The 215806-nt window shown below is 45.4% G+C and overlaps 1 protein-coding gene across 4 annotated transcripts; it reads left to right on the top strand.

Annotated features, from left to right (window-relative positions):
- Window positions 1-38024: 38024 nt before the first annotated feature.
- Window positions 38025-195695, top strand: KIFAP3 (kinesin associated protein 3). Of its 4 annotated transcripts, XM_030572362.1 has the most exons (21): window positions 38050-38136; window positions 43219-43308; window positions 46330-46461; window positions 47897-48051; window positions 51159-51214; window positions 51702-51843; window positions 52605-52704; window positions 53673-53797; window positions 54272-54370; window positions 55975-56153; window positions 58918-59080; window positions 91492-91592; window positions 96774-96882; window positions 99593-99705; window positions 106841-107006; window positions 107252-107377; window positions 107816-107914; window positions 116768-116853; window positions 138517-138706; window positions 148639-148738; window positions 195229-195695. In XM_030572362.1, the coding sequence occupies exons 3-21, from the start codon at window positions 46418-46420 to the stop codon at window positions 195335-195337; spliced, it is 2262 nt and encodes a 753-aa protein (XP_030428222.1). In that variant the 5' UTR covers window positions 38050-38136; window positions 43219-43308; window positions 46330-46417; the 3' UTR covers window positions 195338-195695. The 4 variants fall into 4 exon arrangements, with proteins under 4 accessions (XP_030428219.1, XP_030428221.1, XP_030428220.1 ...); XM_030572359.1 differs by lacking the exon at window positions 43219-43308 and having other exon boundaries at window positions 38025-38136; XM_030572361.1 differs by lacking the exon at window positions 43219-43308 and having other exon boundaries at window positions 38025-38136; window positions 195012-195321.
- Window positions 195696-215806: the final 20111 nt, after the last annotated feature.

Here is a 215806-nt window from a genome sequence, read left to right on the forward strand (position 1 = left end):
AGGGATGGGTTATTTATCAGTTTCCTTTGAAAGTATTTCTTCTAGGAAAGATGAATTTAGTGAATTGCAGGCTACCCATCATGCTTTGCATCTCTTACCCCTAAACACAAAGGTGTTCACGGATAGAGATCAGTATAGGTAGAGAGGTGGTTTTGGCATAAAACTTGATTTCTTTTCTTCTATGGTCCCCAAGTTGGCAAGGCATTAAAGCCATGCCTAACTTTAAGTCCATCCCTATTCAGCAACACCCTTCAGCATCTGCTTAATTTTAATTTTAATTTTAAGCAGATGCTGAAATCCCGTTGAAGTCAGCAGGTATGATTTTCAAAAGCACATAATACTGCAGTGTAGTATGTAAGGGCAAGGGTAGATACCCTTTTACCATGGACATTTAAAACTAGATTGGAAAAACCAGTTGTGAGGAACAATCCCAATGAGTTAATCTAAGAGGTCTGCTCCTTCTTTAACATTTATGTTTGTATAAAACTGAGAAAAATCAGTCTTTGAAAAGTGGGGAGCCACTACAGACAGGCACCTGGGCAACAGGTCGGTGTCACCAAGCTGTGCCACCACTATCACAGTAGTAGTGTCCTTACTATAATACCCGCTATATATAGCAGATGAACTGGTACTGGAGATCCCTGGCTTGAACATTCTTCATGCCTACATCTTCTATGAGTTGGGTGGGATTTCATGACATCAGGAATTCTGCGGTTAAATCCTATGCACATCTTGGAACGTTCAGTCAGTGTCTGTAAAACTAAGTAGCAAGGGATAAGAAGACCAACCCATGGACAGCATAACACATGGGAACATGGATTCCAAGGAATCCAGATACCACCTCCTGTGAAATACAGCTCACATGTAGAGGAACGACTCACAAGCTGGAAGAACACCTTAGTTCAAAACTAAAAGTAGAATCTAAAAGAACAATATTGGAAATAATTTGCTTTGAGTAACTGCATTCCATCCCATTCCAGGACTAAGACTGTTAAAAAGTAGCATCTGCGCAGAGAGTCCTCCAAAACTGTAAAATAATCAAGACATGAAAAGTTTGAGATGGCTAAAGGCTTCCTCCAGAGGCTGGGGATTAGAAATCTGGGCAAGTAGCAAATAAAAAAGAAAAAGAAACTCTTAAGTGACCTGACAAGGGACATTTAAATCTTATTTTTAAAGGGTCAGGTCGTACTAAGCCTTGAAAAATTAAATCCCCAGCTGTCTCCAGAGAACTATATCTCACTAAAAAAGCTTCACGTAAGTTTATCATGTATCCAACACCTAGACATTGGGCCTTGGGGATTATTAGGATAATATTTCCTTTGGATTAGCAAGAAAGCTAGCAAGTGTCATTTGTATGAGGCAAACTTTAAATTTAGGGGTTTTTTTTCCTATTACAAAATGATAACATTAAAAATGTGCTTACTGGAAAGAAAAGCTGTTACGGTTCCTAATAAGACATCCTCCACTTTTTCATTTAAAAAACCTCTTAAATGTGTTTAATTTGGTAATGTCACTGATTCAGTTATTATGTTTTTGAGTCTGTTTTCTCCCTTTGACATTGACTAATCCCAATGTCTTTTTATAAGCAATGCTGTTAATTCCTTTTATGAGCAATGGTTTTGATTTCAGTGGCCTTTGAGATTGGCAGTGAGACAGCATAATATGCATGAGAAAAATTCAAGAAGAGATGCTGTAGTAAACATTTCTGGATTGGCTCTTCTAGAATGCACCTGACAACATTCCGCCCTGAAAAGCCAACAACTCAGTCCTTGAAAGGCAAATGATCTGTCCCTGAGAGCCTTGGGAAATTGCAATACTTAGGCTGAACTGTGTGAGGGAAGGACAGAGTTTGTATGTCGCTTCTAAAATTTGAGGTCCAAGGATGAGAAGTGCTATATAAATGAAAGCAGCAAAGAGTCCTGTGGCACCTTATAGACTAACAGACGTATTGGAGAATGAGCTTTCGTTGGTGAATACCCACTTTGTCAGTATGCATCTGTAACCCTTCTGCCCCTCTGAGTTGGCAGCAACAAGGGCTGGGTTCAGTATCCAGGGGTTCCGTTTCAGTAACACAATGCATAACCGGCTCGAGCCCCCACCCAGTGACCTGGGACACTCACATACCACACCCCCCTGGGCGCCTCTAGGAGGCAATACTTCCTCTCTCGCAAGCATGGAGTCTGAGTGTAGCAAAATCTTTTTAATAAAGGAAGGAATTAATGCGGCATCCCATTGGAGAAACACCACAAACAGGGTTATAACACAAACCATAAACAAAAACCCACCTCCAAGTACGTTTGGTGCTGTCCATTTTCCCCTTAGGGTTTTAAGTCCAATCACCCCAAAGTCCAACAACCCAAAAGTCTCTGGTCAATGCCACCCCAGAGTTTGAGAGTTTATCTGTAGAGGTCCCTCCCCCCAGCCTGGGTAGAAAGGGGCACCTTACGTGGTCCGGGGCCAACTGCCCTGCCTCTCTGTGGGTTCTGCTTCCACCTTCTCCACGAACTGCTCCGCTTTACCAGCTGCTCCACGCTGCTCCTCCAGCCGTCCTCAGAAACTGCTCCGCTCCACCAGCTGCTCTGCTCCATGAGCTGCTCCAGTTCTCTCTGCAAACTGCTCGGCTCCGCTCGCTCTGTGGGCCGCTCCACCCGTCCCACAGCTACTCCGCTCTATCAGCCGCTCTGCTGCCACTAGCTGTCCCGTGATCCGCTCCAGCCGTCCCCACAACTGCTCCACTCCGCCAGCCACTCTGTTCCACAGCATATCTTCAGGCTCCCCCACTAGTTAGCACAGTACTCAGTGCTCTCAGCTCAGTTATTTCAGCTCTTTAGTGATTTCAACTCTTAGTAGGGGAGCCCCAGTGCTAGTGCACCATTAGCCCAAAGTGAGTTGAGTTCAGCTCAGTAACCTATATTTAGATTCTTGAGGAAATTAAAAAAATCAACTCTGACATTCCACAGTGGAGAGAGTGGAACTGGTGCTTCTGGCTCCACAAGGAGACTGCACCACCAGGCACAGATACCTGTCCCCAGCCTCTCTCAATTCTCTGGGTTTTGGAACCCATGTCCCTTGTCTAGCAAGTACCACCCAACTGAGGGTGAGTCATTTGTCACCAAGCAGTCCCACCGCTCAGCAGTCTGGGATAGGGTAGGCGTGCCTATGCAAATACACTCTCTGAAATTCTTTCCACCAGATGTCAGTGTAGAGCTTATCCTGACACTGCTTACACATCCAATGAAGTGGGTATTCACCCATGAAACTTCATGCTCCAATACCTCTGTTAGTCTATAAGGTGCCACAGGACTCTTTGCTGCTTTTACAGATCCAGACTAACATGGCTACCCCTGATACTATATAAATGAAAAAGCCTTCGTCAAATCAAACTCCAACTTTAGTACGTGTGCGCTTTAGTGTGGAAATGTATGGAGTACATGTGTGCAGGTAGCTGTCTAATGTTCACTGGTGTGTGAAGACAGGCACACACAGTTTCGCATGTGGCTGGTATGCCCATTAGTGTGGAAAATGAGCTAGTGTGTGCACATGTATGTCTACACCTATACAAATATATGTCTAGGAGGCAGGGCCGGTGCAACCATTTAGGCGGACTAGGCGGTTGCCTAGGGCGCCAAGATTTGGGGACGCCAAAAAGCAGCACCCCCCAATTTTTTTTAAATGGTTGAGCAGCCGCTGTTGCTGGGACAGAGAGGGAGTCTGAGCTGCCGGTGGCAGCAGCCGCCGGCAGCCCAGGGTGTCCCCGGGGTCAGGGCGCCGCCGCGGCAGCCGGCAGCCCGGGGGCCCCCTGGGTCAGTGCGCCGCCGCGGCAGCCGGCAGCCCAGGGCCCCCCTGGGTCAGGGCGCCACCGCGGCAGCCAGCAGCCCAGGGTGTCCCCGGGGTCAGGGCACGCAGTGGCAGCCGGCAGCCCAGGGCGTCCCCTGGGTCAGCGCACCGCCGCGGCAGCCGGCAGCCCAGGGTGTCCCCGGGGTCAGGGTGCCGCCGCGGCAGCCGGCAGCCCGGGGTTCCCCCGTGTCAGCGCACCGCCGCAGCAGCCAGCAGCCCAGGGGTTCCCCTGGGTCAGGGCGCCTCCGCGGCAGCCAACAGCCCAGGATGTCCCCGGGGTCAGGGCGCTGCTGCGGCAGCTGGCAGCCCGTGGGTCCCCTGGGTCAGTGCGCCGCCGCGGCAGCCGGCAGCCCAGGGTGTCCCCCAGGTCAGCGTGCCGCCGCAGCAGCCAGCAGTCCAGGGTGTCCTCTGGGTCAGGGCACCGCCGCGGCAGCCCAGAGGTTCGGGCTGCCCGCGGCGCGCTGACCCAGGGGAATCCCTGGGCTGCAGGCAGAGGCTCAGAATCCCTCTCTCTCCCAGAGCAGGGGCTCCAGCCTGTGCCATTTTTCTCATTGCCGGCGGGGGCGCTGGCGGCTGGGCAGAGCTGTGCAGCTCTGCTTAGGGCACGTGGCAGGAGCCCTGCGAGGGCAGCGCGACACCATGGCTTCTGGAGGAAAGCGGAGGCTGCCCCCTGGCTCAGCCTCCACGTCAGCCCCAGCGAGGGGCATGGAGAAGAAAAGAGCCTCAGCCGTGGTCTGGTGGAGTGGGGGAAGAAAGAGGACCCCGATGCTCATGCGTTGGGCAAGGTAAGCAAGTGCTTCCCCACAGCTTGGCCTCAGGTGCCTGTGCTTCTGCCCCCTTGGTCCTTGGCTGGTCCCTGCTGCTGCTCCCCTTGTGCCTGGATGGCTGGAGAGAACAGCAGCCTGCAGAGCTGAGCTGCCCCAGTGCCCCCAGGCACCCCCCTGACCCCCATCCCCCCCACACAGCTCTGACCCCCAGCTCCGAGCCCAGTCCCTCTGAGCTGGAAACCCCCTTGACCTCATCCCCCCCACAGCCCTGACCCCCAGCTCCGAGCCCAGTCCCTCTGAGCTGGAAACCCCCTCGACCCCATCCCCCCCACAGCCCTGACCCCCAGCTATGAGCCCAGTCCCTCTGAGCTGGAAACCCCATTGACCTCATCCCCCCCACAGCCCTGACCCCCAGCTGACAGATAGTGTCCCTAACACAGTTATTGCTCTTCGCATCCTCTTGACTCTCCCAGTTTCTGTGGCCAATGGTGAGCGAAGCTTCTCGAAGCTCAAGTTGATAAAAACATACATGTGAACATCAATGTTGCAACAAAGACTTGTTGGGCTATCTACCTTGTCACTAGAACATGACATTGCTCACAGCATTGACTTGGAGGAACTTGTTTCTAAATTTGTTAAACTTAAAGCGCGGAAACATAAAATCTAAATTATAACATGTTACTCTGTGACCGTGTATTGTCTATAATGTATGTGATTTTTTTTGGGGGGGGGGGGAGCTGCAAGATGGAAGTTTCGCCTAAGGTGCAAAATATCCTTGCACCGGCCCTGCTAGGAGGAGAACATGTATCAAACAGGAGGCATATATAGCAGCTAAAATTAAACAGGAAAGACTAAAAGAGGGCAAGTACCCAAACAATTCACAGCTGGTAACTGAATTAGGATCACTTTTTCATCACACAATTCCATGGAGCGGTATAATTTTTGTTATTATAATATGGAAGCACATGAGGAATGGTCACGGCAAGAGCTGAACTTTCAGGTCCAAGCACTTACCTGAGGTGGTATGGGTAAGACCAGTGATTCCTCTGTCACTGACACTGGTAGATCTATCTTCATTGGCTTCACTTGGTGTAGGGAACAGGAGAATCTGGGCCTCAACCCCAGAAAAACACCCCAGGAATAGTGAAGAAATATACTGTGTGCAATTCCTTTTGTTTCATCCCCACCATTATCTTCACCACCACATTTCTTCAGCTGCATCCTCCTGCTCACTATCGCCTTCACCACCACTGTACTCAGCATCCTTGTCACTGCCTCATGGCCAATATCCTCATTCTTACCATCACCACATTCTGCTTCCTCCTAAGCACGTTTCTCGTCCTCATCAGCACCAATCTTGTTGTCAACAACCCCACCTTCATCCTCATCACCATCTCTGCTACACTTGTCCTTCCCACCATCATTGTGCCACCACACGTGCTTAACTTTTGCAGGTTCAGTGCAATGAAATGTCATGGTCTTTGTGGCTATGCATCTGTTTTCTGCATACTGCCTCTTTAGATATGAGGTGAAATATTGAGTCCATTGAAGAAAGTGGCCCATGAAGTCTACCTCCTTGTCTATTAAGTCCCAGGGCTGTGAGATGATGTTACAGAATAAGAGAGACTCTCTTAAAGACATTTCATTTTATATTTGATATTTCTATGTTTCCCTTAATCTAATAAAAAATTAATCTAGACATAAAGTTTATTTTTGCTCTTTGGGTAACAAATATATTGCATGGCACGTTGTTCTGAATGAGAAAACTAACACAAATGAGATGCATGCATTTTATTGCACTGTCCAGATAACATATTGAAAATAAACAACCCACTGCTTAAGAGAGGTTCTCATAAGGGAAAGGACTTTTATTTAAAAGATCTGGTTCTTCTCTCTTTCACACTGGCTTTATACCAGTGTACCATCATTGACTTCAGGGGAATTACTCTGGATAAGCGAGAGGAGACATGGGCCCAAAGTCTGCCTTGTCTGGAAGTTTCTCACAGTATAACAATTCCTTCTTAAGGTGTAGTTCTACCCTCAAAAGTGAATCTGTAAAAAGGGCTTTGTGTAGTTATCTGTTTTTTGTTTCTCAATGCTGCCTTTATCAACATTGAAGAGACAAGGTGGAGGAGATATCTTTTATTGCCCCAGTTTCTGTTGATGAGCGAGACAAGCTTTTAAGCAGACCCAGCGCTCTTCTTCCTATCAACATTGCTCAGTTTATAAGGACACAGATATTCTTCCTAACTGCCAATCCTGAAAACTCAGCCTGGGTTTTGAAAGTCAGCCTTGTCAGATTCTTTCACCCATATTGTTGCTAGCAATCAAGATCCCACAGAACAAACTCTGCCTTCCCTGACTCCTTATGGCAGTCTTATGGCCATCAATGGGTAATTTACAGCCATTCTGGGTTAGAATTTAATAAACAATTGTCCTGGTGAGGCACAAGGAGGAAGAGTCCAGCTCACACACCACTAGAATTCTTGGCTTGGCTAGACTAACAGGTCAGAACTGTTGTAATTAAAGTGAGCAGATCTGACTCCAAATACACAGGGGGAACAGATTTGCTGAAGAAAAAGATGCTCTTTTTTTTATAGTGGCAAAGAGTTCTGTGGCACCTTATAGTCATCTGACAAAGTGGGTATTCACCCATGAAAGCTCATGCTCCAATACATTTGTTAGTCTATAAGGTGCCTGTAGGGAGATGCCCTGGCTCCCAACCGCGCCTGAGAGGGACGAGCCAGCACAGCTGCCTCAGTGGGCGGAGCTACCGCAGCCTGTCTCCGCCCCCCCGGAAGTCAAGGGGTGGGACAGGAATTATAAAAGCCCGGCCTCAGTGCTCAGTTGGCTGCAGACGGCCCGAGCTCCCACTGGGCCCAGCCTGCCCCGTGCTCACTACCTGGTGGAACGCTGGCCTGAGCTTCCCTCCGCCCGGTATCCAGAGGAGCGGCCTGAGCTTCCCTCCGCCCGGTATCCGGAGGAGCGGCCTGAGCTTCCCTCCGCCCGGTATCCGGAGGAGCGGCCTGAACTTCCCTGTGCCAGGTATCCCGAGGAACCCATGGTCTGGGACCCACCGGACAACGCCGGCGAAGGACAGGTACCTAGAGAGGGGGAGGTCAGAAGTGGCCCGGGGGCAGCCGACCCTGGTTTGGCTTCCGAAGAGCCTGAACCCATGTCAGTGTGTTGCGGCCAGGATCCCCACTGACAGCAGCGCGTCTTGGCCGCTGCTAGGGCCCTGGGCTGGAACGCAGTGGTGTGGGAGGGCCTGCGTTTCCCCTGCCACCCTTCCAAGGGTGGCAGACTCCCCCTCTCCCTGCCCTGAGGAGACCTTCTTTATAGACTTACGGCTTAAACCGCTGCTCAGCCTCTGCCTGAGAGTCTGAGCTCTGTATCTGCTGGTTGCCCACCCTGAGCCAGGGCTTGGGCCTTATAGACTTACTGTTTGAACTGCTTATTGCCCCGCCCTGCCCAAGGGCCTGGGCCTAGATACTGTGTTTGCTCAGCCCCTTGCTGAAGGAGCTGAGCCTGAACTGCTTATTGCCCCGCCCTGCTCCAGGGCCGGGCCCAGAGATACTGTGTTTGCTCAGCCCTTGCTGAAGGAGCTGAGCTTGAACTGCTACTGCTCCACCCTGCTCTAGGACTGGGCCTAGAGACTCTGCGTTTGCTCAGCCCCTTGCTGAAGGAGCTGAGCCTGAACTGCTTATTGCCCTGCCCTGCCCAAGGGCCGGAGCCTAGATACTGTGTTTGCTCAGCCCCTTGCTGAAGGAGCTGAGCCTGAACTGCTTATTGCCCTGCCCTGCCCAAGGGCCGGAGCCTAGATACTGTGTTTGCTCAGCCCCTTGCTGAAGGAGCTGAGCCTGAACTGCTATGGCCCCGCCCTGCGTCAGGGCCGGGCTTATAGACTCCGTGCTTACCGGGCACCTGCTGACGGGCCGGGACTCTGCCTTGTTAAGAGACTATTTGTTTGCTCAGCTCCGCTGAGGGGTCTAGGCCCTGGGTGGATTGCTGCCTGTAGGGAAGTGCCCTGGCTCCCCGTCGCGCCTGAGAGGGACGAATCCCAGCTCCAGGCTCTTACAGTGCCACAGAACTCTTTTTGGTGCTTTTACAGATCTAGACTAACACAGCTACCCCTCTGATACTTGTCTTTAGTTATAGTCACTACTGAGAACAAAATCCTGCTTCAGGGTATGAGAACTCTGTTTCTTTTCACTTCTTTAACCTCTCTTTAAGTGTGAATTGATAAGCTACTGCTAAAATTCTGGTGTAAGTGGGTAGCAATTCAATGGATTTTAACGGGGGTATGCTTTCTCAGGCCAGTGACGAATTGGCCCCATAATGTAGTCCAAGTTCTGCTCCCATAGAAACTCCTTTATGGGTTTTATGGAGTGAAACTCCACTTCTGAGTATTGGTTCATAGACTCATAGACTTTAAGGTCAGAAGGGGCCATTATGAGCATCTAGTCTGACCTCCTGCACAATGCAGGCCACAGACTCTCATCCACCCACTCCTGTAACCAACCCCTAACCTATATCTGAGTTATGGAAGTCCTAAAATTATGGGCTAAAGACCTCAAGGTGCAGAGAATCCTCTAGCAAGTGACCTGTGCCCCATGCTGCAGAGGAAGGCAAAAATCCTCCAGGGCCTCTGCCAATCTGCCCTAGAGGAAAATTCCTTCCCAACTCCAAACATGGCCATCAGTTAAACCCTGAGCATGTGGGCAAGACTCACCAGCCAGCACCCAGAAAAGAATTCTCTGTAGTAACTCAGATCCCACCCCATCTAACATCCTATCACAGGCCATTGGGCATGTTTACCGCTGTCAAGGTTCCTTCCCCACTCTGAACTCTAGAGTACAGATGTGGGGACTGCATAAGGACCTGTAAGCTTAACTATCAGCTTAGATCTGGTTTTGCTGCCACCACCCAAATTATTTATGAGTCATTTGGGAAACTCTGTCTACCTCCCCCCCCAGAATATCTGCCTCCCAAGTACTATAACCCTTCCTTGGGTAGCCTTGAGAGACTTCTCCACCAGTTTCCTGGTGAACACCAATCCAAACCTTTGGATCTTAAAACAAGGACAAATTAACCATTCCCCCTCCTTTCCCCCCCACCAATTCCTGGTGAGTCCAGATTCAACTCCCTTGGATCTTAAAACAATGAAAAATCAATCAGGTTCTTAAAAAGAAGGCTTTTAATAAAGAAAGAAAGGTAAAAATCATCTCTGTAAAATCAGGATGGAAAATAACTTTAAGGGTAATCAGAGTCAAAGAGCCCATAGAAACCCCCACTAGCCTTAGGTTCAAAGTTACAGCAAACAGAGGTAAACCCTCTAGCAAAAGGAACATTTACAAGTTGAAAACAAAGATAAACCTAATATGCCTTGCCTGGCTGTTACTTACAAGTTTGAATTATGAAAGAATTGTTCAGAAAGATTTGGAGAGCATGGATTGATGTCCGGTCCCTCTTAGTCCCAAGAGCGAACAACCCCCCAAAACAAAGAGCACAAACAAAAGCCTTCCCTCCCCCGCCCAAGATTTGAAAGTAGCTTGTCTCCTTATTGGTCCTTTGGGTCAGGTGTCAGCTAGGTTACCTGAGCTTCTTAACCCTTTACAGGTAAAAGAACTTTGGTGTCTCTGGCCAGGAGGGATTTTATAGTATTGTACAGAGGAGGGCTGTTACCTTTCCCTTTATAGTTACAACAACCGCTAATAATCAGAGATCAATTAATTGCCAAAATTAGGCTATCCCATCATACCATCCCCTCCATAAACTTATCAAGCTTAGTCTTGAAGCTAGATATGTCTTTTGACCCCCCCCGCTCCCCTCGGAAGGCTGTTCCAGAACTTCACTCCTCTGATGGTTAGAAACCTTCATCTAATTTCAAGTCTAAACTTCCTAATGTCCAGTTTATATCCATTTGGTCTGGTGTCCACATTCAGGGCTGGCATTAAGCCAATTTGCCCGATTCCCCCTAATTGGGCCCCGTGCCAGCAGCGTCTCTCCCGGAAGCAAAGCTTTGCATCTCCAGGAAGCAGCAGCTGTTGTCGCTAGGCAATGAGAGACGCTGGCCGGCAGAGGGCTGAGGCAGAGGCAGCTGCGTGGGTGTTGCAGGTCAGGAGAGGGGAGGGGAGAGAAGGCACATGTGCTTTGCAGCCTTCATTCCCCTCCCCTCCCCCAGCACTTACCTGGAGGAGACAGGAATCTCTGCAGTGGACCTCAGTCACCTGAGCAGCTGCTGGGGCTTCCAATGGTGAGTGTTTGACCCTGTGATTCCCCCTAGGTTTGTAATATTGGGTTGGTTTTGTGGTTTTCGGTGGTGTTGCTGTTTGAGGGTGAGTTTGTGCCTGCCTGTGTCTGTTTCAAAACTAAAGTCGAGATCATGTAATGTAAACCAGGAAAAAAGCCCCGAGCCAGTACTTAGTGCTGTGAACTCCAGGTGAGAGAGAGAGGGAGGTTTGGAGGAGGAAATCAAATACATCAAGAGGGGAGAATGCGAAAGGTCTGCAACACGGCAGGCTGAGACCTTCCCCCCCCTGCAAGAGGGAAAACTGAGGCACGGAGTGATCTGATTCCTCTCTCCAAATTATTTTGCAAAGGAAGGGGATTGGGGCTCCTATCCAAACCAGTTCCCTTCCCATCAACTCTGCTTTCCCTGCTGCAAGACCGCTGTAGGGACTGAATATTTCCATTATACAATAGCTCCTTCGTTTGCCCTACAACAATAAATTAGACTGGCTTTGGAGGGGCTATTCCCCCCCCCAAGCTGTGTGGATATTAAGGTTTTTTTGAGGGGGGGCATGATAAATTCCAGATCAATCAAATGCCCAGCTCAGCTTTCTAGCCATCCAGCAGCTCTAGGGCAGGGAAGGAAGGTACTCTTGGTGCAGAGTGGTTGCAAAACAGGGTTGAATTTAGCGGGGGGGAGGTGGGGTCCGGTTGAAATCCCACCCGATGCAGCCATAGAGAATCACTGGCAGTGCTGGGAGAGACCAGGAGTGGAAACGGGTGGCCTGGGGATGTGAGGACATTTGCCCTCAGTCCTGGGCTCTGGGATGGACTAGGCTGGGTGATGGGTTCAGTCTAGTCTTCCAGCCTGTTGCTCTCACTGGAGTTTGTGGTTTTCATCTGGCTCCACCGAAAAGATCAAACAAGGCCAGTAGAAAAGTGGGGTGAGAGAGGCGGGAAAGGGTATGTAAGGGGTTAAAGTGACCCATCAACGAAAGAGTAAAACCACAGTTTGACTGGGTTTTCCCCCAGCCACCACTCCTGCAAACACTGGGCAAGGGGCAGCCCCATTCCCCACCGAGGCTATGGTGAGGGGCAGCAGAGGAAGAAGGAAGCCACATGTGATGGCAGTCCCCTCCCCTCCACCCCCCAAGCACCCACCACCCCCTCTCCGGCCCTCAAACTCTGTCCCAGAGCCTGCACCCACCCCTCCGCACTCCCTTCCAGAGCCTGCACACCTCCACCCTTCCTGCACCCCACCCCGTGCCCCAGCCCAGAGCCTGAACCCAGCATTCAAACTCCATCCCACTCAGCCTGGGCAAAGCTGTCCTTGGTCTGGCTCCCAGTCCCTCTCCAAGGGTTGCAGCTGTCTGGAGGTGCTGCCTTCCATACCTTTCTAATTCACACCTCATTCATTCAACCGGGCAATTGATTACAAAGTGGGAGGAAGATCTTATTCTACTCCTAGCAAAAAGGCATTTTTCTTTTACCTTAATTACACTACCTTTGGGCCCTGCTATAACATATTACCAAGGTTCAATACAAAGTCATATAAAAGTTATACAAAAATGCATAATGCAGAGATTTATCTACAACTGCATTGATTGACTGCTGTGTGCCATAATATAGTGACCCCTGGGTCTTTGAATGAGGCTTTATACTTGCAGAGGAGGGTGAGGGGGCAAGTGGCGGGTAGGCAAAGAGGCAAGCAGTGAGCCAGCAGGCGTTTTAGGAGCACGCATGGGGGTTTCTGGCAGGGGAAGGAGAAGGTGAAAGGAGGTGAGTGGGGGACTGACTAGGAGGGATGCAGCAAGCCAGCAGGGGACTGGGGGGTGAAGAGGGGTGTGATGGTGGGGCTGAGCAGGGAGGGGGCAGGTCCTATTTTACTGCTGTGATCTGGTCACCCCCTGTGTGCCGTTTCTTCTCGCCCCCCACCCCCAACCTTGTTTCGACTGGGTGGAGCTGGGGAAGGAGGGTTTGTTTCCATGGAGCCGGGTGGCACTGGGGGGGGGTGGGAAGGAAGGGGCAATTTTATATTAATAGTAAAATAAACATTAGTGAAGAAAATCAGTTGTACAACTATCAAAACAAATTATTTTCCTAATATGAAAGTGCAAATCAGCTAATTAATATATGATGCAATGTATGTAATATACAATTTTGTTATTATTTATATAGTCATGGAAAGTAAATAATACATGGAAGAAATGAAAGGGTTTTTTTGTTTGTCATCCCTGCCGGGGCCCCATCGAAACTGTTTGAATTGGGCCTCGCACTTCCTAAAGCCGTCCCTGATCCCAGTCCTTCTCAAAGAGGCACCAGGAGCTGCCATTGGCTACCACTGTGACCACATCATATTGAAAACACCCTTCTCCTGTTCAGATGTAGCAACCATTGCTGACCAAAAAAGCATTCAGCTACATTCCTGATTTGTCTACCAAGATGAACTTCATCAAGGCAAAACCTTGCCTTAGAGTATCAGATTTTGCTTCATCTTTTCTCACTTCTTCCTTCGTGTATCAATATTTAAGCTGAGCTTTTACTATCCAATCAGTAAAGATGAGACTGCACATGAGAACACCAAGAATTCTACCCCAGTGACTGGCCTGGTGTAATCCCTTATTATGGTTAGTCAGTCACCTTGTCAGGTGGCATTTTATTTTAGCTAATAAGGTTCCATGAGGATTTTTATACAGACAGTTGATTTAAAAGAGGGTCATAGAAAAGACAGGCAGCAACTTATTTCCTTGAGAGACAGACCCTGGATTTACCATGCAGAAATGGATACAGAGGGAGAGATCTTAGAAGTGGAGACTATAAGTCTCAGACTTTTTCCATCCTATATGATAAAAAATAATCTATTAAATTTATAATAATTTTATTTTCTGGAGAAAAGCAATGTTGATGGGTTGCTTTAGTTTATTTTTAATTACAATCCTGAAATAACTAAAATGGATTATGTCAGGCTCTGAAGCAAATCAGATCCTAAAATATCTTCAGCAGGCAATCACAGCCCTAGCACTTATTGCCATGTTTTTTCATACTTCAAGAGCCACTCACGTTCACAGAAAGATTCCTATTGATTTCAACGGGCTTTGGATCATGCCCAAAGGGCATCCATATCCTTTCAGTCAGGATGACTTTTGTTTTACACGAAACTAACAACAGAACAAGAAAGAACAAAAATAAAGTCTCCATGAGAGAGCACAGTGTGTGAGTCTCCCCTATAGCAGACTGTGTCTGAGCGAGAGTTGGCTGAGAAATTCTGTGTTTTAAATGAAAAAATTTCAAATGGGATGAACAAATTTTATTTTGTTTGAAAGTTTGGCAAAGCTTTTGGTCTTTTGATTACATGAAAGCCAAAAGAAATTTTTGGTTTTCAGTTTTGGAAAACCAAAAAAATAGGTTGGTTTATTTCCCTTCCAACTTGCTCTCCATTTTATCCTTCTTCTTGACTATTTCTTCCACTGGAAAAGTGGGGATGAAGGAAAGAAAAGAAATTAGGATGGGGACTTCTCTCTTTAAAGGAAGAGTATATAACAAATAGAAAACAGATCAATGCTACATACAGCACACTTTACCTATAATCTGTAACTGTAGTTAGTTTAGGGATTCCTGTCTAGCTCCTGTCTTAGTTCAAGATCACTCTTCAGTTCTTGCTTTTCTCCCAGTCTCTTTCGTCCCATTGCACATCTTTTTATTTCTCCATCTCCATACATCCCTCATAATATTTCCTTCCACTTTAAATTCTCTCCCTCCTTTCCTTCCTTGTTTCTTTCAGTAATGCTCACCCTCTTTCCCACTCTGCTCTGTTTTCTCCCATTCATAACTCTTCTCTTTTAGCTGCCTTCAAACACAGTTTTTATTTACAACCAGCTGGCCTGAAATCTTTACAAAAAAAACCAAAACAGGCTTTCAGAGAGCTTGTTGACTGCTGCCTCTGGTATCCAGCACCTCTGCTTTAGGCTCCATCTACACTGGCAAGTTTCTTCACAGTAAAGGAACTTTCTGTGCTGTAACTCCCAAGGTGTACACACTGCCAAGCTACTTAGCATGCAGAAACTGTGCAGTTGTAGCACTCTAAAAAAAGCCACCCCGATGAGAGGTGAAGAGCTTTCTGCGCCGGGGGTACAGTGCCATGGTGCCAGTGTAGATCCCATGGTGATTACAGTGCAGTGATTGGCCTCCGGGAGGTGTCCCAGAATGCATGTTCTCACCTCTGTGCTCTTCAGTTTGAACTCTACTGTCCTGCTCTCAGGTGACCAATGGTCATCCCCACCGCATACATTCCTTTGCAAATTTGAAAGTCCCCTTCCTGTTTGTTCAGTGATGCGTGTAGTGGTCTCAGTGCATCTTTCCAGGTGACCATGCCTGCTCCACCCACCAGGTGATTCCCCGCTTGGAGCAATGCCGAGCTGCTAGACCTCATCAGCATTTAGGAAGAGGTGGCAGTGCAGTCCCAGATGTACTCCAGCTGTAGGAATTATGATACCCATGGACAGATTTCATAATGCATGATAGAAAGGGGCCATGATTGGGACACATTGCAGTGTAGGGTAAAAGTGAAGGAGTGAGTAATGCCTACCACAAGGCATGGGAGGCAAACCACCTCTCCGGTGCTGTGCCCATGAGCTGGACATGATATTTGGTAGCAACCCCACCTCCACTGCAAAGGCCCCTGTGGATACTTCATTGGCTCACGTGCCAGTCAAGAGTGGACTGAGCCAGGAGGAGGAAATCTTGGTTGAAGAGAGGGAGGGAGACCCAGAGGCAGAGGATGGCTCGGAGGCCAGAGATACATGCACTCAGGAGCTCTTTTCTATCCTGGAGGAGCCTAGCCAATCACAGAAATCGGATCCTGGTGAAGCGCAAACAGGAGAGAAGGCCCCTGGTAAGTAGATCTGATTTTGGGAATTGCTGAAGCGATTTGTTGGGGTCAGGAGGATTGCAGAAATCAGGCTTGTCTCCCACTGCATGCCTATTCTGAGTGATGGAACATGCTGTTGATAGAATCTCTTACTTCATGGGTATCTCCCTCATAGATCTCCAGGAAACTCATGGAGATACTGGGCAATCGATTGCCACAGGTTCCTCAGCCGAGCTGCTTTGTTTCTTGCCCTGTTAACGGTAACTTTCCCATGCCACTGTGCTGTCATGGGGGCAGGGAGGGGAATCATTGATGCACACAAGCAAGCTGCATAGGGGCCAGGATGGAAGCCACAGGTTTGGAGAAGACCTTCCCTTGATTCTCTGCTCACCCTAAGTAGTGAGATATCTTCCATAATGATCACATTCTGTGGAAAGTGTAGGGACAGGAATGATTACCAAGCCCCCCCTACAGTGCTAGTTCTCCTCAAGAGTCATGTTCCCAGTGTACAGAAGGGTCCAGAAAGAGTGATTCACCCTGCTCCTACAGCTACTTACCATTTTGGGAGTCTTGTGGCTCATGTGTGTTTGCCTGGGGTCAGCCAGTTAGTGACAGGTGTGTGAGTACTGGCTGTGTTTCAAAGCACTGACTCAGTGTTGTCTGTGTTGCAAACCATACTGCTTCTATAAAATCTTGCATTTAAACTTCAGAGATGATCTCTGATAGCCCTGGTCTCTGGCTGTTCAAACTCAACCTCCAAGCGCTGAGCCCCTGCAGTCCAGCCCTGAGTGAAGCTTTCACCCTTCCCTTCACAAATATTATAGCATGTACAGAACGCGGCTATAAGCATAGGAATATTGTCATCGGCCATGTCCAGCTTCACATACAGGCATCGCCAGCGGACTTTTAAACAGCCAAATGCACACTCAGTCATTCTGCACTTGCTCAGCCTGTGGTTGAAGCGCTCCTTGCTGCTGTCAGGTTGCCCCATGTACGGCTTCATAAGCCACAGCATTAAGGGGTAGGCGGGGACTTCAAGGATCACAATAGTCATTTCAACTTCCTGTATAGTGATCTTCCGGTCCGTGAAGAAAGTCCCTGCTTGCAGTTTCTTGAACAGACCAGTGTTCCAAAAGATGCGTTTGACATGCACCTTTCCGGACCAGCCTGTGTTAATATCCATGAAACGTCCACGGTGATCACAAGTGCTTGGAGAACCACTGATTAATGTACAATTAATGTACTCAGTGGCTAGGTGGTCTGGTGCCAGAATTGGACTGTGCGTGCCATCTATCACCCCTCCGCAGTTAAGGAAGCCCATTTGTGCAAAGCCATCCACAATGTCATGCACATTGCCCAGAGTCACGGTCTTTCGGAGTAGGATGTGATTAATGGCCCTGCACACTTCCATCAACATGAGTCCACCGGTCAAATTTCCCACTCCAAACTGGTTAGCGACCAGTTGGTAGCAGTCTAGAGTAACCAGCTTCCACAGTGCAATCGCCGCGCACTTCTTCAATGACAGGGAAGCTCGCATTCTTATGTCTTTGCATCACAGGGCTGGGGCAAGCTCATCACACAGTCCCATGAATATGGCTTTCCTCATGTGAAAGTTCTGCAGCCATGGCTCGTCATCCTATATGTGCATCATGATGTGATCCCACCACTCACTGCTTGTTTCCCAAGCCCAAAAGCAGTGTTGCACTGTGGTCAGCACCTCCATGAAAGTCACAAGCAATCTCGTGTCATAGCTAGTATGCATGGTGAGATCAACGTCACACTCCTCGTGACTGTGTAGTTTAAGGAATAACTCCATTGCCACTTGAGACGTGTTAGTCAGAGTGATACAGATCAACAGTGCGGGATCCATTCCTGTAGCCTGAAAGAGGCAGGGCATGCAGTAGACAAACTGTTGAAAGGTGGCGCCAAATGCGGACAGAAGTCCAGGGTTTGCTGGGATGTGAAGCAATGCATCACAGAACATTGGGACTGGACCCAGGATGCCCTGTGACCCCCTCACTTTCCAACAAGTCTTAGCAGCAAAAAAGAAAGAGATGCTCTGTCGGATAGCTGCCCAGAGTGCACTGCTCCAAATAGCGCTGCAAGTGTGAACATGCTATTGTGCAGGCAGCTGTTAGCATGAACACACAACAGCGTTTTTTCTTCTTGCTCTCTGAGTTGCGCTGTAACTTCGCCGGGGTAGACATGCCATTAGATTTCACTCATCCAGCCTCACATGTCCTTATGCATGCTGTCGATATATACCATGAACTGAATAATATCACACCAGAATGAACAGAGCAGCCGGCACCATATAATGCAGCATGAACAATCAAGAGAATGCCTGTGCAACTAGCACTGGTGCAGCAGTTGCCTGGCAGCATCATTGTTAAAGAACTTGCTAAACATAAGAATGGCCATACTGGGTCAGACCAAAGGTCCATCCAGCCCAGTAGCCTGTTTACCAACAGTGACCAATGCCAGGTGTCCCAGAGGGAGTGAACCTAACAGGTAATGATCAAGTGATCTCTCTCCTGCCATCCATCTCTGCCCTCTGACAAACAGAGGCTAGAGACACCATTCCTTACAAGGTAAGGTTTCTGGTGTTTGTGCAGCATGGTCATCCAAACCCAGCATCATCTGATTCACTGGGAGAGGATTATCGGTTTCTAGTATCACCTGTGGCTCAACTACTACAAAGAGAGCAAAGATGAGGTCATTTTATTCTAGACTCTGTCAGGCTGAGATAGGGGCTGCAAGGGCAGTGAGCCTATCAAACAAGATGGCAAATATCCTGCTTTAGTCCCTTTTAATATAATTTTTTTAAAAAATTAATAATGGAGATATCCTATCTCCAAGAACTGGAAAAGTGGCCCTATTTTCAAAAACACTGAACACCCCACAGTTCCTACTGAAATCGATGGAAATTGGAGCACCCAGCACTTCTGAAAAGGAAGCTTATTTAAAGACTTATTTAGCTGCCGAGGAGCTTAATGTTAGGCTCCTGCTTTTGAAAAATCCTAGCCCTTGTTTGCAATCACTGAGACTGACTGAACAAACCTAGGTTTGAACACAAGGTCACACACAATTTACTTTGCCCCGCAACAGAAGGTAACTGAAAATCTTACTGTGCTAAAGAGAATGATAACAAAACATTTTGTTCTGACAAAGCTTTATAAACTGGGTGTTCAAAGGTAGTCCTTTATAACATATGGTGCATTTTCATTAATGGGACACATGCCCATGGGAGAGGATGGATGCTAATAGATATTTTTATAAATCTGAAGCAATAAATAATGAAAAGTGAAAAAGCTGTAACGTTCTACGATATTGTTAGATGTTCTGTTTTTACTCTTAATATCCTGCTACTAAAAGATCAAATGTCTATTTATTCCTGTTATCTATTTCTGTATTAACTACTTAACTCTTTGTGAATATTATTTCCAGTTATTTGCTTGTTCCAGGTCTATCAGTTGAGGCCCTGATACTGCAACCAGAACTGCACAGACACCACCCAGTTTGTTTTGCAGGATTGGGACTTTATACATTTGTTATTTTACTAATAGATACCAGAGCCCAACACCCTCTTCTGCCACCAAGCCCCAGTCAACTGAAATAACCCAAACAAACCCTGCCATGAATTGCCTCCAAAAATCCCAAATAAAAGTAAATTAGTAACATTATTAAGAACCAACCTGAAATAAAAATCCTACTCTGAGTGGGGTTTCTACCTTGGAAAGGCAGAAAGGCCAGAGACTCCATGCAGTCCACTAAAGACTTTGCTTTTGCTATGGATTTCACATGGAAGGTGCCCAGATACTAAGATGATGGGCAGCAATACAAAATCCATAGATGGTGGAATGTGCTGTGTTTGCAGAATACGCACTAAGAAGTTAGATAAAAATATCTAATGCTCTTTCTGGAGGGTTGCAATGTAATATTACTATATTTTTTAAAATTCAGAATAACACAGAACCCAAAAATGAGATAGAAAACAGGCTGCTCCCTACAACAGTGAGGTACACTTCACTCCACTTTGCTTCAAACTGGTTCTTTTTGGACTCACTCTGATCGCATGCTTTCCTACAGAGCCCCTGCACTAGCCAGGAAGCAGGACCAGGAAACCCCTTGTTTTTAAAATTGTAGCTTACAATTCCAACACATTCTCAATACTCCACAGCACGGGCCTACGCTACAAAGTTGAGATCTGGATTCCAGCTTTGGTACAGGCCCATCTCTGACAAGGATGAAATAACTCAAAGGGATCCTGTGGCTAGCCTGGCACCGCAGCGCCCCTTTGTGGCAAGGCTGGGATGGGGTGTCGGCACCTCACCATTCTCCAGTCCTTGTGTCCACCTCCCTGCAGGTAGTCAGTTACAGCCTCCCGGCCTTCTTCCCCCCCATCGGCTCTGTCTGGCAGGGTAGTGTGGCCTAGCGGCCCGAGTCCATATAACCCCCCTCTCAAGAGCAGGGTAGCACTGCCTAGTGGCCAGAGTCCAAACACTCCCTGCTTATGAGTGGGGTAGTGTAGGCTAGTGGCCGGAGTCTATGCAACCCCTCTTACGGGTGAGGTAGTATGGCCTAATGGCTGGAGTCTCTAGGATCCCTCACGGTTCGGGGGTGAGGTGGCACGGGGACTCGGGCCCGCCCTCTCCACTGAGCACCAACCCAGGGCACTGGTAGTGGCAAGCTCTCCTTGCCACTCGCTAGGCAGGGATCCGCCCACAACATGCCGAGCATCGATACAGCTCTAACGCTGTTTATCTCTGGAGTTCCCTGGGGTCACTTCCTATTGTGAGTACCAGTTCATCTGTGGCGGGGGGTCTTCTGGTCTGTTCCTCCCCTGTGATATCCTCCATCAGGGTCTCAGATAGTGCCTTGGCTTGGCTGACTCCTGGATCCTGGTGCACAGGCTCTCCCTCTTCAGGAGCTGGCAGCATGCATCCTTCTCCTCCAGTGGTCAACCTCGACTGAGCTGGTCTGCAGGCTTTTATACCTGTTCTCCGGTTGGAGCATGCCCAGCAGAGGTTCCAGGGCATGGCTTCCTCTGCTAGGAAGGGTTAACTCCTGCAGTACCAGTGCGGGACCACTCTGCCCTGTTACTTACCCTCCCCCTTAAGACAGCCATCGAGGCTGACTGACCCTTGGCCGTTTCCTTCCCCTCCTCTTCCCTGACTTGGGAAAAGAAGTCTGCATTCCCATGAGTCTTTACCGGCTGGTATAACATGTGGAAGGAGTAGGGTTGGAGGGACAAGTACCACCGCATGATCCGTGTGTTTGCATCCTTCATGCTGTTAATCCATCTGAGGGGTGCGTGGTCTGTTACCAATGCGAAGGAGTTCCCTAATAGGTAGTACCTCAGGGCCTCAACTGCCCATTTAACTGCCAGGGCCTCCCGCTCTATGGTGGAATACCGGGTTTCTCAGGGGAAGAGCTTGCGGCTTAGGTACAAGATGTGCTGTTCTTCTCCCTCCACCTCTTGCGACAGTACGGCCCCCAACCCTACCTCTGAGGCGTCCGTCTGGAGGATAAAGGGCCTTGCGAAGTCAGGCTGGATCAGTATTGGTTCCCGTGTCAATCGTTCCCACAGGGCGCAAAAGGCCTTCTCACAGTCTTCCAACCACTGGACCTTCCATGGTTGGGAGCTTCTCATCAAGTCTGTAGGGGGCAGTGCGCATTGCAAAGTTAGGCACGAACTGACGATTGTACCCGGCCAGCCCTAAGAATTGCCATACTTGCCTTTTAGTTGGGCGAGGGATCAGGTAGTTCTTCAAGGCTTATCTACAAAAGGGTGAAGTTTCCCTCGACTCACCGTATAGCCCAGTTAGGTCATTTCTCTTTGGCCCAAGTGACACTTGACTGGGTTTGCAGTGAGACCTGCTTTGCCCAGTGCTTGCAGCACCTCAGTGAGGTGCTGGAGATATTCCTCCCAGTTGGCATTGTAAATGACAATGTCGTCAATGTACGCTGCAGCGTACGCGCTGGGGGAGCTCAACACTTGATTCATTAGCTGCTGGAAGGTAGCCGCGACCCCATGTAACCCAAAAGGCATCATTGTAAACTGGTAGAGGCCAAATAGTGTTGGGAATGCTGTCTTTTCTCAGGAGGCTGGTGTCAAAAGGATCTGCCAATACCCTTTGGTCAGGTCTAGGGTGGAGATGAATTCTGCCTTACCTAGCCACTCCAGCAGTTCATCCACCTGTGCAATGGGGTAGACATCGAAACGAGATATTGTGTTCACCTTGCGAAGTCAATACAGAACCTGACTGTTCCATCTGGCTTGGGAACTAGTACTATGGGGCTCTGCCATTCACTTTGCAACTCTTTGACCACCCCAGGGTCAACATCGTGTTGAGCTCTCTCCTTACCATCTCCCACATCTTCCCGGGGAGTGGGCGGTGGTTCTCCCTCACTTTATGGCCGGGGATGGTGGCGATATGGTTGTTGGTCAGCATGGTCTTCCCGGGCTGTGTCGACAGGACTGTGGGGAAAGCTGAAATCAGCTGTTGTAGCTGCTTCTGCTGGACCGGGTCAAGCTCCAGGCTTATGGCTGCAGACCCTGACTCCTCTGGATCTCCCGCCAGTGGCCCCAACTCAGGTTCTGAAGGGTACAGGGCAATCATCAGGCCTTCCCGGTCTCTCCAAGCCTTGAGGAGGTTTACATGGTAGACCTGAGTGTCTTTCATTCGCCCCGACATCCGCACTTCGTAGTCAACGGGCCCTATTTGTCTAGTCACCTCAAAGGGGTCTTGCCACTTGACTAACAGCTTAGACTCAGAGGAAGGTAGCAACAAGAGGACAGTCTCCAGGCTCAAAACTTCTCATCTTGGCCTCTTTATTATATTGAGCCTCCTGGCTACGTTGGGCTTTCACCAGGTTCTCCCGTGCCAAGGATCCCAACTCTCAGAGCTGTTCCTGCAGATGGAGGATATACTGGATGGATCCTTGGACGTGGGTCTCCTGCTCTTCCCAGGTTTCTTTTAGGAGATCAAGAATTCCCCTGGGTTTCCTCCCATAGAGGAGTTCAAAGGGGAGAACCCTGTGGAAGCCTGTGGCACTTCTTGCACGGCAAAGAGGAGTGCTGGGAGCAATTTATCCCAGTACCGAGGATTGTCATCCACGAACTTCCTTAGCATGGCTTTCAAGGTGCCATTAAATCTCTCTACCAACCCATCCGTCTGAGGGTGGTAAACTGAAGTCTTAAGCACACAGATATTCAGCAGATGGCACAATTCTGCCATTAGTCTAGAAGTTACATTAGTCCCTTGGTCCATTAGTATCTCCTGTGGCAGGTTGACCCGAGGAAAGATCTGCAAGAGCTCGTTGGCGATGACCGGTACCATGGCGGTCTGTAATGGTACTGCCTCTGGATACCGCGTTGCATAGTCAACCACAACCAGGATGTACTTGTGGCCAGAGCTACTCCTCTTCAAAGGTCCCACCAAATCCAAGCCTATCCGCTCAAAGGGTGTCCCAATCACTGGCAAGGGCACAAGGGGGGCTTTTGGTATGCATTTTGGGCCAGTTTTCTGGCATTTGGGGCAGGAGGCACAGTAATCCTCCACCTTCCTCTGGATGCCCGGCCAGAAGAATCTCTGGGCCACACATTGCAGCATTTTCTCCCTCCCCAGGTGCCCAGCCCATGGTACTGAGTGAGCTGAAGTGGAGCAAGTTCTGCTGGAACCGCCACGGTACCAATAATTGGCGCAGGTCTTCTTTCATCTGTGGTTCCTGGACCATCCGATAGAGTTAGTTATGATGGATCTCAAATTGGGGCCCTTGCTGCCAGCGTTGGGGCAGGACTTCCTCCCTGGGGGGTCCCGTCGCCTGTTCTCAGGCCTGACTGAGGGTAGTGTCCCCATGTTGTTCTTCCAGGAAGTCAGCGTCTACATCCATGGTCCTCTCCCGTCAGGGGCTCGGTAGGGGTTTGGCTCCCTTCCTCCATCTCTGGACTCCCTGAGGGCCCCTCCAGGGGGTTGTCCACCGCTGGTTGGCCTAATAATCCAGGCCTTCTAGTTTGCCCCCCACTTTTCCTCCCAGGATGCGTATCCTACTCCTGCAAGAGGTCAGTGACACCCGTCCAGTCATGTCCCAGGATCACTGGGTAAGCCAACTTTGGGGCCACCCTGTTATAACCTTAGTCCCAGATTTGGACCTTAGCGTCCAAAATATGGGGGTTAGCATGAAAACCTCCAAGCTTAGCTACCAGCTTGGACCTGGTACTTGCTGCCACCACCCAAAAAATTAGAGTGTTTTGGGGCACTCTGGTCCCCCTGAAAAACCTTCCCTGGGGACCCCAAGACCCAAATCCCTGAGTCTCACAACAAAGGGAAATAATCCTTTTTCCCTTCTCCCCTCCAGGTGCTCCTGGAGAGATACACAGACACAAGCTCTGTGAATCCAAACAGAGTGACTCCCCCTCTCTGTTCCCAGTCCTGGAACAAAAGTACTTTCCTCTTCACCCAGAGGGAATGCAAAATCAGGCTAGCCAATTCAACACACACCAATCTCCCCTGATTTCTTCCTCCCACCAATTCCCTGGTGAGTACAGACTCAATTTCCCTGAAGTAAAGAAAAACTCCAACAGGTCTTAAAAGAAAGCTTTATATAAAAAAGAAAGAAAAAATACAAATGGTCTCTCTGTATTAAGATGATACAATACAGGGTCAATTGCTTAAAAGAAATATGAATAAACAGCCTTATTCAAAAAGAATACAAATCAAAGCACTCCAGCACTTATATCCATGCAAATACCAAAGAAAAGAAACCATATAACTTACTATCTGATCTCTTTGTCCTTACACTTAGAAACAGAAGATTAGAAAACAGAACTACTTCTCCAAAGCTCAGAGAAAGCAGGCAGCCAGAAAACAAAGACCTCAGACACACAATTCCCTCCACCCAAAGTTGAAAAAATCTGGTTTCCTGATTGGTCCTCTGGTCAGGTGCTCCAGGTGAAAGAGACATTAACCCTTAGCTATCTGTTTATGACACGCCCCCCAAATTGCAGACAGTGGGGAAGCTCACTGGCGGCGATTTCCTTCTAGAACTTGAAAATAAACAGATTAATACAACACATGCACCTTTACATATACTACTAAGTATATACTAACAGACTTTTACATTTTAAGAACACTTTTTAACTACTGGATTCTGGGAAACTCTCACGGGAGAGTGCATCAGCAACTTTGTTAGAAGCTCCTGTGATGTGTTGAATTTCAAAATCAAAATCTTGGAGAGCTAAACTCCAACGAAGAAGTTTCTTGTTGTTCCCCTTGGCAGTATGAAGCCACTTTAGTGCAGCATGGTCAGTTTGTAGTTTGAACCGCCGTCCCCAAACATATGGGCGTAGCTTTTCCAGGGCGTACACAATGGCATAGCATTCCTTTTCACTGACTGACCAGTGACTTTCCCTCTCAGACAGTTTCTTGCTGAGAAACACGACAGGATGGAAGTTGTGATCTGTTGCTTCCTGCATGAGCACTGCTCCTATACCACGCTCAGATGCATCTGTGGTTACTAGGAATGGCTTGTCAAAGTCCGGGGCCCTGAGCACAGGGTCAGACATGAGCGTTGCCTTAAGCTGGGTAAAGGCTTTTTGACACTTATCAGTCCACTTAACGGCATTTGGCTGGGTCTTTTTGGTTAGGTCGGTCAATGGGGCAGCGATTTGGCTGTAGTGTGGTACAAATCGCCTGTAGTATCCGGCCAAGCCTAAGAAGGATTGGACCTGTTTCTTTGACCTTGGGACAGGCCACTTTTGGATAGCATCCACCTTGGCCTGTAGGGGGTTTATGGTTCCTCGACCCACCTGGTGCCCCAGGTAAGTCACTCTGTTTTGGCCTATTTGACACTTTTTGGCCTTAACAGTTAGTCCTGCCTGCCTGATGCGCTCAAAGACCTTTTCCAGGTGTAGTAGGTGTTCGGGCCCAGAGTCTGAAAAAATGGCCACATCATCGAGGTAGGCAACTGCAAATTCTCCCAGTCCAGCTAGTAGACCATCTACCAGCCTCTGGAAGGTGGCGGGTGCATTTCGAAGGCCGAAAGGAAGGACATTGAATTCATACACCCCCACATGGGTGACAAATGCTGACCTCTCCTTGGCAGGTTCATCTAGCGGTACTTGCCAATACCCCTTGGTTAAGTCTATTGTAGAGATGAACTGGGCACGTCCCAACTTCTCCAATAGCTCATCGGTGCGTGGCATTGGATAGTTGTCCGGACGAGTTACCGCATTTAGCTTACGGTAGTCCACGCAAAAGCGTATTTCCCCATCTGGTTTGGGTACCAGAACCACTGGAGATGCCCATGCACTGGTAGATGAGCGGATTATACCCATCTGTAGCATGTTCTGGATCTCCCGTTCTATAGCAGCTTGGGCATGAGGAGACACCCGGTAGGGTGGGGTTCTGATTGGGTGAGCATTACCTGTATCAATGGAGTGGTATGCCCGTTCAGTCCGTCCTGGGGTGGCTGAGAACAATGGGGCGAAGCTAGTGCACAGCTCCTTGATTTGTCGCCGCTGCAGACGTTCCAGGGTGGTTGAGAGGTTCACCTCTTCCACGCCACCGTCTTTAATCCCGTCGTAGTAGACACCGTCAGGCCACTCAGCCTCATCTCCCTGGACTGTAAACTGACAAACCTGTAAGTCTCTGGAATAGAAAGGCTTGAGAGAATTAACATGGTACACTTTAGGCTTTAGTGAGGAATTGGGAAATGCTATGAGGTAGTTTACAGCTCCCAGGCGCTCTTGGACCGGGAATGGCCCTTCCCATGATGCTTCCATCTTATGGGCCTGTTGCGCCTTCAAGACCATAACCTGGTCTCCTACCTTGAAAGGACGTTCTCTGGCATGTCTGTTATACCAGGCCTTTTGCTCTTCCTGAGCATCCTTTAGGTTCTCTCTAGCAAGGGCTAAAGAGTGTCGGAGGGTGCTTTGTAGGTTGCTTACAAAGTCCAGAATGTTAGTTCTGGGAGAAGGCGTAAACCCCTCCCATTGCTGCTTCACCAACTGTAATGGCCCCTTAACCTCGTGACCATACACAAGTTCAAATGGTGAAAACCCTAAACTGGGATGTGGTACAGCCCTGTAGGCAAACAGCAACTGCTGCAACACTAGGTCCCAATTATTGGAGAATTCGTTGATGAATTTTCGTATCATGGCCCCCAAAGTTCCATTGAACCTCTCCACCAGGCCATTGGTTTGATGGTGGTACGGGGTGGCAACCAAGTGATTCACCCCATGAGTTTCCCACAGTTTTTCCATGGTCCCTGCCAGGAAATTAGACCCGGAATCTGTAAGGATGTCAGAGGGCCAACCTACCCTGGCAAAGATGTCTGTTAGGGCCAGGCACACAGTGTTAGCTCTGGTGTTGCCTAGAGCTACTGCTTCTGGCCATCGGGTAGCAAAGTCCACTAAAGTCAGTACGTACTGCTTTCCTCTGGGCGTCTTTTTTGGGAAAGGGCCCAGAATATCCACAGCTACTCACTGAAATGGGACCTCAATTATGGGGAGTGGCTGGAGAGGGGCCTTGACCTGGTCTTGAGGCTTTCCCACTCTTTGGCATACCTCACAAGACCGGACATACTTGGCAACATCCTTGCCCATCCCCTCCCAGTGGAAGGACTTCCCCAACCGGTCCTTGGTTCTGTTCACCCCAGCATGGCCACTGGGATGATCATGGGCTAAGCTTAAGAGCTTCCCCCGGTACTTAGTTGGAACCACCAACTGTTTTTGCGGCTGCCATTCTTCCCGGTGTCCACCAGAAAGAATTTCCTTGTATAAAAGTCCTTGGTCTATAACAAACCAGGATCGATTAGAAGAGCTGAGAGGCGGTGGGGTGCTCCGTGCCGCCACCCAAGCTTTCTGAAGGCTGTCATCTGCTTCCTGCTCAGTCTGGAACTGTTCCCTTGAGGCTGGGGTCACCAGTTCTTCCTCAGACTGTGGACTTGGGCTTGGTCCCTCTGGAAGCGATGTAGGTGATGGGGTTGTTTCCGTTGCTGGTGAACCGCTCCCCGCTGGTGCACCTGAGGGTATTTCAGGCTCTGGCTGAGCCTTTTGGGTATGGCTGTCTTTTGCTTCGGCCAGTTCTGGCTCGCTGGCGCCCTCTGGCGTTGAGTTTGAAGATGTGGTTGCACTTGCTGGTGCTGGTTGCTGTTCCAGTTCCGGGCCTGGGACTGGAGATGCTGTGGCTGTTTCAGTGGTAGGCATGGAATCCGGGTCCACTACCTCTGTCTGGGTCTCTGGTAACACAGACGGGGCCTCTGTGGACGGCTCAGGAACAGGAATGGGTCTGGAAGCTTGCCTGGTTTGGCTACGTGTAAACATTCCCACTCTCTTGGCCCGCCTCACCTGGTTGGCCAAGTCTTCCCCCAGTAGCATGGGGATAGGATAATTGTCATAGACTGCAAAAGTCCACATTCCTGACCAGCCTTTGTACTGGACAGGCAGTTGAGCTGTAGGCAAGTCTACAGCTTGTGACATGAAGGGGTAAATTGTAACTTTGGCCTTTGGGTTGATGAATTTGGGGTCAACGAAGGATTGGTGGATAGCTGACACTTGTGCCCCCGTGTCTCTCCACGCAGTAACCTTCTTTCCGCCCACTCTCAAATTTTCCCTTCGCTCCAAGGGTATTTGAGAGGCATCCGGGCCTGGGGATCTTTGGTGTGATGGTGGTGTAATGAATTGCACTCGCATGGTGTTCTTGGGACAGTTGGCCTTGATATGTCCCAGTTCATTACACTTAAAGCATCTTCCATCTGATGGGTCACTGGGCCGAGGTGAGTTACTGGAGACTGGTGAGGTGGAAGGGTAGGGTATCTGTGGCTTTACTTGGGTGGTATGTGGGGTCTTTGGCTGTCCTCGGTTGTAGGGTTTATGGTCCGTGTGCCCCCTGGGGTAATCGTTCCCCTTGACAGTAGCTTTCTTGCTTTCTGCCAGTTCCATCCATTTGGCTCCAATCTCCCCCGCCTCAGCGAGATCTTTGGGTTTTCCATCTTGTATGTACCGTGTGATGTCTTCAGGAACACCATCCAAGAACTGCTCCATTTGTATGAGGAGGTTCAGTTCTTCCAAGGTTTGAATGTTGTTTCCTGTTATCCAGGCCTCATAGTATTTTGCAATGTAGTAGGCGTGTTTGGGAAATGACACCTCTGGTTTCCACTTTTGGGTTCTGAAACGCCGACGGGCATGATCTGGGGTTATCCTCATCCTGTATCTGGCCTTGGTTTGAAAAAGTTTATAGTCATTCATTTGCTGCTTAGGCATTTCAGCTGCCACCTCTGCTAAAGGTCCACTGAGTTGTGGCCTTAATTCTACCATGTACTGGTCTTCGGGGATGCTGTACCCAAGACAGGCTCTTTCAAAATTTTCCAAGAAGGCCTCGGTGTCATCACCTGCCTTGTAGGTGGGAAATTTCCTGTGCTGTGGAGCAATAATTGGCGCCGGGTTGTTAGGGTTGGCTGGCACATGCAGCCCAGCTTTTGCCAACTCCAGTTCATGTTTTCTCTGTTTTTCCTTCTCTTTTTGTTGTTTTTTCATTTCTTTTTGTTGTTTTTCCATTTCTCGGCGGTGGGCCAACTCTTCTTCTGCTTGTTTCCTTCGGTAGGCCACCTCTTCTTCTTCTAGTTTTCTTTTGTGTGCTGCCTCTTGGGCTGCCTGTTCTCTTCGGAAGGCTGCCAGTTTGATGCTTTCTTCCTTTTCTTTCATCTCCATCTCTTTTTGTTTTATTTCCAGTTGTCGCCTGTGTTCAGCTTCTCTGAATTGGTCTTCGGCCTCAATTTTTGCCTTGGTAGACATGGTTCCTGTTTTCTTGTGTTGGGGTGCCCTCCGGTGTTTATCTTCCGAACTGCAGGTTCTCTGTTGCCTCCTGAAGTCTGCCTAGCAACAGTGCCTTTAGCTAATCTTCAATGTTAAGTAAACCTGAAAAACCACTTTATTTGCATTTATATAGTGCTGGTATGACTCTCAATGGGAGTGCTATTGTGTGACAAAAGACTGTTAATAGTCTGGTAATAGCTTCTTGCTTAACATGCAAGCCACAAACTGCCAGAGAGAGCAGAAAAAAAAATTCTCTCTGGTTCCCTTTTAAAACCAACTGTTTCTCTCTGCTAAAAAGCCCTTAGCAGAGAAGAGAAAAATATAATATTCCTACTGGCTTCTGGATTCTGTCTAGATCCCACCCACTGCCACCATGTTATAACCTTAGTCCCAGATTTGGACCTTAGCGTCCAAAATATGGGGGTTAGCATGAAAACCTCCAAGCTTAGCTACCAGCTTGGACCTGGTACTTGCTGCCACCGCCCAAAAAATTAGAGTGTTTTGGGGCACTCTGGTCCCCCTGAAAAACCTTCCCTGGGGACCCCAAGACCCAAATGCCTTGAGTCTCACAACAAAGGGAAATAATCCTTTTTCCCTTCCCCCCTCCAGGTGCTCCTGGAGAGATACACAGACACAAGCTCTGTGAATCCAAACAGAGTGACTCCCCCTCTCTGTTCCCAGTCCTGGAACAAAAGTACTTTCCTCTTCACCCAGAGGGAATGCAAAATCAGGCTAGCCAATTCAACACACACCGATCTCCCCTGATTTCTTCCTCCCACCAATTCCCTGGTGAGTACAGACTCAATTTCCCTGAAGTAAAGAAAAACTCCAACAGGTCTTAAAAGAAAGCTTTATATAAAAAAGAAAGAAAAAATACAAATGGTCTCTCTGTATTAAGATGATACAATACAGGGTCAATTGCTTAAAAGAAATATGAATAAACAGCCTTATTCAAAAAGAATACAAATCAAAGCACTCCAGCACTTATATCCATGCAAATACCAAAGAAAAGAAACCATATAACTTACTATCTGATCTCTTTGTCCTTACACTTAGAAACAGAAGATTAGAAAACAGAACTACTTCTCCAAAGCTCAGAGAAAGCAGGCAGCCAGAAAACAAAGACCTCAGACACACAATTCCCTCCACCCAAAGTTGAAAAAATCCGGTTTCCTGATTGGTCCTCTGGTCAGGTGCTCCAGGTGAAAGAGACATTAACCCTTAGCTATCTGTTTATGACACACCCCGACTAGACACCACCTTTGGTGCTGAGCAGCCTCCAGCTGCACCCAGATGGTGGGGTATGGCTTCACATCCCTGTGAATACACTGCAGGCTGATAGGAGCCCTGGTGGGGCCAGTGGGCTCTACCAGCCTGGCCCGGCTGACTGTCTGGCTACACCCTGAGTCCACCAAGGCCCAGGTAGATGTCCCATCTACTTTCACTGGTATGACTATCTTCCCTAGCTCCCATGTCCATGCATGGTGGCCCGCAGCCCAAACCTGCCCATAATTACAATCCATGTATGGGCACTCCCTCCAGAAGTGCCCTATCTGTCCACACTCATAACATTGGTCCCGCTTCCCTTCTTCAGCTGGCATATGGCAGGGGCCACTCTGCCTCCCCGACGCATCATGTTGGCTTTGTACAAAGTCCACCCCAGGTGGGTCCTTAGCACTGTGGGTCGTGGGTGTCCCTGCTGACTAGGCATACCAATAGGGGCCTCCCCCCTCCACCTTACGGGCCCCCGGGCTGGATTCAGATTCCGTTCTCCTAAGCCCCCCCTCCCTTGGCTGGCCTTCTGTTCTCCCTCTGCTGCCAGGTAATCCTCCATTAGGGAGGTCACCTCCACAAGGGTCTTTGGGTGGTGTCTTTGCACCCACTCTTTCCCCCCTGAGTGGGAAGGTTCTGCAGGAACTGCTCTAGGGCTACCGCCTTGACTACCTGAACACTCATCCATCATTCCGGTTCCAGCCATCTCCAACAGAGGTTGCAGATTCGCTGGGCCACAGCTTGTGGTCTGGCTCCCAGCATGCACCGTTCTCTGTGGAGTCGCTGGCGGTAAATTTTGGGGCTGACGCCTGTTTGGTCTAAGACAGCAGCAGTTGCAACCCGCTTAAAAGTCACCAGGAATGCCTCGGGGTCATCCGCCAGCCTCATCTTTGTTAGGCGCACTGGTAGTCCTCCAAGCCCCTCACTGGCCCTGGCCCCTGCCACACCTAGGGGAGGGCTTGGTGTCTGTCTTATCAGCGTTGCCATCTGTTGAAACAGTTGCTCCTGGTTAGCCTGTTGTTGGGCCATCAGCTCCCAAATCAGCTGTTGCTCTTGCTGCTGCGCTGCTTGCAACTGCTGTTGTGCAGCTCACTGCTATTGCACTGCCTGCTGCTATTGGCTCTCCAGCAGCCATTTCAAAAGCTTCTTAGGGGCCATTTTGGGCATCTGGGTCCTTGTTTCAGGCCCTGATTGCTGCCCACATTCTCCACCAGTTGCAGCGAGCCTGGCACCACAGCATCCCTTTGTGGCAGGAGTGGGATAGGGTGTCAGCACCTCACCACTCTCCAGTCCTTGCATCCACCTCCCTGCAGGCAGTCGGTTACAGCCTCCTTCCCTCCTATCGGCTCTGTCTGGCAGGGTAGCATGGCCTAGCAGCCAGAGTCTCTAGGATCCCTCACGGTTCAGGGGGTACAGGGACTCAGGCCCACCCTCTACACCAAACTCTGACCCAGGGCCCTGGTAGTGGCAAGCTCTCCTTGCCACTCACTTGGTGGGTATCCACCCGCAACACACCAAGCACCAACACAGCTCTAACACTGTTTCTCTGTAGAATTCGCTGGGTCACTTCCTACCGTGAGTACCAGTTCATCTGCAGCAGGGGGTCCTCTGATCTGTTCCTCCCCTGTGACGTGCTCCGTCCGGGTCTCAGGTAGTGCCTTGGCTTGGCTGACTCCTGGATTGTGGCATGCAAGCACTCTCTCTTCAGGAGCTGGCAGCATGCATCCTTTGCCTCCAGTGGTCAGCCTTGACTGAGCTGGTCTGCAGGCTTTTATACCTGTTCTCCAGTTGGAGCATGCCCAGCAGAGCCTCAGGGGCGTGGCTTCCTCTGCTAGGAAGGAAGGGTTAACTCCTGCGGTACCAGTGCGGGGCCACTCTGCCCCATCACAGATCCCCAGAACTGGATTGGAAACAATTCTGATAGGAACAAAGCTCAGGTAAAGGCAATTTCCATGAGGATATCCTCATTAAAAATATCTCCTGACATAGCAGAACAACGTAACCCAAATTTGAGTTCCAAAAATGATGCCGTATGCATGTTCTATAGATTGGCTGGGGAGGGGAAGATATGGAGAGAAAATGGAAAATTCATTACCTGCTTCCACAGTGCTGCTTTCCCCATCCTACCCACTACTCTTCTGAGATTTGCAGCCACTGCTGTAAGTCATAGTGATGTCACAGTTCAGCCAGTTGTGTGCTGGGTATGAGCAGTGGGTGCTGGTAATCAAGGATGAGGATTTCGCTTTAATATGCCTTTCTGACTCAGGCTGTCTTTGGGCTGGGATCAGCAATGAGAGCTAAAGCAAAAGGCGTGGTAGAAAGATGACAGCACAACTGGCCATAATGGGGGCGATACCAGGACAGGAAGAGACCCTGGATCCTCTTCCAAATATTGTAACCAGGTAACACTAGCCTGTCCTATGGGAAATGCTAAATAGATGGCCAGGGTGGAAACATACATAAAGCTGCCTCACTCCTGCTACGCTGAAGCATCAGGTGAAGAACATTGCTGAAGGCAGGATTCCACACTGGATGGACCAATAATCTGATCCTGCATGGCAATCCTATGCTCTTTGTGGTTTTATGGGATTTCTCCCCCACCAGCAGGGTTCCTTTTAGCCTCTCAGAGCTCCAGGGGTGCCTGTAATTTCTCTTCTTTGACTCATACTTCCCATCTTTAGCCCTCTACATTATGCAGATTTTGGATTACTTATTACTTATATTTATGTATGTTTTTAATCAATTTTGCAATTAAACCTATACAAGAAATCATATTTATTAGGCAATCTCCTGCCTGTGGAGAGCACCTCATAGTATACACAACTATACATGATTCTGCTCCATGTTTCTTAGAAGACCATCCCAGCTAACGAACCTGGTTGGTCCCTGAGACATGGTTTTACAGGGTATAGCAGCATAAATTTACATAGTGCTTTACCAACACAGACCAAGAGACGCCACAGACCTGTTATGTCTTTGCTGTTCTACACAACATTAAGAATACAAGGAAATGGTAGGGACACAGTTGGGTTTCAAATAGTCATAGTTTTCTAACTATATACAAACATACAAGGTCTAGTTACCTGCATACCCTGCTTCTCTGTTGGGTTCTGGTGGCTTCTGCAATAAAACACAGGAAGCCCTATTACAGAGCTCCCAAACTAGATAAAGGGATACCGACAGTTCTTTTACATTATAGTAACCTTTACAAGGCTTTACAATTTGAGATGCATAGGAGAAGATATTGGGCAACAGGACAGGTAGAGGAGGTTGTGGCAAGACTATTGGTGAGAAGAGGCTAGGATGGAAGTAGGACTAGGACACAGCTCACACCAGAGTCCAATAGCATTGCTGCTAGACCACTGCCACATACTGCAGCCAGTAGCAAGGGATGGAGACTGAATCAGAAACTTTTGATTTTATAGATATTTTTAAGAGGCATTTCTGTTTTGCTGGGTCATAATTACTGAAAGCCTAACCTTTCTCAGTGAAGTTTGGTGGAAGGAAAAGTGAAGGAGGAACAAGTGATAGCTTTAAACTGCCAAGCTGCACTTCCAGCAGCAATTATGGTCCTGTCAGTGTAAAAGCAAAATTGGGAGCAGCTCAATAGTCCAAATGCAGTTTTTGATAAAAGAAAGCGAATTAATACTAGCTGCTGACCCACAAATTGCTGCTGAAAAGGCAGACGGGTTTCTGGGGTTACACTAGCACCCTCCCAAACAAATGTATCTTCCATTATTAGCACTGTGAAATGAATATTGGCACCTTTCCCCGTGTGGTATGAGCAAAGCCAGAGCAGAATCTTAAAGGGTTGCCGTTAACAAAAAGATTGTATTTATCAAATTACCCATTTGGAAATTCTTCTACATTCTGCCCTTGTTTGTGTAAAGTTGCCCACATATTTTTGCAAGATATTTTGCAACACCATGCTCTGGGTGTTCACCAGAGGCTGGGAGTGGATAACTGGGAATGGATCACTCAGTGATTGCCTATTCTGTTCATTCTCTCTGAAGCACCTGGCATTGGCCACTGTCGGAAGACGGGATACTGAGCTATATGGTCCATTGGTCTGACCCAGTCTGTCCGTTCTTATGTAAGATTGGGGCTATGGTGCTTTCTTAGACTGTAAGCTCTTTAGGGCTTATAGTCCCCATCTTTTTGTGCTGTGTTTATACAGTGCCTAGCACAATGGGTTCCTGGTTTATGACAGGGTCTCTTAGGTGCTACCACAAAACAAATAATAGTGCATATAGATACTGTGGTTTGCCTTGTTTAAAATAGTCAGGTTGAGAAATGAGAAGATCATAAAGGTGAGGGAGGGGGAAGCAGAACAGTTGCATTTCTATATACTGAGAGCCAAAAAGGCCTAATGGACTGAGCATAGGGCTGGAAGCCAGTAAAATCAGAGTGCTAATCTAAGTTTTACCATATGTGATGGCCACAGCAAATTGCTTCACTATGTGTCAGTTTTCCATTTGTAAGAGAAAGATACGTACATATTTACTGCATATCAAAATTGCTCACATGCATATGTTTTGCAACATCAGACCTATGTTTGCACATATATATACTTGTGCTTCTGAGATTTTAAAATGAACCCATTTCAGTATTTCCAACCACAAAAGTTCAAAGATCATGAGCCAGGCACCCAAAAATCCTGAGTCTGGCTTACAAATCATGATATAAATGGATAGATATAGTTCTTTGTCTACAGGTTTGCGAGCCTTTAGGATGCCCTCAAATCACATTTTCTAGCTTTTCTCTGCAACCCTAAGGTATAGAAACTTTGTTTTTAAGTGAAAGCTGAAAGTCTCACCTAATCACATGCATCCAGGAACTGGGGCTTTAAGAAAAACACCAGATATTGTGAGACTTCTTATAAAATTGCAGGAGTTTAGTTATCTGAATGCAAATGAACAAAATATACCATGGAGCTTTCAATAATCCCCAAAGGAAACTTTAACAAACTGCTGCAACACACAAAACTCTCTTCCTTACTGTGCATAAATGTGGGAAATTTCAGCCCATATGTGATTTGTTTGTTGTTTGGGATTATTTTTTATTTACACCCAGAGCATTTTTTTAAAGAAGCCCTGCGCAGATCAGAGATGGTAACTTCGTGGCTGAAATATCAGGTTTTTTACTTATGCTTCGCTCAAACTATCCAAGGCAGATAAATTGAGTTCCTTCACTTTACTCTGCAGGTAGGAGACCTGGATCTAGAGAGGTGCAGGTCTGGCAGACACCATAATGCTTCAAGGAAGAGTAGGTGTTTGTCCTAGTATCTTTGCCCCTGTGGTCTGTCTACAATGGGGATGTTTTCTTAGCAGTTTTAAAAATGGCTCCCAGCATTGCTGACTCTCACAATTTTATCACAAGTCTGATAATATTTGGTGTTTTCCCTCAAGCTCTAGTTCCTGGAGACAAGCGATAGTATGAGAATCTCGGTTTTCACTAAAAGATACTTCCTAGCCCTCACGGTTTGGGAGAAAAGCTGGAAAATGTGACCCAAGCTTAACCCAGAGTCTCAAAACAAAAAGGCAAAGAAAAAGAGCCCCAATGTTATTATTTATGAAAAGTCTCATGATTTTTTTCTTGCATGGTGTCAAGAATCAGAGGGGTAGCCATGTTAGTCTGTATCCACAAAAACAGCGAGAAGTCCAGTGGCACCTTAAAGGCTAACAGATTTATTTGGGCATAAGCTTTTTTTTTTACCCACGAAAGCGTATGCCCAAATAAATCTGTTAGACTTTAGAGTGCCACTGGACTCCTTGTTGTTTTCATGATTTTTTTGGTGCCTGACTCACGAATGTTGGATGCTTGAGGTTAACCATACTGGGTGCAACTTACACTGATCACAGCAATAGACCTAGCGCTAAGCAATTTAAGGTGGCCTTGACTGTTTATTCTGAAACCAGTTCACTATAAAAGGTCAGGATACCTTCACAGAGTGTGAAAAATAGGGATGTTTTTTGAGGGGATGGGGGTGGGTATAGTTGCCCATGTAAGACAAAGCCCCTAATAATGGGGCATCTGGTCAGCCTACCTCAGGGGCCTCAAACATGCAGCCCGCGGGGCTCTTGTGTGTGGTCTGCCAAGCTCCCCGCCCCTCTGCCTACCCACGAGATTGCCCCATGGCGCTGCGAGCCCAGCACCGCTGTCTGAAGCAGCTGGCATCACACCCCTTTGGGCCGGGGGCGGGCGGGGGGGGGGGGGAGAGGGAACAGGGAAGGAGGGAGAGGGCTCCTGCATTGCCTTCTTCCAGGCACCGCCCCCGCGACTCCCATTGGCTGGGAACAGGGAACCGAGGCCAATTGTAGCTTTGCGGGAGGTACCTAGAGGAGCAGCAAAAACCCCTCCCCCTTCCCCAGGGGCTGCGGGGACAGGGTTCCAGCTGCTTCCTTGAATGGAGCAGCGCGGAGCCGGTGGCTAGGGCAGGCAGGCAAGGTGCCTGTCCGGGCCCCGGTGCATGCTACTGCCACCCCGGAGCGACTCTACGGAAGCAGTGCCGGGCTGGAGCCTGCACCCCAATCCCCTGCCACATCTCGCACTCCTCCTGCACTCCCTGCCCTGAGTCACCTGCGACACCCCTCACCCTTTTGCACCCACCCACCAACGCCCTGCCCTGAGCCCCCTGCCGCACTTGGCATGGGAACTTCGGGGAAGGGGTTGGATTGGGGCAGTGAAGGGGTAGAAAGAGGTGGGGCAGGGGCAGCGCCTAATGGAAGGGGTGGAGTGGGGGCAGGGCCAGAGGCAGCGAGGAGGGGTGGCAGTGACGCGGCCCTTGGTTCAAGGCACTAGTCCTCATGTGGCCCTTGTGGTCATTTGAGTTTGAGACCCCTGCCCTATCTCCACACCAGGTCAGTCCTATGACTGGGTCTGGAACTAAGGTAGCTGAACTGGTCTTTACACCAGTTCTGCCCCTAGATGCTGTGTCACGTGCTGGCTCCCTGCCTGACCCACAGGGGGAACTTGTGGCTGCTGCAGCCTCGGTCGGGGCCCCTGGGGCAGGGAAGCGGCTGCACAGACTCAGACAGGGAGCCTGCCCCGCCTTGCCAGGAATAGCCATGAGCTCAAGCAGTGTATCCTCCCTGCCTCCAGGGGGCGGTGTGCAGGTCTCACCCTCTGAGCCCAATCTTGTTCTGCACAGGCAGCACCAAATCAGTCCCGCGGCGGCGACGCGGCCTGTGGTCTCGCTGCGCCTGCGCGCTAGGGAGAGCTGCACGGGCCGGGCGCTGTGTGCGGGCGGGGCTGGCGCTGCTCTCACCCTGGTAACAGCGGCCGCTGCGGAGCCGCCCCCGGCCCGGCACCATGCAGGGGGAGGACGCCAGATACCTCAAGAGGTACTGCCTGCCCGCCCCGTGCCGGGGGACTGAGTCAGGCCGGGGCAGCACCGGAGTGGGGTTCGGGGGGATGGGGTCTAGATGGGGGATGGGTGGTGTTAGGGGAGGAGGTATGGGGGATGGGTGGGGTCGGGGGATTGGGTCTAGATGGAGTTGGTGGGGAGGGTCGGGGGGATGGGGTCTAGATGGGGGATGGGTAGGAAGGACGGGTGGGGTTATGGGGGGAGGTTAGGTAGGATCGGGGGTGGATAGGGTTGGATAGAAGGGTTGGCTGGGGTTATGGGGGGTGTTCGGTTGGGTTTGGAGTGTATAGCTGGGTGTGCACTGTACGGGTGAGGTGTAAGATAAGGGGGGATGGCTGGGGATCACTGAGCAGGTGGGATGGGAGATTAGCGAGGTAGATAAAGGGAAGGTTATGGAGGGGAAGGGTGGATCTGAGGGATTGGATGGTTGGGCATATTGGGAGGGATGGAGTGATGGGTGGATGATTGTCTGCTGACACGATTGTTTAATTATGAAGCTGCCCTAGTTAGAGATTAGGATCCATCTAGTCCAGTATCCTTTCCTGTTACCAGCTTCTTCAGAGGAAAATGCAAGCAGCCCCAAGAACAGTTATAGAATATTTTGCCCATTGAGAAAGTTTCTTCTTAACCCTTGTCAGTTAGTGGCGGTTTACCCGATAAGCATGAGCCTTTATAATTTTTTCCTACCCTATGTAATTTTGGATTTTCTCATTATCCATAATTTTTAACCCTTCTGAGCTCCTGGTGATCTCCTCCCACCCCTACCCCCGTCCAGCTTATCTTCTGCACTGTTCAACAGCCTTTGCAGAGGTTTGATTGGATATGTTGGGACACCCCAGTCACATGCAGAGTTCTGTCACCCCCTTGTTGCTTAGATTGTTTACTTGCATATGTCAAATGACTAAGATCCTTGATTTTAAAATGCACTGAAAACTACCAATGATTTCTGATGACCATTGATTCTGCTGTGAAGATATGCTCATAGCTGAAAATTGAGTGGTCATCTGGTGTTAAAGTTGCAATGGCCATCTCAAAGTCAGGGCTGTCCTTACCCATAGGCAAAGTACACAGCTGCATAGGGTGCCAGGAAATTTGGGGCACCTGCATGCAGGTGTGTGCTGCTCCAGCCGGTGCTCCGGCCCTTCCCCAGGGCCTCCGCCCCAGCCCTGCCCCCACTCCCCTGAGGACTCCAGAAGTGGTTGGGCCTGCACTCACCAGTTCCCCCCAAGCCTGAGAGCCAGGGGAGCAGAGCAGGCTGGGTCTGGATCACTCCACTTCCTGCAGGAAGTGGCCAGCCCCCCTCCTGCCCATCCCCCACAGAGGCCTGGGGCCAGCTCCCCCTCCTGTGGAGGCCTGGGGTGGGGCCCCCCTCAGCCCCCACCGCAGAGGCCTGGGGCCAGCCCCCCACCTCTCCTCCCCACGGAGGCCTGGGGTGGGGCCGCACACAGCCCCCACTGTGGAGGCCTGGGGCCACTCCCATCTTCCCCCCACCCCCCGGGCACCAAAATAGCTAGGGACCGCGCTGTTCAAAGTATTAGCTATTTTAATGTGTATATTCTATGAAGACCACTTCTGTGATCTCGGAGGAATTTTTTTCCAGCATTTTCAGCAGCAGACTTTAAATTTTTGTGTTCTAGAGAAACTGCTGAAACAAACCCAGTGCCCTATTGTTTGGCATGGCTCTGGGCAGATGTGAAGCATAGCTCTCTGTTTTTTCCCTTGTCAGCCTCCATGCAGACTCCCACCCCAACATTCTGTCTGAGTCACTGTTGTAAGTTGTTAGTGTATGGGGGATCACAAGAATTTTTTGCCTTGTATATGCACAAAAATTGCACCAGTTTAACAAAATTAGATTTAAAAAGAATGGATTTAAACTGGAGTGAACCTCGATGTGGATGCTCTTAATTCAGTTGACACTAGAGCTAAATCGATGCAAATTTTGTGTGTAGACAAGACTTCCTCTTTTAAACCTTAATAGAGATTCTTGTCAATTTCAAGAACCAAGCAGACAAGTGAAGTGAAGGGACAGTATGGCATGGCTGTATCATACCAGCAACCTGGTTCAATCTTTGTCCTTCAAGCCTTGACGATCATCCAACATTGGATTTTTTTTTCAAGCAGATGAATGGCTGCAGAACTTAAGAATAGAAATGTTTCATTTATTTAAAAAACAAAAACATTTCCTTTGTGGCACTGGAGACCCATATATACTACATTTGTTCTAGGGGATAGTAAATGATAAGTGCAAAGAAATGTTCAGACTTATTTAGTGCTTTTTGGCTGTTATCTCAAAGCACATCTCCAAGTTTAGGCTTTGAAATGGGGACACTGAGTTACAGGTGAAAGAGCAACTTCCCTCGCAAGGATTGGGCCTATCTGCATGCAGGAGGAAGAAAATGGCCCCCAGGCCACAGAGGAGAGGCTACTCTAGTCTGATAGTAGAGCATAGCCTGTGACCCATTATGTGGTCCCCTCCCCTGGCGCAAAGAAAGAAAAGAAGAGGATCTCCACAGCAATAGGTCCCGTGCTCACCCATGCCTCCACCCTACATAGGGGCAGGTTCCATGAGGAAAAAACTTGAAGGCAGTGCTAAAACTCATTGTGGGCCAACTAATTTGGGCAGGCTTGCTCTGCAGCCTATTCATAAATATTATCAAGTTTGACAAAACAGTTTTTGACTCTGCATAGAATATTTAATTAGTTTCTCTGCATGTAAAACTGGTGGAAATGAATTTGGAAGAGAATAAAAAAACTGGCCACCTTTGACAGTCATCCTACTACGAAGGCCTTTATCCTTAAATTTTGTGTGATTGTGTAATTAAAGATTATATAGACATGCATGCAGTTAAGGCTTCCTGAGTAACCTTAAGAAATCTACTAGGTGGGCCTTATTACAAATTCCCTCTACCCTCCAAAAAGTAGACCTTGAGTGAAGCAATCTCACAAATTACAGTTCCTCTCCCAAACTCCTTCACTCAAGCCCTAATACCTTAAGGTGTTGAGCACCCTCAATTCCCATTGTTTATAACAGGAGCTGAGGATGCTTAGTCTCTCAAAAGATCAAGCTCACAGAGCTTTCCTGAAATAGCCTGTTACCGAAAATCTATAGATATAATGAAACAGGTTTGGACTTGCTTGATTTATATCTCATGGTGGTGGTGAATTGTAAAAATCAGCCAAGCCAAGTAACAAGCCATCAAAATCATCCTGAGACACTGAAGTTTCAGGCTCTGGAAAAATAAGTACTGTAGAGACCTGTGCCCCAGCAGAAGGGATTTGTGAACATCTTGGAGTTCTTCATTTTTTATTTTTATTTTTTGGGTAGTGCTTCAGTTTACTGTTTTGTCAACAAAACGTGGTAATGTAGACAAGGCCTAAGACAGTGGTCCCCAACCTTTCAGTGTGACGGGCGCTGGATGACTAGCCACTGAGGAGCACAGCCGCTGGACAAGCAGCTGTTGAGAAGGAGTAACACCAAGAGGCATTGCTGCCAAAATGCCACCTAGAAGCAGCATCCTCAAGAGGTGTCGCCACCTAAATGCTGCCGAGAAGCAGCGGCTTTTCGGCAGTGACACTTCTTGACATTGCCACTTCTCGGCTGCATTTCGGCGGCTGCTTGTCTGGTGGCCATGCTCCGCAGCAGCGGGGTGCTCCCTTGTCAGTAGGCGGGTGCACATAGATGCCCCGGCGGGCGCCATGGTGGGGACCACTGGCTTAAGACATGTCTTATCCTATCAGCAGGATCTGTGAGAAAAGATTCCTTTAGAGAGAGATGAGTAATTGCTAATGGCATCAGTCTCTGGGGAAGCTGAGGATTAAGAATGCAGACTTTCAAAAAACGGGCATATTTAGAAAATTAAATGCCTTTTCGGATCCTCTGACTTCTATATGAGGCCTATCTTTCTGATTCGGTGATTGATCTGTCATGGGTTGGATCACAGAAACCCCGCTGGAAGCTGCCAACTGATGTGCCAAGACTACCTCTGCTCCTGTTTTCCCTGCCTTCTCAGGACTCCAGCACCCTGTCTTGCTGAGCCAGACACTCCAGTCTGCTCCAACAAAGACTCAGGGTCTGAATTACTTGCCTCAAAGCTGCAGGTTTACCTGAAAGCAGCTCACAGAAGTATGCTTGTCTTTAGCACTCAGATGCCCAACTCCCAATGGAGTTTAAACCCAAATAAATCCATGTTACCTTGTATAAAGCTTATGCAGGCTAAACTCATAAATTGTTCACCCTCTATAACACTGATAGAGAGAGATGCACAGTTGTTTGCTCCCCCAGGTATTAATACATACTCTGAGTTAATTAATAAGTAAAAAGTGAGGGTGGATTTGATTTAAATCAAATTGATTTAAATCACTAGTCAGGAAGACTCGATTTGATCATGGATTTCTACATAAAAGTGCATTCTTGTTGGTTATTATAACCTTAATACATATTCTTCACAACTCAGAGATAGGTGTAGGTTTCATTTTTAGAAAGGACACACTATACATTTTTAAAGTGATTTATTTTGAAAACTTTTCAGATGAATTTTTTACAGCTATATCAGAAAATGAATGATTGTTTGGTCATTTCATTTACCAAAGGTAATGGAAGGAGATAGTTCACCTCCCAGTGGCTTCATAAATATCTCCAATTCAACAGGTTAATCATTAATATTTGGAGGATTTTCTTGCCATGCTGTATTAGGAGGAGAACATCACCAGACAGGCATTTCAATTGTTTTATTTAACTAAAACAACAACATTATGTATTCTGGATTTTCTTTCTTCAACAGCAAACATATAATATTTTAACAAAACAAGCCTATGAATTTTTGAAGTTAGTTAAATATTCAAGTTTTTAAAGTCAGGATTGTTTTTGCTAAAATAGTTTTAAAATAAAATAGTTAAATGAAATTTAAAAAACAAAAAACAAAAATTAAATCAACTATGTCAGCCAGAAACATGAGAAACTTAAAATATTGGCTTCTGCAGCTAACTCAGTCGTCTGCACCTTCATTTTCCTCTTTGTTCATAATCTGGAAAAGAAAAACAAGCTTTCCTGTTTTTTCAGGTCTCAAACGATTTCTCAGTTTGGAATGAATTAGTCCAAAGGACGACAATATTCTTTCTACATCGGCAGAAGAAGAGACTGCTGTTAAAAGTGAGATTATCACTTCAACAGTGCCTGAATTCAAGTGCTTAAGTGACTCCTACTAGTTCACTGGTGTAACTTTCTTTAAAACATCATCAGCAAACATATATTTCTTGAATGGTTCACCCTTAGCTCTGAAGTTTATTATAGTTGGCATTATGGAGGGTTGATTGCTGGATGTCCATGTCATAGCCAACTGCTCTTCTTCAGCAGTTAAGATTTGGCCCTGGTACCGAGTATTGAGAATATTTGCAAGAAGATGAGCTGGAGAGAGTGCTTGTCCCATTCGTGTTTTTAATGCTTGTAATTTGACTCTGCCACTGCATATTTCTCTTTTTAAGATCTCACTCAGTTCCTTCCAAATTTCAACAGCGTCAGCAATAAAACCTATTTAAATAAAATAAAATAATACATAGCTTTTATTTTATTTAAATAGGTTATTTCCTACATTTTGTTCAAGGCTACAGAAGTAGGCTTCAGGGTAATCAGCATGTGTTCAACATTTCTCTTAAACCCAATGTTCAGAACTTTGGATGTGACAGTGCCATCTATTTGTTCACAGTTTTGTTCACAAACTGGCATCAGATTAGGCCAGTTCTTGATATAGTGCTCAAAACAGTCCACTAGTGAGTTCCATTGCATGTCTTGTAGGAAAGTTAGCTTGGTTCCTCCAACGTTTTTCAAAGCAGTTGCTGCAAAGTGGTTGTTATGGAAGTATTTCAACATTAGCCTTTATTTCTGGAACGCTGAAGTCTTTGGCTTGGAGGTGCATCAAATGAGCACTGCAACTGTATGTTATTAGCTTGGGACTCTCTTCATTCTCTTCTAAATAATTTCTTCTCATCTTGGATATATTTGTAGCATTGTCTGTGACCAAGCTGCATGCTGGACTTTTGAATTTTTTTTCACAGTTTGTTATAGCTTTTACTGCTACTTCTTGTAAGTATTGTGCTGTGTGTGCATTTCCTGCTATATCAATTGTTTCTGTAAGGAAGACATTCCCTTCTTCTGTTGTCACACAAGCACATACAACAGGATCATTGTGGACATTGCTCCACCCATCAAGACTCAGGTTAACAATTTTACCTTCTAGACCTTTTGCACACTGCTCAATTTCTCTTCATACACTTTATCCAGCAATTTGCCTGCGACATCTGCTCTGTTGGGTGGACTGTATGACTGAACCATGTTAATGAAGTATGGGTTCTCAATCATACAGTAAGGAGCATTTGTTGCATAAACAAACTAGGCAATTTTTTCCGTCAATTACCTCTTTTTGTAATCTGCTGGTTCTTATCACAAACTTATTTATGGTGGTTTCTGGATGATGGAGATTTTTTTTTTCTGTTCACTATAGCTGATATACTGTGGCTGTGTGATATACATGATGTGACTGAAACATTATTATTGGCAGATAACTCTGAAACTATAGAAAATGATGGTGATCTTGAAGGGGATAGTCTTAAGAATCCTGTATGTTGAGGTGGATGCTCCTCAACAAAATAAGTTAATCTAGTTATTTAATTATTATTACCACACTGCTCATTTGGTATTACTCATTGCATTCATTGATGCTCAGTACTACTTTAAAGGTGAAATTGTAAAAGGGAGATCTGCCTATTTCAACTATTTCATTTTAGATGCAGTTGTGATAAAAAAAAAAAGTAGTTCCATAGAGTAATAACTATATTTTTTGCTCAAACATGAGAATTCAAGAATAGTCCAGAACGAATACAGGCAGTCCTTAAGAAAGAAATATGAAATAAAAAACGTTACCAACCCGAAGATCCTGCATGTTCAGACATGTTCCTTTCATTGTCTTCAACAGTTTCCTCCTGAGAAGGAACATTTCTCATGATATTGTTTCATTTGGGCAACCAGACCTTGCATTTCTTTGTTGCACTGTTTGCATTTTGCACGCATGCCCGTCTTACCCACAGGTAGAGAAACTTCATTAAATATTCCCAAACTGGATCTCTTTTACGGCCTGCTGTCATTATAAGTTTTTTTTCTTCTAGTGAGAGAATGGTATGGTAGATCTCAAATCTATGAAGGCTACTCTCAGAAAGACCTCAAGACTTCTGGAATATGCTGCTCAAACAGTTTCACTTTTGTTTCTGTTGCCTCTCTCTCCCTTCTCACATTTATCTCCAGACTTCTTCTCATTGTCTAGATCTATTCCGCCCCCAACAATCTGCTATTCATTGAACTTTTTGAAATGTTGTACTTTTAGAGAGAGGTAAGGGATTGACTCTGTGTACACAAATTTGCAGAGGGATAATAGGGTTGAGGTCTATTATTTCTCACCTCTATATATTATGTATTTATTTAAAAACATTTTTGCTGTTAACAAGCATGTTATATTTGGAGTCACAAATCAACGGTTTGAGAACTGCAAAACTAAACATCTCTGATGGTATCTTCTCGATTGAGCACTGAGTCCCATTGGGTAGACAGAAAGATTAATCTAAATAATCTATTCAGAAGCCCCTGGAACCCCATAAAATTGTGTCCCTAATCCATGAACTATTGGAACTTATTTACAAAACTTTTTTTAAAGATTACATGAATATATTGTTTCTCACTATAGAATTAGAATTTATAATCTCTGTTCCATGATGAGATATCTTTGAGCTGTAATGTATCTTAATTAAAACGATCTTTAGATAGGATTTTTCCTCAAAAAGCATTTTATCAAAAAATCTGATTTAAATAAAAAAGAAATCAAATTATTTAGTTATTTATTTATTTTTAAAAAATCATTGATTTTTATCCACTCTGGCACATACTAGAACCGATAGACATAGAGGTGCCTCTTATGCTAAGATTCTTGTGTAAATTGAAGGAATGTGGGAGAGACCATGTGCTAATACAAAGAGGACCAAGGCTGGGTTTATGCTATATAGGTAAAATCTGTCTTGTAATACAAACTACTTGATCAGAGATGTCCAATTCGCATTGACCTGTTTTCCCAGTTATTTCTTGGGCTTCTCATTTAGTCGGTGGTGAATTTGTTTTTATGCCTTGTAGGAAGGTGAAAGGAGGTAACATAGATGTTCACCCTTCCGAAAAGGCCCTTATTGTTCATTATGAAGTGGAAGCAACCATTCTCGGAGAAATGGGGGACCCCATGTTGGGGGAGCGAAAGGAGTGTCAAAAAATGTAAGTTTTTTGGGGTTATTTCTTAAAGTTAAAATGTCCTGGAATTCTAGGCTATGGGTTCTTAAAATTAGTGTTCTATTGTATTACTTCCTTTGTTACTGAAACTTTTTCGAACTTCAGAACGTTTTATTAAATTAGTATTAAGTCTGGGAATAGCATATACGCATAGTTGTTTGCAGTGGTGTTGTAGCATATATTCATTGTAATATTACATTTTAGTTCTTATATAGTGTTTTCCATCTGCACTTATATAGAGTTTTCCATCTCAAGGTACTTCATAAAGGAAAATAATTATCATTCTCCCCATCTTACCTATGGGGAAGCTGAGGCATGGAGAAGTGAAGTTACTTTCTCATGGTCACATAGTGGTCAGTGGCATAGCTTGGGTTAAAATCCAGATCTTCTGAAGCCTACTCTGGTTCTCTATCCATTGGGATACACTGCCTGCCTTATTTGGAGTATGTGTATGTCCAGTTGATGTTAGCAATTTCATTATGTTATCTGCATTTTCTTTATACAGGGTACAGTTGTTGTGCCCTCTGTCGTTAAGGTTGCCTAAGCATTTCTGTTGTGAAAGGCCCTTTTCCAGTAACTTCCTCAGACTTTCACCTGGAAGGTGAAACTTTCCAGGTCTGGTTTTTGCTTGAGGGTGAATTTGTTGTTGTTGTTGTTGAAAGATCAAGCATATGTGTCTGAGTGCGAGGGCTCTTTTTTAAGAATAAGGAACAGGGAAAAAATAACCATTTCCATTGTATAAGAAAATATTACTGTTGTAGATTTTTTTGAACACACTAAAAATGTTTGGTTTGCAATGAATCCATAGTATTCCATCTAGGACTCAACAGAAATCCTTTTATTCCACCTCCTGGTCTGTGCTTACAGATACCTGCTCTTGCTTACTCTCTTGTCACTGGTATGATCTGTGATTTTTGAGTCCTTTATGGCAAAACAGACTTCTCTCTATGGCTGTCCTAATGCAGTGTGAGGAAGCTGCACAATCAATACTGACAGCAGATTTTATTTCTGAAAGGTATTTTTTCTCTGTTATACTCTGGGAGTTTCATATTAATAAAGGAAAGTTACCTTTAGATAACTTTTTTGGAAATAGACCAGTGACTCCTTATTTGCTGCTGTGTCTTGACTAGATAGGAGACATTTGCTAATACAGCCATCTCTAAAGCTGCTGTTTGACCAGCTGGTGAGAAATGGTCCTACCCTGTTAAGTCCATTTGACAGCCAATTGTTTGCTATTCTGAACTCCAGGGTGCCACTGCCTTCTGATCTCCGCTGTTCCAAACTGTAGCATGAGCATCAGATGTCTGTAGATCATCTCTGCCTTGACAAACTCATGACTATATATGTTTAAATTGAATCATTGAAGATGCAAAAATCTTATATCAACTGAGAAGAAAACGATCTGACCTGTGTCTTGCAGTATTCGGCTGAAGAGTCTTAATGCAAACACAGACGTTGCTTCCCTGGCTCGAAAGGTGGTGGAGGAATGCAAGCTCATTCACCCCTCCAAGCTAGCGGAAGTGGAGCAGCTGCTGTACTATCTGCAGAACCGCAGAGATTCCTCTTCCGGGAAAGGTAAGCAATAGAGAGAACGGGGAATAAGGAGCCGGAATGTAGCAGCTATAGCGATACTCTGTATTTTGGGGTTTCTAATTCAAATGCTACTTTCCCTGATACTCAGAAACCTGAGGAAAGAAGGAGAGTGTGTGTTTTATGCTGTACATGGAAGAATTGACAGAATCTTATGGGGGAAGAAGTTGTCATTTTGATGATCAAAGTACATTTTGAATTTTGATTAGTCAAACTTAATATTGATGTTTTCCTTTCAATTTTTGTGTCTCGATTTAAGTTTTCTGTTCTAAATGGTGATATGATTACTTCAGATAGTGTTTCAAAGATGACGATGGAATTATTTCCATGAAAATTACAACCTCTTCTCTTTTCTGTTACAACCAGTTAATAGGATAGATGCTTTCTAATGTCTTTTTCTGGAAGCTATGGTTCAGTGCCTGTTAAATTGCAGAGTCAAGAGGTTCTTTATAGTACCAGCAGTCCCCACTTTGTCTGCTGACAGGGCTGTACTATTACATCCTAGCTTTATTTAAGCCTCTGTTTAACACCTGGTTCAGCAGCCTTCAGTGCTGAGTCACTTCGAGATTTAATAATGTTAAAAGAATTCTAGCATTTTCAGCTTTGTCTCTTGGTAAGACACACAGAATGCAAAAATCCTGGAGAAATTTCCACGCAAGTCTTGGATTCAAAGCAGTTAATTGTTAGGGGTTTGCAGGCATATATCTACCAACCCATGTTCTGTAATAGAAGATATAAAAGTTTCCAATCCCCAACAATCTCCTGTGTGACTGCAAACCCAGATCTTTCATTATATAGGCACAAATATAGGTTAGGTTTTCTTAACTCTTTTCTGCTGTGTTCTTTTGTGGCCACTTCTTAGTAGAATGCATAGTTCTTAGTGCAAAAGCAAAAATACTGGGCTAGTGCTAGTTAGTTCATAGTTGTTTCTTTCTTGCTGTCTAAAGAAGACCTGAAATTACATTATTTTTAAATGGTACCTTTCTGCCTGTTGTATATATTAGAAATGTAGATCTTGTCTACTGGAAAATTCTGTAGGTGGGTGACCTGAGAATTGGTGCTTTATGACATCATGGATTCAAAGGAAGCAAAACCTGATTAATTGAGAGCAGAGCTGATTTTTTGTTCAGACGGTTTAAAACTCTTTTTTTCCTGTTGGTCCTATTACCAGGCATTTGAGTTAAATGCCTCGTAAACAATAGAAAGAGAGGTTTCAGAGTAGCAGGTATGTTAGTCTGTATCTGCAAAAAGAACAGGAGTACTTGTGGCACCTTAGAGACCAACAAATAGGAAGAAAAGTTTTTTTTGGATAAATATTCAATATCCCATCTCTTCAACTAAGGCTTGTGAGAATGCCTAGTCCTTTTCTCTGGCTCCTCCAATAGAGAATGGCAGCAAAAACCAGCCACTTGACATTAGATATGATATGCTATTATTAAGACCCTACCAAATTCCTGGCCACAAAAAATGCATCATGGGCCATGAAATCCAGTCTCTTGTGTGCTTTTACCCATACTATACACATTTCACAGGGGAGACCAGAGTTTCTCAAATTGGGGGTCTTGACCCAAAAGGGAGTTGCAGTATTGCCACCTTTACTTGTGCATTGCTGCCAGAGCTGGGGTGGACAGAGAGCAGCAACTGTTGGCCAGGTGCCCAGCTCTGAAGGCAGTGCCTTGCCAGCAGCAGCACAGAAGTAAGGGTGGCAATACCATACTATGCCATCCTTACTTCTGTACTGCTGCTGGTGGCAGCTCTGCCTTCAGTGGTGCAGAAGTAGGGGTAGCAGTACCACAACTCCCTTCCGTAATAACCTTTGACCCCATCCCCCTCCACAACTCCCTTTTGCGTCAGTATCTTTATAATTACAACACAGTGAAATTTCAGATTTAAATAGCTGAAACCATGAAATTGACCAAAATGACTCATGAATTTGATAGGGCCCTAGCTATGATTTAAAAAACAAACAAACAAGTAGCAAACTTTTCTTGAAACAAACCAACCTTCCCCTACCCCCCAAAACTCCCCCAAACCTTTCAGCCCTTTGTTATAAAGAAGCAGAACAGGCCCACATCCAATGTTTTACCATTTGTCAGTTACCTTTAATGTTTGGATGCTTTTCTTGTGTGTAGAATTATGGACTTGCCCACAGGGACTCCTGCCATACCACAGCATGAGCCAGAACACAAGATTTAAAAAGTACTCTTCTTGCTCCACAGAAATGTCTTTTTTTGACCAATATATTGCATGCTTGAGAGCTGATCACTCCATAAAAGGATGCAACATCCTTTATATGCAGGCCTTGATGAGAACGAAGCCATAGCCTCAAGGCCTTCCCCAGAGAAAGTCAGAAACTTACTATATCTGTATATCACAAACTTTTCCTGTCAGCAACAAAAATCCAGGAATGCTTTACTTTTAAATGTTTTGTCACTTCCACCCTTTACCATCATGCACACTTCACAGGAAATGCTGACTCAAGACTTACTTTACAAAGTCCTGATTAGACAAGTAGCCTACTGAAAGTAGTTGTTTTCTACCCTTGTGGCATATATACCAACAGAAAGTATGTACATCACTGTCAGTCTGATCTAAGCTTTCTAGTGGCCCTCGGCACAGAGGAAAATTGAATCCTGAAGGTCCAATCCTACATTATAGTGAGGGTATCCATGATTTTGTAATCATGGGATGATACTCTGTTCCAAGGCGCATAGATATATATATAAATAAAAGGGGGCTTAACTCTGAATTTTCCAGTTCTTATGCAGTTAAAAATGATAGGCTTCTAAAGATGGATTCATTACCAAAAAAACCCTCAAACTTTTTTTTTTTTTTTTTTTTTTAACTTGCAGTACATTATTCTGAGTGTCAAAAAGTCATGGCAAAATTATCTCCTTGGTTACTTCTTGCTCTGGTTACACTACAAAAACAACGTTTGAGCTTTGTTATATACTTACATTGTAAGCTCTTTGGGGTGGGGATCCTCTTTTTGTTCTATGTTTGGGGCTCCTAGATACTATGATAATACTGAATATGCTGTCGTCAGTGAATATGCACAACATTAATTAGAACCATGTCTTTTATCACTATAGAAAAGAAAGAGAAATCTAGTAAACCGAAAGATCCACCACCTTTTGAAGGAATGGAGGTAGGAATCTAAGCTAGAATTTAAAGAAAGCTAAATATGAATACCTTTAATCTTACAGAACTGTTTTATATTAAAAGGAAAAAATATAGATGCAAATCAGATGAGTAAAATATTGAAGAATTTTTTAATTGATTTAAAAAATATTAAATAATAAAATAAAAGTCCTCTCCATAAGTGGTAAAATTCTTGCACATTTGTCTTCGGGTTATTATACTTAGAGGGTCATATGAGTGAGATTCTGGAACATGGGGCTAGACACGACAAGGCTGCTACTTAGTCTCAGTTGTTTTTGTGATTAAATCTTGTGTGTTCTGCACAGTCAGTAGCAATGGTTCTGTACGTGGTGTTTGTTTTTTGTTGTTTACATCTTAAGACTTAGCTACGCACTCTTTTCTGCTTTGCTGCAAAGTAACATCATTTTTGTTGCATGTTGAGCGGGTTCCATTTTCTCTGTATCAAAGCCCAGCTATGTCTTTGATACTTTCAGATTGATGAAGTAGCCAATATCAATGACATGGATGAGTACATTGAGTTACTATATGAGGATATTCCTGATAAGGTGCGTGGCTCTGCCCTTATCTTACAACTCGCCAGGAACCCTGATAATTTGGAAGAATTGCTGCTCAATGGTAACTTGCAAATCCTCTCATAAAGTTATGCTGTTTTTTTACCATCTCTGTGGCACAATTTCTCTGCTCAGAGAGACTCTCACATCTTTCATTTGGGATGCGATGGGGTTTTAGTACTAAGACTATACTTTCAGGGATCATTTCTTTAGTTTGCTCTTAGAGCAAAATAGGGCCAGCACACAACATTTACTGTTTATATCTCAACAGTGCTGTAGCACCCAAAATGTGCTCGGTGCTGTGTATGTGGAGGGAGGAGGAGAACAGAGAGATAGTTATAGAGGAAGGCATTCCTTGCCCCAAATAGCATACCCTCTGTAAACACAGCCATTATATATGCAAGATCCGAGTTAAGGGTTCGTCGTGATGTTAGGTTGATGCTCTTTTTCACTTTCTTTTCCCTTGTTCCCTCTCCAGAAATGCCTTCTCTCCACTGGTGCATCAGCCAAACTGTTTCGCCATTGATGCCCCAGTGTGTCCTCTCCAACTGGCCCACCCCCATGTCATAAAATAGGATTAGTCTGAGAGACTGATGCAAAAAACATTAGGCAGTCAAATGGTGGCCATGTTAATAAAAGTATCTGAAGGCTGAGGTCACTCTGGTGGCAGGCGCCTCCATGGCCTCACCTGCTCCTTGTACTAATTGTCAGATCCTGCAGCCTGAAAGAAAGCAGTGAAAGGTGTGTGTAATCTGTTTAGTTCAAGCAAGTCAGAGGGAAAGAGGCACTACAGCCATTCATCTAAATCTTGTTTGTTTTTTTAAGAAACTGCCCTGGGTGCATTAGCCAGAGTGCTGAGAGAAGACTGGAAACAAAGTGTGGAACTTGCTACTAATATTATTTATATTTTTTTTTGCTTTTCAAGGTAAGTGCAAGAAGAGCTTGCTCTATCAGTTGCCCTGAGTTTTTAGTTATTTTCTGTGCTAGTATAGTTTGGAATTGCATCTTAAAGCACTTTTACTGAGAAATAGCACTACGTATGGGGAAACTGAGGCATAGAAAGTAAACTCACTGGGACATGAGCCTCAGCGGAGCCAGGATCACAGAACCCATGGTTTTTGAGTTCCAGCCCTGTCCCCTATCCCACTGGACTCTTTGGTGTCTTCCTTATCTCCCACATAACTCCCCCATCAATGAAAACAGTATTCAAAACTCAAGTATTCAATTGAAGTGTGAAATGTCCAGTTGTTAGTAATGTTACAGCTTCACTACATCTAGAATATTGGTGAAAAAGAAGTTATCGCATAGGTGGATTGTTACCTTCCCGCCCCTCTGCCTCTTTTTTTTTTGAGAGGGTGTCCTGGCTGAACCATTTTATAACATACAATCTAGAGCTGACTGGAAAATGGAATTTTCGTTCCAAGAGAAATTCTCACTTATCAGATTGTGTGTGTGTGTGTTCGTTCCAGATCTGAACAAAAAAATCAAAATTTCCTATGGATGAAAATTTCAAAAAGTTTTAGTTCACATCCATCAAATCATTTAGTTTAGATAGTATCATTTCGTTTTGACTTAGACATTTTGTTTTTTAGACATATTAAAATATGAACTATTAAAATTAAACAAAATAAATTGAAATGACAAAGTCAAAAAATGTTTTTTCTGTATCAAAATGAAATGAGTTGAATTGTTCCTATCAAAAGTTTCATCAAGATTGACATGTTCTCACAAAATGCTTCTAATTTGACAAAACGGCATTTTCCGATAAAAAACTGTTTCACTGAATTTTTTTTGGCTAGCTCTAATGAAAACCGGTCAGGTTGTGCAATTCTATGAAATCTTACTACCCTAGTTTTGAATTTCTCTCATACACTGCATATCTTTTTTTAACAGTTTTTCTCAGTTTCATGGACTAATCACACACTACAAAATTGGAGCTCTGTGTATGAACATCATAGATCATGAGCTGAAGAGACATGAGCTCTGGCAGGAGGAACTCACCAAGAAGAAGAAAGCTGATATCCTCTCTCTGTTCCTGGGCAACTTTTAGCTTTTCTAATTCCTAGTGATTGAAACGAACTATATGTGCAGTAACTCATGTCAATACAGAAGATGAGTAAGAGAGCACAAAATCTCGTTGCAGGACTAGAACAGATGAAAACCAAAAGTGATTGGGCTGGAGAAGGGATTGTTTTTTGTTTTTAAAAATGATTTTAACCTAAATGTTTTAATTTACCAGGAGTATGGCTTATATGGGACATTTTTACTACTAACAGAATCCTTAACACCATTAATTCCTAAGCCTGTTCATAGTGTGGACCACATTTTAATAGATACATTGTCCCATGGGCATCTTCTTATTCATTATTACACAGACCATGTAGTCCTGGCTGGTGATCAAATAATATCTGTGATTGATATTTGTCCCCACTCTGTAATTTCCCTGTGTCTTTTGCTCTATTACTATACAGTCCTTAACTCCAATTATTTACTTGATGAAGATCCTGAGAATCAAACCCTGAAAAAGGATTATGAGAAAACCTATAAAAAGTACCAGGGGCTGGTTGTCAAGCAGGAACAGCTGCTGCGAGGTATGAACTCCTAAAACATAAGCAACAGGCAAGGAGATCCTTGTCACAGCATGAAGGGTCAGGACTTGCTGAGAACTTTTAACTAGTGTGGAGGATGTTTACTAACAAGTTAGAAAAATAAAAATAGTCTTAATCTGCATACTTTGGCAGTGTTTTAAACATTATTTATGTAATTGGCCAATCTCAGAGAGAACTTTGGTATGTGTTTGCCAGAACACTGCATACTACTGGTGACGTTGCTGCTACCATTGAATAGTGCTGGAGTCTTGCAAGGAGCAGATCATCAGCTGGTGCAAACTATTATAGCTCCACTGACATCCACAAAGATGCCTGTTTATACAATCTGCAGATCTAGTACTTGAATATGTATATAAAGCAAATTGTATTTCTTTTCCATGCTACTTGTTCCTTTTGAGGTATCTCTTCAGAACACGCTAGATGGTTCCTAGCCCAGTTCAACCACTACAAGGAGTATCAATGGGCCCCTTTTTGGTATTGTCAGTACGGAAGCCCACCATCAAATGAGCCGAGGAGACTGACAAGCTTCTCACCTGTATGCATAATTCATTTATTAGGGATTGAGGATCACTGGCAGGGAGCATTGTGAAGGTGCCTGCATTGCTGCTGTACTATGTCTGTTCTGTGCATGGAATAGTGTTTTTTCCAAGATACTCAGTCTAGTGGTTTACACCTGCGCTAAGTTCACTTGTAAAAGGTGAAGTAATGATTTTTTAAAATGAGGTCTCTAATAATCTTACACTTTCATCATTTTAAAAATGAAGCTCTGTAGCGATCAGGGAAAATCTATGCTTACAGTACTCTAATCAGACAGTGTGAGTGCTGACGCAGTGTGTGTCCATGTAGCAGCCAGAAAACATGTCGAGGTCTGGCAGGCAGATGCAGATCTTCAAAAGAATTGGGAGAAAGATAAATGAAGAAAACACTGTCAAATTTTAAAAATTCGCATATTTCCAGAAACTTCTTAGCTTTTATTAGCAACATAGATAATTATTAAAACTTGAATAACTGCACCTTGTGTAGTTATTTACACCTGTCTAAAGTAATCAGAATGGTAACACTCTCTCCTACTGTGCTTATGTGTAAGGGTCCACACAAGGTTCAAAGCAGTGGAGAATTAGGCCCCTATTTTTATTTTCAGCATTAATGCTGTTCTTTGTTTTGTCTTATTTTTCTTATCTTGGACAATAAAAATAGCATAACCAACTAGTATTCAACAGTTTCTAGTTAATTTAACTTCAAATGCATTTCGCATTCTGCTGAAATTTTTGGACTGCAGTCACTGCAGGGGAATGTTTTATTTTTTTTAATAGTTTCCTTGGAATTAAAAAAAAAAAAAAGAAAAAGGTTGCTGATGGTCATAAGTTTTATAAAACTATATTTTCAAAACCTATATAAAATAATAAATGGATTCTAATTTTAATTTTCTTTTCTAAATGAGGATCAAAAGCATTCAACTTAGGCCTTGCTTAAAATTAGTGGGGTACATTTTGAAAATCCCACCCTAAACTTTGTAAACAATGTAGATGTAGATTGACATAGTCCCAGTATCTTTGACCTATTGGTATGATTGGTTTTGATGTTAGTTGCTCTTTATCTGCTGCTGAACCTCGCTGAGGACACACGCACAGAGCTGAAGATGAGGAACAAGAACATTGTCCACATGCTAGTGAAAGCACTGGATCGAGAGAACTTTGAGCTGCTTATTCTGGTGGTGTCTTTCCTGAAGAAACTTAGCATTTTTATGGAGAACAAAAATGACATGGTAGGTCTTGTTGCAATCTACAGAAATGCTATGGCAATTGTTCATTGGGTCAGAGAGGATTAGGGATTCCAATGAAAGTGAAATAAACCTCTTGCATCCCACCCCATTTTTAAATAATTGTAGCCCTGATTTTAGTACTATGAAGGGACTACAGTAAATGTAATGCAAGCCCCAGGAGAGACTGCTATAGAAAACTACATATAGAATCATGTAGGGAGCAAACCTCACCATAGCAAAATTACATGTAAATATGATTGCGAAGAGAGGAATTGCAAAGATTGATATAAGCATCCAAAAGTCTGGGTATTTATCCAAACATCTGGAGGTCCCCAAAACCAGCCTGCAACCAGACCCTCTTTTTAACATTCATCTCTAACTCTTGTTGTCTCAGGGAGGGAGATCTGGTTACACTTTAGCAAACTGCTAGACTGGGCTATTGCCTTCCCAAGCCAGTAGGATCTTCCATACTGTAGTAGAATGCAACCCAGAAGTGCTTCATGTTGCTACTGCTGACTCCTAATGCAGGGACTTTCTCCATAAGACTGGGTGAGTGGGTGGTAAGACATTTCATGTCCTTGGGAAAATGGGACACTAGGATTTTTCTGTTTTGGCTCTAAGAGAGACGATAAATGCAGCCACTCCCTCATTCGATGAATCCATTTGTGGCTTTTGCAAGTCTCTTTACCAGTTTACATCAGTTCACCAATCTGTTGAATGGGGATAATGATCCTTACCTACCTACCTACCAACCTCAAAGGGAAATCGTGACACTTAATGATTGCTTCTAATGCATTTTGGAATCTGAGTTGAAAAGGTGTATATATAAATGCAGTAAAAAAATGAGTTGAAAATTGTGGACAGTTGGATCTTAGTGACTGTCGTGCTCTTGTGTATTTACATACAAATAGGAACAGGGGGATTTCCCTTTTTCGTAAGACCCTGAAGAATGTATTTCTGGGGAATTTATTATGTTTCTTAGGTGAAGTCATATGCTCTTGAGATCAATCTATAATCATGCACTGCCCTGAAGCACCTTACTAGTCTAATAAGAATTAGCTATCCCACCAGTTGATTGGCTGGCATACTTTCCACATTCCATTTGATTGTGTGGAGACAAACAAAACAAAATTAATGTTTATTTTATTGTGAACTTTTTGGACAGCCTTGAACATTTTTCAGATAGACCATACAGCTCATCTTGGCCATCTTCACATGCATTTTTTTCATAATACAAATAATACTTTAGGGGAAAAAAATACTTTTCCCATACAGTGAGGAAGCTACTGATGAGGGAGATAGGATTCTGAAAGTTGTAGGTTTTCTCTCATTTTAGTTGTGTCTAAATAACCCTTAAAGACAAAATAAGCCAAGTTTAGCTGTTTCAGGTTTTATCCTGTTTTACTTAATTGGGCAAAACTATTAATATTGTGATCATTTAATCTGTCTAGGTGTTTGTATCATGTCTGTCATCTTGGCATCTGAGTGCCATCATTGCTGATTATGTTCAAAGCAATGAGGCGGAAATTGTTATTGGTCGATTTAGACTCAGAAATCTAGTGTAATGTAAATAATTTGGATAACATAGCACATTGATGAAGATCACCATCATGGTGCTAACAGTTTTCTTGCTGCTTTGAGTTCATTCTCTGCATATTTCTGACTGAAAGATGGGCTACAGACACAATCCTAATGCATATGGTAAGAGCGTAAAGGGTTCAAACTAACTTACGCTTATGGCCAGTAACAGCAGACAGATGTAGCTTGGAAGATGGTGAGAAAAACGTTCTGAAGACTTGTCAGTCAATGATCAGATGTCTTTTCTTGGGCTGCTAAGGAAAACATATCAGAAAATGATACTGCTGCTCAGTCCTTAGATTGTCAGGGGTCGGCAACCTTTCAGGAGTGGTGTGCCGAGTCTTCATTTATTCACTCTAATTTAAGGTTTCGCGTGCCAGTAATACATTTTAATGTTTTTAGAAGGTCTCTTTCTAGAAGTCTATAATATAGAACTAAACTATTGTTGTATGTAAAGTAAATAAAATTTCTAAAATGTTTAAGAAGCTTCATTTAAAATTAAATTAAAATGCAGAGCCCCCTGGACTGGTGGTCAGGACCCTGGCAGTGTGAGTGCCACTGAAAATCAGCTCACATGTCGCAAGTTGCCTACTCCTGGATTATGTCCTGTAATCTTAGTGATATACCTATCAAGATCACTTCAATGCTTCTGTTAAATTAAAATACAAGGCAACATGACATTACAAGAGTACATACCAAATCCTACCTAGGAACTCACTCAAACATGCAAGGAAAGGGCTCATACTCCTTGTGCAGCAATTTTCTCTCTCTCTCAGTTGGGTATCTATCTGACTTTCTAATGGAGATCACTCCAAGGTTATCTGTGTTTGATTTAGACCCCTGGTCCTGCAAGTCGCTCTGCAAGTGGATCCCTGCGTCAATCCCCACTGAAGTCTCTTCCTCTCCTCCCTCCCCTTCCTTCATTTGATACTCCAAAGATGGCTGAGTTCATTAGTTTATTCTTCCTTTTAAAAAAATAATTAGCCAGAGACCAGTCCTAGAAAATTTTTAGCCACAAAGCCAAACTTTTGGAAGGTGAAGCCACTTTAAATCAAGACTCTGTGGTAACTTTTAAGTATCGTCTTTGCTTTTGCTTTCATTTATCAGTATAATTTTAAAAATAGTTGCTAACAAAAGCAAAGATTTGGGTATGTTGTGGGCTTACTGACTTCTCATGCTTCTCATGCAGGTTGAAATGGATATTGTGGAAAAACTGGTGAAAATGGTACCATGTGAGCATGAAGACCTGCTGAATATCACCCTTCGACTTCTACTGAACCTCTCCTTTGACACGGGCCTGAGAAACAAGATGGTCCAAGTTGGGCTGCTTCCCAAACTTACTGCACTTCTAGGTATGTTTTTTTTTTTTTTTTGTCCCTGTGCAGCCCTTCCAGCAGTGTTAGCATCGTTGTTATTACTGAGCTCTTGTCAGCCCCTTCCTATGGAAGGACAAGGTATCAACTTCCCTTAGAAAAGCAATTGTTAATCTCTCGATCAAGAAATCATCTGTTGCCACTGGCAATCCAGTTATTGTTTTGTCTTAAATCTTCTTTTTGGATGAAGATTATCAAGAAGATTGTAGGAAGTTACACACACATGTGAGTCCTAGTGTCTTTTTGACCCTAGTTAATTTGGTTGTATGCCTGGGTGTGGTATGGAGACTGCACTGCTAGGGTGGGATTGCTGACCATCTGATGAGGAACAAAGATTCTGGTGTTCATACTAATCCTGTTAGAGCAGTGGTTCCCAAACTGTGATGTGGGCTGGAGAAACATTCAGGGAGTGCAGCGCGGCCCAGGCTAGCCCCCCTGGGGGGCAGGGAGAGAGCATCACTCAGCCCTGCTCTGCCCCCAGCTGCAGCCTTGGGCTCCAGCCATTGCCCGGCACCAGCTGCAGCCCCAAATTCCAGCCGCAGCCCTGCCCCACGCCCCGGCGCCTGATAGCGGTTCCCAGCGGGACTGCAGACAGGTTCCATTACAGGTAATGGGGGACATGCCAGAAAAAGTTTGGGGACCGCTGTGGTAGAGCTATCAGCCATTTTCTGGTACTGTTGACTTGAGCTAGTGCAGCTGACTTGCTTGTGGATCTTAGCAGAGTGGACTGAGTTCTTCTTGAGTGTTCCTTTCTTTTTTCTGAGTGATTCCACAAGATAGTACTGGCCACGTCTTCTCTATTCTGAGGGCTGTCTCACGCAGTGTTCCACAAGGTTCAATCCAGGGGGAGTTAAGAATGTCGGGGTTGTTGTGTCTGAGGACATCCAGCTCTGTGTGTCAGTTTCTTACGGTGGAGTAGTTTAGATAGCTTTCCTGGTGTCTTAACATAGCGATGTGATCAGAGCTAGCTGCCTGAGAATCAGCTGAGATAACACTGGCAATGCTGTATTAGGGAGGAAATGGCCAGTTATATCAGAGCCTTTGGTGGATGGCTATGCCCACCATTTGTTGCTAAGGCTTGTAACCTGGGAGTCTTGTTGGATTCCAGATAGCAGTGGTTGCCAAGAATGTGTTTTCTTGTCAGTAGCAAATAAGGTTATGCCCATTTCTTTTAGATGTGAATTTTCCTGCAGTTATGTCACTTGTAGGTTGGATTACCCCAGTACATACTATATGGAATTACACCTTAACACCACTTGGAAATTGCAACTAAGAACAGAACGTGTTTTCCCACTTACTAAATGATATTTGCCACAGGGAGCACTTTGATACCTGTTGATTTCCAAGTGATGTTTAAGGTAAAATTCCTGCTTGATGGAGTTTGGGTCCTGGCTGCTTGATAATGTTTCTCCATACAGATGGAAGATTCTCAGGGTATATAAGCCGAAGAGGAATTGAGGGGCGGGAATGTATGACAAACACTTTCTTCAGAGTGGAACAAATGGAAAAATAAAAGGGTACACGGAGTAGCAATTGAACCTCAGGCTGTGCTGAAGGGGATGACAGTGGTTTATAGAATTGTGTAAATGTAGGGCTGGAAGGCACCTCAAAGTTATCAAGTCCAGCCCCTGTGCTGAGGCAGAATCAAGCAAACCTAGACTATCCCTGACAGGTCTTTGTCCAAACTATTCTTGGAAACCTCTAGTGATGGGGATCTTACAGTCTCTCTCTTCTCTCTTGGAAGCCTGTTCCATTGCTTAACTATCCTTATAGTTAAAAGGTTTTTCCTCCTATCTAATGTAAACCTCCCTTGTTGCAGATTACACCCATTGCTGCTTGTCCATGGAGAACAGTTGATCAGTCCTCTTTATAGCAGCCCGTAGCATGTTCAAGGACTGTCATTAGGTTCCCCCTCCTCCCCCCTAACGTCTTTTGTCAAGAGTAAATATGCCCATTTTTTTAACCTTTTTCTCATAGGTCAGATTTTCTAAACCATGTAATATTTTTATTGCTCTCCTCTGGAGATTCTGTACCTATAATTGAACTTGGCCTTGTGAATTTCTGAGCACCCTGCTTTCAATGGGAGTTTTGCTCTTGCATTACTAGGTCCATACAGCATATAGTGCTTTGGGAAGAAAGGGGCTTCCCAATATGTTGTAACTGGAATGTACTGAATCCATACAGCTGCTTTATTGGGACATCTTCTAGGAAATGCACCTAGAACCGAGTGCATGAGTTTTCTGCACCTGTTTACACTAGCACAGGATCTAACACTGTGATCCTTAATCCTGGCTGTGAATAATGTCAATAATGATTTAAAATAATTTCTTCCAAACTTTTTTGCATGCAAACAGCGCTGGGGTGCTGCATTTCACACCATTCCTCTCTGGGCTGTAAAAAAATCTTTGGGTGGGAGAGGGGGAGTGCACAGCATTTGGGATCCCTTCACTTTATGCTGAGTTCCAAATAAAGGGTGGTGGTGTGGGGCGGTTAATGGCATTTAGCGATAACTGGGATGAGGGAGGCTCTGAACAGAAAAGTCATTTTCTTTAGATCCAATGAAGTGCTGCAGGTTCAACTATTGTTATGTCTAGACTGTAGTCCAGGATGTGAATACAGCTCAAGTAGACATACCCAAGCTAGCTTTAAATCAACCAACCCTGCAAGTAATTAGCCAGGGTTCTGAGTGGGCTTGTACAGCCTGTGCTGAAGCACACACTGCTTCTGAACCTGAGCTAGCTTTAATCTAGCTAGCTCGGGTATTTCTGCACAAACTACAATCACAGCCTGTGGTTTCGGTACAGATGAAACTTTAACCTGTAAGCTGGGCAGACTCTGTGTTCTGTGTTTGAACAGTGCCTAGATGCTACTGCAATACAAAAAATCTGTCATGATGCACAAGGCATTATTCTGAGATGTCACAACTCCTTAGGATAACCTGATGGAGCTCAAGCCTATGGCCATCATGTGTCTACACCTCTACCCTGATATAACACAACCTGATATAACACAGTAAAGCAATGCTCCCGGGGGGGCGGGGCTGCACACTCTGGTGGATCAAAGCAAGTTTGATATAATGCAGTAAGATTTTTTTTTGGCTCCCCAGGACAGTGTTATATTGAGGTAGAAGTGTACTTTTTAATGATTGTATCTGGTGCAGTTTCCGGGGTTCAAAATATTATTCTTTTATATTTGGAAACCATAACCAAAATACTGTAGCCTACTTTCCCTACACCCTATGCCAGTTCCAGGCTTCAACAAGATTTCCTAGGTGCAGTACCTGTAATAAATACATCAGTTTGTACATCACAGCTGAGTGAAACTGGCCAACTGGGCTTCAGTATTAAATAAATTATTTTTAAGTGTCAAATACCCGTCTTATCCTGGTTATTAGGGCATTGAATTCATATTACTCAAGTAAATTCACTTTGGTTTACATTTGCAGTTCATGTTCAAGTGCTAATGCACCTCAGCAGCTGTTGACAAGTTAACCATACAGTTCCAAACACCGCAGAGTCAAACTTGTCAGCTCATTAGGCTACTGCATTTTAACATTCATGCATATCATGCCTTTAGCAGTGGGTATGAAAGGAGAATATAAATTAAATACAGTAGGCATTTAAGGAGGAAATTGAGGTTGCAGATCCGTAATGGGCAGGGATTGTGGGTACATATGTGGGGATTGAGACTCATGAGGTGGAGAAGTAGCATTTAACATTGTAGCATGGGAAGTCTGTAGGGTCCTTGGCTTTTTCCAGAGCCATTAAGCAGCGTGGGAGCAGGAGTGGAGGGATCTGAGGTTAGGCATGTGCCAAGGCTGGAAGTTGGTGGGATGGACTCTGCTGTGAAAGGCAGACAGAAAAAGTGAAGGGATTCTACAACTCAGCTAATGGAGGGGACAGAGTGACAGACATTGAAGGAGAAGGATTATTCTTGGTGTTCTCTTCTCTCACCCCAGAGCCTCTTGGCTGATGCAAGGGAGATCAGGGACATGGGTGATGGGAGGTTCTTTGCTCTTCTTCGGCCTCCGTTTTTGAGTTATTCTCCCAGTTCAGAATAGCTCCTGGTGCCTGCTTCCCCACAGAGCTTTACCAGTCAGCAGCAATGTGAAACCAAACTTGTTGCTTTCAGTGCGGCCTGTGTATTCTCAAGAAGTGAAAACCGATTGCTCTTCCAGCTTACGGTGTGCCTCCTGAGTTAATTGGATACAGCAGAGTTTAGATATGCTCAGAATTTCAAAGAACTAGCTCCTTTCAGGAAAGTTCAGACTCAGACGAGGCCTATGCTGGCCGAGGGGGAATCGACCTAAAATAAGCAACTTCAGCTACTCGAATAGCGTAGCTGAAGTCGACGTATCTTAGGTCGATTTACCTGACTGTGAGGATGGCGGCGAGTCAACCACTGCTGCTCCCCCGTGCTGTGGTGGAGTTCCGGAGTCGAGGACAGAGTAATCGGGGATCGGTAGATGCGATAAATCGATCACTACCCACTGCGTAGTGGGGCCTGCACACTCAGGTCCATGTCTCTCACCTCCAGGCCCTGCAGATGCTCCTTTATAGTGCAGATAGTGCGGCGTGGACAGTACCGGTGCACGCCTTCCTGTGCTGCCTCCGAGGGCTCTGATACGACCAGCAGCTCCTTTATCTCCATCTGAAGGCTCTTCTGCAAGACCTCTCTGGATTGTTGGTCTTCTGCCAGGACCTTCTCCGGACCTGGAAGCTGTTCTCAGTGACGAGGTCTGTGGCAGCCACTGAAGGAGCAGATGTCCTCACGAAGCCCCAGCTACACAACCCTCAGCTCTGTATGTAGGTGGCAGAGTCCCCCTTGGTGCACCAGAGTTTGGTCCTGGCAAAAGTTACCAGGGTCAGAGACCTGGACTACGACCAGGGAGACTGGCTGGATCCCCTGATGCTTGCTCGGCGCATGGGGCTCTCCAGGCCTCGTACTCCTCAGCGTGTACTTCAGGAGGTGAGGGCTGCTTTGCTGCCCATTGCTTGGGCCTACCGCGACCAGGCCCTGCGAGAGGGCATGCTCCGTGCACCCACCACCCCAGGCCCTCCGGACCTTTTCATCGGGCCTCTGCTCTGTGGACCCAACCGGCCTCCCCGCCCCTTCTCTGTGAGCCAGCTGCACAATTTGCAGCTGGTCTGCTTCCACACCTTGCCAAGGAAACATCTATACATGCTTGTGCTCCACACTTCACTTCCTCACCCTTGCGTCCTGCCCCGACACAAAGTGGCGGGACCTCTTCCCACCTTTAGAGGGTGAGGCACCCCAGTGGGCCAGCCTATACTCTGCCTTGGTACCAAGGCCCGCCGAGGATGTCAGTTGGCAACTCCTTCATGGGGCCTTGAGCATGGATGTGTATTTGGTGCCGTTTACCCTGTCCCAGACACCTGCCCCATCTGCGGCATGAGGGAGACCCTCGTGCATGTTTACCAGGGGTGTTCCAGGTTGCAGCCCCTATTCCGGCTCCTCTTGGATATCATATTGCATTTTTGGTTGCACTTTTCCCCTCACCTTCTTGTCTACACACTCCCTATCCATAGCACCACGAAGTCACTGGACCTCCTAATTAGCCTCCTCCTGGCCCTGGCTAAAATGGCCATCTATAAAACCAGGGAGAAGAGGTTGGCCGATGGGGTCTCCTGTGACTGTATGGCCTATTTCCGATCCTCTGTCTGTTCACGCATTCGGGCAGAGTTCCTCTGGGCGGCGGCCGCATCCACTGGTTTCCTTGACGCCTTTGAGGAGCAGTGGGCGCTGTCTGGGGTTCTCTGCTCGGTATCCCCATCAGGTTCCCTTCGTTTGACCCTTTGTCCTCACTCCTGTCCGTTATCTCGTTAGTTTTCCCCCGGAATCATTTGATTCTTCTTCGAGTGTTTGCTCATATCCATTCCAGTTAGGGTGTGTGCGCGCTGCCTGCACGTTCGTCAGAGACTTTTTACCCTAGCAACACTCAGTGGGTTGGCAGGTCTCCCCTGGAGTGGCGCCGCTGTGGCGCCTGATATATACCCCTGCTGGCCCATCTGCACCTCAGTTCCTTCTTACCGCCTGTGTCGGTCGTTGGAACAGTGGAGCGTGGCTTAGCTGATCTCCACCTCCCTAGCGATTCGCTTGTTTGTATAGTATCGTGTATATAGTTCTTTTCTGTAGTTCTAGTTAGTATTAAGTTAATAATTGTTATAGTTGTGTATATAGTTAAAGAGGATCAGGGGCTCGCCCCTTCTCCTCCCCCGGTACCGGGGCCCATGCCCGGTTCACCGGACTTCAAGCCTTGCGCGGCCTGTCATCGGCTGATGCCCACAGGAGACCCGCATGACTCCTGTTTAAAGTGCCTAGGCAAATCTCACCTTGCGGACAAGTGCCGAATCTGCAAGACGTTCAAGCCCTGGACAAAGAGAGAGCGGGACATTCGCCTGAAACAACTTTTGATGGAGGCAGCTTTAACTTCTCCATCCTCGGCACCGACTCTGGCACCGGGAACAAGTGCCTCGGCACCGATAAAGGCTCCTCATCACCACCCTTCACTGGCCCAACCCTCCGGCCAGCACCGCTCCCTCTCTCCGAGGAGCAAGAAGCAGAAGGCTCCTGCGGCATCTACAGCTACACCGCAGTTGGAGCGTATCTCCAAGACGGACCGCCCGGCACCGTCAACTGCTGCGGCACTGCTTGTCTCAGCACCGCTGATTCCGGTTTCACAGGAGCCGTTGAGTCCGGTGCCTACCAGCTCCCCAGCGCGTGCTGTGGTTGAGCTTGTAGTGCCCTCCATGCCGGAGACCTTCTCCGCGGTGCGGGACCTAATCGCTCTAACAGAGCCCGAACTGCCCCAACCCCCGGCACTGCCGGTGCGGGTTATTCAGTCGATGGGCAAGCCCACCATGGTGCGACCACCTTCACCGGGCACCACTGAACACCGTCGGTCCCAATCTAGATCCCGCAATCACTCTCGGCCTCGACATCGTTCCCGATCCCGGCGCCGCTCGCAGTCCCGGTACTGTTCTCCACGGTACCGGTCGTACTCGCTTCACCGCTTGAGATCCCGGTCACCGTCGTGGTACTCTCGGCACCGGTCCAGATCCCGGCACCGACGTACTTCTCACAGCCGATCCCGGCATGAAGATATAAGGCACCGGTCGACCTACTGGCACCGCGCTGGTAGCAGGTCCCGCTCCCACTCCCGATACCGCCACGGTTCCTGGTACCGTTCGCCAGTACGGCGCAGAGACGAGCTCTATGGGTGCAGAGACCTGGCCCAATCAACTTCAGCTCCTCCGTGGCCGTCGCGTCACCCTCCACCTCCTCTCACGCGGACAGCACCTCCTACGGGGGTTCAGATGCGCAGGCCCACCCGGACCATGGACCACCTCAATGGTCTTTTTGGACACCTTGGGCCTATCACCAAACCCAAGGCAAACCAATGGGCCCAGCACGCTCCGGCCACTCGGAGCATCATGCACCAGAGGCCACAGTCAGCAGGTCTCCCCCCGCAGGTACGAAGGAAGACTCTACACATGCACCTGAGCAGCATGATGTTCCAGAGACGGAGGTCCACCAGGATGAGGCGGCAGTCCAGGACCCACTCATCCCAGGGTTTTCATCCTCCTCTTCCCCGGATGAAGCGGTAGCGGGCATATCATCATCGGGGCCCCCACCAGTTGATCTCTGAGCACACCAGGATCTTCTGCAGCGTGTTGCCCAGAATATCAATCTTCCCGTAGAGGAAGTTCCAGAGGTGGAGGATCCGGTGATTAGTATATTATCGGCGGAAGCACCAACCAGGGTGGCCCTCCCCTTCATCAGATTGATCCAAGCCAGAGTGGACACCATCTGGCAGTCCCCGGCTTCCATCCCACCCACAGCCAGGGGAGTAGAACGAAAATAGATGGTGCCTCCTAAGGGGTATGAGTACCTCTACGTGCACCCTGCCCCCTGCTTGTTGGTGGTACAATCAGTCAATGAACGGGAGCGCCACGGCCAACAAGCCCCCACGCCAAAATCTAGGGAGGCCAGGCGCATGGATTTGTTGGGCCTCTACTGGAGGCCTTCAGCTCCGTGTGACGAACCAACAGGCCCTCTTAAGCCACTACAGCTACAACACCTGGGAGGCTGTCAGCAAGTTTACCGAGTTGGTTCCCCAGGACTCCCGTCAGGAGTTTACAGCTCTCCTAGAGGAAGGAAAGAGGGTCGCGAGAACCTCACTACAAGCCGACTCTGCAGCCAGAACGGTCGCCTCTGGCATAGCTATGCGCCGCATATCTTGGTTGCAAGTGTCCGGCCTACCACCTGAGCTACAATACACCATACAAGACTTGCCATTTGATGGACAAGGTTTATTCTCGCAAAAGGCAGACCCCTGACTATAGAGTCTGAAGGACAACTGGGTTATTATGCGTTTGCTGGGAACGCATACCCCTCAGACGCAGAGATGGTCCTTCCGCTCCCAACCTCAGCGCCCTTACCCCCCACCTCGGCCAAGACAGGATCTTGCCCGGAGACGAGGTTGTACTACCCGCAGACGTCAGTCTGGACCTCAAGGGGGCAACAATTCCGGTCCCGCGAAACCACCACCGGGACCCAAAGCAAACTTTTGAGGGGTGCGCCCGAGAGCAGTGTTCCAATTCCCTCCCTGGATCCTCTTCACTTTTACAACCGCCTTTCCCCGTTCCTTCCGGCGTGGTCCCAGTTGACCTCAGATCTTTGGGTCCTACATACGGTGGAGCTTGGATACCGTCTTCAGTTTATTTCTCCCCCTCCCTCCCACTCCCCCTCCTCATCCCTCTTCAGGGACCCCTCTCACGAGCAACTCCTCATTCAGGAGGTTCGCAAGCTCCTCTCAATTGGAGCTATAGAGGAGGTACCGGAGGAGTTAAGGGGCAAGAGGTTTTATTCCCGGTATTTTTTAATCCCCAAGATAAAAGGGGGTCTCCGGCCCATCCTGGACCTGCGAGGACTGAACAAATTCATCAAAAAGTTCAAGTTCCACATGGTATCCCTAGGAACCATCATTCCTTCCCTGGATCTCGGAGATTGGTACGCCACTCTCGACATGAAGGACGCATATTTCCACATTGCAATTTATCCCCCGCACAGGAGGTATCTGTGCTTTTGTGGTAAATCAGGGTCACTGCCAGTTTACTGTCCTCCCCTTTGGTCTTTCCTCGCCCCCTCGGGTCTTCACAAAGTGTATGGCGGTCGTCGCTGCTTCCCTGCGCCGTCGTCGAATACACATCTTCCCTTACCTCGACAACTGGCTTATCTGAGGGGCTTCAGAGGCACAAGTCATCAGCCACGTCGCCATCATCAGGGAGCTGTTTATGCATCTAGGCTTGATCATCAATTCGGACAAGTCCACCCTGGTGCCTACGCAGAGGATAGAATTTATTGGGGCAATGCTGGACTCCAACCTTGCAATGGCCAGTTTGCCCCTACACCGGTTTCAGGCCATAGTCTCCCTTATCGAAAGTCTTCAGAGCTTTCTAACCACCTCTGCTCGTAGTTGCCTTGCTCTCCTGGGGCACATGGCTGCATGCACTTTCGTCACAAGGCATGCCAGGCTGCGAATGCGCCCTCTGCAAACCTGGCTCGCTTCGGTCTATCTGCCGGGCAGGGACACCGTAGACACTATTCTGACAGTTCCGCCGGATGTCCTAGGCTCCCTCGACTGGTGGAAGACGTCATCCCGAGTGTGTGCGGGCCTGCCGTTTCATCCTCCCCAGCCCTCCGTGTCTCTAACAACGGACGCATCCTCGCTGGGCTGGGGTGCCCACCTAGGGCTCCTGTGCCTTTGGTGACCCCGGGAGCTAACGCTCCACATCAGTGTACGAGAGCTGAGAGCGGTCCGGCTGGCATGCCAAGCGTTTCACCGCCATTTACACGGCCGTTGTGTTGCAATGTTCACAGACAACACAGCGGCCATGTATTACATCAACAAGCAGGGTGGGACACAGTCCTCCCCTTTGTGTCAGGAAGCGATACGGCTGTGAGACTTCTGCATAGCCCACTCCATACATCTAGTGGCCTCCTTTCTCCCGGGGGTACGGAACACTCTCGCAGATCACCTGAGCAGATCCTTCCTATCACACGAATGGTCTATCCGTCCGGATGTTCTCCATTCAATTTTCCGGAGGTGGGCTTTCCCCACATAGACCTGTTTGCATTCAGAATGAACAGGAAATGCCAGGTGTTCTGCTCCCTACAGGGTCGCTCCCCGGGCTCCCTGTCGGACGCGTTCCTGATTCCGTGGACGGGCCACCTCTGTTACGCCTTCCCACCGTTCCCTCTTGTCCACCGAGTCCTGCTCAAGCTCCGCAGGGACAGAGCCCGCCTTATCCTGATTGCTCCAGCTTGGCCCAGGCAGCACTGGTACACCATGCTGCTCGACCTGTCCCTGGCAGACCCAATTCTCCTGCCACTCTGGCCGAACCTGATCACACAAGACTTCGGCAGGGTGCACCATCCGGACCTGCAGTCCCTTCATCTGACTGCATGGCTCCTGTCTGGTTAAACCAGTCGGAGTTGCGCTGTTCCGCCGCAGTACAGCAGGTGTTGCTGGGAAGCAGGAAGCCCTCCACGCGCTCGACATACCTCACAAAATGGAAGTGCTTCTGCCACTGGTGGGACCAGCACGGCCATTCTCTGCATTCTGTATTAGTCCCCACTATCCTGGACTATGTGTGGTCTCTCAAAGAGCAGGGGATGGCTATCTCCTCTCTGCGAGTACATCTTGCGGCTATATCCACCTTCCATCCGGGGGAAACTGGCAGTTCCGTTTTTTCCCACCCTATAGTTTCCAGATTCCTCAAAGGATTGGAGCGGCTATACCCACAGGTCAAACACCCTACCCCTACCTGGGACATGAACCTCGTCTTAACCAGGCTTATGGGGCCCCCTTTTGAGCCTTTGGCCACATGCTCGCTGCTGTACCTGTCCTGGAAAACAGCTTTCCTAGTTGTTGTCACCTCGGCTAGATGAGTCTCAGAGCTTCGTGCATTGACTGCGGATCCTCCATATACTGTGTTCCATAAGGACAAGGTACAGCTGCGACCGCACCTGGCATTCCTCCCTAAGGTCGTCTCCGCCTTTCACTTTAACCAGGACATCTTTCTGCCAGTCTTTTGTCCAAAGCTGCATTCATCGCGATGAGAGCAACAGTTCCATACTTTGGATGTCCTGAGGGCTCTCGCCTTCTACATTGAGAGGACCAAGCTCTTCTGGCGCTCACCTCAAATATTCGTGGCGGTGGCGGAACGTATGAAGGGCATGGCAATCTCCTCCCAAAGTATTGCGTCTTGGGTTACATCGTGTATTCGGCCTTGCTATGACTTGGCTCATGCTCAGGCGGGCCATCTCACTGCCCACTCTACTTGGGCTCAGGCTTCATCTCCCGCGTTCTTGGCCCATGTTCCCATACAGGACATCTGCTGTGCGGCCACCTGGTCTTCCGTCCATACCTTTGCATCGCACTACGCATTGGTCCAACAGTCTAGAGACGATGCCACCTTCGGCTCAGCGGTCTTACATTCCGCAACGTCTCGCTCCGACCCCACCACCTAGGTAAGGCTTGGGAATCATCTAACTGGAATGGATATGAGCAAGCACTCGAAGAAGAAAAGACGGTTACTCACCTTTGTAACTGTTATTCTTTGAGATGTGTCGCTCATATCCATTCCACACCCGCCCTCCTTCCCCGCTGTTGGAGTAGCTGGCAAGAAGGAACTGAGCTGCGGATGGGCCGGCAGGGGTATATATCAGGCGCCATAGCGGCACCACTCCAGGGGGCGACCTGCTGACCCACCGAGTGTTGCTAGGGTAAAAAGTCTCCGACGAACGTGCACGCAGTGCGCACACACCCTAACTGGAATGGATATGAGCAACACATCTCGAAGAACAACAGTTACAAAGGTGAATAACCGTCTTTTTCCAGGCCCAGTAGATCCTCTCCTTAGGCTGGGGGGAGGTCCTTTAGCGGTGGGCTCAGCCCGCCCACCTCCTGGATCCCAATAGGAACACTCTCCTGTAGCCCTCTGGCTTGACCCTGTCACACATGTTATATGTAGTCGCAGGTTTCTGTCTGTCGTTAGCACTGCATGTGCTTTTAAAAGTGTTTAGCTGTCGTGAACTTGGAGACAAATACTGCCTCCTTCTCCATGAGAACAGTGGGCAGAAGCAGTGTTCTGTCATTTGTGTGTGGTGGGAGGCTGCTCGTGGGGTGCACTGGGAGCTCCCAGCACTCTGATGTGCTTGGATGCCAAGCCAGTAGTATACCTGGTGTATCCACTACCAGTATATGAATTGGCTATCATTTGTCCTCTGCAGAGAGGAGCCACAGGCATCATGGAAGCTACTGCAGTAGCAACTGTGCAGATGCTTGGAGGGTGGATCTCCTTCTGCGTGGAGAGCTGTAATAGAGTTACAGTGGCTGAGTGCAGAGAACAGGGTTTGATCCATAGCATGTAAGTAATATTCCTTTCCTTGGGCTATAGGATGAGGCCTAAATTTTTAAGTATAATGACTTTGATTGCCCCACTTTTATGGTGCTCAGCTTGACACCTGAAAGGGACTTGATTTTCAGAGGTCGTGTGGCCAGCACTTTTTGAGAATCGGGTCTCTTTAAATTGTCTCAATTTGGGTACCCCAAATCACTAGTCACTTTTAAAAACCTAGGTTTGACTGTACACAAGTGGCTGGAATAAGCTGAAAAATTGGTGAATTATTGACAGAGTGTTGGAGTCACTGAGTTGCTGTACTTCATAAGCTATCCCTAGCCTCATCTTAGCAACTGGAATCCTTAAGTATTGTGCTAGATGCAATTTAGGTAATACATTTCCTTCAAATTTTGGCTTTGCAAGAGAGAATATGGCACAGTCAGCAGTTATTTATAAGGTTTGTGTTGTAGAGTTGAAGTCTAAAGATCTCACCAGTGAGTGTACATCTTAAAAGAACTTAAGACCTTCAAGCATGCATCCATCTGATGGGTTGTTTGAGAGGATATTTGTTTGGTGGGTGTACAATTCCAACGTAATAGTTTCCATGTTTCATGGGTACAATGATCTGATCAAGGTAAATTGGCTATAGGGGTTTGTCTTGCAACTAGGTAACATAATCCTTTCTTGATCTAGGTTTCATAACATTATTCTAGATATGAAAGCATCCTCTGTGCCCTGGAGACCTTATGTCAACATGCTGTGAGGAACAGGATCATCTACCTTGTATTAGGAAGGCCTCTTCAGTTCTGTGATAGTTTGAGCTCTTTTGAATGAGGCAGTCTGGTTTTTCCTTAGTGTTAGAGATGGCCAGAGCTGTTCACATCAGGCTACAACTTTAACTGGCTTTGATCATTCAGAAGTCAAGTATTGCTTCCTTTGCCTGTCATTGCTGGTTTCCTTGACAGATGTTCAGGCAGTGTCTTGCTGTCAAAAGGCTTTTTTGAAATCTTTCACAGTGATTTGACATTTTCCCCCCTTTTTTTAATACATAGGTTTTCATGAGCAAAACAAAGAATAACTAAGGAGTCCAATTTTGTCTTTGATGACCAGTTCATTGTATGTTACACAATGGTGCTGAGTTGTATATGGACTGCTGATTAAAAACTCCAGAAATAGCCTGTTTTCTAATTAACAAAGGGTTGTAGGTTTTTTAACTATTCTACTGCTTTTATGAAGATTTCTTTTAAGAATGTTTAAATAAGATGTTTTCTTTTTACAAGCTGGCTTAGGCTTTTTGTAGTGAACTTATTATGGAGCTTCACACATCTGTTTGAGTAAGGAGCTTCTTATAGGCTACTGCAGTGTTTTTGCAATTTTAATGGGCCTCGTTTATCCTATAAAGAAGCATACATTTTCCTACCTGATCAAGTGAGCAAACAATAGGGGTCAGATGTGGCAAAGACCCTAACAAAAAGCACATGTCCAGCTGTCAGGGTGAGGTAAAGTCATATCAGGATTGCTTGAAGTTATTAATGGCAGTAACATTTATGCTTCCTCCTGTTTTCCCCATTAAATTGAGAAACCTTTTTTCCTAAGGTGACTCTGCAGCACCTGGTTCTAATACTCGGTGTGTGAACATTGCCTGGGGTATCTCCATTTCTTTATATTAGATGCTGGCTTAAGCACATTTAAGTTATAGTTCAGCTAAAAAGATCCATTTGTTGGAAAGCAGTAATTATTAAAGGGTTTATTTTGAGTATTTGGTTTTTCTTATCATTTGTGGTGAGTATGGCCAAGGTTTTCAAAAATAAGAGCTTTAAGTTAGGCTTCTAAATCCATATTTCGGTGTCTGAATAAATGGCCTGTTTTTTCAATAGTACTGAGAACTAGAGCTGGGTGACATTTTGTCAGCCAGTAGTAGTCATGCCAAAAAATGCATTTTTCAGGGCTCAAATCTGAATTTGATTGAATTCAATGAATAGTTTCATCCAGAAAAAGATTAAAAAAAGAAAAAAGTCAACACTTTGTTGACCATTTTGAAATGTCTCGTTTGACTTCTGTGTTTCAAATGGTGTTCTGTTTAGAAATTTGGCCAGTTGAAAAAAAATAAAAGGGTGAAAAACAACAATAACAAAAAAATCAAGTTTTTTTTGATTCAGTGACAAAAATTGAAAAGAAAAATTTGGTTTCATTTTGAACCAAACTTTGTTTACAGGGGGATTTTTTGGTTCGGCCTCTGAACTGAAAAATCAGTTACTTGCTCAGCTCTACTGAGAACCCACCTTTTTCTGCTGACTTCAGCAGGATATTGGGTTCACAGCACATTTTAAAAACCAGGCTATTTATTTAGACACCAAAATATAGATTAAGGATCCTAACTTTAGTAATGAATTTTTAAAAATCTTGCCTATGATTTTATTATATGTAAAGCTATCAAAGTGTAGAGGCTTTGGTATCAAAATCATGATTAACATTGCATTATGCGAGGTAATTGGGGCTAGGATCAACTCCTTTGACTTTATAATAAAATATTTGTTCATCAAACTCATACTGCTTGCTGATAGTGAACGGAAAGAATTGCCAAGAAAGTGTGAATGAAATTCATTGCACGTTGTGGGTTTTTGTTCTTCCTTCGTTAAAACTATTACTGTCTGATACTTTTTTATTCTTTTAATTTAACATGGTCAAAAGTTAGAAACCACAGCCATGTCTATACTACTGGCTTAATCAGCACTGCTGTGATCAGTGCAGAAGTGTCAATTTAGCAGGTTTGGTGAAGAGACACTAAGTCGATGGCAGAGTGCTCTCCCATTGATATCTGTACTTTACCTCTCCGAGAGACACAATGGGAGAGCATCTTCCGTCAACATAGCACAGTGTAGACCAGGCCTGCACAATTCGTAAAGCGGCAAGGGCCACATTACTCCAAAGAAAACAGCTGAGGGCCGAAATTCCCCAGCCCCGTGGAAACAGCCCCCCCCCCCCCGCCCTGCCCAGAAGAAACACTCCGCCCTAGCACCGCCCAGCCCTGCAGAAACAAACCCTACTTTCCCAGTGCCACCCCACCAAAACAACTGTGGGCCAAAAAGGAAGGTTGGGGGTGGGGAGGTGATACTTGATTTTAAATCAACCAGGGGCTCCTAGCTGAAGAGCTGGCTGGGAGCCCTCAGGGTCAAATTAAAGGGCCCGGGGCTCCAGTGGCTGCGGGAACCTGGAGTGCAGTGGGGCTGGGGCAGGGATTTAAAGGGCCCAGAGCTCCTGCTGCTGAGGGGAGCCTGAGCCCTTGAAATCCCAGCCCCAGCGCATCCGCTGGAGCCACCGCCGGGATTCAAAGGGCTCCGGGCTGCCTGTGGCGGCGGGGAGCCCTGAGCCCTTTAAATCTCAGCCGCGGCAGAGAATCTCTGCGGGCAGCTCAGAGCCCTTTGAATCCCGGCCACAGCTGAGATTTAAAGGGCTCTGGGCTGCCCACAGCCGTGGGCAGCCCACAGCCTTTGAATCCCGTCCGCAGCTGGCAGGGCATTTCTGGCGGGGCCCCAGCAGGGATGACTGAAAAAAAAAAACCACATGTAAAAAAAAAAAAGCCTTTCATTTCTTAGCATTCGGTTCCCTATAAAAAGTTCTGCCACAGTATGTATTTTTTGTACCAGTAGGGTTACCATACATCCATATTTTCCTCCTGGATGGCGAGTTAAGATCCAAAAAGCCTGACATGTCCGGGAAAGTACAGATGTATGTTAACCTTACCTAAAGTTCTTTTTAAAAAAGATGTGTCTGAACTAGAAATGAGCTCCGCCACTCCCTGAGGGTGTGCTAGGGTGCATGTGTGGGTCCCAGCTGCTCCCTGCCCACCTCATTGAAGCAGGTGTGCAGGGTTACTTCCCTGGGAACTACAGGGCACCAGTGCACGTGGGGCTGGCTGGAGGTGGGGGGGAGGTGGCTGGAGGTAGGGTCTTGCTGCAGGTTGGGCAAGGGGTGTGGGGCAGGCTGGAGACGGCGTTTGGGATGGATTGGCTGGCTTCAGGCAGGGCCACAGGGGGAGTGTGGCATGAGTTGTCAGGGCTGGAGACAAAGGAGTGCAGGACTGGCTGGCTTCAGGCAGGGGGGTGCGGCAGGGGTTGGCTGGGGACAGGGAAGGGGATGCAAGGCTGGCTGGAGACACGGGTTGGTGCAGGGCTGAAGGCAAGGCAGGGGGTGAGGGGCTGGCTGGAGACGGACTGGCTGTGGGCAGCGGGTGCAGGGCTGGCTGCAGACAAGAACTGGTGCAGGCAGGGCAGGAGGTGCGGCAGGGGTTGGCTGCGGGCAACTGGTGCAGGTACAGGGGGTACAGCCCATCCTGTATGGTGAGTGCCCCCTCCTCCTGCCTCCTCCACCAGGGTAGCAGTAGCAGCCTGTGGCTCAGGAGCTATTTAAAGGGCCTGGGGCTCCCCTGCTTCCATTCCCCCAGCCCTGTAAATAGCTGCAGGAGCCCTGGGGAAGTGGTGGGGCTCCGGGGGCTATTTAAAGGACCAGGGCAGCAAAGCCATCTGGAGACCCCCACCCCCACCCCAGGGCTCTGGGGGCTATTTAAAGAGCCCGCGGCTCCCCTGCTTCTACCTCCCCAGCCCTTTAAATAGCCGAGGGAGCCCTGGGGAAGCGGTGTGGCTTCAGCGGCTATTTAAGGACTGGGGCGGCAGAGGCAGCTGGAGCCCCAACCCTTTAAATAGCCCCCAGAGCCCCCCGCTACCCCAGGGCTCTGGGGGTATTTAAAGGGCCCAGGGCTCCCCTTCTTCTACTGCCCCAGCCCTTTAAATAGCCGCGGGAACCCTGGGGAAGTGGTGGGGCTCCGGTTGCTATTTAAAGTGCCGGGGCGGTAGAAGAGATGGGAACCCCGGACTTTTTAAATAGCCCCCAGAGCCCCACAGCCCTACCCCAGGGCTCCAGCAGTGGTGCTCTGGTGGCAATTTAAAGGGCCTGGGAGCCACAGGCCTTTCAAATTGCCCCCTGGGGAAGCTGGGCTACCCCGCTACAGCTCACTGGCTTTTGCCCGTACACTGTACTGGGGCTTGGGCATGTGGCCCTCTTAGGGGTGGGCTGATTCAGGGGAATTGGATGAATTGGCCTAAAGCTGGCCCTGGCTGCTGAGATTTAAAGGGCTCTGGGCTCTCTATGGCTGCGGGCAGCCCAGAGCCCTTTGAATCCCGGCTGCGGCTGGGATTTAAAGAACTCTGGGCTCCCCGCCGCTGCGGGCAGCCCAGAGCCTTTTGAATCCCTGCCGCGGCTGGGATTTAAAGAGCTCTGAGCTCCCCGCCGCTGCGGGCAGCTCAGAGCCTTTTGAATCCCTGCCGCGGGCCGGACAGTGAGCCTCTGCGGGCTACATGCGGCCCGTGGGCTGCATGCTGTGCAGGCCTGGTGTAGACACTGCTGTAAGTCGATCTAAGTTACATCATCTTAGTTATGTAAGTTATGCAACTGAACTAATGTAACTTAGATCGACTTACAGCGTTAGTGTAGACCAGTCCCAGGTATTTTTCAAATCTGTAGTTACCAGTCTCTAGTACTGAAGTTACAAAACTGTATCAATGCACAATTTCATTTAACTATTTCTATGTATGTCACAGAAGTGGACAAATTAAAAATTGTTCATCAATGGATGATGAATAAAGTTTGCTACATGAAATGCTTTTGATGACAAAACTTGGATGTCTAAAATGTCACAGGAGAGAAGCAATAAATCTCCTGGGGAGTTCAGGATCTTTGCAAGGGAGTAAAGTTTTTGCTGCTGCTCCTTCTAAGCTTTGAGAATATGTCTAAACTGCAATTTAAAAACCCGCAGCTGGGCCATGCCAGCTGGCTCGGGCCAAGGGACTGTTTAACTGCGGTGTGGGCTGGAGCTCAGGCTCTAGGGCCCTGAGAGGTGGGAACTTGTGTTGCCAGAGCATCTACACTATAATTAAACAGACACCTGCTGCTGGCCCATGCCAGACAACTTGGGCTTTTGGAGCTAATTACAGTATAGACATACCCTCAGAGGCTTTACAGGAGGCAGATCTGTACAGCCAAAAACTCTGTAAGCTTGGCATGAGAAGTGCAGTCTCCTAAGAGACAGAGTAGTGTTGCTGTTCTGAAGGTAAGGCTTTGGTACTCAGTACCTTAGGAGAGGTACTCTTCTCAAGCAGACCTTAAGAGGCTTCTGGATGCAGAGATGGCCTCCTGGGAACCTCAGAAAGGAGCATCTGGAAGAGTTCCCCAGGAGAGATTAGCCTGGGGATCCTGAGCTGGAAAAAAGCTGTGCAGGGTGGCTTTCAGCCGTAAGAACTTTAAAAGGCACTTTGGGGAAAGGAGAATTTGACAGCTATATCACCAAGCATCTGAACACTGCAGGAGGGGGAAGTCTGCTGCCTCTCCTCTAGAGCTCCCCATGCTCCCTGCTCCTGTGAAGAAGAGCAGTTGCAGTGTCCTCCTTCCTCACAGCAGCAAAGGTACACTTTATCTCTTTACACTTGGCTTAGCTTTTTATCAGTTTTTTAAAAGATTTGGGCCAATACAAAGAGAAATCATTCCAATATTTGAAATATTTTGGAGTAAAAGCTGATACAAGAATAGAAGTTGAATATTCATTGAATCTGTTAATTCCATAAAACAGAAGCTAAAGAATTGTAGTTTTACAGTAAAATAATTTCTATATTTCCCAGATCAGGCCCTGATCCTGCAAATATGCACATTCTTCTCTTTCTGCGTTTGTGTAGTCCCAGTGACTTCAATGGGACTGTTCACATGCAGGAGCATTTTGCAAGATCGGGGCCTTCGCTTTTTTTGTTTTCTAAAAAAGATCACCAGATCTGTAAGAAACTCTCTCCCTACCTCAGATAATCGATGACCTATTTTTATCAGGAAATCCCATGTTCTCCCTATCCTTGCAATGTTATCAGGTGGTTCTCCTCCTCCAGAGTATTGCCAGAGGGATCCTTGACATTCAGTAGCAGCTGATCAGTTTAGTGTTGTGGAATGCCTGTCTTTTTATCTGGGAAATCCAAAAGCGCAACCAATAGATCCAGTGGCAGTTTCATTTTGGGTCGATCCATTCAGGTCAACAATCTGAAACTCAAGCATGTCATACAAGAAGTGGAAACTACGCCAAATTACAAAGAATAAATATACATACCAAATCAAGCATGTTAAGGACAAAATTAGAAGGCACAGAATGAGATTCAACTAGCTAGGGACATAAAGGGAAACAAGAAAACATCTTACTAATATATTAGAAGCAAGAGGGAGGCCAAGGATAGGGTTCACCCATTACTCAGTGAGGAGGGAAAGACAGTAACAGAAAACACAGCAATGGCTGAAGTTTTAAAAGCCTTTTTTTATTTGCTTTTCAACAAAAAGGTTAGCTGTGATAGGACTAACCTAGCGAGCATCAGCATAAACGCGGTAGGCTCTGAGGATAAAATAGGGAAAGAACAAGTTACTTAGACAAGTTAGATGTCTTAAGGTTGGCAAGGCCTGATGAAATACATCCTAGAATATTTAAGGAACTGGCTGAAGAGATCTCTGAGCCATTAGCAATTATCTTTGAGAACTCATGGAGTATGGGAGAGCTCCCAGAGGACTGGAAACAGGCAAATATAGTACCTATCTATAAAAAGGTGAATAAGGACAACCCAGGGTATTACAGACCCAGTGAGCTCAGCTTTGGTAGCAGAAAAATAATGGAGCAAGTCAAACAATCATTTTATAAGCACCTAGAAGATAATAAGATAAGTAACAGTCAACATGGATTTGTCAAGAACAAATCATGTAAAACTAACCTAATATCCTTCTTTGACAGGGTAACAAGCCTTGTGGCTAGGAGGGGAAGTGGTAGATGTGATATACTGTGACATTAGTTAGTAAGGCTTTTGAGACAGTCTCATGTGACCTTCCCATAAATAAACTAGGGAAATATAGCATAGACTAACCTACTATAAGATGGGTGCATAGTTGGTTGGAAAACCATACTCTGAGAATAATCAATGGTTCATGGTCAAGCTGGAAGGGCAAATTGAATGGGGTTCCCATAGGGATCTATCCTGGGTTCGGTTCTGTTCAATATCTTCATAAATAATTTGGATAATGTCAGAGAAAGTACATTTACATTTGCGGATTATAGCAATCTGGGAGAGGTTGCAAGTGATTTGGAGACAGGATTAAAATTCAAAATAATCTTGACAAACTGGAGAAATGGTCAGAATTAAATAGGATGAAATTCAATAAGGACAAATGCAAAGTACTACACTTAAGAAGGAATAATCAATTGCGCAAATACAAAATGGGAAATGACTGCGTAGGAGGAGTACTGCAGAAAAGGATCTGGAAGGGTGTAGTGGATCGCATACTTAAATATGTGTCAATAATGTAATGCTGTAGCAAAAAACAAACAAACAAACACCCCCCCCCCCATTCTGGGGATGTATTAGCAGGGGTGTTGTAAGCATGACACAAGAAGTAATTTTTTCACTCTAATCAGCACTGATAAGGCACCAGCTGGAGTACTGGGTGCAGTTCTGGGCACCACACTTCAGGAAAGAGGTGAACAAATTGGACCAAGTCTGGAGAAGAGCAACAAAAATGATTAAAAGTCTAGAAAACATGACTTATGAGGATAGCATTACAAAAATTGAGTTTGTTTAGTCTGGAGAAGAGAAGACTGAGGAGGACATAAGTCTTCAGATACATAGAAGGTTGTACTAAAGAGGAGGGTGATAAATTGTTCTCCTCAACCACTGAAGACAGGAAAAAGAAGTAACGGGCTTAAATTGCAGCAGGGGAGATTTAGGTTAGACATTAGGAAGAACTTCGTTACTGTAAGCATAGTAAAGCACTGGAACAAATTACCTATGGATGTGGTGGAATCTCTGTCACTGGAGGGTCTTATGGACAGGTTAGACCAACACCTGTCAGGGATGGTCTAGATCAGGGATGGGCAAAGCTTTTTGGCCCGAGGGCCACATTTGGGTATGGAAATTGTATGGTGGGCCATGAATGCTCATGAAATTGGGGGTTGGAGTGCGCGACTGGGTGAGGGCTCCAGCTGGGGGTGCAGGCTCTGGAGTTGGGCCAGAAATGAGGAGTTCAAGGTGCGGTAGGTGGTGTCGGGGCAGGGGTTGGGGTTGGGGTGTCAGGGTGGGTGAGAGCTTCGGCTGGCGGTATGGGCTCTTGGGTAGGGCTGGGGTTAAGGTGTTGGGGGGGCAGGAGGGTGCTTCAGACTGGGACTGTGGGGTTCGAAGAGCAGGAGGGAGATCAGGGCTGAGGCAGGGGTTTAGGGTTCAGGAGGGGGTCAGGGGTGCAGGCTCCGGGTGGATGACCTCTGGGCCGTAGTTTGCCCACCCCTGGTCTAGATCAGTGATGGGCAACCTGCGGCCCGCCGGCCTCATGCAGCCCGTTAGGGTAAGCTGGTTGCGGGTTGAGAGACATTTTGCTGACGTCTGCCGTCCACAGGCGTGGCCCCCCACAGGTACCAGTGGCTGCATTTCACCATTCCCAGCCAATGGGAGCTGTGGGAAGCGGTGACTGGCTGCGATTCACTGTTCTCATCCAATGGGAGCTGTGGGAAGTGGTGGGCTACGGGCTGCCGCTTCCTTCAGCTGCCATTGGCTGGGAATGTCGAACTGCAGCCACTGGGATGTGCAGGGTACAGTGTCTGTGCATGGTCAATGTCAGCAAAATGTCTCATGGCCTACAATGAGCTTACCCTGATGGACCGCAAGTTGCCCACCATTGGTCTAGATAATGCTTAGTCCTGTCTCAGTGCAGGGGACTGGAGTAGGTCAGTGGTTCTCAACCAGGGTGTGCGTACTCCTAGGGCACGCAGAGGTCTTTCAGGGGATACTTCCACTCATCTAGGTATTTGCCTAGTTTTACAATAGGTTACATTTTTAGCACTAGTGAAGTCAGTGCAAACAAATATTTCATACAACTGCTGTATATGCTTTACACTGAAATGTAAGTACAATATTTATATTCCAATCGATTTATTTTATAATTATATGGTAAAAATGAGAGTAAGCAATTTTTGAGTAATAGTGTACTGTGGCACTTTTGTATGTTTTTGTCTGATTTTGTAAGTAGTAGTTTTTAAGTGAGATGAAACTTAGGGCTACGCAAGACAAATGAGACTCTAGAAAGGAGTACAGTAGTCTAGAAAGGTGGAGAACTACTGGGCTAGGTGACCTATCGAGGTCCCTTCCAGCCCTACATTTCTGTGATCTCTTTAAGCCCTCAAACTGCTATACTCAGGAGTTGGACAGGTGAGCAGGGGAGTTTTTGCTGCCTTGTTCATGTGGAACCTAGAAGTTCATTAACAGAATTTCCTCCTTTGTACCTTGAAAGCCAGGTGCCATAGAAGGCTTTGTGCCTGGTCCTGCTCCCATTGAAGCCCAGGGAAGATAGTTCCAAGGAGCATAAAGTTATGTCAGAGGCCTGTAAAATTTCTCATAATGGGATGAGCTGCTGGAGTAGAAGGATATTTTTAAGCATTTCAGAATTATATTTTGGTGTTGTGAAATGTGGTATTGATATGGTAGTAGGTTTATATAATGTACTTTTTAGAGTTTGTGTTTTAATTATATTGTGTAGTAACTAATCTATGTAACTCTTTTATAGTTAGTAATGTAGTATGTAAGTGATAGTACTTACAGGTAATAGATCCTAGGAACAGGAAATGAGATATTATAATCCCCTAGTAATTTGTTATTTTGACCTTTGTGTCTGGATAACAGGAGAGTAGATAAAATACTGCATTCTCACACTTTGTGCAAATCTAAGCGTGCCACAATGTGCCTCTACCCATGTCAGGGGTGGGGCTTTCTTTATCCTGGGCTAGGCTAAAAAGGCAAATTGTTTTTAACTTAATTTCTTGTAAGTAACAATAGTTAGTTTCACAGCTCCTGTTTGCTTCCTGGTCTCGATCTGGCCTGTTGGGTGATCTTGAGCAAGTCACTGCCCACTCCGTGCCTCAGTTTCTCCATCTGCAAATTTAGGATAATGATACTGACCTCCTTTTGCAGAGCACTTTCAGATATAAAGATAAGTACTACATCAGAGCTAGGGATTTATTATTAATGCTTAGTCATTCATTAAGTTGTTTATGTATTTATACAGTGGCCTTTACAAAAAGAACAGGTTTGCAAACCCTCTTGTGGATTCTTTTGATTAGTTAAGTTATGTCCTACAAGATTGATCTTGGCCATATGTAAATAAAGTGAATGGGATTTAAACCATACACTGAATAATCTGGTCCAATTGTCTCAGGTTTCGTACAATATTGTAACTTTCTTTTAGCTTTTTCACTACTTTTTCTAGCCCCTTTTACTAGAATAGTTTCTTAGGATCGCTGCTGATTATGGTGTGGGCTTCTTAATGGAAGAACAGTTGTAATCTAATAAAGTAGTTTCCTGATTCAGCACTGCAAGATATGTATATAAGAAGGCCATGGCCAACTTCTTGAAATTCTTACCCTGCTAGAATCCTTGTTCTAATTTACCTAATATTTTGCAGTAAATTTAATGTAAGTTTTGATAGTTTGTGCTTGATGCTGAAATGTAGAATTGCTGTGCTAGTTAATATGTATACAGAGGCTTTCTTTGAATTGCTCGTTTTTTAGTGAAGTGTATTTAATATTTTCCACATGGGTTATGTTGAATATATTTCACACTTAAAGTGGTGATGTTGGTGATTCCATTAGAGACTATGTTGAATTCCTGTTAATGCCATTCCATTTGGATAACGTAGTCCATAACTTGTATTCTTCCTGTGTGTTACTTCAGCATTGTTCAGGGCTGGTTCTGCTCTTGAAATTCAAATGTCCAGATCTGTCCTGAACTAGTGCTTTTTTTCTTGATTGCGGGACTAACAGGGAACGTTAGTGTTAGGGCTTGTCTACAAAGCGAGTTAATGCTTAGCAAGCCAGGGTGTGAATCTACAGCGCGCTAGAAGTTCTGTAGTCCCCTCGGACTGTTTCAAAAGTCACTTTCAAATGGGAGAACGTCAGAGTGGACTATGGTACTTGTGGCGCACTGCAGGTGGTCTGTATGACTAGCTAAAGTGCTGTAGATTCACACCCTTGCTTGCCATGCACTATCTCACCACATAGACAAGTCCTTAAAATCACAAACTTGTCCAAAATACAAAGTCAGATCCTGAAAATTATTGCATAGTTTTTCGTCGGTCCTTACATATGCATAATTGCCACTGAAGCCTAGGGGTATGTGGTCTTAGTAAGACCTGAGTAAAGAATTCAGGCTTTGGTCATAGTTACGAGCACATGCCTTGTTAACATTCAAAGACTGAAAATCTGAAACCATTTGGAACTCAGAATCCACCCCTCTAATTTGCAGAAAACTAGTTGTGAAAACAGCCCAAGGGACCTGATATTTTTCCATCCCAGCTGCTCCAGCTGAAGCACAGCTGCAAATTAAAAAAAAAAAAAGAAAAAAAAAAAGTAGTGTTCCTATAAACTGTTGAGTGTATTTTATAACAGCAGTAATTCCCACAAAATCAGTTATGGCAGTTAATGACCGGTTTGTTAAGGCATTAACTGCCCTCAGCTGGGAATGACCAATTTCTCTGGAATGGTTGTACAAGTACTAAGCATAATTCAATAATACTTTCAAATAATGATTTGGGTTAATTACTGTTAAATTCTTGTGGAAATCCTATCAAAGTACTTATGACCTCCACATTTAATATCCAATGAGTTCATCATGATTCATGTTTATTACCATAAATACCAAAGGAATCCATAATGACTAGGCCATTATTTTTCCATGGGTGCCTTGACTGCTTTAGGCAATTTGGCTAGTCCACTTTCAGTCATTAAGTGCCTGATTCTCAATACTGCCAGTCTTTGCAGGGCACAGCTTTGGCACATCCCCAAAACATTGGTGACTTTTTATATGCGAACAGTTGGCAGAGATTCTTCTTACTTTTCCTAGTTAGGGAAATAATTGATGCCTACTGAATAAGTCATAAGGAAGTCCTTTTGCAGTGCCTGCTTTTGCATATGTGGCCCTGGGTTGTGATCAAAAATAGCATCCTGTAACTCCATCCTGTTCCTTTAAGGCTTCTGCATCTAGGAAGAGAGCTGTTCTTTACCCTGGCTCAAAGTGAGAGGGTCGAGACTGGGTCGGTCTTCAACAGAATCTCCAGATAAATATGATCGACTCACTGCTTCATTCAGCAATGTTCAAACTAGAACAAAACACAATATGTGTATCTTCTGATTAATCTGTTAAACAATGGTCAGTCACTCATGCAAGAATGATTAAAGGATTGGAAAACAAGCCTTTTAGCGATAGATTCAAGGCACTCAGTCTGTTTAGCTTAACAAAAGGTTAAGGGGCACAGTCTATAAATACTTTCATGGGGAAAAATTTGATAATTGACTCTTCAATCTAGTGGACAAAAGAATAACAAGATCCGATGGCTGGAAGCTGAAGCTAGACAAATTTGATTTGTAAATAAGGTGTACATTTTTAACAGTGAGGGTAATCAAACAGAGAAATAATTTAACAATGGTTGTGGTGGATTCTCCATCACTCACTGGCAATTTTTAAATCAACGTTGTTGTTTTTTTCCTTTTTCTTTTTCTTTTCCTCAGAGACACTTCAAACAGGAATTAGTTGAGGGAAATTGTCTGGCCTGGGTCATACAGGAGGTCAGACTAGATGGCTTCTTCTGGTCTTGTAACTATGCATATCCATTTTAGGGTGTTAAAGTCCTTTTGAGCAATAAGGGCACCTGGCTTGTCACTTTATCAACACTTCCTTTGAAGAGTATTATGCCACCTACCTTAAACTCAGTAGTCTGGCTAAATACTCAAAAACTGAGTGTTGATGTTGTTGAACTTGCAAACTGTTGATGTGTTGAATCTCCTTTCCCTGAATGACACTGGAAAAGAAGATAGCTAAAGGTTGTCTCCAATATTTGCCAGTATGTTGATTGAGCCTGTCATCATGTTGCCTAGAACAGGGGTTCTCAGGACAAATTTTTTGGTGGCCTCAGTGCAGCCACCAACTCTTGCTGATGATCGTGCTCATATTTTTTCCTAAAATACTTGTGGGCTGGAACCTGAAGGCCTGTGTCCAGATTCCGAAGCCCCAGGGACAGGGGATGGGGCCTGGAGATGGAGCCAGAAGCTGTGCAACTGGAGCCTGGGGCCTGCTGCCCCACAGCCGGAGCCCAGGACTGAAGCCTGAAGTCCTCCCATGGCCAGAGCCTGCCTGCCTCTGCAGGGCTGAAGCCCAAAGCCTGAGCCTCACTGGCCCTGGGAAGGTGAGGAACTCACTGGCTGCCTGCTCTTCCAGCATTGTGTCACAGGTGTCTCTGGAGGGGGCCAGGGTCCAACCCCTACTGGAGCCCCAGCAACCAACACCAAGGTGGTACATCCAGGAGCAACAGGGAGAGGCCCCTACTTTACCACTCTCCCCCTCCCCCCACAATCACAGCCCAGGAGGTTGTGGCCGCAAGAAAAGCCCCTAGTGGCCACATGCTGCCATAGTGGCCACAATTGGATGGCCTCGAGTAGATCATAGCTGAGAATGCCAAACTTAGGACAGATGGACAGAAAATAGGGCAGATACACCCATGCTGGTAGTATATTCTACAATTAGATTTAATCAAACCAGCAACAAATGAGTATTCCTGTATTGCTACACCAGTTTAACATGGAGTCACAAAGTGTCTCCCATTTGGCAATCCATCCCTGGTTTTCCACCCAGAAAAACTGGACTTCTGTGATAAATGATCCAAAAATCCTGTTAGGTTCTTCCAACTCCAAGGACTTGGCCACGTAACTCAGATCAAAATATACTTCAGGATCTCACCTTATCTTTAGTAAATTAACTAAAGATTTATTAATAAAAAAAGAAAAGTGAATCAGATACATCAGTCAATTTCAGAGTCTGTAGATCAGGATGACAGCAGTGATGTTAACTTCGCTAGTCTGCAATAAATCTCTCTGGTACATCCAAAAGATTAGAGCCCAAATGGTGGCTTAGATGTAGAGTCTGTTAGATTATTTCCATGAATCTTTCGGGACATCCCAAGTAATTACTTGGGGATCTCCGTCCAGTGGCTCAAACTTTCCCTATTTAAAATGCAGCAGATCAGAGATGGCAGGATCGTGCCCAAGGTTTTTCTTTTATAGTTGAAACAGGCTGCCAAGTGTTTCAAGCACAGCACATGCCCAAAGATTCCTCTTTGTTAAGCCCATAATAACCCACCCTTAGAGTAATATTCTACTTCCTATGCATACACAGGTAATCCAGCTACACTGATTTACACAAGGCAATTCCCGGTTATTCATTATAACGGGGATAGATAAGTTGAAGCCAATATAGGTAATATTCATTTGATTCATGCAGTATATACACATCTTGTGAATATACAACCAAGTACTAAATACAGGCCTTTGACATAATAATTGAGTATAGATACATATTTAATGTAAAAGTAATTAGAATTACAAGATATAGATAAACATAAACATAGCATCTTCCTTGATTTCTTTTCAACACAAATGAATTGGCCTAGTCTATTAATCCCTTTTAACATCTCTTTGATACCCACACACAAGTGAATTGTCCTAATTACAATTGCAATGCCTCTTCTCAAGCCTTTAAGGTTCATACCCATGTTACTTGGCCTGCTGATCCTAACCTGAACTGGTTTGCCAGCGTCACAGAGCCCACCTAATAAATCATTGGATCAGAGTGTGGTATTGAGACTGTGCCAGCTGTGTTGATGGATGCCCTCCCCAGGCAAAACATTCTTCCTCAGCCTCTTTCCTGCAGCATTCAACCCTTTGATTCTTGACCTGCTGCTGTTTTGCCTGGGAACCAATAGTGGTCAGTGGTAAGGTGGTCAATTCATTCTGTTTCTTCCTACTGAGCTGCACTCAGAGTGTTTGTGATGGACCTCTGAGAAACTTTTGGCAAACCAGCAGAGCTTTGAAGCTGTGGAGACTGAAATTCTTTCCTTCATTTTTTTTCTGTTCCTTCTTTACAAATATAGGTAAATAAAAGAAAATTAAGAGACCCTGGTAAATTAAATGCAAAAAATTATGGTCACACAGAACTACAGTTGCACCATTAAGAACTCAAAAGCTAGAAGACAACAAAGCTAAAGTTCAACAGGAAACTGTAGTTCCAGCCCTTTGTGCATGTGTATTATAATAGGCTTTAATGACATGGTTACATACTGTACATAAGGATGTAGAAAAAAATCATATCCCATTATATTCCAGTATTTGAGAATTTGTACATAATCATCAAAGATTGTATTGAAATGGATGTGCATAAGAGGGACAGAGTGAAGGTTTAACCATGCAACAGTAATGATGTATGAGGGTTTTTGCATTAAGAAAATACAAAGGATTAAAGTATTAGAAAGACGGTAAGTCCTGCTCCCAAAAACCTTCCTTTCAAACCCCAAGATAATTCCTGATACTGGTGAGTGCAGAGTGCTAAAGTAGCCATAGAAAGTAAGATGGTCGTGGTTAGTTTTTGGTTTCTGCCTCCCTCCCCCAATGTCTAGATACTTAATAAGCCTGGAATTCTGGATTCCATAAACTTTGTTTTGTTGCATTGGTTCCTCCTTAATTCTCCTTTTTCTTCAGCCATTGTTAATTTCATGCTTCTTGCATTTGTGTAGTGCTGCCATCTCCATGCGTCTTTTGAACTTTTCTGTACCAGGTGTAATAGGCATTACTGTAGCACCTTAGACACTTTCTACTTAAGTTGAATAGCTGGATCCATTTTGAATTTTTGGACAGGTTGGAAATATCATTCAACATGTTGCTTGAGGTGTTCTATAGACATGGTATGAAACCCTCTCTGCACCACAGATGCTTGTTTGTGTAAATCTGGCTGTGTTGAGAGTCACAAGAAATCCTTTGCCTCCACATTCTACTGGCTCTTTAACAGCAGTTGGGAAAGGGAGTGAAAGAATACAAGACCTCTATATTCTGTTGTCTAGAACAGTGATTTTTTTCAACCTATTTTCATTTGTGGGCACCTAAAAAATTTCAAATGGAGGTACGGACCCCTTTGGAAATCTTAGACATAGTCTGTGGACCCTCTGATCTGCAGACCACAAGTTGAAAACCACTGTTCTGTGGTACTGACAACCTTTTGCGGACCCCTTAGACATAGTCTGCAGACCGCCAGTTGAAAACCACTGGTCTAGAATAAGCTGTAACTATCTTAATAGCGCTTGATATTCAAAGGAAAGATTTAACTGGCTGTTTATTCCAGCTAATAATTTTGATTACTAGATGTAAAGGTTTTTTACAAGAATCGAAAGCTTTGTTGTGTTTGTTAAACATAATTGTGCCAGATCCTCAGCTGGTGTAACCAGTACAGGTCCCATTGAGTGACTGACTTTGGAGCAATGTCTGTTTCCATCAGCTGAGAATCTGGTCCAATTTTAGTCTAGTTTGTTATTTTGTTACTGTTGTTTAGAGGATCCATCCTCCTCTGCTTCTCTTGGAGGTTCCTGTGTTGGCCAGCAAGACACAAGTCAAACATCTGACTCCTAAGCTGAGTCCTGATGGCATGACTCACTCTTTTTAAAGCCTGTAGCTGTATGGCTCTGCACCTTTCATATTGTAGTTGGCTTTATAATTTCACTCCATGGAAACGGGTTGGTGAGGTATGTATTGTCTCTACTAGAGAAAAATAAAAAATGGGCAAAAAGAAATTGCCATGTTTGCTTAAAAATGGCATAGGTTACATCTTCGCAACTGCAACATATTCATTGTGTTATCTTAGCATTAGTCAGAATTATTTCCAAAGCTAGGCATGATTCTTTCCCCAGTTACTATAGAAAAGTACTGTTTCTAAAGTGGACCAGAAGTTGCAAGGTAAGACAGGTGTTGCTAAATTATCTCCCAGTGGTATCTGAGGGATCGATTTCCCTTTGTGCTTAGCAGAGGAAAGAACACAGCGTCTCTTGGCAGATGGTGATTTTCTTAAAGCAACCACTGACAGGGTTTCATGTTTTTATAAATCAATCTTAAAAGTAATGGCAAATGTATGTGCTGCTTTAGGACAAATCATTAAGCAAAGGCACAAAATTCTGATGTTATAAAGGAGACCTAGGTCCCTCATAATGACACTGAGTGGGAGGAGTTTAACTATGATAGTTGTCTTAAAGTATCAACACGTTGCCAAGCTATCGCATAGGTACTATTTCTATTTCCTGTTCTAAATATAGGGGGAATTGTGGCATTTCAAATAACCTTGTGTGGTAATTGCAGGCAAATGTTGACTTCATAATGGTGGCTGCTATATATCATGATTCAATCCATAGGAGTTTTCAGATAAATTCACTAATCCACGTATCACCAATACTACACTTAATAAAGTATATATCCCATTGTGACAATCAGGGTCCAGACAGTCCAAGGGAAGAAAGGAGAGTCTGAACCCCAAAGAATAAGCAGCTGAATCAATGGGTTGTATACAATGTTGTTTGTGTATAAAGATATGTCAAGTAAAGTCTTTTAGGAAAGCTTGTAATGTTCTGAACCTGATGGTCACTAAGAGAGCTGCGTACAGGTTATGGTTATGAACGTATGCATGTATATGTGTGTACAACATTGTAATTGCAACGCGGGTGCACCAACTGCATCATCTCACAGCTGTGTGGGGAAGCAATCAGGCAGGGAGGGGCACCTCCCGGGATAGTTGTTTTATACAAAACTAGCTCCAAGCACCAAGCGACCTACAACCCAGGGAACTACAGTCATGGATTGCAACATGGAAAGTCGTTGAAACTGAAAATAAAATCCTTGTCTTGAGCTCCTAAGGAATTTCCCTTGCACTTTGTAACCATGAATTAATATAGTCTTGAAGAAAGGGAAAAAAACCCCTGCAAACCTTGTTAAAAGGCAAGGGGTTTGAAGTGAAGGCTATCACTGGTGTGCAAACCATCTAGAATGTGTCCCCCAAAGTGAACTGATGACCGGGAGCTGGTTTCACCTCTTCAGGGGTGATGAATCAGATGGGAACTGTCCAAGTGTCTGGTAGTTCAGAACTTGTGGAGACTCGGGAACTAAAGGGGAGGTTGAGGTGACCCTGCAAGGAGTAGCTAGGCTGGTGCAAGCCAGGGTGAAACCTTTATGCTTGTACGCTGGCTGGCTACTGGTGTCAGAGCTCTGAGCCATAGCAGCACAGCATTAAGGCAGTTAAAGCTACAAGGCGGGCGGTGACAGAACCCCTCATTGGTCTGGGTGATCTCCAAAAATGTCTCACCTGTCAATCCAAAAACACTCAATCTTCTTTTCTTTAAAATGTGTTCTATGCAGCTTTTGTGTTGTTTATCTAACCTGTGTTCAGTTGCCTTCCTGCACCTCACAAATGCTTAAATGACACTGGAACACCAGGGTATCTTACCTTTATATAACTAGTTTTACTGCAGTTGTTCATCTGTTACATTTCTTTTGTTTCCAGCGCTGATAGAAAACTCTCTTATAGTGTTATCTATGTGGAAAAATTTAGTTCTTAGAGCTTGCATCCACATCAACAGCCTAGTTGGCCTTAATTTGTTCCTTTGCTGATATTCTTGGCAGAGAGAAGGTTTGGATGGGCCATTGAGACTGAACTCCCCTTTCATAGAAGGTGGATCCCTGCATAGTAGGGATGAACGTACATTCCCCAATAACATTGTGCAGGAAGTTGCCACTGTGCTGTGTATGATCGGTGAATAAATAGACAACTCGTCCTCAGGGGCTGTCAGTCCAGCATCTTTCGCTAATACTAATGTGTGTCACACATTTTAATAAAAAATAATCTTGTTAAAGCAAGAGAGAATTTAAAAAGTGTTATCATAGTAATCTTAATTAAAGAATTAGACTCTAGTGGAGAAATAGGAATGCACAGTAACTACAGTGTTGGGGATTTTAGTTAACACATAAATTCATATTGTGTTTTTTATTCTCCCTAGCAAATGAAAGCTACAGACAGGTAGCAATGTGTGTTCTGTATCACATAAGCATGGACGACCGCTTTAAATCGATGTTTGCGTACACAGACTGTATACCACAGGTATGTGTTTTCCTTCTAAACACATTCTACCACTAACATGCTTTTTGTCGCCTTCCTGGTAGCAGAGGTCACAGTGACACCCTCAGGTGATAATGGGAACAACCATGTTTCTTCCCAGTCAAATAACTATGAGCCTCTATTAATAAGGCAGCTTAGCCATTCAGGCTACCTTTAAGTAGACCTTCTAAGAAGGAATAGGTGACAGACTTTGTCTGTCAGTGCTGCTGGCAAATAAGGCACATCAGCTTATTGCCAAGGGCATAAGCAACCAGAAAATACCTCTAGAAGATTAGCCATATTAAAGGGAGATGACAGTTGGTTCCCTATCTAATTACTGTATATGTCCTGGAGAGCTTTGCTTTTTGCAGTTTCAAAAGATACTCCTTTCCAATCCCTTTTAAGTACCAGAACGTCATTGTCTGCAATGTTACAGAGTATAAGCTGGAAACCAGCCAAGCAAATGTTACATCACTGTATGGACTATCTCTGCTCTGACTACAGTCCCACTAAATAAAGGACACACGAAAACTGTGTAGTTGGGAAGGAAATACCTTTTACCTACCTTCTAGATTAAGGATTGTTTGGTGCCTCTCACTGTCTGTAGGGACTAAATAAACAAAATTTCATTTGAAAAAAAAAGATCTGGTGCTTTAAAATAGCTTTATGAGTCAGTTTCTCAGGGTACTGATTTAAGGTTAGAATTGAGGATAGAGTCTCCATCTCATAAGTGTAAAAAGCTCTCTGGTTGCTTTTTTAAGAATTGCACCACTCTGTTCTCTTTCCTGCCAAACATCTTTTTAACATCAAGTGTATCCATTATGGGAGGTTGCCATGGAAAGTTTTCAGAACATTTCTTGTCATGGTAAAAGTTGTAATGTTCTTCCAAGTCATGGGGGAGGAAGGAGGATCTGATGGGAATAGCAAGTGTATGTTGCAAAATACTCTTGTAAACATCCTGTAGATTGTGTTTGCCACAGGATGAAGTTGTATTCTAGGAAGCCCAAATGATGCAGAGAACCCACTACTTTTGAATTGAGGCTTTGTTTTGCACTTTAGGGCTCAGTTATTGTGTGATTTTGGGAAATATGGGCATGATTTAAAAGCCCCTAGTGCCAAATATAAAGAACCATGGAAATTTCAATAACATTTAACTAACATGCTTGTTCTGATAGGCATTGGCTGCTCAAAGTTGTGCTTGTAACTCTTGTTTCAAAGCCCATTGTAGTAAATAGACTCCCTCTATATCTGGCTCATAAAGCCTAGCAAAACTTTAAGGCTATCTGTGACCATGATGAACAGTTACTGTGCTCATTAAATCCTATAATGAATTATATTAATTCTATAAATGAAGACCCTGTTCATCCAAAACCACACTGTGATTTGCCAGTTGGTCCTTTGTGCCAAACATCTGTACACCTGCAGCTGGTGTGAAGAGCTAATTGTAAGGGAGAGAGGTTGGGACAAGAGGGGAGAAATGAACATTTTAAAGTGACCCCCTCCCCTCTTTGCCCCTCAAAATGCGCCCCCCCCCGAGTGAATAGATAGAAAGTGTGAAAAATTGGGATGGGGTTGAGGGGTAATAGGTGCCTGTATATGAAAAAGCCCCACATATCAGGATTGTCCTGTAAAATCAGGACATCTGGTCACTCTACCACTCCTCCAGATTGTTTTTAACTCTGTTTTAATGTAAAATGAAGGAGCCAACCATACTCAATTAGCAATAGGCCACATCGAGATGTGTACGGGTGGGCTATTGGTGCACATCTCAGGTGGTGGAGTGCACTTCTCCTTCCCATGTAGTCAGTCCCCCATTCACTGAAAAATCCGCTCCCTTTCACCCCAGTCAAGCTCTAGATTGCAGCACAAGTTGGCTGATGAGTTAGTTGAATTCTCCTTCACAGAAGGTTTTCCTCTACTGACTCATTGGGACGGGATAGGAGAGGCTAGTGAATGTGACCAAAATAAGGCACAACAACCCTATCCTGCCCCATTGCATGGTGAGTGTCACCTCTGCAGAACTGCCAGTGCATCCTATCTGTACAAAGGGTTGGAAATTGGTTCTGTCATATTTGCAGTCTGCAGGTCCATTGGGTCTGTTTGCCTATGTCTTTCCTTTGAACATTTTAAATTATCTGAAAGGGGCTGAATTCTCCCAGGTAAGCAAGCATCCTTGTGGATTTCAGGAGTTAATGGGCATTATTCTAGTACCACTTAAAAGTGAGTATTAACCGTTCATTCTTGTTTAGACCTTAGCAATGAGTGTTTTGTTTAAATAGGTGCAAATGCCATCCAGATGCTTATAAAACCATATATTGGTAATAGCCTGGCCAATCAAAGAGCATGATTAGGCAGTGATGTTATGGTGATATTTAATATTTTACCACTGAGCGGTGTACAAGGATCTCCTCAGCTCCCCACATGTTTTCCACCACAGTTGTCCTGCTTTGCTCCTCTTTGATCTATAAGCTTCTTTTTAGTTTAATGCTGGTAAACGTCCTCTCTTGACAGCGCCCTTTGCTCCTGTCCACCATTATCTGCTGAAGTTCAGAAACCAGAGCATCACTTCAAACAGCAGAGTTAGGGAGTAACCAGTCAAAAGAGATTCCTGAGGCATGCAGTTCTGGCATAATCATTCAAAGATGTTTGAATTGGGGTTGAGGAGGGGGTTGTACAGAGGTATATGTGAACAGAGAGCTGTGGGGGTTGGCCTCTGGTCACTGGTAAATTAGTGAAGTCAGGTGCCAGAGAGTCTAGACACAGTGATTTCAGTCCTGGGTCTGTGGTATCTGATACTCAATATGGGACTTGTCTGATTGAACACTACTGCCTCTTCATTGCACATGCTGCAGCCTTTTTACTGCCTTCCTGTTAAATCAGTAAAAGATGACAATGGACATGGTAAAAGCAGAACAAATTTAATTTTAATATTTCCTATTTGGCAGCAATTATGCTCCCTTTTGAAGTGGCACGAGGAGCAATCAAATTAAATGAAGACATAATGGGAAACGTGGAGTTCATACAAAACTATTATTTTAAAATTTGAACTGGTTTGATTGAAATTGGAGTATATTTATTTATTTTTAGAGAGAAGTAGCTCAGTAATGACAATTTGACCCCACTACGTTCAACATTTATTTTCCATAGATTTTTGCATTCAGTAAGCATAGAATGTTTCAGTTTTAAAATATATATAAATAATTGGAAGGGATTTTAAAATGAGAGTTCTAGAGGATAATTTCTGAAAGGTTGCATCCCCTACTTGCTGAAATTTCTTTAGGACCTTGCTGGTTAATTCATGTTTGTAATATGTGAGTATCAGGGCTGATTAACCTTAACTTAGGAAAAGGAGGAAATCAGCAATGACTTTTACATCTCCTTGTGAAAGCCCTAAAAGATAAATATATATATTCTGTGTTATAATTGAAATCCATATATTAAAATGTAGAAAGACATCCACATAGATGATTTTCCTCTACTGATAAATTTCAGTTGGCTATTGTTTAACAGTGCAATTAATCACAATTAATTTTTTGTTAATTGCATGAGTTAACTGTAATTAATCGACAACTCTTACAATGAGCGCACAGTAATCACTATTGTGATCTAAATGTGTGTTTATTAATTTGGCAGTCTCTTTGGAATGACAACTTGATAGTGTATTTATCTATTGCCAGATAACTCCTTCCAACAGATTGTCTGTGGAGGATTTACCTGCAGTACTGATATTTCCTAATTTGTCCTTTCTCTGAATATATATTTTGGATAGATACCCACTCTGATAGCTCAGCGGTTTGAGCATTGGCTTGCTAAACCCAGGGTTGTGAGTTCAATCCTTGAGGGGGCCATTTAGGGAACTGGGGTAAAAATTTGTTTGGGGATGGGTCCTGCTTTGAGCAGGGGGGTTGGACTAGATGATCTCCTGAGGTCCCTCCCAACCCTGATATTCTGAGTCTATCTTGTACTTAATCATTCCAAAGTGTTACCACTAGGGGGCAAGAGTGCAACTACTTTGACTGTTACTTGACTGTTAACAGTTCAGTTCTTTCTCCATGTCCCTACGCCTGCTGAAAACTGATATCTACTCATTATCTCTACTGCCCCTGTATCTGTCCTCTTTTCAAGTGCATTTGTTTTACCCAGTCTTGTACCCATGCTACCTTACATTGTGATTCTGATAGGTTTTGCAAGCTAAGTAGTCTGGCTTTGTGAGTGCTTACATGGGAGACTGATGCACTACAGAATTGGGGTTGGTGCTGCAGTAGAGATGGTCTACCTTGTGAGTCAGTAACTGAACCAAATCTACAGCATGGTGTGAAAAGTGAAGACTGAGAAATAGACTGATGTTTGCACGCTGTTTATATATTGGATTTGGTGTTTGTAAAAAATTTAGGCAGACTTAAAATGGACAAAATTAGGATTGTAAGATGTGACAGACCAGTGAATATATAGGAACAAATTATATGGAATGGCAGCTAGCTGTAGGTTCTTTGTAGCGTCATCAGCGAAGTCCCTAACATGCACCACAGCAGTTAGAGCAAACTGTGGGAAATGTGTATTTTACTCCAGGTGTCCTTTTTCCTCTACTGAAGGAGTGGGGCAGTAGTAAAGTAGACACTGGCTCAGTACTGCAGTATATGGCAGTTGCAATGAGTACAGTGGATAGAAGGTTTGCTTAGACAGATGATGGGAAGAACACATTATGGTAGATAGATCAGAGTAAGTTTAGATATAGGCAGCGGAGTAGGCTTAGCCAGCTCAAAATAGCAAGAGTAGAATTATTATACAGTAAAACAACCATTCGTAGTGCTTTATTCCATTAAGCAAACAGAAATATTCTGGTTTTCATGGGATGAATAATTTAGTACTCAAGATTTTAAACTGTTCACAGGAATTTAACCATTCACAATCAATACATTATCTCTCTATCACTGGATTTTATTTATCGAACTCAGTTTATTTTAGAAAAGGTGGCAAGTGATTGCAATTCTTAACTGTTAGTAACTCTGGCTGTCCACAAATAATCAAACCTTAGTCCTTCCAAATTAATCACCATTACAAGTTGGCAGCAAATGTAGAGATCCTGAATATGAAAAGTATTCAGTTTAGCATAGTTGACTTGAGAATATTGCTCTGGTTTTTTCTCATGCTTTGGAAAGTTTAATGACTCATGTGTGTTGGTAGTTAATGAAGATGCTCTTTGAGTGCCCTGATGAACGCATTGACCTGGAGCTCATTTCCTTCTGCATTAACCTTGCCGCTAACAAGAGAAATGTGCAGCTTATCTGTGAAGGTAAGTGTGCTGAAGCTTCATAACATATCTTTGGGTCAGTGCCTAGCACCCTGTTGGCAAATGTAATAGTAATACAACTAATGACTGCAGAAAAACATTCAGACCACATATGTAATATACATTTGTGTATGTGCACAGTTGGGTCAACTCCTAATGTCACTCATCCCCCTGTTGAGTCATAGTATCTCCAATTCTGTGTTGAACAGTTCCATGAAATCAATGATGACTAGCATATTGAAAACTTTATGCTTATCCTGACCCTTACTATGTGGGATGAATGTAACCCTTTATGGAGTTCAACCCAAAATCTTCCTAGAGGCAACTGGGGTTCTGTTTCCTGACATAAATAAGTAACACAGAACCTCTTTTTTATGTCTTTTAATGGAAAGATACAGTTTGTTCTTTTTTACGATTATGTCCCTCAAAGCTGATTTTTACAAGCTGCGTAGTATGAACAGGCTTTCACACGATTGCTCCTAAACTGCTCTCTCTTTTCCTGAACTCCCTGTGCTGATTCACAACTTTAAAGTGCAGTTCTTCTCTGAAATGACACAGTAAAACTGGAACATTTTCAATCAACCATTTTGCTCCATGTATGTATTCTGAATCCTAGCTACTAACTTCAGTGGCAACTGCTTCATTGATTTTAAGGTCAGAAGGAATAATTATTTATTCTGGTCCCCTGCATAGCACGAGCCATAGAATTTACCCAGTGATTTCTGCATCAAGCATAATTTTTACTTGCTTTTTAATCCTCTAAAATAGAGTGTACTGGATTCATTCCTTTTTGTGCATCAACCAGGGCCGGTGCAACCATTTAGGCAACCTAGGCGGCCTCATAGGGCGCCTAGTGGTTGGGGGCGCCTAAAAGTCCCCTCAGGCGAGGAGGTGGAGTGGAGGTGAGCTGGGAGGCTACCTGCAGTAACGAGGGGGGAGAGGCACACAGGGGAACAGCTCCCCTCCCCAGCTTACCTCCACTCTGCTTACCTCCACTCTGCCTCCTCTGCTGAGCACACAGCCCAGCTCTAAGTCTCCTCCAATCAGCGCTGCAAGCCTGGGCAAGGAGGAGAATTAGAGCAGTGCCGGCGTGCTCAGTGGAGGAGGCGGAGCCGAGGTGAGCTGGGGTGGGCTCCCCAGGCAGGGTTAGCTGCCATGGCGGGGGGAAGAAGGGGGGAAAGTCTCCCCAGGCAGGGTTAGCTGCCATGGGGGGGACAAGGGGAATCTCCCTGGGCAGGGTTAGTTGCCGTGGGGGGACAGGAGGGAGAGGGGTTAGCTGTCGTGGGGGGGGTAGCTGCTGCGGGGGGGCTCCCCAGGTGGGAGGCTGAGTTAGCTGCTGTGGGGGGGGCAGGGTTAGCTGGGTGGGGGGTGCAAGGTGGAAGTTTCGCCTAGGGCGCGAAACTTCCTTGCACCGGCCCTGGCATCAACAACTCTATTTTTACTAAATTCCAATCAGTTATACTTGTGCAAACCGCACAGAGAAGACTGTGGACTTGCACAAGTGTCACTGAGGGAATAATTTAGTTTGCAGGATATTTTTTAGTGATGAGTATACATGAGAAGGAAAGAACCCAGTTTGACACTCAGAACCCAGACCAAATTGGCAGGGCTCACAGTTACAGAACAACTTTTTTTTATTTGCAAACTAAGCCTGTTTGGTCTGGAATCAGTAGAAGATAACCAAGCAGTACAATAATGCCATGTTTATAACATTTCCTTTCAGAGTTATAGCTATGGAAAACTTAGTTTTTCACTAACTTAGACACAACTTTGTGTATGCATCACATTTTCTCTTTCTGACTGGGGATGTTTTTTATGAAAACAGGATTTCTGCTGCTGCATAATCATCTTTCACTGCTGATTTGCTCAGCGAATCAGACCTAACCCTTTGCTATATTCTCAGTAGGGCTATTTATATTTTGACTAGCCTGAGGGCTGCTTCCTTTGTTGGTGCTTTGTCACAGAAAAATAGTCCGTATAAAAATAAAGTAATTATTAATATCAGACAGGCAAGGTTGTCCCGAAGAATCACATCAGTAAGACACTGATTTGGCCCACAATATCAAATGGTTGAGTCTGGTGAAAGTACTGTTATTCCTGTAGTGTCCAAAGTATGGTAAGGGCTTGTTTGCTCCCTAGACATGTACTAACAGTACTTTGGTTTATAGCCTTTGCCAGCTCCCCTGGGCAAAGTGGCTGTCATATATGAGTACCTCTATTTAAAATACCTTTGCAAGAAACCTATCCAGACTCATATCTCCTCAAACTACCAATATTAAAATGGACAGGCATAGTTTGAGAATTTGACATAAAAATTAAGAGCATGAGTTTGGGATGGCTACATAGAATTGGGGTAGTCATAGTAGTGGTAGGAGAAGAGGCTTAGCAGGTGGGTTGCTTCTGTTAGAGTTATAGTTGATAACTGAACTATTTAATTCAGTTTTCTGTTATGGTGGTGAGTCCTAATATTCAATATTGAGATATTGGCTATTATATATTTGTTTTATATTTCATCTTGGAGTTTATTCAGGTGAAATTTGTCCCTCTAATTATGGCCTGAAAGAACAAAATAGTTTCTGCTTTGTCTGGATTATTTCCCTTTGTCCTTTAATCCTTGTTAATAAGAAAAAAAACTTTTTTTTTTTTAAATAAAAGAATTGATTCTAGCTTTAATATGATCTGGGAGATTTGCCACTTACCATTTTCTTTTTAGGAAACGGATTGAAGCTGTTAATGAAGAGAGCTCTGAAGTTCAAGGATCCATTGTTGATGAAGATGATCAGGAACATTTCACAACATGATGAGCCAACTAAAAACCTGTTTATTGTAAGCACTCGCTATACGTTCTTAGTATCATCTATCTCTTTGCATTGGAAGGGATTTTGTCTTTAGACTGCTGCTGCATCTTGAAAGATGTGTTGGCTTTTGTCTTTACAAACAAACTATTTTATACCCCTGAGTTTCATGTATTACTTAGCATTTCCCTGTTTTTTGTAAAGCTGGTTCAGGTGGTATTTTAAAGGGGTTCTGAATGCCTCAAGGAATTGGTGGTTGGTTACAATGTAGAACCTTTTTATGTCTAGGTCACTGGTACAAAAACATGCAAGTATACGCATCTCAAAAACCATTGCCGCAGTTAGAACTAATCTTAAACCTTGTTCTCAACAGAGAAATCTAGGACATAATGAAGTATCCTTTCCCTGTTATGGCTGGTTCCTTCAAATCAAGGTTCAGAAGCAATGTGAAGAATCTCTTGCTACTTAATAACTCTTGAGCGACTTAATTCTCTAGGGCTGTGCTGCCTGTCCAGCAATCTCATGAGCATTAATTACACATGCTTACTGAAATGAAATATGGAAAAGAATTTGTATTTTAGAATAAAAAAAAATTGGGTTAAATGAGTTAAAATTCTTATTGGCAAATCTCTTAATAAAGTTGGTACTGCTTGAAATCAAATCTTTTAACTGTTGTGCACCACTAGTTAATAAAATCTATAGATGTAAACCACATCAGATAACTTCACATACATTTCAGGGGGCTTTTTGGGAGCAGAAACCACTTACGTTCTTCTTCGAGTGATTGCTCTTATCCATTCCAGTTAGATGTGCGCGCCGCGTGTGCACGTTCGTCAGAAGATTTTTACCCTAGCAACTCCGGTGGGTCGGCAGGTCGCCCCCTGGAGTGGCGCAGCTATGGCGCCTGATATATACCTCTGCCGGCCCGTCCGCTCCTCAGTTCCTTCTTACAGCCGTGTCGGTCGTTGGAACTGTGGAGCGCGGCATAGCTGTCCTCCACATACCTAGCTTCTCCTTGTTCACTTGTTGTATATAGTTATCGTTAGTGTATAGAGTATTTAGTTCATAGTGTCAATTAGTTATTGTATATAGTTTAGCGGGTTCGGGCTCTAGCCCTTCCCCGTGCCTGGGCTCATGCCTGGGTTGCAGGGATTCAAGCCATGCTTGGCCTGCAAAAAACCGATGCCCACGAGCGATCCCCACGACGCCTGCCTAAAGTGCCTTGGGGAATCGCGCATATCTGAGAAGTGCCGCATTTGTAAGGCCTCAAGCCGTGGACCAAGAAGGAGAGAGACCATCGGTTGAAGACTCTCCTCATGGAGGCAGCTCTTAACCCTCCTTCCTCGGCACCGAGTGCCTACACTGTGCCGGCACCGGACCACGCCGGCACCGCGAAGACGCCTCGGCACTGGCCTTCCCCGGCGCCGGGTCCCGACAGAAGAACATCAGCGGCTTCTACTCCTGCGAAGCAGACTCGTGCGGACCGTCCGGCACCGACTCCTGCCGCGGCCCCGACGCCAGTAGTACCGTCGACTCCGGGCCCGAGAGGTCCGTTGAGTCCGGTCTTGGTGAGCTCCCCGGTGAGACCCGTGGTAGAGCTGACAGTCCCATCTATGCCAGAGACATTCTCGTCGGCCAGGGACCTGATCGTGATGACCGAGTCTGCTCTGCCTCAACCCCCGGCACCGCCGGTGCGGGTTCTTCAATCTAGAGGCAAACTGGCAGCCATGAGACCTCCGTCCCTGGAGTCGACAGGCCGGCACTGATCTCCACCTAGGTCCCGGCACTGCTCCAGGTCCCAGGGAAGATCTCGATCGAGGCACCGCTCGCAGTCCAGGCATCGCTCGCCATGGCGGTACGGTCGTACTCGCGGCGCAGATCCACCTCCCGGTACTCTCGGCACCGTTCCGGTTCTAGCCATCACTACCGGCACCGAGACTCCCGCAGCCGCTCGCACCGTCGGCGTTCCCGATCCCAGTCGACCTCCCGGCACCGAGCTGGTGGCAGGTCCCGGTCGCTATCTCGGCACCGTTATGACTCCCGGTACCGGTCTCCGGCACCGAGAAGGTCTCCACCAACGGGGGCAAGGGGCCCATACCAACCTCATTCGGCCCCCCCCGGCCGTCTCGCCAGCCGTCTGTGTCCTCCCAGGTGGATAGCCTATATGCCCCGGACACAGATGTCCCTACCATATTGTTCCAAGAACCCCAGCCTCAAGAGCATGGACCGCAGCAGTGGGGGTTCTGGACACCTTGGGCGTACCATCAAGCCCAAGGCCTTCAGCCGGGTCCCTCACACTCCAATGTCTCGGAGCACAGGGTTCCTGAGGCCACGATTTCCCGTGCTCCTCCTCCTACCGCGGAGGAAAGATTGTCCCAGCCTCAAGACCCTGAACCCCCTGTGGAGTCGGATGCAGTCCTTCAGGCAGAGCCCTCCACAGACCCACTCCTCCCAGATCTCTCCTTGTCATCGTCTCCGGACAAGGCTGTGGCTGGGACATCATCTACCAGCCCGCCTCCGCTTGACCTTAGGGCTTCCCAGGACCTCCTCAGGCGTGTTGCACAGAACATGAACCTGCAGGCCGAGGAGGTCTCGGAGATACAAGATCCAGTGGTGGACATATTGTCAGCGGATGCCCCCACGTGGGTGGCCCTTCCGTTTATTAAAACCATCCAAGCCAATGCCACTACCATCTGACAGTCTCCGGCTTCTGTTCCCCCCGCTGCGCGAGGGGTGGAATGTAAATATATGGTCCCCTCAAAGGGGTATGAATACTTGTATGTCCACCCTTCCCCTTGTTCCCTTGTCGTCCAATCTGTGAACGAGAGGGAGCAACATGGTCAGCAGGCCCCGGTCCCAAAGTCCAAGGAGGCGAGACGCATAGACTTACTTGGCCGCAAAGTCTACTCTGCGGGGGCCCTCCAGCTCCGCATCTCTAATCAGCAGGCCCTCCTTAGCCGCTACAGTTATAACAGCTGGGCCGTAGCGGACAAATTTAAGGAGCTGCTCCCTCAGGATGCATGTCAGGAGTTCTCTGCGATCCTTGATGAGGGCAAGAAGGTCACGAGAACTTCCCTGCAGGCTGCCCTAGATGCCGTGGACTCAGCTGCGCGTATTCTGGCATCTGGCGTTACTATGCGCCGTATCTCATGGTTGCAGGTCTCTGGCCTCCCCCCGGAACTCCAGTATACCATCCAAGACCTCCCATTCGAGGGCCAAGGCCTGTTCTCTGACAAAACTGACCCTAGGCTACAAGGCCTAAAAGACAATACGGTCATTATGTGCTCCTTGGGCATGCATACACCTGTTACCCAGCGCAGACCCTTCCGGTCACAGCAGCAACTCCGGCCCTTACCCCAACCCTGGCAGAGGCAGGACTTCACCAGGCGGCGAAGCAGGAATGGTTGCTGCAGACAATCCGGCAACCAAGGGGGCCAGAACCAAAACCCTTCCAAGCCTTCTACCGGTCCCAAACCTTCCTTTTGAAGGTGCGCCCGAGGGCATTGTACCAGTTTCGTTGATGGATCCATCCCCTCCTTTTTCCAACAGTCTTTCCCTTTTCCTCCCTGCATGGTCCCAGCTAACATCGGACCGCTGGGTCTTACGCATGGTGGAATCTGGATACCACCTGCAATTTGCTTTAAATCCTCCTTCCCACCCTCCTCCCTTGTCCCTCTTCAGGGACCCCTCTCACGAGCAACTCCTCCTACAGGTGTGAGCGCTCCTTGCCAAAGGAGCCATAGAGGAGGTTCCCGAGTTCGAGTGGGGCAAGGGGTTTTATTCCCGATGCTTTCTAATCCCCAAGGCCAAGGGAGGTCTCAGACCTATTCTCGATCTGAGGGAACTCAAAAGATACCTACTAAAGTTGAAGTTCTGTATGGTATCCCTGGGGACCATTATCCCATCCCTGGATCCTGGAGACTGGTACGCCGCCCTCGACATGCAAGATGCCTACTTCCATATAGCCATCTTCCCACCCCACAGGGAGGTTCCTCCGGTTTGTGGTCAACCGGCAACATTTCCAATTCGCGGTCCTCCCGTTCAGCCTATCTACAGCCCCAAGAGTGTTCACCAAGTGTATGGCTGTAGTCGTCGCCCACCTTCGCTGCAGTCATATACATGTATTCCCCTACCTGGACGACTGGCTTATCCGGGGGACTTCCGAGGTGCAAGTCCTCAGGCACATCCGCATGGTCACGAACCTGTTCGTAAGCCTAGGACTACTGATCAATGTGGAGAAATAATCGCTGATCCCCACACAGCGGATAGAGTTTATCGGCGCCACCCTGGACTCCACCCTTGCCACAGCCTCTCTGCCTCCCTCGAGGTTCCAAACTTTGGCAGCCATCATACGGAGACTGCAAGCAGCGCCCCTAACCTTGGTGCGCACCTGCCTTACCCTCCTGGGCCACATGGCCTGCACGTTCGTAACGAACTATGCAAGGCTCCGCCTAAGACCCCTCCAGTCCTGGCTCAACGCCCAGTACCGTCCGGCCAGAGATCCAATCAACATGATTGTCACAATTCCACAAGGCGTCTTGGACTCCCTCCAGTGGTGGCTGGACCCTTCCGTGGTGTGTGCAGGGCTCCCGTTCCATCCACCCCAACCCTCGGTGTCCCTGACAACAGATGCCTCCTCCCTGGGTTGCCGGGCTCACCTCGGGCTCCTGCAAACCCAAGGCCTGTGGTCACCTCGGGAACTAGCCCTCCACATCAGCGTCCGGGAGTTGAGAGCGGTCCGCCTTGCTTGTCAGGCGTTCCGTCACCATCTGCAGGGCAGTTGTCTCGGTGTTCACCGACAACACGACGACCATGTATTATATAAACAAGCAGGGTGGCACGAGATCCTCCCCCATGTGTCAAGAGACCTTACAGCTCTGGGACTTCGGTATAGCCCATTCTATTCACCTCATCGCGTCCTTTCTCCCGGGGGTCTGGAACACGCTGGCGGATCGTCTCAGCAGGTCCTTCCTATCCCACAAATGGTCCCTTCACCCGGACGTTGCTCTTTCGCTCTTCCGGAGGTGGGGGTTTCCCCAAATGGGCCTCTTCGCATCCCGCGGGAACAGGAAATGCCAGATGTTCTGTTCCTTCCAAGGCCTCTCACCGGGTTTGGTGGCGGACGCTTTCCTTGTTCCGTGGACGACGCACCTGCTCTATGCCTTTCCACCATTTCCGCTTGTCCGCAAGGTCCTATTGAAGGTGCGCAGAGACAGGGCCCGCTTGATCATGATAGCTCCAGCGTGGCCTCGGCAGCACTGGTACTCCATGCTGCTAGACCTTTCCATAGCCAACCCTGTCCCGCTGCCCCTTCATGTGGACCTGATCACTCAGAACCATGGCAAGCTCCGTCACTCGGACCTTCAATCGCTCCACCTCACGGCATGGCTCCTGAGTGGCTGACCCGGTCTGAGCTCCGTTGCTCTACCCCAATGCGGCAGGTGCTCCTGGGCAGCAGGAAGCCTTCCACTAGAGCGACATATTCGGCCAAATGGAAACGCTTCACCTGCTGGTGTGCGGAACGGAATTTCGTTCCCACCGAGGTCTTCATTGCTCAAATCTTGGACTACATCTGGTCTCTCAAGCAACAGGGCCTGGCGATATCATCTCTCCGGGTTCACCTGGCAGCCATCTCCACCTTTCACCCAGGCAGGGATGGCCGCTTAGTGTTCTCTCACCCTATGGTGACTAGATTCCTTAAGGGCTTGAAGCGTCTCTACCCCCAGGTTTGCCGCCCTGCCCCTACCTGGGACCTTAACCTGATTCTGACCCGGCCCATATCCCCTCCATTTGAACCATTAACGACTTGCTCCCTTCTCTACCTCTCATGGAAGACCACTTTCCTTGTGGCCATCACATCAGCGAGAAGGGTCTCGGAGCTTCGGGCCCTCACGGTAGATCCCCCGTATACCGTGTTCCATAGAGACAAGGTGCAGCTGAGACTGCACCCAGCCTTCCTCCCCAAGGTGGTATCGGTTTTCCGTTAACCAGGAGATCTTCCTACCTGTCTTCTTTTCAAAACCCTATTCGTCTCGCAGGGAGCAGCAGCTACACTCACTGGACGTCTGTAGGGTGCTCGCCTTTTACATAGAGAGAACTAAGCCATTCCGCAACCCCCCCCCAACTCTTTGTTGCGGTGGCGGAAAGTGTCAAGGGGTTACCCGTCTCCTCCCAGAGGATTTCCTCGTGGGTAACATCCTGCATCCGCGCCTGTTATGAATTGGCGCACGCCCCCCTGGGCCACGTGACTGCGCACTCCACCAAGGCTCAAGCCTCATCGGCTGCTTTTCTGGCTCACGTGCCCATTCAGGAAATATATCGGGCAGCAACCTGGTCTTCTGTCCATATCTTCGCTTCCCACTACGCCCTGGTTTAGCAATCTAAGGATGACGCAGCCTTCGGCTCCACCATGTTGCACTCTGCGACATCTGTCTCCGAGCCCACCGCCTAGGTAAGGCTTGGGAATCACCTAACTGGAATGGATATGAGCAATCACTCGAAGAAGAAAAGACGGTTACTCACCTTTGTAACTGTTGTTCTTCGAGATGTGTTGCTCATATCCATTCCACACCCGCTCTCCTTCCCCACTGTCGGAGTAGTTGGCAAGAAGGAACTGAGGAGCGGACGGGCCGGCAGGGATATATAGCAGCGCCACTCCAGGGGGCAACCTGCCGACCCACCGGAGTTGCTAGGGTAAAAATCTTCCAACGAACGTGCCCACCTAACTGGAATGGATATGAGCAACACATCTCGAAGAACAACAGTTACAAAGGTGAGTAACTGTCTTTGGTTAAGGTTCCATAACATTTTCTATTCTAACCCCCTTTTTTCAGTTTGTGGTAGCTTTCTAAAACTTTTACCTTTTGGGGGCTGAATTTTTCCATGCGTGGATGTGTTTTCTCTGCCTACAGTAAATGTTCTTGGAAAGCTTGACCAAAAGATTCAGAGAATTAGAAGTGAGGAAATTGTCATTTTTTAAAAACTAGTCTGCAACTAAGGTGTTGAATTAAATTTTGGCTTGAAAATAGTCCTCACTCAGGAGATGTGACTTTTGAATGCTCTGGTGAAAATCAGTTTTGCTTTGACTGAGTTAGGAACCTTTTAAAATCCCATGTTGTTCATGTGCAGTACTTTTACTAATTACCCGCCTATATATTTTTTTTTAGGATTATGTTGGTGATTTAGCAGCCCAAATCTCTAATGACGAAGAGGAAGAATTTGTGATAGAATGCTTGGGAACACTGGCTAATCTGACCTTATCTGACCTAGACTGGGAGCTTGTGCTGAAAGAGTACAAACTGGTTCCATACCTCAAGGATAAACTAAAACCAGGTCTGTGCTGACAGTGGTTTAGTCTTCCATGATATTCTGTTTTCCAATTGTAGTATCTTTTGCTATCATATTCTAGTCCTATTGCAGTATTGGGTTTTGCTGCTTTAGTATCTTTTGGGTGTATTAATTAGCAAAATGTTAGCTTGTTAAAAAATTAGAACTGTCTATAAGTAAGAATAAGAACATTCAAGGATTCAGCAAAGTGTTTTCTTAAATACCCATCTCTCTGCTGTTTTATTGTCCAGGTTCTGCAGAAGATGACCTTGTCTTGGAAGTGGTGATCATGATTGGAACTGTATCTATGGATGACTCCTGTGCTGCTATGCTGGCCAAATCTGGAATTATTCCAGCACTCATTGAACTTCTAAATGGTATATTACTGAACTTGTTCCAGATCTGATTTTCATCTGTAGTTTCTGACTGACCCAGATGGCACCATTCATTTTTTTAGCCTGCGGGACAGCAGTTAGGTAGTCTCTGGTAAAAAGCACAGTGATGTCATTCCATTAATAGCAAAATGGCAATGATCATGGTCTAGTGAACTTACTTTTTCTGTGCTTCTCGCATCCTAATCTAATTCTTGCTGAAGTCAATGGGAATCTTTCTATTGACTCTGATGGAAGTTGGATCAGGCCCTAAAAGTTCTGTGCACACTGGCAGTGATGGTCTGGTAGATATAAGCTACCAGAAAAATGCATCCCAGAGTCCTTGGCTCTCCTGAGAGCCCAACACAACTCTTGAGACATTAATGTACTATAGCAAAGTGCTGTGTCTTGGAAACTTGAGGAAATACTTTTTTCTTTTTGCAGCTCAGCAGGAAGATGATGAGTTTGTCTGCCAGATCATCTATGTCTTTTACCAGATGGTCTTCCACCAAGCCACCAGAGACGTCATCATCAAGGAGACCCGTATCCTCCTATAAAGGCCAGACGTTTAGAATTACAGTGCTTAACTTACTATATTTAAAATTTGTTACATGTGTCAAAGCTTTACTATGGTTTTCTAACCCACCATTTCTCAGTAATTAGAATTAATTGAATTTGAAACAGTGGCTGAACACTATAGACATAAGACAGGTGTACAAGTACCATAAGATGGCATAGTGCGGGATAAAGGTTTTGTATGGCATGTCTTACATAGGCCATTCCAAATGAGTGTTGATAAACTTGATTGTGCCGCACCACACCGTATTATGTATATGCCGCATACTGTACAGGAAAATTATTTAATAAATATTTGAAATATTTTAATGAGAATAGTTCTTGTAACTTTCCATCTGTAAAGACAAGTGCCTTAGTTACCATGATTACACCTCTAGAGGGTTCAGACGGAGAAGAAAAATGTTTGTTCTTCTTTGAGTGATTGCTCATATCTCTTCCAGTTAGATGTGTATGCGTGCCGTGTGCACGGATGTCTGAAACTTCTTCCCTAGCAGCTACTCATCGGGCCGGCTGGGGAGCCCCCTGGAGTGGCGCCGATATGATGTTCTATACAAGACCCTGCCTGCCCGACCCCGCTTCATTTCCTTTTTACTGCCTGTGATGGTTGTTGGAACAGTGGTCTCTTGTCTTATCATATGTTCCACTTATCCCTAGCTTCTCTTATCTTGATTTTTGTTCATTGTTATGAGTATTAAGTGTTTCCTATAGTATTTAGAGTAGTCAAGTAGTTGAGGGCAGTCCCATGAATGACTGCCCTGTGGGGCTCTGGAGTATGCTGTCCTACGGCTTCAAGCCTTGCAACTCTTGCAACAAGCCCATGCCTACAGGCAACCTCCATCATTCCCGTCTCAGGTATCTGGGGGAGGGCCATCAGACAGAGAAGTGTTGAATTTATCAGGTGTTCAAGCCCTGGACACGAAAGGAGAGGGAGATTCGACTGAGGCAACTCCTCATGGAGTCTGCTCTGTGGCCCTCTCAAGACGCGGGCCCGAGCTCTTCGGTGTGGAGTGCCCCTCCTGCGATACCGTCTTCGGCACCACGGAAGATCCCGCACTCATCTCGGAACCAGCGATCTCAGCCCCAAAAATGCCCGCCTCGGCACTGCTCCCATTCCCCGATTGCTGGGAAGAAGCAAGCCTAGGAAGGACACCCTGCTAGGGCTGCAACAGTTGTTCTGGCCCCAACCGAGCAAGACTCTAACCAGGCTTCTAAGCAGGACAAGGCCGCCAGGCCCAGATCTGCCCATTCCAGCCCTGCAGAAGAGAGAATGCAAGTGGAAGGGATCATATTACCTTCCACACTGGACACCTTCGAGGCCGTTACAGGGCTAATCGAAATGATGGCTCTGCTGCTTCCGGCCCCATCCCTAGTCCCGGTACCGTCCAAGGGTAAACCGGTGATGTTCAGAATGGCAGCTCTTTTGCCAGCATCTCCTCGCCACTTGGAGTCCTGGTGCCGTTCCGAGTCCCAGCACTGTCACAGGCATCGGTTTGACTCATGGCACCGGTTAGACTCGCGGCGTTGGTCTTGTAGTCCTGACCTTCGGAGCCGTTCCCACTTGAGTTCACCATCGACTGCTGGTTCATGGTTCTGCTCAAGGTCAAGATCAGCGACCTTGTGGCACTGTTTGGACCGATGCAGTGTGGAGCTCCGATCCCCGTGCTGTCTGTCACCACGACACCGGCCCATGGCCTGTCTCCGATCTGCATTGCAACACCGCTTGCCGTTGTGGCACTGCTCCGCCGCCTGGAACTGCTCTCCATTGCAATGCCGGTCGCAGTCATGATCAGTCTCCTGGCACTGATTCCCTACGTGACCCACGCCTTCCAAGGGACTCAGTGCCCCCCTTGCTTCACTCCTTCACCGCTCCTCCCTGGCCATCGCGATCTCAATCCCCTTCCGGCAGGTCGGAGAGAGCCTCAGGGCTCTCGGACATTCCCCAGTCGGGCCCTGAGAGCCTCACCCAAGATCCACTAGCACCCAACTGGCAGCCCCAGTGACAATTTTAAACCCCCTGGGCATATCAGCAGGCCCAGGGCACCCCCCCAGTTGCCTGGCCACCATCAGGATTGAGCGCTCGCTCCCTCCCCCCCCCCGAAGCAACCCTCAGCCGCCCCCCTCTAGAGCTGGACCAACCTGCAGAGCTGGCGCCTGTGGTAGGGGCTACCCCAGGCGCCCATGAGGAACCACCTATGCCCATCCAGGAGACTGTGTCCGCACCAGCCCTTCCAGTGGAGTTGTCTTTGTCCTCCCCGATGAGGCTGTGGCTGGCACGTCAACATCTGGCCCACCCCCAATGGACTTTAGGGTTCTTCAAGAACTATTGAGGCGTGTGGCCTTCAATATGAACCTCCAAATTGAGGAGATTGTGGAGGAAGAGGATCAGATGGTGAACATTCTAGGCCTGGACGGGCCCTCCAGGGTGGCCCTCCCGATGAATAAAACCATCCAGAACAATGCCAAGTCTCTCTGGCAAACCCCGGCCTCCATCCCTCCCACAGCTGAGGGAGTAGAAAGAAAGTACTTTGTGCCCACCAGAAGTTATGAATGCCTTTTTACCCACCCTGCTCCATGCCTCCTTGTGGTGGATGCGGTGAACGCCAAGGAAAGGCAGAGTCAACAAGGGTCTGCTCCCAAGTCAAAGGACGCTAAGCGGCTGGACCTTTTTGGGAGAAAAATTTATTCTACTGAGGCCTCTCACTGCAGATAGCTAATCAGCTAGCGATCCTCAGTAGGTACGATTTTAACTCTTGGTCTGCAGTCCTCAAATTTCAAGATCTTCTCCCAACAGAGGCTCGTACAGAACTGAGGGCCATTGCTGAGGAGGGCAAATAGGTTGCTTGGACCTCACTCTGAGGTTCACTCAATGCTGTAGATGCGGCTGCACACATTCTGTTATCGCCATGCGGCGGCACGCCTGGCTTCAGTCTTCAGGCCTCCCACCCAAAGTTCAGCATATTATCCAGGTCCTCCTCTTTGATGGCCAGGGCTTGTTTGCAGAACAAACTGATTCCCGCTTGCATACCTTAAAGGACACGAGGAATACCTATTAAATCCTTAGAGATGCATACCCCAGCAAACCAAAGGAAACCTTTTAAACCACAGACCACCCAGCAACGTCCTTTTCCTCCTAGACCAAGGCAGGGCTTTTCTCGTCGAAGGAGCAGATACTCTTGATTGTAGACCTCTCCCCCCACTCCCTGACCTCCCCGGGCAAGGTCAAGAACAGTCCAAGCCGCGCCCATTTTGAAGGTGCGCCAGAGGACAGACTACCAGCTCTTACCCCAGACAGTTATCCTTTTCTGAACTCTCTATCCCGTTTCTACCATGCAAGGTCCCGTATCACATCTCCGCACAGTGCAGATGGGATATTCTATCCATTTCCATACCATCCCGCCCTCCCATCCTCCTTCCTTGTCCCTCTTCAGGGACCCTTCTCACGAGCAACTCCTCATCCAGGAGGTTCAATCCCTCCTTGCCTAAGGGGCAGTGGAGGAAGTTCCTCAGGAGCTATGGGGCAAGGGTTTCTATTTCCACTGTTTCCTTGTCCCCAAGACAAAGGGATGCCTAAGACTTATTCTGGACCTCAGGGAGCTCAACAAGTACATCGTCAATCTGAAGTTCCGTATGGTCTCCTTAGCCACTCTCATTCCCTCACTGGATCCGGGAGACTGGTATGCGGCCCTCGATATGAAAGATGCATACTTTCACATTTCAATTACTCCGTCTCACAGATGTTTCCTGCGCTTCGTGTTGAGCAAGATGCACTATCAGTCACAGCACTCCCGTTCGGCTTGTGCGCAGCCCCTCGCATCTTTACCAAGTGCATGGTGGTCATGGCAGCCTTCCTTCGCCGACACGTACGCACGTCTTCCCGTACCTCGACAACTGGCTTATACGGGGCCGGTCTCACCATCATGTCCAGTCTCAGGTACATCTAGTCATGGACACATTTGCTCACTTGGGTAAATGTCAGCGAGTCCGTCCTCGCACCCACTCAAAAAAGAGAGTTCATTAGGTGCGGTTCTGGACGCAAACCAAGTGAGGACTTTCCTTCCAGAAGCACGGCACCTGGCTATAGCAGGCATAGTTACCAGCCTCTCCAAGTTTCCCACCACTATGGCAAGGCGTCCCGTACCTACGTGGTACAGCATGCCGGACTAAGACTCAGGCTGCTACAGATGTGGTTGACTTCAGCCTACCGACCTGGATGCAGCAGTCTAGAAATGGTCCTCACGGTCCTGAAGTGCACACTCTACTCCCTACAATGGTGGCTGGATCTTCGGATGGTGGGTACCAGGGTCCCATTCCATCCCCCCCCAACCCACCCTTACCCTGGTCACAGTCGCATCTACCCTGGGATGGGGGGCCCACCTTGGGAACCTGACAACGTAGGGCTTGTGGCATGAGAGCAAGCTGTCATTGCACATCAACATCAAAGAGCTCAGAGCGATTCGCCTTGTGTGCCAAGCCTTTCTCCTCCGCTTGCAGGGTCATTGCGTAGCAGTCCTAATGGACAATACCACAGCCATGTTCTACCTGAACAAGCAAGGTGGAGCCCGGCCATCGCCGCTCTGCCAAGAAGCCCTCCTTCTGTGGGACTTCTGCTTAGCCCACTCCATCAACTTTCAGGCCTCATACCTGCCGGGTGTCCAGAATGTTCTGGTGGACAGTCTGAGTAGGCATTTTCTCACTCATGAATGATCGATACATCCAGATATCATTCATTCCATTTTCCGCACCTGGGGTTTTCCCCAAGTTGACTTGTTTGCTCTGCGGAACAACAGGAAGTGCCCAGCCTTCTGTTCCTTTTGGAGCCGCAGTCCGGGCACAATAGCAGACTCCATATCACGTGGTCGAGTCAGCTGCATTATGCCTTTCCTCCGTTCCCGTTGGTGCACAGGGAGCTCATCAAGGTCTGCCGGGACAAGGCAGATGTCATTCTGGTAGCCGCTGCCTGGCCATGTCAGTGTTGGTACCTGACCCTGCTGGACCTGTGAATCCAGGCTCCCCTGCGTCTCGCTGTCAGTGCCAACCTCATCTCTCAGAACCACAGTCGTCTCCTGCACCCGGACCTTCAGTTGTTCCACCTCACGGCCTGGAGGATCTGTGGCTAAACCAGAATGAATGCGCCTGTTTGGACTTGGTAAGGCAAGTGCTTCTTGAAAGTCGCAAACCATAACTAGGCTTACCTACAAAGCCAAGTAGAAAAGGTTTTCCAGCTGGTGCGCTCATTGGTAGGTGCCACTGCTTCAGGCTCCAATTCCGTGCATCTTGGACTACCTAATGTTCCTAAAGGATCAGCATCTAGCCTTTGGATCCCTTACGGTCCACCTCGCGACTATCTCTGCTTTTCACCCAGGTGCAGCTGGGTGCTCCGTGTTTGCACACCAGTCGTGCAGCATTTCCTCAAAGGCCTGGATAAAATCCATCCTCCAACGAAGCCACCTGTGCCTGCATGGAACCTTAACTTGGTCCTTTCTTGCCTTATGGGCCCTCCTTTTAAGCCGCTGGCCTCCTGCTCACTTCTCTACCTCTCCTGGAAGGTTGCCTTCCTAGTGGCCATCACTTCTGCACATCAGGTGTCCGAACTACAGGCTCTCACGTATGAGCCGCCGTATACAGTCTTTCATAAAGATAAAGTTCAACTAAGACCGCACCTGACCTTCCTACCAAAAGTGATGTCCCACTTCCATGTGGGTCAGGATATCTTCCTACTGGTTTTCTACCCAAAATCGCATGCTGACCTTCATGAACAGCGTCTCCACTCTCTTGATGTTAACAGGGCACTCGCCTTCTTTATAGACCGAACGAAGCCCTTTTGTAAACCAACCCAGTTGTTTGTCACCATTGCAGAGCGGATGAAAGGTGCCATGGTTTCCTCTCAACAAACGTCTTCGTGGATCACCGGGTGCATTCGTGCTTGCTATAACTTGGCAAACGTCCCTCTGCCTGCTGTTACAGCTCACTCTACGAGAGCTCAGGCATCATCGGCTGCCTTCCTGGCACACATTCCTCTCCAGGAAATCTGCAGGGCTGCCATGTGGGCCTCGGTTCACACCTTTACATCCCACTATGCCATCTTCCAGCGCTCTCAGGCTGATGTGGCCTTTGGAAGAGTGATCCTCCATTCTGCGATTCCTTGATTCTGACCCCACCTCCAAGGTAGGGAGTCACCTAACTGGAACTGATACAAGCAATCACTCGAAGAAGAAAAAATGGTTACTTATCTTTCTGTAACTGTTGTTCTTCGAGATGTGTTGCTCATATCTATTCCATTCCCACCCTCCTTCCCCTCTGCCGGAGTAACCGGCAAGAAGGAACTGAAGGGGGGTCAGGCCGGTAGGGTCTTGTATAGAACACCATATTGGCGCCACTCCAGGGGGCTCCCCAGTTGGCCTGACTGGTATCTGCTAGGGAAAAAGTTTCCGACATCCGTGCACGTGGCTCATGTACAAACCTAACTGGAATAGATATGAGCAACACATCTCGAAGAACAACAGTTACAGAAAGGTAAGTAACTGTTTTTCTTTCATATGCCTGTTGCTTCCAATCTCTTCTTCCCCTTTTCCCCCATCCCCATTTTTGCCCCTTAGAAGCATGTGTCCTTCACCTCTTACCTTCTTTTCCACAGTGCTGCTGTCATGTATTGCTCTCCTGGCTCCTTCCTATCATCTCTCCTCTTTGATTTCAGTTCCTGGTTCTACTCTTTTCTATGCTAGTGGCCCCATTGCCTCGGCTACCGTTTGCCTTTTCACGTACCTTCTTCAGCTTGCATGACCTTAATTAGACTCCTGTTCTCCAGTCATCATCATCTCTCACTCTTTGTTTTCTCTTGTTTTGTTTTAAACTGAGGCCTGATTCAGAACCTGAGAGTCAGGTCTTCAGGTCACAGATCTTTTCTGTATTATATTTATAAAGCACCTAGCACACACTAAGTACTATATAAAACAGTATAGTATCTACAGTATCTTTTCCAGGTATAATAATATTACAGCTTTAAAATCTGATATCTCTGGCCCTTCCAGAGCTAAATGGAAATCCCCTTTCTGTCAATTTTTGTTCTAGAAAGTTGCAGGATACCAATTCTTAAACTCTGGCAATGTTCCCTCAGGCTAGTATCATCCTCTACTTCATTGTTGCAAAAACTGCTTTCCCCCTAAGCACAGATTTCTCTTACTTAACTCACCCAGGTTACATTCCCTTAGCTTAGTGAGCCTGGAGAGTTTGGGGTATCCTGGGATTTATTGAAGTTTGCACGCTTGGTAACGTTGGACCAAGTCTGCCAAATATTTATCTCTACTTTTCCCCGAGAACGCTCTTGGCTCATGCTGAGAGAAAACAGAATCGTTTTTTTGAATTTGAGACTTCAGAGTGTGTGTGTGTGTGTAAATCAACAGTTATTGTTTTTTCATATGATGAACCATTCAGTTGGAAATTTTGTAGAAACATTGTAGCACCCTGTATTTTGGGATAGCAGTCAACATTTTTATAAGAAGTAAAAATGATGATGGAACTTGAAAGAAGAACATTTTCAGAGCTAGCTTAAGCATTGAGCTGTGTACAAATCCATCTCGTACATCCAAGTCTGATAAAGGACATTCCCCCTCTCACAAAATGATTTCACTCCATGTATTATAACTTGACACCTGCTGCTTGTGTGTATGTATTTATGACATCCAGCATAAACATTTCCTTGCACACATTGTTTACTAAGGTTTAAATCACAAATTAATGGTCTTCTCTGGAATTTATTTACATTCCAAAGTAAATATTTTAGCTGATTTACTATCAATCTGATCAAAATCTCCCACAATTATACAACTCAACATTATTTTTTCTTTTATTGGAAATCATTTGTGTTGTACAAAATCGAAATAGAGATGATATATAGGAAATATAGTTGGTTTCTTTTGGATCCAAACCTTGACTCTCTCTTGACGAGTCAAAGCTAAAGCAACATACACAGGCAGAATGAATTAACTTTTTAATTGTCTTCTCTGCTGAAAATTCTAAATAAAGCTGCTGCTGGTTTGTTCCAGAACAAACATGATGAATACTGATCTGCTGTTGTTCTCCTCACTTCTGTCCAGCTTCATGAACATTTCATTGTCAACTTATTGATATGCTCCATTGTCATTACAACAGCCAGTCTTTATCACTCCTTCTCCCTCCTCTTTTCTACCTCCTTCACCTACACCCCCACTATGGCATTTAGGATGCTGCTTAGTTTAAATTCAGTACTTAACCCTTCATTTCCTTGATCTTAAATTCATATACATCTTGTAATCTAATTGATTAAAATACCTCCACTCTTAGCTTTTTGTTTTTAAGAAAAACTCAATGTTTTTATATCTACACAGTCACAGAAAATGCAATTTGAATAACACCTTGTTCATCCACTTGAGATCAGACTTTTAAAAATACTGTAGTCTGTACTACAAGCATGCGTCAATTGAATGTTCTTACCTAGGATAAATAGTTTGCAAATAAGTCTTTAAATTTTATAGGTTTTTAAGGTTTGAAAATATATTAAGCTATGCCACAGCAATTAGATAAATTGAACAAAATGTAAACTGTAAAAAGATGTCCGAATGGCATTTTCCACGACGAAACAGAGAATATATTCTTAATAAAACAAATATATTCCTTTTCATTAGAAGTTGCACATGAATGTATATCTTTTTATTTAGCACACGAACCATTAAAAAAAGGCTGAGCTCTCACATGCTGGCTAATTCCCCTCAGTTCCTCATGCCAGTAGGAAGAATCCAAACCTGTGGTAAAACCAGCATTGCATCCTTAACCATTTCTTCCCAGAGGCTCCAGCATATCTTATAGACCTGATGCATGACAAAAATGCTGAGATCCGCAAAGTCTGTGACAACACACTGGATATTATAGCGGTAGGTTGAGTTCCTTTGTCCATTTTAAGAGCCTGTTCGAATGTGACGTGCTTGTATTCCAAAAGAATACTAGTAAATACTTGCCTGTTGTGTGAAAATATTTGTTATACAAACACACCTTTTTATTACATAAGAGGGAGTTACATTTCATGGCAAAATTAATCTTACTTGTTGTACTAGTTTGTATCTAAATTTCCCCTTTCAAAACCACACACATTCTTTAAAAAACCCAATGCTGGTTGATAGGATTTTAAAAATGTTTATATCACTCTTTATTTAGCACCACTTTGAGGTGTGTGAGGCCATACTTGATAAGGATTGTAGGTTTTAGGTATTTTATGGTTGCCCAACAGTTTTTTCACTCAGAGAAAAGATCCCTGAACAAGTAGATATAACTATCTACCATCTTACAAAGGTAAGTGCACATGACAGCGTTAGCTACATTAAACTTGTAAATATTAGAAACCACTGCTGGTTCTGTCTTGTTCAATATTCAGAGTAGGATTTGTGGGTAACGTCTTTCATGTCACTTTAGATTAGTTTGCAGTTTATGATTTGATCTTAAATGTTTAGTGCAAAGGCCTGCAGCTGTTCCACCTCATAACATCTCACAAGCAGAGCAACGTTGAGTGTGGTCAGTTCTGGAATGGAGCACCTCCTGAGAAAATCTAGGTGTCTACAGGAAAGGGTGTTGGCAGCTCAGGTGGGGCTCTTCCATCTGAATCGGTACTGAACCAGTGTGCGTAGCATAATGATGTTGGGCCACCATGCTGCTGGAGGTTCTGTTTTTCTAGTGACCATTAAAGCCTCTGTTTGCCAGAAGCTGGGAATGGGCGACAGGGGATGGATCACTTGGTGATTACCTGTTCTGTTCATTCCCTCTGGGGCACCTGCCATTGGCCACTGTCAGAAGACAGGATACTAGGCTAGATGGACTTTTGGTCTGACCCAATATGGCTGTTCTTATGTAAAATGTCTGTGCTCGGGGCCAAGAATAGGAGTATTCTGACCATATTTCTTTTCAGGCAATTACTTTTCACCTTCCTAAATTCCTCTTGGCAAATGTAGGTGGATTTAGCAGTTGTCATCACATGGGTATTATCTTCACTTCTGTGGTGGGTGAAATAATTCCAATATATAGCAAGCTTTTAGACCCATTGCATGAGTAATGCTGTTTGAATGTACCACAGTGATCATGAAAAGTGAATTGTTGTAGCTGAAGAGAACTTAGCTGTGAATTTTGATAGTAGTATGGAAAATTTGATATGACTGTTCTCCTCTTTTAACAGGACTTTCCCCTATTTCCTCCCTCTGCCACCTTCAGTTGAAAGCTATGCACCACAGAAGCATGCTTGCTCTTAAAACTGTTGTGGAGTTAGATTCTATAGATTCTGATGTATGCAATAGTATTATATTTTCTGTTTTATTTCTATGTAATAATCATGAGCAATGCTTATTGGCTAAAATGTGCCCTAGAGATGTGCAAAATATTAGTAGTAATGTTTTATATGTGTACACATTTTTATAGGACATTGGTATGTTTTATCAATCTCTATTGTAAGCTCTGCTTGTGTTTCACGCAGGGATATGGTATGAAATACTGGCTCTGAGTTTTGCCATTGACTTTCAGTAGAGTCAGGATTTCACCTGTGATGAATTTGCACCTGAATCCTGGTTGTAAGATGCTCGTGAATCGATACACCAAGAAAAAAAATTAGTTTAGTGAGACAGAACCCCAGTGGGAGCATTAGACTTTTCTGGGGGAAGAGGTTTTGGTTGCTAAGAAGGTTCTACAGTACAGAAATGTTTCTAGTCTTGCATTTTTGAAGATTACTTAAATGGAAAGAGTTGAGGAAAATGTGAGAGACTACTATGTATGAGTTTTTCCAGATAAGATCATTGTTGTTCTTCTGCCCTGCAATGTTTGCCAATCGGTCAACATTGTTTGACATATTCTTTTTTTGCATTCCAGACCTCTCTGAATATCCAAGGGCATTCTGGCAAAGGCCTTAGTGATGTCAATTTAGCTATGAGATACCATTCCTAAAGGAAGACATGTTGGAGAATTTTTAATACGGGATTGAAGTAAAATGGACCTGAGAAACAGTAACTTTTATAGAGTTGAGAATATGAAAGCCAATCAAAGTACAGTAGATACTGGAAAAGTGACAGCACACACGCCTATAAATCAGATTCTTCTACAATACACGTCACGCTTAAAAAGAAAGCAATGGGTACAAGAAAGCTTCCATGTCAACCCCAAAAGCAAGAGACTTGAGTTCAGTTGAGTACAATTAGCCTTTTTGCTTAGCTGTTAAGCACCAAAAATAGGCCCGTTATCGTCATGCACTATATTACAGTCACTGGGCTAACTGTGTTTGGGTGCTCTGCCTCTCAGGCCTCAAGCAGTCGTTGTTCTTGAGATAGAAAAAACGTTTTTCCTAATTACAGACTGGGACCTGGCTGCTGTCCCCTGTGTATCAACCGTGATTATCTCAGCAGGCCTGACTTAGCCTCACACCCTGCTGTTCTGCTCCCTCCAGGAGCAATGACAGTAGTCCCCACTGGCTGGACAGCCTTCTTAAAGCAAAATATTATTTTTTTAGAACAAAAGCAGTTACGAATAAAACAGACTAGACATGTGTCTAGCATAGCAGGTGTTCAACTATCTTCCGCATGGAAATCCTAATAGAGCTAAGCTTCCTGTAGAAGCCTCCCAGCCTGAGACCTCTAGGTTCTGGCTGGTACAGTCTGTTGCCTTAACGCAGAAGCCATTTTTCTCCCCCATCTGTAAGAAAGGAGTCCTTTGCTGGTTAGTCACCCATCCCCTACCTTGAGGCCACGTCACTTTTACTGTTCTAGTTCTGTGATCTGTTAGTTCCCAGCCTTGGCAGAATAAGGCTTGCAACTTGTTGGAGACAGAATGTAAGATCATTGAAGCTGATAACTTTGTCCAATGTCTTTCAAGTGTGTGTTTGGGTGTCCTTTTCTAGGACCATTTTCTTCCCACAGGCTCTAATTAGGCTAGATCAGTGCATTCATGCAGGAAAGTCTTGTATCCCAATACACAATAACTTCTGTTCACTGACCAGGGCACATACAGTGCTCGTTAAATTGTCACATCTCTGTATTAGAGTATTACTTAGCAACTCCATGATCATGGAGTCCAGGACTGAATGTCTTTTATATCAATACTCTGATTCAGCAAAATGCATTCGAAATGCTCTAGAAGCCTTTACACTAAGGGCTAAATCAGCCCTGCTGCAATGGATGTAGTGGTCATTGATTTAGTGGGTCTGGTGAAGACACAATAAGTCGATGTGAGAGCACTCAACCAACAGCTTCAGTACTCCACGACCCCGAGAGGCAGAAACTATGTCGACGGGAGAGTGTCTCCCATCGACATAGCATGGTGTAGACACCGCTCTAAGTTGATTTAAGCTACGTTGACTTAAGTTCTTCTTCGACTGCTTGCTCATATCAATTCCAGTTAGGTGTGTGCATGCTGTGTGCACGGATGTTGGAGAATTTTTAGCCTAGCAACACCTGTTGGGTTGGCTGTGGAGGCCCCTGGAGTGACGCCTTCATGGCGCTCAATATATACCCCAGCCAACCCACTGTCTCTTCAGTTTCTTCTTACCGCCCATGCTAGTCGTTGGAACTGTGGAGTCCTGCTTCACTTGCACTCCACTCTCCGTAGCGTATACCTAATAATTAATAGTTGAATAGTTGATAGTTATAGTTGGTTTACTTAGCGTTAGTGGGGTTGGGAGGTCTTTCCCCTCCTCCCTGATTCTTCTCTCGGGCTTATGCCCAAGGCTCTGGCATTCAAGCCCTGTGGTTCCTGTTCTAAGCCCATGCCAACGGGCGACCCCCATGACTCTTGCCTGACTTACCTGGGGGGAGTCTCATCAAGCAGAAAAGTGCAAGACCTGCAAAGGGTTTCATCCCTGGACTAAGGAGGAACGAGACTTTCTTTTAAAACAGCTCCTCTTAGCCCTCAGCCTCCTGCTGTGCGCCAAGATCTGGCACCTAGTGCCTCGTTGCACACTGCCCCAGCAGCAGCAGTAGAAGCGGCAACACAGTTGGACTCTGATCGAGACCCACGGCACTGACACTCCCCGGCACTGCAACCGATATCATCGGCCCGGCACTGCTCCTATTCTCCTGGCCAGAAGTGGCACCGGAAGTCGGAAAAGGGTGGCCCATCTCCACAGAGACCGGCCTCCCTGGAACTGCCCATGGAGATGCGTCCCAGAAGGGAGCATCTAGGAGCACAGCCTACCGTCTTGGCACCATTGACTCCAGCCCTAAGGGGAGAGCCTTTGAGTCTGGTACCGCTGGATTCCCCGACACACAGCGTGGTTGAAGTCCAGTTGCCATTTACCCTGGATACTTTTGTGGCTGCAAGGGATCTTATTGCAATGACAGCATCGGCATCCCCTCAACCACATTCCAGGGCCCCAGTGCCTCTACGCGTGGCTCCGTTCTGGGGCAAGACAGCCCTAATCCACCTGTTGGCACAGTCAGTCGAGCCATGGCACCAATCCTGCTCCCGCCGCCGCTCTCAGTCCTGCTGCCAGTCGTACTCGCTGCACCAGTCGTACTCACAGTGCTGCTCCAATTCCCGTTGCTGGTCCTGGTCGCGGCACTGCTCTGCTTACCGGTCGTTGTCGAGGAGCAGATCCCAGACCCGACGCCACTCTAAACACCGGTCATCATCTAGATCCAGATACAGGCCCTCACTTTCTGCTTCTCGCTCTTTGGGATTGGAGGCAGGGTCGAGTTTTTTTGAACTGCTGCCATTCGGACCATACTCGAGTTGGGGCAGGAACCTGCTCGGGGGCCCACTCAATGGCCATTCTGGACATCCTGGGTGTACCACCAGGCCCAGGATACTCCATCTGGGGCTTCCCGATCAGCCCTATCCGAGCCGCAAGTGCCAGAGGCTACCACTAGTCAGCCCACCCCGTGGGGCATGGAGACTGGGGCAGTTTCTTTCCCTGCTACAGGACCTCCTCCGACACTGATTCCTGGTCCAGGCCCTGAGGTCAGTGGCACAAAACAGCTGGCCCCAGCTCCGCAAGAGGCCCTAGATGACCCTCTTCCCCCAGTGGCCGCCAACTCCTCCTCACCCAGTGAGGCAGTGGCAGGCACTGCGGTCTTGGGTCCCCCTCCAATAGACCTCCATGCCCACCAGGACCTCCTGTGTGGGGTGGCATGGAATATGAACCTGCAGGCAGAGGAGGTGGTAGAGGTGGAGAACCCTAGGGTGGATACTCTGACTGTGGAAGCTCCATCAAGGGTGGCTCTGCCCCTCATTTGGACCATCCACACTAAAGCCAGGACACCTGCATCCACCCCCAACTGCTAAGGGGGTGGAGTGGAAATACTTTGTCCCCTTGAAGGGGTGTGATTGTCTGTTCACCAACCCACAGCCCTGTTCACTCGTGGTTGCGTCCATGAACGGCGTGGCCAGCAGGCCCCAGTGCCTAAATCAAAGAACACCAAGAGCCTTGGTTTGTTTGGGCTCAAAGTTTATTCTTCAGGGGGACTTCAGCTCAGGATCGCTCATCAGCAGGCACTCCTGAGTTGTAACAATTTTAACTCCTGGAACTCCATGCTGAAGTTTAAGGAGTTAGTACCTCCTGAGCCCAGAGAGGAGTTTGGGGCTTTGGTGAATGAGGGCAAAACAGTGACATGGACCTTGTTGCAGGCCTTGCTGGACGCTGCAGACACCACCACACGTACTTTGTCCTGAGGGATCACGATGAGGCGTATTTCCTGGCTACAAGCCTCCAGTCTGCCACCAGAACTGCAGGGCCTTCCCTTTGATGGAGAAGGCCTGTTCTCGGAAAAGACCGATTCAAATCTACATAGCTTTGAGGATTCAAGGGCAACAATGAAGTCCCTGGGCCTGCACATGCCAGATACCCAGCGGAAACCCTTCAGACCCTAGCAGCCACAACAATGCTCCTATCCTCCGCCTCGGCCAAGGCAGGATTTCTATAGGAGGCAGGGATGTAATGGCAGGAGGAAGCCCTCCAACCTTCATTGGGCTCAAAACAGGCCTTTTGAAGGGATCCCACAAGGACGGTGTACTGGACCTCGTTCAGGATCCTACTCCACCTTTCTTGAATCGTTTATCTCATTTCCAACAATGCTTGGTCTCAGATGACCACAGACCGCAAGGTCCTCCACATGGTTGAAGTGGGATAATCTCTCCAATTCTCTTCCTCCCTGCCCTCCCATCCTCCTTCCCTGTCCCTCTTCAGGGACCCTTCTCATGAGCAACTCCTTATTCAGGAGGTTCAGATGCTCCTCGCCATGGGGGTGATTGAGGAGGTTCTGAGGGAGCTAAGGGGCAGGAGGTTTTACTCCCAATACTTCCTAATCCCCAAGGCAAAGGGTGGGCTTTTGCCCATTCTGGACCTGCACAGACTCGACAAGTTCATGGTAAAGTTCAAGTTCCGCATGGTCTCATTGGGCACTATTTTACCTTCCCTGGAGACTGGTACGCCGCCCTCAATATGAAGGATGCATATTTCCACATAGCGATTCATCTGGTGCACAGACGTTTCCTCTGCTTAGTGTTTGTGGTTGACCACAATCAGTTCACGGCCCTCCCCTTCAGCCTCTCCACGGCCCCCTGAGTGTTCACCAAATGTATGGTGGTCATGGCGACCTTCCTTCTTCGACAGCGGGTGCAGGTATACCCTTAACTTGACGACTGGCTTATCCAGGGACACACCAGAGAGTAGATGCAGTCCCACCTCCGCTTGGTCATGGACATGTTTCTTCAGTTGGGCCTCCTCCTCAATGTGGCAAAGTCGACCCTAGAGCCAACCCAGAGAATAGAATTCATCGAGACAGTTCTGGACTCCATATAGACATGAGCCCTCCTGCCAGCTGATCATTTCCAGGCTATAGTGGGCCTTATCTGGAGCCTTCAGAGCTTCCCAGCCTTGTCGGCAAGAAGTTGCCTGAGTCTTCTTGGCCACATGGCTTCCTGTACGTACGTGACCAGGCACGCCAGACTTCGACTCTGCCCATTGCAAGCCTGGCTAGCATCAGTCTATTGTCTAGGTTGAGACAGCCTGAACTTGGTGGTCACCGTCCTGGAGCAGGTCCTGGCCTCCCTCTGCTGGTGGCTAGATCCCCAGGTGGTATGCGAAGGAGTTACTTTTCACAACCAGCAGCCCTTCTTTTCCCTGGTCACGGACGCGTCAGGCCTGGGATGGGACGCCCACCTCAGGGACCTTCAGACGCAGGGCCTACGGCCTCCGTCCACGCTCTCCTTTCATATCAACTTCCGGGAGCTGATGGCGGTGCGCCTTGCCTGTCAAGCTTGGAGCGACTGCAGGGTCATTGTGTGGTGGTCCTAACAGACAGCACCACGGCCATGTTCTACATCAACAAACAAGGAAGGGCCTGCTTCTCTCCCCTCTGTCAGGAGGCCGTTCAACTGTGGGAATTCTGCATAGCCCACTCTATTCACCTGGTGGAGTCCTTTCTACCCAGGGCCAGAACACACTGGTGGACCACCTGAGCAGGTCCTTCTGCTCCCATGAGTGGTCGCTTCAACCAGATGTCATCCACACTATCTTCCGAAGGTGGGGGTTTCCCCAGGTCGACCTGTTTGCCTCCCACAGCAATCGGATTGTAATACTCCTGAGTCCCAGTCAAGTGCACTAATCACCTGGCCATAGCGCCTTATGACCTCACAAGGGAGGAAAAAGTTAATGTAATACTCTCCAGAACAGGCTGCCCTGCAGCCACCCTGGGGTAACTGTTGTTTCTGCTCCCTCCAAGGCCGGTCCCTGGGCTCTCTCACAGACACCTTCCTGCTCCCATGTGCATCAATTATTTTATACCTTTTCCCCAATCCCCCTTGTACACAAGGTCCTTCTCAAGGTGCACAGGGACAGGGCGCAAGTGATTCTGGTGGCTCCAGCGTGGCCCAGGCAGCATTGGTACACCATGATATTGCAGCTCTCTCCATGGACGCTCCAGTCCCATTGCCTCTGCTTCCTGACCTGATTACTCAGGATCACGTTTGCCTCTCCCATCCTGACCTACGATCTCTCCGCCTCCCGGCATGGATTCTCCATGGCTAAACCCTTCAGAGCTTCTCCGTTCAGAATCTGTGCAGCAAATACTGATGGGCAGCTGAAAGCCCTCCACTCGGGTCACATATGTGGCTAAGTGGAAGCGGTTTTCATGCTGGTACGCTAAGTGCAGCATGCCCCCTCTCCAGGCGCCCAAGCCTCTCATTTTGGAGTATTTCATGGATCTAAAACAGCAGGGTCTGGCGGAATCCTCTGTCAGAGTTCACCTTGCGGCCATCTCGACTTTTCACCTGGGTGTGGATAGCCGCTCTGTCTTCGCCAATCCCATGGTTGGCAGGTTTCTCAGGGGCCTGGACTGTCCTTACCCCCGGTTCGACAGTCAGTCCCCATCTGGAACCTTAAACCTGGTCCTCTAGACTCAAGCTCCCCCTCACCCCCTTCAAGCCGCTGGCCATCTGCTCTCACCTCTACCTCTCCTGGAAAATGGCTTTCCTTGTCGCAATCACGTCGGCGTGGTGTCTCCGAGCTGAGAGCCCTTACCTCGGAACCACCTTACACAATCTTCCATGAGGTGCAGCTTCGGCCTCACCCAGCCTTTCTTCCCAAAGTGGTGTCGGCCTTCCGTATCAGCCAGGATATTTTTCTCCCTTTTTTTATCCAAAACCACACAGGGTGTTGCTAGGGTAAAAATTCTCCGGCCGTGCACATGGCGCATGCACACCTAATTGGAATGGATATGAGCAACATATCTCGAAGAAAGGTGAGTAACCATTTATGTATCTTACGTAACTTAACTAGCATAACTTAGATCAACTTATCTTGTTAGTGTAGACCAGGTCTGATTCTCCACTCTCCATGGGCTGATGACCCAGAAATCTCCTCTATGTGGGGAAACTAAGAGGAGGCTTACAGTCTAGAAGATGTCTCCTCATGTTCTTGAGAGCACAACTCCAGTGTTTCAGGGCAGCCAAAGGAGGCCTAGTGACAGTGTAGAGAAGAAATCCCTTCTCTCTCTTCAACTAGTATTGGCATGGAAGGGATGTTCTGGTGGATGGAGAGGGGAATAGACAGAAAAGGAGAAGAGTTGCAAGAAAACACAACTCCGTGTTCTGTAGATTTTATTTCAATGTTGCTGAAACTACGTGTTTTCAGATGTAATTCCTGTGAAGTGTTGAGGGAGAGGAAAGGAGAAGTGCTGTGAGTGGGTGGGAGAGTGGCTCACCTTGCATGCTGGCAGTGCTGAATGAGACCTTGGATCCAGAAGAGGAACAGCAGCAGCAAGATGAGCTAGTGATGAAGAGGTTGTGGGAAGCCCACAGTAGCCATGGGAGTGTACGGATGGCAGGGAAGTTATCCCTAGTTCCCATTGCCTTCTATTGTCAGAAGCTTGCCATACATGGATGAACAGATCTTACTGGTATATATTGGGAGAGCTCTCTGCCCCCCTCTTTTTCAGACACTTGCTATTTTGCCAGTTAAAAGTGATGTTAGATCCTACATAGACAGTTTCTTCCCTGGTGCCCGTACAGAAAAGCTGAAACCCACTGATCCGTATTTTCCTTGAGAGGTTGGGTGATAGAGACCCACGTATCAAGAAGGGCAGGAGGAATCATCACAGGATAGCATCATCTTTTCTCTGCTCCAGAATGGAGGCTTCTCTGAAGTCCTGAGCATCCATATCAGGTGGAGGTACATCTCACACTGGTGAAGGAAAAATAACAGCAATGAGGCTAGCGGGGCCAAAACATCAGAGGTCCTGATGGGATGTGCTACCCAGATCAGAGGCCATGATGGAGCAGCCCATAAAGTCACGCATCCAGATCAGCATCGAGGCACACTTGCTTATGCACTTTGCTTGCACTTCCAGAGCATGTAAGGTGCCTGTGCAGCAGGTAATAGAAGATTTTCAGGCCAGCTTTCTTCATCAGTACTAAATTCTCAACAAAAAAATTAATTAAATAATTGTGCAGACTTTTTGCCCACATGTATTTAACATAAGCAAGTTGCTATGACGATGAGAAATCAGAAAATAAATGTGGGCAGAGAAAGTTTTGATACTTAAAACTAATTTCTTTTTAAGGAGACAAACACGTTTTTCAGTCATCAAGAAGCTGCACATAGTGTGATTGAAACAACATGGAGGAAAATTAGAGGCCTTGCAAGCCTTGGGGGAAATATGCTTTCTGCTGTAAAGTAATTGTCACAGAAATTATGGAAATGTTACACTAGTGATGATTTGTTTAATACAACTTGGCTTGATTCCGCCATTGGTGAATTGAAACAGATGTGTTGCTTTAGTACGGTATGTACGATGGAGTCATACGGGCAGTCTGTACTGGAGGATGTGAACAACCTCTTTCATCAGCAGGAAAACTAGTCTCTGACTGTTCTTGAATAGGTTCAGTTTTTTGGATGTGGTACTGAGTCCTGGTGTGAAAGAGCTAATTTACTAACCCCATAATCTGGATACACACTGGCTGTCTCAGTTTGGGGATTGAGATCAGCTGCATGTATAGTGCATTGTGTCAGATTCTTAAGTTTTCTATTGAGCGTTGACTGTTTTAGCTATCCCACTTTTTGGCGATCACGCACTCTTGACACCTGTGTTGGAAGCCTTTGGAAAGAAGTGGCAATTGGCATCACATGTATACTTGCTCATAGCATCAAACAGATCAGGGCTGTTTAAAAATCAGTGGGCTCAACCCCATCCCAGTTCCTTTCCCATCACTAAAGAGAGAGGTCTCTGAACTGTCAGGCTCCTCTTCCTTTTCTCTTCCTCACTGTATTAGGGTTTGCTAAGTAATTTTCTTATTTATTCTTGGTTACTTTTAGTTTTTTGTGTAAATCAAAGTAATATAATGTTAGTGTCCATATTGTGGGCCACTCAGTTTTCCCCCTTCCACGTTATCTGGCCAGTTTCACTAACATCTTTGTTTGAACCAGGGACCAATCCACCATGTCAGATCCCAAACGAGTCAAAGAAGCCTTGGGAATGGTTCCAAGGTGTTTTGGGATTTTGAGTCAGAGTTGCACAAGAAAAAGAAGCATTCCCACTGTTCCAAGAGGTCATTGAGATCTCACTGGGAAGCAGGGAAGTGCAGGCTATAGGGATCTGGGGAGGGCTTTGCTTGGAGTGTGAGCTTAGCCTGACGGGAGATTAATCTTAGTGCCGGCTGCTTTGGTTCCAGCTCGGCCTCCTCTTTCAGTGCAGGGTGCAGTATTGGATGCAGGAGAGGAATTCCTGCCTTTGCTTATCAAAGCAGTCCACCTGCTCTTCTTCATGTCTCTCTCCCTCCAACATGCCAGGAAATGGCAAGAAAAATGGTTGGACCAGCTTGGGGAGAAGCACTAAGAGCTTCACTGTTGGAATCAATCTTATTGGTGACCCACTGGTGTATTGTTAGGCTTGCAACCACTGTGATGTTCCACTGTTGGTTTGGTGGTGGATATGGAGATTGGTCTTCTGGGAAGGCCGTCACCTGGCTGTGAGGATGGGTAACAGAGCTGTGAGGGCACAGAAAAAGGGATTGGGATACCCTCGCACCCTCCATTAACACTCCCACATCTCTTTGCTGCAGCCTTCACAATCATTTTGCTTTTGCTTTTGCTTTCTGCAGCAGCTCCCAGTGCCCCTTCTTCTCAGGCTACATAATAAGTTTTCAAGAATGTCACTTTTTGTATCACTCTGAAGCCTAAAATGACTGAGGCAATGTGAAGTGATGGCAACAGATACAAGCATGGTTGAGAGCTCTCTTTGTTCAGAATATCACCAGATTGAACCATGACTGGGTTTCACGATCTGTTATTGTCCAGTTTTTTAATTCTCAGCCATTTTGGCCCTATGAATTACACGTGCGGGGTTACAGCTGCAATAAGGCATGTATCTATGCTGTGCCAAGAGTCCTGGACCATTGTGATATCAGAGGTAACTCAACCAATCACCTCCTTTACAGCTAATTTGTGTGCAACAGTTGCATTGGTTGTAGAGGAAGACTGCACTGATGGTGGATAACTTAACCAGCTACTGCCACACCAGTGCTCCCAACTACTATCCACACAACTCTTCTAACACACGCATACCCAGACATACACAAAAAATCCATTACACTCAATAACTCCAAACCTCACTCTGAAGCCTAGATTATTTGTGGGATCATAATGAAGCAGTGGAAACAGAGCTCTTTTTGTTTAGAATATCACCAGGTTCAATCATCCATGGGATTTAGTCTGTTCTGTCCAGTTTTTAAGTTCTCAGCCATTTTTGGCTTTTTTACACGTTACCTTACAAACTACATTCATGCAACAGCACAGGCTTTCAACTTCTAATATTAAGATATGGATGACAGGCCAGGCAACCTAGACCTGCTAGTGAACCCCTATTTCTATTCTCACATAGGGACAGTGAGTCACAGCTGCCCCACCCCTCTGAATTTAGCCTGGGACATATCGTAATGGAGAAGCAATTTTGGTTTTTCTCTTTCCTCCTCCTAAGGAAATCAGCTGATCAGTTTTGCTGGAACTTTGTGTATGTGTATGGGATTAGACAGCACATAGACTCACCCACCTCGGGGGGAGTGATAAAATTTGGAAAGCTGTGAATGTTTCGGAAAGTTATGGACTGAAAACGGGGTTAGAATAGAAACTGTTAGACAAGCTTAACTATAGTGTCAAGTATCAGAGGGGTAGCCGTGTTAGTCTGGATCTGTAAAAGCAGCAAAGAATCCTGTGGCGTGGCACCTTATAGACTAACAGACGTTTTGGAACATGAGCTTTCGTGGGTGAATACCCACTTCTTCAGATGCATGTGGTGGAAATTTCCAGGGACAGGTATATATATGCTAGCAAGCAAGCTAGAGATAACGAGGTCAGCTCAGTCAGGGAGGATGAGGCCCTGTTCTAGCAGTTGAGGTGTGAAAACCAAGAGAGGAGAAACTGGTTCTGTAGTTGGCAAGCCATTCACAGTCTCTGTTCAATCCTGAGCTGATGGTGTCAAATTTGCAGATGAACTGAAGCTCAGCAGTTTCTCTTTGAAGTCTGGTCCTGAAGTTTTTTTGCTGCAGGATGGCCACCTTAAGGTCTGCTATAGTGTGGCTGAAGTGCTCTCCTACAGGTTTTTGTATATTGCAATTCCTAATGTCTGATTTGTGTCCATTTATCCTTTTCCGTAGAGACTGTCCAGTTTGGCCGATGTACATAGCAGAAGGGCATTGCTGTCATATGATGGCGCATATTACATTGGTGGATGTGCAGGTGAATGAACCAGTGATGGTGTGGCTGATCTGGTTAGGTAGACTTCAAAGAGAAACTGCTGAGCTTCAGTTAATCTGCAAATTTGACACCATCAGCTCAGGACTGAACAAAGACTGTGAATGGCTTGCCAACTACAGAACCAGTTTCTCCTCTCTTGGTTTTCACACCTCAACTGCTAGAACAGGGCCTCATCCTCCCTGATTGAACTGACCTCGTTATCTCTAGCTTGCTTGCTAGCATATATATACCTGCCCCTGGAAATTTCCACCACATGCATCTGAAGAAGTGGGTATTCACCCACGAAAGCTCATGCTCCAAAACGTCTGTTAGTCTATAAGGTGCCACAGGATTCTTTGCTGCTTTAACTATAGTGGTTATTTCTGCTAGCAGATACGATCTGTTAGTTTTATGGCTTGTCTCTAAAGTGCTGATTGTACTAGTTTTCCTTGAACACAAGGTAAAATACAACAGGGCAGAAGTAACTGCAACACTTCTCCCTTTTGAGTTGGTGCCAGAGCAGTTGGGATCTTTTATTGCTCTATATTTTTTGTACACGGTTCCTTTTTATTAAGAGGCAATATATATATATATAAGAACTTTTGCCTATTGCTTTGAAAATATTTATCGTGGTGATTTTGTTCTGCAGAGGACCATTTTGGAGACCATCACAAAGCAGTTAAGGAAGGATGGGAGATAGCTTGTGCTGAGATTTGAAACAGATGTCTCTTTTCCAACGTCTAATTTACATTTACTGCACATTACGTTGATTTTACATTACGGGCCATGGCAGAAGCTGGTTTCTGTCAATAGTGTGCTCTCAGTACACCTGTACAAGCCTATTGAAATCATTGAAGGTTACACAGATGTAAGTGAGGGCAGGATTTGGCCCATTATGTGCTGGAGGCAGTTTGTTTTAGGGACTGGACAGAAATGCCACTAAAGATAGCTAACCAGAAAAACTCTATCCTGTTAAGCAATGACTGATAGGCTGTTAATCTAACCATTTATGTAGACTATGCATTTTGTTGCAGCAAGTGTAGATTCAGTCAACACAATGTATCACTTTACCAGCTACAATCCTAACTTTAACAAGGATTCAATTTACTATACAGCAGTTTTAATTTAGTACAGGGAATCACATTAAATGAACCATATTAAAGACCTAATTAGAGGGCAGCCACATTAAAGTGAAAAGGAAAATCTGTTTTCCATCAGCTTGATAGAACACAAAACAGATCTGTGTAGCTCTATGTTATCCTATAGTGTGTTAATCAGATACAAGGTGTGACGGAAGCCAGTGACAAAGGGGACCCCTGATAGGGAACAGGCATGCTCTGATAATAGGCCAGTTAACGCTTCATAATGTTTCTGTGGTTCAGTAGTAAACAAAGCTGGATGTAGGACTTCAAAAAGGATGGCACATTCCATGCAGAATCAAACCATACATCTTCCATGACACTCCAGGATTTATGGAAACCGAATGCTTAAAATAGTGATGTCTAGGGGGCTCAGAGCAGAATAAAATCAACCTCTAAGCACTCCTCTTAGAATCATAGAATATCAAGGTTGGAAGGGACCTCAGGTCATCTAGTCCAACCCCCTGCTCAAAGCAGGACCAATTCCCAACTAAGTCATCCCAGCCAGGGCTTTGTCAAGGCTGACCTTATAAACCTCTAAGGAAGCAGATTCCACCACCTCCCTAGGTAACCCATTCCAGTGCTTCACCACCCTCCTAGTGAAAAAGTTTTTCCTAATATCCAACGTAAACCTCCCCCACTGCAACTTGAGACCATTACTCCTTGTTCTGTCATCAGGTACCACTGAGAGCAGTCTAGATCCAGTTTCACTACTGCCGCCTCCTACTAGTTTTAAAGCAGTGGTTATAACTAAACTTGCAGCATTTAAAAAACATCAGACAGACGGACTTCACCCCTGCTTACCCAATGGTCTGATATTCAAGAAAACTGACAGACTTCACTTAGAACATCCTAGTGGCTGTTGGTTTGTGCCATAACCTTCATAGTTTTTGTATAGCATTTCTGAGGGAATTCACTGGGTAAAGAAGATGCTCTTCAAGTAAAGAAGGCTTTTAATGGCTCAAAATTAATCCCTTCAAGGTTATTGTAGACACTAGGACTATTGGGTTTGCAGGGAGTTGCTTTTCCTTGATATTTATTTTAGTTTGTTACCTATTTTCTTCTTTAGTTCTAGTTTTATGGTACTGAATTTTCTCTCTAAATGATCACAACAGTCCCTTCTGGCTTTAAAATCTATGACCACTGCCCAACACGGATCCTAGACAAAATGGACCTTTGCTCTTATCTGGTATGGTAATTCCAAGTCAATAGACTCAAACTGATTTTGAAAATATTAGAAAATATTAGAAAAGCACCAAAATTACCTGAGGGCAGGTGGGGAAAAGTGGGGTTTAGATTATTAAAAATGCACACAGTTCACTCAAGAAACAACCAGATCCGTGCCAATTTAATTCAGTGGTTATCTGCCAGCTTTTGTCTACTCTGAGTTTTAAAGAAGGGTATTTAGGGTAGCATGTAGTTCATCTTGTGGAACTTGTTGCAATATATGTAGAGTGTTGAGCTTCTTCTGAAAGAAACATACCAAGAGATTGGTTGTTTTTTTTTTTTTTACTACAATAAGGGAGTAGTCAGAGTTGGGGGGATTTAAACTGATGATATCTTTAGGATGATTAATAAAAGTCCACATTTCCCTGTTAATCTTATAAATAGCATGGTAAATTCAGTCAGCTCAAATGATAGTGTGGAATTGAACTAAAAAATCATGCAAGTGTCTCTCTCCAAAGATCAACGTACTTTAGAAGGCATTAGATTTTTCTGTGTGCACCCTGCTAAATCTGCAATTCGGAACTTAGGAGCAATGGTAATGGCTGCTGGGACCTTTTGAAAGTAAACAAGCCAGTGTAAAAAGTATTCAACTCTCCTACACATTAATCTGATTTCCTATTTGTTTAGTTTTTCTCCTTCTTATAATCATCGTTTCTGGGAATAGTTTTCTTGGGATTTACAGAATGGCCTCTGGCAGTTGCAACGTGTTTCTCTAGAGCTTGAAAGGAGCTTAAGGATGCTGAGGGCTGACATAATAGATAGCCCACGCAGACACAGCAAAGGAAATGTTTCCAAGTTGCTGGTCAGATGTCATCACTGAAAGTTACACACTTTCATTTTTCACCGGTCACTTTATAAATCATCTTAGAGATGAGTTTACCTTTTCCAAGGAGTTTATTTTTCACTGCTAGTTCTAGTTTTTCTTTTAATTAAAAGTGAGAAGGGGATGAGAAAAAAACTCAGCCCAGTCCTCTTTCACCTAAGTATGTGGCATTTTTATGCAGCGATTGCGAGTTCAGGTTGCAGTCTTGGGGTCTCATGTTTGAGGCCATCAGAGACTGCAAGTATTTTGAGATCCAGCCTGGTGACCACACTGCTATATGCACACAAAGCCATGTGGGAAACCTGGGTTGAAATCCTGATCTCTTGCTCCCCAAGTAGAGGGGAATTCCAGTGTGGTTAGTTTACATGCAGACTGAGAGATAAAAATCTTAGATGTATATTTTACAAAGTGCAAATTTGTACCACAAATATGTCCGTAGAGGCTAATGCAGGCAGGTGCTTGTATTGATGTTGTATCAGAATGGAAAGTCCGTGTCCAGCCTTATACCAAGAGAAACAAACTGCCATTCTTCCAAGTAAAACAAAGGTCTAACCTCTCCATTTCCAGTGGAATAATGGTTCTGATGTTGCACAGTGGTAAGCTGTCCATGAAGCCTCAGAGGCTCAAGGTAAGTTGGTTGGTTGGTTTTCAGAGAGCCACCTGATGTGGTGGAAGGAACACATCTCTTCTCTTAGGGTATGTCTACATAGCAAAGAAAAACCCACTGCTAGCCCATGCTAGCTGATGCAGGGGTCAGGCAGTGGGGCTGTTTCACTGCTGTGTAGACTTCTGGGCTCAGGCTGGAGCCCGAGCTCTGGGACCCTCCCACCTTGCAGGCATAGGCCAGCAGCAGGTTTGTAATTGCTGTGTAGACATATCCTTAGGGACTGATCCAGCACCTGTTGAAATCAGTGAATCAGGCTCTTAAAGTGTGAAGAGGACTCATTAGGACATGCTTCCATTTCAGAGAAGGAATGTCATGAAATATTATTTATCATCTTTTATTGCTGCATGTATGTTGCAGTTGACAGACCTCTGATAAGATGGATGCTAACCACTGTGTATCATTTAGATTCTGCTGTGAACCTGTGCACAGATGTGATAGCTGGCTTTGGAAATTCTCACACACATTTCTTGAGTCTACCATGAGGCCTCTCTTTCCAGTAGTGTTAGCAAGTTTCAGCATGTGGCTTATCACTGAAGAATGACCACAGATGCAATCTGTCCCAATCTGGATTTACCTCAGCTACTCTGATTTCTTTTTCCAGACTAGAAGAAGAACTCTTCAGCTCAAAAGCTTGTATCTTCCACCAATAGAAGTTGGTCCAATAATAGATATTACCTCATCTGCTTTGTGTCTCTCATCAAACATGTTGGCATTGAAAGGGCACTTGTAAAGCCAGCTTTACACTGTAGGGAAAGACGTGTAGAAGATTGTTCTGTTGCTATCTTGCAGCTAACTTCAGCATTGGTAGACTGTCACTTTTTTGTAATGCTCCTGTGTAGCCAGCTTTGGGAATCATATTACTAACATGAGGAAATCAAGTTTTACTAGGCTTTTTGTTAAATAATCTAGAAATGATCGTGAATCTTAGCTCAGGAGCTGAACACACCAAACGTCAAAAAAAAATTTGAACCAGATCCAAATTTAATAACTGACCTTCAGTTCCATAAAGGGCTGCTCCTAAACTTCCAAACTTGAAGTTCATTTCAGGCCTGAACTTTGTATCTTGGACTCATCTTCTAGAATCAGTGTTGCTGTTTGTTTTTCTTGGACATTCAGTATTAAACATAGAAAACAGTTGTACACTGAGGCCATAGATTGCAAATGAGTCTTAAATTATTGGAATAGACTCCGGGGATGCTAAACAGAAAATTGCTTACAAATTAGGGTGCAGCAAAATATGTATTGTTAGTTTTTATCAAAATCTTTTGAACCTCTATTTGTTTTTCAGTTATTAACTCCTTTCTAGTCACTTTTAAACAGGAACACTGAGCAAATATGCCCTATACATTTGTATTATAATCACAAAAATCTCCATTGCAATTGGCATGACTAGCTCCTTGTCAGCAGATTAATCAAAAACTGTGAAGACTGAACTGTCTTGCTCCTAAACAAAAGTTCTTTCCCTTAACCCTCATTGTACCATGTGAAACTTGTACTGCTGCCACCTGTGCTGTACCTGCTGTGGAGAAAGAGAAGAATAATATATATCACATCACACTGGCTGGAGTGATTTATGATCGTGCTTGCCAACCTCAGGGCAGACTGTCAAAAAGCAGGGCAGAGACACCCCCAAACTGATGGTATGTTTTATAATTAGATTTCACCAACCAGTAACAAATGTGACCCTCCTGGATCACTGTAACAGTCTTACCATGGAGTCCTACACTGTCCCCTTGGGCACTCCAGTCCATCTTGCCACTCAGGCAAGCTGGACTTAGTGATAAATGGTAATTTATGCCACAAAATATTCAGGTTGCTTCCAATCACAGGAGACCAGTCACTTACCCCACTTCAATTTGTACCTTAGATTTCACAGCAAAGACAACACCGGTAGCCAGTCCTTTGGTAAACTAATTAAGGATTTATTAATTAGGAAGAAGAAATGGATGTTTTCAGGTTAAAGCAGGCAACCTATGAGTGCAAATGAGTCTCATTCCAAAAGTTGACAGAGATGTAGTAATCTGTCCATTTTAGGGTTAACCCATGTTGACCCTGGGGACCTCTGCTTTTGTTTCTTAGCTCCAGCCTTTGTAAGAATCCAAATAGCAAAGAGAACCATTTCTTCTTGTGAGCATCTTTATATGGCTTTCCTCCAAAATTCAAACCCAAGTGAAATAAATGAAGGTGGGGGGCAGCTTCCTTTTATGGACACCCAGCCAGCCAGTTAGCTATAAAATTCCTCTTAGTAGCTGTTCTCCACTTGCTTTCCCTTTAAAGTGTTTAACAAGCCCATAGGTAAAAGGGAAGGAGCGGGTTAATGACCAAAAGAGCCAATGAGAGGGCTAGAACTTTTTAAAAATGGGGGAAAAAAACTTCCCTTTGTCTGTATGTTGTGGTTCTCCAGGGAAAAGGGGAACAGGGCAGCAGTTAGGCTGTGAGAAGCTTTAAGCCAAGTATGAAAAACAGTCAGATCATACCTAGAGATTGCTTATCTGAAACCCCAGATATGTAAGTAAATTAGGGACTGTCTAGGAAGATGCAATTAGGTTTATTTCTGTTTATTTCTTATTGGCTTGTGGACTCCTCTGTGCTAACCCCAGGTGCTTTTGTTTTGATTGTAACTTTTAAGCTGAACCTCAGCAGAACCATCTTGATGCTTAATTTTTGTAATTAGTGTATTTTTTGATCTAGCAAAAAGTCTAAGTTCCAGATGTATTTTTTCTTTTTGTCTTTATCCTTTTTAAGAACAGGATTGGATTTTTGGTGTCCCGAGAGGTTTGTGCATATGTTGTTTAATTATCTGGGGGGAGAGGTAGATAAGCTGGATGGTAGGGATAGGGTCCAGAGTGACCTAGACAAATTGGAAGATTGGGCCATAAGATGAGGTCTGATGAGGTTCAACAAGGACAAGTGCAGAGTCCTGCATTTAGGAAGAAAGAATCCTATGCACCACTACAGGCTGGGGACTGACCGGCTAAGCAGCAGTTCTGCAGAAAAGGACCTGGCAGTTACAGTGGATGAGAAGCTGGATATGAGTCAGCAGCGTGCCCTCATTGCCAAGAAGGCGACCAGCATATTGGGCTGTATTAGTAGGAGCATTGCCAGCAGATTGATGGAAGTGATTATTCCCCTCTATTTGACACTGGTGAGGCCACACTTGGAGTATTGTGCCCAGTTTTGGTCGCCCCACTACAGAAGGGATGTGGACAAATTTAAGAGAGTCTAGTGGGGGGCAATGAAAATGATTAGGGAACTGGGGCACATGACTTATGAGGAGAGGCTAAGGGAACTGGGGTTATTTAGTCTACAGAAGAGAAGAGTGAGGGGGGATTTGATAGCAGCCTTCAACTACCTGAAGGGGGGTTCCAAAAGAGAATGGAGCTAGGCTGTTCTCTGTGGTAGCAGGTGACGGAACAAGGAGTAATGGTCTCAAGTTGCAGTGGGGGAGGTCTAGGTTGGATATTAGGAAAAACTATTTCACTAGCAGGGTGGTGAAGCACTGGCATGGATTACCTAAGGAGCTGGTGAAATCTCCTTCCTTAGAGGTTTTTACTGCCCATCTTGACAAAGCCCTGGCTGGGATGATTTAGTTGGTGTTGATCCTGCTTTGAGCAGGGGATTGGACTAGATAACCTCCTGAGGTCTCTTCCAACCCTAATATTCTATGATTCTAACAGCTGATTTCCTTTGTTTTCTTTCTCAGCTCTTCCCCAGAGCGGGGTGAATGGGCTTGAGGGTACCCCACAGGGAGGAATTCCCAAGTGCTCCTTCCTGGGTCCAAAGGGATTTTTTGCACTTGGGTGGTGGCAGCATCTACCAATCCAAGGTCAGAGAGAAGCTGTAACTTTGGGAGTTTAATACAAGCCTGGAGTGGCCAGTATTAATTTTTAAAATTCTTGCAGAGCCCCCACCTTCTGCACTCGAAGTGCTGGAGTGGGGAATCAGCCTTGACACTATGGGATAAGGGCTCCTGCATGTAACTTCTCCATGGGTGGATGGCACAATCAAAAAAGTTTTTCTACAGTGGCCCATTTAGTCTTGATAGTCCTTCTTGGTGGGTGGGGAGCCCCTCTTCATGCCGAGGTTCACAAGTTCAGAGTAAGCATTTTTACAGTTGTAAAGCTATCTTATAGCATGGCATACAGACATAAAGGTAAGATGAATGCATGCATCAGCGTACAAGCATTTTATAGAGACAAAACACGTTCTTACAAGTCTAACACCTATCTTGAACAATAATATATAGGTGAGCTGGTCTGGCTTCCAGCTATGAATTTGTCAGTGCTCAGCTGCTGCCTACAGACTTGGCAAGAGCTGGCACCTGGTTTGCCAGTGCGTCACATGATACTTGCAACATGTTGCTTTATACAGTCAGTGCACCGTCAAGTTAAACAAAGGTCTTCAGTCTCCAAGACTGTCAAGCTTGTGTCTTTTACTAGCATAAAGTTCACTCACATTTACCTACAAAAACCTGCTTGGCATTTTTAACAGGAATATGATGAGGAGTGGGCTAAGAAGATCCAGAGTGAGAAATTCCGATGGCACAACTCTCAGTGGTTGGAGATGGTAGAATCTCGACAGATGGATGAGAGTGAGCAGTACCTGTATGGGGATGACTGCATTGAGCCCTACATCCATGAAGGGGATATTTTAGAAAGACCTGACCTTTATTACAATTCAGGTAAGATGATAGAATATATTCAGCATGTGTCCACAGCTTCTCCTGTTTTAACATATCTGTACATAGGACCAGATTCTCAGCTGATTGATTGCAGTGTAGCTGTGCTGACTTACACTAGTTGGGTATGGTTATGTTAATTCATGTTATGTCATAGTGTGTGTTGTGTTATTGCAGAACTCTGAACAGCACATTCATGATCTGGCAGATCTTTACAGGAACTCTTGAAAATGTAGTGGAGAGTAGGAGAAATAGGCTATCTACTTCACACTAGCTTATTCAGCAGGCTCATACATATGTATGTAAAACTGCCCCAATCTTATAGAACTATCATAGATCATAGATCATTAGGATTGGAAGGGACCTCAATAGAACATCTAGTCCAACCCCCTGCTCAAAGCAGGACCAATCCCTAAATGGCCCCCTCAAGGATTAAACTCACAACCCTGGATTTAGCAGGCCAATGCTCAAACCACTGAGCTATCCCTCCCCCCAGAAAAACAGAACTGGAAGGGACCTCGAGGGGTCATCTAGTCCAGTCCCCTGCACTCAAGGCAGGACTAAGTATTATCTAGATCATCCCTGACAGGTGTTTGTTCAACCTGCTCTTAAAAATCCCCAATGATGGAGATTCCACAACCTCCCTAGGCAATTTGTTTCAGTGCTTAACCACCCTGACAGGAAGTTTTTCCTAATGTCCAACCTAAACTGCCCATGTTGCAATTTAAGCCCATTGTTTCTTGTCCTGTCCTCAGAGGTTAACAACAATAATTTTCCTCCCCACTCCTTGTAACAACCTTTTATGTGCTTGAAAACTGCTATCATGTCCCTCTCAGTCTTCTCTTCTCCAGACTAAATAAACCCAATTTCTTCAATCTTTCCTCATAGGTCATGTTTTCTAGACCTTTAATCATTTTTCTTGCTCTTCTCTGGACTTTCTCCAATTTGTCCACATCTTTCCTGAAATGTGGCGCCCAGAGCTGGACACAGCACTGCAGTTGAGGCCTAAACAGCGCGAAGTAGAGCAGAAGAATTACTTCTCATGTCTTGCTTACAATATACTCCTGCTAATACATCCTAAAATGAAGTTTACTTTTTTTTTGCAATAGTGTTACACTGTTGACTCATATTCAGCTTGTGATCCACTCTGACTCCCAGATCTCTTTCTGTAGTACTCTTTCCTAGGCGTCATTTCCCATTTTGTATGTGTGCAACTCCTTATTCCTTCCTACGTGGAGTACTTTGCATTTGTCCTTTTTGAATTTCGTCCTATTTACTTCAGACCATTTCTCCAGTTTGTCCAGATCATTTTGAATTTTAATCCTATCCTCCAAAGTGCTTGCAACCCCTCCCAGCTTGGGATCATCCGCAAACTTTGTAAGTGTATTCTCTATGCCACTATCAAAATCATTGATGAAGATATTAAACAGAACTGGACCCAGAACCCATCCCTGCAGGACCCCACTCATTATGCCCTTCCAGCATGACTGTGAGCCACTGATAAGTACTCTCTCTGGGAACAATTTTCAAACCAGTTATGCACCCACCTTATAGTAGCTCCATCTAGGTTGCATTTCCCTAGTTTGTTTATAAGAAGGTCATGCAAGACAGTATCAAAAGCCTTACTAAAGTCAAGATATACTACATCTACTGCTTCCCCCACATCCACGAGGCTTGTTACCCTGTCAAAGAAAGCTATCAGGTTGGTTTGACATGATTTGTTCTTCACAAATCCATGCTGACTGTTATTTATCACCTTATCGTCTTCTAGGTGTTTGCAAATTGATTGCTTAATTATTTACTCCATTATCCTTAGGGGGTAAAGAAATTAAGCTGACTGGTCTCTAATTTCCTGGGTTGTCCTTAGTTCCCTTTTTATATATGGACACTATATTTGCCCTTTTCCAGTCTTCTGGGATCTCTCCCATCTTCCATGACTTTTCAGAGATAATCACTAATGGCTCAGATATCTCCTCAGTCAACTCCTTGAGTATTCTAGGATGCATTTCATCAGGCCCTAGTGATTTTGAAGACATCTAACTTGTCTAAGTAATTTTTTACTTGTTCTTTCCCTATTTTAGACTCTGATCCTACCTCATTTTCACTGACATTAACTATGTTGGATGTCCAGTCGCCACCAACCTTCTTGGTGAAAACCGCAACAAAGAAGTCATTAAGCACCTCTGCCATTTCCACATTTTCTGTTATGCCTCATACCCTCTTATTGTGCCTATAGCTGGTTTGCCTTGCAAATGAAACCAAATAAGTTTTTATCCCTGTTAACCTTCTGGAGCAATGCAGCTATGGGAGTTGAAGCTGGATTCGGTTTTGCTTTGTGTCTCAGTTAAGATCCAACTATGACGTATTTGTTTCTGTAGGTGATGTAAGACTTAGAAAGAAGCCATCTGGATGTGCAGATCGCTGCTTTGCTGGCAGCCAGAAAAATCATATTTTGACTTCAGGATCTGAAGAAGAGCTCTGTGTAAACTCTAAAGCTTTTTTCAACAGAAGTTGATCCAATAAAAGATATTACCTCACCCCCTCTCATTTGTCTAATATCCTATGACCAACACAGCTACAACAACACTGGAAATAACTGATTTAATATAAATGTCCTACACAGAGAATATATCCTAGGGATTCCTGTGGTTTTCTTCTCTGAGTAAAACCTTGCTTAAAAGCTATCTTTTTACACTTTCTGGTTTCTATTTTTTATAATTTTTTCCTTAAGAAAAAGTATTTTGTCACTTGAAAATTAGAGTGGCTGTGGTCACAAAAAATGATGATGTAAAAGTGGCCCCTTCTTACTCAATAGACCTGGTCCCTACATGTATGCAGTCAGAGGTTTTAAAGAAAAAAGAAGTGCTTTCTAATTTTTACTCATGTCAGTAATGCCCATGCAAAAGTTCTGGGAGATTAAATGGACTGTCTTCTGTCTCGCTCATCATTAAAGATTTTGCAGTTGCAGTTTAGTTAGAAACACAGGAATGGCTGGACTGGATCTAACCAGTCCATCCAGTCCAGTGTGCTGTCACCAGTGATGGCTATTGCCAGCTGGTTCAGAAGAAGGTGCAAGACACCCTGCAGGAGGCAGTTTTAGAGTAACTTTCACACAGAAGTTTCTTCCTAACCCTCTCAAGTTAGAGGCTGACTAACACTCTGAAGCCTGAAGATTTATATCCCTGAAAAAGTTCTTGCAGGGAGGGAATGCCTTTTATCTTACCTTCTGTATAAATGTGCAGTCCTTTGCTGATGATGCATGAGCTCAGTTTGGGTTTCAGATCACAAGAAGAATTTGCAAGAAGGGTAACAATTTAAAAGACAACCCAAAAATCTTTCTGTTGTAAACTGGATACATTTTATCTGAAGTTATTGAGAGAATAAATATTGAAGCCCCCAATGCCAGTTTTATGGTTACTTTCAAAGTATGTCAGCACTACAGTGTGCTGATTTACAGATTTGATGATATATGTTAGCCATAGCAATATTCATGCTTTATAGATTTTTTTTCCCTTTTTGAACACTTTTTCTAATTGCACTGAACCTATATGACACTCTTTGAGCAATTCATAGGACAGAGATCGGCAACCTTTGGCATGTGAACCGCCAGGGTAAGCACCCTCCTACTGGCTGCGGTTCACTGCTCCAGGCCAATGAGGGCTGCAGGAAGCGGCCTGGGCCGAGGGATATGCTGGCCGCCGCTTCCTGTTGCCCCCGTTGGCCTGGAGCGGTGAGTGGTAGCCATGATTGGCCAAACCTGCGGACCCAGCAGGTAAACAAACCAGCCCGGCCTGCCAGGGTGCTTACCCTAGCTGGCTGTGTGCCAAAGGTTGCCGATCCCTGATAGGATGTTACAAGGATCTCTTATTATAGCAATGCTTTTCGCACTTTCTGAAGTGAAAGCATGCCCATTGTAATCTCCCCTTTCCAGAGTTTTATAATAGACCTTTGCTTGTCTCAGTGGACCATTTCTTTTCGCGATAATGTGTATTAGGGACAGTGTGTGACCAGTAACTTTGAATTTCCTTAAAAAAAAAAAAACACACACACACACACACACACACACACACACACACACGAGTCCTTGTGGCACCTTAGAAACTAAAATTTATTTGGGCATAAGCTTTTGTGGGCTAGAACCCACTTCATCGGATGCATTAAGTGAAAAATACAGGAGCAGGTATAAATACGTGAAAGGGTGGAGGTTGCTTTACCAAGTGTGAGGTCAGTCTAACGAGATAAATCAATTAACAGCAGGATACCAAGGGAGGAAAAAACTTTTGTAGTGGTAAGAGAGTGATCCATTACAGACAGTTGACAAGAAGGTGTGAGTAACTGTAGGGAGAAATTAGTATTGGGGAAATTAAGTTTAGGTTTTGTAATGACCCAACCACTCCCAGTCTTTATTCAGGCCTAATCTGATGGTAACCAGTTTTCAAATTAATTCCAGTTCTTCAGCTTCACATAGAAGTCTGTTTTTGATGTTTTTTATTGAAGAATTGCCACTTTTAGGTCTGTTATTGAGTGACCAGAGAGATTGAAGTGTTCTCCTACTGGTTTTTGAATGTTATGATTCCTGATTTGTGTCCCATTTATTCTTTTGAGTAGAGACTGCCCGGTTTGGCCAATGTACATGGCAGAGGGGCATTGCTGGCACATGATGGCATATATCACATGGTAGACGTGCAGGTGAACGAGCCCCGGATGGCGTGGCTGATGTGGTTAGGTCCTATGATGGTGTCCCTTGAATAGATATGTGGACAGAGCTGGCACCGTGGTTTGTAGCGGGGTTTGGTTCCTGGGTTGGTGTTTTTGTTGTGTGGTGTGTAGTTGCTGGTGAGTATTTGCTTCAGATTGGTGAGCTATCTGTAGGCAAGGACTGGCTTGTCTCCCAAGGTCTGTGAGAGTGAGGGATTGTCCTGCAGGAGAGGTTGTAGATCCTTGATGCGCTGGAGAGGTTTTAGTTGGGGGCTGTAGGTGATGGCTAGTGATGTTCTGGTCCTTTCTTTGTTGGGCCTGTCTTGTAGTAGGTGACTTCTCGGTACCCTTCTGGCTCTGTCAGTCTGTTTCTTCACTCCACCAGGTGGGTATTGCAGTTTTAGGAATACTTGATAGAGATTCTGTAGGTGTTTGTCTCTGTTTGAGGGATCGGAGCAAATACGTTTGTATTTTAGAGCTTGGCTGTAGACAATGGATCATGTGATGTGTCCTGGATGCAAGCTGGAGGCGTGTAGGTAAGTATACTGGTCAGTAGGTTTCCGGTATAGGGTGACGTAAGGGGACAAGAGCTGAGGAAGCGTTGTTCTAAGTCAGTCATTAAAATGTTGGCATACTGAGGGGCCATGCAGGTACCCATTGCTGTCCCACTGACTTGAAGGTATAAATTGTCTCCAAATCTGAAATAGTTGTGGATGAGGACAATTTCCTGGCTTTCAATCATTCGTGTTACAGATGTAACATTATTTGAACAAAGGTTTTTGTGTTGGAATTGATGTTTGACTGGGGGAGGAGAGGCAGATTTCCAATTATATGTTCTGCAGATGTTTGAGAACTCTTGGGTTTTTTTTTAAGGTAAAAGTGTGGTTATATTCAAAATACATATTCACTTTTCAATTTTCTTCTGGCAAAGGCCACTAAGGGTATGTTCTTGAACTCTGTTAGATTTATATTTTTGAAATGTGATCAATGTACACACAGTATAACTTTGAAAAGACTATGGATTATCATACCAACTGAAATCTTTTTTTACAGTTATATAGATTTCTGAAGGACTATTTGTTCATAAGTTCAAAAATCAAAACTTCATTCGGTTGGAACCAGCTTATTTATGAAAGTTCAGTGTGATAGTTTTATGGATTACCTGCTCTCTGGCCAAAGCAAAATAGTCATCTCTTCTCTCAACCAGTAAGAATTCTTCAAATCACAAACATGAGTTATTGTGGTGCTGCATCAACACCATCCACATAAAATGATTACACCTACTTCAGAATCTAAAGAAGACTCTAAAATAACTTTCCATGAATTCAGTGTTTCCTCAGCTTTGAATGTACACATCCTTAACTTATGTTGAATATATGCAATTACTGATATTGATTAACCTGTAATAGCATTCTATTCAGCTGACACTGTGTACTTTTATTTTTCTACAGATTCATGCATTTGTTGTTCATAACTCTGAGCTTTATGGTTTGAATGCTAGTGTGGTTGACTGAAGAAACCTTAAGCAGTGCGTGGTTACTTCAGTATCAAAGTTAAAATGTAATGCTTTTTCCATTGATAAGGATGAAAAAGATATTTAACAATCCTGGTTTTGAGATAAAAGTTTGACATAAAACTTCATATTTACAATATGAAATTACTTAATTTGCATATTTAAAATTTGAAAATACCTTCAGTGCAAAGATGCTTATGTTCCATCTTATTTTTTGTTTAACAATTCAAATAGAGAGAAAAAGAGACTTAATATAAGTATTAATACAATTAATTAAATCTGTTTTTCTTTGAAATATTTTACTCTATATAGTACATTTGCCTTTTGCCTCCCTCTGAACAAAGTGAAAAGACAGGATTATTTATTAGTCAGAATATTTTCTTGTCAGGGTTTATTCTTTCTCATGCTGTACACACATGCATGCAATTAGCTGTACACTCCTCGACCGCATTTTACACTTCTAAAAATGCTATCTGATCACGGCTAGAATTTTTCATTTACAATCTGTTATGTTGTCTTCAATCACTTTCCCATACGCTATTATCTTCTAAATGAATCTCTGTAGCACCTCATCAAATGTCTCGTGGAAATCTAGATGTGTCAGCTCTATTCCTTTTATCATTTGTCGCTACATTATCTTCAAAAAAAAAATCAGGTAAATTTGTAATGCAAAGAGAGATTTGTTTGAATGCCTGAGTTGTCCTCTTTAAGCCCCTGTGTCTGTAAGTAACTTTCCACTGCTTCCTGCTTGGGCAACTTTAGTAGCTTTGAAACCACAGAGGTTAAGCTAAGTGGCCTGTGATTCTCTGGATCTTATCTCTTTTACTTTAAAGTGGAATGGCATTTGTTACTTCCTAGTCATTAGAAATCTCTCTGTCCTCTGTTAAACTATTAAAGTATCAGTCAGAATGCATCTGTTTCTTCCATGGGTTTTTTTTTTTTTATTGGAATGCTTTCTGATCTGTAAGGCTGGGGTCTCGCTTTTAAATGCTGCCTCAGACTCTCATTGTTACTATATATTTTAATGGAGATAACCTTGTTTTCTCCAATAAAGCCTGGCACTTCTTGCCAGGTAAAGAACTGTGCCCTTTTTATTAACAACTAATGTACCAAGAGTGTAAGAATAGCAATAATGATAAAAAGTGCTTTCATTTTAACTGAAATAAATCTGGAGCAGTGGAGTGACTCTGGATTTACACTGTGCAGCTTTTTCTTATTGGGTGCAGAGCTTGCCAAACCAATTTGCAGCAGCCTCATCCGCTAGATTTAGAGACCTCAGACCACCATCCAGTCTGGTCAGAGGGCAGTCGTCAGTGATATGTGACACTCTCTTTGGCCATAGCCATATGTAGGATCCTCTTGTTGGCCTCGAGTGTGAAGGCTGGCTGCACGTTGGGCCTGGCCCACTGAGAATTGATTCAGAAGGACCCATGAATGATGTGGTAAATCAAAAACAGGTACGTGCATGGTCGGTTCAGTTATAAAAGATCGGTGTGCAGCTGACATCAGAAACCACGCTTCACACCACATTGACATTGCAGAGAAATCTGGGCAGCGTAGGTGGGCCCACAACGGATGCTTTGACAACAAGCACGTTCTTGGGTTGTCAAATTAGTCTGTGTATAGCAGTAGGCTTGGGTTTGCCCTAATCTTCTGGCTGTAGCATTCTCATGGCAGATGTACAGAGGAGTGATGTTACTTAACACAGAGAATCATGGTACTGGTGTGGGTTGAATCATCCCAGTTGCAGTGCACGTGGTTAAGTGTAGTTGCATGTCAGCCAACTTGACATGGGATGAATGGAGTCAGCCCAGAACAAAGTATTCTGCTGCAGAGTAACATAGGGCTAAACTGGATGATTGGAGAGTTTGTTCCCCATGAAGTGGGAGCCAGGGTTTTTTAGAATGTTAAGTGTCCTCACCTTAGCTGCAATTTTCCTCAGATGGTTGAGATATGTGAGAGATCTATCTAGGGTTGCTTTGAGGTAGATTGGGTGGAATCTACCTCAGGCAATGTCCATCGAGAAAGATATTTAGTTCTTGGTCTGCTCTGGCATTGTGAAGATGGAACACACTCGAAAATGTCTTTTATCATACTTGGTTGTAAACACCACTGACTACAGTGTTTGGCCCAAGTCAGAGTTTAGGACATCAAGATCTAGGAATGACCTTGCTTGGATGACTAAGCAAATATCATCTGCATATGTGAACATGCAGGACAGGGTAAGCAGAAGGTCATTTGAGAACAGGTTGAAAAACATCAGTGCCAGTACAGAGTCTTGTGGTAAATTGTTGGTTTCTTTTCCATATGCAAACTCTGTCTCCCGTGTGGAAACCTCTGTTGCAGAAAAGATCAACAATGTTGACTACCTATGCTGGGAATGCTCTTGACAATTTGACTAAGAGCCATGTGTTCCACATCATGTCAAATGCTGCTGTCAGATCCAGAAATATGGCTCCTGTCTTGAAGTTTTTCTGAAGACAATTTTTGATCAATGTTGTCAAAACAGCACTTGATCTTAGGTGCTCTCACCTTTCCAAATGCCTGCTTGCTCCATGCTGAGCATTGAGTCTGTTTCTGGGGAAGGATGAGATGCTTCAGAACTTTGAATGGCACAGACAATGGAGATATGGGTTGATAACTAGCAACATTATGTAGGCTTTCCCCTGGTTTCAGGAGAGCAATGATTTTTAATATTCGCCATGTCTTCAGCAGTTGCTTTTCATTGATCACACAGGTGAAGAACTGTGCCAGCCACTAGTGAGTGCAAGCCTTGAAGTGCTTTAAGAACTCTGGTGATATGTTGTCATAGGCAGAGCAGTGCTGCTCTTAATATCACTCAGAATTTTGTCTAACTTGGTGTCTGTGAACAGCTTGTATTGTCAAGTGGCATTTCTCTGATGAAACTGACACCACTCGTCATAGACTTGTCTGACATGTTTCTCATTTGGGGATTTTGACACATTCAGCAGATGGTGTAACTGAGAGTAAAGCTTAGTCTATAATTTCCTGCTCTCTTCTATAAACCAGGTAAGGCTGTGATTCCTTTAAGGAGTCCTAGTGACTTTATAAACACATGCACCTAGTTTTGCCAGTGGTGAATGTAAAAGGAACAAGGAGAAATTGATAGCTAAGGAACTGTCCATTTCCTAGAGTTCCCCAGGAGCCTGTCATATAAGAATTTTTTTTATTTAGGATAGTCTTATGAGGCATTAAACTACAGGGAAGATGGGGAAAATTATGTCATGAAGTTGCCTCCATGAACAGCCTCAAAAAGAGGGTGGGGAAGGGTAGTGGTTGAGGAATCGAGCCATAGGTTGCCTCACCATTTTTATTTCACTGACCTGGATGTAGTTGATTGGCTCTTTATTTATTTCTCCTGTGGTCCCACTGCTGTGATGGAATGGGCAGGATTGGACCTTCTACATCTCTTCCAGTCCTGCTGGCAAAGGTGTGAGGGATACAGCTCTGAGCTGTGGCCCATCAGAGGAGCTGTGAATTGGGCTGTGACTGGAGAAGTCTACTTCAGGCCCCGGCAAGTCTCTTGTCTTATTGAGCCAGGAGCTGGCTTTGTTTCTCGCTGCTTGTCATTGATTCCTAAACTGACACAGATTGCTGACAGGAGTGTGAGTAGGATAAAGCAGCACTTGCTGTGTAGCCTACTTTTCTGGCACCCCCAACATGCCACTGTGTCTCAACCTCTGTATTTCTCGTGTCTTCGTAGATGGTGTGATAGCCCCTGATGGAGCAGTGAGTCCAGATTTCTTCAGTGATTATCATCTCCAAAATGGAGACTTAGTTGGGCAACATCCCTTCTCCAGCAGGTAAAGCTCTCTCTTTGGAAAGCATTTATGTAATCAGAAAATTACTAATTCAGGTTTCTTTTTAATGCTTGATTTACATTTTTTCAACTTCAATAACTTTTTTTCCGTTCCAAAACATAAGCTTTTATAGGGTTACATTTTAAAAGCATACTTAGGGGAATGATTTACATCAAGAATGCAGGTTTATGGAAATCATAGATCAAAACTTCTTGGTGTTTTGTCACACTGGAGGATCCAGTTTGCCTTTTGAATTATACATTTATTTTAACACATTAAAGTACACATACTATTTCCTGATAGTTTTCCAAAGGCGATAAAAATGGAATAGAAAACTAGAGCACACAACTCATTACATGTTCTGACAATTATTCAAACACTATTCAGGCAACATTGTTTGGAAATGTCTAAGGAGACGCTAGGGGATTTGATTAACTAGCAGAATTGTTTCCAGTATTCTTAAGCTGTTAAAAATAAGTTTCTCAGCTGTCAGGATTGTTTCCTGATTTTACTCAATCTTCCCAGCTAACACGCTGCTTGATTACTGATGTCATATGCTTTGAAAATCTTGTGGATGGGTGAAAAATGTCTGCCTTTGGCTCCACTAGTAGATTCCTGGAGCTATTGGAGACATTTGTTTAAATTGCCCTTCTATTCTGACCTTTTCTCCGATGTCATCTTAGCAAGCTGTTCCAGTTTGGATCTCTGAACTGACATTGCTCACAGGGTCAAATAAGAAAACTCTCATTTCAGAGAAGATCTTTCCTTGTCCTTCATGGCATCTGTAGGGTTTAGGAAAGGCTTTATTTTATGTGATATGTATGCCAAATTATGACAGATAGGCATGTGTGACAGTGCGCTCCAATAGAAGGATATACATCATACACTGTATGGTAATCCTGTGGAATTCACTTCTACAAGAAGTTATTGAGAGATGCTTCCACCCTTTGTTGACTTTTATTTATTTCTTCCCCAATAATAATTAATAATTTTAGTAGCTTTATGTAAAGTCTGAACAAATCCCAACATATAGGGCAATGGTATAATCTGATTTGGGTAATTCTATGATTACTGCCTAAAATCATCTGTTGAGAAACAGTTGAATTGGACTACGTAATTGCTCTCCTTTCCGAAGGAGAACTTCTTAGAAAGCATGTGGATTTTTTCCCCCTTTATACACCTTCCTATCTGAAACCTCACCTGCATGGCTTTTTTACATTGCTCTTTAAGGAGCACTCCAGTTCACTGCTAGCCTCTTCTTCTTCCTTTGCAGCTTGACTGGGGGAGGGATTCTCGCCATAGAAATGTCAGCAAGCCCAGCACACACAAGGGTCGACAATTAAATGACTTCCAAAGTTTGGTTTTGCTAAGACTGTTTTGCAAAATCTCTTATGTAGTGGTGACTACTTTACTATATATTTTTTAAAAGTGAAAGCACTTGTGATAGATTGTTGTGATTTATTTTAAAATGTATATGTCTATTAAAGCCCACGTGTGATAGAGAAACTGAAGAAAAGAGAAGCCAGGTGCAACCCCTGGAGTCTTAGGGTATGTCTATACCACAATCGGGGGGCACGACTGCATGCAGGACATGTAGGCATACCTGACTTGCTTTAATATGGCTAGCTTGGGTACCCATTGCAATGAAGCTGTAGTACCCTGGACAAGCCCGCCTGGAATCCTGGGTAATTGGGCAGCTAGCCTGCACAGAAGCATATGCTACTGCTGCTGCTTCACTGCTGTGACACCCAAGCTAGCTGGATTAAAGCTAGGTTGGATGTGCTATGCTACACAAGTTGAAATCACATCTCTGATTGGAGGGTTGGTGTACTCATGGAGTGTGGTTCACAGCCATTCTCAACTTTAACATGGAGGTATGGCCCATGGAGATGACAGGGTGCAATTATCCATCTTGAACATCCGGGATCTAGATGGAATATCAGAGGGAGACAATTCCTAATGGCTGCATGTTTCTATTAAAGATGAGGATGGCTGCCATCTGCTTTGTTTTTGGGAAACTAGGAATAGCCCCATCAATATCCTATCACTTTGCCAATGAAGCCCTTGGTTGGGGAAAGTTTGAGCATCCTTGAGCTACATTAGATTGCTGAACCTTGAATTTCAACCTTCTGTCAAAAATGTACTTTTTTAAGGCTTTGAATCTGATTTCCTTCCAGCTAAAAGGAATGGCAAAATACATCAAACATATTTTAAAAATAAAAAGTATTTGTAGAATGTCCTTGTTCATAACCACAACGCTTTAAAGTCTGGGGACCCATTTAAATGAAAAGAATAAATACAAACTGCAAAACTTGGTAACAGCCCTTTGTGCAGGGCGCAGGCAAATACGTTCTGATTTTCCAATTAGAATTCTGTTTCTGGGAGTGTTTTTCAATATGATTGTCCCTGGAATTATCCACCTTATAGGGAGACAACCTAATTGGAAACAGCATGTACTGTTACAAATGTTCTGTCCCATTTACAGTACAGAGGATCAGAATTGTTTTCTGGAATAGACACAGGCAGTTGGACAGAAAATCCCAGTTTTCAGACGTGTCATTATCGTTTTGAACTTCTTGGCACCAGGAGCTAGGATTTCCTGATGCTTAGAGGTAATGTAAAATGCATTAGTGCTCTGAGGCATGAGCAACAGAATTGCCAGTCCCATGAGTCTGGAGTTTTCAGCCTCCCCAAATTTTAACTGGTGCTGGAAGGTAAAGCCATATTTGCTATAGAGCCTAATTAAAAATGATAGCAGCTAGTCAGGGTTCTTTTCATGTATTATATAGTGTACATTTCATCCATACAATAACATACTTCTGTAGTATTTTTATGCTTGCATTTTAAAATTAACAAGAACCTTATGTTAAGAAAAAAAAAGGACACCAGTTCCAGCTTTTAATAAACCAGGGTTTCTTGTTATAAAAATCATTCATTTTTGTACTAATTATTGAATAGTTTTCATAAACTAGTTTAGCAAATAGGATGTGAAAATTATAACGGTCCAACTTTTCTTTTTTAAATCGTCAATGTTTAGTTGCTAGGAGAAGGAATGGCCAGCTGCTGAAATGATGCATATTTCCATGTCCTTTGAGTCTGTTTGCATGAAATATATTTTTATTTGTTGTGCTTTCTGACTGGTTTAGATGTTCTAGAATGAATAGGAAGAGTTCAGTTCACTCGATGAGGGGGGGGGTACTGAGGGAAGGGTCCAGATCTATCCAAATTAAGACCATCCTGTGAAATCTGAGGCAAGTGACAACATTAAGCTGAAACTGAGTCAATACCACTTGGCTGTGAAGAATCCACATTTTCCTTCTCCTTTCTGTAGTAATATCACGGAGACTCTTAAAAGTTGTAGGCTGTTATTTCCTACAATTACAGCATGCTGTACAAAAGTGTACAGGACACAAAGACAAAGTCCTTGCCTCAAGGAATTTGTAATCTACATAAACCATACAAAGCAGATACAAAGGATTCATTTTTCCATGACTTTTCAGCTCTAATGAGCACTTGCATGCATGATAACAGGCCCAATTGGTATCGGTGCCCATGGTGTAATTGCAAAGGAAGGCACTAATAGGGCTTAAGTGAGTTGTGGTAGCCAACAATTACACCTGGCCCAAGGGATTTGGTGGCGTCATGGCCAAAGAAATGGACCCACCATGAAATGTTCAAAGCGGTACAGCTGGGCTCAAGCTGCCACCTCTGCACCAAAAGTTTCCAGCATAAGCTGTATCTGATAACTGCACGAGGTGACCCAACCTACGGCGGCTGCACTGTATCAAATCATTAGACCAGCCTTGTTATAGAGAGCAACCAGAGGCAAAGCGCCATTCATCTGACAACAGTTTGAGGCTGCAGCACACTCCAGCTGAGGGTCAAGGGTAGCCTCTGCATCTGGAGTACCATCAATAAATTTTCTTCTGTACTGCATGAGAAAACACAAGAGGAAACTTGTAAGTCAAAGCAGAGCCCAATTCTGCAGTCGCATAGAATGAGCGCAGGCAAAGAAATAGCCACTATAAAACAAGTGACTTCCTCTCAGTACTCAACTTCTGTGGTCTAGGCTCTGTTCTGGGAGACACTGGGGCTGCAGGCCTACAGCTGCTGAGGTTTACTTATTCAAAGAAGTCAGTTATTGAGCCAAGAGTTTAATTGGAATCCAGACTGGATTAGATACTTATAGGCACCTGGCCTGTGTCCTAAAGCTTAGGACAGGCATATCTCATTCTAATGTAAATCCAAGAAATAAATATGAATAAGGACAGCCACAGATCCATTAGATTGGATGAAAAATGTTAAGGGCATAAACTGTCGGTCATGGAGTTTCTTATACTTTCTTCTAAAGCATTTGATACTGACCACTGTCACAGACAGGAATACTGGGCTAGATAGATCAATTCCTATGTCAGAGTATAAAACTCTTTGAAGGGATGCTGTAAATGCTCATAGGCTAAAATTAGATCACCACCTCCGCTGTATTTTGAATTGGTCACCTGCTGCCCTCTCTGTCTCTGTGTCTCCATCCAGAAGCTTTGTCAAGCAGAATCTTTGTCAATTTCAGTGTCTGTCAGGTTGGCCGAGACAGTGTCAGGACAGCACAGCATCTGTTCACTTGTGTCATCATTATAAAGGAACTCTCATTCCACATTAACATGTGCCAGGATAAGCAGTTGGCATCTTAGCAATGCGACATCCCTGATTATAGGGACCCAATACATTTTGGAAGAGCAGCTTTGAATTAAAGATGGTAGGTTTCAGGTAAGTTAGTTTGAGAGCTTGACATCCGGTTGAAAGACCTGTGTTTTCATAGTCATTGAGGTCAAGGATAGAAGAGACCACCAGATCATCTGACCTCCTGCATACCATAGGCCACTAGCACCACCCAGCCACCCCCACACCAAGACAACAACCAGAATTGAATCTAAGGCCAGGTCTACACTACCGTGGTAAATCGATCTAAGCTATGCTACTTGTTATGTGAATAATGTAACTGAAGTCAACATAGCGAGATACACTTATTGCAGTGTCGACCAGGAGACGGTCTGCCAATGACTTAACTTCTCAGGGAGGCGGAGTGCAGATATCAATGGGAGAGCACTTTCCCATCGATTTAGCATGTCTTCACTAGACTGCTAAATTGCTGCTGCTGCATCAATTGCAGCAGTGTCGATTTAGCTCTGTAGTGAAGATGTGCCCTGAGTGTTACACTCCTCAGAAGAGTAAAGTATGGTGAGCCACAGGCAGAGAACAGGAGGAGCTGCGGTGCACCAAAGTCAGAAGCCCTTGAAATGGCACGTAAGTAAGTGATACCCAGATATACGAGCTTTTTTATGGAATTATGTCCTTGTGCATGGTGCATATTTTTAAGAAAAATATTTTTAATATAACACAATAAAATAGTGACAAACCTAGAGATGCTGTATGCACATTTTCCTCCATGCTTTGGTGTGCTAGAATGCAAACAGATCTTGGGGATGTGTTTTCCATTCAACTGAAAATATATGGCTGAAGGAGGTTGTTTTAACAGCTTGTATCCAGGTTTTTTCATTTGCTATGAATAGATTTTTCCTCTTCAAATGCTGGTCCCTATTGTATTCCATTATGGGTTACCCAAGCGCACCGTGTGCCTGGAGCCAGAGAATTTGGAGGTAGCATCCATTGGTCCGCGCCTACGCCCTGGCTCACCTCGTGTCTCTGACTGAGAGGTTAAAGGATAGGGTGGACTGACTGCCTCTTCAGTTACTTCTAACTGCTGCATGGCCCAGGTCAGAACCTTTCTATGTCTGTAGCTTCAGCTTCATCCCTTAAGATAAGATTTAGACTCCTAAATAGTTTTTAGTATCTTGTACAGTTTATAGTTATAGTATTTTTCATAGATTTTAGTGTTAGATTAATATTTTGGGGGAACACTTTCCCCTCTATCTGTTTGGGTATTGGACTATGCCCAGGATTCCAGGCTTCAAACTTTGCACTTCCTGCCCTCAATCTTTCTCAGTCAGTGATGACTACCAGCACTGTATGTACTGCCTCGGGAAAGCTCACATTGCAACAAGGTGAGGTGTCTGCTGCTTGTTCCCCAGCTGTACCTGAGAAGCGTGGGAACTCTGACTTCAAAAACACCTCATGGAAAAGGTCATGAGGCCTCAATCGGACCTGGCCAGGGAACTCCGCCCCTACCCACATCAGCCTGATTCAGCAAAGAGCGAGTCTCCTGCTGCTAAGTACAACACTTGTGCCAGAGAATCTACCCCCCTAAATCCTCTGGCAAGATCTTCTCGGGAACATAGGAAGCACTCTCATAGGAATAAGTCTTCCTTGAAATCCACTTCAAAAAAGTCTGATTCGGCTCTGAGCAAGCCCAGCACCTCAGTCCAAGAGGCTTGACAAAAAGCCCATATAAACATCGGGCTCCATCAGTGCTGGAACACAATCTGTTGGCACTGTCCTCGTTGACACCTCCCAAACTTTGGGATCCATTGTCACTGATGAAGATGGTTCAACACCTATCTGTGGCACCATCTTCAACAGCACCCTTTCAGGCTCCGTTGGTCTGGGCAAAGACATCCCCTCTCACAGCGGTGAGAACTGGATCCCATGCCACTCCACAGGACATCTTTGCACTCCTGGATCTGGAATCCCCTCGATCAGGTTCGTTCCTTTCCAGAGATATCATAATACCACCTGGGGAATTGACCGCTTGGAGAAGTTTATTGCCTTTTCCTTTCTTGAAATACAACTTCCTTTCAGTGTCACCGATGGTACCGCCTCTGGAACACGAATCAACTTTCTCCTCATCAGAAGACTGAACCACCCTACATGTCCTCTGCCATCCAAAAGACTTGCTCCTGCTTGAGACCAGCCTGTGCATTGAGCTTGGAGCTGCTGGCATTCCATGCCATGGGGGGTCTCCATGTCTCCCTTTAGACACTTACTACTGGCCATATTATGGGCCCTGGGACCAGTACCCCCTGCAGAGTTGATCAGGTCTGTTAAAGTCACTCAAATTTTCTCTCACACCCACACACTCCTTCAGAGGAGGAAAAGCAATCAATATGCACCGTATCTGACAGTTCTGCCGGAACAAACAAAACTGCCATCTTCATCTTTGAGCAAAGTGGTAACCCCTATGGCTCCTTCCCTTCTGATGAATTGAGCAGTTCCAGGATCGTCTTTGTAGAGCTACTGGTGAACTAAGTATTCTTCTTGAAGAGGGGCAAGAATCCCAGCACAAACTCCCTGACATCATCCACCCATCTGGATCCAACAAAATAGCACTTCCTGTTAATGAAGCTATAGTAGAGCCAGATAGGACTGTTTGGCACTCCCCCACTTCCTGTGCTTTCATGGCCAAGAGGTTGAAAAGAGGCAATTGTGGCCAAGCAGCTTCCAAAAGGGCTAGACAGCAACACCTCCAATGTACTCCTGAGGACAAAGAAGGTAAATGCCTAGCTTTATGGGAGAGATAAGTCTTCTCGCATATAGACTCCAGTTCAGGAAAGAATCATAGGACTGGAAGGGACCTTGAGAGGTCATTTAGTCCAGTCCCCTGCACTCATGGCAGGACTGAGTACAGTAACTCCTCACTTAGTCATCCCAGTTAACGTTGTTTCGTTGTTACGTTGCTGATCAATTAGGGAACATGCTCGTTTAATGTTACGCAGTGCTCCCTTCTAACATTGTTTGGCAGCCATCTGCCTTGTCCACTGCTTGCAGGAAGAGCAGCCTGTTGCAGCTAGCTGGTGGGGGCTTGGAACCAGGGTGGACAGACAGCCCCCCTATCAGCTCCCCACTCCCCTAAGTTCCCTGTGCAGTAGCTGCCCAGCAGGCTATCAATTGCCAGGCAGTTCAGCTGTCCCTCCCCCCACTGCCATATGCTGCTTCTGCCTTGGAGCTGCTCCCCAAGACTCCTGCTTGCTGTCTGAGGGGAAGGGGGGGAAGAGGAGGAAGAGGGGGGCTAATGTCAGGATGTCCCCCTCCCACCTGCTCCTGCATCCCGCTTACCCTATCTTCCATAGAGCAGGGGGGACACAGGACAGGGCTCAGGACGGAGGAAGCTTGCTGGCAGCAGCTGCAGTCTCAGCAAGCTGCCCTAATTAACAAGACAGTGTACTTAAGAGTAGGGTCATCCTACTTAAAAGGGAAACGCGCATCTCTTTCTCTCATACACATGGTGTGTGTCTCTGTCTGTGATGCTGTCTCCCCTCCTTCCATTCCTTTGAGGGCTCAGCCAATTGCTAGTTCATCATTTAGCAATAAGGCATTCCCTGGGAAATATCCTATCCTCTGACTCCTCCACCTCAACCAAACTTCACAATCATCATCACTGTGTACCAGTATTAAATTGTTTAAAACTTATACTGTGTGTGTGTGTGTTTGTCTTTTGTCTGGTGAAAAAAATTTCTCTGGAACCTAGCCCCCTCATTTACGTTAATTCTTATGGGGAAATTGGATTCACTTAACATCATTTTGCTTAAAGACGCATTTTTCAGGAACATCACTACAACGTTAAGCGAGGAGTAACTGTATTAACCTACTGACCGCTATGCCTACCTTCATGCCTCCAGCATCCATCCCGGACACATCACACGATCCATTGTCTACAGCCAAGCACTGAGGTACAACCGCATCTGCTCTAACCCCTCAAACAGAGACCAACACCTACAAAATCTCCACCAAGCATTCTCAAAACTACAATACCCGCACGAGGAAATAAGGAAACAGATCAACAGAGCCAGACGTGTACCCAGAAGCCTCCTACTGCAAGACAAACTCAAGAAAGAAACCAACAGGACTCCACTGGCCATCACATACAGTCCCCAGCTAAAACCTCTCCAACGCATCATCAGGGATCTACAACCCATCCTGGACAATGATCCCACACTTTCACAGGCCTTGGGTGGCAGGCCAGTCCTCGCCCACAGGCAACCTGCCAACCTAAAACATATTCTCACCAGTTACCGCACACCGCACCATAGTAACTCTAGCTCAGGAACCAATCCATGCAACAAACCTCAATGCCAACTCTGCCCACATATCTACACCAGCGACACCATCACAGGACCTAACCAGATCAGCCACACTATCGCCAGTTCATTCACCTGCACGTCCACCAATGTAATATATGCCAGCAATGCCCCTCTGCTATGTACATCGGCCAAACTGGACAGTCGCTACGGAAAAGAATAAACGGACACAAATCAGATATCAGGAATGGCAATATACAAAAACCTGTAGGAGAACAGTTCAGCCTCCCTGGCCACACTATAGCAGACCTTAAGGTGGCCATCCTGCAGCAAAAAAACTTCAGGACCAGACTTCAAAGAGAAACTGCTGACCTTCAGTTCATCTGCAAATTTGACACCATCAGCTCAGGATTAAACAAAGACTGAATGGCTTGCCAATTACAAAACCAGTTTCTCATCCCTTGGTTTTCACACTTCAACTGCTAGAACAGGGCCTCATCCTCCCTGATTGAACTACCTCATTATCTCTAGCTTGCCTGCATATATATTCCTGCCCCTGGAAATTTCCACCACATGCATCTGACGAAGTGGGTATTTGCCCACGAAAGCTCATGCTCCAAAACGTCTGTTAGTCTATAAGGTGCCACAGGATTCTTTGCTGTATTATCTAGACCATCCCTGACAGGTGTTGATCTGCTAATAGCCAATTACCAGGCACTAATGCCCAAGAACAACTTTGTGAACTATTCCAAGTTTATAGACTTCACTAACAGTCTGCCACAACAGGACAAAGCTTGTTTCCAGTTGAGAGATGAAGGCAAACTAAGAGCAAAGACTGTTCTCCAATGCACAGTTGATGCTGCTGACACTTCATCTAGAGCCATGGCTACTGCTATTGTTATATGCAGAGTGTCATGGCTCCATGTGTCAGGGTTCCCTAGAGAGATCCAGAACACTGTGGAGGATGAATCTGTTATTCAGTCAGAAGATGAACAATTCCCTCCATACTCTAGGGCTACTCTTCGGTCTCTGATATATACACCTGTCCCCTCGAGGAAGTTCCATTGATAATTGCCTAGACCTAGACCCATGGCTCAACATTTTTTTCATTAGAGACCCTATGAACCATCACACACAAGGCAAAAGATTCAAAGGACCTACTTCCCTGCACCTTCAGCAACAGGCTTGGCATCTAATCTTAACCCCCCAGTGAGGCACTACTTTTGATGGGACCTTGAAAGCTGCAAGCTGCTAAGCCCAACATTGCCCAATCTTCACATGCCATTTGGAGGTCATCTAGCATTCTTTCTGAATACCTGGAGTGGAATAACAATAGACTAGTGGGTGCTGAATATCATCCATTCTGACTATAGAGTTTGCATCCACATCTCTTCCACAAGCCCTTTCCCCTTCTCCCTTTGGGGATCATTCTCACAAGACAATTCTCAAGCAAGAGGTGGACTCCCTATTAGAGCAAGGAGTGATAGAACATGCCCCCCCCCCCATCAATACTAAGTGAGTAGCTTTTCCTTGACATATTTCCTTATACACAAAAAGAAGGGCAGAGGGAGACCAATTCTCAACCTCCACAACCTCAACCACTTAATTTGCAAATTCAAATTTCATATGGTCACACTGACTTCTATAATACCATCCCTAGAAAAGGACACGTAGTTTACAGCTCTGGATACTTTCATGTAGATATTCATCCTGCTCACAGATGCCTCGGCAGATGCATGGTAGGCTCCAATAATTTTCAGTACAGAATACTCCCTTTCAGCATGGCAACCAGCTCTAGAGTCTTCACCAAAGTATTCTCTATAGTGGCAACTCATGACAGACACCTCAATCTCTTTGTATTCCCCTGCCTTGACAACTGGCTCCTTGTTGCTAAGTCATGCCAGAAGGCCCATGCATCAACTCCAAGGATGCTACACCTCCTCTCTTCCCTGGGTGGGGGGTCAGTCTAAATGCCAAAAAATCTGTTCTCCCTGCCACAGTCTCTCGACTTCATCAGGGCCACCCTGGATTTGGTCCCTGGAAGGGTATGTGTGCCCACAGATAGATTTCAGACTCCATTGTCATTGCCTTCAAGCGTGGCTTCAGTCATTATACTCTCTAAACTATCACCCAGTGAACTTCATGATAACAATTCCTGCCAAGGCGGCTTCTTCCCTATTGTGGTGAACAAATCCTCGACAGGTATGTGTGGGCATCTCCTGTTTTCCCTCCTCACCAGACAGCACCATCTCTTTCAGTTGGGGAGCCTATGTGCTCAGCCGTACAACACATGGTACCTGGACACCCTGAGAGTCCAGAATGCACATCACCATTCTGGAGTTATGAGCAATCCAGAAGGCATGCAAGGCTTTTCTTCTTTTCATCTGCACTCACCACATCCTGATACTGTCGAACAACATGGTGATCTGTTTCTACATCAACAGTCAGGGAGGAGTGAGATCTGTCTCCCTGTGTGCAGAAGCAGTCAGCTTGTGGAACTCATGCATCAGCAACCAAATCAACCTATCAAACACCTACCTTCCCAGAAAATGAAATACACTCAGACTCCTTCAGCAGGCATTTTTCAGCCAACCATGAGTGGGAAATCCATGCCTCAGTACTATGCAATATCTTTAATCTACGGGGAACCCCAACCAGGGATCTGTTCACCTCCATAACAAACAGAAAATGTATCACATACTGCTCAAGAGGAGTTCTAGGTTACCACTCCCAAGGTGATGCTCTACTTCTTCCTTGGTCAGATCACCTGAGCCATGCATTCTCTCCACTATTGCTTCTGACAAGAGTTCTATGCAAAATCCAGCAGGACAGGTAACAGATTATCCTGATTGCCTCTTACTGGCCCAGACAGTTTTGGTACCTGGATCTCCGGTGCATGTCATCCTGACTACCAATTGCCTTCCCAAGATTTTCTGAGCTTCTGACCCATGGCAAGATCAAGCATCCCGATCCATATTCACTTCACCTCAAGGCTTCTTGTGAGCATCAAAGGACCATTTTCTCCTCCCACAGAAAATGCAGATATCCCTCTCATTTTAGACTATATCCTTTCTCTAAAGACATCAGGCCTATTCCTCAGCTCCTTATGAGTCCACCTGCAATGATTAGTGCATGCCATCTTCCTTCCCAGGGTTACCCAGTCTTTACTCACCCACTGATCACCAGATTTTCAAAAGGCCTAATTAGAACCTTTCCACCTATTCACAAGCCTGTCCCTCAGTGGGACTTGAATCTTGTTCTCTCAGCACTCACAAGGCCATCCTTTGAACCTCTAGCTTCCTGCTCCATGTCCCTTCTCTCCATTAAGCCATCACCTCAGCCAGAAGGGTTGATGAGCTTTGATTGATGATGGCAGATCCTCCTTACACTGTATTCCATAAAGATAAAGTTTCGTAACATTTACACTCTGAATTCACCCCCAAGATTCTTTTGGAATTTCACTTGAACCAATCAATTCACTTATCTGTGTTCTTTCCTAAATCTCACACTTCCTCAGAGCAATGGAAACACCATGCCCTTTGTGTCTGGCAGGCTTTGGCTTTTAACTTACCCAAAACAAGACCAATCAGGAAGTCTCAGAAACTATTCATCACTGTAACAAAAAGAATCTGGGATAAGCAACCTCTACCCAGAGGATCTCCAAATGGATCTCTGGCTGCATTCTACTCTATCAACTATTGAACCTTCCCCCTTGTGTTGTCCTCCTCCCAGAGTAAGAGCACAAGCAGTGACTATAGCATCGCTTCAGGAGATATCCCTCCTTGATATCTTTAAAACAGTCATGTGGGGCCCCATTCACGCCTTTGCGAGACACTGTGTCGTCGTCTAAGACTCCTCTGCTGATGCCTCCTTGGAACTGCTGTCCTTCACTCAGCCCTATCGTCTATATCCTCACATCCTCTTACTACTTCGTTACTGCTTGATTACCCACAGTGGAATACAATAGGGATCATCACTCGAAGAAGGGGAGGTTACTCATCAGTAACTGGAGATTCTTTGAGATGCGTGGTCCCTATCTGTGTGCCATTACCTGCCCTTCTCCTACTTTGCTTTGGATCGCCTCTTGAATTGCGGTGGAGAAGGAACTGGAGAGGTGGTCGATCGGTCCCACCCTTATCCCCTTTGTAGAAAGTACAAGGTGAATGTGGGCAGACCAGTGGACAGTACTTTCAAATTCTCCGGCTCCGGGTGCATAGTGCGTATAAGTAACCCATAGCAGAATACAGATAGGGACCATACATCTTTACTTACCCGTAACTAGAGGTTATTAATCTGCCCTTTTGTGATTTAGATTTCCATCCTTGAATCTCAGTACCATCTTCCAGAAACTGATGAGCATTAGGCAGAAATTGGAAATTTTCATGTTGTTAAATCTAAATTCAGGACTCTTGGTTCTGATAAAACTTTCACTCTGTATTAAGAGTTTATTGCAGCAGCAAAAAACAAAAAAACTCACCTTTGACTAATATAGTGACGGTGCAGTGTCTCAGTTGAAGGAGAGAGAAGACATCTGAAAGATGTGTTCGGGATTATATGCCATTTGTTCATTTATCTGCATTCAAATGTTAATGACATAAATGTCATAGCTAAATATCTTGTAATGGAGACTTCCACAGGATTCTTTTTTTCCTGCAGGAAAAGACAACGTTTTAACTTATCCTGATGAAGCTTAGGTAATGGCACAAACTTAGTACTTAGTAAGTGCCAATTGCTTGTAAATACCGAGGAACTGGGAATTCTGACTAAGCTATCTGTAATGTTAGACAAATAACTAGGAATGGTGAAAGTAGCCCAAGCTTTCAATTTTTCTTTCAGAAAAACTTTACAAAATACCCTTTTCTCAAATATGGGGTCCTGTAACGCTGGACAGAATGTAGCAGAGCTGACAGTGCACAGCCTCCCCTTTCTTTTTCATTGAGTCAAGGATTTCTGTATATATGATGATCCTGTATGTGCACTAACATGTCCTTTTAGCAGAGGTCTAATTGTAGCCTCTTCCCACAAAGCAGTGAGGGTCAAACAAATGTAGTTTCATGGGGTGGCCATCTATCTCAATACCTAAGTGGATGATTGCCTAGATTTAAAGCCAGGGAATTATAGCTGTGTTTTTTCTTTCTCTGGTGGATCATGTGGAGGACTGGGAACCAGAAACTCTTCCACTCTGCACTGACTTTGCTCAGGCCTGGTTTACCCTTAAGTTAGGTTGACATAGCTGCATGGGTCAGGGATGTGAAAAATCCACACTGCTAACAGTATTGCTATTCCAACCTAACCCTCAGTGTAGACGTAGCTATGATGACTGAAGAATTCTTCCATCAAGGTAGCTGGGAGGTGGTGGTCTACACAGAGAGGAAAAACCCCTTCTGTTGACATAGGCTGTGTCTACATTACAGGGTTGTGCCAGCATAGCTATGGTGACATAGTTATGCTGGTGTAGTCTCCGTAGTATAGACATACCCTTAAACTCTGCCTCCTTTTTTAAGGTTGTGTAGTAAAGAGTCACTTACTAAATGGCTGTAAAAGTGCTTTGAAAATGATAACTAAATACTGCATCCCTACATGTGCATACACAAATATCCCCCACATTTAATTCCTTTTAGCCCTGGCAGTTGTAGCTATATTCTTTTGTTTCAGTTAGACTTGTGCAGGACAGCCACACCATCCTTGCACCATACATTTACACAGCACTATAGTTTAGATTTGTCCTCTAAGGAGGAGCTCTGCTTCAATCTCTGTCCTGCAGAATCAGTTTCTGAAGCAGGGGAGCCATACCCACGGAGGCCAGAAGGGGGATCATTCTAAAACGGTTCTATCTTTTGTGTGTTAAGCCTACTTTATTGATGCACTGACTTTTCAGTCATACTCTGGTTTTTGAGTTTGGTTAAATTCTTTTTTCTTAGGGTGGTCTTCCTATCAATTCAGCATCTGACCAGAAGGTTACAGGTTACTCCTGAAAGTGATGGGCTAATACATTGGTTTAGTATGGGCAGGCAAAGCAAGCTGCCACACCCAGCTTAGCCAATGTACTTGCAGGCCTGACTGGCAGCCTTCCTAAGCGGAGGCTGCCCTGTTGGATGTGGTTTGGTAAGATGTACCTGTGTACTGGAGACTTCTTAAAATTAACAAGCACTTGTGGTCCAAGCCAGACCTAAAGCCAGATCTGCACCAGCAATAGTCTGATGTACCTATGTACATGTTGCCCATTAGGAATAACAGTAGCCATGATTGTGGATGCAAGCAGTTGTACTAACATCAGGCATGCATTTTTTTTTCTTTGGGGATGGTGTGGTCTCATAATTACTGGGTGAGGTTCTTTGGCCTGTGTTATGAAGATCAGCCTAGATGATCTAATGGTCTTTTCTGGCTTTAAGATCTATGAAATAATGCCAAGGCACTAAGATTTTGAAAAGGACTCTGCACTGACCTCAAACTGCTCCCATTGAAGTCAGTGATAAAACTTCTGTTGATTTCAGTGGAAGCGGAGTTAAGCCAACACTGAGCATTTATGAAAATGCCTCCCTGAATTTCTAAAGACGATAGATTGTTATAAATTGCTAAAATCTGCATGTAAATAGAAAGTAAATATAAAAATGGCTTCTATTCCTATGCTGCTGCTGTGGACATTGTGGAAATCTTGCATGTAGAGTAGTTACTTCATTAACTAAAGCCTCCTTTACCACTTGAGAAAGAGGGATGATGCAGAGCTGTAAAATGGGATGATAAATGGTCTTATACTGCAGTCATAAGACTGGGAGTCTGGAGGATTAGGGTTTTTGAGTTCTCGAGGGCTAATTTTAAAGAGTTAAGGAAATTAGTTAGGGAATTAGATTGGACGGAGGAATTAGTGGATTTAAATGCGGAGGAGGCCTGGAATTACTTTAAGTCGCAGCTGCGGAGACTGTCGGAAAGCCTGCATCCCGAGAAAGGGGAAAAAAACCATGGGCAGGAGTTGTAGGCCAAACTGGATGAGCAAGCAACTCAGAGAGGGGATTAGACAAAAGCAGAAAGCTTACAGGGAGTGGAAGAAAGGCAAGATCAGTAAGGAAAGCTACCTTGGTGAGGTCAGAACATGTAGGGATAAAGTGAGGAAGGCTAAAAGCCGCATTGAACTGGACCTTGCAAAGGAAATCAAAACCAATAGTAAAAGGTTCTACAGCCACATAAATAAGAAGAAAACAAAGAAAGAAGAGGTGGGGCCGCTATACACTGAGGATGGAATGGAGGTTAAGGATAACCTAGGCATGGCCCAACATCTAAACAAGTACTTTGCCTCAGTTTTTAATAAGACTAGTGAGGAACCTTGCGATGATGGAGGGATGATAAACGGGAATGTGGATATGGAAGTGGATATTACCGCAACTGAGGTAGAGGCCGTACTTGAACAGCTTGATGGGACGAAGTCGGAGGGCCCGGACAATCTCCATCCGAGGATATTAAAGGAACTGGCGCGTGAAATTGCGAGCCCGTTAGCGAGAATTTTTAAGCAATCGATAAACTCGGGGGTTGTGCCGTATGACAGGAGGATTGCTAATGTAGTTCCTATTTTTAAGAAAGGGAATAAAAGTGATCCGGGTAATTATAGGCCTGTTAGCTTGACGTCTGTAGTATGTAAGGTCTTGGAAAAAATTTTAAGGGAGAGAGTAGTTAATGACATAGAGGTCAATGGTAATTGGGACGAATTGCAACACGGATTTAGTAAAGGTAGATCGTGTCAAACCAATCTGATCTCCTTCTTTGAGAAGATGACGGATTACTTAGATAAAGGAAATGCGGTAGATATAATTTACCTAGATTTCAGTAAGGCGTTCGACACGGTTCCGCACGGGGAACTGTTAGTCAAATTGGAAAAGATGGGAATGAATATGAAAGTTGTAAGGTGGATAAGGAACTGGTTAAAGGGGAGACTCCAGAGGGTCGTATTGAAAGGTGAACTGTCAGACTGGAAGGAGGTCACTAGTGGAGTCCCTCAAGGATCGGTTTTGGGACCGATCTTATTTAACCTTTTTATTACTGACCTTGGCACAAAGAGCGGGAATGTGCTAATAAAGTTTGCGGATGACACGAAGCTGGGGGGTATTGCTAACACGGAGAAGGACAGGGATACTATTCAGGAAGATCTGAACCACCTTGTAAACTGGAGTAATAGAAATAGGATGAAATACAATAGTGAAAAGTGCAAGGTTATGCATTTAGGAATTAATAATAAGAATTTTGGATATACGTTGGGGGCGCATCAGTTGGAAGCGACGGAGGAGGAGAAGGACCTTGGGGTACTGGTTGATAGCAGGATGACTATGAGTCGCCAATGTGATACGGCTGTTAAAAAAGCAAATGCGATTTTGGGATGCATCAGGCGGGGTATTTCCTGCAAGGATAAGGAGGTGTTAGTACCGTTATACAAGGCGTTGGTGAGACCCCATCTGGAATACTGTGTGCAGTTCTGGTGTCCCATGTTCAAGAAGGATGAATTCAAACTGGAACAGGTTCAGAGACGGGCTACAAGGATGATCCGAGGAATGGAAAAACTGCCTTATGAAAGGAGACTCAAAGAGCTTGGCTTGTTTAGCCTGGCCAAAAGAAGGCTGCGGGGGGTGTATGCTTGCTCTATATAAATATATCAGGGGGGTTAACGTTAGGGAGGGAGAGGAATTATTTAAGTTTAGTACTAATGTAAGCACGAGGATAAATGGGTATAAACTGGATATTAGGAAGTTTAGACTTGAAATTAGACGAAGGTTTCTAACCATTAGGGGAGTGAAGTTCTGGAACAGCCTTCTGAGGGAAGTAGTGGGGGCAAAAGACTTTCCTGGCTTTAAGACAAAGCTTGATAAGTATATGGAGGGGATGTTATGATAGGATCGTTAATTTGGGCAATTGATCTTGGATTACCACCAGATCGGTCTGCTCAGTGGTCTGCGGGGAGATGTTGAATGGAATGGGAACTGAGTTAGTGCAGAGAATTCCTTCTTGGGTGCTGGCTGGTGACTCTTGCCCACATGCTCAGGGTTTAGCTGATCGCCATATTTGGGGTCGGGAAGGAATTTTTCTCCAGGGCGGATTGGCAGGGGCCCTGGAGGTTTTTCGCCTTCCCCTGCAGCGTGGGGCACGGGTCACTTGCTGGTGGTTTCTCTGCAGCTTGAGGTCTTCAAACCAATTTTGAGGATTTCAATAACTCAGTCCTCGGATAGGGGTTGTTATAAAATTGGATGGGTGGGGTTCTGTGGCCTGCCTTGTGCAGGAGGTCAGACTAGATGATCAGATTGGTCCCTTCTGACCTATGAGTCTATGAGACGACACAGTGAATCTGTGGGCTCTGAGGCAAGTCACATATGTTCTCTGTGCCTTTTGTTTCCCTGTCTATAAAGTAGGGCAAATGCTTACCTGCCTTGCAGGTGGGGTGTAGGGCTCCATGTATTAATGGTCTTTAAAAAAAATTGTCCTTGGATAGAATAAACTAAAGCTATATTAATTATATGACTTTACTATGGTGGTGTTTGTTTTTTACATTTCCATGTTACCTTTTTTGCTTCATTTAAACTTGATTAACAAGTGACACTTCTTTGCCCTTGAAATGTATTCAGCAGAGTGATATTCAACTTCTACATTTGGACACTATTCAATTTGCAGTTCCCAAGGAGAACTGAATTAGGTTTTATTAGTAAATTGGGCCCATAACATTGTAGCCAGGTTTTATTAGTTTATCACACATCAGCATTAGCAAATTGTAAATCCCACTCACATGAACAAGGAAAAGGCCTTAAAGAGAGGCCCAGGACCAGTGAAGTTTCTGGAGTAAAAGGTATTTATCCTGGAAAAATACTCTAGTGTTAACACTAAAGTCAAATACATTTTTAACATATTCTAGTATAAGATCGACTGAGTGGGATCACGAGGCCGCACCAAGTTTGACACATTTTCATATTTCCTTAGATTTGACTAGATATTGTAAATTTGTGACATTAACAGGTAGCATGTTCCTAGAAGCACCAGCAAGGAACTTGGTCCATTGTTGGGATTCTGATTGTGTCTCATGAAAGGTTAATGGAAAGACTCCAGTTGATTTCAGTGGATATGAATTGTACTCAGTGTGACAATTCAGGCTATCTTGGATTTATGCAGGGGATCTTTCAAATGTGGCATCTAGTGTGATCTTGTTATATTGTCAATGTGTAGTAGGCTTCTGATATAGATTTTAGAGCCTGTCTATGAAGCTAAAGTTAGTCATTGATAGAAATTGGTAGTGGTGCCCTGATCATGTTATAACACAGTTTGATCTCACCTGTATCTATAGGATCAAACCATGTTATTACAATGTGGATGTTTTTACAGCCTTCTAAAGACCAGAGACCTGATCCTATAAGAATCTTTGCATGAGTCAGTGGGGCTCCCCAAGGAGCTCATTGCAGGATCAGTCCCTAGTACTGACTCTAGTTTGGTGCTATCCAAACAAGGAAGAACCAATTCAGTGGTGTCCTAATGCAGTGAAATTTCCTGTGTAGACAAGCACTTAGGAAAGGTCAAAAGGGGCCATTAGATAATCTAGTCTGACCTCAAAAACACAGGTGCCACCTTATTACACAGTAAGACGCCGTCCTTGCACCTAAGAGCTGATACTCTAGAAAGAGGCAGTCAAAGGGTGGAAGGGGAAAGGGGCAAAGAGAAGTGAAGTAACTGATTCAAGGCTGTCTGGCAGGGCCTGGAATACAACCCAGGACTCCTGACACCTAGTTCAGTGCCCTATCTGCTGGACTGCACTGTATGGCCCATAATTGTGCGGGGTCATATTGCAATTGTTTTATGTGTGTTTTGTTTATTACTCTGAATAATTTAAGTAGCACTGTAATAAATTAAATAGCTTGGTCATGAATATTGTAATTTGTAATCTTTTCAGCGAGATGCCGATTCCGTTTGGGAAGAAACTTGGCATTGAGCTTTAAATCCATTTCAGCTCTTAGAGCAATAAATTGTTTGGGCCAGTTATGACTTGTAGTGGCTCTTAACTGTTTTCAGTTACTTTTTATTCTGCTGTATTCCACCTGCATTAGGACTGACTTAACCAATAAGATTTAGTTGGCTAATAATAATTTAAAAGAATATCAGAACACTGTAGCAGTAAGATCAAGTCCCTTGGAATGTCTTACAGGCCTCCCCAAATCTGGGTCTGTCTCTTTTGAAATGTAGCATTAATTAATTCCCACATTCTGTCTGCTGCTCCTAGCCCTTCCAGATGTGCTGCAAGGAATAGACTGGCTCCTGGGTTACAAGCCATCTGGGTTCTGTAAACTGATTTGCACTTACATTAAACAATAAGTGAACAGAATGTGGAAGAGTTATTAAAGCAAATGTACATTGCCTATAAATCTCCAAGTAAAATATTAAAATGTAGTAAATAAAACTGGAATGTGCAAATGAAGACCTGCCTGTTTTAATGAGTTTAGCTCTGACCTTCATTTTCACCAAAAGAAAATCATTTCTTCGTTTTATTTTTCTCCTTTAAAAAAAAAATCAAACTGCTTACAGAAGTATCTGAGACAAAAACAAGGAAATATAATGTTCTAAACTTGATTGGTCCAAACCACTCGAGCTGCTCTGACAGCTCATAAAACTGAGAGTAGTTCTTAACTGGACTCTGTTTTACGTTGCCAGAGTGAATTTTCCTAGCAGGAAGTAGCCAAAAGGTTTATTTAGTTTCCAGACTGTGGCTTTGATCTCTCTTTTCTGTCACTACTCAGGTTACATAGCCCTTTTTCACTGCAGTAAATCTGCAACAGTTAATGAGAATAAAATTTCCTCCTTCTCACTGATCACATGCTGTTAAATGCCAAACCACAGCCAGCAGCATATTTGCAGAACTCAGCTGCACTGTACAAAAACAGTACAATCAGTTTAATCTTGTTGTCTTTGTAATTCATTTTATTGAGCTTTCCTTTTTTATGTGACCTATTTTACCAAGACAAGTGGTTGCAAGGCCAGACCTGGAAGAAAGATTTAAAACTGTTATAAACTGAAGGGGGTTTTGGGTGTTATGTGCAAGCATGCTCACAGGATTAAAAATTAAAATTTAGGCCTAAAAAGCCCAGCCCTTTTGTGCAGTAAGTTAGCGGGATATTTCGTCAAGGTTACAGCGCATGTTCAGCGCATGATATTCAAATTCACATATCAAATTAATTATATTTCAGTTTTTGACAGAATTTTATTGGTAGTAAAATTTTACTACCGGAGTTTGTTTTGCCAACCTTGAGGTATTCAAATGTGAGCCAGGCCCCTAAGATAGTGATATTAGTTTTTAGATACCATGAGATTTTTAAATTCAGATTTATTTGTCTTCTGGGGTTCCTATTTTCAAGGCTTTCTGCACAATCATGAGAATGAGAATTTTTTTTATTTAAAGCTGAGATTCCTGCATAATAAAGATCCAGGGCCCTGGAGTCCAGAAATCCATGTGTGCATATCTCATTCTTGATACGTTCCCTTAAAAAACATTCTGAATATGGAGAACTTCTGGATGAGCAAAGATTGGTGTCAATTATTCATTTAAACTACACTAAAATTTTGGATGACTTGGGTCAGACTTTGTTGGAGCCCGCCCTGGTGTGTAGCCAGTAGGGTGACCAGATGTCCCGATGTTACAGGGGCAGTCCCGATTTTTGGTTTTTTTTCTTATATAGGCTCCTATTACCCCCTACCCCCCGTCCCAGTTTTTCACACTTGCTGTCTGGTCACCCTAGTAGCCAGTAGAATTTGGCCCATGATCTGTATGATCAATAACATTCTCATAGTATTTGCTGCATGCTCCAAATACTGAATACTACAAATCCCATGGTAATGGTTACGTAAAGAAAGCAGTTTTAAAAGATCTTCTTCACATGCAGTGTAAGTCAAAGTAAAACTGACTGTTTATTTCAGCATTTTTCTGGGCTTTCAATTGTCTTCCAGTCTTTTCATGCCATGTTTTGTCATGCTGTAGCAGGGCTCATGTGATATGAAAGACTAATCGTGATGTACTGGTTAGCTAGCAAGGAGCCCCTGGCACCAGGCTGCCAGCCTCTTGGTGCTGACAAGTGGGGACAACACTGTTGTGTAGGGACATGATGGCATTATTCTCTTAGGGAGCCATTTTCGAAACATACCTAGGGAGAATTGCTTTTTTTCTCCACTCACTTTTCAGCATAGCTCTGATCCTGAGGCATCAGCTGTGTCTGGTCCCTGGGAGTTGCAGTAAATGTGTAAATGAGATGAGAGTTCAGAATACACCAATTGTGCAACAGGAGTAGCTTCCTGACAGTGAAAATTGCATTCCCAGAACCTTTCCTACCAAGAGCACATCTTGCTCAGGATATCTTGTGAATAATCCAGCACATGTGGTGAGAAGCATGTGGGAAATGGAAGAACTAGTCAAAAGTAAAACTTGGAATTTAAAAACTTGAGCCAGATTCCGTGTTCTACCCAACAGCATAGTTCCACTAATGTCCAGGGAGCTACACTCATTTACACCAGCTGAGGATCTCACCTTTTGTTTCCCTGAGGCTACCATACTGAGTATAAAACTGCCTTTAGTGGAGTCCATTGATATGGTAAAACCAGCTGTAATACTAGTTTAATATTGGGATATGAACTTCACCTATTTTCAGTATTAATATAAAATATTTTGGCCTATCCTTAGCCATTTTGGAGAACTCCTCCCTTGCTTCTCATGTTTTTTGTCCCACTGTTTTATTAGTTTTAGAAGTGGATACCTCTGCTTGGTGGGATGATGGCTCTCGGAGCCAACTGGAAGGGGAGCATTTTCTGTGCAGTGGAGCTCAGACTTGAAAATCAGAGCTCTTGGATTCTGTTATAGCTTTGACTCAGTTTGTGACCTCTGTAGATCATTTAGCTTCTGAACCACTTTCCCAGTCTGTAAAATGGGTGTAATGCTCACTTACTACAAGGGGGAGACTGTGAGGCTTGTGAAGTAATTTTTGTAAATACTTTTGTAATCCTCAAATGAAAGTGGTTGTAGATTTGCTCAGGCATTATTGTGCTTGGTGCCAGATTACTCTGTGTATTTATCCAATATTTGTGAATACATTGGTTCTTTTGAATTTTGTTGACTGTTCTTTTGCATGGCAGTAAATTGTTGTTGTTTAGTCTTTCTGGTGTTTAAAAACATTACAGCAGAATCAGATTGGGGTTTCAAATCTACGTTGGGCTGATCTGTTTTAGATACTTATGGTCTCTCCAGTACTATAGTATCTGAGCACCTCACAGGTCTTGTCTACACTGGCAAGTTTCTGTGCAGTAAAGCAGCTTTCTGCATTGTAACTCCTGAGGTGTACACACTGCCAACCCATTTAGTGTGCAGAAACTGCACAGTTGCAGCGCTGTAAAAAAACAAACAAAACAAAACAAAAACACCCTGATGAGAGATGTAGAGCTTTCTGTGCCGGAGCTGCAGCACCACAGTGCTAGTGTAGACACCATGGTAGATTACAGCGCTGCTGTTGGTCTCCAGGTGGTGTCCCACAATGCCTGTTCTTACCTCTCTGGTCATTGGTTTGAACTCTACTGCCCTGTCCTCAGGTGACCAACTGTCATCTCCACCCCATACATTCCTTGGGAATTTTGAAAGTCCCCTTCCTATTTGTTCGATGACACGTGCACTGGTCTCAGTGCATCTTTCCAGGTGGCCATGCCTGCTCCACACACTAGGTGAACCCAGGGCCGGTGCAAGGATGTTTCATGCCCTAGGCGAAACTTCCACCTTATTCCCTCCCCCGTCCCCAAGCCCCCACCTTGAGGCGCTCCCCCCCACCCTGAGGTGGTCCCCCACGGCAGCTCCCCCCTTTGCCTGAGGTGCCCCCTTGCGGCAGCTCTCCACCCTGAGGCACCCCCCCCCCCCGCTCCAGCTCACCCCTGCTCTGCCTCCACCCCGAGCACGCCATGGCTGCTTCACATCTCCCGCCTCCCAGGCAGGCGCTGCAAGCCTGAGAGGCGGGAGAAGTGAAGCAGCCAGGGTGTGCTCGGGGAGGAGGCGGGGCAGAAGTGAACTGGGGTGGGGAGTTCCCCTGCGTGCTGCTCCCCCTTACTTGCTGCAGGCGTCCCTCCCCGCGCTCCCCTGCCCCAACTCCCTTCGCCTAAATGCCAGTGGCGACTGGGGCAGCCGAAGATCCAGCCACCGCGGTCGCTGCCAAAGAAAATGCTGCCCCCAAATCCTAGTGCACTAGGCGACCGCCTGGGTCGCCTAAATCGTTGCACCGGCCCTTGGTGAATCCCCGCTTGGAGCCAATGCCAAGTTGCTGACCTTATCAGCGTTCGTGGAGAGGAGACTGTCCAGTCTCAGGTGTGCACCAGGTGTAGGAATTATGATACCTACAGACAGATTTCATGATGCATCACAGAAAGGGGCCATGACTGGGACACACTGCAGTGCAGGGTCACGGTGAAGCAGCTGCGGAACACCTACCACAAAGCATGGGAGGCAAACCGCCACTCCAGTGCTGCACCCACAAACTGCTGGTTCTGCAAAGAGCTGGACGTGATAACTTGGTGGCGACTCCACCTCCATTGTGAAGTCCTTTGTGGATACTTCATTGGCTCACGTGCCAGTCGAGTGGGCTGAGCCAGGATGAGGAAATCTTGGATGAGGCTGTGGAGAGGGAAGGGGACTCAGAGGCAGAGGACAACTCGGAGGCCAGAGAGACATGCAGCCAGGAGCTCTTCCCTACCCTGGAGGAGGCTAGCCAGTCACAGCTGTCGGATCTTGGCGAAGCGCAAACAGGAGAGGAGGCCCCTGGTAAGTGGCTTTGATTTTGTGACTTGCTGAAGCAAGTTGTTGGGAGCAGGAGGGTTGCAGAAAGTAGGCTTGTGTCTGCATGATGAACATACCACATGCCTAGTCTGAGCATTGGAACAGGGTGTTGCTTGACTCCCTCACTTCACAGGAATCTGCCTCAGAGATCTCCAGGAAACTCTCATGATGATACTGGGCAATCTGCTGCAGTAGGTTCTTTGCCAAAGCTGCTTTGTTTCTTGCCCCATTAAGGGAACTTTCCCGCAGCACCCTGTCGTCCCTCAGGGTGGAGGACCATTGCTGCACACAGGTGAGCTGCATAGCGGCCCTGGCGGAAGCCACAGTCTTGGAGAAGACCCTCCCTTGATTCCCTGCTCACCCTCAGCAGTGAGATATCTTCCGTAATGAACACAGCCTGTGAAAAATGTGGGGACAGGAATGATTATAAGGCCCCCCCCTACAGTGCTGACTCTCCCCGAGAGCCACGTGCCCAGTGTACAGCAAGGTCTGGGAACACTGATTTCCACTGCCCCTGTGGCTACTCACCATTTTTGGGGTCTTGTGGCTCATGTGTGGTTGCCTGGGGTCAGCCAGTTAGGGACAGGTATGTGAATAGTGGCTGTGTTTAAAATCACTGAATCAGTGGTCTATGTGTTGCAAACAATACTGCTTCTGTAAGATGTTGCGTTTTGGCTTCACAGATATGACCTTGGGAGCCCAGCCTCCCTCTTTGTTATCGCCGGCTGAACGGCTGCACAGAATTTGAAAGCAGCCATGAAGAATTAAGGACGACTTTCTGCTTGAGGTCATGATGCACTCCGCAGCCGAAAAACAGGAATTGAAGGAGTGGCAGGACAGCAAAAAAGAGGGACCAAAAGGAGAACGCAGCATGCCAGAGCGAAGCCCCGGAGTGGCTCTTAAAAGCGGACACACACGTTTTTAAATAAAAGAATTGTTTTGATTTGAAAGCCGTCTTTATTCTATTAATTGAAAGCAAACAGAGCCCTTTAAAGCAGCAGGTAATTTTCTTAAACCTTCATAGTGCATCATCTTCACCAATTGCAATCACCTCCTAGCATTACAAGCACTGCACTCCCAAACATAGCAACAAATATAAGTGGCTTTCAGCTTCAGATTGCTGCCTCAAGGCATCCCTGATGCTTGTGTCCCCACACTGCACCCCTCTAATAGCCCTGGTCTCTTCAAATTCAGCTTCAAGGCGCTGAGTCTCAGTGGTCCACCCCTGAGTGAAGCTTTCACCCTTCCTTTCACAAATATTGTGGAGCATACAGCACGCAACTATAAGCATAGGAATATTGTCATCGACCAGGTCCAACCTCCCATATAGGCAGTACCAGCGGGCCTTTAAACGTCCGAAAGCACACTAAATAGTCATTCTGCACTTTTCTCAGCCTGCTGCTAAACCGCTCCTTGCTTCTGTCAAGGTGCCCCATGTATGGCTTCATAAACCACGGCATTAAGGGGTAAGCGGAGTCTCGCAGGATCGCAGTAGGCATTTTGACTTCCTCTGTGGTGATATTCTGGCCCGGGAAGAAAGTTCCTGCTCACAGTTTCCTGAACAGGCCAGAGTTCCAAAAGATCTCTGCATCATTCACCTTTCCGGACCAGCCCATGGTGATCCACAAGCGCCTGGAGAACCATAGAGAAATACCCCTGCCGATTAATGTGGCTAGGTGGTCTGCTGCCAGAATTGGAATAGCAACCAATTGGTAGCAGTCTAAGGTAGCCAGCTTCCACAGTGCAATCACCACGCGCCTTTCCAAAGGCAGGGCAGCTCTCATTCTCATGTGCTTGTGCCGCAGGGCTGGAGTGAGCTCATCACACAGTCCCATGAATATGTCTTTCTTAATCAGAAAGTTCTGCAGCCACTGCTCATCATCCTGGATGTGCTTGATGACGTAATCCAACCACTCAGTGCTTGTTTCCTGAGTCCAAAAGCGGCATTCCACCGTGGTCAGCACCTCTGTGAATGCCACAAGCAATCTCGTGTCATAGCTGCTAGCCATGTGGCGAGATCAACGTTGCACTCCTCTTGCCTTCATAGTTTAAGGAATAACTCCACTGCCACTCAAGACGTGTTAGTCAGCGATACTGGTCAACAGTGCGGGATCCATTCTTGGAGACCGAAGAGGCAGAGCGTGCAGTACACAAACAATCAAAGATGGCGCCAAATGTGGACGGGAGCACAGGGATCTTGGGATGCGAAGTAGTGCATCACAGGGCATTGGGATAGGACCCAGAATGCACTGTGACCCCCTCTACCTTCCTACAACTCTTAGCAGCAGCAGAAGAGGAGGAGGTGCTCTGTAGGATAGGTGCCCATACTACACCGCTCCGAATACTGCTGCAAGTGTGAACACGTTATTGCACCAACACCTGACAGTGTGAACACACAACAAGGATTTCCCTTCAGCGCTCTCTGAGCGGCACTGTAACTTTGCCAGTGTAGCCATACCCACAGTCTTCAATGTATTTATCCTCATAGCACCCCTGTGTGGTAGGGAAAGTGCTGTTCTCTCCATTGTGCAGATGGGGGCACATAGGCACAGAGAGTCTAATGACTTGCCCAAGGTCACTTGGAATCAGTATCAGAGCAGGGACTTGATACTGGGTCTCCCAAGTCCCAGCCTACCCCCTCACTACTGATCCATCTTCCATCACTCAGCAGAGATGATAGGCTATGCTACTTTTCAATAAGACATACTGGGTTCCGAATTTTTAATTCAGAGCTTTTGTTTTAAGACCATTCGGCTGTGAAACATTTAAGAATCACTTCTCAGCAGTGAACTCTAGAGCTCTTTTCCCCCTGGATACATGGCTGGACTTGGATGTCGCAGACAATGCTCATTTTTCCACAGTTCTCAGATTTTGCTATTGGCCTATAATTAAATGGCTGGAACAAGAAAATTTTGTTAAGATGCTCTTGGACTTTTTGCCAAATGGCGTCTGGAAACTCGATTTAATCCAGTGTTGTGAGAGCCGGACATATGGGCTCCTTGGGGTTAATCCGTTTTAATGAGTGACAGGAATAGGTTTGATAGGTTTCTCTGATGCGCCTCCTCCTTTCAAAGGTTAGTTGGCCAAATCTAATGGTCTCATACCTCCCACTCTACTCTACTGAAGGCAGTTGTTTTGCTTAGGACATAAAGACAGCCCTGTATTAGGTCAATACATGAAACTTAAGTCTGTGCTTTCTAAAGTGTTCCCAAATGTGGAAGGGATTCTGTCACACAATAAATAGCTTGGTGAGGTATTAGTTATGGGTTCTGTCTGGTTGCTTTACTCAGCATCTTTCTCTTTTGGCTGATTTAACAATTCGGGCTGACGACATTAACCATATTTAAAAAGAGAGTTCATACCAAGTGCTGGGTCTGCTCTTCAAAGCCACATGATCAGGATTTTTAGTCTGTTGATTCTGCCTAGTTATAAACCCTTCCCTCAATACCTTCACCCTGAGTATGCACCTAAAAAGGGGCCCACAAAAAGATGCCGAATATTCAATGCAATTCGTCCTTCTCTGAGAAAATAAATTAGCATAGTGTAATAAAATCTTTCTGGCTGGTGACAGTTCTTTATTAGAGTGATTTCCTGCTGTCAGTTTGTGGATTTTTTTTCTTTTTTCAGCAGGCAACACAATATAACGTTCCAGTAATTAAAATGGCTCTTCCAGGGCCATTGTGACTAGCGTGGTGTCATTCATGGGCTCATTACGTTCCCACAGGCACAGATCTGCACTCTTTTCACTGACAGCACAGGCATGATCTAATTAGGATTTGTTGTAGCTTGTCTTAGAGAAAAGGGGGAGAATAATAGGTAATGCTGCAGAGTTTTGTGTGAATCTGTGCCTGTCAATCAGGATTGCAGTACCATGAGAGAGCTAATTAAACATTTCTATTTAATGGTCTGATCATTCACTTCCTCCAGTTGAGACTTCTCAACCATGCTCTGGCAGCTTGGCCAAAGAAGTCCAGCAGCTCACTGATGCTTTCAGAGCTGACAGGTTTCAGAGTAGCAGCCGTGTTAGTCTGTATCCGCAAAAAGAACAGGAGTACTTGTGGCACCTTAGAGACTAACAAATTTATTTGAGCATAAGCTTTTCTGGGCTACAGCTCACTTAATCAGATGCATAGAATGGAACATATAGTAAGAAATATATATACATACAGAGAACATGAAAAGGTGGAAGTAGCCAAACCAACTGTAAGAGGCTAATTAATTAAAATGAGGTATTATCAACAGGAGGAAAAAAACCTTTTGTAGTGATAATCAAGATGGCCCATTTTAGACAGTTGACAAGAAGGTGTGAGGATACTTAACATGAGGAAATAGATTCAAATTCATGTTCTCTGTATGTATATATATTTCTTACTATATGTTCCATTCTATGCATCTGATGAAGTGGGCTAAAGCCCACGAAAGCTTACGCTCAAATAAATATGTTAGTCTCTAAGGTGCTACAAATACTCCTGTTCTTTTTTCAGAACTGAGTGCATTTTCACACAATCCCCATCAAGCCATGCATGCACACATTGCTACAACTGCTAACGTATGTCAGTTACATTACTGGTTTCTTTGATCCACTGTATTGTGTCCAGAAGGAGTTTTGATCTGGAAAATGGATGAACCAATCTATGACTAGTTAAACTCCAGGCTGTCTACTCGATCTTGTAACATTGGAGCAGTAATGTCAATTGAAGCTTTGGTCACTCGTTCGAGGTGGCGGCAACAGGGGTGTCTCATACCCCTAACTTCAATGGATAACACCAAAGTAGGGTGTGTGCAGAGGCTCTGATCACCACCACCACCACGGAACAGGTATTGTACTCTGGAGACTTGGAGAGTTACAACTTGTGGAGTCCCCAAGAGTGTACCAGAGAGGGGGTTTCTCGCCAGCAATTGGACAGGGTTGTGGCATTTGGAATGCGTGTACGCTGAGGACCCACAATATTTGAGTGGGGTCCTCCAGACTCCTAGCTTACTGCTCCTTCAGGACCCCTGCTGCCACTGGTTAGCTGCCACCTCAGTGTGCTGCCTCTGAGGGAGGAGATAGGGGGCTGATTAGTGTCATGTCATTGAAATCATTGGTGTTACACCAGCATAAAAGTGGTGAGTCAGGCCCAGGTTGAGCATCGATGGGAAATCTGTAATAGACTTAATTCACTTCAATGGGGAACACTGCAAGTTTGGGGACAAAGTAGGAGTACAAGATGGGACTCTGCCCTGCCCCCAAAGTGAGTAGAGTCTAAGTCACACACATTTACATGGAGGACCTCCGTGAAATCTGGTGGCAGGGGAGGAGGGTAATGCTGCTTGAGTTTCTCTTCTGCCTCCCTCACTACAGCCCTCTGTCCTACCCATTCATGCAGAAAAGTAAGAGAGATGATGTGGCTCCCTATTATAGGTGGGGCTGATAGTGCAGCCTATTCTTATGGTTGCTTGTCACTTCCCATTATAAGACCCTGTCTTCAGTGGCTTATAACTTTGCCAGAATTTGTCTTTGGGCTGAAATTTTCCATGCTGGGTGTCTGCCTCAGGTTGAATTTTTTTTTTTGAAAACTTCAGCCAAAATGATTGTCATTTCTGAGAACAAGACTAAATAAAAATGTTGTTTTGCCCATGTTAAAATAAATTCTGGTGACCTTTTCTTTAAAGAGTTCTAGCACCCCCATGCTTTGGAGCAGGGATTTCAAATTGGCAGTGTGGGGAGGCCTTTGTGTGAGGGATATGCATTTTATTGTCCCTGTGAAAACCCACTCTAATCTGGCCAAGTTATAAACCTTTGAAAAATTACAAATGGTAATTGCAGTTCGCACAAATTCAGTGTAGAGACTGGGACAGATTTTAACAGCTAAATTACCTGAAGAGTCTGTTCACACTGAGCATAAAATCATAGGACTGGAAGGGGCTTCGAGATGTCATCTAGTCCAGTCACCTGCACTCATGGCAGGACTCAGTATTATCCAGGCCATCCTTGATAGGTGTTTGTCTAACCCGCTCCTTAAAATCTCCAATGATGGAGATTCCACCACCTTCCTAGACCATTTATTCCAGTGCTTAATCACCCTGACAGGAAGTTTTCCTAATGTTCAACCTGAACCTCCCTTGCTGCAATTTAACTCCGTTGCTGCTTATCCTATTCTCAGAGGTTGAAGAGAACAGTTTGTCTTCCTTCTTGTAACAGCCTTTTGTATACTTGAAAACTGTTGTGTCCCCTGTCAGTCTTCTCCAAACTAAACAAACCCAATTTTTTCAATCTTCCCTCTTAGGTCATGTTTTCTCTACCTTTAATCATTTTTGTTGCTCTTCTCTAGATTTTCTCCAATTTGTCCACATCTTTCCTGAAATGTGCCCAGAACTGGACACACTACTCCAGTTGAGGCCTAATCAGCGTAGAATAGATAATTACTTATGTCTTGCTTGCAACACTCCTGCTAATAAATCCCAGAATGATGTTTGCTTTTTTTTATAACAGTGTACATTGTTGACTCATGTTTAGTTTGTGATCCACTATAATGGCCAGATCCTTTTATGTAGTACTCCTTCCTAGGCAGTCATATCCCATTTTGTATGCATACAACCGATTGTTCCTTCTGAAGTGGAGTACTTTGCATTTCTTCTTACTGAATTTCATCCTGTTTACTTCAGACCATTTCTCCAGTTTGACCTGATCATTTTGAAATTTAATCCTATCCTCCAAAATACTTGCAACCCCTCCCACCTTGGTATTGCCCACAAAATTTGTAAGTGTACTCTATGCCATAATCTAAATCATTGATAAAGATATTGAACAGAACCAAACCCAGAACTGATCCCTGTGGGACCCCACTTGATATGCCCTTCCAGCTTGACCATGAGTCACTGGTAAGTACTCTCTGAGAATGGTTTTTCAACTAGTTATGCACCCACTTATTTCCCTAGTTTATGTATGAGAAGATCATGTGAGACAGTATCAGAAGCCTTACTAAACTCAGGATACATCTACCACTTCCCTCCTATCCACAAGGCTTGTTAGCTGGTCAAAGAAAGCTATTAGGTTGGTTTAACATGAATTGTTTTTGACACATCCATGCTGACTGTTACTTATCACCTTATTATCATATAGATGTTCACAAATTTTGATTCCTTAATTATTTGTTCCATTATCTTTCTGGGTACTGAAGTTAAGTTACTGACTGGTCTGTAATTCCCCGGGCTTTCCTTATTTCCCTTTTTATAAATTGGCTCTATATTTGCCCTCTTCTAGTCTTCTGGAATCTCTCCCGTCTTCCATGACTTTTTGAAGATAATCGTTAATGACTCAAATCTCTTCAGTCAGCTCCTTGAGTATTCTGGGATGTATTTCATCAGGCCCTGGTGACTTGAAGACCTCTAAATTGACTAAGTAATTTTTAACTTTTTTCCCTATTTTATCCTCTGATCCAACCTAATTTTCGCTGTCTTTCACTGTTAGATGTCCAGTTGCTACTAACTTTTTGCTGAAACTGAAACGAGAGTAATTTAGCACGTCTGCCATTTCCACATTTTCTGTTGTTCCTCTCACCCCTCATTGAGTAACGGAGCTACTCTGTCCTTGATCTTCCTCTTGCTTCTAATGTATTCGTAAAATGTTTTCTTGTTACCCTTTGTGTCTAGCTAGTTTAATCTCGTTTTGTGCCTTGGCCTTTCTAATTTTGTCCCTGCATATTTGTGTTGTTTGTTCATATTCTTCTTTTGTAATTAGGGCTGTTGATTAATAGCAGTTAACTGATGTGATTAACTCAAAAAAAGTAATTGTGATTAAAAAAATTAATCACGGTTTTAATCACACTGTTAAACAATAAGTACCAATTAAAATTGATTAAATATTTTTGGATGTTTTTTTACATTTTCAAATATATTGATTTAAATTACAACACAGAACACAAAGTGTACACTGCTCACTTTATTTTTTATTACAAATATTTGCACTGTAAAAATGATGAAAGAAATAGTATTTTTCAGTTCACCTCTTACAAGTACTGTATCTCTTTATCATGAAAATGAAACTAACAAATGTAGAATTGTTTTGTTACATAATTGCACTCAAAAACAAAGCCATGCAAAACTTCAGAGCCTACAAGTCCACTCAGTCCTACTTCTCGTTCAGCCAATCGCTAAGACAAACAAGTTTGTTTACATTTGCAAGAGATAATACTGCCCACTTCTTACTTACAGTGTCACTAGAAAGTGAGAACAGGTGTTCACATGGGACTTTTGTAGGTGGCACTGCAAGTTATTTACATGCCAGATATACATGCTGTACATTCGTATACCCCTTCATGTTTCAGCCACCATTCCAGAGAACATGTTGACGACACCTGTTAAAAAAAAAATTGTTAATTAGTTTGTGACTTCACTCCTTCGGGGAGACTTGTATGTTTCCGGCACTGTTTTACCCGCATTCTGCCATATATTTCATGTTATAGCAGTCTCGGATGATAACTCAGCACATGTTCATTTTAAGAATACTTTTGCTGCAGATTTGACAAAACGCAAAGAAGGTTACCAGTGTGAGATTTCTAAAGGTAGCTATAGCACTCGATTCGAGGTTTGGAAGGCACTTCAGATTCTTAAAATCTGAGAGAGTTGAGATGTGGAGCATGCTTTCAGAAGTCTTAAAAGAGCAACACTCCTATGCAGACACTACAGAACTTGAACCATCAAAAAAAGAAAATCAGCCTTTTGCTGGTGGCATCTGACTCAGATGATGAAAATGAACATGCATCGGTCCACACTGCTTTTGATTTTTATCAAGCAGAAGCCATCAGCATGCATGCATGTCCCCTGGAATGGTGGATGAAGCATGAAGGTACATAAGAATCTTTAGTGCATCTGGCACATAAAATCTTGTGATGCCAGCTGCAACAGTGCCATGTGAATGCCTGTTCTCACTTTCAGGTGACGTTGTGAACAAGAAGTAGGCAGCATTATCTCCTGCAAATGTAAATAAACTTGTTTGTCTGAGTTATTGGCTGAGCAAGAAATAGGACTGAATGGACTTGTAGGCTCTAAAGTTTTACATTGTTTTATTTTTGAAATCAGTTATTTTTGTACCTAATTCCACATTTGTAAGTTCAACTTTCATGATCAAGATTGCACTGCAGTACTTGTATTAAGTGAATTGAAAAATGCTATTTTTTGTTTTTTACATTGCAATTATTTGTAATAAAAAATGAATATAAAGTGAGCACTGTACACTTTGTATTCCATGCTGTAATTGAAATCAATATATTTGAAAATGTAGAAACTATCCAAAAATATTTAAGTAAATGATATTCTGTTATTGTTTAAAGTGCGATTAATCGCAGTTAATTTTTTTAATTGCTTGACTGCCTTATTTTTAATTTGCCTAGTTTCCACTTTTTGCATGCTCCAGCATAGAACTGAACAGGACTTTCCATACAGTTGCAGCTCTGGGCTACTGCAGGCCATTCCGGGTGCAGGTCAAGGCACCTGAACCACAAGCAAGGAGGCTGTGATACCACATGATGGAATTTGTATTTTCAATTTTTTTTAAATTGAATAGTAAATAATACATAGGGGAGAAGCAGCCACCCACCAGCCTACATTAAAGTTGCAGAATCAAGCGCTCAGAAATTAGTACATGCTGGAATTAAGGTCTCTGCAGCCTTAATTGAGACTTCTTGTGCATATGCATTATGTACAGTCTTTATTACATGATCACATACTACTTTTTCCTTCAGGGTCCCTGGCTCACTCAGGAGAAATCAAAGCTGTGTAGTTAAGGATGCTGTCTGTAGGATCCCTGTCTCATTTGTTGTAGAAGTTGGAAAGTTTTTATTGAATGAGACAGGAGACTGCATAAAAAGAATGGATGGTTTCATGGTTAAAGCAATTGAACAGTACCCTAGAACATTAGATTCCATCCCTGCCTCTGACAGAGTTCCTGTGTGGTGCAGGGCTAGTCACTTACACCAGACTTTGGCAACCTGACTTGAGACCCTTATTCTGATTTACAGAAGTGCTGAGCACTCACAGCTACAGCTTAAGTCGGCCATCTCTAGACTTAACCAGGCATCGATGCTGCTGCGATCAATGCAGCGGGGGTCGATTTAGTGGGTCTAGTGATTAATTAGAGACTATATTGTAAAGCATATGCACAAGGAAGCACAGAAAACCTGAACTCTGGCATTTCCTAATTTTTGAGTGCTTGACTTTGCAACGTTAATGTTAATATAATTATTTGTGTAATTAATATTTAATATTAGTATGCAGATATGCATGGTACTTTATGTACCAATAATTGCACAGTTCCTGCCCCAAAGCTTCCATCCAAGCTGAATTTGAGAGAGACAAAGTATGGGAAAGATAAACAGAAGGGGAAGAAGGAAGGTGGGGCCATGAAATACAGAATTTAAAATATTTGTAATTTTATCATGCAATTATCATACTATTACAGGTCATGACTATAGTTACCGGATCTGTTATTACATATAAAAACCTCTGCCTCCCAGTCTCCCAGGATTTGCTGTCATAAGCTGATGTGCAGAACAAATTAGTGGACAATTAAGGAGAAACAGAGAAGTAGCTGCATCAGACTATTATATAGTGGGTCTGTGGAACCTTTTGTCTTTTTGGTTACCAGAGTCCAAGCAACCATGAGTAGCTACCATCTGAACGCTAAGTGTCCTGTGTGACATTAGCATAGTGGCCTCGATCCATTACTTAGTGGACAGGAATCCATCACAAAATGATCATCCTAGCTGTCACTTGGTTGGTAGTCTCAGCAGAAAGTCCAGGGAACTAATGGCCTCTGGCTACTGAATGATCCTCCCAACTCTACAGGTGGTCATTTTGTGGGGGGAGGGGGAAGAAGCACACTGAGAAGCTTGTAGTGTCTTACCTGCAGATACAGGCTCTTGGACTTTCAATCTAGTACCTTTCATCAGCACTTAAAAATGAGAGCTACCAAGAGAGGAGAGAAAATACAGACTTAAACACTATCAAGTCCTGTCTCTTGTTGGCACTCAAGTATGATACAATTTAGATGCAGTTCATTATTTATGTATTACAATGCTGGGCTTATGTCTCAAAGTTATGGTGAATGGTGTTTCATTTTCATGGCTTGGGTACCCCATGAGGGCAAAATAGTGTCTTCTACCATGTATTGAACATAATTCATCCTCTGTGTTATACACAGGAACCTGATACAGTTTCATAGATAGAGTATCATAGATTATTAGTGTTGGAAGGAACCTCAGGAGATCATCTAGTCCAACCCAGTTTATGCATTCCAAAGTTTTATGGCATAGGATTTTACAGCAGGATGGCTAGAACTGTAACAGTACTATATGTTATCAACAATACTGTCACTGACTAATAGTCTCTTTCAGAAGTGAAGTGATAGGACTCTGAGGATAAGATTATTGTGACTACCAGTTGCATGGCTGGGGGTAGGGGGAGAGAACCTTGCACATTTTAAACTGTATTCTTAAAATATTCATCGTAATAAGGTATGCAAGTGATTCTCAAAGAGGGAGCTCTATGTCTGTTGGCAGCACTGAGGCCAAGTTTTCAAAGGATCCTGCACACCTAAAAATATGGGCCTAATCCTCATTCCATTGACATCTATGTAAATTTTGCCAGATCAGTTATAATTCAGTGGGAGCAAGATCGGAGCCCATGTGTGTACGTATGTGTTGCATAGTTATGCATGCAAATAAACTTCAGTTGAGCAAAGCACCTAAGCACATGAGTAGCTTTAAGTATGTGAGTAGTCACACAGAAGTCCGTGGACCTATTCATGAATGAAAAGTTCTGCACATACATAAGTGCTTTGCTGGATCAAGGCCCCACCTTGAGTGTATGGATAAACATTTGCACTTGTACTAAATGGAGACCTTTTTAAAATGTGTTCCCGTTCACTAGTTTAGTGCCTCTTAAAATTACAAGTGTGTCTGATTCATGCAAGATATGCAGGCAGTGGGGGTTGGCTGGTCTTCAGAGCAGGACTAGGATTTGAAGACATCTGGCTTCTAATCCTGGCTCTGACACTTGCAGTGTATGTGACTGTGACCTCCTGTTTTCAGTGGCCAATTATTTTTTGTCCGTGCATTTTTGGGTGCCAAACATGAAACAGAGGCCAAAAAAATCTTATTTAAATCCATATTCAAGTTTTGAAATACAATTTCCCCACCTGCTGTGCGGTCATGTATCAGCAGTCACCAGAACACCTATGTCCATCTCCACTTCATCAGGAGGTTGCAACCTCTTCTTTCAGATATGGACCTGGTTTCCCTCATCCATGCCTGTGTCACCTCATAGTTTGATTATTGCAGTGCACTCTGCATGGGACTATACGGTATCTTTAAAATACAGTATGAGGCTGAAGCTGGTGTATAGTGAGGCTACCTGCCTCCTCAGCAGTATTTCCTGCTGGGAGCACACAATGCCGGTGCTCTGGGTTCTGGTCTGGCTACCTGTGGATTGCCAGATAGATTTCAAAGTGTTACTTTTGACCCATAAAGTCCCAAATGACCTGGGAGCTGCCTTTCTGAAGGCTTGCCTACACTTGAGGAATTAGCACCCATATTACAGCAACTGTCAGCACCAGTGCTCAGTAAGGGGCTGAGGTGTCTTTACCACTCTCATGAAAATCTACAGCGAGCAGCTGTGCACTATTGCTGGCCATTTTTGTAATACGGGAGCTAATTTTCCTAATGTGGAAGAACCTAGAGAGCCCTGTTCTCTGCCTGCACCACAGAGTTACAGCCAGTGCGGGCCTCTGAACTGGAATACCATCAGAGTGCTGACACAGGTGTTCCCCCTTCATCCCCTGGTCTGAAACAGGTCTTCCAGGTCTACTGCAAAGCCTGTCTGTTCTCTCAGGCTTTGGGCGAGGGACGAGTACAATGAGAGCAGGTATATGTGGGGAAGGGGGATGCCTGGCATTTCCTGGCTTGGATAAGGGTAGCATTGCTAGTTTTGTTTGATTGTATTTTAAAATGTCTCCTAGGCACTATGGACCCAGGATAGGCACATTATTTTTTACATTATGAATCAAGGTAAATATCAATAAATAAAGCTGTTAAGAAATCTCTCTTCACTCATGCACATTAGGAGCATTTTCCCCCTTGGCATGTGTTCTTCGGTTCCCTAGCCGTACAAGCAAATTAGAAAGTTCAGCTGTCATTCTGGGAAGGTCATAGATCATGCCAGCAGCCTGAGTAATCCAAGAGGTTTTAAGTATCATTGCATTTAGTTTAAAGTGAAATTTGCTCTGACAGGGGTTGGCAGACTAATAGGAAAAAGAAATATTTGTGCTCAGAGAAGTGCATGTGTAGAGACCGCGAGTATAACTGATGGTTGGAAGTGATTCCAGTCTAAAAAAAACAAATCATTAAGAGAGTGCATAGGGGTAAAATACACAGTTCATATTTTAAAGTGTCTCAAAATGAACCAGCAGCTGAGGTTAGCATTACATAATAATTAGTTGTGTTCTCTGTTTAACTCCATGAGTCCCAGACATGTTGGTAAACCATCCGTGAGAAAACAGTGGTGCTTTTGCTGTATGGTGAGCACAGTCACCAACGTCTACCATCAAGTAAAAGAATTTTTAAGAGAAAGATGCCTTAATAGTTTACAGATTAGGGCAATTTCAGAAACTCACTTGCGCCAGACTCACTACAATGTTGTGCAGTCAGTTTCCATTAGATAACTATATGTGGTCTGAATGAGCTCCCATTAGGTATCAATTTGAACTGTGCAGTGGGAAGTGAAAACAATGGATTTTTTTTATTTTAGGGGGATGAGGAGGTGGAGGAGTGGGGTTACTCGCTTGATTTCATTAAGATATGTCACTGCCTTTTCAGAACAGGGGTCTGTATAGTGCCCAGTATCAATAATAATAACTCCAGTGCTTCACTTAAGAGTAAATTTGAATTTGATTGCTAGTGTAGAAATAAAAGCAATTGTTATCATCATCACAACCTAGAGCAGTGAGACATGGCAACTTACCAAGAAAGATATGCAAAAGCTAGATGCATTTCATCACAAATGTCTGAGAAGAATATTGGGAATAATATATAGAGATAGGAAGACGAATGAAGAAGTCAGAAAAATTACTGCACAAGTCACCCTCTAACAAATAATCTACAAAAGAAGACATCAGTGGCTGGGACATGCGCTGAAAATGGAAAAAGAATGCTTACGAAATACCAGCCTCGAAGGGAAGCCAGAAAACAAAAGAAGAAAGAGAGAAAGACCACGAATAACATAGAAACAAAAAGTTCTGAACCACATCAAACATCTCAACATGAAATGGGAATATTTGGAGAGAAAGGCAGTTGACAGGCATGGATGGTAAATGTGGGTAGCCCAGTGTGCAGCAAAGCATGGGATTATCTATGGTCTAAGGTAGAAATAAAAACCCAAGAAGCAAGTTATCTCAGTTCAGTCACTAGTGGACATCTTAAACCCCACCATCACAACTGGCTCCATCCTTGGCAGAGATGTGGAAAGACTCAGTGGGACATGGATACTAAACTCCTTTCTCCACCGTCAAGGTGGCCTTTCCAGGTCAAGAGTGCAGCAGAATGCAGGCATGGGGCATGCTTATGCTGTCATTGCTCTTGGTATAGCTGCTCTGGGTATCACAAGAACGTCAGTCTGCATGCTGGCAAGCCATCCCCGCCCCCTGATTGTTCACTTTTTGTCCCTCAATTTTCTGGGTTCTGTGGACCCTCACTCAGTTGAGGGGATGGAGAGACAGGGCGGCTTTCATTCAGGTGGACTCTGCCCACCAATCTCAATCATTCAAGAGGCTGGGACTTTTCAAGAGCACTAAACTCAGTTGAAAGCAAAACCAGTATTTTCTGAGGCATAGACAAGGATTCATTTACCTAAGGAAAATATTTAGGTAGCGCACCATTTTCTGGAGGGTGGTGAGTTTAATATAATTTTTTGTTCTCTCTCTTTTTTTTTTTTAATCAAATGTCTGAAGTAGTTATCAGCTGATCCATCTCTTACATTTTTCTTCAGGACACTACCATATGTCGGAACCATTCGGAAATAACTGATGCTGCTCAAAGTTTAACCTGTAGGGACCTGTACCTAATTACTTACACATTTACAAAAAGGGGAAAAAATTGATTTGCTGAGAACGTAATTGAAACCATGTTTTTTTGCCTAGCTTTTCATCCATTTAGATACATTTAGAAGTTGTTTAAATAAGGATTACTAAACTGGAAATACTTGGAAGTACTTGGCAATATTCTGTAATGAGGAGAGAGTGCCATCTAGTGGTTAATAGTACTTGTGGCCAGCACAATATTCCATGCCTTTTTTGGTATCCTATACTGTGTTAGGGCAGACAAAGGCCAGAAGAAACCCACACATTTCTGCAGTGCTATGTGTAGCCACTTTTGTATTTAATTAAGAGAATCTGCCCATAGGGAATTTGAGTCTGAAGATGCTGAGTTTTGTCTTGAACTAAGTAGCCATTTGGGGCCTGCAGTCTCCTCTCCCCATTCCACCACATTAAAGTTGAAAGGGGCTGCATCTGATTCTGTTTTATGCAAAACAGGTGTGGTCTTTGGGTTTCTGACTAAGTGCCACAGCAGCCTTCAGCTGGCCGTAGTGTGGTCCCCCTGCCATATATATAGTGTCTTCCCAGCCTAAAATTTTCAGGAATGTGAGTCACCATCACAAATGTGATGGGGCTCTAGTTGTTACCACAATAATAAATAATAAATTATTCAAAACTGATATTACATCAATCACAGACAAAACACCACTGTAAAAAATAAATAAAATGAAGAACTGAGTTCCCTATAACAAATTAGGGAGACAAGGTGGGTGAGGGAATGTCTTTTATTGGACCAACTTCTGCTGGTGAAAGAACCTTTTAAGCCTTCACCCACCTTGTGTCTCTAATATCCTGGGACCAACACTGCAAAATATAACGTTATTTTTTTAAATGATAAATTATTTGACTCTAGAACCTGAACTGGATAGGTCAATATTTTGAGAATTTGTGAAAGGAAAGAAAAAAAATTATTCCTGAACTGAAGTTCTGACTTAAAGGGACACTGGTTAAGAAAAAGGATGGACTTGATTCTACCCTATCACCCCAGTTTTACACTTGTGTAATGCCACTGACATCCATGGATTTACATAACCATAACGGATGGAGAATCAAGTGTATTCAGACACATTTTCCCTTACCTACAGTATGTTAGTAACTCCTGAGATTATCATAATTGAAAGCTGAAAATCGACTTTACTTTTCACCATTTCCCCAGTTTATTTACTTTTTGCTCTTGAAAATAGACTAGTCAGTCTATTATTTTCAGTCACTCTATGACCTGTACACAGAAAATTAGGCCTGAGACGAGCCCTCCTTCTAATCTATCTGCCCTTTCCCAAGTGGCTGTCACAGTAGGATCTAGGTGCTATATGCTGGGGAAAGGAGGGAGAGGCTGGAAGGGAAATCCATTCTCTGGCCTACTTTGGCTGTAATCATGAGTTGTTAATTTTGAGTGCACTGTTTGATTGTCTTTGATTCTATGAGGACCGGAGAAGAGGTGTATCTGGAGAGGGTGAGGATAAGGACCCTCCATGGTCTCATTTGGGTCAAATCTGCTGTTGAGAAGGTCATACCTAGTGCTTCCTGGTAGTCTGCTGGATGACCGCAGCTGCTGCAGAGAGACCTGGAAAGTGAGGCAGTCTTGAAGATCTCATGCCCGTTCACCAAAGGCTTTGTAAAAGAATACCAGAACTTTGGAGTGGTTCCAGTAAGGAAGGGGAAGTCAGTGCAGGCTGCAGAGCATACTCCTTAGCTCGCCCCCATCCTAAGCAGACAGGACACTAGAGTGTGTACGCATGTACCAGTGTTGTTTGACTCCTAGCCCTACTGAGGAATTTGTTCAGCATGGCACTACAGGCCTTCCCCAGGGCCTTGGTGAATTAATGAAGTGTGACAATAGCATGTCTGGTTGAGGGAGAAACAAACAGCTCCTCTCAGAACCACTGCATTCTGATTTGGGGCAGAGCACTAGTAGGCCAGGTCTACAATACAAACTCATGCTGGCATAGCTGTCTGTCAGAAGCATGAAGAGGTGTGATCCTAGACTGACACAGCTGTGCCGGCAGAAGCCCCTAGTGTAGACATGGTTATACTGGCAAAATTGCACTCTTACCGGTATAATCTATTTTGCTTAGGGGAGCTGGGATAAACTGCATCCACCCTAGGAGGGCTTTGCCAGTGTAGTATACCAGTATAGACATACTAACAAAGCCTTTAGGTTTTGGCTGTAACCTCTCGGATGGCTTATCTCCTCCTTTGCAATTTGGCTTATTGGCCATTCTCTGTCCCTGGGGAAGCATGTCTGGCACTCTTAAATCCTCCACTCTCTGGATTATCATTGTAGCATCCTTTAGGTACACTGGTTTCCTGACTGGTCAAGCACCAAACTCCTCATGTTCGTCTCTAGGTCCTGCACAATTTCATGTTGCTGGAAGCAGCTCTGAGTGGAGATAAAGTGCTGGAACATGATCCTCTCAGTGCTCTGTTGATCATGATGCCAGTTTAGCTCAAGCATGGGCTTGAAGTTAAAAGTATTTAAGTGCTTTGCTGAATCAGGGCCTGTGAGGTTACAAGTCTGTGTGTCCTGGGTATCCCATTCTATTACAGGTTCATGCTGTTGTGGTCCACAACAACTGTGTTCAGTATGTGTAGGATAATGGCAACAGTGATAAAGTGCATTTCTTCCCCACTCTTAAGAACTCGTGGCCACTAGCCTTTTAATGTCTTGGTGTGAGAAATTCAGCTCTTTCCCCCCGTGGTTCTAGTCAGACACTACTCTGAGGTCCTTTTTGTCCAGCTCTGTCTATTCAGGTGCAAGTGTAAAAGATGGTATAATGCCAAAGAGTATGCAATAATCCAGTGTCCTGGCCAACATTCACTTTTTTCCTCTGCCTCTGTCTCCTACCTCAGAATGTGAAATATTTGTCACCTTTGTATCTAACTCACTGCTTTGGGACAGCTGGAGGGTGAAAACGGATACTGTATATGAAAACCAAATTAACATTCAGTCCGGATAGAACATAGGCCCTCTATCTGCCCTTTGGATGTCAGTCTTATCACTCCAGAAACCATGGTGTGAATTTCTGACCTAGTACATAATCAGTGCCATATTTCCTGTTGGTATTTCCCCAGTAAGTTTGGGGTTTCTCTCCATTGGTCAGAAGATAATCTGACTGTGTTTTGTTGTATAAAGTTAGCAGAGGGCTTTGCATCAATAGCAGTTTTCTAACAATGTTGGATTACAGCAATATATTTAAATCCTCTCAAACAGGGAAGTATTATCTTCATTTTATAGACAAGGAAATTGAGTCATAGGCCTGGTCTACACTACACGTTTATACCGAATTTAGCAGAGTTAAACCGATTTAACCCTGCACCCTTCCACACAACGAAGCCCTTTATAGTGATATAAAGGGCTTTAAAACCGATTTCTATACTCCTCCCCAACGAGCGGAGTAGCGCTGAAATCGGTATTGCCATGTTGGATTAGGGTTAGTGTGGCCGCAATTCAACAGTATTGGCCTCTGGGCGGTATCCCACAGTGCACCATTGTGACCGCTCTGGAAAGCCATCTGAACTCGGATGCACTGGCCAGGTAGACAGGAAAAGCCCTGCGAACTTTTGAATTTCATTTCCTGTTTGGCCAGCATGGAGAGCTCACCAGCACAGGTGACCATGCAGAACTCATTAGCACAGGTAACAATGCAGTCTCCTGAGAATCGAAAAAGAGCTCCAGCATGGACCGCACGGGAGTTACTGGATCTGATCGCTATATGGGGAGAGGATTCTGTGCTAACAGAACTCCGTTCCAAAAGACGAAATGAAAAAATATTTGAAAAAATTTCCAAGGCCATGATGCAGAGAGGCCACACCAGGGACTCGGTACAGTGCTGTGTGAAGGTTAAGGAGCTCAGACAAGCCTACCAGAAAACCAAAGAAGCAAACGGAAGGTCAGGGCAGGGCCGAAAACATGCTGATTCTACTGTGAGCTGCATGCAATTCTTGGGGAGTTTGCCACCACTACCCCACCCCTGTCCGTGGAGGACAGGAGGGATGCTCGAGATGAGAGGTGGCAGCAGGAAGATCAGCGGTGGCGGGATGCAACTCTGAGGCTGCTGCGTGATCAAACTGACATGCTCCGGCGTCTGGTGGAGCTTCAGGAACAGCAGTAGGATCACAGAGTGCCGCTACAGCCCCTGTATAACCACCCTCACCATGTTCCACATCCTCCTCACCCAGACATGTAAGAACGTGTGGGGGGAGGCTCTGTGCACCTGCCCACTCCACCCCCATGGACAGCCCAACCAAAAGGCTTTCATTATTTTGAAATTTTTTTAGTGGCCTTTTCCTTCCCTCCTGACCTCCTCCCAAACCACACCTGGGCTACCTTGTCAGTTCTCTCTCTCTTTTTATAATGAATTAATAAAGAATACATGATTTTTAAACAATAGTGACTTTATTTCCTTAAGCAAGCTGTAATCGAAGGGGGAGGGTGGGTTGTTTACAGGGAATGAGTCAATCGGGGGGGGGGGGTGTTCATCAAGGGGAAACAAACACAGCAGTCACACCATATCCTGGCCCGTCATGAAACTCGTTTTCAAAGCTTCTCTGATGCGCACTACTTCCTGGTGTGCTCTTCTAATTGCCCTGGTGTCTGGCTGCATGTAATCAGCAGCCAGGTGATTTGCCTCAGCCTCTCACTCCACCATAAAGGTCTCCCCCTTACTCTCACAGAGATTGTGGAGCACACAGCAAGCAGCAATAACAAAGGGGACATCGGTTTGGCTGAGGTCTGAGCAAGTCGGTAATGTGCGCCAGTAAACTGCCAAATGCATATTCTGCCACCATTCTGCACTTGCTCAGCCTGTAGTTGAACAACTCCTGAGTACTGTCCAGACTGCCTGTGTATGGCTTCATGAGCCATGGCATCGAGGGGTAGGCTGGGTCCCCCAGGATAACTACAGGCATTTCAACATCCCAAACTGTTATTTTCTGGTCTGGGAAGTAATTCCCTTGCTGCAGCCGTTTAAACAGAGTAGTGTTCCTAAAGACATAAGCATCATGAATCTTTCCTGGCCATCCCACGTGGATGTTGGTGAAACGTCCTTTGTGATCCACCAGTGCTTGCAGCACCATTGAAAAGTACCCCTTGCGGTTTATGTACTGGGTGCCCTGGTGCTCCGGTGCCAAGATAGGGATATGGATTCCATCTGTCGACCCACCACAATTAGGGAATCCCATTGCAGCAAAGCCATCCACTATGACCTGCACATTTCCCAGAGTCACAACCTTTCGTAGCAGCAGCTTAATGATTGCTTTGGCTACTTGCATCACAGCAGCCCCACAGTAGAATTTCCCACTCCAAATTGATTCCTGACTGACCGGTAGCTGTCTGGTGTTGCAAGCTTCCAGAGGGCTATTGCCACTTGCTTCTCAACTGTGAGGGCTGCGCTCATCTTGGTATTCTGGCTCTTCAGGGCAGGGGAAAGCAAGTCACAAAGTTCCATGAAAGTGCCCTTATGCATGTGAAAGTTTTGCAGCCACTAGGAATCATCCCAAACCTGCAAAACTATGCGGTCCCACCAGTCTGTGCGTGTTTCCCGGGCCCAAAATCGGTGTTCAATGGCTAGAACCTGCCCCATTACCAGCAGGATCTCCAAAGCACAGGGGCCCGTGGTCTGAGAGAATTCTGTGTCCATGTCCTCATCACTCTCGTCGCCGCGCTGCCGTAGCTGCCGCCTCCTCGCCTGGTTTTGCAGGTCCTGGTTCAGCATAGACTGCACGAGAATGCGCGAGGTGTTTACAACATCCATGATTGCTGTCTTGAGCAGCAGGGTCCATGCTTGCTGTGCTATGGCTTTTGCACAGTTCACCCAGGAAAAAAGGCACAAAACGGTTGTCTGCTGCTTTCACGGAGGGAGGAGTGAGGCTGTACCCAGAACCACCCACGACAATGTTTTTTGCCCCATCACGCACTGGGATCTCAACCCAGAATTCCAAGAGTGGAGGAGACTGCGGGAACTATGGGATAGCTATGGGATAGCTACCAACAGTGCAACGCTTCAGAAATTGACACCAGCCTCGGTACATGGACACACACCGCCGAATTATTGTGCTTAGTATGTCCGCGTGCACTCGACTTTATACAATCTGTTTTAAAAAAACAGTTTCTATAAAATCGGTATAATCCCGTAGTGTAGACATACCCATAGTGAAGTGACTTGCTACTGAATTAATAGTATAGCAGGATCTAGGAATCCCATAACCCAGTCCCTTGCACTGCCCACTAGACCAGAAGTTCCAAAAGTGTAGTCCACAGAATGTTGGCTAGTCACGTGATACAGGCTCTTCCGTTCCCAACTGGTAACATTTTATTAAAAGATTCCAGCAATCCATCAAATACTTTCCTAGTTTACTTTTCCTTTTCAGGAGCTGCCTTAATCTCTACAGAGATATAACCTGATCATGACTGGGAGAATCTCGAGTCCAAAGAGGGGTGGTGCTCAAGATTGTGTCTCTTAATGTGGTCTACCCTATGGAAAAGTTTGAGAGCCCTAGCCCTAGAGCACACTTCCTGTATGTGAAACACAAGCATCAACACCAGTTTCTCTCTTTTTTTCTCTCTCTCTCCCTCCTTCCCCCCCAGCATTGGAGTGGATGGATTTGGTCAGCCAACTGGTACTCCTGGCCGCCCTGCGACTGCGTATGGATACCGTCCTGATGAATCTTTCTACTACGGCTATGGTACCCGATAAAGCATTCCTCTGCGTACGTTAGGGTGCTGTCTTCCTGCTCCATTAGAAACCAGTTGTATGTAGCTGACTTTAGAGCACTCCCTGGTAATGCATGGTTATACTGGAATGGGTCTGTGTGATATGTATCCTTTGGTATGTGTTAGCTCTAGATAAACCTAACCCTTTCTGGTTCTAGCATCTCAAATACAGACTGTGTTCACTCCTCAGTTTGTCTCTTTATTATAATTTTTGTACAGTGTTTGCCATGTGACTTGAAAGCAAGTATTGAAAAGCTACTAGGCTGGAAAGTAAACATTACATTATGTATATTAAGCAAGTAATTTAATTTCTATTAAAAAGAAAAACCATTCAGTCAGTGCTGATGAATGCTTGAGCTCCACGTTTCTCTCTGGTTCATGGAGGATTTTTGTAATTGCCTTTTTTAGAGCATTTTAAGTGATGTACATGTACTGTTGAAGTACTTGAGTAAGCCTCCCACAGGAAAAGCCTAGTGCCTGGCGTCTGATGGCTATACCCTAGAGCACTGTTGCAGAAATACAGCACTGGATTCAAACATCCCAGCAGCACACAGCCCAGAGGGTATGGCGCTTTACAGCTGTAACATTGGAGGGTAGATGCAGATTCACTCATCTTGAGCTTGAAACAATTTTCAAACAGTTACAGCAGGGGTGGACAAACTTTTTGGCCAGAAGGCCACATCTGGGTGGGGAAATTGCATGCAGGGCTGTGATTGTAGGGCTGGGGCAGGGAGTTGGGGTGTAGGAGAGAGTGTGGCATATGGGAGGGGGTGCAGTGTGCAGGAAGGGGTACAGAGTGCGGGAGGGGGCTCAGGGCAGGGGGTTGGGATGCAGGAAGGGTGCTGGGTGTGACAGGGGGCTCCGGGCAAGGGGTTGAGGTGCAGGAGGAGTGTGGGGTGCGGGCTCTGGCCCAGCACCACTTACCTTAGCAGCTCCAGGGTGACAGCGGACCTAAGGCTGACTCCCTGCCTGCCCTGGCCTTGCACCACTCCCGGAAGCGGCCAGCACCATGTCCCTGCGGCCCCTGGGGCAGGGAGGCAGAAGGCTCCATGCACTGCCCTCACCTGCAGGTACCTCCCTCGAAGCTCCCATTGGCCACAGTTCCCTGTTCCTGGCCAGTGGGAACTGCAGTGGGGAGGAGGTGCCTGCCGCTTCTGGGAGTGGCGCGAGGCCGAGTCCAGGGCAGGCAGGAAGCCTGCCTTAGCCCTGTGGCACCATGGGGGTGTCAATCCCGCAGGCCGGATCCAGCCCACGGGCCGTAGTTTGCCCACCCTTGACTTACAGCCTACTACAGTTACAGTAAGAGCCATCTCCACTATCTAAATGACCACAGTTAGAAACCATGCTTAAAAAGAGCGCTTTAACGTTCTAACAGAGTTCATCTAGCCTTTGTGTATGAGGCTGTGCAGTGTTAGAACAACATATGCTGTAGCTAACTATGGACCTAAACTAGACCATGATTTTTAAGCTGCCCAACCCAATTTTGCCCCATCCCAAAACCTGAGAACCACCCCATTAGCCCACAAGCACAGACTGTAAACTGTTGACTAGCAGTTACAGGGCAAAGAGGTTCTCCACTTGAAACTAACATACTTGCAGTGATATCATTGTTTTCCTGGGCCCAGATTTTTAAAGCTATTTAAATGTTGCTGCACTCAGTGTTGCAACACCTAACTGATATAGAAGCTCAAGTCTCATTTTTAAAAGTGATTGAATAGGATTTAGGCTTGTAAGTGCCTAAATCCCTTTTGAAAATGAGACTCAAGCTTCTAAATCATTAAGCATTGCAGTGATGAGCACAGCAACACCTAAATACCTTTAAAAATCTAGGCCCTAGTCTAGTGAGTGCAGCATTGTTTGGGCTAGCAGGAATCCTATAATAGATTCCCTGTCCTCAGTGGGCATAGGAGAGCATGCTACCAGCTGCCTTTTCTCTCACCACATCATGTCAGACTGACAGTGAAGAGAGGGCCCGAAGAGCTCGTTTTCCAAAACAAGAATTACTTCAAAATCCCTTTTTTAAAAAGTGTCTGTTCTGATTTACAGAATGTTTTTTCAGTCTCATCCCTTTTGATTTACTGGGATCCAAGGCCTGTATTATTAAACTCACTCACCTAAGACGAATGTATATGCCCAGGGAAAGATTTCAAAGGCACAAAGGAAAGTTAGGGAGTTGGGCATCTAACCGCCATGTGTACCTCTGAAAATCTTTCCTAAAATATGACATTGCCTGAAAAACCCTGTGTGATCTTTCAAAACTTCATGTGGTCAGTTAGTTAGTCAAGCTACACATAGCATTCTGTGCATCCGTGGGTGAGAGAGAATGGTAGGGACTTCAAAAACAGCCACAATACCAAACCTGACTTCCTCCCAGATGCTGCCTCAAATGCTATTATTCTTGGAGATGGGACACTTACCAGCATTGCTGCTGCTACGACTAAAACTCCTTTTTAATCCTCCAAATCTGTTGTACGTTTCTAAAGCGACCTTTAACAAATCTGTTAAACTCTTGATGCCTTTTTGTTCACAATACTGCCCCATTCTAGATCCCTCCTACTGATTTGGGCCTATGTTTGTGTGCACAGAGGCCATGCCACATCTGCCTGCCATATCTCAGATGTAGACATAGTTACAGCTGCAAGGGAAACTCCTGGAACTGCACACACCTGGACTTTTCATTTGGAGAACTCTGTTATTTTAAAAGATCTTCAGAGAACTAGCATTAAATTTTTCAAAGCCGTTGTCCTCCTTTTTGAATTTGCTCTGAAAGCAGTTAAGAGTGGTTCTTAAAGGCTCTGCACAGTACTAGGGAAACTAAAACTGCATTTAATTGGGAGTTTCAGGTTAACAAGGACTATAGCTAGGCCTGGCATACGTTGTGTACCTGTAATTGTACTACATCTGATCAGTCCCAAAATAAATAGGAATGGAAAATCTCTGGCTGCATTTTAATATCAAATATTGGAAATTTTATGAGAAAAGAATGAAAACTAAATGTTTACAGCTTGGCTAAGAGCAACTAAGGGAAGGGAATCATTATCCACAAGCAGGGCTTTGTAAAAAGTTGCCTGAGGACTGAGCTTGCTAGCCAGGATAAAAAACAGCTATGCTTCTATGTTCACCAAGGCAAGGGTGTCAAAATCATTTTGGGGAGAGAGACAAAATCTCTTTTTAATTATGGTCTCTGGGCCATGTAAAAATGCATGACAGCATATGTTCTCAACCCACAGCAGATCAACCATGGAGGTCAGTGGGAGATTTGGGAGTCTGGCCTATAAACTAACTTTTTAGTTATTCTCATTATTTACTGTATTCAGTCCCTTAGAGGCATATTCTGCATCAACTGGAGAAAAATTCTGCTCCCCGTTAGGAGACTTGCTATTCTGCCCTTTGTTGTTCTTGCTTTCTCATCCTCCTTTCTCTTTCTCTCCCTCTTCCCTGGCTTTAGGTTGCTCCTCCTTCCTTCCCAATGTTTCTTTCCCTGTAATATCTTCCAATTTGGGGTCAATTCCTACCCCATTCCACTGCTAAATTAAACAAAGATATAGTTAATACTAGTGTCTAAAGTCTCATTAGTGCAGAGTTAACACTACAGTGAGATTAATAGTAGGCAGAGATCACATCTCTGAGACAGTGTTTCAAGCTCTCTGCAGACACAGACAATACTGTACAAGTAACCTTGGGTTTGCAGTTGGAAGATTTTCTTCAGAACCCTGAAAGCAAGAAACTTTATTTTTAATAATGAAAGCTGAGATTCTGCTGATCCTGAATATGCCATGTGGGCTACAAACAGTCTGTGCAACCTGTGGTTTGTGTGTCTGATACCTCTGCACTAAAGCCACAACCCCAGCAGTGTAAAGAAATAAACCAGTTGTGTGCTTATCATGATGTAGTGTATTTAATTGCAGTGTGTTATCAGTCAGCTTCCTATTTAACACTTCTTCCATCTCCCTTGCTTTTGGTTTATTTGTATTACGCTAGTACCTGGGAGACCCAGTCCCGGCCCTCAAAATAATAAGTGCTTCATAAACACAGAACAAAAAGACTGAATCTGCCCCAAAGAGCTACAATCTACCTTCTTGCTCTGCTTGGCTCTGCCCTACTTCTTGTTCATTGTGTATCTCTTCCTACGTTTGATTTTAAGGGTCTTCTCTTTTCTTTCTTCTTATTCTGCAAGGTCTTTTCCCCTGTCTGCCCTGTTTTCTCTCTCACACCTCTCCCTATTTAAAACTCCATGTTGAAAGTCTGATGCAAAGACTCTAAAGGCTTGGCTACACTTGCGAGTTAGTGCGCAATATAGGAGCCCAGGGTGCACTAGCTCACTACCTGTCCACACTGGCAAGGCACGTAGAGCGCTCTGACTCCATGACTACAGCGCTCCTGGTAATCCACCTCGGCAAGTGGAATAACGTTTGCTGCACGCCCATTGGAGCGCCGTGACGCCAGTGTGGATGACCTGTCTCTTTAATGCGCTCTGATCGGCATCCAGAAGTGTCCCATAATGCCTGTGCTAGCCACTCTGGTCATCACTTTGAACTCTACTGCCCTGCCCTCAGGTGCCCAACTGTCAGACCCGCCCTTTAAATTCTCTGGGAACTTTGAAAATCCCCTTCCTGTTTGTTCAGCCAGGCGTGGAATGCTCTCAGCTAATTTTTCCACGTGACCATGCCTGCATGCGCCAGGCCATCCTCAGTATGGAGCAATGGCAAGGTGCTGGATCTCATCAATGTTTGGGGGGAGGAAGCTGTCCAGTACCAGCTCGCTCCAGCTGTAGGAATTACAATACTTTTGAGCAGATATCAAGGGACCTGATGGAAAGGGGCCATGACCGGGACGCACTGCAGTGCAGGGTTAAAGTGAAGGAGCTGCGGAATGCCTACCGCAAAGCCCACGAGGCAAACAACCACTCCAGTGCTTTCCCGTGACCTGCCGTTTCTACAAAGAGCTGAACATGATACTTGGGGATGACCCCCACCTCCACTCCGAGTACCACTATGGACCCTTCAGAACCCAGTTCAACAAGGTAGGGGGAAGAGGAGGAGGAAAGCAGGAGTGAGGATGCTGAGGAGGAGGAAGACACCCCAGAATCCCTAAATGCATGCAGCCAGGAGCTGCTCTCAAACCAGGAGGAAGGTAGCCAGTTGCGGCAGCCAGTGCTTGGGGAAAGACAAACACCAGAGGAGGTTCCCGGTAAGCGGCTTTTATTTTGGGAAGGAAGTTATTCGGTGTGGGCTCTTGGGGCAAGGAGGGTTAGGGCTGCATGCATGCCTAGGTGCAGAATAGGGCTTTGATGTGCTCTCTCACATCGCGATAATTGGCCTCAGTGATCTCTTCAAAGGTCTCATCCAGGCCCTTGTGCAGATTTCTTGGGAGAGCCACTGTGGTCCTTGTCCCAGTCAGGCTAACTGAGGGGCTAGGGGACCATTGCTGCACACAGGCAAGCTGCGTATGGGCCAGGGCGGAAGCTGCACTGCAGTAGAAGACCCTCCCTTGCTTCCCAGGTCACCCTCAGCAGTGAGATATCTTCCAGGATGAACTCCTGTGGAAAATGTGGGGACAGCGTTCAGTATAAGGGCCCCCTGCTGCTGTTGGCTCTCCCCAAGGCACAGAAACCCAGAGGACAGTACGACCATGAAGCAATCAGTCATGCTTGACCCTGTGCTTAGTTACCATTTGGGGGCTCCTATGGGTTTATGTGCGCTCGCTTTGGGACGGGCAAATTATGCTATTGTGTAGACTGTGCTTGACCTTAAGTACAGAGGAATCATTGCTCTGTGTGGTGTGAACAATGCTGCCTCTGTTAAGTGTTGCATTTTGCCTTTACAGATGCAACCTTGAGATCTCACCCATCCGTGTTATCACCGGCCAAAAGACTCCAAAGAATCAGAAAGAGGCCACGTAAGAAGCAAGGAAGACATGTTGCATGAAGTAATATAGCATTCAAGTAATGAAAATCAGAAAGCGCAGGAGTGGCGGCAGAGTGAAAGGAGGATCCGGCGGCAGAACGAGGAGCGCTAGCACAAAAGTGCGATGCTCCAGCAGAAAAGCACAGATCGGCTGATAAACATAATGGAGCACCAAACAGACTCTATCCAGGCGCTCGTAGCCATGCAGGCAGAGCATTACCGTGCCTGCCCCCCGCCCCCGCAGCGCTTGTCCCAAAACTCTTTCCCTTGTGCCCCCATGTCACCTCCAATCCACTTTCCCCAACATCTGGGTTCTTACCACCACTATCAGCCTCCAACACCTGTAGCTTCACCACCCAGCCCTGAAAACTAATACCCTTACCCACTGCACTCAACCCCCATTACTATGCAGTATAGTCATTCTGAAGTGCAGCACTCATTGCACAGCACTCCAGACAGGACATAACACAAATCTGTGATTATACTGTTCTTCACCCCACCCTTGCCCTTTCTGTTTCCCAAGCAATTGTGTTTCTTTTCAATACATGAATTTTCTTTTCAATAAATGGATTTTTTGGTTTTGAAAACATTCTTTATTATTGCACCAAGTAAAAGATACCTTAGCCCAGGAAAGAAACAGGCACTGCAAATCAGCACAGCAACACAGATTCCCACTGACATTGGAACCACTGCACTTCACTCCCGTGCAGGGCACCAGACATTACTGGTGGCTTTCAGCCTCAAATTGCTCCCTCAAGGCATCCCTAATCCTTGCAGCCCCATGCTGAGCCCCTCTACTAGCCCTGCTCTCTGGCTGTTCAAATTCAGCCTCCAGGTGTTGAACCTCTGAGTTCCATGCCTGAGTGAATTTTTCATCCTTCCCTTCACAGATGTTATGGAGGGTACAGCACGTGGGGATGCTGTCATCGGCCAGGTCCAGCTTCCCATACAGAGAGCGCCAGAGGCCCTTTAAATGGCCAAAAGCACACTCCACAGTCAGGGCTGGCTTTAGGGCAATTCAGTCGATTCCCCAGAATAGGGCCCCGCAATGTCCCGAAGGAGCTGCTGCTGAAGTCCCACCACTGTCTTTGGCGGCAGTTCAGTCGCTACCGCGGAGGAGGGTCCCTCTGCTGAAATGCCGACAAAGGCACTGGCAGCCGATTGAGCTGCCGCCGAAGTCCCGGCACTGTCAGCGGCGGCAGCTCAATCGTTGCCGCTGTCTTCAGCGGCATTTCGGTAGAAGGACCTTCCTCCTTGGCAGCGATTGAGCTGCCACCGAAGACAGGGGCAGGACTTCGGTGGCAGCTCCTTCGAATCGAAAGCAGGCCCTGTCCACAGTCATTCTGCACTGGCTCGGCCTGTTGTTGAACCACTCCTTGCTGCTGTCAAGGTTCCATGTGTAGGGTTTCATGAGCCATGGCATTAAAGAGTTAGCGGCACCTCCAAGGATCACAATGGGCATTTTAACTTCCCCTCCGGTGATCTTCTGGTCTGAGAAAAAAGTCCCAGCTTGCAGCTTCCTCAACAGGCCAGTGTTCTGAAAGATGCATGTGTCATGCACCTTTCCGGGCATGTCATGTTATGCCAATGAAATGCCCGCAGTGATCCACAAGCGCTTGGAGAACCATAGAGAAATACCCCTTCTGATTAACGTACTCAGAGGCTAGGTGGGCTGGTGCCAGAATTGGAATATGCATCCCATCTATCGCCCCTTCACAGTCAGGGAAACCCATTTGTGCAAAGCCATCCACAATGTCCTGCTATACGGGGACATTTTGGCAAACCAGTAAAGTGCCTGAAACCACTGTGGCTTATTGTTAAAAGCAGCCTATTCAGCAGTCTCAGCTTGACCAAGGCAGGAGAGGAGAGGGGTTTGAGGTGCCACAGAAAGGGCAGCTTGACCCCATGTCCTTCCTGATAAGAATTGTGTTGAAGTTGCTGATATATGCATTTTTAAAGAGCAGGATATGCCCTAGGAATGTCTATTGGGATCTCAAGACTGCAAACTCTGGAAAAACCCACACCTGATTTATCAATAATCAGAAGGAACCTCTTGCTTGACCATTGAAACTGCTTACTTAATAAGTTTTCTTTAAGGGACATGTCATTCTATTACTAATATATAAATAAGGGGAAAAAGTTTGAGGTAGTTGGACTCTTTTGGGACTCTCCTTCTGGATACATCTTATGGTCCCCACCAGCAGATGGAAGATTTGGCCACTGGAAGCCTGCCGCTGTGTCACTTTAGAGCCACACTCAGCTTTGGTAATTATCAAGGGTTGGGGGTGTTTTACTAATCTGTTGCGGACATGTGTAAGTGCTTGAGATGAAGGAAAGTTTAGCTTTGAGCAAAAGCACTCTTCTGTTGTCTTATTTGTGCCAGCCAGCCATCAGTCGGACGGCCGTGTCTCCCCTGATTTATTTCTTGACACCATCTCGCACAGAATAAAAGTTACCAAGAGCTTTGGGTTGAAAGAACCCCTGATAACCCTGCACATTACCCAGAGTCATGATTCTTCTGAGCAGGATATGATTAATGGCCCTGCAAACTTGCATCAACATGATTCCAACAGTCGACTTTCCCATTCCAAACTGGTTAGCAACCAATCGGTAGCTGTCTGGAGTTGCCAGCTTCCAGTTGCAGTAGCTACCAGCTTCTCCACCATCAGGGCAGCTCTCAATCTCGTGTCCTTGAGCCGCAGGGTTGGGGCGAGCTCCTCATACAGTCCCATGAAAGTGACTTTTCTCATCCTAAAGTTCTGCAGCCACTGCTCATCATCCCAGACTTGCCTGACGATGTGATCCCACCACTCAGTGCTTGTTTCCTGAGCCCAGAAGCGGCGTTCCACGGTGGTGGGCATGTCCGTGAATGCCACAAGCAAACTCGTGTCATGCATTACTCAAGTCAATGTCGTCGGAGCCCTCACTGTCACTTTGGATCCTAAGGAATAACTTGACTGCCAAACATGACGTGCTGGCAAGACTCGTCAGCATACTCCTCAGCAGTTCAGGCTCCATTCCCGCAGACCAAAAGGGAAGACAGAGTGCTCAGTACAAAAAACGTTGAAAGATGGTGCCAAATGTGGACGGAAGCACAGGGGATGCTGGGATGTGAACTGATGCATCACGGGGCGTTGGGACAGGACCTAGAATGCCTCACAGTCCCTCCCTCCCCCCCACACAAGCCACAGCACCAGAATGGGAAGAGGTGCTCTGTGGGATAGCTGCCCATAATGCACCGCTCCCAATGCCGCTGAAAATGTGGCCACGCCAGTGCACAAGCAGCTGTCAGTGTGAGCAGACTGCAGCACTTTCCCTACTGCACTCTCCGTAGGCAGGTTTAACTCACAGCACTCTACATCTGCAAGTGTAGCCATGCCCTAGGTTTTGTCTACACATGAAGTTGTTCCTGATTAACTCCATGTGTGGACACTTATTCCAAAGTGAGTTAATCTAAACAAGAACAAGGCACTCTTATTCTGGTGTAAGGGTGTCTACAGATGGAATTAATCAGGAACAACTCGAGTGTAGAAAAGCACTTGGTTCTAAACCCCTCTGCGCAGGGACTTACCTTTATTAATATCCTTGGAACTGCCTAGGTTACTTGTGGGTGTTATAGACAACGCTCGTTCTCTTCTACTTATAGTGTCATCCACCATCCTCATGTGTGGGACTTGAAGAATGTTGAATGTTTATGACACAGCCAGAGAATGAAAGTGAAATTATCAAAGGAAAATGCCTGGATGATAAATCAGATTATTATTAAGTTGTTGCTGCTCAACCTTTCTTAATGCGTCTGCGTTTTATGGTTTCTGATTAGAGACTTACAAACATTATCACAATATAAATAATAATGTGATCAGTTTTGAAACTCCCAAACACCTCTGGCTGCTAGAAAGGGAAGAGCATTTTCTCTAACTTTCTATCCAAATCCTCTTGACTGTTGTAGAAGGGGATGGGATATCTGATACTTTACCAGCATCTATTTTTAGGTCCTAGTCCTGGGTGAATAGCTCCATTCCTGCCCATGAAATTTCCCAAGAAACAGTGTAGTAAAACTTGCCTTAAAGCCTGAGTCTGCATGACTGCTCCCCACAGGCCTCCCAGAAGCAGCAGCAAAAGCTGACAAGACCCTGATCCAAGGTTTTCACTGGATCACTTTGGGAAAGCTCTGAACCGCAGAAGAGACACTGGAGTGGCTGGCAGTGACTGTGGAAGACTACATTGCATAGTCTTGCACTCAGAGCACATTTGCAAGTATTCAAGTTAGAAACTATTTCAGATGAACACAAAGATTCTGTTGAAATTGTTGGCAGGTAAAAACTGACAAGGCTTTTCAAATCCTGTCTGTTGTTATGATTACACCCCTTAATATATTAAGAAAATTATTTAGGGTGAAATAAGGGATTTATGTAAGAAACAGAAATGATTTGAGAACTACACAAATGACCATGGCAGCAGAAATTTACCAAAATGTAACAATAAATGAGAAAAATCAAGCACCCATCAGGGATGGAGAAGAAGAAATGTAATCGAGAGGGATATCAGCTGCACTTCAATCAGGCACTGCTGCACCGGGGGAGAGGGTAAAATGAGGCCCTGCCATGGTAACCCCTTCCCATCACCTCTGGACCTAGAGTTGGGGGAGGGGGCACTACTCATTGTCTCCCTCCCCTCAGCCATATGGGATTGGGAAAGAAATGGCAGGGAGGAGCCAGCCAGAGCCTGATGCTGACACAGCAGCTGCACAAAGGGACTATGCTTCAAGCAGGGACCAATGGACAGTGCTGTTATCAGACTGCTTTCTGCCATTTTCACAATGAACGTTCTTGCCCTGTGCCAACAGGCTTTTGCTTCAATCCCTCCCTCACAATCTCCAGCCTTGTTTTTTCCTATCTTTCCAGCTAGCTAATCCCCTCCACAATATAACACCCACCAATTACAAAACTAACATGATGTTTGCTGCCATCTCATTGTTCACTCAATGTACTTACCTTTTCCTCCACCCTTTGTCTTGTCTATTTAAATTGTAAGCTCTTTCGGGCAGGGACTGTCTTATTCTCTGTGTGTGCGTGCAGTTCCTAGCACAGTGGGGTTGCTCCCTGGATATTACAGTAATAAACATGATAAATAAGGGCAAAAGGTGATGCAAACACCTGTACCTCAGCCTCAGAGTAGTGCAGGCATGCAATAAGAGCCCCCAATCGAAATCAGTATGTCCAAAACACCACAGGGCAACCAGCAATCAGGAAAGAAACTCAGTTCCCCATAATAGCCACATGGTTATACAACACCCCAAACTCTGTAGCCGTAGTACATAGTGCAACTGGAAATCATCCCACGCCTGTTGCTGAAAGGTGTTTCCATCATTACTCTGCATAAATATGCACCGAGGCCAAAATTTTCAAATGTGAATAAATGCTGAAAGTTAGGCACTTAAATCCATATTTAGGCACCTGAATAAATGTCCTGATTTTCTTAGGTGCTGAGCTACCACAACTCCTCTGGATGTTAGTTTTTGTGCTTAACTTTTAGGCACTATTGTTTATTCGGTCTTGGTTTAAGGCTTCTGAGCTGCCCACCTCTGCATTCTTCATCAGAGGCAGTCCACACTTATGGACCTTATTTGATGTCCCACTTTGTTATGTAGCCAACACACAAGATATGAGGGGTGTCAACACCTGCTGTACTTCGCCCTTTCCCTTCCCATTACCCTGCTTGATCTAAATGGTCACAGTCATCTTGTTGCCAACATGTCAGCCCCTGCAGTGCCTAGCTCAGGTACTAGCACTGATGATCCAGCTCATTGCCATGTGAATCTGCCAATCTGAGAGAAGAGGGTGGTGCAGGGGAAGAAGTCCTTTCTCTCTTCAGGAAGCAGTCTTGAGTTTTGTGTAAGGTTCAGGCTGACTCTTTATTTTGTCCAAATGGCTCTGACCATTTCTATTGACTATGAATTTGCTGCAGATAATGCAGCAAAGTGTGATGCTTGCTGTGCTCATTTACAGGCCAATACAATGGGAGTTAGGCACATAAATACCTTCTTGGATCTCAGCCCTTGGCCTGCTTCCCAGCAGAGGCGGCATCTGAGTTCTAGGCACAGACTGAAAGCTGATAGAATAAGATACAAGGCATGTTGCCAACACACATTCTAAAAGGCTAATGCAGACAAGGCAGTGTATACTCTGACATGTTAAACTGGTCGCATTAAATGCCTAGAGGGGAGCCCAGGTGTTAGCACAGTTTGGAACATCTTAGTTACATGTGCTAACATGCTTTAAATCCTAATCTAGACGATGCCAGGGGGATGGATGCGTTGGTGTGTACCTTGATTTATACTATATTTTAGGTTTATAATGACTGAGCAAACCAGATCCTAAAGCTCCCATGCTATATGGAACAGGGATAATATTTGAGGTGTGAAAAGCCCAGACCTCCCACTGTACTATAGTAATTCCTTTTAATGTTCATTCTTCTGTCCAAAATACTCTAATGAAATCTCTCCTGAGTCATTTTACTATGAAACACAGAGCAATTAGTTTTAATGGAATTGAAAATATCTCCTTGTGATACACACATTATGTCACTAAAGAAAATGCATAGTATTTATGGGGTGAAACTTTCACACAGACCACCTGCCTTGTGCATGTAGTTTTCACCTAGTCATTCCCATTGTTTAGTCTAGCAGCTATTGCTAGACTCCCTGCCACTCTGCAGTGCCTATGTGGGAGTCTGAATACACACAGCCCTGACAAGCAAGCTGGGAAAGGAAATTGGCTCACTAAAGGCAGTCAGAGGAAGTTTGTATATATAGTTACGAGTGGAGACACCTATTTCTCAAGCCCCTAAATGACAGAGGCAAAACTAGTTTTCACATAGGGTGGAGGGGAATTAAGACTACGGAGTAGAGGCCACTCAACAATCTGTCACCAAGGCAAGACTTCATTGTGCCATCTTCAACCTTCTAGAATAGAGGTTGTCAACTGTGAGTGGTCTTGAACTTTCTTGGGGTGCATGATGAGCCTTCTGCTGGTTCATAGAAGTGGGGTGGGGGGGAAGCACCAGGGTTTCAGTGCCATTCAAATTTGAGTGAGTGGCATTGTAACCTGGCTTGCAGCATCACTCAGATTTGCACCAGTTCCCCAGGCAGCTGCCTGCTTTGCCTATAGGTAGAGCAGCCCCTGCGGGGAACCTCTTTTGCCCATGACATTGTAATTCAGAGAGCAATGGAAGAGTAAACAGAGGATATGAATTATCAGTGCAAACTTTGTACTCCAGTCTAGTGATCTACAGGGTATGGTCCAAGCTAGAGTTTGATTAGAAAGCCTGGGAAGAGGCTGAATGCAGCGTGTACATTGTGTGCAAACACGTATGCCATTCCTATTAAAGGCCCATGCAAGTTCTGTTGTATGCCATTCCTATTAAAGGCCCATGCAAGTTCTGTGGTCTTCTGGGTACAACTCAAACCACAACCCTGATCCATGAATTTTCTTCCTCTGAATTGCATTGGACTGAACAAAACAAAAATCACAAAAGCTTGATCATGGTCTACAAACACCTATGTGGAGAAGAGATTTCTGATAGCAGAGGGCTCTTTAATCTAGATGCCAAGGTATAATGAGATTCCATGGCTGGAAATTGAAGCTAGACAAATTCAAACTAGAAATAAGGTGCAAATTTGAACAATGAGGGTAATTAAGCACTGGAACTTACCTAGGGATGTGGTAGATTCTTATCACTTGAAGTCCTTAAATCAAGGTTGTTGGCGTTTCTTAAAGAGATCTTCTAGCCTGACTAGAAGTTATGGGCATGACGCTGAAATTACTGGCGAGATTCTATGGCTTGTGTTATGCAGGTCAGACTAGATTGTCATCACAATGGTCCATTCTGGCCTATGGGAGAAATTGTTCTTGTTAACATAACCTCTGAAAAAGTTCATCATCTGGTGTCCAACTGTCTTGCTATCCATACCCACAACCAATTGGACTATACAACCAATGAGAAACAGAAGAAATTGAGACAGGAGGCGCTTTCTGCACCAGTGCCTGAAATATGACTGAAAAGAGACTTCCTCAAGTAATCAGGAGTCAAAAAGTGTCCCATCAAAAAGTAATGATGAAAAACCACTCCTGACCCTGGGAGAAAAGAAAGAGATGACATCGTACTATGCGGCAACCTGCCAGCAGATCAGAAATGAACACAGAGGATCAAGCCTCAAACAGAATATGTAGCCATATCCTGGACGGCTCTCTGCTACTTCTAACAAAGAAATGAGGGCTCTGCCTCTTTTTTACACTTTGGCAACACTTGCATACCTTGTCATGCCAATAAAGTCTAACTGAATTGAACTGATTAAACACCATGGTATTACTGTATGAGTAAGTGTTACATTTAGCAATAAAGTTTAGATTATAGTGAACAGAATCTTAGCAAGCAGTCAGACTATATAGGAGGCCTCATCATTATTCACTGATATCAGGTAAATAAATAAATGAACCTAGAACCCATCTGGTTCATAGAGATCTATGCTTTCTAACAGCTCTGCTTTTATAGATATTAGCACATAGGACTGTTCTCTAAAAGCCAATCAGATCAACCCTGAGACTAGGGGCCACTGTTGTTTTCCTGTACCAGTATCTCTCCAGTAAAGGTAAAGTTGTGGCTCTGGAACATTCTCACTGCATGTTCGATGTCTCTTCCTTCTAAAATAAATGCCTGGGTTTCATCTGGCCACTTCTGTAGCAACAGAGGGTTTTTATGCTTGGTCCACACTTGAAACTTTTGCCAAGTGGCTTAAGGATCTGATATTTTCACACCATTTCTAGGCAAAAAGCCTAGCATAGATGCAGTTATACTGGCAAAAAAACAAAAAAAAAAAGCAACTTTTGCTGGTCCAGCTTTTTTGTTTGGGGAACTGGTATAAGTTTTATTGTAAAAGCACTCTTTCGCTGGTATAAGCTGAGTCTACACTAAAAAGGTTTGCTAGTATAGCTATACTGGCTAAACAAAACTCTACCTTGAGACAATACTCTTCTATAAAGAACCTTAGTGGCCTCATCTGCTCCCTAAAATTTTAACTTAGAGCTTGTCTTCACGTACAGCACTACAGCAGTGCAACTGTAGCACTTCAGTGAAGATGCTCGTATGCCAACACAGTAGCTATGTTGATGGCAGAAGCTCTCCTGTCGACAGAGCACTGTCTACAAGCGGGGTTAGGTCAGTATACGTCACTCGGGTATGGATTTTTCACATCCCTGAGCTATACCAATTTAGGTGTGTAGTGTAGACCTGGCCTCTCTATGGTGTAATAACAGGGCTAATTGAGGCTCTATTAGGAGTCTTGTTATGTACTGTAGAGCTGAAATCACATATTCTTAGGTCTAAGCATTAGATGTAATTTGGGTTAGGGGTTCTGAGTGTGCCAGCACTGAGGCTCCCCTACTAACAGCTGACATCACTAAAGAACTGAAGTTACTGAGAAGCTGTGTTAAATGGGGATAGGCCTGAAGACAAGTGGTGAGTGGCTAGTAGGTGAGTGGCTAGTAGGATGGCTGGTGGAGAGATGGAGAGGTGCAGCTGGTGGTGAAGACTGCAGCAGAACCCCACAGAGAGGCATAGCAATCAGCTGTCGACTCGAGCAATGGAGCATGTAAGGTGCCCCTATACCTCCCCCACTTTTCCACTCAAGCTGGAAGGTAAACTCTGCAGATGAACTTCTGAACTCTGGGGCTGCACTGACCAAGGACAGAAACTGTGGAAGAGGTGACTTTTGGATTGTTGGACTTATGATCTTGAGTGGAAATGGAGACTGCCAAACTTACTAGGAGGTAGGTTTTTTGCTCTTGGTTTATGTTATGCATCCTGTTTGTGGGGTTTCCGCACATAATGCCACATTGTTTCCCTCCTCTATTAAAAGGCTTTTGCTACACTCACACTCTGTGCTTGCAAGAGGGGGAAATATTGCCTCTGAGAGGCGCCCCAGGGGGTAGTATGTAATTGTCCCAGGTCACTGGGTAGGAGCTTGAGCTGGTTTTGGCTTGTGTTATTGTAAAGGAACCCTTAGATCAGGGATAGGCAACCTATGGCACGTGTGCTGAAGGTGGCACGCAAGCTGATTTTCAATGGCACTCACACTGGCCACCAGTACGGGGGGCTCTGTATTTTAATTTAATTTTAAATGAAGCTTCTTAAACATTTTAGAAAACTTATTTACTTTACATTCAACAATAGTTTAGTTATATATATATATATTATAGACTTATAGAAAAGGACCTTCTAAAAATGTTAAAATGTATTACTGGCATGTGAAATCTTAAATTAGAGTGAATAAATGAAGACTTGGCACACCACTTCTGAAAGATTGCTGATCCCTCCCTTAGATACTGAACCTGACTCTTGTTGCTGCTAACTCTGATGGGCAGAAGGGTAAATATATAAAGTGAGCACTGTACACTTTGTATTCTGTGTTATAATTGAAATCAATATATTTGAAAACATAGAAACATCCAAAAAGATTTAATAAATTTCAGTTGACATTCTATTAACAGTGCAATTAAAACTGTGGTTATTCACGATTAATATTTTAGTTAATTGTGTGAGTGAACTGTGATTAATCAACAGCCCTAGTATATATTTAATTGTCTATTTATTAGCTGTGGAAGTGCATTCTATAATATGTCACAAGATCAGAGAGAGTTCAGATTCTGCATTTGAGTGTAACAGCAAGGAAGTGGATATCTGCATTATTGCTAGCTCTATGCTGGATCTGTGTATCCTGCATTTCAAGGCTCCGCCTTCTTCTGAGTTTGCTTCAGGAACCACTGTCAGCCCTCTTCTATCCTCATTTCCTTCACCTCCAACCAACTGTATTGAAGCCAGGTCAGCCCCCTTCCTCCCTTGGCAATTCGCCTCTAGTAGGTGTTTGTTTTCTGCATTTGCAGGTAGAATGGTGCTCACTGCTAACACCCTTTCAGATGTCTAGGAAAGAGAGTTGGTCCAAAACCGATAATCAGAATTCCTAGGGAATCATATCCCACCTTTCAGAAGAATGAAGGACAGTGGCTGGCACATAAGCCTCAGACTTGGGAGACTTGGGTTTAATTCCCTGCTCTACCACAGACTTAATGTGTAACCTTGGGCAAGTTACTAAGTCACTCTGTACCACAGTTTCCTGTCTGCAAAACAGAGATAATAGAACTGTCCTGCCTCACAGGCAGGTTGTGAATATTTTAAACATTAAAGTAGAGAGAGGTTCAGATACTATAGTAATGGAGGACTTGTAAATTCATAAAACACCAGATTTACAATCTGACAGAAGCCAGATATGCTGGACACTATGGAATGTCCCTTATAAAACCTCTGGAAATTAAGACGTTAGACGACAACATTAAATCTCATAGGGCATGTGAAAGCAGGGCCAGCTTTAGGCTGATTTGCCCGATTCCCAGGAATCGGGCTCTGCGCCTAAGAAGGCCCCGCGCCTTAGACATTTTTTATTTTTTTAAAACTTACCCCGGGTCCCTGGCTGCGATCTGCTCAGGGGTCTTCCGTGGTCCCACTCCCTTGAGCGAAGCGCAGGCGGGAGCACGGCAAGCCCCGCGGCCCCGGCTGGAGCCCTGGCCGGAGCGCGGCAAGCCCCGCTCTCCCGGCTGGAGCCCCGGCCAGAGCGCGGCAAGCCCCGCGGCCCCGCTCTCCTGGCTGGAGCCCCGGCCGGAGCGCGGCAAGCCCCACTCTCCTGGCTGGAGCCCCGGCAGGAGCGCTGCAAGCCCCGAGCCCCGCTCTCCCGGCTGGAGCCCCGGCCGGAGCGCGGCAAGCCCCACTCTCCCGGCTGGAGCCCCGGCCGGAGCGCGGCAAGCCCCACTCTCCTGGCTGGAGCCCCGGCAGGAGCGCTGCAAGCCCCGAGCCCCGCTCTCCCGGCTGGAGCCCCGGCCGGAGCGCGGCAAGCCCCACTCTCCCGGCTGGAGCCCCGGCCGGAGCGCGGCAAGCCCCACTCTCCCGGCTGGAGCCCCGGCCGGAGCGCGGCAAGCCCCAAGGCCCCGCTCTCCCGGCTGGAGCTCTGGGCCTTTAAATAGCCTCCAGAGCCCTGGGGTAGTGAGGGGCTCCGAGGGCTATTTAAAGGGCCAGGGCTCCAGCTGCCTCTGCCACCCCGGTCCTTTAAATAGCCGCCAGAGCCCCACCACCCCCATGCATTCCCCAGGGCTCCTGCGGCTATTTAAAAGGTCCAGGGAGAGGTAGAAGCTGGGGCGCCTGGGGCCCTTTAAATAGCCCCCAAAGCCCTGGGATAGCAGGGAGCTTGGGGGCTATTTAAAGGGCTGGGGCTCCAGCTGCCTCTGCTGCACCCCCTGCCCTGCCCACACCAGCCCCGCTCCCCCTGCCTGCAGCCAGCTCTGCACCCCCTGCCCACAGCCAGTCCCTGTCAAACCCCCTGCCCTGTCTCCAGTCAACCCCTGCCACACACCTGTGGCCCTGCCTAAAGCCAGCCAGCCCCACACACACTGCTGCCTGCACCAGCCCTGCACACCCTGCCCTGTCTCCAGCCAACCCCTGCTACACCCCCCTGCCTGAAGCCAGCCAGTCTCACACTCCTCTGTCTCCAGCCTTGCCAACCCCTGCTGCATCCCCCCACGGCCCTGCATGAAGCCAGCCCACCCCACACACCCCCTATCTCCAACCAGCCCCTTGCCCTGCCTGCAGCCAAGCCCTACCTCCAGTCAGCCCCTGCCCTTCCTCCAGCCAGCCCCATGTCTACTTGTGCCCTGCAGTTCCCAGGGCAGTAACCCTGCACACCTGCTTCAATGAGGGGGGCAGGGAGCAGCTGGGACCCACACATGTGAAATGGCAGTCATTAATAAACAATCAACAGCATATATGATGCAATGTACATAATATATAATTTTATTTATATAGCTATGGAAAGTAAATAATACATGAAAGAAATGAAAGGCTTTTTTTTCCTTTTTTTTTTTTTTTTGTCATGTCATCCCTGTCAGGGCCCCGCCGAAAATGTTCGAATTGGGCCCCGCACTTCCTAAAGCCGGCCCTGTGTGAAAGCCTAGGCCCAGACAGATTTTAGGTGGACTTCTACAAAACCTGACTCAAAACAGCCCAGCTATTCTCCTCTTCAATGAGGATTCAGGTGACACCATTTGCTCATATGAGGCTGTGACGAAGTGGGAATGTTCTTAATGTTTCCTCTGAATACTGTGTGGGTGCCTCAGTGTCCCCTATGCATTTCTTAAGTCTCCAGTGTGCCTCAGTGGCTGACACTCTGTATCCTGGCAAGAAATGGCTGGGGCCCTTCCCCCTGCAAGGGAATAAGCTAAAGGTGAACAAAGAGATCAGGTGACCTCCAGGCCTGGAAAAAAAGACAAAGGCCAGAAAGGAGGGGCTGGAGGGGGGTTTTCAGTTGGGAGCTGGCTGGGGACAGGAAGTGAGGGCAGATGGGGTTGTCTGGCTCGCTGAGCCCCAGAATGGACCTGGTTAAGGGGTCCCGTTCTCTGTATCTACAAGCTCTGTTTTAGACCGTGTTCTTATCATCTAATAAACCTCTGTTTTACTGGCTGGCTAAGAGTTACATCTGACTGTGAAATAGGGGTACATGCAGGACCCTCTGGCTTCCCCAGGACCCTGCCTGGATGGACTCGCTTTTGGGAAGCGCATTGCGGGACATACACGGAATGCTCCAAGGTCAGACCCAGGAAGGTGAAGCCATGTGAGCTTCTTGCCCTAAAAACAGTCTGCTCCAAGGGAGAGGAGGCTCCCCAAAGTCCTGACTGTCTTTGTGGGGAGCAGTTCCAGAGCATTGCCTGGGAACTCCGTGACAAAGGCCGCCCCAGAGGTGGAACAATGGATGCAAAATTTGCATCCTGATCATGAGGTCAAACAAATGTGTTGCTATAACAGCTGCAAAGAATCCTGTGGCACCTTATAGACTAACAGACGTTTTGGAGCATGAGCTTTCGTGGGTGAATACCCACTTCCTCAGATGCATCTGAGGAAGTGGGTATTCACCCACGAAAGCTCATGCTCCAAAACGTCTGTTAGTCTATAAGGTGCCACAGGATTCTTTGCTGCTTTTACAGATCCAGACTAACACGGCTACCCTCTGATACTATAACAGCTGTTGTTGGACCACCAAACTGCTCTCCTGCACCCAAGGCTGACGAGAGGGGACCCTCGTCCTGGGGCACTGTCAGTTCCCCCACTAATGTCTGTGTAAATGGAGTGAAATGGAAGGTGTGCGGCCCAGTGAACATGATGTACTAATTTCTCTCATCAGGCCTGCCTACCCCTGCAGAGTGCGGGGCCCATCCCTGCCCTGGGGCCACTGGGCACTAAAGCGGTGGTGCTGGCTCAGCTCTGCTGTGAGTAGCTGGTGCTGGGGGGCTCAGGTGCGCCCAGGACCCTGGGCAGGAGCTGCGGGGGGGGGGGGGGGAGACGCCTTTGAACCCACACTGCAGTGGGGTGGGGGGGTGACGTGACCCCGAGGGAGATGCAGGGTGTTGCTGCCCCCTTCAGCTCATGGCCAGCAGGTGACCAAAGCGACC

This window comes from Gopherus evgoodei, chromosome 8 (assembly GCF_007399415.2).
Source record: "Gopherus evgoodei ecotype Sinaloan lineage chromosome 8, rGopEvg1_v1.p, whole genome shotgun sequence".
NCBI lineage: Eukaryota > Metazoa > Chordata > Testudines > Testudinidae > Gopherus > Gopherus evgoodei.

Coding starts and splice junctions, on each gene's coding strand:
- KIFAP3 (XM_030572359.1), top strand. CDS start 38,105: ATGCAGGGGGAGGACGCCAGATACCTCAAGAG. Junction 46,462..47,896: donor CGAAAGGAGTGTCAAAAAAT/GTAAGTTTTTTG, acceptor TGTGTCTTGCAG/TATTCGGCTGAAGAGTCTTA. Junction 51,844..52,604: donor GGAAGAATTGCTGCTCAATG/GTAACTTGCAAA, acceptor TGTTTTTTTAAG/AAACTGCCCTGGGTGCATTA.